We start from the raw sequence: 288,358 nt of genomic DNA on the forward strand, positions 1-288,358 counted from the left end.
TAATATATAAATTTGAAAAAGCACAGAAACTGAATATTTTGTGAAAATATATTCATGTGAAAGAAAGCCTTCTAGTTTAAATATTGACAAATTATAATTTTATAAATTTATAGAGTACTTAAGTATGGTATAATTACATATATAACCAATGTGGAATGATTGAATGAAGCCAATTATCTTATCCATCATTTTAAATACTTTTAATGTATTTCTCCTAACTAAAGATTGTACCCTTTGACCAACATCTCCATTCTCTGCACCCCACAACCTGTGGTAACCAACACATCATTCTCTTTTTCTAATATTGTTTTCTTTCTGCATATAAGTAAGAATATATATATATATATATATATATATATATATATATATATATATATATATATATATATTGTGTTGCAATAATGAAATATCTAAGGCTAGGTACTGTTCATAGGAAAAGGCTTTATTTATGTTCACAGTTTTAGAGGCTGAAAATCCAAGATTGGGCAACCTTATCAGGTTGGCATCTGTGGAGGAATTACTTGGCTACATCACAATAGGGTGGATGACTTCATCATAAGAGCACACATGAGATGGAGAGGTCACATGGTAAGACAAGAAACCAGAGACTGGAGAAGGGCCAGTCTTGCTCTTTTATAATAACCCTTTTATGAGAGCTTACACCATAAGATCAAGATTAATTACTTCCTAGGTCAGTGGCTCCAGTGACCTGCCATGAGGCGGAACCTCTTAAAGGTCCACCAGTTCCCAATACCTCCACATTGTGAATAATACTTCTAGCACATGAACCCACAGGGACAAATCACATTCCAGAATCTTAGCTATGTTCTATATGTCTTTCTGTGCCTGACTTATTTCAATTAGCATAATCTTCAGTTTCCATTTTGTCACAGAAAACAGAATTTTCCTTTTTTTAAAAGGTTGAGGGCTGGGGATGTGGCTCAAGCGGTGGCACGCTCGCCTGGCATGCGTGCGGCCCGGGTTCGATCCTCAGCACCACTTACCAACAAAGATGTTGTGTCCGCCGAGAACTAAAAAATAAATATTAAAAATTCTCTCTCTCTCTCTCTCTCTCTCTCTCTCTCTCTCTCTCTCTCTCTCCTCTCTCACTCTCTCTTTTTAAGATAAAATAAAATAAAATAAAAGGTTGAAAAGAATTCCATTGTGTATGTATACTACATTTTCATTATCCATTTGATTTTCAATGGACATGTAGGTTGATTCCATAACTTGGCTATTGCAAATAATTCTGCAATAAATGTGGCAGTGCAAGTGTGTCTCTTCAACACTGACTCAAAGGCTTTTAGATATTTACCTATATATGGGATTGGTAGATAATGTGGAAATTCTAATTTTAGGTATTTGAGAAATCTCCACATAATTTTCTATAACCACTCTACTGATTTAAAATCCACCAAGACTGGAAAATTGTTTCAATTTCTATATACCCTTGCCAATGCAAATCCACCAACACTCTTTCTTTTTCTTGAGAAAAAATCTCACTGGGTCAACCAGGTTAACCTCAAGTTTCCAGACTCAAGATATCCTCCTGTCTCAGCCTCCCAAGCAGCTGGAACTATAGAAAACATTGCTGTACCATATTTTCTTTCATCCCTATGATAATACCCTATCAAATCCTGTGAAGTAAAATTTAATTGTAATTTTAGCTTATATTTCTCTTAGGACATTAAAATTTCTTTTCATGTATAATTGACCATGTGTATATCTTTGAGATTATTTTTAGTTTTCATAATTCTAAGTAATATATAAGTGCAAAATTTATTGATTCATTAACTTTTGTTTTAAAAGGAGGGGATTCAAACTAATTGTAATGACATGATAATTTTTTTTTCACTTTGAGTCCTTTGCCCATTTTGAAATCAGATTATATTCTTTCTGTACAGTTCTTAAAGCTTTGAATATTAACCCTTATTGGATGCATGACTTACAGATATTTTTCTCTGATTTCTGTCTTTCGGTTTTAATTTTTTTTTTGTTTTTCTCTATGTTTGCTCACATCAACATTATCGATTTTACTTTATCTTTTGTTATGCTTTTAGATTAGAGGTGTTGACAAAAGTTCATGTGTAAGAAAACACAAGAAAATCTAGAGATGAAAAGATCAGGTTATGAAAGTCTTAACTTACTCTGTGCATTGATTCCATGATACAGATTAACTGGGTGCTAAATGTAAGCAGGTAAGGTGTGGCTGGAGGAGGTAGGTCCCTGGGGGCGTGCCTTTGGGGTTCATATATTTTGTTTGTGGTGAGTGGAGCTGTCAGATTTCTCTGTTTTATGGTGCCATGTCCTGAACCACTTTCTTCCAGCACACTCTTGCACCTGATGTTCTACCACATGTCCCTGAGCAATGGAGTTGGCCAAGTAAAGACTGAGACTCTAAATGTTTGGGCCTCAAATTAATTTTTCCTCCTCTAATTGTTCTAGTCAGGTCTTTTGGTAAGAGCAGTGAATAAACTGAAACACCTTTCCTTTTTAGGCATATTTATTTTTTACAGAGCCTAACTATTCCAGCAAGGACACCCAGTAATGTGAGCAGATGGGAATAATGGCAGGGCTGCTAAGAGGCAAACCTTGAGTAATGTGATGCCAAAGATACTCTTGGACCAATGAAGGAAGCAACAAAGAATTATGTACATAATTTAGAATTATAAAATTACAAAGAGAGGAACAAACAAAAGATTGAACCCAGGGATTCTTAACCACTAAGCCACATCCACTGCTATATATATATATATATATATATATATATTTTTTTTTTTTTTTTTTTGAGACAGTGTCTTACTGAGTTGCTTAAGGCCTCACTCAGTTGCTGAGGCTGGCTTTGAATTTGCAATCTTTCTGCTTCAGCCTCCCAAACTGCTGGAATTACAGGCATGTGCCACTGTGCCCTGTGTAATATTTCAATTAAAAATACTGCCATTCAGAAAAATAATTCTTTACCATACAACCAGAAAAATGACAAATCATAATAACAATAATAAAATTCAGCCATCATGTTTGGTGAATATATTTCTCATCTCTACTTATTTAATTCAGAATGATATTTTTATTTATTTACACAAAAAGTAATGTTTAAACCTTAATAAAATATACTTATAAATATAACAATATAATAATCTAAAAAAATTGACTATGGCCCACATAGTCATGTTCCAGGATCATGTTCAGTTCTTCATTACCTTTAGAACTTTATTATTCACATATTTAATAAATATGATAAAATTTCTTACTTTCTTTTGCATTGGTAATGCTGTGTATCAAAACATACACACACCCATCTAATGTGTCAAAGTTAGCCATTGGCAGAACACTTGGTTTCTGCCTTTATTATTATGCATTTCCACTTTTTGTTATATTTTATAATCAAGCTACGAATTCTGAGACTACTGCAGATTTAAAAATAATCTAAGAAATAATACAGAAAACTTGTTATATAAAACTATTGATGGCTTTTGTTAACACAAATTTTTTTACTGTTACAGTATAATAACACAATCAGGATGATGTAATCCACCAATAATAAATAATCCTGTTTTATCTTAATTAATTCATGTGTGTATGTGTGTTTAGCACGTACAGTTTATCATCTGTGCAGACTTGTGTATCCATTATCACAATGGAGATTCAAGGAACTTCCAAAAGATTCTTTTTTGTTGTTTTTCTTTTAACATCTTATTGCTTTCACTCCCATCATATTCTTTCCCATATTGCTAATGTCCTGGCAGCAATTAAGCTGCTCTCCATTTCTAAATTGCATATTTTCAAACATGGTATGTAAGTGGAATTATACAGCCTTATGTTATTTTTTCCAACTCATCAAAAATTCTTGATTCACCTAATTTGTTGTATGAAATAATCCTTTCTTTTAATAATGAAATATAGCTTGGTTTTCATACTCTTATTATGGTCTGTAAAAAAAAAGCAATTTTTATCTAGGATGTTCAATTTTTTTCTTCCGTTTGTTGAAAGGCTATCTTTTCTCCCTTAAATTGGTTTTGTACCTTTATCTATCAGTTGAGCATAATGGTGTGAATGTATTTATCTATTCTTTTTCAATGATAAATGTATCTGTTTCTGTTAAAACCACACTATGTTAATTCCTGAAGCTATGAAGTAAGCCTAACAACAGGTACCTTACTTTAAGTTTTATAAATGTCTTCAGTTCTTATAGGACTGGATGTCCACATTTGATTTTTTAATAAACTTATCATTTATACTAGTTTTATGATCCCATAAGTCGTAGTGTTCTTGGTCTTCAAATGATTAATTGCTACTGACTTTGTTGGCATTTAATGAATCTCCACATTAGGTCTCAGTGAGTAGATGTAAAATACCAAAGTGACTGGCCAACAAAAGACCCTAAGACAACCCCTCTCTTCATCTTTACCAAGCCAAGTTATTAAAAAAAATCACATCTCAAAAGATGATAGTCTTAATGCATCCTTAAATATTTAAAGAATGCAGAAGTAGTATTTTCTATTAATCCTACATTTAATTAATCAGTACAATCCATGCAACAAAAAGACGGATCCTAGAGAATTATGTTCTCTACTTGTTATTTCAGATTAAATCAGATGCAAGTACATGGTTTGCAGTCATTAATCTGGCATATGTGTTCTTCTAAGCTAAATTAACAGCCAGGTGAAACAGTTTTATCATAATACTAAAGAAAATATGTGTATAATTTTCCCTTTATTATCTTTGAACTCTAATTATAATTCAAGCATAAAATGTACTCTCTGGATATCTAGAGGATAGTGCATTTATCAATTTTATCAGTGGTATTATGTTGATCAGACTGAATAAGTAAGGGTTGGCAATCTGAGGCCTTGTTAGGGCATATATCAGTGAATTTGGGGTCCTTCCACATGTGTAAAATATTTAGGAATCTAATGGTACCAGTCCTACTTTATGTTGTCAAGACATCTACTCTGAAGTATGATTATTATATCTGTAGCACCCACCACAGCCTAGCAAAAACATCTAGATCATCTCTTTGAGTTGTGTTTTGCCTGATGTATTAGGGGCATATAAAAGCCTGCTGAACAGAGAGGAGCTCAGGTCAAAAAGGGAACTTGGGGGCTAAGGATATAGCTCAGTTGGTAGAGTGCTTGCCTCATAGGCACAAGGCCCTGGTTCAATTCCCAACACTACAAACACAAATAAATAAAAAAATAAGGAACTTGGTGAGAATTTCAGGTTGTTGTACTGACAACACTGCCACTCGGGCACATGTGACTCCAGTTGGAGGATCAAGGATGGGAAAAGATAGCTTAGAGTCTGCGGCAAATCCCAGTAGGTGAAGGATGATGTTATTCCATGGTTTTCTAAAGCAAGGCAATGGCAACTGAATTGATTAATTTGATATTGAGAAGCCAGTCCTGGTAAACAACCAGCTGTGATAAAGAAGGGATACACAAGACACAGACCCACCCTTATGAAAATCTTGGTACCTGTGATATGAGTAAACAAGAATTCAGAATTTATTTAATACCCCCAAATTTATATAATGTTTTGTCCCTTCATTATTTCAAAACATCCAGTATGACAGAAGCACTCTAAGTCATGTCCCTTTTAAAGTTGTTTTGCCATGAAAAATAGCTCTTTGCTCTTCTGGGCTTTTGGTGAGAAACTGATAGATTCATTTATACTTGCTTATGTTCTCTCTCATATTCTCTCTCTCTCTCTCTCTCTCTCTCTCTCTCTCTCTCTCTCTCTCTCTCTCTCCTCTCTTTCTCTGTTAATCTTTCCATACAAAAATACAGATATTTAAAAATAATCTGAGAGAAATAATATGGCTGATTTATAAGGGAAAAGAAAAACAACTTTAGCTTTAACCATTTTATGACAGTAGAATTACCTGATTTACAATGAAGGTCGCACTTAATATTATTTTGAGTTCATTTTCTTCATGGGGAACATCTACTCATTTTCTTTCCTGTGTTTCCCATAGCAATAATAAATAATAAAGGACCACATAGCACAGTATATTTCCTGACAGATACTTTTTTTGTTATGAAAATATCTGATCTGACCTAGGAAATTACAATTTGGTTTAGGCTATTTAATTATTAAATCATACATAATCCTTCTTCTCAGCTGTAAATAATAGCAGTGAGAATTGGAGGGGAGGAAATTGGGAGATTACATTTGAATTAAGATGTAGAAGAGACTTGATTCCTAAAAGATATGAATTGCCAAGCCAGATTTTTTGTTAAATTTAGAAAGAAATTGGAAAAATACATGACTTAAATGGAAATGCAATCCAGGGATATTTAGGATGAACATATATGTTTGTGGAAATGCATAAGGGTATGTGTTGTAGATGGGAGGACCAGATGAAAAGTCCTAGTAATAATTCAGGCTATAAGGCAAAGGGTATAAATAATGGTGACAGCAATGGAATAGATTTGTGGAATTACATTATATGATATATGAATAAAAACTGAGAAAGATAAAAATTAGTCTTCTGCATATTTCCATACAGTTGCCATTTCTAATTCACCTCAGTCTTTTTTGAGAATTTGATTTTCCATCAGACACAATTTCCCCTGAGCTTTAAGAACTACTTTTAGCATTTCTTATAGTGCAGATCACCTTGCAAAAAAAGTTATCTCAATTTTCTTTGAAACCATCTTCAGTTTATCCTCATTATTGAAAGTTGTTTCTCATTGAAAGAGAATTCTAAATTGATTTGTGTAAATGTAGAGGTCTACTTGCCTCTGGCCTCTTGCATTCTGAGAAACTAGCTGTTAATCACTTTACTTTTGTGCATTTGAAATATATTGGGTTTTTCTATTGCTTCTTCCTAGATGTATTTTACATGTTTACCTTTTTAATATTTTAAAAAAATATCTTTATTTGTTTATTTATTTTATGTGGTGCTGAGGACTGAACCCAGTGATTCACATGTGAGAGGCAAGGACTCTGCCCCTGAACCCCAACCCCAACCCAATATATGTTTGCCTTTAAATCATTCAACTCTTATGTGCATCAACCTAGATTTTGTTGTGCTTTTTTTTTCTTTGTTTTTTCAAACTTTTACTTTTGATTACTTTTAGAATCTATATGAGTTTTGTGGGGTTTTTTCCCTGTTCTCGGGATTTAACCCAGCAATGCTCTACCACTGAGCTACATACAAGCCCCTTTTTTATTTTATTTTGAGTGGGATCTCCCAGACTAAAGTTTCCCAGGCTGGCCTCTAACTTGAAATTCTCCTGCCTCAGCTTTCCAAGTCTCTTGGGTTATAGGTATGTGGCACTGTGTCCTGTTTTAATTCTTTTTATTCTTTTTGTTCTTCACCTGAATTTTTTTTCCCTCTAGTCAAATTTACTACTCTTTCCTCTAACATTAACATCTCCATTCAGAAGTTGTCTGTTTACTGAATTTTTTATTTCAGAAGTTTATTTTCCAGTTCTTAGAATTTCATTAGTTTGCTGTTAGAACTCCTAACTCCAATTTTCAGAAGGATCATTCTCCTTGTAAAGGTTCTAGGGGTGAATTATTCTCATCACTTCCAAGATTCTATTGTTTGCCAGTAACAGTTGGCATTTCTTGGCTTTCAATTGCATCACTCCAATCTTTGCCTCATTGTCACTGTTATTTGTGTACCTCTGTGTGTCCTTCCTCTTCTTATAAGGACCATGGCCATTGGGTTTAGGACATACCTTAATCCACTATCAATTTATCTTAACTAATTACATTTGCAAGGACCCTCTTTCCAAGAAAGTCACATTCTAAAGTTCCAAGTGTGCTCAAATCTCGTGGGGGAGCACCACTATCCCCATTTAATATACTGAAGAGACTATTCTAATTGATACAATGACCATCCCAATAATATTTTTAATCAGTTAGGAATTACAACTATTTCTTATAAGTAGATATTACTACTGATCCCCACCATCTGGTTCCCCTTTTTTAATCACAGAGAAAAATAATTTCTAAATATAAATTTTATCGTGTATACTTAATGCATACAACATGATGTTTTATAAAACAAATTTGTAAACTAAAGTGATTTATATAATGAGACAAATTAATATATCCATCATCTCACATGATTACCTGTTTTTCCCCCAAGACAAGTCTATTATGATTTGTTTTTGTCAATTGTGTGAACAGAGTTTTACACAGTACTTCAAACATAAATTATTTAATTATGAGGCTTTCATTCTATTCCTCTCTTTGCAGTAAGATACAAAAAAAAAAATAAAAACAACTTCATCTTCACAGGTAGTGTATTGACTTATGCAAAAATGCACTTTTGTTCTAGGCATGAACAATACAACCCAATCAGCTTTGGAGGCTGAAGCAGGAGAATTGCAAGTTCAATTAGTGAGACTCTGTCTCAAAATGAAAAAGAAAAATGGCTGGGTTTGTGTCTCTGGGTTTAATCCCTGACACATAAAACAATCAAAAAATGCAGTCTTACATTATTCTGAATTCTCTATTATTTTGTGGAGTTAAGCCAAACAAAACATGCACTGGATATAATAGTGGGTGAAAAATAATTACTGATTTTGTATAAACAAACTAATGTGATGTTTTCCCCTTTATAGCATAGTCTTTCTGACTATGACCCACACTTTCTTGCCAACTTTCTGTTCCAACTTCCTATTCATTCATTATTGGTCAAATACTGCAGTTATCTCTATTGTCTTCTTCTAGAGATTATAAACAAACAAATCCCAGTCTTTTTCTATATTCCTAAAATATCAATTATATTCAGTCTGATACAGTATAAACCACCCAAATTCACTATATTTTCCTCTCAATTATAATCTTCAAGAGAGAAATACTCCTCTCTCAGATTTTTTGTTTCCATAAAAAAAGATATATATTGAAATATTAAAAAATGCAACTTATGGACATATCAACTAAAATATACAAATATCTGTGCAAATTAAAGGGACCAAATATTCTTTTCTTCTATTTTCATATATCCTACAATTTTGTAGTGAGTTTATAATAAAAATGAACTGTGAACATAAGAAAACATGTTGAAATATTCAATTAGTTTGTTAACAAAATGACTTCCTTTGGGGCGGTACTGTTTCCATGGCATTGTACAAGTGAGTTGATGTTCTAACACAGTACATAGTCCTGGAAATGAAGCATTTGTATGGGGATATAAACTATTAAGAGACTCCAAGGCAGAGATATATGGTAATAACATAAAAATTACAAGTCAATTACCTGTAGAAATTAACAAATACTATTATGTTTGACAATGTAGGAGTATAAAAGTAAAAAAATGCACTCTTGTTTTCAATTTCAATTTCCATAATAATGAGATTCAATTGCAGTATGTCCCAAATTTTAAGGCTAATTTGCTGCTTAAAACTAGCATCTGTGTAATGCAAGCTATGATATTTCAGATCTATTTTTTTTTGTATTTCAAGTGAATATGCCTGAATTTATAGTCTGATTCAATGTGTATGTATGTGTGTATACGTGTATGTATGAGGACATATGTATACACACATATTGTTTCCTAAATCTTTAATTCTTACATTTAGACTCCATTTTGGGGGCTTGTCAGTCAAGCAGGTATTAACTCACCTTCATAGTGATATTAAAGCAGGAAAAGATAGTATCTTTTTGAACCACAAATGATTTTTCAAATTTTAATTTGGTCAGATTTTCTGTGAAAACCAAAATACCTGACAAGAACAACTTGGATGAGGGCAAGTTTATACAAAACTAATAGTGTCAGAGTTTTCAGTGTATAGATATCCCACTCCATGGGGATATCCCACTCCACTTGAGCTTTGGGCTCAAGGTGAAGCAGCCTTTAGGAAAGGAGTGAGAAGCCCAGCAGAGGTAAGCTGCTTAGCTCATACAAAAGAAGAGATGTAGAAAGTGTCTGCAGGGGAGATGTCCTTTCCATGGCACAGCCCAGTGAACCACCTCCTCCAGCCATGCCCCATCTGTCTACAGTCCCCACCCAGTCAGTTCATTCAAACAGATTAGGTGATAACTCTGCTAATCCAATCATTTTACTTCCTTGTATTAACACACGAGTTTTTAATACAAGGAGGACACCTTATATCCAAACCATAACATATATTATGCAAAGGATCTCTTTCATTTGATTTATCCAGCAATATTTTGTATGTTCTTCATCAAGAATCTTTAAGCTCACATTTTTAAGATTTTTTTAAAGAAATTTACAATGTTAGAGAAAAGAAGGAAGTAAAACATACACAGGAGTGCAGGAAGGAATGGAAAGAAGTATAGGTAGCAGAAGGATGTCTCTCTCAGTCTACTGGGTCATACTACCCTCCTTTAGGCTGCAGTGCTACAGTGAGAAGTATTAATACCAGGAAAGCACTGACACATAAAAACTCAGTTCAGGATCACAGAGGATTTTAAATCCAATTGTGCGAAGGCTGAGTTGACATGAATACCACTTAATGAATATATTGTAAAAAAATAAGGAAAGCTCAAAGAAATCTGTGGAAATTAAATAAAGTTTAGTTGAATGTGTCAATCAGTTTTTCTTACAAATTTTGATGTAGTCATGTGAATGTCATGTTTGTTTCATTATATATAGATACAGATATACATATAGATATATGTATATATAGGTATATGTGAAACCAGGAAGAAAGTGCAATTTTACTAATACAGATATGCCTTTTAGGGTATACTATTGCATAGATCTTTATGTTCCATATGTAAACACCTGATGATATTCTTTGGAATGCAGTTAAGTGATCATTCAACAAATATTGAATCACCACATATACACCAGATTGTATATCAGGAAAGAAGCCTCAGCTTTTTGTTAATTTTCATAATTAAAATGAATAGAGTATTGTTTTAGAAAGACTTAAATATTCTTGGTCAGATACACAATTTTTCATTTCCCTCTCAAATCACTCTAGAAAAAAATCAATAACTATGATACTGATATTAAACTATTGAATTAGAGAGATCCAGAGTATTTTTGTGCTTTTATATTATGAAGCTATATATAGTGTGTGTATATATATATATATATATATATATATACACATGTGCATCTTCAATAATGGTTGAGTGTACATATATCAAATTTTTAAAGCAATGTTAAAATCATAGTGCTAATATTTTCTTCATTTTTTTCAAGAAGATACAAATTATAAGAAAGTAGATTGATTATGGAAAATTATTACAATAAGTTTTTTCCAAGATTTGGTAAAATTGATATAGATTAAAAATAATTATCTGACTTTTCTAATTTAAAAATGATGGGACATATAAGAATGCCAAAACTTAGCAATATGCTGAAGTGACTTATGAATGAATAAAAACTTGTTATACATTCAGGTCCTATTTAGTGCTAGCTTTTTTCTCATGTAAATGAATACTTTATTTGAGTAAGAAATTGCACAACAAACTCCTGGGGATATAGCAGACAGACAAACCCATACTCAGTAGTAAGTCAGAACTTCTAAACTTTGTTTTCACTGTTTATGGGCTCCTAAGATGTTGTATTAAAAAATATTTTCAACTTGGGAGAGTGTTGGATTAAATATACTTAGTTTAGGATTTTCATAACCTTAACGAACAAATATTTAAGGCAAAATTATGTGAAAGAATAGTATAAGTGCAATGTTGTTAATGTTATTTGACTACATTTTTCGCTTTGTATAACAATGAACATGACATTGAACCAGGGCTACATATAATTTTGTTCAGAAGCACTTCTCAAGCTATAAACTACACATTTATTAATAAAATTTTTGTCTCTCTTATTTTCATGTTGGTAGGCCTGATTCTGGACCCTCATGAAGGAATGCTTATCTTGCTCACTGTGCATCAGGGAAATCCTAACATAGAACGCTTATGTTTTGGAACACAGTGCTGTCAGAACACCAACAAACACAATTTCCTTGCTCCTTTGACAGGAAGTTATTCCCCTATGGTACAAGGTCAGCCTGCGTGGCAGTTTCTGAACTCTTGGTGTCTGGACTCCCGTAATATGATATGTTATGTATCACCATTTGTCAATCATGACTGTTATATGTAAATTGGCACATACTCACTGAAAAAGCTATGTTTTGCTGCGCCACAAAGCCGACACTGTTCTCTGAAACCATCTCTGGAGGGGTTTTCTGCACCCTCAAGCTTCCCACAATTGATGCTGCAGAGGCAGGATCCTCATCACTTTCACATCTACTACTAGCCAAATTGAGTCAGTCTTACATATTATTCTATTTTTTTAATGCAGTGGGCCTTCATTTGATGCCCACCATTTAAATTCTCATGGTTTATTCCATCCCTCCTCTCCCTACTATGGTCTAGCGTTCTCACTGGTCTGGTTGTGCACTCTCCTTAGCAGAGAGGATATATATTTCTGCAGCTACTTCCTGTACTTATATGTCCAGCTCAAAATCTGTAACCAATGGAAACTTCTGAAACAATACTACTCAGAATAACTTCTCTATAATTCCAATTGCTCTGTGGGTCTACTATCACAATGATCACCTATTTCTATTTTTACAGTGGATATGTACATGCTGATTCAAGATTTTTAGGTTGTTTTTTCTTAAGCAGAGAAATACACAATCATATAGTTTATTAAATATTTCCAATTTTCCTTATAGATTTCATGATAGAATAGCTCTATAGTGACCATTAGAATTTGGGATAGTGTGACTCAGTCAATTAAATGTAAATAGAAGACAGCTGTCTTTCTTTGTCCTTACTTTCTTTAATAACAACTGGAAATACTTCAGATAGTCTAATTTCAAATGGGGCAAAAATACACATGAAAATGAGTAGCACAATTCAGGCAATGATGACATAGCAAGTAATGAAAATGAATCTCTGTTGAGATCATGGTTAGTTTGTCACTACATCATAATCAAGCTTACCCTATTGCTACACACTACAAATATAGAAAACACAGCCTTGTATGTAAAACATGCAAAGATTGTTTTTAATGGTAACAGAAATGATACTTAATATTATCAATGTTTATTAAATAGGAAGTTCATCTTACCTGTTTTTGCTACTTACCAATTTTCAAAAATAAACTGTGGCTTCCAGAATAAATATAGATCTCTGATAATTAAAGAAAATTTCTATTATGCATTTCTATTCAAATTTGCCCCAATAATTATCCACAAGTTGAAGTGTATTCAGTGACTTCTTATGACATAATCATTCCAGATTTTTATAAATCAGGCAGCAAAATACCCAGAAAACAAAACACAATATTAAAGAAGAACAAATTTGAAGGACTAACATTTCTTCACTTCATAAATTACTACGATGATCAAGACAATGTACTATTGGCAAAATGTAGACGTGTCACCCTTTAAATAAAGGGAGGACAGCGAAGCTTCATGTCCTTAAAATGCTCCTTTTCTGTTTCCAGCAGTCTATCCAAGTGAAAGAAACAAGGGTAGGCCCAGACTGGTCTAGATAAGTGAGATCTTGTAGGTTATTGACTCTCTCCTGCATACTGGGCAAAGCAGCCTTATCTACAGAAATTGCTTTGAACTCTTTTCCTTGGAAAGCAGGATATATGGTGGGTCAAAGCAAGCTAATGTTATCACATGTAAGCCTCTTATTCCTGTAGAAACTGGTATGGAACAGAGCACTGTGGAGAAGACAGGTGCCCATCATTCAACAGGCTGCCACTGGACTTTCTGGAGTAGTGCCATGAGGGATGGATGCTCTACTTGAAAAACGACTGTGAGGGATGCAGGTGTTACTTTTCCAGCCTGTTGTCATTGGGCTTTCTGGTGAATCCCCTCCAGCCTGTCACCAATGGATCTTCCCTGTAAATTTTCAGTAAACCTATGACTCTTCTGCCATCTCCAGTTGTCTCATTCTCTTAGCAGCTGTCCTAGTGCAGCAAGGCTGTGGACAGTGCTCTAGGCAAATGCATCAATGATGTGGACAGAAAGATCAGAATTAAATCTACATAAGTAAAGTGAAATGGCTGTTGACAAAGGAGGACAGGCAAAAAGCAGGAAATCTTGACAAATGATGCTGAAACAGTGGGACATGGCCATGCAAAAATAGTGAGTCTTGACAAAGCTCTTAACTCTTCACAAGAATTAACTTACAATCTATTACAGACTTAAATATACAATGTAAAATTATAAAACAAATAAGAGAAAAACTAGACAAACTTAGGTATGAAAATGAATTTATAAATACATTAGTAAAGGCACAAATAATTGGCAATCTAGACATTGTTAAATTAAAAATAATCTACTCCGAGGAAGAAAATGAAACAAAATGTAAAGGAAAAGATTATTTATGAGACACATATCTAATAAAAATTAATTCATTATATACAAAGAACTCTTAATACTTAATCATCAAAAACACAACCTGGCTTAAAAAAATCAGCTGAAGAGCTTTATGCACATCTCAACAAAGAATACTCATAGATGGCAAATATTCATATGAAAAGATGTACTACATTATCTCTCACTGGGCAAATATGAATTGAAATATTAATTAGATACAGCTGTGAATTTACTAGAATAGCCAAAATCCAGAAAACTGAGAATATAAATGGTGGTGGGGATGTTGAATAATGACAATTCTCATTCATTGTAGATAAGGATGCAAAAGGAAGAAGAACTTTGAAAGATATGTTTATGTTTTTTTTTAAAGATTAAACTTGTTATTTTCAACTTAACTTGAGTGAGATGAAATTTTAAAGTAGTTTTGATTTACATTTCTCTAAATGCTAGGGATGTTGAACATTTTTTCATATACATGTTTATTGATTATATTTCTTCTACTGTGAAGTGTCTATTCAGTTTCTTAGCTATTTATGGATTGGGTTATTTGTTTTCTCATTTTTTAAAATTTGATTCTAGATGGACACAATATCATTATTTTCTTTCTTTATTTTTATGTGGTGCTGAGGATTGAACCCAGTACCTCACATGTGCTAGGTAAGCACTTTAGCACTGAGCTACAACCCTAGCCCCTGGTGTTAATTTTTTTTTTTTTTTTTTTTTTTTTTAGTTTTTTATACATCCTGGAGATTAATGCTCTACCTGTCTATCTGAGGGGCTCTCATTTCACATTATTGTTTCTTAGGCTGAGAAGAAGCTTTTTAGTTTGAATCCATCCCATTTATGGATTATTGATTTTACTCCTTGTGTTTCAGGAATCTTGTTTAGGGAATCAGATCCTAGGCTGATATGGTAAAGGTTTAGGCCTACTTTTTTTTCTATTAGAGGTCTCTGTTCTAGTGCCTAAGTCTTTGATCTACTTTGAGTTGAGTTTCATGCAGGGTGAGAGATAGAGATTTAATTTCATTTTGTTATATGTGGCTTTCCAATTTTCCTAACACCATTTGTTGAATAGGCTATATTTTCTGCAGTGAATATATTTGGCACCTTTGTCACATGGCAATTATCAAGAATACAAGCAACAATAACTGGATATTTAATCCTTTGTATATAAACCAATAAGTGGGATAGCTGAGTCAAATGGTGGTTCCATTCCAGGTTTTCTGAGGAATCTCCCTACCAGTTTCCATAAGGTTTGCACCAATTTACATTTGTACCAGCAATGTATGGAAGCAACCTAGGTATCATTCGACACATAAATGGCTTAAAAATGTGATATATATATATATAATAAAAATGTGATATATATATATATATATATATATACACACACACACACATATATTTCACATATGTGTGTGTATGTGTAATGTAATATTACTCAGCCTTAAAGAAGAATGAAATTATGTCTTTTTCTAGTAAATGGATGGAGCTGGAAAACATGCTAAGTGAAGTAAATCAATCCCCCCAAAACAAAAGTTTTCTTTTGTTTTCTCTGATATGCGGATGCTAACTCACAATAAAGGCAAGAGGGCTAGGGAAGAATAGAAAATTACATTTGATTAGGTTGAGAGGAGTGAAGGAAGAAGAGGGTACATGAGGGTAAAAGGATAGTAGAATGAAACAGATATTATTGTTTTATGTACATATATGACTGCATAACCACTGTGATTCTACAACATGTACAACCCCCAAAATGAGAAATTATACTTTGTATATGTATGATGTATCAAAGCACATAAATGTATTCTACTGTCATGTATAACTAACTATAACAAATTAAAAAAAGAAAAAAATGCTCTTTCAATACAAGTCAGCAATCATACTTCTCCATATTTACCCTCAGAATTAGAAAACTTTATAACCACAAAATTTTCCATAACAGTTTTTAAAACAAGTTTGCTCATCAATGACATCATTTGGAGGCAATTTAGATGTTCACTAGTAAGAATGAATAAATGAACTGACAGTGAAATAATATTCAAAACTAAAAATAAGTGAGCTGAAAAGATATGAAAAGAAATTTAAAAATCTTGAATACACATTGCTAAGCAAAACAAGAACCAGGAAATACAACATTCTGAATGATTTTAACAATATGACATTCAGGAATAGATCAAACTATGGGGACATTAATAAAGATTAGTGCTTGTCAGAACTGGGGATGGTGATGAATAGGTGAAGGACACAGGATTATTCAGGGCAACGAAAATTCTCCATATGATACTATAATGATAGGTACATATTACCTCAAATTCGTACAAAACTATGAAATGAAAACACCAAGAATAAACCAATATATAAACCTTGGACTGGATGATAATTGAATGTCAGTGAAGGTTCACCTTTTCTAACTCTTGTCTCTTGGTGGTAGGGGATGGTGATAATGTGGAAAGTGCATGTGTGAAAGCAGGAGGTATATGGGAAGTTTTTGTATCTCCTTTCCAATTCTTCTGTCAAAGTGAAAAGTATTGCAAGAAATCAGAAAAAAAATGCAAGCAAATAAATTTATTTATTTCTTTTCATATATATAATATATATTAATATTTTCTTCATAGTATAAAAACATAATACATATCATGGTTAGTGAACCATGAGGGATTTTTTGATACTCTAGAATTGGTAAACAAATGTGTGTTTGTGACTTATGATGCTGTGAGGATTCTGAGGTCTATTGTTATAGTATGTCCAACATTTTTTCTATTCTTACATTTTTCTGTTCAGTATTACCATGTCCCAATATGGTAATACTTACATTATGGCTAGACATTGATTTTTCTAAGCCATTATTTTATAAACAGAAGCTGTGATTGGTTATCAAATCAATTTATAGTGTTGTAACAGCATTTAAATATGACATTTAAATAAAATTGAATGCGAGCATTTTTTGACATGAAAAATTGGTTTAGCTGCATGTGTTTATGTATACATATGTGCCTAATGATTCATGATGTAAACTTCTTTTTTTTTTTGCTTGATGCGTTTTATCATCAATTCTTTTTCATTAAATAAGTTTAGATACTACTAATCTGAGCTAGCCACAGTATAAGCAATACTACTTTGTTGCTAGAGATGAATATTGGGAGAAGCCTAAGTAAGTCAATATTTGTTAATACCATAGCTACATGAATCAGTACCATAGCAGGCCTTGCCTTCTTTCCTTTGAGACACATTTGGAAGCATTTTGTAAAAATATCATTTCTTTTGAAATTTGAGTGCGAATGAATGTAACCTAGAATAGCTGTAATTTCCGAGACATCAGCCTGTAGATGAATCTCACATAAAATGTATTTCAGAGCAATTCAGGAAACCCCTGGATGAATTTTTTATCTCAATACCCTCAGTTATGTGAACTGAAATATACCTCTAATGTCTAAGTTGGATGCATTAGCTCTCCTTGTGGGTGAAGGAAGACTACTTTATCACCAAGCATCTTGCTTAAATTTTATTAAGAAGGAAGTATCCAGCAGATTGAGAGATAATTAGAAATTTATTTTTACTACAACTGGATCATGGTTTGAAAATAATTTGCTCACTAAGGAATAAGGAGAAAACATATCAAAGGAACCATGCCATTAGTCTCATTCACATCTACAGAACAAAATAATTTTTAGATAGAATATGTTTTAATTTATAGATGGCTTGACTATGTATAATAATGAAGAAGATTTTTTAAGTAAGACTTTGAAATCAGATAATCTGGAATTAAATAAATCCACAGAATTTAAAAACTGACTTAATCAAATAAAAATATGATTTTATTTTTATATAGTTTTTACCACTTGTTAAGCAAAATGATTCTTTCCAGAGAAAAAAATAAGACTTGATGTTGGAACATGTAAAAACACTACTGAAAGTGTTACCAATAAAATCAGATGCCCTGCCTCTTCAGAAATAGACATTTAAATGGCTTTACTGAACATCAGCCTGACCATGGAGGGACATGAGGATGATGAGTACAGAACTACAAGGAGAAATAGACCAAATCACAATTTTATTGTTAAATTTAAATATATCTCTTTCAATAATTCAACATACCTTATATACAGAAATATGATAAATGTGGTATAAAGGTGTATTAAGAATTTTAATGCAAAAAATATAATAATAATAATAAGAGAGCTCATGTATAATGGCATAATTTTGTGTGAACATACTTTATATACAGAGTTACGAAAAATGATGTGATGGATAATTATGTTTGTAATGCATTCCACTATTGTCATGTATGTAAGAAATTTAAAAAAAAAAAGATTATAATTCTCCTCTTACTAGAAAACTCAGTACTGGCTCCTTCCCTTACTGCCTTTGATGTATCAAAGTACCATATGCAAGGCCCATGTAGCAAGAAAGTGACAGTGACTTCTTCAAATAGACAGCAAGAGACTGAGGACTTAAGATCTAAAAGTGCAAGGAAGCAATTCAGCCAATGACCCTGTAGTTCAAAATGATTTTTCTCTAGCAGAACTTTAAGATTATAACCATCCTTAGCCAACGTCTTGACTGTGACTTTGTGACAGACACTGAAACAAAGAATCCAATGAAACTGTGTTTGGATTCCTACCCCACAGAAATCGAAATAATAAGTGTATATTATTTTAAGCTGTTAAAAATAATAATTATAGAGAAAATGGAGGGAAAATCAATACATAAAATATATTAACAACTTAGCCAACCAAGTTAAACTAATCAACTTATAGAGAAGCCAACTAAACAACAGCAGAATGTACATTCTTCTTAAGCACACACAATTATTTACCAAGATAAGCCACGAAACAAGTTTCAATTAATTTAAAATTATGCAAGTCACACAGAGTCTATTTGCTCACTACAAATGAACTAAATTGTAATTTAATAAAATAAGATATATAAAATCCACAAATATCTGGAATTGAAACAATACATTTCCATATAGTCAAAAATCAAAAGAATCCAAATACAAATTAGAAATTATTTCAACAAAATGAAAATGAAAACAAAACAATTTTAAGCAGTTTACTGAAGTAGTCTAAAGAAGAAGTTTACAGCACGAAGTACCTTTATTAGGAAAGAAGAAAATTCTCAAGTCAATGGTTTCTGCTTACATTTTAAGAAACTAGCAAATGATAAGAAAAGCAAACCCAAAATAAGATCAGGGAAACAAATAGTAAATATTAAAATGAAAAGCAATGTAGAAGATAACATATGCTCCACATACATGACCAGTAAAATTTGAGATCAGTAAAATTGATAAATGTCTAGATTGACAGATCAAGGAAAAAATATAATCAGTCCCAGCCACAAGAGTGGTAACATGAGTAGATATTTTGTAGAATTGAAAAAAGTAACACAAAGGATATGATAACCATGTTTCCATATCAATTCATTTCACAATATAGGTAGAATTGACACATTTCATGCCATAGTATGTTAGGGTCACTCAAGATTAAAAAACATGAACAAGAAAAACTCTAGCCCCAATAAATATGGCTAATAAATGCTACAAAATATTTAAACGATAACTAATATCTATATCACACAAACTTGCAGACAACTGATTAGACGGGAGTATTTCCTAGCTAGACAGAGACATTAAAAGAGACTAATAACTCATAAATACAGACATAAATATCCTTAACAAAATTTTAATAATAAGAAGGAATTAACCAAATAAATAAAAAAAGTCTCAAAATTTTAAAAACATCAACAAACATAACCCACCATATTAACTTTAAATGAGAAAAAAATTTAAAAAATCATCACCATAATAAATAAAAATCATTTAAAAAATCTAGAAGTCAGTGCTGAAAAAATTCCCATTGAACCACTAATAGAAAATAAATTTCACAATTTTATAGTGTGCAACAATGAAAAACCTGGAGCTAACCACAAAGTAAGTAGTGAATAAATGAATGCTTTGTCCTTCAGATCAGAAAAGAAAAAGAAAGAAAAAAAAAAGCCCTGTATCCTCATTTCTCTACCAATAATTTTGAAATTTTAGGTAACAAAAGAAATCAGGAAAAAGCAATAAAATTACCCAGATTAAAACAAAAGTAATAAAGCTGTCTTTATTTATAGAGCACATGATTGTCCATATAGAAAACCCCATAATGGGCTGGGATTGTGGCTCCTCAGTAGAGTGCTTGCCTAATTTGTGCAAAACTCTGGGTTCAATTCTTAGCACCACATAAAAATAAAATAAAGATATTGTGTCCAACTACAACTAAAACATAAATTAAAAACAAAGAAAACCCCATATCAAAATATGTAAGTGCATTATACTGACATGTATAACTAATTAAAACAAATAAAAAAATTTAAAAAGAAAACCCCATAAACCTTCAAAAAAATACTAGAATTAAGAAGCAAGTTTAGCAACTCTGCATGTAAAAACATGAATTGTGTTTCTACATATCAGCAATACAATCAGAAATTGAAATGAAATACAATATCTAAGGTAATATCACAAAGTACAAAATTATTATAGATAAATTTCAAAAAATATATGCAAGATTGCTATAATGAATACTAAAAATTATTGTTGCTTACAATTAAAGAGCATATGAATTAATGGAGAGATACACTGTGGTCATGGATTGGGTCATTCAATGTTGTTGAGGTTTAAATTCTATCCAAACTAATTTACAAATTTCACTTAACCAAATAAATATAAACAGCTTACTTTTGTTTTTCTGATTTTTATTTGTCTGTTGTTTTTGTAAAAAGTGTCAAGCTGACTTTAAACTTCATATAAAAAATGCAAAAAAGTACAATAATCAAGACAGTTTTCAAAAAGTATGAAGTGTAAACAATACATGATTTTAACAATTTCATAAAATTATTTTTGAAACAGTATTAAATTGGCCTAAGAGAACAGAATAGCCCAGAAACAAACCACAACATAAAGGACAATTAATTTTTGACAAATATGCAGGCACATTTCAGTAGAATACGCATAGTCATGTGAGCAAACGATTCTTGAAAAATTATGTATCTATGTGTGAGGAAAAATAAACTTTGATTCGTCTCTTACATCATATAGAAAAATTAATCCAGTGTGGATCATAGACCTGAATGTGTAACCCAAAATTCAATAAAGGCGGAAAGAAAGCATATGAGAAATTATTTGTTATCCTAGGTTGATTAAGCAATGATTTCTTAGATCTAACACAAAACTTATGTTCCATAAAAACTTTCATAACACAATAATACAAAAAATTCAATAAAAAGTGAACCAAGGTTTAGATCAGATACTTCCTGAAAAAGATGCATGAGTTGCAAATAAGGACATAATTGTTCAATATATTTAGGTGCTTACAAAGATGCCTATTAGACTGTACGACTGTTCGATACAGGTTTGTTTATATCAGCTCAAAACTGGAAACAACAGAATTTTCTATTGACAGCAGAATGGGTAAGTCATAGCAGGATGGGCACAATGGAATACTTCTAGCAGTATAAAGCAATAAACAACATGGAGCCAGAAAAAACAGACAGCTGTATAGGTCTATCTGCACAAAATTCAGGAAAATGCAAAGCAAATCTATAGGGATTACCTAGGAAAAGAAGAGGGATGGAAAGAAATGGAAGGAGAATTACCAATGGACATGAGGAAAATGAGTGATGATTCACACATTCATTATTTTGATTGTTATGGAAGGCTTCAAGATGTATACCGATCTCAAAACTTATCAAACTGTATACTTTATATATGAGGATTCTTTGTATGTCAATTACAATTCAATAAATAACTTAAAGATAGGTCAAGGGCATAGCTCTATGATAGAGTGCTTGGCTAACATGTGCATGACCTTGAATTTAATGCTCAGCACTGCAAAAACAACAACAGAGAACTTAAAAATAAATGACTTGAAAAGGCCTGTAGCAGTAGGAGGAAGGGCAGGAAAACAGATTTTTAAATGATAATGACAAAATGCTGGCTACATCTCAGATAGTGTTCTAAGATGTTTTACTTGTACTATGTGTGAGACCATGCATGAAAATTTAGAGGCAAAATGATTGTATTAGCAAAGCCATAATCTAATCAGTGCATTAATCCCCTTATTAGGGTTAACTAGCTGGCAGATAACTATAGGCAGGTGAGAGGAGGCTGGAAGAGGTGGGTTGATGGTGGTGTGCCCTTGGGGCTTTTTCCAGGGTATCTCCCTTCCCCTCTCTCTCTCTGTCCCTCTCTGCATCTCTCTCTCCATTCTGGTGTGATGTCTTGAGCCAGTTTCTTCTACCACAGTCTTCATCCATGATGTCCTTCCTCATCTTGAGTCCTAAAGAATAAAATTAGTTGTCCATCTATGGACTGGGACCTCTGATACTGTGAACCTCCAAATAAACTTTTCCTCCTCTAAAATTTTTCTTGTTGGGTCTTTTAGTCCCAGTGGCAAAACAGTTGACTAAAACAACATGCATCAGGTAATTTAGTACTCAAAACTATTTTATGCACTCAGCATCACAGTTGTCCAATTTTGCAAATGAGGAAACTGAGGCACAGTGAGGTTAAACAATTTACAGATGGACGTTCAGACAATAAGTAAAGACTAGTCAGGTGTGATAACACACGCCTGTGATCCCAAAACTCAGAAAGCTGAAGTAGGAGGATCACAAGCTCAAGGCCAGTCTTAAAGACCCTCTCTCAAAATGAAAAATGAAAAAGGGCTTGGGATGTATATTAATGTTAAATCACCCATGGGCTCAACTTTCAATAAAAAAAAAGTAGAGATTAAATTAAAAATTGGTAGTTTAGTGCTACAGCCCCCATTTATAATCACTTTCTTTTATTTTTTCCTCAACAACAAACACATTTGGGCTATTCCATTAGAAAAAAGATGCTAATAATGATATGCATATTACTAATAGCAGGTTAAAAATCCTTCCAGAGGGATACACACTTCATGCAAAATAAGTCTCCATTATCTTCCTCTTCCTGTATGCAAATCTTGAGCATAGAAACAGGACCTAGTGGAAATTCATTAATAGAGGTTAAGGTGATTTACTAAATAAAAGGAAAAGGACTGATGGTTGCAAAACTTAGATACAAAATTTTCATGTTAATTTGTAAAACTCGGCTCTGTCTTCCTAGATGATACAACATACAGTATATTTATAAGGCAAAGTAAATGAATGAACTACAAATCAATGCTCTTGACTCTTTTTTTTCCCATCAGAATAATTTCCAATGAAATGGACATCAGAGGATTCTACAAAGCAGTTTTTCCAGTAATACAATGTAACTAAAAGTGACATTTACCACTGAAATGTATATTTTCATAAAAATATCATCCCCTTTGTCTCCATCTCTTACAGGGATTTCTATTTATAGGGAAACAACAAATATGAAGACCCTCAAAATAAATTAGCTTCAGTGCAATTCTCAGATATTAAATTCTAACTCTTTATAATTGTAAATAAAGATGAATCTTCTTAATTTTTTCACTGTTATTTCCATTCACTTTGTCTTGAACTTCTTCTGTATACTCACATCAAGGAATGCCCTCCTCTAGTCATCCTTAAGATCTAACTCAAAGCCCCCATGTCCCTGAAGTTTCCCTGGAATAGAGGCAAAATTAATCTCTATATGCCTCCTACATCCTCAGTCCATTGCTTGTACCATATCAATAGTTTGTCACCCTTGGTCTTAAATTATTACGAAAGTGTTTGTCTCCTGTAACAGAATACAACTTCTAGAAATACAGAGATGTAGGGGCCCTATTTATGTCCAAATTAACAAATCGTTGCTTAGAGTTGGTTTTCAAAGTTTGATAACCTTATCATGCATATCACTGTTTTTTTTTTTTTGAAGTAGTAGCAAAAAGTTAGATGTTTTGAAATAATTTTAATTTTTAATTTTTTCACTATATTTTTATGAGCACATTATAATTATAAATAATAGTAGGCTTTGTTGTAACATATGTGTACATAACTTGGTCACTTTCATTTCTTAGGACCCACCATTTACCTCTCCTCTTGATCCCTAGTCCCCTTCCTGTACTATACTGGTCTTTCACAGATGACTTTCATGTTTAGCCTTTTAAACTTAATCCCTGGTCCTGGTCAAGAAGTGAATTATATCTCAGGGAAAGCAGCAGCAATAGTTTCACTGCAGAGGGTGCAGCAAATATCTTTCTACATCAAGTCACAAGCTTCCTGGAGACAAAGTATATTTCTTGAGAAATACATATTGAAGATGAAATTCCATCTTCATAATAACCTTCATTTTCTCCTTATATTCTGGCTAACAAATACCTTTTTATACTTCATAAGACTTGTACCACCTATAATCATTTCTCTGAAATCAACATCATAGGAAAGTCAAGCTCTAATATATCTAGACTCCCATTAAATTACCTTTAAATTAATGTTCCATTTTGTGTTAGACAAGAACACAGCAGAGATGGGGTATGGAATTCTGATTCAGCTGCATTGCACCTAGAAGCAAGCCAACTGCCAAAACAGGGCAATAAAACCTAAGTGTGTATATCATGCAACAAGCGTGACTAACAGGTAGATATTTACCTTAAATACTCAGAAGGTTTTATGATGACAAACAACAGCATAACATGGATAGAAGAGGTTTATAGTTCCTTAAATTCTTAAGCAAAGGAATTTTAAGCACTTTATAGCCTCCAGTTATTATCAGGAATTACAGTAATGCTAGTGGCAAATAAATGACATTTTCATTTAAAATAATTGAGAACTGATTCAGTGGGGATTTATTATATAAATGTGGGTGGTATTTTAATAATTCATTTGAACTATTTTGAACATTTTTTAGTTTGAAAAGGAGATACTAAGTTTCCATGGACAGCTTGAATACCTTAGGTAAAACCATAGTAATGATTTTTCATTGCACATATGATGATATAAATAGAAAAGTTTGAAAGGTCAATGCATTGGTTGTTATCAAAGCCCTCACATGCTGCCCTACTTTAATGATGAACAAAATATTTTACAAAGAATTTTGCTAAATCTGTTAAATTATTTAGATATCACAATTCTGAGGTTATAAAATTTAAAACATGAATGAACCACAGAGATGTACAAATGTCTATTCCACTTGCCACCTTGTACCAAAAAGAAGATTTAAAATGTGATTCCAATTTTATAATGACATTAGTGTCTTGGGTGTTTATAATATTTAGAGTCAAAATTTAAAAATTCTTTTTCTGTTATTTTTGAGATTTTTATCAGAAATATAGTATTTTATTCATTTTATTCTTATCTTTCATTTCTTACACTATGAATGTCTTCTATATGCTAATTATTTCTCTAGATCATGGGATACAGGAGGAAAAAAATGAAAAGGATGCTGTCCATAAGTGACAGTCATCTTTGATGCATCCATTTTAAACCTATGTAAACAAAGTTGCTCCATGGTGTGTTTGTATGTGTGTGTGTGTAAAGAGAAACTGGTAAGTTTAACAGCAAATGAAATGTTATTTTGGGCCAAATACTATGCTAAAATTTCCATATATTAAGCAGTATAAATTATTAGCAGAAATAAAATGACATACTTCAAAGATCTCATGCAAGTATAGAAAGAATTGCTAAAAAAACACATAATAAAATTGTAATTTTCATATTAAAAGTTATACATCTCTTTTTATCTAGATGCTAATCTAGATGATTCATTACCAAATGCTAAATCTCTTTGCTTAAAAATTTATAAAGCAGTATTTTCAAAAAAATTATGCCAAATACAGAAAATCAATGTTCTGTTTTGTTTAGTAAACCAGCTTTTAGAGAAGTATCATAGCTCTAATAAATGTAATTTCATGTTTATAAATGTAAAAATAATTTCAACATATAACATTTTTCCTTACTATTCAGTGCCTGTGTCTTCCTTTTTTTGTTTTTGTTTTCAGTAAATGAAATATGTAATATAGTAATGTGAATTTCAGTAACACTTAACTGATACTTTTGAAATTAGTTTAATTTTCTCTAGCATAAAAATAAATAAAATTTTCATTACTGTGAGAAAAACTGGTAACTTTAATAGCAAAAGAATGAAAAGTTTTCTCTAAGTAATAGTTATCATTTTAAATCTTTCTCCTTGCATATATACTATCTGATTGTGAAACACATTCTTATTTTTCAATAGAGATTTTTGCATATATATATATACATATAATTTTTAATTTTTTAAATTAGTTATATATGGCAGTAGAATGCATTTATGCACTTTGATACATCATACACAGATGGGATATAACTACTCATTTTTCTGAGTGTTCATGTTGTAGAATCATAGTAGTTATGCAGTCATATGCCCCTATGTATTTAATTACAAATGAATTTAATTGGTTCTACTCTTTATGGCCATGGAGAGGTTTTCATTCAACATTTGAAATATATGAATAGAAAAATGTCACAAAATAAATCACTTTATCTTATGAGCCCAAGGAAATAGGTCAGGACAAAAGATGAGAAAACTTATATACAGACAAAAACAAAGCCGTGGTTTTAACATGGAAGATGAACTACTGAATGAAATCTTTCCAAGTGTAGGACACTGATGGTTCCTAGTTCTATTAAAAAAAAAAACATGATCAGAAAAATGCTATAGAGATTAGAGAACTTGTGAAATCAATTTTGCACATTTTTACATCTGCAACCAATATGAAAAAAATAAAGATATAATGCTTTAAGTGTATCAGCTGCTTGTGTCAGTGTGTTCCTTAATCCCATTTGTAGTGACTAGGGAGGCAGAAAGCTTGTGTGGAGGCCATGTAGGAGAGAGTTGTAATTAGCATTCCCCTTTTGGTTATAAGCCTAGTGACACCAAAAAAAGTAAAGGCTAGGAGAAAAAAGAGGAATGCTATTACCACAATAAAACATCTAATGAAAGGTTCTGGTATTTTCTTAGAACCCAGCAAATGATTTACAGATATTTTCTGCTGAAGTCTTTCACTAAAGGGTGATTAATCTCTTCCACACTGTTCACATACTGAAAGCAAAGAAAGGGTTTCTTCTAAGAACAATTTCATTTTGCATTTTAGCTCACGGGTGCAGATTTTGATATGTTGTTTTCCTTTCACCTAATTAAATGTTTCCTCTAATTCCCTCAAGTTATTTTCATCAGCATTTGTTTCAGAAAACATTTTAAAGAAGAAAGAATGAACACAGCAGAGTTGGAATGGGCTCTGGTCCATAAGAGTATGCACATGCTGGTGATCTTTGGCTTCTGGAGATACTGTTCTGAACAGGAAGGCCGTTTTTTCACTGTGGAAAGCACTTATAACTGTACAGATCATTGACAAATGGTCTTTTTTGCTCAGGGTTATATTCCCTCAGGAAACTAATTATTTAATTACAAATTCAAGTAGATAAACCTTTAAAAATGTGGAGTTCTATTAAAGCCATATGTTAGATACATTGTTTCTATTGATTACTTCTGAGATTTCAGAAGGGTGAGGTATACATATATTCAGGTAACTATCCGCAGAAATGTTCTTCCACCACAATTGATTGTGAACAACTCAGGCAAATAATGCTTTGCATCCTTTTTGTTAAATTAGGAAAAAATGTTAATTTTAAGTGTCTCTAAATAGATCAGATTGTAATAATTATTAATGGTTTTGAGTTTTAGCTCTATATAATCGCTAACACTATTTGTTTATATAAAATCACATTTGCAATATGTTTCAGTGGCATACTTCTCTTATATTGTCATTTTCATGGACTTTTCTCCGGCTTTCACCAAAGGAAAGGAGATTGACTATTTACAGCAACAGATGGGAAAATGAAATGCCCTACATAATTCCACTCATCTTTTAGACATAAGATGAGAATTTATTTACTCTCAGATTCTTTCCCGATTTACTATTCTAGCTATGTTATCCAATTTTTCAAAATCCTTTCATGTTTATTTTCCCATGATAGAGAAGGTACTTGGAATATGTAGTGATTTCTGCTTCTCTCATCTTGTCATTCTGACAACCTCTAAAACTCAGAAAGTCCTCTATTGAGTCATTCATATCCAGGCCAGCAGATGTGGGAAAGAATCAAGATGGCACAGAAATGTCATAACCAATTTAGATCAAAAGAGATAAAGGTTACCCAATACAGAATCATGTCTGTATTGTATATATTTGCTTTCACCGTTTGCAGAGTAGTTGATTGAATATATCCATAAGTAAAATTATTCAGACCAGAAAAAAAATTTTTTTGAATATAATATTCTATTCTTGAGTTTTTCTTATTTATTTTCTTTTATCTCTTCCTTTTAGAATATCAGTATTCGCATTTCAGCAGGCCTGGATGGATCATCTAGTCACATTGTAGTTTTTCCCTCTTTTCTACAGTTGTGTTTGTTATATTTTTGGAAAAAGTCCCATGACATTAACTTCACTTGAGATTTTTTTTCTGCTCTTGTATTACCGATTTTGTAGAGTTTTAAAGTCTTTTATACATATATTTCTCCATACTATTCTAACCTTGCTAAATGTTAAAATATCATCATTAACATCTTTGTAGATATTGAAAATATGTTTTGACACTTATTTTGTTTTCAAAAAGTTTATTTTTTTTCTAGAAGTTACTGATTTTTTATTTACCTCAATCTCTACCTTTCTTAGTTGGGACTTTAATTTGAGGTGTATTTATCTCATCATATTTATGACTGGTATTATAAAAGACATGCTGAAATTTATCAGTAGTATTTTGATGATTGTTGAGTGGGAAACAGCAATTTTAGTGAAATGCTATAGTCTTTATTTGTAAGATTCCCCAAAACAAAATTCTCCCTTTTCTTTCAGCATGACAATCTAATCACCTAAGAAGCAGGGGAGCTGGGAATCTGGTCTTATAAATACAATCAACTATTTACTTTGTGCCTTTCCCACACAGTTGTGAACCATGCCTAGTGCCCAACAGCCTTCTGTTTTATTCTCTTTGAGGATCACAATGCTAGCCTTGTATTGTGGAATGGAAGCAAGTTCACAATGTAGTAGGGGGAAGATGAAGACTCATAGCTCTTAAACCAATTTTCCACTAATGATGTTCACTTTAGCCTTTCCTACATCCTACAACTGTCAAGCTGGGACAAATTTTGAAAAATTTGGGGAATTCCAGTAGCTAAAAATATAAATAAATAAAATAAAATTCTGATTTTTCTGTACTGTGGGCATGGAGTTAGTTTAATTGTCTGAACTTTTAAGTATTTTACCACTTGACCATCTCTGTTTTAGCTTCAGAATTCTTTTTATAAAAGAAAAAAGAAAAAAGAAAGTGAAGAAACTTTATGAAAATAGGTGGCAAGGAGGAGGGATGAGGGAAGGAAAAGGGTGACACTGAGGAGTAAAACTGAGCAAATTTTATTCTGTACCTGTATGAAGACATAACCATGAGTGCCACTATTATGTGTAATTATAATGTACCAATAAATAATTTTTAAAAAACATATGGAGTTGGGTGATATAGTGCATACCTATAATTCCAGTGACTTGGGAGACTGAGGCAGGAGGACACAAATTCAAAGTGAGCCTCAGAAACTTAGTGAGTGTAAGGAATAATAATGAGGGAGACACAGAGACAAGGTGCGGAGGCAGGAAAGGAAGTGGATGCATATATGAGTGAAGAAGATTGGAGATATACAATGCTGCAAAAAAGTTTAAAGGGTTAAAGTAAAGACAGTAAATTAGAATCCAAATGAGGCGCATGCTTAGCTATATATTGAGAATCTATAATAAGGTTTAAAGTAGTAGAAAATGATCTTAGCACCAGGACAATGGTGGCAATTCAGCTCACTGTGGAGAGATTTGAGGTAAGGTAAAATAGACAGTCCATTTATCAGTAATAATAACAGACACTGCTCCTCTTTGTTCACCTCCATCTGTATATACGATTATGCCATCTATGAGAGGAACAGTAGAAGTTAAGTAAAAGGGATATAATTAAGGAACCTGATATAACAAAGAGAATTATCCACCATGAGGTATGTGAAAATCAATTGGTACTAAAAATTCTGTTTATGCAACTTGATAGTAGAGGAAGAACTGTAAGTATTGGAGATATAAAATTTTCCATAAGTAAGGTGTAAAACATAAATGTCCATGCCTATCAAAGGTAAAATTTTAGTATGACCATAAGTAATTAATTGAGCATACATAACAGCAAAAGACAAAATATTACAGCCTAAAAAATGAGGAAAATATATTTTAATATATATAAAATTTTTGGTTATAATAGTAACAACCATTGTAAAAATATTAGGTGTTTTAACAAAAACTAGCAATGACAATGGCACATTAGATATTAAAAGTTCAACCACCATTATTGATAAATTTTTATTTATTTTTTGTAAATCCTGTTTTTTAAAGAAAGAATCAAATAAAGGAAGGAGGTGGGGTCTTATTGTTTCTTTAGCAACTGGAAATAAGAAGAGAGCATATCAGTAGTTAATAAAATATAGGGACTTAATTGAATGTTTGGGACAAGCTGCAGAGGAAGGGGAGTCACATATGTTAGCTGTAGATTCTGATAACCAATCAAAATATGAACAATTACCTTTTGCTATATTTAAAGATTTGCAACCTACCAACCTACTGCAAAAGGAGGGGGAATCTGTTTTTCCAACCTTCCCCCAAAATTTCTCTTTTGCTCAATTAATTCTAATTCCCTATGTTTCAGCTCAACAACCTTTAAATGAAAGGGGAAATATAAGATTTGACTCTACTCTTATTGAAGTATGTTATCAGTTACTGAAAGAGGACCTAAATTAACTCTTTTTTTAAATGAGCAGTCTATTACAAGATTACCAGACACAAATACTAATATCATAGTAATAAATACATTTATAGTATGGCTTTATGCATTGCCTTAAGAGGCCATCCTGGTCTGGGGCAGAGAAAACAAAAATAAACAAGAGCCCAAAAGCTCCCTGTGGCTACCATGCTCTACCCTGTCCAATCTACAACACAGAAAGAGAAAAATAAAAAGATTCCAAATGTGCAAACTTTCTTTTTCTTTTTCTTATTTTCAAATATTTTTTTTTTAAGAATTTCACAGGCTTCCAACTGACTCTTATCTGAGCTAAAGGTACACTCTGACCTGATAAAAATGTTAGTATTATGGCAATGTAAGTTTTTAAATACACTATGCAAGTTAATGTATTTTTCTGATCAGTCTGTTTTATATAATTATAAAGGTTTTTAAATTCTTTGTCCAAAGGCCAATTTCTCTAGAATTAACTCTCAAATACATGCAAAAACTTATTAATAAATACTTAAATGGATATAAACATGGTTATGTTGAAAATAAATCTAATAACCATCAAGAACAAAAACAGGCTATTTAAAACTCTTGATTTCAGTGTCCATCATGACTGTCAAATTTTATACCTGACATTTCCAATTACACAGACCTGTCTTATGTCTATATATTATATACTTGGTATTAAACTGACATTTAAACAAGTGAGCATTCATCAATTAAAATTTTAAAAATTAAATAGATCCAAATAATTTAATTCAAATCAAATAATTAAATAAATGTATAAGTGTATTTAAGGTTCTGGCTCACGGGTTTTTCCAAGTGGCCAAATTATAAAGACTTAATTTCAAAAATTATGTAAAATATAATATAATATTTATGAATTCTAAAATTTTTCTTCACCAAAAAAAAGATGATTAATACTATTAATCATGTATTCTTATGTTTTTATGTTACAATTAAAATAAATACATTTAATTTGACATAAATGGGATTAGTCTTCATACATATGGTTTCTTAAATACATAAATTAAAAATTACCAGTGAGGCCCTAAGCAATTTAAAAAGAGTCTTGTCTCAAAATAAGAAGTAAAAAGGGATGGGGATAAGGTTCGTGGTTAAGTGTCCCTGGGTAAAAACCCTGGTATCAGAAAACAAAACCCCACACTTAATGGATCATCATATAGGAAAGAAAAGAAACTTAAATTTTGTTCTTTACTGATATATCAAAAAGTGTAAGAAGCTAGATAAAGGAGGATATTGAAACTATCTGTTAAACTACAGTTCAAGAGTACCAATGAATTATCTTTGAAACTCTTAGGGTCATAAAAAAGTCAAGAACATGACAATTTGACTAGATAAAAATGTATTACTAACTGTCATTCCTTCTAATATCAGGGACATCCTGAATAAAATAAAAATTATTTTTGTTAAAAAAAAGAAATCATTTCTTCTGTTCTGTACTTATAGAAGCATGCTTACAAAGCAATATCTTCAACTTTTTTTTTTTAATATGTGTGGTTTCAACGAAAAATGGACCACATTTGGAGTATTTGCTTGATATTTTGCATTTAATAAGTATAATTATTCCTAAGTATTCTCATGTTGTATTTTACCAATGCACACTGAATATTTTAATGTTAGGAAGCTGCCCTGTCTAATTCGTTCATGTGCCCACAGTGCCTGAGGAGTTCTGAAAGCATGAGTTCAATTAAATTTAATAACAAGTTTAAAATGTGATTAAATACCTAAGGGGGATATAAACACTGAAACTTTCCAGGCTACAATGAGAAAGTTTCTCTTTGATTGCTAGCATAAATTTTTATATAAAATTAGCTTTCTACATTTCTATACTTTACTCAAAGATTTTTGTATTTTCATTTGTACAAGACAAATTATATTTTTCTGCTTATTAAAATGTTATTTTAGGAAAAGTCCACTTGAAGATTATATTTGGGGCCATGATTTGTATAGGCTCAATAAAACCATTTCAAATGTAAATGTTATCTTTATGATATATTGATCTCAGTCTCTTATTGCCTTTTTCCCTGCCCTTTATTTTTCTACAAAATGCCAAATTCCTAGCCTCCAATTCTTTCCAGCTACTTCAGTCCCCTCTGAACCCATGGTTCAGAGCTCCTGTCCCTAATCCAAGGGGACAAAATGTTATCAGAATAGATCACATAACGCTACCGAGCATAGTTCCTAAATTCATTTTAACAGTGTTCTGTTTGTATAGTATTTCACGATATCAATATTTGTTGGCTCCCACTTAATGCCAGATATCACCCCATCTTCATGAGGCTTCTCTTCTTGGAGATGTAGATGGAGAAGTCAGTCAGCTTTACAAATTAAGTAATTTCTGATAGTAAAAACCACAACTAAAGAAATACAATAGTAATATAAAACAAAAAATATGAGTGGAGATACTTTGGTTTGTATTATTATATGAGGTTGTCTTAGAAAAGATTATATTTCAATAAAAAAGATGAAAATGAACCAGTCGTTCAATAGAAGAACATTCTAATTGCATGAAACAACAAATAAAAAATCACTGTTGACTATATTATTATGGTTTCTGGTGACAGCCAAAGATCTTTTAATGAGTTTAGACTTTAGCCCAGTTTTTTAATATATCTTTGCTACCATCCATGGAATGGATTGTTAATGAGAATGTAAAGAAGATATCAGTACATCACATATGGAATTATAGTATCTTAGGCTGAGATCTTAATGATATTTCATATTTAATAATATTTAATAAAGTAAATCTATTGGGCATATAATTGTAGGAGCTCCTAGATTAATCAATGTCTAGGGATCAAGGATAATGACAAACCTAAAATAAACCTTAAATTATATGATTAACACCTGGTTGGTATTATAGTATATATACTGAAATGGGAATAATTTGAGAAGGGAAAATATTAGGAAAAAACAAGTATTTTTTTCCTATTTCCTAATTTCCCTCTCACATTCTACTGTCAAATAGTCAAAACATTTACAATTTTTTTCTATTTTTTTTCTTATCCTTCTTCTGTTTCCTTCATTAAGTTTCATGGATCACAAACTTAATGATCTAAAACAACCCCAGTAGATGTGGTGCAGAGAATTTTGACATGATCTCACTGCATTTCTTCGTGGATGCACTAGAAGGGAATCCAGTATTTTTTACCTTTTGCAGCACTGAGAGTTTGCCTGACCTTTGTTGATTCATGATCCTCTTCCATCTTCAAAGACATTGCCTCACACTGACACCAACACCTCCGCCTTCTTATTTCACTTATAAGGAAGCTTGAGAATATATTGTACCCACTGATTAATCCAGAATAATATTCCAATTTTGGGATCAGCTGATTAACAATCTTCACTTCATGTGCTATTTTAATTGCCTTTGCTATGTACTGTGACATATTCAATTAGGGTGTATATATTTTTGGATTGTAATTATTATGCTTATCATATTCTAATTTCTAATGTGTAATTTAATCACAAAAAGCCACTGAAGTTTATACAAAGCTTTTCTGCATTTATTGAAATATATGCAAATATTATCTCTTAGGTTGTTAATAAGGTAAATTGTATTGATTAATTATACTATTGAATTGAATTTTTCTTCTACTGACATTCTATGTATTGTATTCCACTTGTAGATTGAAGCAAATTCCACTTTGGCACGAAGTATCTTCTTTATACTATTACATTTTATTTGTTTAAATTTTGAATTCTACACATGAATATATTCATGTGACAGTATAAATTTGTTATTATTCTAAAAATTCAGGTTATTCTATTATTGGCTTGGGCTATGCTGTACTAATCCATGTTTAAAGAAATATTTCTATAGTCTTCCTAGATGTGAATTAAAGCTATTGCCAGAGAGTTTTTTCTAAATTATCTCTTAATTGTCTTGAACAGGAATTCACTCAAGACTGCCAAGAAAAATCTTTCTCTAGGGTAAAATAATTCCAGAAAAGGAAAAATTATTTTGCTATCAGTGTACTTTATTTCCCCAAAGATTGCCAACAAAGTCTATGGAGAGTCAAGTAATTTAAAAATAACTTACATATCTTCAGTCCCTCAGTCTGAAATCATATTTTCTATAAGAGCAAGCTGTTAATATTGCACTTTTACATAAAAAACTAAAAGGCTTACTACAGATAGTGATTTTTGTAAAAGAAAGATTAATAATGAGTGCTATCACTAATTTGATTCAAATAAAAAAGAATAGAAAGACTTATTTTAGTCTTAGATCTAAATCAAATTTGCCAATTAAATGTTGCTTCCCATGAGAGTTTAATTCTCCTCTGAATTTTTACTTCTCTTCATACTTCAGTTTCAAAAAAAAGAGAATTTCAGTTATCATTTCGTGAAGTCAGTACATATTTAGAGGAATCCTGAAAAAGAGATATAAGAATTAAGTAAATCAACTTTATTAAAGTGTTGGGAAAGTAACCTAAACCCAACTTAACCTCAAATAAATGTATCTGAACTGGATGTTGTGACCTGTCTCATTTATTTCACAAATATCTACAAGACACTATTCTTAAAATCACTTCTTGGTCATTATTATAACTCATATTGAGTTGTCTACGATTGCCCAATTCCCCCGTAAGTTATTTCTTTAGCTACAATAATTCACTTTGAAGAAGAAACAAAGGCAAAAGTCTTTTTTACTTATTCTGATCCTACACATGTGACCAATATAGCAAGCTGTTATTTCAGAGGATTTTACAATACACAAGGAATTATAAGCCATGAATATAGCCATAGTAATTTTATTCAGATGATCCAATGCAGACCTAAAATTGTCATGATTTAATCCCAGGAAAAGTTTGCCTTCTGTGCTTTCTCTCCACTTTTACACCACTGCCACTCTTAAGTGCCAACAACATAGAAAGTGAAAAATAACCTGGGGAAGAGAAAATAGACACCTTTCATAATCCAATTAAATAATGAAGATGCAGAGATAGATCACTTTTGGTTTATTCAGTGCCTCAATGATATCAATCCATCCCATCATCTAAAACTTTTCAAACTACTGACCTAATGTCTTCATCATTCATGATAACAAGATGGTTGTCAGTTATACAGTTACTCTAGCAGTCCAGCAAGAAGAGGAGGCATGACCCAAGTATCCTTGAAAGGCTATGATTTTCGGTAAAAGAATGGTACATCTCCAAAATATCCTGGCCTTCAATAGGGTCAGTCTAACAGCTGTTTATAGCAGCAACAAATGAAGGTAAAGTATGTAGCCACCAAAAAGGAGTGAGATTATGGACACATTGCCAGGAGGAAGCTTCAAATGAAATTGGACTCCTGTTTAGAATGGAAAATGGGAAAATAGCTCTTGGAAAGGTTCTGATGGTAACTGTGACATACCTTTCTATTTTCATTCAGTGTTGAATACTTTATGAATCTTTGGTACATAGTCAATGTATGAATAAATGGGTGACATGTTTATAAAGAGAGTCAACTTCATTATGTTTTCAAAAGTAACAACCCTTTTTTTACTTATTAATCTAAGTGACTTACATCCAATTGTTTAATGTAAGCCTGTTTCTTTTTATCTGCAAAATAATGACAATATTCTGGAATGTAGCAAAGGTTAAAAATAATATAGATGTATAAATGTGTCTTTTACATATTTCTTATGAAGTGGATGTTTTCTAATATAAAAAAATGCAAAATCACATCTAATGTGGATTAATTGAATAAGGAAACTATATTTATATTTAAGTATCCCTGGGCAGGGCACCTTGTGATCTGTTTAGGTTTCAATTAGCTTCCATGTGATTGATTGATAGTGCAAGCACAATCTCACTCTAGAAGAGAAGAAGCTGTGTGCCACAGCTCATCATTTGAAACTCTATCACTGTTTTAGCTTTTCCCTCCTCCTTGTGTTCATTTAAGGTACAGTGCATCCACCCAGAGTATTCTAATTAAAAAAAATAGAGTTTACTAATGTTGGAAAGGTAGAGCAGATCCTATTTTTACACTACCAACACTTTTGCCAGTTTTACTATTCTCATTTACTGATCTAAGGAAAGCAATGCCTGTGTACAGAGAACGCTCATATGTTAATTTATATGCCAGCTATGTAATTAGACTAGCAGGTTTGTTTTCTAAGAAAACTATTATATGAAAAATATAAAGGAACTAATAAGAGCGCATTATAAACTATCAACTGTGCCGCAATCCAGCTACAGCAAAATAACTGGACGGGTGACGAACAACTTGTGTAGATTGATACAGCAGGAGTGGGAGCAGTTTATTGTAGGACAGGAGGGGTATATATACATTCCACACAGCTTATCTTAATTAACATAAACTAGATACAGCAGTCAAACAATAAGGAATCTCCACACTTAATGGCTCGCTGGTGTCACTTAAAAAACCACTCCCTCTGCAATATGCCAGGCGCCATCCTGACTTGTTTACAGACCCTAACACAACTGTAATGTATTTAGTCAATATGGCAATGGCTTACCAATTGCTTGAGAAGACCCTACCCTGAAAATTTGTGTGCAGTGATTCCCATATAGTGTGTAGACCTGCTTTGAAGTAGAACTATTCTAGAACATGCAGCATGGTTATGAATCTAATACCAGGAACACAGAAGAGAGGTTTGTGGTACATGCAGTCCTGTGTAGTTTCATAGTCATTGAGGACGGCTATATGATCTTGCTCACTTGATAAAAGTACTGAAGAAAAGCTGACTCAGAGTTTCCCTAACATGCCAAAAGGCAGACAATGAACTGTCCTTGATGCACATTAAAGCAGATGTCCCTAAGAGATGAAGGAACTCACCAGGCAATTTTCACTACTTCACTAAGTGTTGCATTATTTGGCTTATCATTTTCAATTAGTATTTTACTTTAAATAACTAAACACCTGCTATCTTAGTAGATGTACTTCCAAACATATGATTCTTGCAGACTCATTAATCTCCTGAAAGTCTCTAGATGATGTAAGAATATGTTTACTACAACCCAAATAACAAAACCCAGACATTCAGCTAATAAAGAAGTGCTGCGAAAAAACAAATTTTCTCTGAAAACACACGTTTTTATATACTAAACATTTTCCCCAAGTCTGTTATGTAAACTTGACACCATTATAATAACACACCAAGCATTTGAAATATTCATATGTGCTGAGGGCCATTGCCAAGTAGGAATGACGCATCAAAATTTCCTTGCCAGCGTACCCATGTTGCTTAGAGGAAGGACTCGTGGAAATGGACTTGCCTTGGACATTCGCTGTGACATTGCATGTATGCTTTAGTAAGGTGACCTTGCTCAAGGACCAGGGCGGATCCGGGTTTAGAGCTGATCAGGTTTTAGGGAGTATCCTGTCCTTGGGTTTAGGGCAGTTCCAGGTTTAAGGTGTACCCTGGTGGGAATAGGGCGTATCCTACTGCCTCAGGCACACCTGATCCTTGAGTTCCCGTTGAGTTCTCGTGGGATTGAGAAAGTATTTTTGGACTCTAAGCCTGGTGGAGTAGGTGAATTTTGCGGCAGAACTTGGATTTCCCCAGAACGTGTGTAGAGACCGGTGTGAATTCCGGAATAAAGAATTGCTGTTTGAATCTGCAAGGTGTGTGGTGGCTCGTGATCTTGTGCCCAGCCAGACTGCAGCACATACGAAAATCACTACAAAACTACATGTACACAGTAATGGGTATTAATTTTAAAGAAAAAGAGACTGTTACATCTCTTTAATGCAACTTCCTATTATACTTCTTTCAGATAATTTCTAATGCTATTGTGATGAATTTTTAGAAACATTCTTTTCGATGTTACATCTTAGGAATCTTCAAATGGCATAAGTTTGATTTTAGAGTAAAATAGTAAAATCTATTTTTACTCTTATGGCTCTCCAATAAATCAAGAATCAGAAGAAAAATTACTTATTCTTTATTACTCTACATATTATTAAGCTACATAAAAGGCACATTTGTGCATGAAATGAATTTGAATACTTTATTGTAAAAATCAGGTGAACTGCATGAGTGTAGTTTTTCTCCTTGTGAAATTTTTCTTTAAAAACAGATGTCTTAAGTACAATATTAGAGCCAGGGTGATGTCCAGGCAATCCTAGGAGGACCGTGAGTGCTCTACTTAGCATATAAAACTTTTGTTTAAGAAGTGGCAGAAACATCATGTACTAAGTACACCATTAATCTGATCCTTGGGATACTGGAGAATTTGAGCAATAAATGAAAATATAATTTTCTAAAATGCACTCTGCTGAGACATTTCCTCAAAAATTTCAAAATAGAATAAAATTCTGTGGAGATCACAAACATTCTTTAGAGTTTCACTACATATTAAAAATTTAAAGTCTTAATAGCCTCCAAAACAAAACCAAAAAAATACTGTATACAATAAATTTAAGTTTGTTTAAATTATGGTTTTTCATCTTTATCCTTTTTCAGCTTCACTCTCATTATAATCCAGCATAAATAGGGACTCAACTTGTTTTCAGAATGAAAGCTAAAATAAGGTGATAGTAATGAAGATAAAGTCCAAAAACTATTGCTATTTGCCTGGAAGAATATTCAATAAAAATCCCCAAAGCCCCTGTGGAGTAAAGTATGCTGAATAAATGTCCATATTTTGTGAAAGAAAAAGAGCAGGGACATAGATACTCTCATAAAGTGGGAGATACTAGTATAATTTTGCAGGCTATTTTACTGATGTTATTTATTTTTTCTTAAAACATGATTACTAAGACACTGTTGAGTTTTCTAATTGTATTTCTATAGTATAATGAGGATGTAAACTTCTCCTATCATCTTATTTCTTACTGTATCGTATTTTGTTGATTTATGATGTAGATAACATATATGTATGTAGTGATATATATATTTATCACTACCTTTGGTATCTCTCCATACATTCTAATATTTTATTAAAAATTAACATAGATACTTTTAAAAGCTACTTGTGTTGTTTTGTTTTATAATTTCCATATATCCTATATGATTTTTACCTGTACAATTACCAACACTTAAATATATTACTCACATAATTTATTTCACTCAGTATATAGCAATTTTTTGGTAAAAACATTGGAAATATTCAGTATGATTTATCTTCATCACATTTTAAGACATCTATCATTTTTGAGTGTCATCATGGACTTAGACTCTTTTTTATAATCAATTTAATACAATGGACTGCAATTATTATTTTCTTTTTATGAAGCTAAAAATGTCATTACTTGGCAAGTATAAGCTTTGCCACTGTGATAACTTCATTTTTATTGTTGGTATTTTAGGATTCTTTGATAGCATTTTTGCTTTTTGGCAATAATATCTCTGGGTTATCTTGACTTTTCTTCATCCAAGGTTTGACCTTGCTATCTCTTAGTGAGAATTATATTAGAGGTCTTACTCTGTGGCTAAGATTTGCTGAAAATAACCCCAACTACACAAATATGGAAGGCAGGGTAACTCCACAAGTTTAAGAAACTTTTCATGTCTGAAAAATATTTATTTTGCATCACAAGGTTACATTTACTTATCTAATTTAATTTCAAATTTACAGTTATTGCCTTTTCTTATTATAAGTTTTACTCCATGCCTTTCTGATTTTTATTAACACTTCATTCTTTTTATTTCCTTTTAGAGCATTTAAAAATAAACTTTAATTTATCTTGGGATCAATTTTAACACCTGTTTTTCTTAATGTCAAAGAATATTCATCAATTAATGGTTTATTTCCCATTTGTACTGCTCAAAGATTCTGATAGCTATGCAGCCAATGCAAAACAAAATAATAGTTATTAAAATTTTCTATGGGCATTGAGAATGACTCTCAACACAAATTTTTACACATTTTGGTTACTAATTTGTGTAAATAAGTGGAAAATATAGTTTGGATTAAATATAGTCATCAGACATAGGACTTACATTGAAACAAGTGGCTTATGAAGTGCAGTCAGGCGGGATTCCCACAGGACTAACAGGATGCAGATTTGAAGAGGCTCCTGCCCATGGCAGTAATGTGTGGTTGGTCAGAACAAAACAGAATCATGACCATAAGGGAGGGACATGACTGATCACAGTGAATGGTCTAAAATTTCTTTGTTAATTACAATGTCTCTGCAATAAAAATATAAAAGTTGTGAGAAAGCTGATGTTATAAATAGTCATAGAATTTAGAAGCCAATGAGATGTCCTGAATACTCAGTTGTGTTTACAAATATATATATATATATATATATATATATATATATATATGTTGGGAAACCAGAGAACTATGCTATAATATTTGTTTTATAGGCATGATGATGTGAATAATGAATGTTCACATTCATTAAATGTTCCTTTGTGTGTATGAAGGGTGATCATTGTCAAAAAGAAAGGAAAAAAATAGATAAAATGGTTTTGATAATTGCTAATAAAGGTAAATATTTGAATAATATTTGTTATTGCTATGATCAGCTCAATCAGACTGTTGAAAAACCCACACTGTGATAATAATGTATTGGATTTACATAATAGTTTGAAATTGTTATTCTGTAAACAGATGATCATCAATTTTTTCAAATGTATGAAAGTATTGAAAAACAAGTATTCAACCTCTTGTATGTGAATGAAACTTCCATTAAATAAGCTGACTTGTTTTGTTGATTTCAAATTGCTTCTCATAAATGTAAGTTAGTTCTAAAATAAGACATAATTTTCTTGGGTCTCAGGTCTTTCCCTGAGGAAATAATTACCATTTTCCTACATCAATTTTAAGAGTTGTTACTGATTTGTCTGCTTCTAATTGTGTGAGCATTAATATTGTTGTAAAAGAAAAGATATTTAAAAATTTGATTTTTATCCTGAAAATCACCTTGAGTAGTGAAAACTGATTGACAGCCAGTTTTATATCAATAACTTTTTTTTCATTTTTAATCTTACTATCAGCATTAAAAGTTGTAGTGTCAGTTAAGTGAAAACCACAAGGATCATATCTAGATACTTAAAAAGATGTTGACATGTTATTTGGAGAAGAGTGTTTACTTCCGAGACAACTTTAATAAATGGAATAAACATATTATGGGAAAGTAGGGAATACTGGCAAGAAAAAAAATGTTAAAAATAGTATATCCTTGTTGACTATGACTATGAACTACCAGATGTTTTCCTGAGAAGAAAAGCTAACTCCGAAATCATGTAAAAACATTTTCAAATAAACCGTCAAAAACATTTAAAAGGGAAAATCTTCAACATTAAATGTTACTAATCCATAGCAGAAACCATTTCATAAATCACCATTCAGTTTCTGAAACTCATATTCCAATATGAGTAGGCAGGTATGGCCTCTCAGCCTGGCTGAACTGTTCTCATCCTTCCCAAATGGAGAGGTCAGATCTGGAATGTGGGTCATACTGTGCAGAGTTCATGTGGGAAGGCATTAGTGAAATGGCAAGCTTTATTCCTGCTAGAGAATTTCCACATAGTCCTTTGACTTTAACAAGGCCTTAGAATGCTTTCTTAACACTTGATTTGAAGGCGGATAGACTGCTTTTTTTAGATAGTATTTTTAAGCTGTTGGAACTATTTTACTCACATTTTTTGAAGTGATATTTGCAATACCTATCATACTGAAGCTTTGGCGAGTTAAGTTTGGGAGAAAGCAAAAAAGTACTTTATGGCAAAATGAGACCCCCTGCACAAAATTTATGTGACAAAGATAATGCTAACTGATGATATACATCAGGAAAAAGAATGAAAGATATTTTGACTTAAAATCATGAATGGAAAAGCCTGAATATAACACCCAAATTTATTATGGTATTTAAAATAACTTTAGAGAATAAGGCTGGATGATAAACATAAATGAAAATATCTTTCATTAAACAGCAGCTATCAAATTCATAAAAGGCACATTGTGCATATTTCACAGAAAAACTGAGCTCAGAGAATGTAGTTAACTTAGCTAGGGACAAAGCTATTAATTGGTTATATCAGTAAAAAACATTTTGAGCATCTTATGTTGGCATTACATCTGCACAATATGATACTCATATATCTGGTCAACTTTTACAAGGAGAAGGTGAATTCCAGGTTTTCCTGGCACTGTCCCAGACTTGAGGTTCCTGTGAGGATCTTATGGTCAAGGTTATTTATAGTATGTACCCCTTCTTTCCTCCTTCCTTCCTTGCTTCTTTCTCTTTTTTTCAGTACTGGAAGGAAACCTGGGGCACTCTACCACTGGGATACACCTCCAAGTCTTTATTTTATTTTATTTTATTTTTTTTACTTTGTGACTGATATCAGTAAGTTGCCCAGACCAGCCCTATATTTGGGATCCTCCTGCCTCAGCTTCAGTGACCAGCTGGGATTGCAGACATGTACCACCATGGCCTTCACATCTATCTCTCTTCATGGTAGGCTGAAGCTCTTAATTATCTGTGTCCAAAGACATAATTATTCCCCAGGAACATGTAGAGTGTTGTGAATGAAGAAAAATGAGACTGAGGATGGCAGTATTTCCTTTCTAGAAGCACACAGTCAAGGTACTAGCTGCAATGAAAATATCAGTCACACTGAATTGTCATATGCTGATAACATTTTGTCTCATGTGTTACGTTAAAGGTAAATATTAGTTTTTAATCCTGTAATAAATCTGAAAATATGTCATTCATTCTAGTGTTTGAAGAACAAATTGAGATTTAGAAAAGAAAGGCTTCCAAAGTGACATGACAAAATAATGATAGGGCTAACATAATTTATTCACCTCCTGGAATAAAGGAAGAGATAAAAAGTAAACTTTCACTACTCATTTGTTGGATAAAAACTTCATCTAATTATGCCATAGATAGATAACATTTCACCTTTGGATTAGATGAGGACTACCACCTATATTCTTATAACCATTGTACAATTCTCCACTGATTGTTTTAATTTAAATTCAAATATTAAAAATCTTTATAATAGTGTCCACCTCCTCCTCATCCCTAGATATGTTTTAGATTGACATACTTACACTCTAAATTTGAACAACACACTTAAATATGAGATGTTTATATCTTCACATATATACATGGTATTTAAATAGATTTCTAATAAATATGACTGACTCTGCATCACTATAGTTTATGCTAGAGCTTCTCAAATATTAATATGTAAGTGCATCTGATGCCAGTATTCTTAAGGACCTGATTACAATTCAGTATGATTGGGAAAAGGTGATCATTTTGTACTTCTTATCTCATTTGAGGTGCTGTGGATGCTCTGGTCTGGGAATATACATTAAGTAGTGAGCTTCCCATCTTACTTTGCATTCCAGAGTGTCCTTTTTTTGGAGTAACTCTCCATCTACTCAACACCCAAAATCATATACTTCAAGAGGAATAAGGATTGAATATATTATGAACACAATTAAAATCAGGAAATGTGAACTGGCATATTCTTTTTATCTTAAATAGATTAAAGTGAATTATAGAGTGAGTTAATTAAGAGTTCAAGACAGGATGAGGTTTTACTGAATTTTTATAATAAATTTTTGTTTGGAGGCCTGTATAGTAAAACAGTTATTTGATGATAAAGGTGTAGCCAAATGTTTTTCAGAGTACCTGAGAGGTTCATGAAATTGTTTTTTTCTAAACTTCTTCCTCAAGAGTAGTTTCACAGAATCTTATACTTCATAAAAAAGAGCCTGAATACTCTAGAAATTCAGAAGATTTATTATATATATAGAATATCTGGGAAACATGACTGGTCACCTCATTATTTCTCTCTGTATGCCAACAATTGTTGTGAGTTGTGATGCAATGAATATGGGGATGCAAATGTCTATTCAACACATTGGTTTCATACTGTGACTTAATACTCTTATATTTGTACATCCCATTGCAGTTCTTCTCTAATTATATGCAACATAAATTATTTTGTTTTAATTATGTAAAATAACAGTGTAACATTATCATTAATATACAATAGAATAAGAATGCAATCTGTTATCTTAAGAAATGAAAAAAAATGCAGATTTATAAAATAGATCTTTGTTGCTACCTAAATTTGCTTAAAAGAGTTTGTTTTGCACCATAAATATCTTTGTTGACTTATATTGATATTGTGAACTGTATTGTCAATGTTGAGTGACATCTTCTTTGTAGTGGTAAGCCAAGTTGTTAATATAAAAAATGTTTATATCCAATTCTGTTACTTAGCAATTTATTTTTTCTAATTGCAAATTTTAAATAATAGTATACATGCTCCTCCAATATTGAAAAAGTATCATATGCCATTGTCTTAGTTCATTCAAACTGCTATTACAAAGTAGTTTATACACAACAAAAATTTTATTTTTTCACATTTCTGGAGGCCAGAAGTACAAGAAAAAAAGTGACAAAAGACACAATATCTGGTGAGGTTCAGCCTCCTACTTCATTGATAGTCATTTTCTCACCATCTTCACACAGTAAAAGAGACCAATGAACTCTCCAGAGTTTTCTTATAAAACTCCTCATCCTATTCTGGAGTACTCTGAACTCTCTACCTAATCTACAAAAGGTCCGACCTCCAAATACATCACAATGGAGATTATGTTGCCACATATCAGTTTTTGGGTGAAGAAGCAAATTTTTATTCTATAGTAGTTATTTGAAACAGACTCATAGGGCATTATAGAACACAGAGAAAAAGTTCCTCAGAAAATTAAAATAGAATTGCCATGTAAGCCAGCTTTCCCAGTAGTGGGTACATATCCAAGAGAAATGAAATCAATGTGTTGAATAGACATTTGCACCCCCATATTCATTGCATCACAACTCACAATAGCTAAGAGGTGAAACAGCACAAAAGCTCATCAACTGATGAGTTGAAAAAGAATATGCAGTACATATATACAATGGGATACCATTTGGCCACAAATGGAATGAACTCCTGTCATTTTCAACAACATGGATAGGAGTGGATCATTAGGCTTAGGGAGAAAATTCAGGCATAGTAAGATAAGCACAACCCAAGGTCATTCGTATGTAGAATCCCAAAAATTGATCTTCTAGAAGAATGGTAGTTTCAGTAGTCTGAAAGTACAGGCAGGAGAGAAAGAAGTGTAAAGATTGACCAGGCAAGGTGGCACCCACCTGTACTCCCAGATATTCAAGAGGTTAAGACAGAAAGATTGTAAATATGAAGTCTACCTGGGCAACTTAGCAAGATTAAGTTTCAAAAAATGAAAAGGTCTGGGGATATTGCTAAGTGGTAGAACACTCCTAGGTTCAATCTTTAGTCCTGGGCAGAGGTGGAGGAAAAGGGTAAAGGGTGATCAATGGGCACTAAGTTTGAATTAGGAATAAATAGTCCTGGTATGCTTTTATTTCACAGTAGGAGAACTATAAATGACAATAATAAACTGCACATTTCAAAAATGTAAAATAAAATCATTATAATGTTTTCACCATAAAGAAATGATGAACCTTTCAGGAAATATATATGTTTAGCCTGATTTAAACATTATAGATGTTTAAAAAAATAAATGACATGTTGTTATTTTCACAGTAGTAAATACTGATATAAGGTAAAATAATCATGGGCAGTCAACATATAGTCCAGTCACTTTGATTTGTAATGTTCCAAGTAACAAATTCTAATCTTCAGGAGAGTCAGCCTGTATGTCAATGTCCATGCTCAATAGTGTAGTGAGCATAAATACTATCCAGAGCAAACTTAAGCAAAGGTAGAAGAGGTTTAAATCACAGAATTATACATATTAATATAAATGAGCCAATCACAGTACCGGTTTAGTTTAAGGATTGTGATAAGAGCACAGCCATCCTAATTAAACACATGGATTTAATAGTTGAAAATGCTTCATGTCAAAAAATAGTGTTTCAGTCAATAATCTTAGGGCCAGTATTATCAATTTGAACCTAAAAATATATATATTAATGACTTGTTATGTTAGTTCCTCTAATTCTAGATCATATTAAGGCACAGCGACTACATTTGATACCATATTATATGACTACATTATAACAAACTCTTAATCATAACATAGTACAATGAACTGTGTGCTCACCTTGGGCTTGCCTTCCTTCCTCTGCAGGGCATGTATATGAACCCAGGTGCTCTCAGCAAAATTGGTTCATTCTGACAAGAGGAATGGCTTCTTCCCATTACCCCCAACATCACAAAGTACTAGGCAGCTGAGTATTCTAGGCAACTAGTCAAAGAATGGATATTAAATCAAGATGACCAACTGCTGAAATCGTCTGAATCAACAATAATAATGTTGTGCTAAAAAAATTACCTAAAAGAAGAGAGATCATTATTCACCTTCCACTGGAACATGTACCCACACTGCACTTTCACAAAATTTCCAAGACCCTGACTTAGCTACTGAGGATATGAGAAAATGAAGGAGCACGTGCTGTTTTTATTATTGCTAACTCTATATGAACCTTATTAAGACTTACTCAGAACAAATACTCTGTGAGCTATGATATTTTATCTCAAGCCAATTGGCAAGAAAATAAATAAGTAAAATAAATCCCATCACTTAGACAGTAATTTAAGATTTATAAATGGTGAGATGAAAAATAAACTCACATTCAACTGGAAATCCATTTTTGTATGTATAATTATTCCAAACAACATTGTCTCAAAATTAGCCAATAATAACTTATTTTCACTTGATTAAATAGTCCAAACAAGAGGATTGTATCTACTTTCAGAAAATTTATTTCATATCAAGCTGAAAAATAAGACAAATTTTCCTATAATTAGTCAAATCTTCATTACAAACTGAAATTTCTCTAACATTCACCATGAAAATACTTATTTTTCTATCTTGGTAAAACAATGGGCTTAAGAGCTCATTGTTGATCATTTTACTCAATTTAGTCACACTAGGGTTTGTGAACCATATATCCAATTGATATTCTTAGTTGATGATTCTACCAACACCTGGACTTTAGCAGATTGCATCTGACCATTTTCTCAACTGGGGGACATCCAGAGATATCTTGTTCTATCCACACTTCAAGTTGTTACTACTCATCTAAAGTAGAGATTAAAATCTGTAAGTCTGGAAACTGTCAATCTCAGAAACTGAAGTAAGCTCCTGAACACCTCATAGGCTATAAAAATTGTTGTTGTAAGTCTCCTGTAACTATAGTGGGTTGCAGGCTGAAATGATTTCTACTTTCAATTATTCCCCTTGCACTTCTGTAGAAAAATTTAAGAATTAAAACCAGTGGTATGACTTTAATTATTAAATTTTTCTACTGGAGAACATCATGCTCAGTGAAATAAGCCAGACTCAGAAAGTCAAGGGTTGAATGTTTTCTCTGAAATGTGGCAGTAGTGAAAGAGAGAAAGTAAGAGAGAGAGAAAGGAATAGAAAAAAGGAGCAAAAGGGTATTTCCCACAAACAGAAGAGATACCAATAGAGTAGAAGAGAGGAATTGAGAGGGAGGAAAGAATGGAGGGCATGGAGAAATACTGGGGTATAAAGTCTACCAAATTATGCTATGTTCATGTACAAATATACCACATTGAATTACACACACAAATAACGATAATTCACTAATAATAATAATAATAATAGAAGGAGATCACTAAAGTAGAATAAGTGGATCAGGGAGATGAAGGCAAAGAGAAAAAGGGGAGGAAGTGGGGTAGGAGATTGAGGAAATGAAATATTGCATGTACAAGTATGGCATTTTGAATGTCGCTAGTATGACAATTATAATGAACCAATAAAATAATTATAAAATAAGTGACCTAGATAAGCATGTTAAAAGGTAGGAAAATAGCCAAATGCAGTGGTGTACACCTGTAATCCCAGCAGCTTGAGAGCCTGGAGCAGGAGGATCAAAAGTTCAAAGCTAGTTTTAGCATATTGGGGAGATCCTAAACAACTTTGTGAGACCTTGTTTCAAAATTCTAAAAAAATAAATAAAATAAAAATGGACTGAGGATAATGTAGTTCAGTGATTAAGTGGCTCTGGTACCAAAAAAACGTAGGAAAATAGATAATTTGTAAATTCTCATGGATTAAAAATCAATAAATATATCTCATTTGTAATAGCAAATAAGTCAAAAACTTTGAGTGTATGAAATTAAAAAAATGTAAGTTACACATTTAAAGATGCTAGTTATTAAAGCAAAAATAGGAACTTCCAGAGTGGAAAGGCTATACTTTCTAATCTTTTTTCTTGCTTTATTTAAAACCTTGAAGTTTTATATATATATATATATATATATATATATATATATATATATATATATATTATATATATATATATATATATATATATATAATATATATATATATTGGAAAGCTTAACAGAATTTGGAGATAATATTTCTGGAGATTGTTATCAGTAATAAGTTATAGGCTATAAGAAAATTCATAATGTATCTTCCAAGTAGTAGTGACAATATCCTAAGTGTTTGTGATAACTGAGATTTGAATGCAAAAAAATAAAAATAAGTAGAGAAAACTAAGACAATACACTTTGAAATGCATATAAGTATAAAATACATTTTTTTGTGTAACATAAAATTTTCACTTTCTTAGAAGAAATGTATATGTAACAAAGGAGTGATCCTTTATGCATTTTTTTTATCTTATTCTGGGTATATTTGTTAAACACCTCTCAGGCATGGGATTTATACATATACTCATTCACTAAGCATTTAAGAGATACTGTGGTTCAAGGTAATATGTTATTATAGGATAGACAGCAACACAAGACATGTTACCTTCCCTGAAATGCTTAAAAATAATTTGAAAAGATAGAAAAGTAAATGTATAATAATGTATATTAAAATGCTTTATTCTTTATTAAATGGTATATTAAAATGTTGCAATTCATCTATAAAGTTTCATAGGAATAGAGCAGAGGTCTTGGAAATTAGAAAAGTGGATGTGTATAAATTGGGGAAAGCAAATGTAAGAAGCTCACTGCTGACAGAAGGCACTGCACACATGCATAATGCATGACATCTTTGAAGAGTGAATGTAGAGAACCAATAGAAGATGAGGACAGACAAGAACTAAATGACCAAAGTCCTTCAGTGAAATGTTAAATGATATGCATTTTAGACCAAGGCAGAAGAAGAAAATGACTGAATTGCATTTTAGAAAGAACATCCTGGAATTTTGTGCTAGAAACTTTAGCAACTTAGATACTTACCTTTATCTATTGTTCATAGAAAGACAGTAGGTTAAATTTGCAAGTAACAAAGTCATATGGTTGAGTCTGATATCCAGATTATAGGAAAGTATTATCTTCATTCTAGGAAAATGATTTTACATTATTGAATAGAATTTCAGTACACATACCACAGTGGTTGTGAGATACTTGAAGATTTCAGGGAAACACAATATATTAGATATAGTGATCCAAACTTAAACTTTATACCCACAGTACCAAGATTTTAGTAAAAATCAACTATAGTGTTCTTTAATAATGAAGATCCCTTTTGGACATAACTGAGGAGTTAGATAGCTGGGCAGTATGATGGTTTCATTTCCTATTCTTTTGAAGAATTTCTACAGTTCTTTGGTTACTATATTAATTTTCATCCCATCAACATTGTTTGATGGGGACAAGTGCGTAGAGTACTGCATGCATGGCATACATTAAGGGCGTCTGAGTGGCAAACTACTCCCTTGTGCTAAGCGTGTGAGTAACAAGCCACTTCCCCTGTAGGCACAGCCCTGGGCAAGAGGCCTTGTGTTATAGTCTCTGCACTTGCTTCATGGCCCTCTCCTCGATTGGTAGCTGCAAGGACAGTTAGCAGAAATTGCATTGGTGGCTGCCTGTAATCTGCTTAGCTACTGCCTGAGTATATATACATGGTAATTGCGAAATAAAATCAAACCTATTTCCTGCTTGGTCTCGGGAGGTCTTAATTAGTGACTCCACAGCCACACTCTCCTCTACCCTGTTCCTTGGACCTCCTTGCTAGACAAGAGAGAACCCACACAGTTTGTACATTTTCTTCAACAATGTAACCAGCACTTATTATTATTTGTATTCTTGATGATTCACATTCTAATTGGAGTGAGATGAAATCTCAATGTAGTTTTGATTTGCATTTCCTGATTGATAAAGATGCTGAATATTTCTTCATATGTTTGTTGATCATTTGTATTTTTTCTTTTGAGAAATGTGTTTAATTCATTTTGCCCTTTATTGACTTGGTTAATTGTTCTGATGTTATCTTTGAATTATTTACATATTCTGGATATTAATGCCCTGTCAGGAGTAGTGTAAGGATTGTCTCCCATTCCATAGATTCTCTCTGCACTCTCCTAATTGTTTCTTTTGCTGTGTGAAAGCTTTTATTTCTTAAGCTTTATGTGTCTTATTAAAGAATTTTTTGTTGCCACCAGTATATTGCAGTGTTAACCCTATGTTTTCCTCAAGCAGTTTCTGGTCTAATTCCTAAATCTTTGGCCCATTTTGAGTTGATAACTAAAGTTTGCATGTATGAATTGTCAAAATGAATCCCACTATTATGTATAACTACATTGCACATGTAAAAACATTTTAAAAATTAAGTTGCCCAAATGCTAACTCCAAAGAGTGTCAAACTCAGGATTCCAAAGTTCCCCCCCGCCCTTGTATTATTGATTGGTGTTTTTTAAATGTTATTTATTTTAGAAAAATCAAAAAGAAGTTTGTGAAGAACAAAGTAGATGACAATTAAACTGTTAAGTTTATATACTCAATATTCTTTCCTTTCCTTTTCTTTTTTTTTCTTTCTTTTTTTTGTAGCAGAAATTGAACCCACAGGTGATTAACCAATGAGCTACATTTTCAGCTCCTTTCATATTTTTTTAAGAGACAGGGTCTCGTTAAGTTGCTTAGCACCTTGCTAATTTGCTGGGGTAGGCTTTGAACTTGTGACCCTTGAGCTTCAGCCTCCTGAGCAACTGGGATTAGAATCACACACCACTACACCCAACTCAATATTATTTTTCGAAAGTTTTTATTAGTGCTTTATATTTCTAGATAATAATGGATTCCATTACCACGTATTGATACATGCATGGAATATAATTTTCTCCATTTCAGTTCCCAGTACTTCCTGTTTCCTTCCCCTCCTCTGTCCCCTGTTCCCGATCGTCTATACTACTGGACTCCCCTTTTTTGTTTATTGTGTTTCAAATTAGTGTTTTATAGATATACATAAAGGTAAAATTCACTGTGGTAAATTTATATATGTAAATAGCATAATTTGTTCAGTCCCTCCCTTTTCCTGTCTTCCCTCACTTTCTATCCTGTTGCTCTATTCTACTGATCTGTCTTCTATCTTCATGGAAACTCCTCCCCCTGTTTTATTTCCACTTATTTCTCTTAACTTTCACATATGAAATAAATCATTCAATCTTTAACTCTATGAGTTCCCTGTTTTACTTATCATGATGTTCTCCAGTTCCTACTTCATTGTTCTTTATGGATGAGTAAAACTCCATTGTGTATTATATACTTATTTTCTTCATCCACTCATCTGTTGACAGACACCTGGCCTGGTTCCAAAACTTGGCTATTATGAATCATACTGCCATAAACATTGATATGCCTGTATTATTATAATAAGAGATGGGTGGGTCATATGATGGTTTCATTCCTAGATTTTTTGAGGATTTTTCATACTGCCTTCCAGAATGTTTACTAATTGGCAGTCTCAGCAATGATGTATGAGTGTAAATTTTCCCCATATCCCAAACTGCCCTTATTATTATTTGTATCTTGATGATTGTCAGTCTAATAGGTCTAAGAAGAAATACTAATAATGTAATTTTAATTTGTATTTCTCTGGTTGCTAAGGATCTTAAACACTTTTTTCATACATTTGATGGCCATTTGTATATGTTCTTTTGAGAAATGTTTGTTTAGTACTTTTGACTTTTGTCTTTTGTCTATTTATTTATTTATTTATTTATTTATTTCTGTTGGCTTTTTATTCTTTATATAATCTGGATACTAATCTCAGTTAGAAAAGTAAATGTAAAAAAATACTTCTCGCATTCTCTAGGCTCTCTCAATCACACTCCTAATCATTTTCTTTGTTGTGTAAAACTTTTTAACTTAATGTCATCATTTTATTGATTCTTAGTTTTATTTTTTGATCTTTCAGGTTCTTGTTAAAGTCAGTGCCTGAATAATATGTTGGATTGTGACCGAATGTTTTCTTCTAGAAGTTGCAGAGTTTAAGGTGTAATTCCTAAGATTTTGATCCACTTTAAACTGACTTTGGTGCAGGGTGAAAGACAGAGATCTAGTTTCATTCTTTTACACATGGATATCCAGTTTTCCTGGTACCATTTGGTAAAACGGCTATGTCCAGAATGTTTTTGGCACCTTTTTGTAGATCAAATGACTGTTTATCTGAGTATTCTCCAATGTAATCTAGTTCATTCCCTTGTTTTTCCTATCTGTTTAGATGCTAAAACAGTGTCATTTTGAGTATAGCTGTATAGTATGATTTCACATCAGATATTGTAATACCTCCAATATCATTCTTTTTGCTCAGGATTGCTTTGGCTATTCTGGATCTTTTATTTTTCTAAACAAATATTATGATTTTGTAAAATTTATACTCATAACAGTATTTTCTAGTTCTGTGAAGAGTGCAAACATCCCCTCAACACACACACACATACACACACTCATGCACACACACACACACACAGACTCACACACACACTGCCTTACATATATGTATAATTTTTTTGCTGAAATAATTGGAACACTATGCTTATACTAATGCATTAGAATTTCAACAGTACTAGAATATCAGTTTTAACATACTGATAACAAGATTCAATGAAAAAGTGAAAATCCTAGCAAATTTGTACATATATTTTGACAAACTATTTCTAGAATTTATAAGAGAATTTAAAGGAGCTGAAATATACAATGCAATATGTAAAAAGAGGAATAATGTTAGTAAACATACCTTACTTAAGAGAATTTAAAGGACCTGAAATATACAATGCAATATGTAAAAAGAGGAATTATGTTAGTAAACATACCTTACTTCAAGATTTACAATAAAGTCACTGTAACTAAACTACTTTGATATTCAGAAAAAAGTGATGTATTGTTTAAAGTGAAAAAAAAAAAAGACTCCAGAAATATAGTCAACTGATTTTTGTCAAAGATGACATAGAAATTCAATGGGAAAGAAAATATTTCATCAAATGACACTGTGTATGTATATGATAGCACACTTAAATCATATATATGACTATATACAATTATAATATGTAAATAAATGTATATATATATATATTTATCATATGAATATGAAAAATAAATATTGTGACCCATGTCAAGTGGTATATTTTCCTCTTAATCATAAATCACTACTGAAATGAAAAGAAACTGGGAGTAAGTATTTGAAAATTATATAACAATGTACTTCATTATAAACTGTATAATTAATTCGTATTAGTAAGAAGACAAAATAAAAATCAATTTAAAATGAGCAAGTATATAAGTATAAATTATACAAAACCCCAAATAAAGCCAAATAAGCATACAAAAAGAAATAAAATAAGAAAGCACGTCTAAGGAGCATATTAAAATATAATCTCTTCATCAAAATAAAGATGTGCGTTTGTTGGAGGATACCATCAAAAAGGTAAAAAGACATCAACAGCATAGGAGAAAAGTTTTCAAATCATTTAGCTGATAAAAAACTATGAATCTTGTGTATGTTATAATTTCCCATAAGACAATAATAAGGCAAATTACAAAGTTAGGGAATGAACAATCAATAGAAATAGACATTTATATAAAGAAGATACTCTATTGCAAATAAACATATGAAAATTTGTTCACTTTCATATTGTAAATGCATTCTAATATCACAATGAGTTTTTAGTTAATACCTACAAGGATGGTTATTATGAAAAAAACAGATAATAGGTACTGACAAGGATACAGATAAATTTACACTTGTGTATTGCAGGTGAAAATATAAAATGTTAAGGGGAACTGGCAGTTCTTTTTTTTCAATTGTTATATATGAATACCATATGACCTGCCACTCCTGGTATGTATCTGTTAAGTAAAATAAAAATACGAAACTCTCATATAAATTGTCATAGTACTTTATTCATAATAGCTGAAATTTGTAAATAATCAAATGTCAATAACTTTATGAACTGATAAAATGTGGCTCATCCATACGGAGGAATGTGGAGAATGGTGCCTTGGATGATGGTCTTTGACTGCCTGGAGCTGTGACTGTCCTTTGCCTTGGGAATTTTCCGTATATAGGTGCAGGACAAGATTTCCCAGGAGCTATAGTGATGCTCTGACTGAGGAAGTTTTGGGCAAAGGCATGGCATTATATCAGTCTTGACCTTGATCTGAGACACCAGCTGCTGGGGATTGAGAATTTTGAGCATTACAAAGTGACCATAATAATTTACACATGCTGTGATCTTCAAGCCTGCCTGCTTCAGAGAAACTTTCCCACAAATAATCTGTTGATGTTAAAACCTATATAATAAACATGCTGTGTTAGCTCTGGGTCACTGTTCCTCCATCAGAGGTCAATGTTCCACCTGGTCCCAGCTTTCTCATTGTAAATGTTTGTGTGTTTTTATTAATCCCAAATCGCCCCTCGCTGGTTTCTAGGGTTAGGCCGTGTGGGTCGAAGTGATAGAATATTATTCAGCAATGAATAATAAAGTAATATTATATGCTAAAACATAAATGATCTTTGAAAAATTCGATAGGCCAATAAAAAGGCCACCCTCATCTCAATCATTTGAGATATCTGGTTTACTCTCACTGTTTCCTTGAAGATTTTGGTATTTGTTAACTTTTATAATTTCCCACAACACACTCTTATCCATGAAACATTGATGTTTTAGCTTACCTATCACTAGTGAATATCTCTCAATTCTTCTTATATTTCTAAAATGTATTTGTAGGAGGGGACGAAGATATTTATGCTAACTACCTATACTTTATCAATTTTATTATTTTTATATTTATCAATTTTTTCAAGATTATTTTTCTTGGCATTTGTATTATACATACAACTCTTATTAGCACATATGTTCCACACATGCACCTAGGAGAAAGTAGGTGAGACATATAAATTCATTAGTATCCTTCTAAACTGATATGAACTTTGAAACCTCACACAACATATGTCTATATATGTATACAATTTAGCTTGATGTGCTTTGCCTTTTCATTAATTTGCTATGACCACCATAGTTCATTGTGTAATGCTACCAACCAATCACTAAAATTATTATATCCTTTGTAACTTATTATACCATTCTGAGGATGTTTTTATTTGACCAGCTCCATATGCATATATTTTGAAACTATGTATATGCTAAATTACTCTTAGAGTTTAATTTATGAAAGGTTATAAAATATTCTTAGCATAATTATTTGGCCACATCAATTAAAATCCTCAATAATTATGTAACACAAACTAATAGATTTCTGAACAAACCTGCCTCATGCAAGTAATAGCTTCTTCCAGCAGCAGACACTATAAAGGTCCTAAATGAAGAATAAGAGTCTATCTATCAAAGATGACATCATAATGACATCAAAGGTATTATTAGAAAGCCAAAATTAAATCCTTTGCTATTTTCTCCTCAGTGTCATTTGTCAGTTTGGCAACTATAAAAGACCTTTGTGATTTTCTACCATTATCTTCTATTAAGAAAAGAAAAAAATGTACATCTGACTTTCCTAAATAACAAAATTAGAAAATACCTCCCAGAAATAAATGGAAAAAGCAGAAAATTCAGGAAAATGACTTACATTAAAACATTTTAATTTGTTTGACTTATAGGAAGTCAAAATGATTCTCCTAAATGTATGATAATTTTGGAAAATAATTTGACATTTTCAGAAATTCTGAATATATAGCTATCATATGATGCAGCAATACCACACCTACATATTTACCCAAGAGAAAAGAATGCAAAACAAATGTCCACAGAAAAATTTGTACACTAAAATGTAGACTTGGAAATACACTAAAAATCAATCATCACATGAACTTAAAGTCAACAATAAGATAGATGAAATATTAAAACAACAATAATTAATCTTAAATAATGACCTTGGGTAAAAAAACTCCTGAAAATCTTATTATAGATTATATTTTTTACTTTAAAATCTCTATACTGCCAATAAATTTATACTTCAGAAATCAGATCAGTGACTCCTTTCATTATTTTTTTAAATATTTTTTTAGTTGTCAGTGGATCTGTATTTATTTATTTGTGGTGCTGAGAATCAAACCCTCTGCCTCACACATAGGCAAGTGCTCTACCAGTGAGCCATGATCCCAGTCTTTCATTAATGTTTTGTAGTGTTCAGTATACCAATCTAGGACTACATGAGTTGTTTATTCCTAAGTATTTTATTCTATTGGTACTATTGCATATGGTATTATTTTTTCTAATTTCCTTTGACACTATTTCAGTGTTAGTGTATACAAATGAAACTGATTTTTATTCATTTAATTTACAGTTTGAAACTTCGATGACAAATCATGAATTGTATTTATGAATACATATAATACAATTAATGAGTCACATTATTTTTTAAATTCAGACATTGAAATTTCTAGTAAAATGTCATCTATAAATAGAGACGATTTACATCTTTTGTTCCAAACTAGAAGTTTTTGTTATATTTTGAATGCTTGTTATTATTTTATTGGTTGCTAGAGATATTACTTTCAGTACTGTGTTGAATAGACATAGTAAGAATGAACACTTTTGTCTTGTTTCAGATCTTAGGAAAAAAGTTTTCAGTTCTTTATTCAACATTATGGTATGGTGTGAGCTATGGCATTTTCATATATTGTATTTAGTCTCCTGAGATGTATTCCTTCCATATCTAGTACACTAAGAGTTTTATCATAAAATGATGTTAATTTTTCCAAATGCTATTTCTGCATCTATTAAGACAAACATTTAATTTTTATCCTTCAATTTTTCATGTGATGGGTCACATTCATTAATTTTCCTATGTTAAAGTATGTTTATATCCATGGGATAAATTCCACATTGTCATGTTGACTCATCATTTCAATGTACTGTTAGATTTGATTTCCTAGTGTTTTGTTAAAGACCTTTATATTTTTGGCTATTTAAGTTCCATCTACCTAAAGAAATTTTAGATCACATGACTAGTTTTTATATTTTAAAACTTTTGGGGGAATAAAAAATATGTGAGCAAGATTGAAAGAAAATCATATTACTTTTTATCTATGATGACTTATTATTTATAGTCTGACTATGTCATTAAATGAACATACTAAATACATTTTGCCTATTGATAAAATTCATGTAATTGTATTCCACACAATTCAGAATTTCACCATGTCAGTTACTTATGTAGCTAATAATACATGCATTTATAGGAATGTCCTTATTATTTTAAAAATTTGCTGTATTTTGATTGAAATTATCAGAAATAAATTAAAACTTTTTACAGTGAATTAAATAGTTTGTTTTTCTTTTAATAAATATTATTATCATGGACTAAATTTCAGCTTGAGTCTTTATCCAAAGTTGTCTATTTACTGAACTAATGGAGAGTGCACTGAATTTCATCCCAGATATTAATAGTCACCAAATGTAGGTCAAACTAATTATAATTGTGTCTGAAAAAATAAATAAAACTATATGCCCACTGCAGATGTATTCTTAAACACCATTTTTTTGTTTTATTAATTCTTTTCCTAAAATTTATATTAAATAGAAATAAATTTTTATCATATATTTACAAATAGCATGCTTTAATTTGTCCATTCCATTGGCTTACCAATAATGCAGATCACAGTAGAATGAAGATTAACTGTCAGCCTGTGAAACACAGGAGTTTTTCTTTCAAACTTTCCATTTCATGGCATGGAATCTAGTACATCATTCCTATATGAGAAATCAGAACACACAGTTATCCATTTTATTTTCTCCTATTGCTACATTTCATCAAAATAGATTATCTATATCTTCTTTTTTAAGCATCTGCCTATCAGTATTTTCAGTCAAAATTTTTGCCCAAGATAGTATAGGACTTAAAAGAAAATCACTCTATTTCAATAACTCCACATTTCTATACTGCACATTCAATTTCCATTCCATTAAATATTACTATTATATCTTTATCGTGCATTTTCCTGTAAGCTTGAATAAACTTTCACTTCATCTCATACTATGAAAAATTATTATCTTACCCAAATGTAGCTTCACAGAATTAATTATATTATTTCATTATTGAGAATAAATGGTTATGTTTTATAATAGCTTTATTGAGGTATAATTTGAATTCCATACAACTCATCTATATTATATAATATAGAGACACTAACTGAGTATCATGATGCAGGATGCAGTTGTTATTTGATATCATTCTATATAAATATTCATGAGAAAAATATTACTGGGAATATCTTAATAAACAAATAGTTCAGTTCTCTGACTTTTAAACAAGAAATACTTTTAACCTTATAAAAGTATTGGCTTGAATTAACTTTTAACTATCAATATTAAATCTAATAATTTAATTGTGCCCACTAGAGTGGTCATTTATCAGAAGAACCATAATTGTGAAGATAGGTTTATTTTTTATTTTTTTAATTTTTTAAATAATGGTGAATTAATGCAGGGATGCCCTGTAACTGAGCCACATCCCACCCCTTTTTATTTTTATTTTGAGACAGGGTCTCACTAAGTTGTTGAGAGCCTCTCTAAGTTGTTGAGATAGTCCTTGGACTTAAGATCCTCCTGCTTCAGCCTCCCAATCCTCCTGCCTCAGCCTCCCAAACTGCTGGGTTTACAGGTGTGGTCCACAAACACAGCTGGTGTTATTTTTGAAGACTGGTGGTAAGAATGGAAAATATAAATGGGAAATTACTATTTACATACCTAAGTCAAATAGATGTAGTTATTTATTTGATACAAAATGCAATATTTGTTCCAAGAAATTGGGTGAAATCCAATTTATAGGCCTAATGATAAATTGGATATTGGTGAGTGATGAAAGAAAGACAATATTAAGGAAGTCACACATCTATTTGGATTTGAAACTGGAAGTATAATTGAAATAACAAATGACATGGGGAAAACTTGAAGGGGGGATATTGGGTAGAGTGCCAATACTCAAATTTCTGTTTTATATATGCTGTATATGAGATGTCTATTAAATATCCAGGTGTAGAACTCTAGTATACAGCTGAATAACTATGCTTGAAGATAAGTGTTTTGGAGAAAACAAGAATCTGAGGGTACTATAAATGCATTTTTATGGAATTTGTGACTATGGATGTGAGAATTTTGTTTCAATTATAAATAGTGGAAGAGAAGGGTGAGTAGAGACTGTCTAGCTACAGACAGAGAAGAGGTGTGGCTTGTTGGTAGAGCACTTATCTAGCATGCACTAGGACCTGGACTGAATCCCCAACATGGCAAAAATAAGTAACTGAATAAATCAATAAAAATTGTAGACAAAAGTGTGTATCAGCAAAAGCAAGTGAGGAGTAAAAGGAAAAGTTAAGAGGAAGTCAGGAGAGAGAAGGATGATGAAAATGAAGGAGAGTTCAAAACCTGTTTAGATGTTATCTGTGGTTAGGACTGAAAAATAATGAGAAAACTTATGACATAAATTGATCAATAATCATTCAGGTTTTTTTGATGAACCAATCACATTAGTTTTATCGAATGTATTGAACTATTAGCAGATAATGAAGTGAAGAAAAAGAAACAACATGAGACTTGAAGATGAAAAAGATAAAGACATTAGGAGATTTGTATTTTAAGTTAAAAATGAGAAGATTTTTAATAAATTTAAATTCTAAAAGAAAGCATTTAATAAGAATCAAAATTTGAAAATAAATATGAAGTACAAAAGAATCCATAACACTCAGATTCTCTAAAGAATAGAGCAGAATTGTTGAAACTTGGGAGTAAATCTGCAAAAAATTAAGAATAAGAGAGGAAGAGCTCAAAGGTAGGAATAGCTGGACATCTGGTATCTTCATTGAAGGCAACTTCCAGCGATTTGTTTTGTTTTCTTCACATATAGAAAACAGGAAAAATGATGAGGATGAAGGAGTATGGAATGGAAGTGAAATTAATTGAAATATAATGCGAATGGAGAAAGAAAAATATTTCTTACTGTAAGTATAAGAAAGAGGACTAGGGTGTATCTCAGTGGCAAAATATTGATATATATCATGTGAGGCCCCATGTTCTATACCCAGCACTGAAGAAAGAAAAGGAAAAATGTAAAAAGAAACCCAGAGAACCTTTTTTCTGTATGCAACCCATTTTGATATTCTAACAGTTCTTATACCAGTTTGTTGTAAATATTTTTGCCATTTGTTTATATATGCTTTTAAAATGTACTTCTTTCATACAACTAATAAAATATATTTTCAAACACAAAAGAAAAAATTAACTACATCTTGATAAACACACAAAGCATTCTATTTTTACTTTAGAGTTCTCAAAACTGATCTTTTTCTGTTTAGTTTCTATCTGAATTGTATATACATAAAGAAAATTATAGTTTGCCCTTGTCTTCATTAAAAATGTTTTTAGCTATAAATAAAGAGAAAACTAACATTGATAAATATGGCTTTCTGTTTTTCACATAGCAAGATTATTGGAAAACAGAAAGAGAAACAAATTTCAGAACATGAAATTTCTCACCCTTATTTTGTATTTCATTTAGAGACAGGGTCTCACTGAGTTGCTTAACACCTTGCTTTTGCTGAGGTTGACTTTGAGCTCATGGTTGATCCTCCTGCCTCAGCCTCCTGAGCCTCTTAGATTACATGCCTGAGCCGCAGGCACCCAGTGAAGACAAATATAAATTTTTAAACAAAATCTCTGAACTTTTGTTAGCATTTGAATGAAAGCATTATCTGCTTTATTAACTTCACTGATGGCTTTCATTAATGAGTGCTCTGCTGTCAAAAAACCCCTCATGCCTGCTACTACCACTAATGTAGATGGTCTTCTGACCTTTTAGTCTTTCTCTCTCTCTCTCTCTCTCTCTCTCTCTCTCTCTCTCTCTCTCTCTCTCTCTCTCTCTCTCTCTCTCTCTCTCTCTCTCTTTAACTCTTCTGAGGTGGCACTTTAAAGATACCACCTCCAGGGGCTCTCCTGATCTGTGCAATTGGTAATGAATAATAGAAGTTTTGATTTCTCTCTCACCCACCAAGAAAGCCCTTGATGCACAACCACACCCTTTCTTTCACTAAAGGACAGCTCATTCATCTTTGTGAGTCCTGAGTCCATAAGGAGCCTACCTTGGGCAGCATAGATGGATGTAAGAATAGGAGGTAAAAGAGGCCAGAAGTAAAGAAAATTATGTGGGCTTTTGGTGATGTATGAGAAATGAATTACTAGGGAGGGGATTAGAGAAGAGAGGAAGCAAATTGTAGGGTAAAAATGTGCAGAAAGCTGCTGATCAATCTCTGAAATAGTGATACTCTAATGGAATACAAAAGTTTTAAGGTTAAAATGATAAATTCAAAATAACAACAAATATCAGAATAATGAGAGCCTGTACTCTAATTACTACATACTAAGTTTGGGGTAAGCACAGCAATTGCCAAAGCTAGGTGATTCCAGGGCCAATAGCTCCCTGATTTTCTTGACCCTCAGCATAAGAGAATGACAGGAGGCTTCAGGCACAACGTTTTATTCATGGCAGGAGATAGACATAAAACAAGTGCTCATTAACCTTGTTAAGTTAGAAGGGTAAATTAACTATTGAAGGCCATTTAGCTTAGTCATTCTCATGTAACAGAGGAGAAAACAATAAACAGTTCAGCCACATTGAATGTATATGTGCATGTACATATATATGCACATATAATATATGCACATATGTGTGTGTATATTTGTATATGTATATCTGGGATTCGCCCCATTGAGTACATCATGTTTCCATCTAATATGTTTTGCCTTCTGCTTGAAGACTTTATTTTTGTTCATCCTAATGTTATGTAGCAGTTGAATGTGAACTGTGTGTCATGAGTTAAAAAAAAATGCTTAGTAAAGAACAAATCAGGTAATCAACAGCCCTGCCTCAGTGATGCCTCGATGTCTGTCAAGATAGGTATTTCAGGATCCTTTTATGATCTCTGCTCTACAAACTATTCCTCTTACAAGATGACAATAGATAAATTCAGGGGGTAAAAACCAAAAGGAAATGTTTGCTAAAATGGGCAAAATTGCTAAAACATCATAAATAAGACTCTGCACAAGCAACACAGACTAGAAATTCTCAAACCTAGGAAAACAGAGTGATTAAGACGGAGGTCCAGTTAGCATAATTCTCTAAAAAGAGTTCCAATTAAGACCTGTCAGGATTGGTCAAGATAACTGAATTGCCTTTAGGTTGTTAACTATGTCAATCCAGAGCTAAAGGGTTATACCTGAGTGGGAATTTCTCACAGCCTCTCCCTCCTACCCCAATAAAAACTGGGACACAAAGAAGTTGGTTGTCATTGTCTTTTCTGGGAGAATCCACTCTCTACAGGGGGGTGCTTTTCTCTCTTCTTCTTTCTCTTCTAATAAATTTCACTATACTCTTTTTAAAATTAGTTCCAATCAGTTATGCATGACAGTACAAAGCTCTTTGATTCATTGTACACAAATGGAGCAGAATTTTTTGCTTCTCTGGTTTTACATGAAGTAGAGTCACACCACTCATGCAATCATACATGTACCTAGGATAATGATGTCTGTCTCATTCCACCATCTTTACTACCCATTTTCCCCCTCCCCTTTTCCTTTTGCCCCACCCAAAGTTCCTCCACCATATGGATTAGTATCCACTTATCAGAGCAAACACTTGGCCTTTGTTTATTTGAGGTTGGTTTACTTCATTTAGCATTATATTCTCCAACTCCCTCCATTTACCTGCAAATGCCATAAATGTATTCGTTTTTAATGCTGAATAATATTTCATTGTGTATATGTACCATAGTTTCTTTATCCATTCATCTATTGAAGGACATCTAATTTGGTTCCACCGTTTAGCTATTGTGACTTGTGCTGCTATAAACATTGACGTAGCTGTGTTACTGTAGTATGCTGTTTTTATGTCTTTAGGGTATAGTCTGAGGAATGGGATACTTGAATCAAATGGTGGTTTCATTCCAAGTTTTCTAAGGAGTCTCCATCCTGCTTTCCACAATGGTTGCATCAATTTGCAGTCCCACCAGCAACGTATGCATGTGCCTTTTCCCCCACATCCTTGCCAACAATTAGTGTTGCTTGTATACTCGATAATTGCCATTCTGACTGGAGTGAGATGAAATCTTTGAGTAGTTTTGATTTGCATTTCTATAATTACTAGAGATGTTGAATATTTTTCATATATTTGTTGATCGATTGTATATCTTCTTCTGATAAGTGTCATTTCAGCTTCTTAGAGCATTTATTGATTGGGTTGTTTGTTTTATTGGTATTAAATTTTTTGAGTTCTTTATATATCCTGGAGATTAGTGCTCTGTCTGATATGCAAAACTTCCCTATACTCTTACTAAGTATCTTATTTGAAACCCTCTCACGCAAAAGACCAAGAACCAAGAACATAATGCAGTCTCTGGTAAAATCTTATTTTAAGTATGGTTTTATCCCTGATATTATTAACTCCCCCAGCCGTCTTTTTATTTTTTTTTCTTTCCACCAATCATAATATACAGGTGTTTATTTTTTTATTTCTATTCTCAAAATCACTTTCCTCCTTCTCCTTCTCCTTCTCCTTCTCCTTCTCCTTCTCCTTCTCCTTCTCCTTCTCCTTCTCCTCCTTCTCCTCCTTCTCCTTCTCCTTCTCCTTCTCCTTCTCCTTCTCCTTCTCCTTCTCCTTCTCCTTCTCCTTCTCCTTCTCCTTCTCCTCCTTCTCCTTCTCCTTCTCCTTTTCTCCTTCTCCTTCTCCTTCTCCTTCTCCTTATCCTTCTCCTTCTTTTTAATTTGTCTTGATGTTATGGGCCAGGCTATATGGGCAGTGTCCAAACAGTCTGCATTTTCCTGAGACTCCACATCATGTAAGAAATGTTTCTCCCATGAAAAGCCTCACCTCTGTACCCATCAACAGTTGCTTAACATAGCATGTTTGGCAACACAAAATGGCAATTCTTATACAATGTAAAAGTGTCTCTCTTTTGTTCCAGTTTTTATTGAACTATGTACCCTATTTGCGATTGATCGTCTAGATGTTAGTAACCATTGTTTAATTTGTACTCAACTAGGGACATTTTGGCCCACCCCGTTTTCTGTTTAGAATTTTAGATCTCATGACATTTGTTTATAGTTTTGAATCATAGCAACAGCCACATATGCTTTAATATGGTTTTGGACTATAAAAGGTGTATTCAAACCCCAGGAGGGGGTCAAAGAGTATAGACTTGCAACCAACTTTTGGTCTGCCAGCTGGTGAATAAAATTTCTGTCTCCTGCTTTAAGATCGACTCAGTGATTTATGTGATCTCACCTTAACATCAATAGCTTCTGGGATAATTTTATAGATCTGAATTGCACTCATTAATTTGTAGTTTATCTGCATCAATTCTACCCCAAACTGTTTATATGTTTAACATTTACAATTAGTTCTTTTGTTAAACATTGTCAAAACAAAAAACAATTTATTTGTCCCTGTTCCCTGTTATTAATATGTATTTATTCTCCATGTTTTTTTTTCGGGGGGGGGTGGTACTGGGGATTGAACTCAGGCATTCAATCACTGAGTCACATCTCCAGTCCTATTTTGTATTTTATTTAGAAACAAGATCTCACTAAGTTGCTACAGCCTGGCTTTTGGTGAGGCTGGCTTTGAGCTTGTAATCCTCCTGCCTCAGTTTCCCAAACTTCTGGGATTAGAGGTGTGAGCCACCATGCCCAGCTCTCCATGAATGTTTTTACTCATATTTTTCTCTGTCTATAACTATAGTTTCAAATAGCACAAAATTATCAATCGTTGTATTCCATTAGATTAATGTTCTACTCAAAAGTCTTATACTTTTTTCTTGGACTGAATTTCCTCCAAGTAAGTACATAATTTTGATGATGTTATTTCAAGGTGTTCTGTTAAAGACTATGCCAAGGCTTGAGTTCTCTTCTATTTATGGAGTGGGTGATGTAGGATCCAATATTTAGATGGTGACTTAGATTTGCTCAAAGTTTTTTCTGACATTGTTTTCTCTATCTCTACAACTGAGCTAATATTCCTCTTGGATTCTCTCCTTTTATGACATTGTGTTGAACTTAGGTACAGCAGGTGACTAGAAGGAACTTTTGGTTCTGTCTACATGTTTTACCTACTTCTCATCCTATCTCTTCCTTCCAAAGCCTTATGCCATTGCCACACATTTCTCATATTATCCTGAAGAGAATCTAAAATGATAAAACCACTTTGGAAAACTTAGTTAGTTTTTTTAAAAGTTAGACTATCAACCCCAGCATTTCACTCCTATTTATTTGCTCAATACGAATAATTTTTCTAACATGCTCAATTTTTCTAATGTGCCCCAAATACATTGTATACTTCTTTCTTAAAGAATCAATTATCTGCTGAGAGCAGTGGCATATGCCTGTAATACCAGCATATCAGGACACTGAGGCATGAGGATCGAAAGTTCAAAGCCAGCCTCAGCAAAAGCAAGGTGCTAAGTAACTTACTGAGACCCTGTCTCTAAATAAAATACAAAATAGGGATGGGGACATGGCTCAGGGGTCAAGTGCCCCTGAGTTCAATCCCTGGTACCAAAACAACAACAACAACAAAATTATCTTTTAATGAATTATAACTAATTTGTCAACAAAAGAATTAAATTAAAAATACTTTAACAAATATCTGTTGATTGCAAATAAGCATGTAAAAATTGGGTCGATATTGTTAGTCATTACATAAATAAAATTTAACATTACTTAGCTACTACTACATCTTTACTAAAATTCTGAAATTTTAAAGTGTAATCATACCCAGTGTTGCTAAGGATACAAACAACTGGATTTCTCATATTATCCTGAAGAGAATCTAAAATGATAAAACCACTTTGGAAAACTTAGCTTTTTTAAAAGATAGACTATCAACCCCAGCATTTTACTCCTATTTATTTGCTCAATACGAATAAAAGCACAAAGATTAGTATATGAATGTCTTCTGTAGTTTCATCCTAATATCCATAACCTGAAAATAAGCCAGGTGTCAAACATCCACAAAATAATTAACTAGCAAATTATAATAAATCCAAACAATAGGTTACTTTTCCACAATTACGAGAAATATAGATGCATCTCAAGAAATTTTGCTGAATGAAAAGAAAGTAGATATACCCAGGTTTGATTTCCAGAACAAAAAATATAAAATAAGATGGAACGAGGCAGATATAATTGTATATGCTGTATGATTGAAATTATAGAAAACGCACACATATATATGAAGATACAAAGAAAATAAGTGGTCTTCTGGGGATGAAGCAGGAAGGGATAACTAGGAGGGAGAAAATTTTCAATAGGGAGTTAGGAGAAAATTTGGGGGATGATGTATGCATGCATTTTCTTCATTGTGACATACATCTTTGTGTGTGTGTGTGTGTGTGTGTGTGTGTATGTGTGTGTGTGTATTTGGGTGCTTGCTCCTGCATATATATCACCTCACCTGTATGCCTTCCAGGAGAATTGGTGGCAAACTGAATAAAATAAGGGCAGACTATCCAAATGAGAACAAAGAAAGGCTTGCTACAGTCAGCAAGCAGCATTTGCATTTGGTGAAGACTCAAAGACAGACACCGGTATAAGTAGGAAAGCTTTATGATGGCAAAAATGGAAGGCTTCAGTGTACCTTGATTGGAAGCAGTTGACATGGGGAAGCTGCAGGTGGTTAAACTAGAAGCTGAGTACCCTGAATGATTGTTTAGAGGTGCATATTTGATGTTTCAGGTTGATTGTGGTTTAGATGTAGGAACAAGTATCAGTTATTGATGAAAGCTTGAACACTGGAGCTAATAGTTAGAGGAGCTCTTTTTTGGCTTGTGGGACTGATGACAACAAATTCCTTGTCAGATACTGAGATTCATATGTGGTCTCTCCATTGCTGCTTTATATATTTAGTATATTCTTCAGTTTCTCACCTCTCTCCATTACTTTCTAAAAATATATGTGTACATAAATTATATATGTATTTATGCATATACAAAAATTTATATGTGTCTCTCCAGATGACAAATTTATGGTATATTTATATATTACCTAAAATTATATTTAATTTATACATAATATATAACATATAAATATCATTTATAGAGAGACAGAAATTTAAGGAGACATGCATAAACACAATGTTCAAGAGAGCAAGATAACTCATTTTATTTTTCTAGTCTGGTATTATACTTCAAAATTTTTTTATCATAACGTACAATTCTTCTCAAAATATTGTCTCTAAATTAGGAATTTCATTATAGTGCTGTATTTTCTAACATTCTTCAAAGTTTTCAACTCAAGTCTCTTTTAAGTTTTAACTTTAAAATGGTGTTTAAATGTCTGATAATGGTTCTGAATGTATCACTTTGCCTTTAAATCTGTTTTGTTGTTGCTATTTTTAGATACACTGTGCTTTTAAAATTATATTCTTTTTTTATTTCATCCCTATGGGATGCTAAAAGATATGTAAGGAGGTTAATGTTTTTTTGTTATTTTTTTTTAGAACGGGGCTTTACAAAGATTTATGGTGTCTCAATTTAAATAAAAATAAAAATAAACAGTGGAGAAAAAAACTGTTTTGTGAGCATGACTAAAGGCAAGAAAGGTGATAGTACAATGAAAGTAAAATCACAGTATGTCTGTATTAGGCATCTGGGGATAAGGTCAGGGAATGAGAGTTTTCACTGAGCATCCAGAGACTATTTCAGATACTTTCTTGGTTTTCAAAATTACTCTTATCCCACAGAGAAGAAAACACAGATACAGAATTTAATAATATAACTAAAAGTGGAAAAACAGTGGATCCTGGAAGCCAAATCTCTTTATAAATATATATTCCTTTTTCTTATTATATTTCTGTACATCTAAAGAAAAAGAAAATTGATGGATCTTATCAAAAGCCACAATCAACTAAAATATGAATAAAAAGCAGTTAGGAATTTCTGATTTTCCAGTTATTTATGGATTTTAACAAATGAACTTTTCTTGAACAATATTAAAATATTAATTTATTTTCTATTGTTTAATTATTAAATAAATAAAATGTTAAAAATCATATGTACACCCACATTAGCATACATCTTTAATTTCTGAGTGAAAAAAGAGATAAGTAATATTGATCATCTGGCACAACAAAAGGATAACCATTTTTAATAAACATTTTTAATTTCTCAATAAAATGAAGGATATATCTTTTGAAGGTGTTTTCTAGAAGTCTGTATTCAGACTTTCCATACCAAATATTTCACTAGCAATGAGGGACACCCAAGCAATAGATAAGAATTCTGGCTTTAAAATAAGCTATATCTGTGTTTAAATGTTGACTCCACCATCCATTACCTGTGTGCTCATGGAAATATTCTTTAAAGTTGAGCTCATGTACTTCATTCAAAATGTGATAATAGTAGTCACATAATTTCAATAGGAGTATTTATAAAGAGCTTACTAGGTGTTAGGCTTCATGAGTGTTCATATGAATGATCACATTTTATTCTTACAGCTGTCCTATGAGTAGAGATGATTATCATAACTCCAGTTTTATGGACAAGGAAATGGAGTCATGGAAAGGTGAAGTGATTTGCCTAAGAGTCACACAGCTGGAGAGAGGGAGAAACAGGCTGTGAACTCAGGCAGTCTGCTTCCCTCGCACTTGCTTGCTATATTTTTATGAATATTACTGAGATAATGCATGCTTCATATTTTATGTAGTTTATCAAATATGCACTTTGAAAAGGGGAGGCTTATTGGTTATTATGGAAATAAAATCTGTTACATTAGAAATGTATCTACAAGATATAAAAATGGACCATATGACTTTTCATTAATCTTTTATTACAGAATTAATTAAAATATAATAAAGCAAAATAATATTGTATTTTGGATGTAATGCCTATGATTAAATGAAATTGTATAGTTCCTTTAGAACACACTTTCGTTTTTTGAATTTTAAAAAACAAATTAAAATTTTAGCTTTGGACCCTTTATTTGTTAATGTAATTGTTATAGACTACTTATTTAGAAAAAAACATAGTCCAAAAAGCATTGATAGAGTCATGTATCATTTAAATTGGCTAAATCAATTATGTATTTTGTATGCTATCCATATTGTTGCCACTGTAATTTTAAAAGTTGTTAGTGAACACATATGCTGAAGAAGTCAATGAAAGATTTACAAGCAAATTACCCACCTGCATTATTTCTATCATATTTTTTTTTGAAAATATATTATGAATTTTAGGAAATATTTAGGGAATCTCCTAGTAGGAATAATCATTTTGAAAAAGCAGTAAAAACTTTTAGTTCCCATAGAAAATTTTAGTCACATAATAAAAAAAAAAAGTTGACTTATTAAAACTGTGGCCATAAATCTAATGCAGAACTGAAAAACTTTTAAATAATATATTCAGTTGCAACTTCTCACTCAGTAATAATAACTTTTAGAAAGTATTACCCATTAGATTAAGAAAAAATACAAGCCTGAGAGACCCAAATCAGTTGACAACTTATTTTCTGGCATTAAAAGGAAAAATAACACCTAGACTTAAAAAAGTGGTATCTCTTTATTCAATATTATGCATAAATAAAACCAAATAAATAGACATATAATATTGAGTTAATGTGGGCATATGTAAAACAGAATTGTTTCTTGAAAGAGGAAGAAAACTGTTTTTATTGGTGGCTAAAACTTAAATTAAAAAATGAAGAGTATAATGGTGAGTACTAGTCACAGGAGAATTCGACTTTATAAAAAATAATTTCCTATAAAGTCAGAACAAAATAATTCCACACCAATAATTTCAAAATAAAAAATCCATGTGTTTTGGGGAAGATTGTGCCACTTCAGAGGCTGAACATATGATAGCGAAGTCCTTCCATTCTGAGAGGAAAAATTTGATCAGAGGATTTTGTGCTTTTTTTTTGTTTGTTTGTTTGTTTTCCACTTTTGAATGTTTGTTTATATTTACTCTATAATAACTGGACATGTAAGCATGTCTCCACATTTTAATTTAGGCAACAATTGTGTTTTGTCATGTTCTGAGAATAAACCACAGAGAATCCGAATGGCACTTTCCTTTAGTGACACTTCCATGGAAGTGGTAAACTCATGTGATCCTTCTCAGCAGCAGAAGGCTGCCCAGGCCCCGGAGCCTGGAATCAATTATTTCACCTTGGTTACAATTACATTTACTGATACTAATCATGCATAATTGACAGCACAGGGGGAAAAAAAGAAAGGGGAGAAAGAAAATGTCACTTGCAGAGGAGAAACAGTGTTTCATAATTACTGCAAACACAAAATGCTGCAAAAATAAACCTTTGATAGAGAGAGTGAGAGAGGAGAATAACATGTTTTGGTTTGGTCCCTGGCCCTGAGATATTAAACTACTATAATTAGTTGGAATTGAAGTGGATTGGCTAGGTAAAGTAACATTGAAAGAGAAAGTCTCACTGTTTGCCCTAAGAAGACATCAGAACCTCCTGGCAGGTCCCACCCAACTCTGATAGATCTAAGTCTAGGGTGTTGGTGCCAGGTCTCCAGGGCATTCTCCACAGTATTAGCGTTCGCCTCCAGTGTCTGTTGCTGATTTTCCCAGATACCCTCCCAGATCTTAAGACACATTTATTCTATGTTGGCTCTGTGCCCAAGACCAGGATACTGACTTCTCCATAAATTTCCAGTGCTATGACAACAACCTTCATCCAATAGAAGCATTATAGATCTCAATCAGAATCTAACCCAAAGATCCTCAGTAACAAAAGTATCTTTAAAGTATGTCACATCTCAATCCATTTTTAAAGAAATCCAAAGCTCTGTAACAATAACAGATACATTAATAATGCTAAATAGCTTTAATCATCAATGAAGTGAAAAATCACAATGAGATATCACCTCATACTTTTCAGAGTGAACATTATCAAAATGATAATAGATGTTGATAAAGGTATAAGAAAAAAAGAATACTTGTCTACCATTGGTGGGAACATAAAGTAGTACAGACATTATGGAGAATCCTAAATAAAACTAAAAATGGAATCAACATATGATCCAGAAATTCTACTCCTGGTTATACAGCCTATATGCCACTGGTCTAGGATGAAAAATATGTATGAGTATTATCCCATATGATTGTCCCCTAGTGATCTAGTGACATCACAGCCATCTTATTTTGTATATATGATTTTTCACATAATGACAAAATCATTTGATATTACTTTTCTCAGAATATGTCCTCATTGTTACGTGACTTTATATTCAACAGAATTGATATCAGTATGTCAAAGAGATATCTGCACTTCCACATTCATCTTGACATTATCTACAATTTCCAAGCTATGGAAGAAGCCTAAATGTGTATAAGCATATGAATAAAGGAAAAATATTGTATATACATTAGGCCTTCCATACAGGTGAGATCCATATCAGTGGATTCAATAAACAAAGGATCAAAAAATTCAGGAAACAAAATTTGTCTGTACTAAACATATAGATATTTTCTTGTTGTTTTACTCTAAATGATATAGTATAGCAACAATTTTTAAGAATTTATATTACAGTTGATATCATAAGTAACATAGAGATGATTTTGAGTATATGTGAGAATGTTCTAAGGTTATTCACACATACTATGCCATTTTATGTAAGGTGCATGGGTCTAAACAGAGTATCGTATCCATAGGAAATCATTAAACCAGTCCTTTGTCTATACCAGAGGATATTTCTGTACACAATGGAATATTATACAACATTACAAAACAATCAAATTCTGTCATTTGTGACAACATGGGTGAAAGTATAGTACATTATGCTAAGTGAAATAAGCCAGGCACAAAAAGAAGGCTAATACTGTAAAAGCTCACTTACCTGTGGAATATGGAAGAGTATATCATAGAAACAGAGCAGAAAGGTGGTTAATAGAAGCTGGAGTGGGGAATGGTAATGGGGAAAACAAAGATGTTAATCAAGGAGTAAAAATGCCTCAGTTATACAGAAGGAACAAGTTTGTGTGATCTATTGCACTGAATGATGAACTGAGTTATAAAAGGTATACCAGGGGTGGGGTTGTAGCCAGTGGTAAAGTGCTTGCTTGCCTAGCATGTGTGAGGCACTGGGTTTGATTCTCAGCACCATATACAAGTAAATATATTAAAGGTCAATCGACAACTAAAAAATATATTTTAAAAAGGCATATCATATATTTCAAAATGGCTGAGATTGTTTACGTCTTCATCAAAAGAAAAAAAATAATATTGGTGAGGTGATGTATATGTTAATTAGCTTGACTGAATCTTCCTGGAATGTTTACATAGATCAAAACATCACATTTTAACCCATAAATATGTATAATTATTAATTCTCAATTAAAATAGTAGAATAAATAATTTTAACATAAGCATTTTAAAGATCTTTGCTACTTTTATATGATACTTTTGTTTATGGCAATATGAGTGATTTTACAAAGGTTTGTGCTTCTCTTTAGTTTTTAAAATATTACAGCTCAGGGAGTAGTATTACTCTGTTAGAACATATCACTGCCAAGTTTTTATCTCAGTCTGATCATGGAAAATATATATTTGAGGATGACAGAAATTTATAACTTTTCGAGGTAGCCATAACTGTTTCTGTTTCATTTACAAGCAAAAACTAAGTAATTTCTTCCATTTATCAGAGCACTTTAGTTGAAATCTAACACATGAGGAAGCTAGGAAAAAGGGGCTGTGATTTCTTTAATGTGGTTGTTCTATTCCTCACCTGTTGAAATCGAGTAGGAGTGTAGATGTCCTCTGTGTTCCTCTCTTTCCAAACAGAATCCACTGACATGAGTTGGGCCAAGTAATACTCCTTGGTTCAGCATCATGATTCATGTTCTTGAATGTCATTTCTTCTATTTCTGCTTCACTCCCCACCCTGATATATAGTGAATTATTATTTTAAGAAGGATTTTTCTATATATTTAAGAATAAAAACCTAGTTATTTACTTTAAGAAAAAAAATCATTGAAACTCTCAAATTATAAATACAGTAGTAGCAGAAATAGAACATAATCACTACCAGTTATTCTCTGTATTTAATATCTGGAATCATTTAATCTTCATGATAACCTGCAAGGTAATTACCGAGGAAGCACACATAATTCCATTCACAAATGAGAAAAATGAAGCATAAATAAATTAAATAATTTATCTAAGGGCTCACAATTTTTCTAATGTCTTGGGGAAGTTCAGCACCTGAAATGATGCTTTTTACTATCATCATGAAATGATCTAGAACCCTCAGCTATTAAATTGGAGGGTATTAGATGAGTTCTTAAATTCCTATGGAATTTTGAATTTTAAAATTGTTAGAGTATTTTAGAGTATGTCTTAACAACTAATAAAAAAGAGTAATAGATATTCTAAGATATTTATATGTTTTTTAAAAAAGAAGTTTTCCAACCCAAATAGGTCATTGTTTGGACAATGTGGTTGAATGAAGTCCATATGGAACTGAGATACATTCCAAGAAGGTCACCTTCCTTGGTGCACTTATAAATGAAAACCCTGTATTTTCATAGTTCTTTCATGAATTGAATATGCCTTCCAAAATTGGTTTCAAATTCCATTTAGATGGTTATGAAGTGATTTTAGAAGCTTTTTTTTTTTACTTAATGCACAAGTGACAAAAATGTTTGAGGTTATAAAAGCATAATGAGCTCCTGTATTGTGAAAAGCTTTTCCTCATGCCATTACAAAATACAAAATGCTACTACAGCTCTAACCAAATTAGTAAAATCAGTCACATTAGTCATATAATGGAAGTAAGAGACAACAGCAAAATTTGTGAACATATTATTTTACATATATTTGAGTTAGACCATTCCATTTTTTATAGCTATGACAATGTACCAAGATAAAGAAGAAAGAAAGAAAGAAAGAAAGAAAGAAAGAAAGAAAGAAAGAAAGAAAGAAAGAAGGAATTAAAGAAAGAAAATGATTAAGATAATCAGATAATCTGGGGAGATTGTTTTATAATAGTTAAGAAAGTCCCAAGCAAAGTAAGAGTATTGACTAATTTCTCTTTAGTCAAAGGTATATTTTAACTTAGGAATAACATGATTAATTAGATAAAAGAGTGAGGTAAGATTTTTTTTATGGCTATTCTAGAGAGGACAACTTACTTTAAATAAAATGCAGATGTAATATACATTGTAAGGAAACATTCTACATTATAAAGTAAAAGATTTATTTTCAACTACTCACCTTCTATAGAAAATTGGCAATCTATTTGAACTTAAAATTCCCTGAAGAGATAGCAGATTATCAGACTTCCACCAAACAGGAAAAAAAAATGCCTTTCATCTAAACAGAAGTAACACTTTGCTAATCTTTGTATTGTCCAACTTGCAAATTGAATGTACTTACTTTCAGGTTGCATTGAACTGGCATGATGTGGGTGAGGGGGGCAGAAAATGTTTTAGACTGGTATTTCTCATCTGTGAGTTAATTTAGAGCATTTTTAAAGAAATAAAATGAAAGCTATATTAAAAATGTTTGTTTTAAAAGTCTTGAATTGAACTAAATTCTAGCTAACAGCTTAAAGGTACTGTGAGATTGTTTTATGACAACATAATTGTGGTGCTGGAGTTTATGAAACAGTTTGTTTTGAGTTTGATATATTATACTACTATTTAAAGCTAGCATTGGTGGAACATGATGAGTCAGATATTCTATCACTTTATGTGAGTTGTCTAATTTTCACCACAGCTCTACAAATGAATACTTTTTTCTTTTATGTAAAATATGAAATACCCTAGGGCAAGAGAGCTAATGAATTCATCAAGGTCACAGTTACTAAGTGATAGAACAGCTTTATAAGTTAGCAATCTGACAACAACAGAACTCTCTTTAATAGTGGTTTCTCTTGTTATACCTAGTTAGTTTATGGTTTAAATATGAGGTGCTTGCCGCAGTCTGGCTGGGCAGAATAACCGGGAGGTGACAAGCAACTTGAAGGTTGAAGCGGGAACTACTTTATTGTGAGTGAACTCAGCAGGAACTGAGCGAGAATTCAAAGCAGCGGGCACCTAAGGTAGCAGGAGCCGCTTCTATGCCAGACAGCAGAGGTATTTACACTTAACTAATTACACACAGCTTGACTCAATTAACATCATCTAGATACAGCAGTCAGCCAATAAGGAATCCTCATCATCTTAATGGCTTGGTGGTGTTGCTTCACAAACCACTCCTCCTGGCAAAGTGCCAGGCGCCATCTTGACTTGATTTGCATCCCCAACAGGTGTTCCCCAAAAGCTTATGTATAATAAGACAATGTAAGAAAGTTTAGGAGTGAAATGATTGGGTTATGTGTCTTAATGTAATTGTTACATTAATCCCCTAATGAGGATTAACTGTGTTGTAACTATAGGCAGGTAGAATGTGGCTGAAGCAGGTATGTTTCTGCTGTCATGCCTTTGAATTACATATTTTGTCATTTAGGGGCAGAGTGTGCTTCCTGGTCCTGTCCTGAGCTACTTTCCTCTACCCTACCCTTCTGCCTTGTTGCTCTTCCTCACCTCCGGCCCAGACCAAAGGAGTAAGCCATCTACGGACTGAGATCTCTGAAATATGAGCTCCTCCAAAGAAACTTTTTCTCCTCTAATTGTTTTTGCCAGGTCTTTCAGTCACAGCAGTGAAAAAGCTGACTAAAACACTACATGATGTTGCCTCTAAAATAATATGTGTCATGACATTTATCTCCACTAATGATATTAAGCAGAATGTTATAAATGGAAATAACCTCTTATTAGGGGTTATAATGCAAAGCATGATATTTCTAACAGGTGTAGGGAAGAAAGCTTTACCTCTGCTCTTTTAGCTTTTATGAAAAGAAGCTGCCAATTAAACTAATAGGAGACAACCTGAGGGAAAGGCATGTCAAATTTATTTGACATTAGCCTTTTAATTTTTTATGCAAATAAATTGTTCATATAAAAATTGCGAAGACCTAAAGGAATAAGTATACTCAGGTTCTTTATACACAATTTTAACAGAAGGCAACAAATGATAAAGTGATAATACTAGGAAAAATATCTTAAGGATTTTAAGGGGCAGTAAAGTATAGGGTAGTAAACATATGGGAAAACTATTTGAAGGTAAGTTACTTATTAAGATTTGTTTATTCAGATTAATCTCAGCATTGTGTCTATGTGTAGTGATAATGGCTGTTCTTCCTTTCCTGGAATGAAGGTGGGGAATGTCATCAGAAAGAAAATGTATGCCCTGTTTAGATAGATAAGGTAAATGGAGAAAGCTTTTCCTGTCTCTGCTTTTTCTCAATCACCTTTAGCTGAAAATAACCTTCGTGCAAAGAACGTATTTTGGGGTGACATTTTTATCCCCTTCACATGGAAAGCAGAATCTGGCTATTTACAATAAAAGCACAGAATCTGAGAAACGTAGTTTGATGGAACAACAGTAATGGAAGAGAATGGCTAGTTTCTGGAGGGTTTTCAACTTGCTAGAAAATGTCATAATCATTTTCAGTCATGTAACAACATGAAGAGACCAAGTTGTTTTCTACTCTTCTCATTTTAGTATACACTTAAATGCTAGAATGGAAAGAATACATTACTAGTTATTGATATACTTGTTATTTAGGAGTCTGACTATGATATGAGTAAGACAGGATAAGAAGGTAAAAACATTCATAGAGTATAGCACACAACTGAAAAATTTAAGTCCACTCAAATTCCTTAGTGAGGAGAACAATAAAACCTACAGCATCTGTCAACATTTTAAATCCAGTCATCTGGAAGAACAGCTGGTACAGAAAATACACCAACCCACAGAAATCAGCTAGTTTCAGACTGAAATCAGAATGTTGCTTGTGGCATTTGCATTTATTATGGTGGCACAGGTGGTTAGAGAAAAAGAGAGAGATTTCCCAGGTCCTTTGCATAGAGTTTCAGACAATTCCCGGGCTGCCACTTACAGGGCAAAAGAAGTGAGTGCAAACTAAGTCATTTCGTGGTTTTAACCTATTTCCTTTTAACTTATTTATGCGTTTAACTTACACTCTGTAGAATGATGTTCATGGCACACTAATTCTTTGGTTGGTTACACAATTCTCTGCTGAATAGTACAGCTACATGCTTTCAACAGGAACAGTGTTGTTTTTTTTTTTTTTAATTGTTAGTGCCACTTTTGTTAGTACTGTAATCATTTAATTTAATTAAGTTAAATTACTTCAACATGGCCTAAAATTTTTGATAATCACTTAAATTTGAAATAATTATAAAATATTGAGGAAAATGACAAAAGTTAAATTTGCCAGTCAGAGCCTTTTAAAATACATTTAAATGCATATTCTAATTTGAGGAAAGCAAAACTAAAAATATAGATGCCTTGTAAATAGAGGTTAAATAGGAATCATCTAAATTAAATGTTTTCAACATATAATACATAAAATTAATTATTTAATTATCATAAATATGAGAACTGTAGTTTGATCCAACCATAGTAATAAAGTGAAAGATCAATTTCTATAAGACCTTAAATTTGCTTGTCAACTATTTAAAAATTTGTAGCCATTTGTAGCCATGTACAAACATGAAGAGACCAAGTTCCTAATATTGTTTGCTCTTCTTCTGATTATAGTATATTATAAAATAATAAACATTAAAGATACTCATTAAATTTATTTTATTATGTTATAAATATTGCTCAGAAGCCTAATCACATAAATATTATGTTAAACAGATCTTGATTACTCTCACCAAAAGACCTAACAGGGACAAAGTTTATTTTGGCTCATGAATTAAGAGGTTCAGCCTGTGGTTACAAAATCTCATAGCTCTGGGCCCAAGGTGGGAAAAAAATCAAGGAAGAAGCTCATAGCAGAGAAAGTTGCTCATTTTATGACAGTCAGAAAGCAGAAAAATCTTAAGTGCACGAAGTCCATTTAAAATTTAATCCATCAAATGGATTAGGATACGACTCTCATAATCTGATCATTTTATCTTTGAACATTCTTACAATTGTCTTATTCATGAGCTTTTATATCACACCTCATACCTAATCTGTCCCTGGCCCCCAAATCTCATTCTCATCACAAAGAAAATCATATTTAGTACATTTCCAAGAGTCATCATGATTTTAGTGGGTCAAATGTTATGCAAAATAAGTCCAAAAACTCATCTGGGACTCAAAGTAAACTCTTGACTATGAGCCCCTGTAAAGAGTGAGAGTTAAAATATGCAATACATAATGGCCCAGAATAAACATTTCTATTCTACAAGCAAGAAATAAGGGGATAGAAAGAAACAGTAAGACCAAAGTGAGACAAAAATCCAGCAGGCCAAAAAAGTCCTGCAGCTCCATATCCAGCACCTAGAGGGGCATATGGTATTGTAATGTTCTCTTCAAAGGGCTTGTGTGCTTCTGCCTTATGGCCTTGGTAGTTGCAGCTCATATGGCCTCTTGACTTATTTCTGCAGCTTTTTTCAACAGACATTTAATTCTACTGCCACTTCTTAATCTTGGCAGTCTCCATTGCAGATTCATCTTCCTTCCCACATATTTATGCATTTCCCCATTAAGGGCACATACAGCAATTTCGATCCTGCTATGCTTTGCCGGATCTCCAAGACTTTCCTTTAAAATCTCAGTGGAAGCTGTTCTGACACCCTAACTCCAGCATCCTGCAGAACTAACACCATTTAGGTGATGCCAAGATTTATCAGCATCTTAATCAGTAGCCAGGCACCCTAGGATAATAATAGTGGTGGCAGCCTGTGAGGCATGCCTGAGAAGCTAAAGGTGCTATAACAAATTCCTTGGCCCCCTGTGCAAACAGGGTGTCCCCTATTGTTTTTTTTAAAGGATTTATTTGTCTTTTACAGACTTGAGCTTGATATGGGTGATCTTGTCAAGTACTGAGATGCCCCCAACTCATCTTTTCTGTTGTATCTGTTTAAAGAATCTAGCATCTCTTTAGTGGCAATGTAATCTCTTTAACAACCACAACTTCCTTGGCTACACTTTTATGTGAGCTTTTCTGAACAAATTGCAAGTTTTTCAAATATTTGTTCTCTGAATTTGGCTCTTGATTATTACATTAAACTTAGCTAAAATTCCAATCAGCATACATGCCACTACCTTTATGCTGTACTAACTTGAAATTTCCTACACCAGATTCATTATTCCATTACATTTAAATTCAGCCTCACAAACAATCTCAGGACTTAGGCAAAAGGTTGACCTTAATACATTGATATCGTTGATCAAATCTTTTCCTTGGTTCATAAGCTATTTCTACAAGTGTAAATGTAAAGAATTTAAAGGAATTACCTTATAGTTAATGGTTGCTGTTATTAAAAATATGTCTTCTTAATACTAGAAGAACAATTTATAATTTAACAGACATTGTCTCAATGATAAAGTGAATATGTCAAGTTGTAATGTATTTCCTAAGAATGTTAAGGCAACGATTATGGATTATTAATAAAATTTTATGGGAAAAGTGTCAGTATTCCTTTTTCTGGTTAAGTAATTTAAAATATTATAATACTTTAGGTCAAATATTGTGATGTGATGTAACACAAATGAGCAGTTTTTAATGTATTAAGTTATTTTTATACAAAGCATTAGCCCCTGATTTATTTTTAGATTCTTTACTCTGTATGTATTACACGAATTTATTTTACAATTTGTTATAATAGCGAACATGCTTTTTCAATTATACATAGATGTCACTTCCATGTAAATCAGTCAAAATCATATGGGCTTTGTCATCTAAAAACATAGGTTCAATTTCTATGCTTTGCTTCTTGTTAGCTGTTCATTCCAAGAAAGTTACAAAAATGTAAATCATACAACTCTTTTAAGTTGAATGTGCAAAAATATCTTTAAGAATTTCTTTTCCAGCATGAAACACATACTAACACTTCACAAAATACTTATCTCTTTCCTTTTACAACCATTTAATCTTGGTGTCTCAGTGTAAGAATACATTACAAATTGTAGGCTTTCTTTTTAATATTTTGGGGATACACTGTTTTACTATTATCATAATTTCCTTCTGTTATTTCTAGTACCTATTCATCTCATTCAAAAACTTGAACTATAGATTTTTTTTTAAAAAATTACTATTTCAATCCTTTCATTTTTCTGTTGGAAGAAGGAGTTACCTGTAGCTATATTAGAATACAGAAGGATCAAAGACAAGTCTCAACTTGGAAAATGAAGTTTTCTACTTGACCAGGTTCTGAAGTAAGAATTTGGCATTTTATTAATACCTACAAAGTCAGGCTTAGAAAAAATGTCCTCTTCAACACTTTCCAGAAGTCATCACATATGAAAACTTCATCAAAAGTTGATACTTTATCCCATCAATAGGACAAACAGATGTAGAACTATGACAATATTTCTTCTAGAATTTTAAATATGCATTTTAAAATATATACTTTTATAACTTATTAGATCTATATATAATAAGTATATTTCCAGCACACAGAGTTCAAATGAAAAACTAGATTTTTTTCATCCTAGTTGTTTTTGAACTGTTCATGCTATATTATTCCTCCTTTTATTATGATTTTTACAATCTACTTGGGAGAAAGCCCAAGTTCAGTCAGATCCCAAGATTTGTTATTCTATAGAAATTTTTAATGCTTTCACCTCTGGAATATTATAGCTCTGTTATGTTTTTTATTCAATTAGCATTCTCCCATACTATATACTTATAGGCATATAAAGTAAGATAAATTTTTAATGAGACTATAAAACCAAACTATATATAAATATGAATAAACAAGTATTAAAATTAAATTTTTATGAAACATGAATAGTTTATCTCATCACTCAGTGATCTTAATGACACTTATGCTTACAAGTAGTAGAAGAAAGATTTTAAAAACTTGATTATGTAATTAAGAACAGTTTCCAGTTACTGAGTACAATTCCTTACTCTAGCTCCCTAAGTGCAGTTACTGGTTGCTCATATTGCTCTATAAAAATATCAAATCCTATATTCCTTGTAAAAATAGAGCTATGTAAATCAGCATAGTTTCAAATGACAAAGACCTGAATAAATGGAGGTAGGACACAAAGGGATTTAAACAGTATTTAAAATAAATACCATAGTTTCTGTCTCCATAATGACAGAGTAAGTGTAGTTTTGCTTCTTCCTCTTGATAAAAACAACTAAAATTCCTGGACATTATGTAAAAAAAAAAACATAAAAGATTTTGATTTTGAGGTGCAAAGAAGAAAGCTGATCAGTCAGGAACTCTGGTGACACAGTGGTGATTTCTCTAATTATTTTTTGCCCTCAGATATCCTGTACATGAAATAGAAGAAAGTTGCAACCTAGAAACACTCACAATAGCAGACAAAAAAAAAAAAAAACAAGAGAATAATGACTCTCTAGAAAAAGAACTGATTCTTCTGTTCAAGAAAAACACAGTTTAAAAATATAGGAAACATTGAGAAAACTACTATGTTACTTCAGCCATATGCTGAAGAAAAAAATATGCCCCAACACCAGCCATCCCCAAAGGCTAATAAGAGAATGTAGGCTTCTTCTCCTATAAGACTACAATAAGGTTTCCTAATATTTAGAATACTAAGGAAAATAATTCAGAATTATTGTTTTTAAAATGCACTTTCTGTGAGTCTGTTTAATAAAATATTTGCTTAAAAACTTTATGATAGCACTGACATAGAATTTAATGTGAATCTGTCCATTCTCTAAGCAGTTCAATAATAGTTAACTTCATGTCACCTCTATGAGATAGACCTATTATTTTTCTCATTATATAATTGAGAATCCTGATGGAGGGAGAAGATCAGTAACTCTATCACATCATTCAAATAGTAAGAAGTAAAATGAGATTCTATCCAAGTTGTCAGGCTTCATTATCTATATCCTAAATCTCTTCACTAAATTGATTGGAAATCACTGTTCTGAATGCAATAGGAAGACTAATATCAATATATCTGTAGTTAATTTAAATTTCAAAATTCTGATGAAAAAAATCCACTGGAAAAATTACAAACAAGAGAGTCTCTGTGAGGCTCTGAATTGGATTGCCAGCACACCACCACCACCACCCACAATGATAAAATCACATGAGACATAGAATAACTGGCCATTTGATTTGAAGACTATCTTCCTTATAATTTCACATCAATAATCACAGCATCGCAACAGATCTTCATTGAGTATCTATTGCAAAACATGTGCCAGACGTATCACATGATCTCTTTCTCCTTCCATCTCTAAGCAAACTGAGATGAATTAAAGTTGTCTGGTTATTGAACCCAGTGCTTTCTGACTTCAGAGTTCATGTGTTTTCCCTTATAATACCAAAATTGTATCTCCCATGAGCAGTGTTTGTGGTAGTTCAAATTTTTCATTTAAAAAGCCAAAATCAGAAAATGACCACACACATTTTTCATTTCTAAAGAATTTCATGTCTATCTTTAGTACTTCCACCAAAATCCATGTACTTTGGATTTAAAAAAATCAAACAAAATATTTTTGATACTAATATTTCTAATCCAGCAAGATCTGTTTATTTAGGTTAATAATCATATAAGATACTATAGCAATGAGAAAAGAATCAACTAATAATTAAATAGCCTGATGTAACCAATCAAACAGTGTAATTATCAGACATAAAGTATAAAATAAATAGCATATTACCAAAAAAAACCCCTTAAGTACGAAAAATAAACATATTTGGGAAAAAAGAACCCACTAAAACTACAAGAAATAAAAAAAAAAAAAGTCTGGCTGTAGAAATGTAAAGTCACTTATTAGCTTTTAAATTAAATATTATTTACTCTTGAAGCAAAATTTAAGACAATGAAAAATTAGTTGGTAAAAATAATTATTCATAAGTTATCCAAGAAAGGCCAAGAGATGTTTACACAATGACAGTTTAAAAGGATAAATAGAAAAAAAAAACAATTGGAGTTTCATAAGAAGAGGTAAGACAACATTATAAGAGACAATACCTAAGTCCTTTCTAGAAGCAAATTCAAGATACTATGAACATTTTGTAAAACCTGCAAATAGAAGTGCAGTTCTCAGCATTGACAACAATATACACCATCCTGAGTGTGCTGTTATCCATTCTGATTATTTAGTGATTATATGATTTTATCACTAAATGTCCTCTTCTGAGAACCATTGTAATGGAATTCGATGAGTTAAGATAGGAGAGTTTTTTTAAGTTGCTACACAGAAATGACTAACAAAATATAATAGATGACTCTATGAAAGAAGCTTGTTTAAAAAATGTGTTAGTTTATCCAATGAAATAACATAGTTTGTGAAAGAAGGTTTCTAACACAAAAATAAAAAAATAATAATTAATAATTGATTATTATTTAGGCTATGAATAGGAAATGAAGAATGAAATTCTTTAAATTTTTTAGATATTCCATTAAACTTAAAAAATAAAAGACTTCTGATCTAGTCTCATTTTCAGGCATAAATTATAGCCCTAAATTAAATATCATCACAATTCATACTTAACCAATTTTGGAAAATAAGGTTATTTATACGCTGTCTTATAAGTCTGTTTTGTCAGAATAAAAATAAATAAAGCAGGTGAACAATCTAACCTTCTTCTCATAAATAGATCAATGAGATATTTTTAAGAGCAATAGTCCTTATTTCTGGAATGGTCTTAGGAGGATATAGTTGACTAAGGATTAGTTACAATAGATGAACTCAAAATGTATGGCTTCTAACCATAGTTCTCTGGAAAATGTCAAATTATCTAGGAGGTAAAATGGAGATATTTTATAACCAAAATAATTATCACAATCTTTGAAGTAATTCACAATTGTCACTTAGAAATTTCCCCTATTGTTCTGGGTCAGATCATTCACTCCTAGTAGAAGAAAAGCAGACTTAGATGGTCACTTGTATGTGACTTCTTTAGGCCTGCATTGTGGAGCAGCTTGATTATCCAGAGCCTTGAAATTATTAGCAAAACCTGGTATTTGAAATTATCTGTTTTTGATGTGCTTGAACTGAGACTTCGTATTTTCATACTGGTTCAACCTAAGAACAAATTATCACATGCCTTGCGTGTTTGCAAGTCCCCAACACCAACTCAGATTCAGTGATGTGCTAGAGAGGTTCTCAGAACTCAGAAAAGCTGTTATGCATTAGTACAGTGAAAGAATATAGGCTAAAAGCAGCAATGAGAAAGGCACACAGCAAGTTCCAGGAAAGACCAGGTATAAGCTTCCAACCGTCCTCTTCAAATGAAGTCATGTGGATAGTGCTTAGTTCTCCTGGGTCTGATGCAAGGAAAATACAGGGAGTGTTGCCAACTAGGAAAGCTTATGTTACCCTAGATTTCTGAGGATTTTATTGGGGTTTAGTCACATTGGCGAGGCTGACCACTTGAGTGGCTGAACTTTAGTGCTTCTCCTATCCAGATATAAAGCTGATACAACTTGTCCAAAGGACCCAACCAAAAATATCAAGGTTAGAATAAATTATGTATGTGGCCAAGGGTTCAGGTAAACAAGCACACTTTTTTCAGGCAGGATATTCCTAAAAGCTTTCTGGTTTTCTCCTAGGAGGCAGTCAGGCACCAAACCTTTCTTTGAGATGTGAAGTCCAAAATTTAGAAAATTCAGATGTACTGAATTAATAGTTTACTACATACCTTGTATGTAACATCATAATTGAATTTTATATTTCAAACTGAAATTGTTTAATTGATAGAAACAATAGGTAGACACTGGGTAGATCAACAGCTAGGGAGAGAAAGGAGACAATATAGAGTACAGGAGTCTAAAATATATAAAACAGATTTTCAATAAATTCCTAAAATATTTTCTTCTGAGAGAAGAAAAATATTCCCCTATGTTAGGTTTGAGATAGAATTTAAAAAAGGAGAAACAAATATATATTCTGACATATCCAAACAAGTGACTTCAGTAATTAGTAGCAATAATTACTTTGGAGTAGGAATTTAAGTATTCGATGTCCTGCTTCCCTTTTTGAGAGGACAGGAAAAGCATCAAAGGTCTAGGGTTAAATAAATTAGCAAACATCTCAACTAAAATTAGCCCTAATATAAAGAAAACAATTACTTTAAAAAAAAAACATAAAAGAAGGGAAAGAACATCAAAAAAACACCCTCTCAAACTCATTCTTTTATTCTCCCTATTCTCTTAGGAATATAGATGCAGCAAAAGAGACAAATCATATGTCCATGAATGTCTCACTTGTAATCATTCACTGAGCCATCTAAAAAGTGTAAAAACTCAGTCAGAACTACCACTCACAAAAGCAAAACTGTGACACGCCCACCCATGAATTAAGATCCTTAATTCATCTCCACCCCGTCTACCTCTATCAAAAAAAAAAACTATTTACCTGAAAATGCTCAATAATTTCTTGGTTTCTTTCTTATTTCCCTTATAATGTCTTAAAATAATCTCAGTAATTTGCAAATTTGTTTATGCCCCAAATCATAATCTCTTTAATAACATATAATGTGTCAATCTTGTTTACTCTTAATTCTTAGTACTAATTCTTAATACCTTGTTTACTATTAATACTTTTAATACTTGGAGCAATACTAGGTACATCATAGGTACTTAAAATAATTTATGTTGAATATATATACAGTTCTTTTTAAATTTTCAGCATTGAACAATATATCCAAGAAATGTTTTAACCCCTGCATGCTTATTAGACACACTCTAAATATTTGCTAAAATATATATGCATATGCCTTAATACATGTCTCTTTATCCCATAGTGGATTAAAAGTCCTAAATGGCAGTTAAGCAAATGTATATTTGCTTTTGTATAACATCGTATTCCCTAGTCCAATTCTCTACCCAAAGTATTCACTATATAATGAAAATAATGGAAAAAGAAAATGGCTTTCTCAAAAACAAAAGTCATGTTGGCATTTTAAGAACATTCAGTATTTTAAATATATATATACACACATATATATATGTATATATATATATATATGAAAAATACATGTATATAACGATTTGCTTATTCAGAACACTGTTTATAGATATATTTCATTGTAAATTGCTCTTGTCCTTTCCACCTTATAGTAGGAACAAATAGTCCTTTCCATCTTCCTAATTCTCTTCTAAAGCAATTGGCACGGTTGGTATAGTTGGGGAAAAAAAGTGATAACTATATATTCTGTGATTTAGCTTTGTTACATAAAATGCACATACAATTGCTTCTTAGCTAACCAATACACATGCCATTTTCATCCATTTACTTCTAGGGAACTTATTACTGCTGAGGCTAAAATGAATATATGCTATTTGCATTTTGCAGGTAAATCTCTAGGAAATATTTAATGATATATAAAATATTATTTTCACTTAGAAGGAATTCTTATATCCTGATATGTTGGGCTATTTTTATGTGAACCACAGGCTTTAATTAACCAATTGCTGCAGATCACCATCAATCACAAATCTAAAGGAAAACACTATTTCTATTGGAACACCAACCAGCTAACAACATTACAAGAGCAGCCATCATTAATCTAACATATTTAAGGCAACTCAATCTTTTCCACTTCTCACAATTTTTGTGAATAATTTTTTTTGGTGGGGGGAATGGGGATTGAACTCTCAGGGCCACTGAACTACTGAGCCACATCCCCAGTCCTATTCTTTGTTTTGTATTTTATTTAGACGTAGGGTCTCACTGAGTTGTTTAGCACCTTGCTTTTTCCGAGGCTGGCTTTGAACTTGCGATCCTCCTGCCTCAGCCTCCCGAGCCTCTGGGGATTACAGGCATGCATCACTGTGCCCAGCAAGAATTTTTTAAAATTAAAAACAAACAAAAACTCACTAAGATGTTTTGTCCTCTGCATAGAAAACTGCCATTGCAACAGCTTGTAAGTATAAGCCACGACTTATAGAATCCTCAGGGTATGAATCCTGCCAAAGCAGTAGTAGTAGGCCACAAGAAGTTTTTAAAAATGTTGTGATATACATAGGGGATGGGGATCATGGCAAAGCTGTCCCTTGCACAAATTCTGTATTCAGCAAATGGGAGCTCAACCTCAGGACTCAGCTTCATCTCATAATCTTTTGATCCCATGAATTTTTCATTGGCAATGCTCTCAAATTCACATTCTCAGTTTTATTTTCATTATTTTTTGGCATACAACCTCAACTGCCTTTCCTTATTCTTGATTTGTGATATTAGCCTGAAAATCCCCACCCTGTTTTAAAGCTAATTCTCTTCCCGTTACGTGGTTCCTTGGACAATACTTGCTTAAAAATAAATATATGACTACTAACCCCAGCTCACCTAATGATGCCCCTATTTGCCTCAAGAGTCATTCCATGATCCACTCATTCTGACAGTCTTCCAGTTTAGTTTCCATTACATTTACCCTGACCCTCATCGTCAACTGTTCTGCTTATTTTCTATTTCACAGATATAAGATATACAAGAAATGTTTTCACCCCTGCATGGATTTAGTGTGGATTACTACTTTAAGTTTACTTGAAACAATTATCTTCTTACAATGGTTATGTCACTGACTTGTAATTCACTTACGTTGACTGGCTTTACTTTGTTTTCAATATTTACAAATACTATATAATATCATGTGGGTTTTTTTTAACAAAATTTTTATTTTGAGACAATTTTGGATAAACATGCTTTATAAGAAATACCACAGATGGCTCCCGTGAACCTATTACCTTGTTTCCCATAATGGTAACATCTTCCTAATGTATAGCAAAATTTCACATCAAGGATATGGATACTATTAGAACCATGGAAATTCAGAACAGTTCTGTAATCAATTCATTCATTGTGTTGCTCTTTTATAGCCATACACACCCTTCATTGACCTCTGTGACCACAAAGCTATTCTAGAATTTGCTCAGCATTATTTTCTTATGATTCATCTACTTTGTGTATATGCAAAATTTGTTCCATTTTATTACCGAGTGTAACTCAACCATTTATTGCATTATATTAACATGAAAATATCTAAAATGAAAAGAAAGCAATAGCTACTGTTTAGTATATTTTTAAATGGGGACATGTATTTTATACAAAGCTTTTAAGAATCAAAAAATTAGACTCATCAAAGACTAAAGAATATACATGGAAATATTACTTGCAGAACATTCAGTCTTCTTTATTACTAATACATACATGAATTAATGTGATAAATATGTCATTATTATTAACTAAAGTCAATATTTTTTTCAGATTTCTTAAATTGATATGCACTAGCCTTTTACTTTTGCAGAATTATATTCAAGATAACACACTGTGTATAGTTGAAATGTTTCCCAAATTTTCCTAAATCATGATAATTTCTCAGAGTGCCCTTGTTTTAATTTCCCTGAAAGTTTTGAGGAGTACTGATTAGGCATTTTTGTAGAATGCCCCTCAATAAAAATTTGTCTGATGGTCTTTTCAAAATTACACTAGAGCTTTTAATTTTTAAGAGGAAGATCACCGAAGTACCATTCTAATCATATTATATCTAAGGTACATACTCTAGCAACAATTTTCCACTTTCCATATTAATCTTGATTGCCTGTTCCAGAGGTTTCTCAACTGCCAAATTACTCATTTACTATATTCTCTCTGCATTTACAAATTCCTTTTTTTAGGGAGAACACTATAGACAGCTTTCATTTAAAATATAAGAAGTTAGAATTTACCTATTTGAAGAGGAAGTATTTATATTAATTATTTCAAATTGTTCGAGAAAATTTATCTGTTTTCCTCTATTTACTTTTCTTTGTTCAAACATGCTCACTGTGGATTTAAGAATATGCAGTACTTTGGGTTATACTTTGGGTTATTATTCAATAATTATATTATTATTATTATTATTGTATTTGACATTGGGAGTTCTTTTCAGTTGTTTCTTGCATTTCTTTTATATATTCCAGCTGATATATTTTTTATTTTGTCTTTATTGTTTGGTTGGCTCTTTGGTTTGGTTGTTTGGGGCATGTTCTTAATTTCTGGTAGTGCAAGATGTTCTTAATTCATCTTATATATTCCCTGAGGCAGCCCTAGAATTGATAATTTCTTCAAGGGTCCTAGTTCATTGTATTTGATAATTGTATTAGAAAGCAAGATGTGGGTTCTGGGACCTTGTTGTTACAAAAGCTATTATTGCTTTTTTGCAATCTCAGTGGAAAGAACAAGTATGTACATGTGTGTATTCTGATATTTTATATAGACATCTAAATATCTATATACTACAATAATGTCTACATTAAAATAAACACAAAATTACACTGATGTTTCCAACTTTACTGCTAGATAACTATCTAGATTATTTTAGCCCCAGATTCCTCTTGCTTAACTATAATCTCCCACCAATGTATTTGTCATTTGCACATTTATATAAACATATTTATGTGTGTGTATGTGTGTACAGATAGAGAACCTAGTGAAAATGCTTTCAGAATTGGTAGCTCATGCCCCCATAGGAAAAACCTTTACCTTCTATAGTCCCGTGCTTATTTGCAGTTCATTTTACTTCTATTTTCAACACTCTTCAGTCATTTCCAATGTTACTTAGGTCAACACATATTTTCCTGGAACCTTTGAGTAATGGTAGTTCATACATTTGTAATGCAGTTATATATTTTGTCATTGGTTACTGACAAATGAATGATGAAATATCCACCTTTCATACTACACTCATCTATTTTTCTCCTCCTCCTAGGGGATCAAAAAGAGAATTGGTGGAGATGTGGAAAGAAGGTCCAGGAAAGAGTGGGGGCTCCCTCAAGACTATGACCTTGACCCTTTCTCACTCTTATGCTAGTTAACTCACACTCAGCTTCTACAATTCATCAAAATTACCAATAAGTGTTGTCTACTCTTTGGTGTCATCAGCAGCTTCTGCTCTAGATAAGTAGATGTTGGTTTCTGTGTCTCCATATGTATTTCTCTTCTCAAAATTTTAGGTGGTAACTTGCTCTTAGACTTAAGTTCTTTTTAGGTACCAAGAAAATTCCAGTATTCCAGTCTTTCTTCTTTTAGGAGGGGTGTATGACTTTTATGTTCTTTACATGTTAGATCTAAAGTTCTAAGTCCTCTAAATATACCTTATGCATAAGCTTTTTACTATACTATCAAAGTAGCTGTATCAATAACAAAAGAAGGGAAGAGAAGAGACCCAGGAAAAAGTAATGAGACTTCGATATTTGTTATTTATGAATGATAATACTGTCAAAGGTTCCCATTTGGAATAATAAAATTTTATCATAGAAGTGACTTATTGGTAATATAATCCAACCAACTTTATAAATAAATATACTTGAATCCTTAAAGAAACTGTCTCTTTATTATAATCTGCAATATCTTGGAAAGCAATTTATTAAATTAATTTTGATGACAAATTAATTAACCAACTTCCCAGCAATGAGCAGAAATATTTTCCCCAATTTACCTGCTCAATGAGATCCAAATACCATATTTTAAATTCTGTGAAAAACAATGTTTTTTTCACTCTCTAGATGTTGTCATTATTATGACTCAGATTTTTCAAGCAGATTTCAAGTGGTGTAATCAATCAGAAACTACACACACACACATAAAATGGTAAACAATGGAAGCCTTAGCACTCTTAAGAAAGCGTGTGGGGAAATTATAGGAAATTTTAGAATGTTTTTGGTTCTGAAATCCTGTTATAGTTGGTCTCCAGCTGTGCCATGCAACTGCCTGCTTTTCATAGTGAGTTGTACACAGCAGGAAAGCTAGCTAAGGAAGGATTTAATAAGCAAAAATGGCCTAGCACTTAAGGAGACTGTGTTCTGCAAGCATTACAAAAAAAAAAAAAAAAATCACTATTTCTACCCTGGGCTTTCTGTTTATTCTCAGATTTTCAAACATTTGTTAAATGACATTTGAGCCATTGATGACTGATTCCTACCAATCAGAAGGCACCCAGCCTATGCCTTTAAAACAAGCTTTTCCTTAGATAATTGAGAGGAGTGTTAGATAAGCACATTAATGTAAACTGGGTACACTGTGAAAAATGATTTTGAATACTAGCAATGTTTCCTGCTTTGCTTAGAAGTGTATTTCACAATTACAAATATGACACAGTCACTAACATATTTGAAAGCCTTTATCTGCAGGAAAAAAAAATATCTGCCATCTCTATGCATACAAAATACATTAGGGAAAAATTTCTAAGTTTGACTTAGAAAAATGTTTCATAAACACATGGAAACAAAGTTAAAAATAGTAAAATAATTTATTGTTTTGGGAAAATCTAGAAATCTGTTGTTGGGGAAATCTACAAAGTTGTTATTTTTAAAAAACAACAATGCAAAGAAAACAATAATGCAAAGAAAAAAGATACATAAAATGCTAAAACATAAAATTCATTTTTTGCAAAATAAAGAAAAAGGAAACAACAATAAGAATTGTTTGCCAACGTTGAGTTTTGAAAAAAAAATATGCAATACTAAGCTAAAGAATAACTTTTTCATTTCTAATTAGGGAGTAATATAATAGTAAAATAATTAAAAGTGCATATAAAAATTCAGTCTTTAAACAAAGAAACTACCAGAACATGTAGTGTCATGAATATTAGAAAGAAATGTGTTACTATGATATCTTCTAGTTAAAGATATACATTTCTCTGTATATATAACTTCTTTAATGGATATTTAACTACTGTTTAATCAAGCCAATAGAGTTCTCAGACACCTTGCTGAAATTCAGTGTATTTTGATTATACTGAAGGTTCTTTGAGATCTTTGTATTTATCTTTGCATTTTAAAGGTACATGGGACCATACTAGAGAGCAGTTCTATATTTGGAAGTGTACCAATTTCTTGGTGATATTCATCTATAAACAACAAAATGAAAGAACAAAACACATATACACATACAGATATCCCACAGAATTAAAGACCAAAAGTCCACATAGTTCATGTAAATTCCCATGTAATTGTTTCCAGAAACAGACTCACACACTAACCTGTATTTGAAGGATGAATACACTTGCACCTTGAACTGCATGATGAACTACTTTTGATGATCTTTGAGGACAAGTTCTGAGAATGCTCTAATACAAGGAGATTGAGTTAAGTACAATATTTCACAGCTACTGTTAGTGAAATTTTTGCAATAATTTTTTCCTCATAATTTAGGAAACAAATTATTTATGTCAAGTAGAGGACTAAAAATGTCTTTGATCCATAAGTAAGTTATTTTATTTGTTTTTATAATGTGAAACAAAAGCTTACTTATGGAAATTTAATTTAAAACGGATTAATAATTGTTATCTTTAAGCATGAATTTTATAATTCTAAAAAAGCAAATGTCTGAAATGAAATATATATATATAGGCTATAGTTTGACATGATACCTTTATTTTATCTATGTATTTTTATATGGTGCTGAGGATCAAACCCAGGGCCAGGCACATGCTAGGTAAGCTCTCTCCACTGAGTCATAACCCCAGCCCCAAATACCTGAAATTTTTAATGAATTAATAGTCATTCTTTTTTCTAAATTTAGACGTCATTTTTTCTATATGAAGTTAGTCAGTTTCACACTGCCATTATGCTGTAGAGTGTTCCTCTTAAAAGAGAAACCCTGTTAAATAATTTGATAATTCATCCTTTATCATCAAGGGGACAGCAGCCTTCATTCACCATCTTCAGTTTTCTATGAGTTGTCATAACATATTTGTACTCCATAAAAATTAAAATTATATATATTTATTATGCTCATATGTGTCTAACCAACAATCTATTCTATATAAGACATTTAATAAAGTAAGCTTGGAGACCATTTATCTGTTATGGAATATTTGCAAACCAAAAAATATCTTCAAACAAAATTACCTTGACTCATGTAAAGAGTACAGGAGAAATCCACTTTGGGGCCAGGCAATAGTGAATATTTAGTGACAACCGGTTCTCAATGTTCATGATCTTTAATGTGTGTGTCCTACTATCATTTTGCCTGGAAGAGATGCAGCTACCTCAGTATTCTTTCTGTAGAAAACTTTTTCAGTCAATTCTGGACACACGCAATCACACATAACACTTTCCTGAAAACTTCTTTCGAGTGATTTTGAAAATTTGAGAAATTAAGATGTACACATAGTTCTTACCACTAATGTAAAGACCTATAAACTATACTATTTTTAATGTTATGATTTATTCAACCTTAACAGAAGTATGTGTACTCATCTCAGTCTTTCCACCAAAATTTCAAGTATTTCTTCTGACTATGTGTGTTTCATGTGTGTGTGTGTGTGTGTGTGTGTGTGTTTGTGTGTGTGTGTGTGTGTGTGTGTGTGTGTGTGTTTCAGTACTGGGGAGTAAACATTTTATTTTGGGACAGAGTCTAGATCAATTGATGAGGATGACCTTGAACCTGTGGTCATCCTGCCTCAATGCGTCCTGAGTCACTGGGACTACAGTCCTATACAACCATGCTCAGCTCTTCTGAATATTTCATTATGCTCTCTGTAGTGCTATTATTCAATGTCCTGTGTGAATGTGTGTGAGTGTGTGCATGGTGGTGGTGTTTTCTTTGGTTTTTGTTTTTCCCTTTAAAAAAGACTCAGGAATATTTTCTGTAAGATTTTTGTCTATCAAGCAAGATTTATGTCCAATTCCAGATGTGACCTTGAAGACTGTTTCAAGTATTTCTTATATGCATGTTTATTGTGTTAACTCTGAGCCAAGAATTATATACTTTCATGAATTGTGTGTGGATCTTGTGGGTGGGGGGTTAATGTGTGTGTGTGCTTTTTTCAAATTCTCTTTTAAGTAAATTTATAAAATTGCTTAGTTTTTGAGTCAGGTTGTTCTCACATGAAGGGTATCAAGGAGAAGCCTCATTGATAGCTCTAAAAATGAGATTTATATTAAATGAAAAAAATTAAATAGTGATTGTTAGATCTATTTATATTTTTTTACTGCTGATTTCACTGAGAGGACTCTTAGGTGAGAAGCCTATTTCAATGAAGCCTTAATAATTTAGCTCAAGTTGAACTAAATTATTTTCTCAATCCCTTTGTTTATTGTTCTTCTCCATCACAATGCTAACCTTAGTGTATCATAGAGCTCAGCCATGAGTCCTTCTTCCTAACAGACATGATTTTCTAATCCAGGAATCAGCAAAATTTTCACTAATGGGGCAGAGAGAAAATATTTTAGAGTTTATGGGTTGTAAGTTCTTTCTTGCAAACACTCAACTCAGCTGTTGTAACAAAGCAGATATAGACAATGTTTAAATTAGCAGGCATGGCCAATAGAAATTGGTGGACAAATTTGAGATTTGCCCTGTGCCGCAGTCTGGCTGGGCACAAAATCATGAGCCACTCACACCTTGTAGATTCAAACAGCAACTCTTTATTCCCGAACTCACACCGGCACTCTACACACGTTCTGGGGAAATCCATGTTCTGGGCAAAATCCACGTATTCCACCCGGCTCTGAATTCCAAAATACTCCCTGAATCCCACACAGGAACTCAAGGCACCTGAGGCAGCAGGATACGCCCTATTCCCAGCAGGGTGCACCTTAAACTTGGAACCGCCCTAAACCTAAGGAGCCGGATACTCCCTAATCCCAGCAGAATACACCCTAAACCTGGATCCGCCCTGGTCCTTGAGCAAGGTCACCTTACATGCAATGTCACTGCAAATGACCTGAGTCTAAAACAAGCCCATTTCCACAATGGAGTCCTTCCTCTATGCAACATGGGGTAGGCTGACAAGAAAATTTCTATGCGTCATTCCTACTTGGCAATGGCTCTCAGCAGCCCTGTTGCTCTTAGTTTGCTCACCACTATCTTGTATAATGTCTTTCAGTACTATGAATTTTTAAATATTTATTTCACTTATTCTACTATTATTAAAAAACGTCTTGTAAATAATTATGAAATAGATGTTAATACTAAGATTTTGAGGGTCTGGATTTTGCCAGCTTCCTCTTAAAGGTGATAAATTTTGTTTAGTAAGACATCTATTATTCTACTAAACAGATTTATCATTTTAAAAATTTTATTGGCTTTATTGGGTATGTTCAGGGACATGCATCATGAATAGCCACAGGCTAATGTCTTTTATCACTGGGCAATTTTGGAATTATCTTTCACTTTTCAGACTCCAAATACCTTATCTGACATGATTTATAGTCTTTCTGTGTGCCTATATATTACTTTTTAAGTATATATTTTTAGTTGTCAATGGACCTTTATAGTATTTTTAATTGAGTGACATTTCAAGAATAAATCTGAATATTTCTGATTCCACATCTTCGTGAAGCTCTGTGCTTGTATTTATATTGCCCACAAAATTTCAATTTACTTAACAGGTCATTCTTCAATCTCTCCTCAATTTGTTCACCAAGATAATGCACTGTATTTCATCTCTACTTCCTAGGATTTATTTTGGAGGATGCTCAAAGGCAAAAATTAAATGGAATGTGTACTATACCAAATTTGTTCAGTTCTAAGGGATAAGAATCTATGGTCTCTGTAGTACATCTGCAAATCAGGTATCCACTATACTTTGTCTACTTATGTATTTGTTAAAGTAAGATAGCTGTAAATATTGTAAGTGGAGTTAGAAGTTGGTTGTTATTTTTTAAGAGAAACAATATTATAAAAATATATAGAAATTGGGTCTGTAAATATTAATAAAGGAATAAAGCAGTGGAATAATGTATATCACAAGAGGAAAGACAGGTAGATGAAGAATATTTTTTATGTTATAAGACATTGCAGAAAATGCCATCTTTCTTTAAAAAGGAAAGAAATCTCAGCACAGATACTAAAAATTTGATTAAAATTAAATTGCAATGAAAAAGGTCAAGGCGAATTAGCAGGAGTTTGAGAATAATTGAATATAAAAAATTATTATAAGTGCAAAACACATGTGGGAAGATTAAAAAAAGATTAAACATACCTAGAAACAAAATATAAGAAACAAAATATAAGAAACAAAATGATGGCAAAATACAAGATGTACTGTCCGAGAAAGAGACCACCAAGAGACTGACTTATGCAAATGCAGAGGGGATTTATTGAGGATCCAATTCAGCATTCTGAGGCTCTAGGCTCACTCAAGAAGCCAGAGCACCCCAGAGCCCAGAGCAGAGGCTAAGCAGTGCTTAAGTACACTTTTGGGAAGGGTGGGGGCTTTGAATACATCAGAACAAATGAGCATGAGGCGCGGGAAAATTGAACAACAACTCTCATACATGATTAGCACATTCATTGGCGGGAACAGGTCAGGCGGGGGTGATTGGTCACTCCTAAGCAGGATACACATTCAAACTGATTGGTTCGGGCCCTGTATGCTTACTGCTTACGTGACAAACTGCACAGGGCCCTAGGCTAAATGGCCAGTAGGGCCTTGTCTTAACTATCTCTGGAATTTCAGGTTCTGGGGGTAGCAGAGGAACTTTAGATGCCCGGTCTTTTACATTTTAATTCAGGCTTTGCAGCTTAGAAACTTTACCCTTTCAGTACTTTATCATGTTTACTTGATGTTCTTCCAAATGAGGTCAAAACCAAAGGAATTCCTGACAGCAGAAAAAAAAAAAAAAGAAAAGAAAAGGAAATATAATTTAACAAAATATTTTATAAAATAAAATTTGCATGTGGAAATTGCAAAGCAAATACTTAGTAGTAAAAATTAAAAGAAACGATACCAAGGTGTATAATGGATAATATCATTGATAAATCAATTAATTAGCATAAAGGTATCCAGAAAAGAGTAATATTTATGAAGATCTGATGTAAAAGTAAATTAATGTGACACCTTAAGTTAACCTTCATTTTCCTTTATAAAGGCATACTTAGTGTGAATTTATATTGAAACCTAAGAACTAAAAGCATAGATGAGTGCATTTCAGGTAAATTTTTACATGACAAAGTTCATCTCACAAGTCAAGAACTCCATAGTGCAGAAGTATTCATAAAATCAGAAGTGTTGAGCATAGAACCTATTTTGCACAATGAAGGCAAAACATTTGAAATTTTGACTGCACAATAGACTAGATATACTATGTATTGGAAGCAATAAATGTAAAAACTTTTATATGAATATAAAAAGTACAACTTTTATGAAACATTTGAAGTCAATGGGGTTAAAATTAGACCTAGATTAATTAGACTACTCTTGAAAATTTGAATACTATGCAAATTAATATTTATTGATGTTGAACAATGACTATAACATGCTGAAAAAAAAAACAATTTATAATACAGCAAAAATTATTCAATTCCTTGGAAAGCTGGGAATGGAACCACCATTTGACCCAGCTATTCCCCTTCTTGGACTATACCCAAAAGACCTAAAAAGAGCATACTACAGGGACACAGCCAAATCAATGTTTATAGCAGCACAATTCACAATAGCTAGAATGTGGAACCAACCTAGATGCCCTTCAATAGATGAATGGATTAGAAAATGTGGCATTTATACACAATGGAATATTACTCAGCACTAAAAAATAACAAGATCATGGCATTTGCAGGCAAATGGATGGCATTAGAGCAGATTATGCTAAGTGCAGTTAGCCAATCTTTAAAAAAAACAAATGCTGAATGTCTTCTCTGATATAAGGTAGGGGGTGACTGAAAATGGGATAGGGAGGAAGAGCATGAGGAGAAGACTACCACTAAATAAGGAAGAGAGGTGGGAGGGAAAAAGAGGGAGAAGAGGAGTTGCATGGAAGATGGAAGGAGAACCTCATTGTTATACAGAATACATATATGATGTTGTGATGAGAAAAAGAAAAAAAAATGTGTCACATAAGATTGGATAGAGAGAAAGGATGGAAGAGGAGGGGAGGAGTAGGGAGGATAGGAAGGGCAGCAGAATAGAATAGACAATATGATTGATGTATGCACATTTCCTGTATGTATTATATGTCCAAATACATTCTGCTGTCGTGTATGGCTAAAAAAAATAAAAATAAATCGCATGGTAAAAAAAATGCTAAAAAATAATTCAAGTTCATCTTTTTAAAGCATAATTGTATGTATGCATGATATGAATATACATGTGCTGAACTATGTCCACAAATACATAAAATGAAATATTAACAACATAATCTCTAGCTAATATGATAATACATGCTTTTCTTCCAAATCTTTGTATTGTTTTGTGGTACACATTTTTCAGAAAATTTTGAAATCCTTCCTTGACAATTTTGTGAAGCTGGAAGACAGTACTTCCTTCTGTCAGAGGTATCGGGCTGAGCTGTGGGAGAAGCTCATGCACCTTCAGAAATAGTGGGCAAAACTCATATGGTATTACCACATACTTAACATTTACAAGAGCAACTAGCCATTAGAATGAAGTAATCGTTTCTCCTCCCATCCCACTTGGGAGACATTAAATGAGACAGTTTTTAAAAATAGTCACTGGGAGCACTGTGAGAAAATGAAGTCTTCATTAATACTAGTGGAAGAAGACAGATTCAAAGAGATACACAAACCAGAGAGAAAATAAAGAAGTTCTTTTTCATCTTTTTTTTTCTTTTTAAATAGAGACTAAGTAATTACATGGAAGATCAATATCAAAGGAGCATAAGGCCATTATAGAAAATACAGGAAACAACAAACTCATGCAAGATTATCAATACCAATTTAGATTTCAATGTTACAAAGCTAATTACATAGGAGGCAAATTTATAAATGATAATGTGCATTCTTTTTTACAAATTTGCATAGCTGCAAAATCACATAGGGATTAAATATATTAACCCTAATATTTTTATGAATAAAAGCTTTCTTAAATATATGGTAACTTACTTTGCTCAACTTACCTTTGAATCAAGGTAATTTTCTCTTTGATTTATGTGCAGCAATAATGAAAAAGCAAATATTCACACTGAATATAATTTTTTCCATAGTTTATTCCACAATAAAATTCAATAATGTTTATATCACTGTTATTTTTATTATTTACTAGCTAATGAAAGAATGTTTTAACTAAGATTTGGAATTTTGAAAATGCAAAACAATGATTTTTTATAGCACAAACTATTCTAACTATATAACACAAAGCATCTAAATAGAAATATACTTTTATTTAAATTTACCTGCTTTAAAGATGTAAGGTTAACATTGCCCCCTTCTGGCCTCATATTTAAATAAGAACATTTACTAAATGCCAAACAGCAGATTCCATGGCATAAAGCAGCAAGTAGACAACTAAAACACAGTCTATCATATCATATCAAAAAGCAATAGAAGGATGATATATTTCTTCTTTTGGAGATGCTTTATCAGCATTAGATTGACCTCTATTAGCATTTGGCTCATTCGACACATTATGAAAGCCTACTGATGAATAGGAACACATAATAATAGTAATAATAATAATAATAATAATAATAATGTTTTTGAACTATTTTTTTTCTTTTTCTCTCTCCCATACCCTCTTTCCATAAATGTGTTCTTAAGGAATTCAACAAAATAAGTTTAAATGCGTCCACTAGAAAACCCAACTCTCACAATGCAGGTCAGGAGGCTTTCCAGAAGTGGTCTTCCACTACTGCTTCCCTACACGGAGTCACAGTCTCTAGAAAAATCAAGCAAGTATAGTGTAGCAAATTTATGGCATAAATTTATCTCTGAATTACAGAGATTTGATGCTACACCATTACCTTCTATGTGCAATTCAAATAACAATATAAAGAAAAATGTGCATATACAAATCCTTTTGAGTAAATCTTAACAAAATTCTAACAAACCAGACATTAGTGGTTCAGTGACCTAAAGAGAGGCCCGCCCTAGCCAGTGCAGTGACTGGCCTTGAGCTGGGGTTCCTTATTCACTAAAGCATTGTTCCATAGCCAATGTAAGGGTACATATAGGCTTGAGGCTATCACCATCAAAAAATTGGGACATCGCCATTTCTATCCAGGGATAAAAATAAGACATGTTAAAATATTACCAAGGTCCCTTTGGGCCTGTCTACATCAAAGGTATCTCTACTAGGGGTGCTAACAGTTAACCTGTTGCTGAGGTTACAGGGAGTCTTGCATAGGGTTGCCTCTCTCTTGTTTCTCCTACTAATAGCTGACTCCTTATGATTACCCTTTCACTAGTCATATAATCTAATACATCTATATTCTCACATCCTACTTCATAAACATCTCAGCCAACCCCCCAAATCCCCCTTCTATCATAAGAAACTGTAAATCATTATGCAAACCTATTGACTATATGATAGAAGGTAACCAAACTCATCATTCATGATTATAGCGACAAACTGTAAATGTAAAAATAGAAGCTAAGTAATTTATGGCTGCATGTTGGGTAATTGAGTGTTGTAATATTGATCTCCCCTTAAAGTGAGGTATTGGTAACCTGCAGGGACACTATAAGAAATAGGGCAGAAGCTGTGATACCTCGGATCTACACTCCTAGAGAGGAAGACACATGGACATCATAAAAAAACTAGAGAGGAAACTGCCCCAAATAAACCAAAATACTACAACAATAGAATCCATAGACAGCACAGTAGATTAAATGTAAAAGGAGTTCAGAATATACTAATTAAAATGATCTGGGAATTAAAGTGTGACCCAAGTAAGCAGATACAGGCAAAAATAGATCATTCCAACAAAAAAGATAAGAGAACAAATATAGGCAATCATGGGTTATATCAACAAAAAGATAAGAGAATAAACACATGTAGAAAGATATTATTTCAAGAAAAAGAGATTCTTATATAAAAAATAAAAAAAGAAATTATTGTAATGAAAGAAACACTAAGCCAAATAAAACACTCCATAGAATGCATCACCAATAGACTAGATCACTTGGAAGACAGGACCTCAGACAATGAAGACACAATATACAATCTTAAAAATAAATTTGACCTCACATTGAAGACCATGAGCAGAACATCTAAGAATTATAGGATAACATCAAAACATCAAATATAATATTTTAGAGGGATAGAGGAAGGTTCAGAGATACAAAAACTAAAGGAATTCACAATCTCTTCAATGAAATAATATCAGAAAATTTCCCAAGCATGAAGAATGAATTGGAAAATCAAATACAAGAGGCCTATAGGACGTCAAATGTACAAAATTGCAATAGATCAACACCAAGACACATTGTAATAAAAATGCCTGGCATACAGAATAAGGGTAGAATTTTAAAGGCCACAAGAGAGAGAAATCAGATTACATATAAGGGAAGACCAATTTGGATCTAAGCAGATTTTTCAACCCAGGAGATCCTGAAACAACACATACTAAGCTCTGAAAGAAAATGGATGCCAACCAATAATCTTATATCCAGAAAAATTAAGCTTCAAATTTGATGATGAAATAAAAACTTTCCATGATGAACAAAAGCTAAAAGAATTTACAGCAAGAAAGCCTGCACTACAGAACATTCTTGGCAAAATATTTCATGAGGAGGAAATTAAAAACGATAATGAGAATCTGCAAAGGGAAACTACAATAAAGGAAAAGCTAACCAAAGGAGAAGTTAAATACCAAAAATAAACAAAAATGACAGAATCTCAATGATTCTGAATGTCAATGGCCTAAACTCACCAATGAAAAGACATAGACTGGTAGATTTGATTTTATAAAAAAAATCCAACATTATGCTGTCTTTAAGGGACTCATCTCATAGGAAAAGACATCCACAGACTGGGGGTGAAAGGTTGGGATAAAATATACCACTCACAGGGATTTCCTTCCTCGTATCAAATAAAGTAGACTTCAAGCTAAAGTTAATCAAAAGGGATAAAGATGGACATTTCATACTGTTTAAGGGAATCATACATCAATAAGACATAACAGTTTTAAATATATATACCCTCAAAAATGGAGCATCTATATTCATCAATCAAACTCTTCTCAAGTTCAAGAGTCAAATAGGCCACAACATCTCTTTTACCACTGGATACATCTTCCAAACGAAAGCTAAACAGAGAAACTATAGAAGTCAATAACATAATCAATAACTTAGACTTAACTTAGATTTATTCATTATGAGTGAATACACTTTCTTCTCAGCAGAACATGGATACTTCTCTAAAATAGACCATATATTATGCCACAAAGCAAATCTTAGCAAATATATAAAAGTAGAGATACTACCTTGCAATCTATCAGGCCATAATGAAATGAAATTAGAAATCAATGATAAAATAAAAAAAAGCTACTCCAACACCTGGAGACTACATAATATGCAATTGAATAAATAATAGGTTGCAAAAGATATCAAGGAGGAGATTAAAAAATTCTTAGAAGTAAATGTGAACACTGATACAACATATCAAAATCTATCAAACACTATGAAGGCAGTTCTAAGAGGAAATTTTATTGCATAGAGTTCATTCCTTCAAAGAAAAAGTCAACAAATAAATGACCTAAAATTACATCTCAAAGCCCTATAAAAAGAAAAACAAATCAACCCCCAAAGCTATAGAAGAAAGGAAATAAGTAAAATCAGAGCTGAAATCAATGAAATTGAAACAAAAGAAATAATTGAAAAAATTGACAAAACAAAAACTTGGTTCTTTTAAAAAAATAAAATTGATAAACCATTAAGCCATGCTAACAAAGAGAAGGAGAGAGAAAAATCAAATTACTAACATCGATTATGAAAAAGAAAATATCAAAATGGACACTACAGATATATAGAAGAAAATTAGAAATTATTTTGAAAATTTGTACTCTAATAAAATAGAAAATATTGAAGTCTTTGACAAATTTTTAGACGCATATGATACGCCCAAAGTAAATCAGGATGATATACACAATTTAAATAGATCAATTTCAAGTGATGAAATAGAGGATGCCATCAGAAGCCTACAAACCAAGAAAAGCTCAGAACTGGATGGATATACAGCTGAGTTTTACAAGACTTTTAAAGAAGAACTAATACCAATAATCCTCAAACTATTTCATAAAATAGAAATAGAGGGAGAACTTCCAAACACATTCTATGAAGACAATATCATCCTGATTCCAAAACCAGACAAACACACTTCAAAAAAAAAAAAAACTTCATACCAATATCTCTAATAAATTTACATGCACTAATTCTCAATAAAATTCAGACAAATTGAATACAAAAACCTATCAAAAATATAGTGCACCACAATAAAGTAGGGTTCATCCCAGGGATGCAAGGTTATTTCAATATGTGGAAATCAATAAATGTAATTCATCACATCAATTGACTCAAAGATAAAAATTATATGACCATCTCAATAGATGCAGAAAAATCATTGGACAAAATACAGTACCCTTTCATGTTCAAAACATTAGAAAATCTAGGGATAGTAGTAACATATCTCAACATTGTGAAAGCTATCTGTGCTAAGCTCAAGGGAAACCTCATTCTAAATGGAGAAAAATTGAAAGCATTCCCTTTGGATCAAGACAGGGATGCTGTCTTTCAACACTTCTATTTAACATAAATCTTGAAACTCTAGCCAGAGCAATTAGAAAGACAAAAGAAATTAAAGGAATACAGATAGGAAAAGAAGAATTCAAATTCTCATGATTTGGTGATGATATAATTCTATACCTGGAAGACCCAAAACATTCCACCAAAAAAATCTTCTAGAACTAAGAAATGAATTCAGCATAGTAGCAGGATATAAAATCAATACCCACACATCAAAGGCATTACTGTATATCAGTGACAAATCCTCAGAAAGGGAAACTAGGAAAAATACCCCATTTACAAAAGACTCTCTCTCTCTCTCTCTCTCTCTCTCTCTCTCTCTCTCTCTCTCTATATATATATATATATATATATATATATATATATATATATATATATAATAGTTGGGAATTAAAAAAAGAGGTGAAATGCCTCTATAATGAAAATTACAACTTGTTAAAGAAAGAAATTAAAGAAGACCTTAGAAGATGGAAAGATCTGCCTTGTTCTTAGATAGACAGAATTAATATTGTCATAATGACCATAGTACCAAAAGTATTATACAGATTCAATGCATCCCAATAAAAACCTCAATGGCATTCCTTATAGAAATAGAAAAAGCACTCATGAAATTCATCTGAAAAAAATAAGAGGCCCAAAATAGCCAAAGAGCAATCCTTAGCAAGAAGAGTGAAGCTGGTGGCATTATTTTCCAGACCTTAAACTATACTACAGAGCAAGAGTAAAAAAAAAAGAAGAAGAAGAAAAAAAAAAAAACAGCATGGTATTGGCACCAAAATAGACCTGTAGACCAATGGTACAGAGTAGAGGATACAGAGTATAACCCACATAACTACACTTATTTTAAACTGGACAAAGGTGCCAAAAAAGTACATTGGAGTAAAGATAGCCTCTTCAACAAATGGTGCTGGAGAAACTGGAAATCCACATGTAACAAAATGAAATTAAACCTCCATCTCTCACCATGTACAAGATTCAACTCAAGTAGATCAATGTCCTAGGAAATAAAGCAGAGACTTTGTGCCTAATGGAAGAAAAAGTAGGTCCAAATCTCCATCATATCAGATTAGGCCCCAATTTCCTTAATAAGATTCCTATTGCACAAGAATTAAAACCAACAATCAATAAATGGGATGTATTCAAACTCGAAAGCTTCTTCTCAGCAAAAGAAACAATCAATGAGGTGAATAGAAAACCTACAGAATGGGAGAAAATCTTTACCACAGCACATTAAAGCAGTAATCTCCGGGATATATAAAGAACTCAAAAACCTTAACACACACACACACACACACACACACAAAAAAAAAAAAAAAAAAAAAAAAAAAAAAAACAAATAACCCAGTCAATAAATGGTTCGAGGAACTGAACAGACACTTCTCAAAAGAAGATATACAATCAATCAACAAATATACGAAAAAATGCTAATCATCTCTAGCAATTAGAGAAATTAAAATCAAAACTACTCTAAGATTTCATCTCATTTCATTCAGAATGGCAGCTATCAAGAATACAAACAAAAAGAAGTGTTGGCAAGGATGTGGGGGTAAAGGCACACTCATACATTGCTAGTGGCACTGCAAATTGGTGCAGCCAATCTGGAAAGCAGTATGGAGATTCCTTGGAAAACTTGGAATGGAACCACTATTTGACCCAGCTATCCCATGCCTCTGTTTATACCTAAAGGACTTAAAAATAGCATACAGGGAGAAAGCCACATCAATGTTTTTAACAGCACAATTCACAATAGATAAATTGTGGAACCTAGATTCCTTCAGTAGATGAATAGATAGGGACACTTTGGTATATATACACAAGGGAATATTACTTAGCATTAAAACAGAATAAAGTCATGGCATTTGCAAGTAAATTGAAGGATTTGGAGAATATAATGCTAAGTAAAGCAAGCCAATACCAAAAATCAAAGGCAGAATGTTTCCTTTGATATAAGGATGTTGATTCATAATGGTGATGGGGGCAGAGCATGGGAGGAATGGAGTAACTTTAGATAGGGCAAAGGGGACATAGGAAAAGGAAGGGGGTATGGAGGTAGGAAAGCTGGTGGAATGAGTTAGGCCTCATTACCCTAAGTACATGTGAAAAGACACAAATGGTGTGAAAATACTTTGTGTACAACCAGAGACTTGAAAAATTGTGCTCTATATGTGTAATATAAAATGAATTACATTCTGTCATCATATATAACAACTTAGAATAAATGATTTAGTTAGAAAAAAAGAAGAAAAAACTTCCATCAAACCTTTTGACATACTGATACTGTTTCTTTTTAATTCATTTAAAAGGAGATCAGAATGCTCTTTTCATTATTAAGTTTCCAAATAAAGCAAATAGGAAAACGAATTGAGGTTTCATTTTTAAATTCTATTTCTGAAACTAGATCTATCAGGGTTGATGTATGACAACTGATATAAATATGTTTGTACCCTTGGAAATACATAGGATCAATTTGAACACTTTCATATGTGTGTTTTAATTATTGCTACTTCAACATCTTGCAACAGCTATGTTTTTCCACTGGAGAATCTCTGTCCACCTTAAGAGAGACAAGTTGACTACAGAATTATGCTCAGGGTTATGCTCCTGTAACAACTATGTCATCATATGAAGATGGCTCCCATCCTAAAATATCATGTGTGAACCTTTCTTTTAGGGTCATGAGAATATCACATCCTGTACAATGTGAGCTTGTTTCCCATGTATAGTTCTCAAAATAATCATCAGTGAGATATTTAGAAATGAGAGAAAGTATTTCTCTCCCTCATTACCACTTTTATGGTGAAGGAAAGAAGGAGGGAGGGAGAGTAGGAGGGAAAAAAAGAAGGAAAGGGAAAGAAAAGGAAAGGGAAAAAAATCTTTGGACCCACTACTTATTCCCAGAAAATGAAGACAAATTATTCAATTTCAGTGCATTTTTTGTGGCAATCCAAAATTGATGTGTTACAACAGAAATGTATACAAAAAAAATGAATTAAATTACAGTATGATACAGTATTAGAAGTTGCTTCTCTACTCCCATCTCTGATAAATTCACATAATAAAAAGCATTGTGTATACACTCAAATAATAAATAATGTTATACTATATCATATATTCTACCTAAAAGTCTACATGCATTTAACTCATAATTAGTAAGGTTCTTTAAAGCCCTAGATAATGCATGGCCAGTGGATATAAGTAGCTCCTGACAGATATAATTTTTTTGTGCTTTGCAGTTATAAAGAGTAATGCTTCTTGTGATTTCAAGGAGTGTGATTCACTAAATGCTCAGCATAAGAGTTCCTGAAATTAATAGGGCATATTTGGAATCTGCTAATGAAGCAGGTATAGGCAGTGCTTAATCTGACATACTTCAGGATAAGGAGAAAAACAAAAAACATTTACAATGTATTCTCAACCCTGAAAAACAAACTTATCTTCCCTAACATTGTATAGATTTTGCACCACAGTATGTTCATGGTGTAAAGCTCAGGATCATATAACTTAGTAGTATGGATGCTGCCCAATGGTTCTATCACAAACCACTTAATGTGCAAATGCAGAGTGTACTGATAAGGTGTTTATTCTGAGAAGCAGTAAATTGAGCCTGTAGGTAGAATGACAGACAACAACAGTGAACTTTAAGAAACTCTAGACGGTTTGCTGAATAAGGAATTATTTGGAATCTTGTCAACCTCTGCCAGTATCTCAGCTTGGCACAGAATCACGAGCCACCACACACTTATAGATTCAAACAGCAATTCTTTATTCCCGAACTCACACCGGCCTCCACACAGGTACAGGGGCAATCTAAAATCTCTCCGCCCCCTTTACCTACTCCACGAGGTTTTTTCTAAATCCCATTTGAATCTCACGAGAACTCAACGGGAACAAGCAGCAGGAACACCCTAAACCCAGCAGCAATAATCTTCAACCTCCAACTTCCCTAAAACCCCTATTGTCTTAAACCGGGAACACCTTAAAGCGGGAAACTTCCTCAAACCTGATCAGCTCTAAACCCGGATCTGCCCTGGTCTTTGAGCAAGGTCACCTTACTAAAGCATACATGCAATGTCCCATCGAATGTCCTCTAAGCAGCATGGGGTACGCTGGCAAGGAAATTTCGATGCATCATTCCTACTTTGCAATGGCCCTCAGCAAACCTCTGTCTACACAACTTCCACATCCAAAAGTATCAGAAGCAAAAGAACAGTATGGCCTGCTTCACAATCTTGGAATAAGAGATTGGCTTTAGGGAAGACTGGAAGACTGCAGAATGTTATCAATCACAATCACTCTCGAAACAGAAAAGGTTTGTGAATTAAATAAAATGGAGAATTAAGCTTTCTGTTACTAAGAAAATAGATAAGAAATAGATTCAAAAACTACAAATCCTGTATATATTTTCCCCCTGCAGAGAGACATCACAATACCCAATTTCAGTGTAACAGATATCTATAGGAGAGACTCAACTCTCTTTATATTTATTTTGTCTGCCAAAAAGCAATCAAGAATATTGTATGTCTTCTGTGATGAGCCATGAAATTTATAATATCATTGACTTTTTCCAAAAAATATAATTAAGTAAATAGAACATAGGTGGGAAAATGTGCTGATTTTGATGCTTGCTTAACATGATTTGTGCTAAAATATTAATAAAGAAAGCTAGTTCCTAAAATGTCATTTTCTGTAGTAGCCCCAACAAAAATATAGAATGAAGATATAAAATGACTATTAGAAATCTTTAAGGGCTGGGTCTGTAGCTCAGTGGCAGAGTGTTTGCCTAGCATGTCTGAGGCAATGTTCAGTCCTTAGGACCACATAAAATAAACAAATAAAGGCATTCTGTCCATCTATAACTACAAAAAAATTTAAAAAGAAGTCTTTAAAAACCTGAATACAGATTATATGTGTGTGTATGTGTGTATATACATATAAATAAAATAGGATGGTATAAATCAATTTAATTTTTTACAAAAAATGGTATAAGAACAAATATTATCAACTATCTCGGATATTCTGGAGAGTCAAATGTATCATTTTCTGGGGATAAAATCAACCTGGATCTTTTAAACCTTGAAGTGTCTGAGAATTCCAGGATGTCCAAATGAAGAGAGTAGGATCAGGTACATTATTTTATACACACTCTGGTTTTTGAAAAGTTGTATTTCATTCTCACCCATTTTATCTATTAGTTTAATTGTTTAAATCTGTACAATTTAAAGTTTGACAAAACATGGAAAACTATGCATATTAAAAGAGACAATCAAGGAATATGCCCAAACGTAAGTTCCTTTATTACAGTATCATCACAATGAGAGCATTGTATGAGATAAATAGAACTGGCACCTAATCAGAACAAATGGATTTTTTTTAATTAACTCTAATGTGACAGTGAATGGTCTAGGCCAAATATTTCAATATGAATTTTATCACTTAGTGGTATTGACCATTCATTTATGGTTGTTGGTAATCCATATTTTCATCTTTGATGAAATGAATCATCTCTGTTTGAAGAAACTATTCCTCTCCTTTCTCATTTAATATGGTCTTGGAAGGAGCAGTGCTGATTTGTTCCAATCTTCAGCACATTCTCCACCTAGTAGAAGACAAAAAAGTCTGCCTTGACCAGTCTAGTCAAGTCTACTCAAATCAGCCTAGTAAGTTGATCTCAAGAACTATACTAACTGGATTCATTATAAATCATTTTATGTAGGTTGTTAGAAATTAAATGAAAATTAAAACAAAATCTTTGATGTCAATAATAGATATCACATGGAGTAAGCCAATGAAAATAGGAGACAAACACATGTTAAGCTGATTTTGTTTGTAGATTTTTTATGTCTGACCTTGCAATAAATCATCTTACCTAAATACTCTATTCCATTCACTAAACGTTAGTATAAAACCAAGATTTTTGATATCTTTTTTCCAGATAACTAGAATAAACATTTTTTTTGTTCAGTATAAACTATTTTTGAAAGACTATAAAATAAACAATAAAATAATAGGTCATAAAATTGAAATATGTCAGACAGGCAGAACCAAAACCTTAAGTATATAACCTTTTTTCTTTAAGATGTTAAAATGAGAATGAATGAGGTTTTGTATCTTGTAATCAGATATGTCAAACACATAAACCCAAGTGATGAAATAATAAGGCAGCATAATCAACTCCATAGTCACTATTCTTGTTTATTAGTTCCAATAATCACATAGCAGACCTATTGAGATGCTTGTCTGTCCTCACAAAAAGCACAGGGCTATTTCAAGAGAGGCTTTATCTGGGAGGGAATTCCAGATTGCATTTTAACAAAATGGTATAGAGTTTTATCAGTGGATATTACAAGCCATACATATAAAAGATACACTGCATTTGACATAAAAATACCTATAACACTCTTTGATATGTTATTCATCATTCAGTGTTACTTAAATGAGGCCCCTCATAGAAATGAGTGTAAAGGAAACAAATCTACACAGAACTGCTTGTATATTCTTTCACTCTGATAACATAGAAGTCTTTTTAAAAATATTTATTTATTTATTTATTTTAGTTTTCGGTGGACACAACATCTTTGTTTGTATGTGGTGCTGAGGATTGAACCTGGGCTGCATGCATGCCAGGCAAGCCAGCTTGAGCCACATCCCCAGCCCCTAGAAGTCTCTTTTATAAAGGATTCAACTAAAAGAAATTGTGGGCTTTTTATGTTTTGTATGTTTGATCTCTTTACTTTTTTATGGCCTTGATTTACTACATCTATGTATATTTTAATAACTTCCATTTAAATAGAATATTTGTTATAAAGAAATATGAATATATTTTAGATACACATGAGATCTTAATAAGGGGATACTATTTGATTATACCAAATTATATCAGCTAGATAAACATTCACAGGAACTTTTCTCCTTAGGCAACACAAAAATATCTATCAGCAGACACCACTCTGCCTTTGCATTTTCCTCTTTCCTTTCTATTGTGTATTAAGGGTAGCATTTCCATATTTACTTTGATTTAGGTTTTGAATTGCATCACAGAGGATATGGATAAAGCCATTGTTTTAGTCAGCTTTATTGCTACTGTGACTAAACGATGAGAGTTGTATAATTTTAAGAGGAAAAGTTTAGTTTAGGGCTCAGGGTTTCAGGTCTTAGTCCATAGAAGGCTGGCTTCATTCCTCAGGGCTCCAGGTGAGGCAGAATAGCATTTCAGAAAAATCGGAAAAGAGTGGCAGAGGGATGTGGCTCAGATGATAATAAGGAAGGAGAGAGAGAGAGAGAGAGAGAGAGAGAGAGAGAGAGAGAGAGAGAGAGACACTCCACTTGCAGGATACAAAATATATACCCATAACCACACCCCCAATTAACCACTTCCTCCAGCCATGCCTGACCAGCCTTAGTTACTATTTATTTAATCCCACCAGGGATTAATCTACTGATTAGGTTAAGGCTATAACTCAATCATTTCTTTTCCAAACCTTCTTAAATTGTTTTTTGGGGACACTACATCTAAAACAGAAACCTATTTCTAGGCAAAGGAATGACCAAAATACTGTGAATTGATATACTTGTTAAAAGATTAAATAATACGCTGTGATTAATTTTTCATGTTTTAATATTGTATTTTGTCATCACCAAAATATTAATATTAACAACAAATCAATATGTTCTTTGGGTTTTGGTATATTGCTATTTTGATTAATCCTCAAATATGTATTAATTATTCACTGTGCACTGGGCACATTGCTAGCATAAAATAATGTCCCATCTAATTTTACAAATATTTATGAAATCATCTATTTTTCAGTTCAATGGTTAGAAGAAAATTGAACTAGGAATCAGGGATACAAAATTCTCACCCAATAACTGTAATCAATCACATATTTGATTATGAAACTTCTAACTTATTGTTTGTACTATAGTTTCCACAACAAATATGAATTCGCAAAATTTCCTTATACCTTAAATACTTTACATCAATATATTTAAAATGAAATTTCAAAAGGTCTCCAAATAAGTCAAGTTTTAGACAAATTACTAATCTTAATAGAAAAACATAGACAGAAAATTATCAGGTTCTTACTATCTGCTATTAAATAAATTCACAAACAATAATTTTAGTTATAAATAAAATATATATATTTATTGTGATAATTTTATAATTTAAAGTCATTGTTAATCTGGATTCTGAGCTGTCATAATTGAATTTTCTTTGATATTTTCTAAACTTTAGCTTTTTACTGGTACAAGTAAATGTTGTTTAGAAGGTAGTGCTTTTAACTCCCAAGTTACCCAGTCATCTCAAATAATTACAGCATCTGTTCCTAAGAAACTTTGTGAATAAAGAACAATAGAATTGTCTTCATCTTGCTTTATTTTTAATTAAATACCTATAGAAATTAAACCACCCCTTTATAAAAAATAAAGCTCTACATTTAAAAATAAATTTAGATGAAAGACTATTTTGAATATAGTTTAAATGGAAACATTTAAAATCATGTGACATTAGTTTTTTGTCTTTGCAACATAACAAGTAGATATACCATAATCAGTGCTACCAGCAGTAGGAAGTTGCTTCTGATGAACTGACATGAAGCAAGAAACAAGGTGAAATTTGCAGCCATATGTCTACTTTCATGATGTTATATTTATCATTAAGTTGGATGCTCAGATTGAGACTAGTTCCATTTTAATGTTTGTAGTAAAGGAAGATTAGTGTTTGTCCCAGATGTTTGCCTGCCCCTCTTTCTCTCTTCCTCCCTTCCTCCCTCTTATCCTCCCTCCTCTCCTCTCCTCTCTCTCTCTCTCTCTCTCTCTCTCTCTCTCTCTCTCTCTCTCTCTCTCTCACACCCATGAAGATTTGAAACATTAACTTGGACTACTCTGAATTATAAAATGAATATGGTTCCTCCTCTCCCAAAGGAAAATTAAAGTTCTATAACTATTTTTTCACCAGATAAATGGTATGAAAAGAGTTTGAAGAGGAAGTACTGAGAACATTTTCAAATAGAATGTTACTGAAAATTGAGTACCACTGCCTTCAAAATTTATGTGGAGAAGTACACACCATATTTTTCAAACTCAGCCTTAAGATACATTGTCCCACAGCAGTGGCTTTGTAAATTAAAATTCTCCAAGTAGAAGAATGTTATTGTTGTGTTTGTGCTTTCTAACATCAAAAAGAACTGGACCATTTGCTACAATTCTTGTTTCCACAAAACAAGGTTCACAATTAACTTCAGCCTACAAAAAGAAAAATCTGCAGCTATTGTTTGTTTAAATCACTGTTGTTGTTTTGTTCCAGTACTCAAATAAATTCCTTGGGAAATTTAGAAATAAATCTATTAAAATTTGGACAGGATATTTTCTATTTTCTCAGGAAGTTTGTCTGAGGTTCCAGAGCTCAACAAAAGGATTATTTCCATATATTTTAGGAATATGCATTCAAGGTTCAACAAAAAGTATCAAAAATACCTCAGAGATAATTATTCAAATTAAAGAAGATAAAAGAAGACCAGAGATTCATTGAGGAGAGAAAATAACTGTTTAAAAGAATTAGTGGCAGTACAAAGAACTGGTGCATGCCACTTCCTTTCAAGTGTAATAGGAGAAAGTAAATTACTTGGAGAGACTATGGTGGAGTGGGATTGATTTCCAGAAGGGCAACCAGAATTTTCTTTCTATGGATATTTACTATTTATTAATAGCACTTTTTAACTTGGTATGACACAATTAGTAGCATAAAGATAGAATATTTGGAAAACTTATCATAGTTCTCTGAAGTTTTGTCAGGATATAAAATTTGGGCCTGAATCTCCTAGAAAATTCTCAAATGCAGCTATTTACTATAGTTGCTTACAGAAGAGAAGAGGGAAAGGAGTGATTGATGAGTGTGCCCTTGCTTCTAGGCTTGTTTGGGGATGTGCTATAAGAATTTCAGCAGCTTTGTGCTCTCTGGAAAGTTAATTTGTTTTATGGAGATTTTACCAATCATTTATGCTTCCTAGCTTTGGGTATTCTACATAAAAGGCTGGAGCATACTGCCGAAGGACAGAGGCTTGGGAGGATATATAAGGATATATAAGAAGTATATGTAATCATCCACAAAGGAAGGGTCTCAAAAAACACAAGAGAGCTTCATGCAAGATATAAACAGGAGTTGGGCATGGCCATATATTGTCAGATTACATTAGCACCAGGCAAGAGGAATTTTGTCTTCTTTCTCTCTAATTTACCACTCTTACCCTCTGCACTTCATCCTTTTGGGGTTAAGACAGAAGAAGTTGTGAGAAGTAATAATAATATGAAGAGCAAAATGAACAAACCCTGCCTTTCACTCCTATTATGGGACTGAAAATTCTAAGGATGGGTTGTGTGAAAAAGTGTGTTAAGTTTGAATTAAATGAGAGGTGATCATTTTACTTTAAATGTATTAAGACATTTTAAGGACTGAAAATAACCATTCTAGTAGTCTAATAGATGAAAATAAGTAGAAAGTTTAGGAAATATACTTGAGAGGTCAGCAAAATATTGGGAGGAGAAATTTAGGGGAAAATCTTTAATTGTAGAGAAGAAATAAGATAAAGCTATTTCCACATTATATTCTATTGAGAATAGCATAACAAGTACTTCATAATCACTCTAATTAAAATATAATTTGTGACCACTCATCTAGATGAGGTATCCCAGGTCTATACACATCCCACAACTAATCACTTATAGCATTTTTATTTGTATATCAGAATATGATAAAATGCATCAAGTTTATTCAGCTTAATTTATTCAACTTAAATGATAATCTTTACTGTATCATTATGTACTTCTTACTTCATATTTTAAATATTTATAATGTTTAAATATGAGAAGGGGTAATGGAAGTATTGTTTAAAATTTTATTATATTTTTTTCTTGGAAAAACTTAAAGGTTGTCAACCTGACTAGTTCAAACTATTTCCAAGAATTTTTATATCCCATTGGTCTGGAACACATTATTTAATCTTAAAATATCTAGATAATTTTTTCTATGCTAACTTCACGGACTAAAAATAACTTCAAAAATTTAGGTTTCATAAATTTTGTAAAGAGATATATATATTTAGAGAATTATATAGTAAGATAAATGAGCTACTTAATGTCTAACAGATGAACTGGAGGTTAACATCTCCCCTATGTTTAAGTGTTCTTCAGTGAATTAATCATTTTTTCCATTAGACTGTCTAATGTAAGCCATTCTACCTCTGTAGAAAGAATAAGCTCCAAATAGCTACTCTCCTCCTCTTTATTTCCACCAGCAATTTATTTCACAACAAGGTGATTTCTGCCAAAGTATTTTGTTTAATTACTCCATGAAGAGAGTGAGGTAACTCAAAAAAGCAATTGTGAATGGAAGTGAATTTTACCAATGTATATTCCTCATTCCATTGCTGTCTCATTAGTTCATTATGTTCTCTGCTGTGTTTAAGGTACTTTCTAAAACTGAATTCCCTTACTTCACCATCCCCTCTACCTTGAACAAAATAACCAGATGTTTATTCTTCAGTGGCCAGCTCAAAATATTCATCAAAAATTTTCATTAATAAGTCTAGGGTTCACTGTCCTCCTTCCCTACAATTCCAAAGCAGTCTATAACATAAATATTCTTGCCTAATTACTAACTGATGTGTATTCTGAGATTATCACTCCAAGGGATCTAATATTTACATTCTTCTTAATCTCCTTACGGTAGTATAGGATATGGATTAGGACACGGATTTCAGAATCAGTCAGTCAATCTCAATTTGAATTCTACCCCATCAGATCATTGGTGTGTGACTTTGGACAAGTTACTTAAAATTTATTTTCTTTCTATTTTTTCTAATTAGTTATCCATGGCAGTAGAATTCACTTTGACACATCATTATACATGGAGTATAATTTCTCATTCTTCTGATTGTACAGGATGTCGAGTCACTCTGGTCACTTAATCAAATATTACATATCATAATAATGCCTGATTCATTCTATTATTCTTCCAACCCCCATGCCTCCTTCCCTCCCTTCATTATCCTCTGCCTAACACAAAGTACCTCTATTCTTCCCTAGATTTTCCCCTTATTGTGAATTAGCATCCACATATAGCCTTTAGTTTTGTGGATTGGCTTACTTCACTTAGCATATTCTCCAGCTCCATCCATTTACCTGCAAATGCCATAATCTCAGTATTCTTTAAGGATGAATAACATTCCATTGGTATGTATACCACATTTCTTTATCCATTCATCTTTTTAAGGGCATCTAGGTTGTTTCCATAATTTAACTATTGTGAATTGTGCTGCTATAGACATTGATGTGGCTATGTCACTGTAGTATGCTGATTAAAGTCTTTCGACTATAAACCCAAGAATGGGATAGCTGTTTAAATGGTGGTTCCATTCCAAGTTTTCTGAGGAATCTCCATACTGCTTTCCATAATGTGCACCAATTTGCAGTCCTTCCAGCAATGTAAGACTGTGCCCTTTTCCCCACATCCTCACCAACACTTATTATTGCTTGTATTTTTAATAATTGCCATGCTGACTGGTGTGAGATGGAATCTCAGTGTAGTTTTTATTAGCATTTCTGTAATTGCTAGAGATGTTGAATATTTTTTCATATATTTGTTGGTCCATTATATTTCTTCTTCTGTGAGATGTCTGTTCATTTCCTTAGCTCAATTATTGATTGGGTTGCTTTTTTGTGTGCATGTTAAGTTTTTTGAGTTCTTTTATGTCCTGGAGATTATTGCTCTATCTGACGTGCATGTGGTAAAGATTTTCTCCCATTCTGTAGGCTCTCTCTTCAGGTTATTGATTGTTTCCTGTGCTGAGAAGCAGCTTTTTTTTAGTCTGAATCCATCCCATTTATGGATTCTTGATTTTACTTCTTGCCCTTTAGGAGTCCTGTTAAGGAAGTCAGTTCCTAAGCTGACATGGTAAAAGTTTGGGCCCACTCTTTCTTCTATTAGGCACAAAGTCTCTTCTCTAGTCATAAGACTTTGATATAATTTGAGTTGAGTTTTGTGTGAGGTGAGAGATAGGGGTTTAATTTCATTTTGCTGCCTGTGGCTTTTCATTTTTCCTAGCACCATTTGTTGAAGAGGCTATCTTTTCTCCAATGAATGTTTTTGGCACTTTTGTCTAGAATGAGATAACTGTATTCATGTGAGTTTGTCTCTGCATCTTCTGTACCATTGGTCTATATGTCTCTTTTGGTGCCAATACCATGCAATTTTTTTTTAAACTATGGCTCTGTAGTAAGGTCTGGTATTGTGATGCCTCCTGCATCATTTTTCTGGCTAAGAATTGCTTTTTCTCTTTTGGGAAATTATTTAAACTTTCATTGTTTCATTTTTTTTTCATTTTTCTAAATATTAAAATAAGATAAGCCTGGTACTTATTTAATATATTAATGGTATATTTAAATGTAGCATTCCATATTTAACTGACCTTGTCCAACAGAAAACTCAACATAAATGCTTCTTGTCTCTGTTACTATTGTTAAATAGTTTCCATATAGTTGAACTATACATTGGTCATTTGCTAAAAGCTTAAAGGGTAACTGTTACTTCTCTGAGAATTCTAAGGATTCCTTAATTCCCTCAATATCTCTATGCCCCTGAAAGCACTACCAACATTTTTGCATTTCTCTGATAGTCATCATTAATCTATTCCTGCTAAAATTTAGAGTTTTGTGGACTTTCTCAGCTCCTTCCCTTTAAATCTTCTTATAAAACTTGAGACCAATATGTTTATTTTTAAACAATGTGACCTCCTTAAAGACAGTATTAAAAGATCATTTTGAGCTCAATATTGTGCTGCACATCTGTAATCCCAATAACTCAGGAAACTGAGGCAAGAGGATTGCAAGTTTGAGGCCATCCTCCCATCCTCAGCAACTTATTTAGGACCTCAGCAACTTAGTGGGACATTATCTCAAAATAAAAAATAAAAAGGACTTGGGATGTGGATCAAGGATTAAGACCCCCTGAGTTCAAACTCCACTAGTAAATAATAATAATAATAACAATAATAATAATAATAATAATAATAATAAATATTGTTTTGATTAGGTTTCCTTATTCAAGAAGAGCAGAAATTCTAAATTGCAAAATAAAGTGATAGTTAAAATATAATTAAATTCAAACACTTTTCAAACTATTGTTTCAGAATGAAAGCATATATCTCATTTCATTCTTTTCTATCATAACTCATTTATTTTTTTAATGGTAAAATTAACTTTTGAAAATAGCAATTTTTTAAAAATATCTTCAACTTAAAACATGCTAAATTTTATAAAATCTGAACAAGATATAGCTAAAGCAACTACAATTCAACTGAGAATTAGGCATTAAATCTCAAGAGCAAAACAGTCTTTTCAAGTATCTATAGTCACAGAGATGGAAAAAAACAAAACAAAAATACAAAACAATCAGGTCTCAGTTTCTCAGCAAGGTAACCTCTCTACCTCGTGATCAGAATATCTCTTTTATCTGGCTTTATTGTAAGTCTTTTTTTTTTTTTGTACAATTTGTTTGAACACTCTTTCAAAGAGATTTCTCATACTGGTGGGGATATATAACTATCTCTTCTTAAGCTCACACCCATGTTCTGAAATAAAAATGAAGGAAAACAGTGCATGCACATATATCCCTTCATCCTTTTGTTCATCTGGTTGAAGAGAAAAAAAGGCTTATACTAGAAGATGATTTTCCCCCTATTTTTATGCATCATTTGCCACATGAGCTCTGCTAGCTTGTTTGCAGGCTGCGTGTGGAAGTCACTGGTCTTGACACAATGCAGTCATCCTTTTGCAGCAGACTCCCCCTATACTCTAGGAAACTGCCAAGCACCTGCCATCAAGGGCAGATGCACCTCAGGTTAGCAAACATAAGGCAGAAGTACAAAGGGGTTAGTTCTATTTTTGGAGAAAATACATTTTACTTCCAGAAGCACAGAGAATCCAATAAGCATAGTTAACTATGACGCTATAAATATGAGGGCACAAATATTCCTGTTTTTTAAACATTAAATTGCCCATTTATTTCATTTTAACACCTGTATATTTTTCCTGTGGTTATTTTGGTTTATATACAATTTTATGTTCACATATATATGACTTTTGAAGTTCAACAGAGATTGCTGCTGCCACATATTTCTTAAGGTAGAGCACATACTCCAAGTTGGCAATAACAATAGTGAAATATCTTCTTGTGTAATAAATCTGTCAACGTGTTATCAATTATGAACTTCAATTCTTTTGATTATTAGTGGACTTGGAAAACTTCACTTTACAACACTTTAGTAGTTTAATAACTCACAAAAAGAAGAAAAAATTGAAAAAAAATATTAAGTTCTTCTGGCTTTACTCTTAGGTAAAAGCATTCAGTGAAGTAATAATATACAACAACATGAAATTACATTAAAAAATGTCATAATGAGTATGTAATTCCCATTCCCAGAGCAAAAGCTTCATTTAGAAAATTCAGACATTTCTTTCTTGTTCCCTGGCTTTGTTGGTTCTTAAAACATGAAATCAATTTTTAAGGCATTGATTAAACCAAAATTTCTGTGAATCAGTTATGTACTTTAAAACTTGAATTTTATCTTAAAGTTACATTGAAAGTAGAATTTCATTTTTTTAACAATAATAAAACAACTCTTATGTACATCCAACTTCACAGTACAAGGAAATTGTCCTAAATTCTATAAGCTACTTTTACAGATCCTATACAAGATTTATAGTAATAGGTTAATTAAAGTGTACTTTACAAATTTCCTACTTTATACAATCTCAAAGTACAAGTGGTATTATACAAGCTGAAAATACAAGTAGTACTTAGATTTGAAGAACACCTCTGTTTTTAATAAGGTAATATTTTGCTAGAAAACATGAAAATAAATTTGAAGAGAAACTTACATCATAACCATCAGTTCAGTGATATAAGTGTACATTATCTAATTTCAATGTGCTCAGAATATTATTTCCCCTCTTTCTGGTGTCTTGTAAGAAAATCTCTTATTGTGGATTCATTTAACAGCTTTTCTGGAATATTACTTATCTTCTATGGATCCTGTCCATAAAACTCAGGTTTTAATTCAGGTTGCTTATTAGCTGAATTCACAGTAAATGTGAATCTCAAAAATGTAGTAACTGTGAATGAGCCAGTCTTCGTGTAGAGTATAAAAGATTCTGACCACAGATCTAAAAGCTGTACTAACAACAATTATTATTAACCAAACAGTTATAATGAACATAGTTCAGATCAAATTGCAGGTCTACCTACTCATGACACAAAAGTTAATGCACTATTCTTTATTCTCAAAGAAATTCAGAGGTAACAGGCATGTAAAGAGGTAACAGGCATGTAAAGAGGTCATTGCAATAGATCAAGATAATGTTTCCATAGAGGGTGTATATTTGCAAAATTGGTTCACAGCTCACCTGCTAAGAAGATAAACTGGACTTGAATAAGTAATTGAAATATCAAAGTTAAGAAAATTAAAGTTAAATAGGAACAGGGATGAAACAATTTAGAAGATTTGGCACATTCAAAGATGTTGGGGAACTGCCAGAAATTCAGTATTTCTGGGGTGTTATCACTGAGGTGTGAATATGGAGGCAGTGTGGTTTGGAAAAAGATAAGCAGGTAAAGTCTAGTACATGGAGATTATGAGAGAAACAAAAAACAAGAAAGAACTATGCTTTATCCATAAACACAACCAAAAGGAGAGAGAGAAGTGAATGCAGAGGAATTACATAATAAAGAAATCTTGAAGATACTTTGAAAGATATTTCAGAAAAATTCCAGTAGAATGGAGAAGACAAAGAAGTTATTTAATAAATGCATTAGTGGAACTTAAAGTGTCATTCTTTGCATAGATATTTTAATAAATAAGAGCCAAGGTACTATAAACATCTAACCAATGCATTACATAAGAAATCCCTGTTGGATGTTAATTTGAACAATTACCTTATATTTTTTAAAAATGTCACCTTTGAAATGTTGATATATTGGTATTTTTTCTTAGGAGCTGAGATGTCTTACCTCTATAGACATTGTAAATGTTTTATTGTTAAATTAAAGCCTCTGCATTTTGAATTTTCAAATAATTAAGATGCTTCTACTGCTAACATACCAACCCATTATGTTTCTCTTAACATTCTTTTGATATTTTAAATTTTTTCCAGATATCTTTATTTTACTTATACATTTTAAATTTTTGTGTATTTTAGTTCTACAGAATAGTGGGCTTCATTTTGACATATTTATAAACACATATAACAAAGTTTTCTCCATTTCATTTCTCAATATTATGCCTCCCCCGCTTCCCTCTCCCTGATCTCCCTCCATTACTCTCTTGGTCTATTTCCTATATATTATTTTCTAGTTGGTGCATTATGTTATATGTAAAATTGGAATTCCTTGTAATATATTTGTATGTGCATTTGGCACAACATTATCAACTTTATTCCCCAGTTCCTCCACTTTGCTTCCCCTTCTTCCTCACCCTGTTCCCCCACATCTACCCTACTGCTCTCCCTTTTATTTTCATGAGATCCCCTTTTTATTTATTTTCCCCTCTAGCTTCCATATATGAAAGAAAACAATTGTCCTTAACTTTCTGAGTCTGGCTTATTTTTCTTCAGCTCTCAAGTTCCTTCTACTTAACAGCAAATAACAATTTCATTTTTCATGGCTGAGTAGCACTCAATTATGTATATATACCACATATTTTTATCTATTTTCTAATTGATGAACAGCTAAGCTAGTTCCAAAACTTGGCTACTATGGATTTTGCTGCTATAAATATTGATATGTATGTATCCTTACATTATGATAATTTTAGTTGTTTTGGATAAATACCAAGAGGGGGGCTGGTTAGATTATAAGGTAGTTCCATTGCTAATTTTTTGAAAATCTCCACACTTCTTTCTAACTTGGTTGTATTAATTTGCAGTCCCACCAATAATATATAAGTGTCACTTTTCCCCTGAATCCTCTGTAGCAATTATCAGTATTTGTATTCGTAATGATCGCCATTCGAACTGGAGTGAGATGAAATCTAAGAGTTGTTTTCATATGCATCTCCATTATTGCTAAGAATGTGAATTTTTTTTCACAATTTGTTGACCATTTGCATTTCCTCTTTGGATGAATGTCTCAGACATTTTGCCCATTTATTGAATGGTTTATTAGGTTTTTTTTAATATTAAGGTTTTTCTTTTAGTTTTTATATGTTCTGGTTATTAATTCCCCATTGAAAGAGTAGCTGGCAAAAAAATTTCCTCCATGCTACAGGTTCTCCTTCATGCATTTCTTTGTTTCCTACCTATGCAGAAAATTTTTAATTTTTAATAAGTTTAATGCTATTCCAATTAGTGCTTCTTGATTTTATTTCATGAGCTGTAGGAATCTTATGAAGAAAGTCAGTGCCTGTGCCAATGTGTTGGAGTGTTGCTCCTATGTTTTCTTCATCAGTATCACTGTTAATGGTTTAACTTCTAGGCCTTTGATTCACTTTGAGTTCATTTTGGTGCAGGGTGAAATGTGGCAATCTAGTTTTATTCTTCTAAAGGTTTATTGCTATATAGTGCCCTAGCATCTTCCTGTTATTTAGCACCTTTTGTTAAAGAGGTGATCTTTTCTCCAAGTTATCCTTTTGATACCATTGCCAAGGATAAGATGGCTGCATTTATGTTGATTTGTTTCTCTATGTCTTCTAGTCTATTTCATTGGTACCCATATCTGTTGTCACGTCTATGTGAGACTGTTTCGTGACTAGCACTCTGAGATCAGATATTGTGATGCCTCCAGTTTGTTCTTGTTTAGGATTGCTTTGGCTATTCTGAGTCTTATATTCCTCCATATAAATTTTACGACTTTCTTTCCCCCTAGTTCTGTGTTTCTCTCTGATTCAGTATAATATTGACTATGGGTTTGTCATATGTAGCCTTTATGGTATTTAGGAATGTTCCTTCTATACCTAATTTTTTCAGTGTTTTTAACATGAATGGACACTGAATTCAGTCAAACCCCTTTTCTGCATCTTTTGAAATGATCATGTTATTCTTGTCTTTAATTATATTTATGTAATGAATTGCATCTATTGACTTACTTATATTAAACCAATATTAAATCCCTGGTATGAAACCAACTTGGTGTATGATCTTCTTCATTTGATTTTGGATGTGGTTGGGTATTATTTTATTAATAAATTTTGCATTTATATGCATCAGGGATATCAGACTATAGATTTCTTTCTTTGATGTGTCTTTATCTGGATTGGTATCTGGGTGGTACTGGCTTCATAGAATGAGTTAGCGACTTTTCTCTCCCTTTCTATTTCATGGACTAATTAGAGAAAGATTGATGTTAGTTCTTCTTTAAAGGTGTGCTAGTAATAGGCTGAGAATCCAATTGGTCCTGAGCTTTAATTTATTGAAGGCATTTTATTGCTGCTTCAATCTCATTGCTTGACATTGGTATGTTTAGATTTTCCATATTCTGTTTTTTCAATTTGCAAAGATCATTATGTGTCTAGAAATTTTTAAATATCATCTGGCATATTCTAATTTATTGGAATATAGTCTTTCAAAAATTGCCCCTTATATTCTTATAGATTTCAACAATGTCTTGGTGAGAACTTTTGTATCACTAACTTTGCTTATTTGGGTCTTCCCTTTTTCTTGGTTAGCGTGCTAGGGTTTTATCAGTCTTCTTTATTTATTATTTTTTTTCAAGAATCAATTCTTCATTGCATTGTATCCTTTGTATTTTTTATTCTCATATTTAAAAAAATTTGTTTCTGATCTTAATTGTTTATGATCTTTTACTGGTTTTCAATTTAATTTGTTCCTTCTTTTCTAGGTTCTTGATATACAACATTCAAGTTTATTCTTTTGGTATTTTTTTAATTGAGTAGTTAATGCTATAAGTTTTCCTGTTAGAACTGCCTTCATGTCCCAGAGATTTTGGTATATTGTATCACCATTCACGTTAGATTCGAGGAACATTAAGACTTTTCAAAAATTATCCTATAATCTATTACTGATTTAAAAGTAGAGTATATTTGTTCAATCTCTATACGTTTATGAAATTTCTATAATTTTTCTAGCTATTAATTTCTAATTTTATTTCATTGTAATCTGATAAGATACACAAAATTATATCTGTTTTTGTATTCCTTAAGAACCAAATTGTGACTTAGAATATGACTTATTTTAGAAAAGATTCCATGAGCTGCTGAGAAGAAAGTTACTTCAGCTGTTTTTCAGTGAAATATTCTATAAATATGTTAGGTCCATTTGATTTGTAGTCTTATTTAGGTAAAAAAAAAAACCCACTTATTTATTTTATGTCTGGATGACTTGTCTATTGATGAGAGGTTTGTTGAAATCACCCAGAGTTCTTGTACTGCAGTACATCTTGTACATATTGTCAAAAATTGTATGTTTTATATAATTAGGTGTGCCAACATTTGAAGCATAAATACTTGCTCTTGTTATATCTTCTTGTTGGATTATTCTCTTTACCAGTATTTGGTGACCTTCTTTGTATCTTCTAATTAATTTTGCTTAAATCAGCTATGTCAGATATAGGAAGAGCTACTCCTGCTTATAATATGACTCCATTTGCATAGAAAAAGACATTCTATGCACTCCCCGAGAGGGGCTGATGCAGAATTCTAAATGAAAGGTTCCAAAGACTGGGGTTGAGTTCTGACTGTCCTTTGGACCTTCATCAGGTGGTATTTATTCTAGAGAGATTAGATTCCCATCTGCTGTTGCTGGGCAGATATCAGTCTCTTTATAGGACTTCTGTGTGTCAAGGACCTCCTGAAGTACAGCTCCTAGAGTAGGGGGAAATAACTTTCCACAGGTCTCACATATCTCACCACTCTGGGTGTGGACTTCCCAGGGTAAGAATTGAAGATGTACCTGTCTGAACAGTTTCTGGCCTCTCCCTAGCTGGCCACATAAGCTGCCAGAAATAAAAGGAATACAAGCTTCTCTCCTCAGTATATCCAGCCTCGATTTTCCTGAGCATAGTCCTTTCTGTGCCTGTTTCAGTTACCCTGGACCAATCACATTCTGGGCTCCACAACATGCACAGGCTGTAAAAAATCTCTTTGTGAACTCCTAGGCTGCTGCCACTGAAAGCTGCCACAGGGCCACTTGCAAATGGCTCCTGCTATGCCCCTCTACTTGCCAGTCAAGAGATTAAGAGCACTTTTCAATCATAATCTTGCTGTGCTTGCTGTCTCTGGGTAAGTTAAGATCAGCCTCCATCTCTTTTCCACAGGTTCTTCTGTGGCAAATTTATTCATAATGCTTTTCTCTCTTTCTGCCTGTTACTTTTGTCCTCTATGGTGAACCAGTGGTGCTGTTGCTACCTACAGAAAAGTTGTGCAACTCTAATATACCATTTCTTATTTTATGTTCAAATGTCTTCAATTTCTGTGTCTCTATGATTATTTTAATGTCCAATGTTGAATTTCAGTGAATTCCTTCAGTCTCACTAAGTGAGTCTCACTAAAAATACAAGAAATCTACTGAATTCCCTTTTAAGTGCAACCCCGTAAAGTCCTATTATTAACTCTGTGAATGAAATTGGCATGTAAGAGAGCAACTCAAAGATTAGACAGGGCATATTATACATTTGTTAACAAATAAAATATTTTATTTGGCAATCACATAAATTTAGTCTTAAAAGAGATATATTTGTTATTTTCTAGCAGAATGTCAAGACTTACTTATGTCTGTACATAGTTAATCTGTTAATCTGCCCTGTCATCCAAGGTCTAACAGTAACCTTTCAGTCCTCACACAACTGTAAGGAAATGCCAGTTTTCGGGTTTTTCTAGTATGGCAAATGACTGAAGAAATTCATCCCTTTTGGGTCAAGGCAGAAATGTGGGAACATAAGATAAAATGTGTACTTGGTAATTTAAGATTATCTATCCCAAATCACTGAAAAGCATTTTCATTTAATGTGGAGATCCTGTGAAATGAGAAAAATTTTAACCATATATATTTGTTTATTTGTCATAAAGACTAACTATAAGACTTGCAATAAAATACGTATGTTATGTGTAAGTTCATTGGGCTTACTCTGGAAAATATTAATATATTTTAATTGAATATTTCTTTCCTCTAAGATAAAGGGAAATAATTTGATTCATTTGTATTTTCAGGATGTAAGGAAAGACAAAGAAAAAACTTTTCTTTCTCTTTGACTAAAGAAGAGGGTCTCCTTATAAAGATGAGTAGGAACTATAAAAGGAATTAGATAATTAGTGATTATAATAACCTTGTGGCAGTAGTTATATGCTACAATGCTCAAAAAGTATGAATTCTGGGTTTTTCTCATGGCCTTTTCATAACCTCATACTTCTTTCAAGGAGACACATGCATTGATTAAAGTTTCAATTTTTCATTATATGTACTTTTAATATATTAGGTTGCTTCACAATTTAATATAGAACTTTGCAAACATGAAGGATGGTAGAATCAAAATGGGTGAAGATCAAGATACAAAGTGGCAATATGAAGAGACTCTACTAAACCTGGATTATCTGTCATGGAAAATTAAGTAAGCAAAATACATTGATATCATGTTATACCCTTTAATTCATAAGATAACTTTTGGAAATTAGCATACTTGGACAAAAGCACTTTACTCTTATACAAACATATACAGTCATATGCCAGTGACAGGAATTAGTTATAAGAATTGTGTCATTGAGGCCGGGCATGGTGATGTATACCTATAATCCCAGGGGCTCAAGAGGCTGAGGCAGGAGGATCACAATTTCAAAGCTGCTTCAGAAATATCATGAGGCACTAAGTAACTCAGCAAGACCCTGTCTCTAAGTAAAATATTTAAAAGGAGCTGTGGATGTGGCTCAGTGATTAAGTGCCCCTGGATTCAATCCTTGGTACCAAAAATTAATAAACAAATACTGTATCATCAAATAACTTCATGATTGTGTGAATATTTTAAATTGTATTTAAAGGTAGCTATATTAATTTTTAATATAATTTTGTGGGATACCCCATTGTATATGTGGTCCATGATTGACCAAAGCTTCATTTTATGGCACTTGATCAAAGTGAATGTTCCAATTAATAGCAACTAGAGGGCTTCCAGTTCATCAAATTAATTTCTATTTTGCCTAATATTCACATTCACACACACACACACACACACACACACACACACACACAGAGAGAGAGAGAGAGAGAGAGAGAGAGAGAGAGAGAGAGACTTGTATTTCTTAAATCACAAAACTAAGGACTCTAGAAAATAAAATCCAAAAACAAATATCTTCTGCCATTTTAATCAACCCATTGTCATAGTGAGGTGAAATGAAGGATTTCAAAAACCTTAGATATTAGGTGACTGTATTTTTTTGTTTTAATGCATGATGATTTCAATAGCAATTGGATAGTTTGAATGAATACAGTTTTACCTTTGCCTGTTGATTTATTTTTTGTCTGTTAATTTTAAATTGCTTTTTAGAATAATTTTGTTGTGGGGCAGGTTGTTCAGAAAACACACCAAATCCCAGTTTTGTCCAAATTGAAGAGGCTTTATTTCGACCGACGTGGACTGCTTTCTACAGGACCAAGTTGTCTCTTCAGAAAACAGCCTCAAGCCTCAATATTTTAGGGTATTTATAGGCAAAAATCACAAGCAAGCAGAAGGGAAGTGGGTCAAAATGACCCTAGTTGAGTACAAGTTAGAGAATGGTAACTAATGTCTAGACAATCAATCTCTGACATTGGACATTGCCCAAGAAAAATGGGAACCAAAGAGAACAATTTTTACATTGTATAAGAATTGCCCTTTTATATTGCCAAGTATGCTATGATAGGCAACTATTAATGAGTACAGAGGCAGGGCTTTTCCATGGGACAAGTATTTCTTACATGATATGTAATCTCAGGGTAATGGAGTCTGTTTAGTCATTGCCCATATAGCCTGGCCCCTAACAATTAGAAGGGAGAAGAGTTTAAATATCAAAATTGTATTCAAAACAAGAATATAAACTGCCTTCCAAAATGAGGAAATTAAAATACCCCACTTTTGCATTGAAGAATAAATTCTTCATGTTACATGGACAGACATGATGCATTCTTGAACATTTGTCTTTATTTTTATATTGACTTTCTAATCAGGGAAATTTGATTTAAAAGCTTAAATCTATGTTTAATTTGATAAAACCGAGTTGTTGTATTTCATCTTTATAAAATCCATATTGCAGCACAAGTTGAACCAGAGTTTAAGAGAATCTGTTTAAAAGCTTTGCTCCATGATTTAGAAATGAGGTTACAAGTATTTTCTGTTTGGGTTTGTGAGACTGTTCACTGCCCTTGGCTTTATTCATTCCTGGTTACTACTCAACTATCATAAGTTTCTTGGAAAAGGAAATAGTTATTCCCTGTGAGCAATTACAAGTCACATCTGAGAAAAGAAATTTGAGAAATTAAACTCATTGGTAACATATTTCTAACTTAGCATTAATTTAGATTTGTTTATACAAATTACCCACCAATTATGTTGTTTTCTACCAAGTTAGAATAAATCTTTTGAAACATTAAATATGTACACAGAAAAAGAAAATAGGAAATAGAAACTTAAAGGGATACAATTTATTTTCAAAAAAAAAAAATCATTGACTAAACCACAAGAAAGGTCCATGTCAATTATTTGTATGTAATATTATGATCCTCGATGTCTATGTAAGGAAATCTTATTATAGTAAAATCATATTTTTTCAAATTTTAGAAAATGTTGTGTTTTACTAAAAATCTTTTTTTGTTCAGTTTTTTAAAAATTACTTTAGCTCTTTTACAATGAAAAAGCAGTTATGAGAGGAAGAAATTTAGCCAACGCAACCACCAACAAGGGTTTTGTACTACAGACATCAGGAACAAATTTACTTATATTATAACAAGCTATCAAAAAAGAGAATAAGGGCACTTAGAAGCCGAGTGCAGTATGGCAGTTTAAGGGAAGTGTAAATGGTTGGAAATGGGTAACCTGGCAAGGGCAAGGCACACTAACTGAGGCTCAAATAATGTGCAATCTTATGCTTGCCCCAGCTGCAGCACTACTAGGTTATGTCACTGTTCACCAGGAGAATAGTGGCATTATTTGTACATTATGCCAACCACTGCATATGCTCATACAACTTTTTGCTAGATATATGATATACCAATGTAGTTGACCTGTCCCCCAGAGAGCACAGTTTCTAATTTTCAGAAAGGGAGCATGATTGTACGCAGAGAAAGTGAGATCAGTCAAATAACACTGGGACCACTGTAGTTCGAGAGTTTGCGTATGTACAAGGTAAGTATGATGGGTTGTATAGCAACAGTTTGAAGAGCATTGATATGAGTTGCCAGATATGACTTTTAGCTTCATAATACTAAAACTAAAGTTTCCTAACACTCCTTTCACCAATCTGGACCTCCCAGTGTGAAACCTAGAGATGTTGCCTTTTTAACCTGGCCTGGAGGAAATTTGGCACATGTGGTGTGATAATTGCTAAGTAAGATTGAAGTTTCAGAGACAATTGTGACTGATACTAGATCAGCTTTGATTGGGATTACCACAGAAGAGGAGATAGCTGTGGATTTGGAAGGATAAGAGTAGACTTTCCTTGGCAATGCCATATTTATTCCAAGAGAAAAGAGAGAGAGAGGTAGATACACAAGCCAGAGCTTTTGACCCACACATCTTTCTGTAACAGGTATAGGCTAAGTGAGAAGGTGGTATTACTTTTAATACTTTTTAAAATAATGCATTGTAGTTATACATAATAGTTGGATTCACTGTGATGTATTTGTGCATGCACATAACATAATTTGTTCTAAAACATGGCATCCATGCACTTAATCCCCATATTCAAAATCAAAAGGAAGACAGAGAGAATAGTAGACAGTAATTTAAACCATATGTGAGATTTAGCCAACTGGAAATTATAGAGCATGCCTTCTCTACTGTATCTATAAATCATTTGATAATCTTAGAATATAAACATTTTATTTCATAATTCTCATTTAAAGTAGGTATTCTGTAAATATGCCCACAACAGACTGCAACTACCATCAGTTCAACAATGAAATTACTTTTTAAATTGTTCAAATAACCCTTCTGATTAAGATATAGAAGTAGGACCAAGGTTAGCCATAACATGTTTTTATCCAGTGGCTGCCCATCTAAGAACTTTGAAACAACACCACTGGAATTTTAATTAGGTAAATACAAATTCTGTTACATGGGAGAAATTCCAAAAAGTACTGTGGTAAGAAAAATAAACTTACTGTGAATATAATGCTAAAGGACTGTGAACTATACCATTATTCAACAAGAGTAACACCAATCATATGTCAGTATTGCATTATTTCAACCCTGAATTAATCAAGAATATATAGTCACTCACCATTTTCCATTGTTTGTCCTAACAAATTAAATGCCTAAAGGTCATACAAGCAGAAGAACTCAGAATGGGGCTCAATCACAGATTTATAGTGACTCTTCTAACCTTTGAGTCAGTGTTTTATTATTAAAGCTAAAAACTCTGTAGGATGTGCTTATAGAATATGCAAAAAGCATTCAGGTTCTTTTTATGGAAAAATACAAAAAAAGAAAAGAAAAGCATGCATATTGTCAAGGCATAAACAATATTTGAGCAACACAATTTTAAATGAGAACATGTCCATGCATAACATAGCTACAGTAGCACATCATAAAGACAATTTATGTGACAACAAGTTATTTTATGTTCTAATTTTCCCCATTTAAATGTTGATTGTATCTCTAAATCACAGCTTTTAGCACCAAGTCTAGAAACCACTGTAAGCATGTTTACTACCATTATATCTTACAAAAAAATGGAAATACCTAGAGGTTTAGAAGATTTTTTTAAGAACTAAAGTAGAATTTGGTAATAAAACTAGTAAATAAATCACTCAAGTATGACAATGTTCCTGAGATTGTTTATCCTTTTATTACACAATCCATATTACTACCTAGTAGAATTCTATATATTCCTTTCCCCAGAAGTCTGAGTTTCTAAATCCTTCATGGATTAACCAAATAATAGATAAGTAAATTCTAAGCACCAAACCTTGGTAGTGTGCCAATTTTCTTGAGGTCCTAGGTCATATAATTTAAATTCTTACAAAGTCCTTTTGGAGATTACAGGCACTTTTCTTGAATCTTCCACACAAATGGGTCAATATTATTTTTTAATCATGATTTTGATATTGTTTTTGTGTTCAGTGTCTCCACATCACTGTTTCAACCATCAAGATTATTTGTAATTTCAAAAAATATTCTGCATTTAGGTTCATGATAACAATGACATATAAAAACATAGTTTATATCTGCCACTCTACTGAATAAAGACATCATAATTTCAATTTCTATAAAACACATAACAGTAGTATTTACACAAGATGCTTATTTCAATTCAGGCTCCATTAGTTCCACAAAGTGTATCTGTATAAAAACAAACATCAACAGCCAAACCTGAAATAATATGCTATAGTTTTGTTGTAGTTCCTGTTTGTTTTTTAAATTTTCATTTAGTGTGAGTTTCCTTTATTTTTTAAGGAAAAATAAATAAAAATGTGATTTTTATTGTCTACAAGATGGCAGGATAAAGCTATCACAGAAATTCCAATCTACATAAATGAACCTATGAATTTCAGACAAACTAACCAACAACTGATTCTCTCAACTTCCTGATATAACTCAAAGGTTAACAGTCAAGTCAAGGAATCAAGAGCATATGCATGAATAGGTATCTATGAAATGAACTTGTCTCCCATGAACTGGCCTTGAAGAAGCCAAATAAGTGTTGGTTATTCTTTAGTATCTCTATATGTTTATTTTATAATTAAAGGCATATATTCTCTTATTTAGTATACACAGTGTGCTTTAGAGTAGTATATGGATACATGATGAAATTAAACAGAATTATAACAGAAAATTTGGATACAGAATTTTTAAACATCATATAACAATTTCCAAATTATAAAGGTGATATAAATTTAAACTTAAGCACTAATATATGTAAACAGTAGCTAGAATACATTTTATCATTCCCACAACTCCTTAGAATCATGGGAAAAATGTCTCGTAAAATATGTTAAAAAAATACAAAAAACATGCACACAGTGAATTAGGGAAATTTTCATTTTTATGTCTATTTTGCTACTATTGATAGAGTTGTGTTCATTAGATATTTTAAATTAGGTACATTGTAGAAATTTCAAAACTTTGCATTATCAATTAATTCACAGAGTGCTTTTTGTACAAAAAGTATTTGCTTCTATTTTAATGAAGACTTGAATTGAATCTGAGCAGGTGAAGTCTCAGTATATAGTAAATTCCCAGAAAGGATTTCCTATCTATAAACAAAACAAATGAGTCTTTCACATCTTCATATTTACTGACCAAAAATATTTACCAAAAGGAAAGGCATATAAATAATTTTTGCTGTATCTCAAAATGCTAATACTTTCAATAGAGTATCGCATGAAGTATTTATATGACATTCCAGCAAACTGCTGTACACTTTAAATCATGATACACTTCAGCACAAGATTTTTAAAAATAAGCTCCATGATTTTAGAAACACGTATACTAGACTACATTTAGCTTTTTAGGCTTAGGATTTGTCACTTTGTGTACGTATGTTCAGGTAGAAATGCCAACCAAAGATCATTTGAGCCATATTAAACTTCCTCCAATTGTCTCATTTAAATTCTACTCAAGTATTTTACAAATAATAAAATTTCTACAATAACATTATGCAGAGCTAAGAAAACTGGGTTCAATATGGAGAAAGTCTTCTCATGATATTCCCTGTATATATCTCCATGAAGTTTTAAATTATTTGTACTATCCCTCCTTCATGAGGAATTAAATCATGTGTAGATATGTTTTTGACATGTTCTTGGAATGGGTTAAAGTTGGAAAAAATATGAAAGAAAGCGTTAAATAATAAGAAAACAAGTGAGTGCAAAGAATCTAAAGAAAGTGAACTCGTACTTAACTTTTCCCATGGAGAACATGGCAGTTAAATAGAGGCATCTATTTACCTATCTATCTAGGCAACTGGGGACTGAATCCAGAGGCCCTTTGTCACTAAGCTATATACCCAGTCCTCTTTATTTTGAGACAATTTCCCATTAGATTGCTAAGGCTATCCTCAAATTTATGCTCCCCTTGTCTCAGTCATTGAGATTACAGGTATGCGCCACTACACCTGGCAAATACAAGTATTTGTATAATAAGTAAAAAATATATAAAATAAAAAAATTCATGTCTATGTGAAGATCTAATGAAGGCACCCTTTGCCAAGTAGTGTCAGAGTTAAAATTTACATAGTTCCTAAGCAGGTAGGCTTGTTAGATGAGTACATGAATGAGTGAATCAAATAATTTAACTTTCTGCACACGGTGAAGATGTCATATCCTTTATCTCAATTCACTGGATTAGGAACCCTGCTATAAAATACTGCAGAATTTGTTGATGTTTTCTTTTTTTAAGTATGTGCGCCTTCTGACATATAGGGAGTTTACACTAATAGAAATGTGTTTTGTAATTAATATAGGGCTATTTTTGTATTTCTTACATAAACTGATAGCTGCTTATTTTATCATTTGTGTAAAACTGAAAAGAACAAATAAAAATAAAATAATAGTGTGAAGTTAGGAAAAAAGAATTTAACGGGGCACAGTGGTTCATGTTTATAATCCTAGTCGCTTGGGAGGCTGTGACAGAAGGATCGCCAACTCAAAACCAGCCTCAGAAAAAGCAAGGCACTAAGCAACTCAGTAAGACCCTGTCTCTAAATAAATACAACACAGGAATGGGAGTGTGGCTCAGTCATTAAGTGTTGTGAATTCAATCCCTGATACACCCCAAAAAAGTATTTAAGTGGAATCATTTGTATTTTATGAGCTTTGAAATATAACTTATTGCTTACATATGTATAAAACAATGCTGAAAAATGAAAAATTTGCAACAATAAATATCCACAGTACTTAAATCTGGTGCAGTGCATTAACACAATCTGGAAAATGATGTTCAAAAAATTATTTATTGCTGCTTATATAAAATAGACTTGAGTTTTTACAAGGTTGTGGTTCAGAAAATAGTCTCAAAACTGGTCTTCAGGAAATCATATTCCACTTTTTGACTGTCTTCTTCTGTAATGTACAAAGATAGTATTTGTGTCATTTGTGTGCTGTAAAGAGTGTATCAATAATTTATTTGATGTAGGTAGTTAAACTGATATTGGACACAATTATTTCAGAGTATCTTTTTTATAAAATAATTTTATTTTTGATTAATAAATAACAAATGATGCTCTTATATTATCCTACTCAACTTAAGGAAAGTGATGGTGCTTTCATACACATTGTGGAATAAAAAAAATTCTTCCAGTCTTTGCTTTTTAATTTCTACTTCTTAAGATTTATGACACTGGACACAGAAGAAAAACAAATATATATTTCATGCTTGTTGCTAAACACATTCATGAAAACATTTAAACAGAGAGTTATCGTGGAGTCTGAAAAGTAATGTGCTTTTGAAAAAAAGGAGAATAAATAATTACTTAACAAATGTAGAACTGAAGGTTGCTGTAAGATAGAAACCATTCTAGAAGATGGGTAATGCATGAAAAGAACAGAAAATGGGTAAAAAGATTTACATAAGTAAATTATAAAAATTACTACAAAGTTCTTGATATATGTAATATATTTTAGCATGATAACCTATAATATTAATATTAAGGTCAGAAGTAAGTACTCTCAAGTGTATTCAAATCCAATTCCACAGCAATGAGTTAAATTGAACCTAATGTATTAATGCAATAAATACTATATGCCTTTTTAAAAATGAATACTGTGTCACTCAATTCATGTGCAAAATTAGGTACCACTATTGAAAAATAGCTTGATAAGATACAATGAAATCATGAGTTAATTGTTGGTAGATATGATGGTGAAACATTTATACTTATTGAAATCTGAATTAAATCTGGGTATTAGTAAAGAAATGCTTCAGTTTTTTTTTTTAATATAGCATGATGAAAAAAATAAATGTGTGCCAAAACTACAGACATTTCAACATAGAATTTTATATTTTATTGCATTGTTGGACATTGAGAGATTTGTGGTTCTAATAGTTTCTACCAAAACAGAAAAGAATATAGGAAAATTTTCAGTGTAGTACATTTTAAATTTTAAGTTTCATTTTCTTTTGATAAATATTCTAAAGACAATATTTATTAAGTAGATTGAGGCATTATGGCAAATAATTTACTTACATACCCCACTGATTAATGCAAGGTTATATTGTTTGAAACCAGAGCTATAAAGGAAAATTCAGACAAAGAAACATCTGTATGCATATATCACTAGGAAATAAAATATAATTGTATTATAAATAAATATGCAGTGTCAGAAGGGGTAATTTTCATAAAATTTCAATATATAAAAACATGTTTAGATTATAAAGCAATAATGTTTTACTCAAAATAGCTATAAAATAATATACCTTCTAAATGCATTTTTAACTAAATGTGTTCAACTTTTATTCAGTTAAGTAGATACCATATTTTGTTTCTCTACAATTTTGAGCACAAATATTTTAGTGGATATTAGATTATTTTGTTAGAAAAAACAATGATGTTTCTTTGTTTCAAACTTCAGTTATTCTGAGTTTCAGTATGGCATATAAAGAGAGATAGATAGATAGACATAGATATATGCTATATATTTATTTCTAGATGTCTAAATATTTGGTAAAATGAGATTACAATTCTTGGCAGTATTTAATAAGAGTAATGTATAACAAATTGTTTTGCAATAAGAGTGAATAACAATTTATTTTAAAATATTTTGTAAGTTAAAACAAAGACTCTATATTACTTCTTTCCCATTCTGTCAAATGCAGTCGTATCTTGAATGAAATGTCACTGCCTAAGATATGTCATAAAAATAAATTCCACTCAACTTTAAAAAATCAATAAGCAAATCTTTTGATAGTTAATATATACACAACTATAATCACCCACACTGTCCTGGTTCATTTCCAATTTCCCAAGGCATTGAAGGTCAGAATGGATCAATGTATGCCAAATAGTTCCTTGAAGAAGACATCGATCACACTTTTCACCATTTTCTTTAAATTCCAAGTGTCCTAATGGAGACATCTATTTTCTCAAATATTATATAATGCCATTTCATTCATTGGAATATCTATTTGATGTGCCTTGTGATGATTCATTCAGTGACAGATTTAAATAGCAGCTATTTATATGCTAATTAATAAAGTGTCATGCAAAGCCCTGTGATTAGACCATGCATATAGCCTATGAGCGTGTTGCTATTTTTTATTTTTCTTCCATATGAAGATGAAAAGCTGCCCTCTCTAGCCTCATTTTAGTATGATTCATGCAAATAAATTCTATCTCTATAATCTTATTAATGAGGGACATCTTCATCATTAAGAATGACTCTTAAGGGAGAATAGCAACTGCTTATGTATCACCATATTGTTTTATTTTGTTAGTATTTTGACAAGCTTTACAAGAAGCTTCCCTTAATTACAAAACTCCCCTTAGAACTGAATGATAGGAAAGAGAGAGATTGAATAATTTGAAATTAATAGGGGGACAACATAAAGAACCAAGTCTAAACATTTTTCTAAAGCATGAAAGAAGACAATTTGGTACTGAAAACACTATCAAATCAAGTACTAGAGGTCAAAAACAATTCCTCTTTACTTACTATATATTGAGAACCAACTATAGATAGTCTTTGGGCATGTAATAGTAAAAGGGAAATAGATGTAGTATGGATATCTGACTTCTTGCAATAGTTTTACCATGAGTTGTGAATAGCAGCAGATTCAACAGGAATAATTATTTGATGATTAGATTACAAATTACTCCATAATTTAGTGGATTAATACAACAACTTTTGTTTAGATCAAACTTTTGAGCAGATGTCGGTAATTTCATTTGGGCTAATTGAGGCTGTTCTTTTGTTGGTCTTGGTTGGATTCACTCATATTTTCAAATTCTTTCTGTTCCCAAGTTATTTCTCTTGCTGAAGGTTGACTGGTCAACTGAGATGAAAAGCATGACTCAGCCACATATCCGTTTCATTTGATAGGCCATTATCTCCATATATTGGAAATGTAGAGGGTCAGGGAGCATCAAGAAAAAGCAAATCCCCACAGGGCAAGTTGTTATCAGTGCTCTCCCTATACCAAGTAGCTTGTATGTAACCATGATAAATTATTAAGCTAATATTCAAGTTGTCATGAATATGCAGAACATGAATAAATGAAAAATCATGGCTATCACTTTACTTACCACAGTGTGTCCTGAGGCCCCAATGACTCACTCTCCTCACAATGTAAAGCACATTAATTTCTTCCCAGGATCTTCAGAAATCTCATAAATAATTAAGTCTCTTAGATCAATATCAAAGTCCAAGACTATATGATCTATAGCCATATTTAATGGGAATACTTGTGTATTATTTCTTCTGATCTACAAACAGGATAATCACAAATAATTCTCTAATGCAAAGAAAAACAGGAGCAGATAAAATCTGTTATATTAACTTTCCTGAAGTCTACAATGTTTTTTTTTTGTTTTTTTTTTTTTTTTTTTTTTTTTTTTTTTTTTTTTTTTTTTTTGCCAAGCGCCTTACACAAGGGGCAGGGGATGTTTCTTTATATGGTCTTACTTCTGCTTCCTGGGAATGACTACCCAATCTGTTGTCAATTGCTCTTGGCTTTTCCATCTAAATCTGGAATTTACCCACATACAATTTATTTCTTTTATGTTAAAAAATAATCTATACTTATAGCATAGTAGTTTTCTCAGACCAGATGCCTTTTTCAACTTGAGAAATCACATTCCCTAATTTAATGTGGTCATTTGCTAGCACAAAATATTTAAAAATGGATGGAATTGCTATTCATCAGATGATGGCACATTTTATTTAACAAAATATACACCAACAATTTTTTTTTCAGGTAGACATCCCTCTACCCTGAGCACTTTGGGCTTCTGTGTATAACAACATAAAAGCTTTAGAATACCTTTTGTCTGACTAAGTGGCCCTCAAGTGAGAGTAATTTTGCCCTTCAGGTGATATTTGAAAGTGTCTGGAGACACATTTAGTTGTCTCAATTGGAATAGAAACAGTTTTCTGGCATCTAGTGGAAGAAAGCTAATAATATCCCTAAACATATTTCAATGTGAAAGTTACCATCCACTACAAGGAATTATCTCATCCCAATATCAGTTGTCCTGAGGCTGAGAAACCCTAGTCAAGTTTAGTGTCACTGAATACTGTATTTAATATTTTAGAAGTTTTAATCTCATTTTATGTTACTTATAGTTATTCCCTTGCCCAAAAATTCTTTGGGGCCTCATTTTGTTTGAAACATTTATAGTCTGGGGAGAATGGAACTGAGAACCAGTTTTATTTTCTAACCCCCAAAGTCCTTTGTATTTCTTCTTAATTCAGCTTATATATTAAACTATTCCCTATTGAACTCAACTACCTGTTGTAATATAATTTTATGTAGTTAGGAATAAATAATACATGTTTTTCACTTTCTTTCTAATCAAACCCAAAAGGTTTTAGGTACATTTTCAAAATTCTAAAGTATCACAGGTGACAGTTTTGCTGGTTGCTCCAGCCCTAAACAAGTTGTCATTTTTCTGTCTTCCAGTAATAATTTGTTCACTAATTCTTTCAGCCTTAACCAAGTTTTCTTACTGCTTTTACATATTCTTTTATCAATTTCCTTGTTGCTCAAAGCTACGGCCTGATACATGATTCCAAAGCCAATACTACATGTTTTATGTTTTTATTATAGCAGTGTTTTTTCTTCCTGCATAATAAACCACACCAACTAGTAGTGACAGAAAACAAACAAACATGCATTTAGCTCACAGTTCTATGGGTCATCAGTTTGGCCTGAAGGCAGCTAGGTCATCTTGCTCCTGGTATTGGATGTGTTTTCTCATGCTTCTGCGGTCAACTGCTGCTCATCTGGGCATCTCTGCTTTTCAGAGATGACCACCCATCTGCTTGGGCCATGAGGTGGAGTGGGCCATATGTCCCTCAATATGCAGCAGACTATTTCTGGAGCAACAACAAAGAAGCTCTTTCAAATCTATGCTCCTTTGCTAGGTTTGATATCATGACCCATTATCTTTGGATTTTGAGCCAAGACAAACTCCATGTCTACATTCAGTTTGTCACAGGAAGGCATGAATAAATTTGGTTCGTTATTTCATAATCAACTACAGAGGTATTTTGTTTACTTTTTTTTAAGTGGGTCTTTATTAGTAACAACAAAGTATATTATATCTTAAATTAATTTCTTTAAAAGTAAAAATAATTCTTCAAATATATTGTGCAAAATAGTTTTACTTAATAAATTCCAATAATAGGAAAATTGCAGGCATTAATTAATGTAAGCATGTATTACATATGATTCCATTGTACAATCAATTTATAATATAGGAGTGCCCAATGAGAACTTCAAGCATGCAATCTCCACATATAATTTTGAAAAAAAAAAACCATTGGTATCAGTATTTACTATGTTAGTCCCAGGATTCCACATCCATTTCTAACCCCCTTATACATTGTAGTAGTAGTCTTTATGGAGCTGTGGAAGTGAATTTAAAATTCCCTACTATTATGTATCTAAGACAAGAAAAGTCAAGAAATGAAACAGCCCCTTTTATTTCCCTCTTCAAAAGATCCTTATTGTTTTACGAGAGAACCTTAGATTAAAATGTTCATTATTCTCCTTTTATGTGTTAATACTTTATGACTTACATGACAGAGCTTTCCCAAAAAATAGCCTTTGTTTTTAATGTACTCTACTGTAAAAAAAAAATGCTTATTTGACACTGAGAATTCAAACAAAAATAAAACTAATTACCAAACAGTTCAATTTTACTACCACTTTAAATTCTCTTGTATCTTGTCCAAAGTTTGGGAGATTATATGACAGACTGGGATTCAACCAATAATTTTCTTCTTTGCAGGTCCATTGAAGGAACCTAGACTCTATCATGTTAGGCAAATGCACTGTCACTGAGCTCCACCCCCATTCCTTCAAATCACACTCTTGATCAAGGAAAGGTGGTCCTAAAAATCCCTTAGGCTACACTTCTAGATATTAAGAATATTATGAAACTCACACACATCATGGGTTTGAATTCCATAGCTTTGGAACATAAATATTAGATATAAAGAGACCTATTTTATTTTAATAACAATCATGAAATTTAGAACACTTTTAGTGTTGGTTTATTTTCTACCTTTTGCTTTTGACTATCTCATGATATTTTTAAAAATAAGGAAAAAAGTCATGTTGTTAGTAATTTTTATTCATTTCTTATTTGATTTATAAACAAATTAAAATTCACAGATTTATTTAATATTGTGAGCTGGGAAGAGACTAATATTATGGTAAATCCTTAAATGTCTCTAAAATCTACAACATTATTTGAGATCTGGACAAATGGGAAAGCAACTGTAATCATTTTCCTTATAATTGAATCAGAAAAGACCAAACATCATCTTCAAAACTGGATTATGTTTCTACATTTCTTTGGCAGAGCTATAGTATTCAAATGTGATGAATTTGGAGTTTTTATCTCATTAATATAAATGCTAAATTTGCAACTAAATTTACAGTAATGCCTGTAGAAGAAATTAAAAATCAATTAAGAATCACTAAATGAATATTTGAGGTAAGAGTTCTAATCTCCAGATAATGCAAAAGTACTTGCAGAATACATAAATTATAGCATTCATAATGATAGCATGATAGCAGAATGTTTGCATAATTAAGTAAGAAGAGAAGCAAATACATTAAACACTTTTAAAAATATATATCGGCAATCCTAGGATTAATTGAGGTACCATTATAGTAAATGCATTACTTTGACCATCTCTTTATGAAACAAATCCACTGGATAGCAAACATGCCAAATATGTCAGGTAAAATTTTCTTAATGATTCCTAGAATTCATGATATTGTGTGGCACAACCAAGGTGACTAGTTAATCTCAAACTGATGATTTGCAAAACACTATCTAAAAATAAGTAAGGTTCTCTAAAAGACAGTCACGATACAAATATAGGTCAATACAGTGAAATATGTTCACACATTGCTTTGTTATGTTCTATCCCATTAGCAAGCAATTATTGAGAGTGTATATTTTACCTTGGGGACATTACTAGGTAATTGAATTTTATATATATATATATATATATTTATATATATTTTTTCATTTATAAATTTATTTGCCTCTTTCATTTTGGTTTTCCTTTTAAAATTGACACTAACAGAGCTATGCATTTACCCAGATTCACTCTGCCATAGATACTTTAGCAGAGTTTTGTACCTTATTTGTTTTATTTATTCAGTTGAGAATACATGGGTAATTTTATACATTATTTATTAATACCTTCCTCAGCTGCCTTGTATTTAGCTTTCTTTGCTCAGAAGAGAAATCCTCATTAAAAAAGGATTGTCATTTATCACCATGGAGGCTCTTAGAACACATACCGAAGTTCTTCAGATTTAATTGGTTTAACATAGTCAAACTGGCAACTGAACCAAGATAAGCATGGATAATATATTAGAGGTATCTTAGCATTCTTTAGGAGGAACTACAGATGATATCATTATATTTAATTTGATACATGTCTTTTTAACATTTTCATATTTTTAATGAGTGTTGTAACTACCTGAGCATTATTTACAAGTTAATGAAAGCTAATAAAAAATGTACACAATTATTTGAAGAACCAAAAGCATAGGAATTCAATGAAGCCCATCATGCTTATTTTTACATCTTGTGCTTCTATCCTACGTGTGATTTTCTTTTTCTTGTTTTTTTTTTTTTAATTTTCTGTCATTGTAGATGAACAGAATACCTTTATTTTGTGTGTTTATTTTATTTTTTTATATGGTCCTAAGGATTGTACCCAATGCCTCACATATGCAAGGCAAGTGTTCTGCTACTGAGTTATAGCCCCAGCCCAATCCTGTATGTGTTTATGAGTATATGAATATGAGTACTAATGGTAGTAATTTTTATGAAGTATGAAAATAACTTAGTTTTACTTATCAGTATCCAAATAATTCTTTGTGGCCCTGTTGATATTCATTCAATGTGTTTGTTATACATGCTTTCATGCCATTGTGTATAGACCCTATTGACTTCCAGAACATGTCATCCAAACAAACTTGTCAGTCCTGAATTAGGTGCTTCATAAACGTTCAATTAACAATTTGCTAATTCCTCAAAAGGAAACACCTTCAGAGGAGAATCAGAGAGCAAAGAGGCAAACAAGACACCAGTATGAATCCATTGCCAAGCACCAAGTTACTTCAATCCACTTAAGGCTGCAGTATTTAGCAAGAATGTTATGGAACAGATACATTCCATGATATGGAACAGTTGCATCTTAAAAGTCATTTAATTAGAAAGGAAATGAGTAATGAGCAGTGGTACAATGACTGTCCCCCAGGGAATAATAAATAGAACACCACCATCACTATATCCAAATAGGCATTGGTCATATCTTGTTATATGAGATAAAAATTCATTCCAGCTCCAGATTCACTGCAGTTTTATGGAAATTTAAATCTTTCCAATGGTAGAATGTCTCTGACAATAAATATGAAAATACAAACATATTTTTATTATTGAAAAATGTTGAAGAACCAAGAATGTTACCCAGGATGCTGAAGAACTGCACAAATGATCATTAGACCCTTTTAATGATATTGGTTCCATAAAATCTCATTAAAGCTACTGTATTTATCCTGTGAAGTATTCATTTATGCATCTATCTCAAATAATATTTTTTCTGGATCTAAGACGGGCAATTTTACCTCATTATTAAATTCTGGTCAGGTAACATCCTTAGAAGTTTTATCAGTAATACATTTTTAGTCACAACTCAATTGCTAAACAGCATAAAAAGGAGGAATTATATCATCACTAGCTACTTTCAACTCTCTCTTCATAACATATTAAGCTCACAGAGCTTCTCAACTGAGGTTTATGGGAGTCAAGCTGATGATAAATTCTGGTAGCAATTCTTAAGAAATAGCATCAGAAATAACATCACAAGGTGCACTTTAACAACTTCAGAAACCATCCTCCAAATTATATGGGTGCCCATTTGGAGCACACACCAACAGAATCCCTGACAATAGCATCACAACAATACTTTCAGATGATGGAGGTCATGAAAATCTTCAGCATCTATAGAAATAATAATTGCTAAAACCAACAAGATCTATAAAGAATGAAACCTGCCTTGTGGTGCAGAGACTTAGATAACTATCTACCATGGTGCTTGAATAGTGATTTTAAATTTTGTTTTATCACAGGAATATACCAATATTTCTGCCAATGCTTTTAAAGTCATACCATCTTTATTATATATATATTTAGAAAACAAAAAATGAGGTGAATTTAAAATAAAATGCTAAATAAATCAGTGTTTTTAACTTTTAAGCATTGTTATGTTAAAAGATACTTGTGAAAAATGGAAAAACTTTGCTCTATTACCCGAAAGTGTTGTTGGTCATTGGTATGATTTAGATATGAGTTGTCCCCCAAAACCTCATGTAAGACAAAATACTAAGACATTCAGAGGTGAAATGATTGAGTTATCACAGCAATGGTGTGGCTTGAGGAGGCATGCCTTTGGAGTTTCTATTTTGTTTTTGGTGAGTGAGAGTGTGATATCTCTTTCCCTCTCCCACCCCACCCCCTCTCTTTCTTTCTTTCCTGGTAACCACATCTTGAGAGGCTTTTCTTCTACCACACACTTCTGCCATGATGTTCTGCCTCACTTTGGCCCTAGAGCAATCAATCAACTATCTATAGATGGAGACATCTGAAACCATGAGTGCCAAATAAACTTCAACTCCTCTAAAATTGTTCTCAGCAGGATTTTTTTTTTGTTGTTGTTGTTGTTGAAGAGGGTATAGTGGATGGGGCAGGGGGGCAAATAAAATAGTGATTCTATCAGAAGGGATGTCTGGTATGACAGTGTTAGTCAGCTTTTCAGTGTGACCAAAATACTTGACAAGCAGATAGAGAAGGAAAGATTTATTTTGACTCATGGTTTCAGTGGATTCTGACCATGGTCAGCTGGCTCCAAGAAAGAAACATCATGGAAGAAGAGCATGGCAGAAGGCAGCTGCCCAGTACATAGGAGCAGGGAAACAGAGAGAGGGAAAGAGACAGAGAGAAAAAAAGGGAGTGGTAGAACCAGAGAAAAGATACTGTCCCTACTTCTTCCAGCCATGCCCCACTTACCTACAATTATTACCCAACAATCCATGCAAATTATTAATCCAACAGATGAATCAATCCACTGATGAGGTTACAGTCCTCATAATCTAATTATTTTCTAAAAGTCCCATCTATGAACCTTGCAGCTTTGGAGAGCATGCTTCAAACACATGAGCTTTTAGGGGGACATCCAAATCCAAACCACAACAGAGAGCTTCATCTCCCACTGCTGTCCTTGCTCATATACCCATTATCAGTCCATCCTACCCTCCAACCAGTCTGTGTTTCCTAAACACTTTTTATTGTATCTTATAAATTTGCATTGATCACTTTTTTATGTATTCAGAACATATTAAAGACTCACTTGGGCTAGGCAAAGTGCTAAGTATTCAGGTAGAATGAAAAAGTCAGATATGAGTTCAACCTCATTGAACTTAAAACCTAATTGAAATGTTTTGATATATTTGCACATCAGTTTCCACCACCCCCAGCCTATGTCCTTTGTTTCTTCCATTTTTTTTTCTGCCTAACAAATTCATCATGAGACCTAGGTCAAGAACATCTTCTCTTTGAAGTATTCTTGTATTATTCTCTAAGAACAATAAGAATTTCTTACATATTCTTTTTTCCTTGCATATTCACATTAATTCTAGCACATGCCTCTCTTGGAGACTTTCCTACCATTGTAGAAAAAAATGTTTATTTACATTCAGCCTCTACCTTGGCCCAACTACAAACTCTCAAAGACAAGAACTGTTGGCTTACTCTTCAGGGAACTTGCTCATAATTGATATTAAAGACATCAATAATTTTTATTGGATGAATCAGTGAATGAAATAATAAAATATGTATACTTCTGCAAAATTATATAACTTCTTTGATAATAGATGCTAAATACGTGTTCTGATCTAAGTATAGGGGAAATAGTTCTACAAAATTAAAACACCTGGAAAATCACATAAAAGTAGATTTGACAACAGAGAAACTATATTAGTCATCTTTTGTAGTTTAACAATCATCACTAACTTTGCAGATCAACAGAAAATTTATTTATTATCCCAGTTTTCATGGTTTAAGAGTTGAGACCTAAGCAATACTTCTGCTCAGGATTTCACAAGGCTACAAATCAATTTGTCCTACTGGCTACTCTCTGGAGCTCAGTTCCTCTTTGAAGACTGTAGTGAGCCGTTTCTGTGTACTGTGGCCGCCATTACAAGATGGCGCTGATAAGCGCCGTGGCCTGTGATAAACAACTCCTTATTTTGGGAGAGTCGGCACGTAGCTGTAGAACACCCTATGAGAAAGATCCACGTGGCAGTTGTGCATTGGGGCTTTATCTGCTTTATTAAGGCTGGGGCACGTAGTAGTAGTAGTAGTAGTAGTAGGAGTAGGAGTAGTAGTAGTAGTAGGAGTAGCAGTAGAAGTAGCAGTAGGAGTAGAAGTAGAAACTAGAAGACATGTCAAAATAAAGGCCTGAATAAACTGCTGAAGGAAGAATCCTGTGTCGTGTTTCCTTTGCTGGCGAGGGGACGCGGCAGTTGGTGGCCCGGACTGGGAAACCTCCTGGAACCCAGGATCCAGAACCTTCAGCAGTCAAGGGTGGTGCACCAGTAAATTCCCAGGTAAGTGGGAATCCGCAATTAAAGCGGGGCAGCTCCTCTGTAGATAAAGAGAGAGCTGGGAAAAAATAATAAATTCCCGGGTAAATGGGAATCTGCAAATGAAAGCGGGGTACGCTCCTCTGTAGATAAAGAGAGAGCGGGAAAAAAATAATAAATTCCCGGGTAAATGGGAATCTGCAAATGAAAGCGGGGTGCTCCTCGGTAAATAAAGAGAGAGCGGGAATAAGTCCCAGGTAAATGGGATCCGCGATTAAAGCGGGGCAGCTCCTCGGTAGATAAAGAGAGAGCAAAAATAAAAAAAATAAAATAGGACGCTCCTCTGTAGATAAAGAGAGAGCGGGGCTTTCTACTTTCACTTTCTTCATAGTTTTGAAAACATTATGGGTGTTAACTCCTCAAGCCCAATTTTGCTGGCCTTGGATGGGCTGCTGCGTTCTAAGGAACTTAAAGTGAAGCAGAGCACATTACAGAGGTTTTTAGAAGAGACTGACTCTGTAGCTCTTTGGTTTGTTTTTTCAGGGAGTCTGACGATTCCCAGCTGGGACAAATTAGGGAAGGACCTAGATTTCGCTCGTGAGCAGGGTATCTTGAAGGATGGTGTTATACTACTTTGGAAGTTAATTAGAGGATATATAATGGATGGTAAATGTCAGAAAGCTGTGAGTGAGGGTCAGGCTGTTCTTGAGCAATTGCATGAAGAAAATTCGGAGGGGTCACATAGCGAGGTAGCAGAAAGTATTAGGAGTAAGAGGGGTGAACAAACGAGGGAGTCTAAAATTAAACAGGAAAAGGCTCTATCCGGACTTGACTGAGTTAAAAACTCCCAAGGACACAAGTAGCTCGGACAGTTCTGAGGAATTGGATCCACCCTAGCCGCTCTCAACCCCGCCTTCTCATCTTCCCCCTCCCTATCAGGCCCACAGAAAAGTCTTAATTGACCTTCTCCAAAATATTCACCATGGCTGATTTTAGGACTTTCAACAAAAGAATCTTTACAAAAAGGTTCAATATAGATAAAACTTGCTATTTTCATGTTGCCCTGTTTTATTTGGCCACTGTCTGAAAAAATCAGCACTCCAGGTGCTGGACACTCCCTTACTAGTTTTTCACAAAAATATGTAAACAAGGCCTCTAGCCTTGAGCTGGGCTTCACAGTGCTGACTACATTTCTAAGATAAGGGAGTTACTAATTGGGCTCCATGGTAACAGCTGGCAGGAGGAGGAACTGGAGGGTCAATTAAGGAAGTCAAGATTTAAAGCACCTACGGCCCCGATCTCTGGATCGCTGTCACGCTCCCTCTTTATAACCTCGATTGGGATGAGGACAACCCCAGAAGGCGGAAGAAAATACAGACAAAATCAAGCAAAATGCAATTGGCTAGGAAAACTTGGAGAACTTTTGCCCCGAAAATGGGCAGCAAACTCCATGTTGTTTGCATCACCATGGTAACCATGGGGTGCCTAGCCCGAAGAGCGGCCTCCTGGTCCCACCTCCCACACTTTTGCGTGCTTCCGATTGGTTCTTCCACAGTCACTCATACAGGACTTCTAGTCCCGCCTTCCAGCCACTAACCTGTACTGCTGTGTTTCAGATTTCTACCGGAGCTGCTCAGAGCCTGTATTTATAAAAAATGCCTACCTGTAAATGCTAATGAAAGATATCTTTTTCAGACAAAATTTAATTCCACAGGTTTCTATGTTACAGTCCTAAATTTAAGCTAATTCTAAGTTAAATAACCTGACTTTTTCTCTATAGTTGTGTTACTGAATAATGTTCTATTGATGAGAGATATCAAATATGCTTCTTTATATTTTACTTTTAATTTTGAAGGTTATGAGGATGCATTTGCTCGCCACAGGAACAAGCCGGCAAAGTTCCTGTGATGACCAAAAAATCCTTATTTTCATTGCTAACTATAAAAATAAAAATGTATACTCAAGGATCTTATTTCAATTACATCAAGTGACGTCACATAGAAGAGTGCACTCCTAGTTAAAAAATAAATTTAAATGGATCCAAATATTTTAAGACCACGTGGTTACATAAAGTTAATACAATTATAAGTCATGTTCTTATTCTTAATATATATATATATATTTTTTAGATATTTAGATAACCTATATTTGTTAATCTATAAATTAATTAGTACATGCCTAATTAATTAGATAATATATATTTGCCTAATTGTTTTTCTTCAACAGAAAACCCATAATTTATGTTTTATATTTACATTTATCAGATACTCTGCCTTTTCAGTTACAGATATTTGAGATAAATGTGTTTACTATAAATTTGCTTTTAAGTAAAAATACAATCAAGTAATTTCTAAATCTCAAAGTAGAATTAATCAACACATTTTATCTGGGATTTTGGCTGCTAATCAAAGGATAGATCTGCTTCAAGCTCAAGTTGAGGAATTGTCTGACCTAGTACATTTGGGTTGTATTGATCAACGAGCACATTTATGTATAACCTCTGTCAGATTTTATGATTCCAGAAATGCCTCATGCATCATCGGAGAGTATTTATCCGGAACCTGGTCCATGGAAGCAGAAAACTTGATCCAGTCTCAACTAACTCAGATAGCTGTTTTGAACAACACCCTTGTCGTACCAGTGACTTTGGGACAATTCACCCGTTGGATTTCTTCTGCTTTTTCCTTTTTTAAGGAGTGGGTGGGAATAGGCATTTTTGGTGCAATGTGTTGCTTTGGTATGTTTCTCTGTTTATGGTTTCTCTGTCGCCTCAAGGCCCGCAGTGCTCACGATAAGGCTATGATCATACAAGCTCTTGCTGCTTTAGAAAATGGCAACTCGCCACAGGTCTGGCTTGCGCATCTTAAACAGTAAACCTTTGACATGGTCGTTGCACCCCAAGTTATTATAACATTGCACTGGGATCGACATGTCCTTCTTTTGTCACTCTTCTAATGCTGGAACTTCTACTATATCTTTCCTCTATGCATACCTCTCCTCCCTGCCTTTCTGCACTAGGATCTTTACTAACTAATCTTACGGTTCAACTACACCTGCCATTTGATGGTGATGGCCATGGGTCCTGTTTATGGAGGCGGTTACCATGACAATGTCCTGTTGGCCACAACACGCTGAGCTGATCTTGTAGTACCCAGTGACGGGCAACTTCCACGCTTGCACTGCAACCTAAGACAGGGGAATGGGGCCTCCCCAGAGACGGGTAAGCAGTGCAGGGGCGATGGACGACCTAAGACAGGGGCTACTTGATTCCCTTTGACATGCAATAAACAAAAGAGGGGAACTTGCTGGTAGCAGGCCTTCCCTGGCCCCCAGGGGCCCAGCCCCTAATTCTTTGTTCTGCATGTCGAAGTGGCCAGCTCACTAGGCCTCCTGTTTTTCCGCCTGAGACACATGTATTCCACGGGAACGTCTTGGCCTTTATCTAACAATGGCAGATGTCACGACCGAATTTCTCCCCTTTTCTGCTGTCCGTGCCTTTCTTTCAGGGTGCTGCCAACTTGTTTGTCATCGTATTTCTATACAGCCACAGTTCAGCCTCAGCTGTTCCCCTTTGTCTACCATCATCATGATACAGGATGCGAGGCAAGGCACTGCACTTGAGTGATCCTTGAAGTGGACCTCAAGGAGAGCATGTCCTATTGCATGCGGGTTGGACGTCCACGCCCCGCCCCACGAAAAAAGGCGTCGGCTGATATGGAGCCAGATCTGGGGAAGGCGCCTCCTTAGGGCTGGACCATATGCAGCCACTTCTGCACAGTGGGATAGGACCTCTACTCTCGCCTGTATTGTCTTAGTAAAACAAAAAAGGGGGAACTGTAGTGAGCCGTTTCTGTGTACTGTGGCCGCCATTACAAGATGGCGCTGATAAGCGCCGTGGCCTGTGATAAACAACTCCTTATTTTGGGAGAGTCGGCACGTAGCTGTAGAACACCCTATGAGAAAGATCCACGTGGCAGTTGTGCATTGGGGCTTTATCTGCTTTATTAAGGCTGGGGCACGTAGTAGTAGTAGTAGTAGTAGTAGTAGTAGGAGTAGGAGTAGTAGTAGTAGTAGGAGGAGGAGTAGCAGTAGAAGTAGCAGTAGGAGTAGAAGTAGAAACTAGAAGACATGTCAAAATAAAGGCCTGAATAAACTGCTGAAGGAAGAATCCTGTGTCGTGTTTCCTTTGCTGGCGAGGGGACGCGGCAGAAGACCATGCAGTTCCCGGCAGAATTCAATTTCATTTGGTTTGTGGTATAATTCTCCATTTTCTTACAGCCAGGATCCACTCTCAGCTCTCAGATACAATACTTCCCCAAGGGGCCTACTATTAGAAGCCCCCTGACAAGGTGGCTGTTCACTTCTTCCATGCCACAAGAAAGCACCCATGAAGGGAAGTTTTATATAATGCAATACAATCCCACTAATGTTTTCATATTCTGTTTTGAGGGTACTATAAGATGCCATGCATGCACCATTGAAGGTCATTTTACAAAGGATGTATGCCACAAACTTTAAAAAATAAATTTGAAAGATGTCACAAATAAAATAAAAGCATATAATGATTGAAAAAAACTCAAACACAACAAATATTAAAAATATTCAACTTTCAGTTCACCACCAATAAATTAATAAAAGACTTTCAACTAAATAAATCATTTTATTTTTGAATCAGTAATTTTCCTTGAATTTTCATTCTATCACAGTGCTCAGTGCTTCTGAGAGGAGATGAGCAACAGGAGTGCTCCATATTTTCATTGTGTACTGCCTTCTTTATGGGAAGTAGAGGTTAAAATAAATACATGAGACTCATTATCTGTCTTTTTCACTTCCCTGTAAGAGCAATCACTGCAATGAATCCAGAGTAGGAAATTCTTTATGATTATAAAGCAGCTTTATTCCATTAAGCTGTTTGAACAATCAGCAAGGCTATTATGAGTAATAATTATCAAAGGGGAACTTTCTGTCTCCAAGAAATGGAAAGTTAATGTTTTCTTGACATTGTAAACGTAACAGAATCTGACCTCCATTCCTGCAAGCTATAATAAACTGGAGGGAAATAAAGTAGTACAAAATATATCAAAGACGCAGGGACTTGGGACATAGAAGTCACCTTGGATAAGGACCTGATGGCTATAGACCCGAGTAAAATATGATTGAAAAATTGATCAACTCTGGCAGGAACCGAGTCAAAACATCCAATACCCACACTCAATAATCACAAAATGGGGCTGGGGATGTGGCTCAGGCGGTAGCGCGCTCGCCTGGCATGTGTGCGGCCCGGGTTCGATCCCCAGCACCACATACCAACAAAGATGTTGTGTCCGCCAAGAACTAAAAAATAAATATTGAAAATTCTCTCTCTCTCTCTCTCTCTCTCTCTCTCTCTTTAAAAAAAAAAATCACAAAATCTTGAGAAGTCTGTTAGTTATTTATTTCTAAAATGCTCCCATTACTTCTTGCACACTAACAGACTCTCATCACCTCAGTCCTGGATTACTACAGCTGCCCACCATTAGATTTTTCTGTCTGCAGTTTTAGTCACCTCCAGAACTCCAGCAGAGGAACATTTGGCATTCTTAACTGATATCTGCACAAAATCTGGAAATTTCATGTGCTTATAATAATCTAGTCCTGTGAATAATTCTTCATAATAATTCCTCCCCCATTCTCCTTTGACCCATTTCATTCCTGTCTGCTAACTTATGGAATCATCTTTTGTTCTTGAAGTGGAAAACGCCTTTTCCTGCTAAGCCTCTTAACATATACCGCCATCTACATGATTTTGTTTTCTCTCTGCCTAGATATCTCTTGCTTTTCCTTCTCATCTAGCTTTGACCTGCCTATCTCTTTACTCCCAAGAAGAACCCTCTCCTAACCACTGGCACAGATATCAGACTATATGTCTATCACAATTGTGATATTCTATCTCTGTCTCTTTAGGCTATCCTGAGAGTTCTATGTGGGACAACATTGCTGTCTTTTAATTTGTATCTCCAAGCCAGTGTTTAGCACTTAACATATTTTTAATAAATACATGATAAAGTAATGAAGGACCTCAGTATTCATATGCTATCTGTCATGTTTTAGCAGTTTAAGGACCAGTCTAAAATTGTGCATAAAATAATAAATGATTCCAGCCTCAGAGAGAGTTGGTGCCTCCTCCGAAGCAGCTGACTGGATACTTAGGTTGACAGATTTAGAGTAGGCACTAAAACTTCTAGAGCAGCCACAGCCAGAGAGCAGGGAAGGAGAAGGAAAACCTGGGGCACAGCTCAGCTCAGATTTTACAGCTCATTCTGTCATAGATATCTGGAGAAAGCATACCCCTATGAGACCCTGCTTATAGTTCTTTCCATCCATAAAATCATCATCCTACCTTTATGGCTGTCTCCCCAGGGGAGGCCTTATGAGGGTTCATGTGTTCATTTGTGCAAAGTATGTATTGGTATTACTTGAATGAAGACTCTCTATGAATACAAAGCATGCTTTGTCATTAGACCAGATGCCCTACCACAGTCCAATCTATTTGATTCTGTGCTACCAAACAGCTGCCGGCACCCACCAAGAGCATCTGGTTCCATATCCTGTTGGCAAGGGCCACATTAGCAATAAAACAGCTAATGCCTTTTAGATGGCCTCATGATTATAGTTTTTATTGGTACCCCAGGTAATTGAGTTAATAAATTTAATTGCCAGTGCTGACACCTCCTCCCACCCACCTCTACTCCTTAATTTCTTTCCCACCTCCTCTCTGTCTTCTCTCAAAAAGGAAAAAAAAAAAGGAAAAAATGCAGAAAAACCATTAATAAAAATATGCATCTAATGGGACAGGTGACCTCACAAAACACTTCTGAATGACTTCAAAATGTCACTGAGCCCACCCCAGTTTGTTTATAGCAGCATGTGGTGCCATGACTCACATTTACTACCCTTTTCCTTTCAAGCTAATTTATAGAACTGTCCACACTACATCGAGCAATACCCAGAGTATATAGTGTATTGCCACAAAGAATTCCAAAGCAATATTTATAGTTGCATAGGAGAATATGGGCACAGATTTCTAGATTTCTCAACTAATAATTCATAGACTACATTGTAAATCATAGTGAAATATTACATATTACACAATAAAACAACAACAGAGAAGAGACAATTGAAAACTGAAACCTTCTCATGGGAGACATTTTTAAGATCTTGCTGAAAGAAAAACAGATCCTGGATTGCAATACGTATTTCTCTCAGGATGGCAGCCTCCTGGATGGCTCTGGGCCTATTGTTATTTTTGTTACTCTGAGAAACTTCCCAGCATTATCATTGACTAGTATCATAGACCCACCTCATCCTTTGTCTCCCGAAATTAAATATTTGATGGAAATATTGAAAAAGGAAAAGAATTATCCTCATCTCTGCCTAATTAAGAGACATTGGTAGAGACTCAGTGTTCTGTGTCACATAATATATGCTGGTAAATATGCATTATCCAGATTACTTTCCTGCCTGACTCCAGCTCAGTGACCTCTTAAATCCCTCCCAATGGTCACCAGGCCCCTGGGTTCTGTCTCATATCTTTGAGCAGTTCACTGTCAGCATCCAAAATATAAATATAAATTCAAATCAGATTTGGATGTGATATCACAGAGGGCAACAGTTAATCAGTTAATGAGTTGTTTTCACATTAAATGCTTCACAAATATTATATTTAATCCTCATATCCTCTAAGGCAGTGGCTGTCAACTGTGGGCGATTGTGCTCTCTGGGATACTTTTGGCAATGTCTGGAGGCATGTGTTGTTGTTGTTGCTGTTGTTTCTGTTACAACTAAAGAGGTACTACTGGCATCTAGTGGGGAGAGATGAGGGATCCTGCTGAACATCTTATCAGCAGAAGACAGCCTCCACCACAAAGAATTATCCACACTCAAAAGTGATTATTTAAGAAACCCTACTGTAAGATAGTATTCTCATTTTAGAGGAAATGAAACAAAAGCTCAGAAGGGAAAAAGAGCTGCCCAGGTTATTACTCAGAGTGTAGAAGGTAGAGCATGAATTCAAACTTGTGTTTATCTAATTCCAAAATCCTGACTCTTCTCAGAGCAGTGTAATTACCAGGAGCTTCTGGAAACAAGGTAGGTATACCAAAGAGTTCAAGAACAAAGTGCTTTAAGTGTTAAGCACCCAAATCCACATAAGGTCAACATTTTTACAAGTTTCTTAAGGTGAATTTTAGTGATGAGGAATTTTGTACGTACTTATTATCAGAGCTTCCCATTAAGTTAAAATTTTATTAATTTTACTATTTCTTAGTACAATTTGCCATTCATAGAAAAAAGATTGTGCATTACCAAATGTAGAAAGTGGAAGTTAATAGATTGACTTTGTTCAAATTCAAATATCCATTTTATAAAATGTGCTTTCTTTTTTCTCTTCAGTTAAACCTAAATATTTTCAATCAATGCCAATTTCTGTGCTTTTTTAAACTGATTTTTATAAATTATTTACATTAAATAATAAAGATTTTCTAAAAATCCATATACTTTTCTTTTTTTTTCTAGAGTTTATAGGCTATAATTAATGCACCTAATTTCTTTTTTAAAATCCTATATGGCTCTCTTTTAGAATCAAGATATCTCAACTCTGGAATTTGCTCTGATAGGAAAGGTCTTAGTAGGAATCTTTGGGGATTAGATGGTCAAGGCTAAACCCATATAGAGAGGGGTCTGGCTCAGGAGAACAGGAAGAGAGAGAGCAAAGCAAAGCATACCCAAATCAAAGGTTAAGGATGAGTCAGAGTTTTATGTCACAAGGTGAGGATCAGAAAACCCATCAGAGGACAACATTAAATCAGAGATGGAGATTTAGAACCAAATCCACAAAAAGATATATGCAGTCAAAGACAGAGAAATGTTCAGAAGAAAGACAGTTGTGGACCAATGGTGCCAAGGACTGGGAGAATTGTAAAACACTTATGCTAGGAAAACAACAAAAACAAACAAACAAACAAACAACAACAAAAACACCTGTCTTTGTTCTAAATGAAAACACTGAGGCTCAGTATCATCCCATGTTGCACCACTAATGAGTGGTAGAGGTATAGTGTGAACCTAGATCTCCTTCAATGTCTCAGACAGAAAATGAAAGAAATTCTGAATAATACAGGCTTTTTAAATTTACTATGTTGAGACCTGGGCTGCTTTCTTACATGCTGGCATTGGCTAGGGTAGTGTGTAACTCAACCCTCCATTCTTTACCTGTGGATATGCAATTAAATTGAGGTTCAATTGAGGCTCTTCAGTGAAATTTTAACTCACTACCAGCTCTTCAGTCTAATGCTAAAACCTTGGATTCACAGTTCAGGGATCCGTTCTATCCCTTCTCTGAAGTTCAGGTTCCCTTTGGTAAAGGCCAGCCTCTGCTGGTAAATATGTGCTCTGCTGCCACCCAGAGGCAAAAATTAGTACTTACTCAGGTGCTCCAGGATTACTAATGAATGTGTTTATGAAATCTTTATTTACAACCAATTTTTCATTACCTTTAAAGCAAAATAGGTACATAGACTTTTATTAAAACTATTTTCAGTCATTAATGGTTGTCCTTTTCCTCCATAAAGTCTTCAGTAACAAAAACAAAACAATGCCTGGGATTTCTGTCCTATTACCAGGTATTTTCAAAACCATGAGTTCTGATAGACTTTCATATGGTATGCACTCAAAATAGCTTCAATGGACTGGAGATGTAGCTCAATAGTAGAGTGCTTGCTTAGCATGCATGGGGCTGTGGGCTCAATTTCCAGTACTACTAATGAAAAATCAATAAAATACAAGCTTCACTTGCTTTGTGCTAATAACCAGAATTAAAGTGAAACTGAAAGAAAATGAAAATTCATTCCATTTCTATGCTCAGAATTTAGTGGAAAAGTAGCATTTCCACAGAACTTGACTATAAACTATCTTAACTGTCTGTTCTGTACCTACAAAGATTGTATTTTAAAAATATGATAAAGAGAAGAAATGTCATCAGATATAACCAGGTTACCTTTTTATTAAGCCCAAAAATTACTTTGGAGGCAATAAAAGCAGCCTAAGTTTGGGGATAGGCAAAGGTAAACTCATCTCTCTCTCTCTCCCTCTCTCTACACTTTAAATATATGGGTATATATGATGATATATTTAAATTATAGCATGGATGATTGTGTTGTGGGAGGAAATAATTCTGTTGGTTTAATATATATATTTACACACACACACACACACAAACAAACAAACATATTCATATCTACCTCTCTTCTTTGAAATATGGTAGAGGTAAGAAATAGAAAATTTATTGTGCGATTGTGAGATTTTTACATTATTTTAATAATAAGATTATTTTTAAAACATATAACCTCTCTGAAATTTAAACACATGAGTCAGAGAAAGGCTTATTGTGTACCTTCTTCCCTGTCCAGACTTCTGAGGACTTTTCTGGAGGTGTGTGAATCTCAAAAGTTCAAAGGGAGACCACTGGTATTATGTGAAGCCCAGACTCTAAAGTGAAACAAACCTGGGAATGAGTCCAAGTTATTAGCTATTGGCCTTAAGGAGGCTCTTTCCCTTTGAAACTCATCTGTGAAAGCAGCTAGAACTGTTATTGTACATACTACACTAAAATCTCCCTGAGAAAGATTTCTTTCCCAGTCTCACTCCTATGACTTTACAATATTCTACACCAAGCAGTCATAAAGAGTTTTGTATGGATGACCACCTGCCTGGACTCATCCCCTGTCTTGGAGGGATTAGGACTATGTCCAGTAGCCAGTGGATTTAAGCAGTTGTTTGTAATCCAGCCTCAGCCATGGACCTGAGGACAGCCCCTGAGCTTTTACTTCTTTTGCCATTTCTATTCCCTTGCAGGGTTCTTCACAACCCAAGAATTTCACACATCCTTGACTGAAAGCTCTTTTTACTTCCTGTTGATGATAGTTGTATTTCAGTATTAACCAGCATAGAATCTGTCAAACAGATGGCAAGAGGAAAAAGGGTAAGTATCCTAAATAAACTAGACAGTCTTTCTAGCAAGGACTTTAGACTGTAATTTCCACAAGCACAATACCAGTATGAAAACTTCTTAGTTAAAATGGAAAGAAAAGATACATGTATGGGTAAATAATTCCTCATAGATGGTCCTTTGAATTTCTGATAGTGCATCATAAAATTAAGTTCTATTCTTGTCTTTAGAGTTTCTTTACAATACAATTTAGTTTTGATAGGAGAACTTATCTGTGTTCTCTCAAAGCAAAACAAGCTTCAAAAAAATGTGTAGGAGACATATCTCAGCTACATTCTTTTAATCTCTGACTTCTTGGCCAGCTCCTCATTTAATTAGTGGATGAAGAAATTTGTATTGTTACTTAGAGAAAAATAAATTCTTCTTTGGTAAGAGTATAAGATATTCTCTTTGGAGGAGTCCAAAAAAATCAATCTCACCAAGTAGATTATTGTAAGGTACAGCAATTCTTCAGTGAAAGCTATAACGTGTATGATATTAGGACTTCTCTCCACATTTTCACTCTTGATTGGAATCTATAGTACTTGACAGACTACAAGGCAAAATTGTACTGACTTTATAAAAGACTCTAGTATATGATTGGTCATGCATTAAAGTACAGAGCATTCGGTTGCTTATAAGACATATCAGTTCTAATAAGTGTGATACTGAGGGTTAATGTTTATGCTTCTTCTATTACTACTAATTATAGTTCATTCAAATGTGCCCATGTATGTATAACTCTTCAGCACTTACCTCTGTAACCTGTAGACAGTTTCTGTCATTATTACAACACTTAACTGTTCCATCCTATGCCCAAACAGATTATTTTTCCACATACAGAACACAGGAAACACAATTTCACTTGAGAAGTCCAAATATTCTTTAAGACCTCAAGTACAACCTTAGTATTGGCATGTGTAACTAATCCACCTGACAATGTAAAATATGTCAGAGAGTTAGAGTGGATCATCCCTTTGATGTATTTTGCCCTTTAGATATAAAACTATCAAGATTTAGTTGATATAAAGTCCAGTGGGTACCAAAAGTTACACATATATTCTCCAACACTTAAAAAAATGAACTAACACAATATATATTATAAAGTATGTGAAAGTATTATAAAGTAAGTGAAAGCTAAAACATAGAGTATCATTCCAGGTTGAACCAGCCAGTTAAACAGAGCTGGGAGGACTGCCTGGAAGTTATAAAATGTTTTAGTGAAAAAGCATGGTGGTCTAAATGGTATACAAACAAATAAACTCAGCCCTCCAAGGTCATAATGCTGGTAAATGACAGCACTAGACAAAAACTGAGAAATCTGACCCTTGCCCTTTGTGTTCCCCTGTGATTAATTACTTTTGCCCATAGGACTTCTATCTTTGTTACATAGAATTATGAAATTAATGATTATGAAATTATAAATACTTTTTCCTCGCTTTTTTTCACTGAAAAAAATATAAATACATTATTTTAGAATTACCATTGGTCAAGAGTTCAGGTATAGGCAAGGTAGGTCCTCTATTCAGTCATATCAGGTTGAAATCAAAGTGTGGGTGGGACAACAACTCTCAGGAATACTGGGGTCCATTTCAAAGTCATCCAGCCTGTTGGTATCAATTATTTTCTTTCTGGTTGTTTGTTTTTTTTTTTTCCTTGCTGCTTGCCTGATTGTTCTTAGCATCTGGAGGCTACCTGCTGCGGCCAGTTATTTCCATAGGCACATCATAACGGATTACTGGCTTTCTTCCTGCCAGCAGAAGTATATACTGCTGATTTCTTAATCTTCATTCAAGAAACCACAGAACAGAATCATTTTTTATGAATTCAAAGTCATCTGATTAGCAACCTAAACACTCCCCAAATATTCTCAATTCTGTCTTTATTTAAGGAGTAGGAGAATTTGCAGGGCGAGATCCAGCCAGGTATGCTTGGGGGCCCAGAGAGAATCTTAGATTTCTGTGTCCCTGTGCATGAGTCTAATCCTTGCTTGCTTGTCTACTTCTGAATGACAACTACTCTCTAACCCTCTTACATTTTCACTCTAGAATTGCAATACTATGTATATATTTATCATGAGAATGTTGCTGTGGAATAATTATTATTAAAGATCTATCATTATTGAGAACAAAACCAAATATTTCCAAAGTCATGTTGGCCCCAGGTAACCTAAGTATGTCCTATGACCTTTTCTGTTTATACACCTCTTGGTGCAGTCTTGCCTCTGTATGTAACAAATGCCAACATTTAGCTAAAAAGATTTCAGAAAACTTATGCATCATGACTCATATGACAGACATGTTCGTAACTATTGCTCATTCAGTCAGAAGGGGTCAAATCTTTTTAGGAGTTTGGATGCACCCACAGCTAGGACTGCCTGATTTATATTATATGAGCATCTTTTCCTCTCTTCCTTGATGGTAGGTTGTAAGACACTTTAGACACCAACTGCTGTTAATATTATTGATACTTACAACCAAGAATTAGCAGGATCAGAATTTTAAATTATATATGCCATATTCATGAATAGATTTAAAATATGACTACTAAGACAGTATAAATGGAAAAACACTAGCAAAATAATTCATTTCTTCCATACAGTTTGGCATCAAAATAAAATATTCTAATAATAACAAAAGGAAAAACAAAACTGAACTATTATTGGTTATGCCCCAGAGACTGTTTTGGGGTGTCAAAGTTACTTCTAAAGTACTAAGCAGACTTGTATGTGCTCTGTAAGTTTCTTCCTACAAATTCACCTATCATTATAAAAAATAATACAGTATATATAATAATCACTACAAGTAAAATATTTTACTTGTAGTGATTATTATAGCTTTGAATATGATCCTTGTATTTTAAAGAAGCATACATTTCACCCAAGATATTATAGTTTCTGTGTGTGTAAATATAAATCAACACAAGCAATACATGCACATTTTCAAAAATAATCAAGTGCCACTATAGGGTGATGACCAGCATCTCACTAGGGGGTGTGTTACAAACCATTTGAGAAATTAAAGTCTAGAAAAATTATTAAAAACAAAAGACAAAGAGTCAGAGTTACATTTTCAAAAGTAGAGCCCATAATTAATCCAGTCCACATGGGAGCTAGAACTAGACAAGACAAAATGGCTCCAGTGGTTTATTTAAGGGTGTACATCAAAGGCAGGGATAAGGTTCAGGGTCACAGTCTTGCTTCCTGATGTCTTGCAGTCATCAGGTTGATTGGCATCTTGGTAGGTCACACCTATCTCAGGTGCTGTGTGGGACATGGCAGAGCAAAATAGGAATTCACAATGTCTGTGGGCAATCTTACACAGAAGAAATGTCTGCTGGTAGTTCTCAGATACCACATGTTCCTATTCAGTAGGCTTCCATGCGCGTTGGCCCACACATGGCCCATGGATCACTTGCAACTTTCCACAAAAGAGCACATTTTTTAAAGTAAGACTCCTCCATCTTAGATATCTCAGAGGTCTGTACTTAAAAAATTGTTTTTGTGTCCTTACAGCAATTTACCATATCAATACACAATTTCATATATATATTTATGTATATATAACATATACATCCTTTCAATTAATAAATGAGAGCATAATTCATAAATTATCTTTTACCTTATCATTTTTCAATGAACAATGGGATGCAAAGACTTCCTTTCTTGACTCTTGTAGTAGCATGTTTAGTTGACATTTTCATTAAGACAATTGAAAATTCACCTACCATTATAGAAAATAATACAGAGGTATCACTTGTTCATTTTTTCTCAGTTTACCCAAATTGTAACAATCTACAAAATGTATAGTATTGCAACCAGGATACCTCTATTGGTACAATCCTCTTACTCAACTTTCCCAAGTTTTACTGATAATCATTTGTGAGTGAGTGTGGGGGGGCTTTACACATATTATAAAGTTAGTTTTATACATATAATGTTTTTTTTCTACTGGGAAGATTTGTGTGCCCACCAAAAGTCAAAAGACTAAACAATTCTAACACAAAGATACTTCCTATTGTCCCTTTATAACCACAAACACCCAGCACCAAATGTATGTTAAAAGACAGGAGAACTCTTTTCATTAAACATGTTCAGAGCATCTTGGACCTAATCTTCATATAGCTTATCATATTATCAATGTAAATTGACTTTATAAAGGCAAATTTAAATTCTTTCTAAATTATATTTAATTTACTGTCCTTAATATTCTATTTAATTAGTGGTATTTTTTTCAGAATTAGAAAATTAATTTCATGAAGACAATAACAATATTAAATTCTTGGCACATTGGTTTTTCTATGCATAGCATTGGGTTTTCTACCTAATAGAATTTTGATTAAAACCTGGTAAGAAGGATGAAATGGGACAAGAAAAGGCAAGGAAGAAAGAAGACAGAAATGTAAATAATAAGAAAAAAAATGAGAAAGCAGGAAGAAGAAGCATGATGACAGTGGTTTTAAAGATATTCTTTCACTTCATAGGCCAAACTATGTAAGCAGGAAATTAGCCCAAATGGTCAAGGCTGTGCTGACATCTGCCAAAAACAGGCTAGTATGTCTCTTACTTTGTGTCCAATTCCATCTGAGTGAGATCACTCATGTTTGCTTACATAGTGTGTTTGGAGTAAGATTATATGTAGATATTGCTAAGATGTCTTTGATGGTGTTGATTATGACTCCATTATTTTCCTGGAGATTCTTTGGAGACCCTCACACTATAATTGTATCAGCCCACTGATATTAGCACTTGTTTGACCAAAGAGAAAAGCAAAACCAATAATTCTTTCTCTTTTCCTTCTAAATGGCATTCATGAAATCAAGAGGTGAAATTTCATGACTTTCTCTTTGAATTGGTCTGGCCATAGTTACTTTTTTTTATTAAATATGACAGAAGTGACTTCATAGATTTTCTAGAGGTAAGATATAAGAAGCTTTGCAGACTCTGCCTGGGTCTCCTGGGACATTTTGTTTTGTAAAATGTATTCCATGGTGAGTCAGCCACCAAGAAATCTGATTTTCCCTAATATACCATATTGTGGGGAAATACAAACTACTTACTGCATGAAGAACTAGAGCCCGCATGAAGAGTTAGATGTCCAATCATCTTCCAGTTGTTGTAGCCAATCCTGCTGAGCTACCAAATATGGAAATAAAGATGTCATCTCAGGCCTTCAGCCTAACTGAGCCATCAAATGATTCCTGCTCTAGTGACCATGCAACTGGAAATGAATAACAGACCCCAAATAGGAATTGCTCAGTAGAAGCTAGTCAACCCACAATACTATAAAAGACAAGTTATAATAAGAGTCCCAGAACAAAGCATATTTAGAAATGAATCTATTCTATTGGCTATTCCTAGTTCCAGGTACTTTACAAACAGAAAAAAAAAGCATACCAAATTAAAGGCTCTGAGGATAGCACCTTGCCATTCCAGAAATGCAAAAATATTAATCAAAGTAGTAAAAACTACTAGTCCTATATCATTCTGGATAATCAGTACAAAATGAAAATCTTTTTTTTTGTTGTTTAAAAAGAAAAATAAATTATTTTCCACAACATTTTTCAGCCTTTTTCAATTCTCATTTAAGAAAGAAATGACAGTTTTCTTTAAAGTTTATTGCAAGAACTTGGACGTTTATTATTGTGCTGATCTTTTGCACTCAAATAATTTTCAGTATTTGTCTAAACAGAAACATCGCCTTCACATGATCCTTCCTATTTGACAGCACGATTCTTCTCACTACAACAATCAAGCTGGAGCTTGATTTCACCACTTAAGTGAAAATTGGCTTTCTGATGGAAAAATGCATCATAATTGTGTCAATAAAATTTCTAAGCAAAGCAACTTAACAATAAGAAATTCAGTACCCACTCTTCATTTTGTAAAATACCTATGCAAATTGCTGCTTAGGAAACCAACTGTTCCATGTATTTCTTTTTTCTTGTAGTAGTTTTTTATATTACTAAAGTTTGATAAACCAGAGATTTATTTCAATGCTAGCAAAGGTTTACTTTTAATAACATAACCAAGAATGCCACTAACTTATTTTTAATCTTTATTTTGTAAGTACTAGTATTTTTCCCTCTAATTAAAAAAAAATACTTCTAGCTAAGCCACAAATGTGAGAACTGAATGCCAAGGTCATTGGTATTTCCAAAGATTACTTGATGAACCCATTTTTCTGTCTCTTTCTCTTTTAAACCTTAAGGCCTTCATCAGTATTCATATTTCAGTTGACAACTTGAACAGAGAATAAAAAAAATCACATTATCAATATATTTAATTATATATTCTTCTAATCTCAAACCACATTAGATATGCATATACCCTTCAGTCGCAATTGCCACTAGAAATATTGAAGATAAAAAATATCTCATTAATCAACCAGATTTATGTATTACCAAGAAATTGCAGAACAAGTTAAATTCTTTTCAAAACAACAATGAATCTAGATCATAATTACAATAGAAATATAATATGAGCCACAAATAGGTGCCTCATGTAAAATTTCAAACTGTCCAGTGACCACTCTTAAAATGTGAGAAGAAACACTGAAATTGACATTGATTATGTGTTTTCTAATGAATCCAAATTATTAGTATTGCAATGCATTAACTATGTAAAACTTATTCATATAGCATTTGACGTTCTTTGGTTTTTCAAATTAGGTTTTCAAAGTTTGGCATGTCTTTTACCTTCATAGTATATTTCAGCTTGAAAATGAGCACATTTCAAGCACTTCATGACCTCATGTGGCTACATATTGTGCTGTGAGCTCTCAAGGGTATGTAGTATAGAAGACCTGTCTTAACAGAAAGTTATTTCTCATGGGCTACTTAGAGATCAGAAATTCTTAATGAAATTCCATAAGGCTCAATAATGTCTAAAAGCTTAAGCAATTAAAGAAAATTATATTTTTCTTCTTAGGGAAATTCCATGAGCCATTAGAGATGATTCAACCTAATGAGGGGCATGAAAAGTTCATAGTATGCCCCTCCATCCCTGTACACTTCACCCTAAGTTTGGGAGTAGGTAAAAATAACACATATTGAAAGAATTGTTTAAATGTTTTTAGAGTTTACATATAAATAAAATTATAAAATATTTCTCATTTTGTGACTAATTTGTTTTACTTAGCATAATATCCTTTAGGTTTCCACCATGTTGTTAACAAATGTCATTATTTTATTTTTTAAATGAATAATATTCCAATATATAAATTTTATTACATACAGCATTTTATTATACTTTTAGATGAAATTAAAATGAATTGATAGAATTCTAAAACCTGATAAGCTATTTTATTTATTTTTTCCATATTCTTTTATTTTCAATTGGTGAATTATGATTATATATAATAGTGGGATTTATTGTGACATATTCCCATGCACAAAACATAATTTGACCAACTTCATTCCTTAGTGTCTTCTTTTCCCCTCCCTCTTCTCTTTCCCTGATCCTCTTTCTCTATTTTATTGCTATTCCTTCTGTTTTCCTGAGGTCCATTTTTTTTTTTTTTACTTTGAGAGAACAATATATGAATCTTAAGTTTTTGAATCTGGCTTATTTCATTTAATATGAGGTTCTCTAATTTCTTTCATTTTCCTGCAAATGACATATATTTTTCTTTTTTATGACTAAGTAACTCTCATTTTGTACATACAGCCATTATTTCTTTATTCATTCATCTGTTAACAGGCACCTCGCCTGATTCCATAAGTTAGCTTTGAGAATTGTGTTGCCATAAACATGGGTTTGCTCATATGCTGTATTATGGTAGCTTTAATTCCTTTGGATAAATACTGAAAATGACAGAGCTAGATCAGAGAATGTTTCCATTACTAGTCTTTCGAGGAATCTCTATACTTATTTCCATAGTAGTTATAGTATTTTGCAATCCCACTCACAGTGTGTATAAGTGGTCCTTCCCCATGCCACATCCTTTCCAACATGCATTATTACTTGTATTCTCAATGATTACCATTGTAAATGGAGGGAGAGGAAACAGTATAGTTTTGATTTATACTTCCTGATCACTGAAGATCTTGAACATATATTTTCATATATTGTGTAACCATTTGAATTTCTTTGAGAAATGTCTATTTAATTCATTTGTGCACTTATTGATTTGATTACTCGTTTTCAGTGTTAAGATTTTCAAGCTTTTTATATATTCTGGATATCAGTCCTCTGTTGGAAGAATAGCTTGAAAAGATCTTCTCCCATTCTGAATTAAGGCTCTCTCTTAATTCACACTCTTGTTTCTTTTCTGTGCAGAAACTTTGAAACTTGATATCCTCTCATTTATTAATTCATGGTATTATTTTCTGACCTTCAGGAGTTCTAATGAAAAACTCATTGACTGTGCATATGTGTTGGAATGTTAACATGTCATCATTTAGAAGTCACAAAATATCTGGTCTAATTACTAGTTCTTTGATCCACTTTTGTGGAGAGTCAAAGATAGGGGTATATATATATGTATAAAATATACTTTTATGTATGGCTTTCTGATTTTTCCAGTACCATTTGTTACAGAGGCTGTCTTTTCTTTAAGTGTATGTTTTTGGCACCTTTATCAAAGATCAGATGACTGAGTTTGTGTGGATTTGCTTCTGTGTTCTATTTACTCCATTGGTCTATGTGTGGATTTATACCAGCATTCTGCTCCTTTTCTTGCTATAACTTTGTAATATAATTTGAAAGTGAGAATTGTGATGATTCCAGGAAATGCTCATTTTGTTCAGAATTGCTATGGATATTTGGGGCCTTTTATTCTCCATGAAAATTTTAGAACTACTTTTCTAGTACTATGAAGAATGTCATTGGTATCTTGATGGGGAGTGTATTGCATCTGTAGAACACCTTTGATAATATGGCTGGCTGGCTGGCTGGCTGTGTGTGTGTGTGTGTGTGTGTGTGTGTGTGTGGTATGTGTATATGTGTTTGCATGAGTCTGTGTGAAGGGGGATACTGGGGAAAGAACACTGAGGTGCTGTATCTCTGAGCTGAATTCTCACATTTTTAGCCCTTTTCATATTTTATTTTGAGACAGAGTCTAAGCTACTGAGGCTGACCTCAAATGTGTCAACCTTTTGTCTTAGCCTCCGTAGTCACTGGGATTTCAGGCTTGCACCACCATGCCTGGAAATATGGCCATTTTAACAATATTAATTTTGTGTATCCATGAATATGGGAGGTCTTTCCATCTTCTAGTGTCTTCTTTTTTTCCCAGTGTTTTATAATTCTATAATTTTCACTGTAGGGGTCTATAACCTTTCACATCCTTGGTTGTATTTATTCCTAATTTTTGTTTGTTTGTTTGTTTTGTTTTTGTTTCTGATTTTTGGTGGTGCTGGGAATTGTACCTAGGGCCTCATGCATGCTAGGCAAGCACTCTGTCCCGGATATACATACCTAGCCTGACCTAAGTTCCTTCTATCCTGAGTGTCTTCAGTATTTCTAGAATAAATGGATGCTAAATTCTGTTGAAAGCTTTCCTGCATCTGTTGAAATGTTCATGTGCTTTTTATCCTTGACCTTCATTCTCTTTATGTGATGAATTACATTTATTGATTTGCATATTTTGAAATATTCTTTTATCTCTGGAATGAAACCAGCTTGATCATGATCTATAATGTTCTTAATGTGTTTTGGAGTGAGGTTTACTAAATAAGGACTTCTGTATTGTGTTCATCCAGAATATTGATCATCCAGAATATTGATCTGTAGTTTTCTTTCTTTGGTATGTCCTTCTTTGGTTTTGGTATCAGGGTGACACTATCTCCATGGAGTAAGTTTGAATGAGTCATCTTCTCTATTTGATGGAATAATTTAAGGAGTATTTACCTTACTACTTTAAAAATCTGGTGGAACTCAGCTGAGAATTTATATGGTTCTGTGATTTTCTTTGCTGAAAGACTCTTTATTACTGTGTCAATCTTTTTTCTTATTATGGTCTGTTTAGGTCTTGTATATTCTCTTGGTTCAATTTTGGTTAGTGGTGTGTGTCTAGAAGTTTTTTCATGCCTTCTGTATTTTCCAATTTATTGAAATATAATTTTCTAAATATTTCCTAATAATTTCTTCTATTTTAGAAATGCTCTGAGTGATATCTCCTAGTTTATTAATTTGGTTCTTCTCTCTTTCTTATGGTTAGTTTGATTATCTTTTTAAATAAGTAAATCTGTTAAATTTATACTTTTTATTGTTTATTAGTATCTTGTTAATTTTGGCTCTGATATTTAATATTTTATTTTTATCTCTATTTGGAATTTTTTTCTTGATTTTCTAGGACATTAAGATACATTATTAGGTTGTTTATTTGGGATCTTTCTCTGTTTTTAAAATGGAATACAGTCTTCTGTACCCACCCATAGAAATACTTCATGAATCTAAAACTGTCAAATTAACTGTGAACTTGATCATGTAGGTTTCAGGGAGCTTAGGACATGGTGGCCTCCAGTAGAAGTGTGTCAGTCCAGCAATAGTGGTGCTTGGTGGTGCATGGTGACTGTCCTCAACTGGAGCACATGTATTAGTGAGCCTTCATCTGGGCAGGCTCAGTGATACTTGACATCTGTTGGTTCAGATCAACAAGCTATTTCTGTGTAGTATATGGTGCTACTGAGAGGTGAAGAGCCTTAACTGACTGCTGGGGATCTCAAAGCTTCTACTTGCAGCTGAGGTCTTTTTTTCAGTGGACTCACCTCAGCATCCATTCAGCAGTGTGTCTATGATATGCATGTCTATGAATTGCCTTGTGGGGTCATGGAGAATTGCTGGAGTGCATGGGGACTTCTACTGGCTATTTGGGCTACAGCTGCTGTGGCCAGCAGCTTGGGCACTTGCTGCTTCTCAGGTACTACACTCCCTGATAGTAAATTTCTCTCCCTTCTGCCACCCCACTGCCCTTATTGGCAGTGAAGGAAGAGAGATTTAGCAACCTTCAGCTAGCAGTGATTACTGGAGCAGCCCATTTCAAAGTCATTCCCTATGATATTAGCTAATGTCTGTAAACTATATGAAGCTGTATACATTTAATTCTTTCCAGAGAGGTTGGCTTACTTTAGTCTCTACAAGATGGCAGCCTGTCACACTGTTCCACCAGCAATTTGAGATAAACTGTGCACTTCTTACTCACTGACCGGCTTTTCAGGACCTACTCCCACTTGACTTGTTCTGACTTTCTTTTCTACCATTTCCCTGTAGTAAGCTTTTCAGCTTTATCTCTCCCCCACTTCTTAACCCTCCTTCTTTCTGCCCTAGTCAAGATTGGGGTTAATAAGGCTTTCCTGTTTTCTCTTCCAACAACTGGAATTTCTGAGTTCTTCCAAGTCTCTGATTATCCACTGTTGGGTCATAGTGCATTCACTCTGTCCCCCACCTCTCTGATCAGTTATTTTCCATTGCTTCGATTCTTGACTGTGGAGCTGAGATTTGCTGCCTTGTTCCTCTCTGCCATTTTCAATCACCCTGACAAGCTATTCTACATTTTCCTTATGTTCAATGTTTATCCATTCTGCCTGCAATTTCTCCTCATTTTAAAGGACAAAATATCCTCAAAGGCAGAAATAAAACAATCATCTCATGATTTAATACATACATTTTCTCAATCTTCAAATTGTGCCATGAGATAGTAATGTTTATACTACAGGAGAAGAAATTAATAAGCTACTCCATGGAACAAAAGCGAGGGTGTAGAACTACGTACAGTTGGCAAAATATTCTCTCCATGGTGAAAAGGGATGCATTGAAATGTATAGACAGCTATTTAAAAAATTGATCCTTTCATCTTTCCATTTTATCATACTTCAGAAAGTATGATTAAGCTCAAGTGATTTTTATGTTTATTTTTATGTGATCTGAATGTTAGAAAAGTGGACATAATAGCAAATAAACATTAAACTTCCAAGTTAAACTTGTAAGTTAAGGCCAAATACCTACTTATTTTTTTTCAAATCAACAACAAAATTCTATTTGTGGAAATGGGTTCCTTTTTGTTTCTAAGAATGGCATATTACAGCAGAACATGTTAAGGGAAAGAGGAGTCAGGAAGGAAAGACATTGATGGCTAACGGAGGAAGTTAAGCCTTAAAAATAGAAATAAATTGAGTGAACCTTTTACTATTTATTTAATGTTAAGTGTCAAATAAATGTCATGTTTAAGCCAACATGGACTGCATTATATCTTGGTAAACTAGACTGTAAGAAATGTGAAAGTCACTTTAGCCCTGTGATAACAATTGAGTAACAAGACATCCCAGGGCATTTCACTTAGCTGCCACAGAAAAATTGCAGTGAAACGGCTAGTGATGGCCAAAATGAGAATTTTCTGACAGTAATGTCATATTAACACAGACAAAGCACAGCAGCATAGCAATGTGTCCAAGAAAGAGAACAGTGAACATTTTGACAACCCTTGTCTGGGTATTTAGTATAATTCAGACAATGGCCAGAAAACGCTTGCCAATCAAGTGACTTATAGAAGATCTGAGCAAGGATTATGACTAAAGGAGTAGGCAATCATCTTTATAAATATATTTCCACATAAGTTATAAAATAACAAAACGAAAAGGAGATATCAAGTAAAATGAAAAACAGTAAAATTAAAACATCTAGAAAATGGAATTGATGGCATAGCTATGCTATCAGCAAACCTTATCTTGCCACCTAGTAATACTTTGCATTGGGATTATTTCTCTATTGTGACATACTAGAGCCTGAGGATGAATATTTCAGGTATTCTGAGAATTTTGTTTTACTTAATTGAACCTAAGAACTGGGCTATGGATGAGACAAAATTAAGAATATGAACTAGCAGAAGCAGAGATAGATAAATTTGTTATGTTTTCAATCTTCTATGAAAATGCTGATCAGTGCTTCTCAAAATTTAATATACACACAGATCACCTTGGGGACTTTTTAGAATGTAGATTATAATTTGGCAGGTCTCAGGTGGGCCCTCTTTTCTCTTCATCAAGAAAATAAAGTAGCTTAAACACAAAAAGGGGCTATGTTGGCTCACTAGAAACTTCAAAGGGCCAAATAGACATCGGACATGGCTGGATTGAGCATTAAATCTATATGATTAGAAATCATTCTCTCCCTTCATCTCTCAAATCTACTTCTATCCACATTGGCTTTATTCTCAGTAGGTTTTTTGCTGATGGGAATAAGAGAGTTACCACCAGATCATTTGAATTTCAAGCTAGAAATCTTAGTGAAAGAGTATACTTTTTTCCCGAAAAGTTTCAGCAAGGATTTAAAAAGTCTTCTGATTTGGATGGTTTGTGTCCTGTGCTTATGTATAATCCAATCAGAATCAGAGAATGAGGAATCTTCTTGGTAAATGTAGGCAGTTTTGACCTTTTTGAGGGTAATGAATACAGGTAAACAGGTTGCAGATGTACCCAAATACAAGATGAGGGAAAAAGGACAATGGAATGGGAACAAAATTCAGTTTGGACAGTCTGTTTCTCAAACAAAGATATTTAAAGGGAAATCATGAACAATAACTAGGAGCTGAGTAGAAAGGAAGGATTTCAGGGCCCTACTAAAAGATTTATAGTATACAGGTGGATGTGTGTATAGGATATGTGCAAATACTGTATCATTTTATATAAGGGACTTGAGCATCCATGGATTTCAGTATTCTGACCACATCCTGGAAATATGCCCCAAATGGTGACCTTGGGATGCTTGTGTTTTCATTTCACTTATTTAATACAAAAGAAAAGGAACAATAATCTATCTTACAAGAATTTTCCAAAAGACAAAATGACAGCAGGTGTCATTTAGAGATATTATTGTTTTCATTCATCATTTATATTGCTCTTCATATTTATATTATGTTATATTTGTTTGACTCTCCATAAGTTAATGCTTATTTTATCAGATGAGGTAACAATTTCAAAAGATCTCTTCTAAAAGCAAAGTAGCTCCAAACTCAATTAGTGCGTAAGATGTTCAGCTGAGAATTAAATTGTACTTACTTCATTTGATATGAAAGCCTGGTATCTTCAGAAAGGAGCTTATTTTTTTAAATAAGTTTTCATGTCCATGCCTGGTATGGTTTCACTGAAAGACAATTATTAGATGTGTTAGTCAGCTTTCCATCTCTTTGACAAAACATGTAGTGAAAGTTCCCAAGGACACATCACAAAGATGCTACTTCCTTTAATTAGTTTGCACCTCCTCTAGTGTCCACAACCTACCAATAGTCCATTTAGCTATAAATCCATCAATGGATTAATCCAATGATGAGGTTAGAGCCTTATAATCCAATCACAAAAGCTTCACCTATGAATATTGCTGTATTGGACACCAAGTCTAAATCTTTAGGGTACATTCCAAATCCAAGTCATAGCATTAGTGTTATATTGTTATTCTTGAAATTAAATTTTCAACATTCAGTAATAACTGGTGCATCAAAGATGTACAATAGGAAAAAGATACTGGACAATTCATGAGTTTTAATACTCATCATGATGAGATTCCCAAGGTCAACACATGGCTTTAACATATATTTATCTGAAAAGTACAATTTAGAGAATCTCAGTCAACATAAAGGTCTATGGAATCAAGGACTATCAAGTATAAAAGGATTATCAAGGACTATGAAGTGTAAAAGCCATTGACCATTCTAGCTTTCCTCTTCTAGCTTCTTATTGACCTTGTATTGCTATTATTCAATGCTACATGCTTTTCTTATATTTCTACCCTATTTCAACATTCCACCTACACAATGCCCAGTACTCTCAAGCCCTTTCTTCACTCTTTTGAATTTTTCATAGAGGTGCTGAGCTTTGACCTGTTCATCACCTACTACATACCCAAACCTGTTTTATTCTTAGAGTAAAGATTTCTCCACAGTTTTTGACTATTTAGTTTCCTGCTAAATAGTTCTTCAGTGCACTGTCTGATGCCTAAAAATTAAAGAATAGCACTATCTTCTCTTTGCTCAGAATCTAACCTATTTAATTTTGTTAAAAAATTATTAACTATTATTGATTTCAAATGGTACATTTATCTTGAAAATATCATATTTTAATGTTGCCTTTTGTTTAAAAAAATACATTATCAATAGCAGTTTAAGTACTACAATATTTTTGCTGCAAAACCAAAAATCTCTAAACAGAGAAAGCCAAACAGGATTAACCTGTAATTCTTTGCAGGTATCCTCATTGTTTTTGTGGTTTTCTCCCATGAATGCTTAAAATCTACATGGTGCCTAGTACCCAATAGTTAATTAATAAGTTATTAATAATTACATGCTGTAATATGAATTTGTAGTGGTTCCATCCATTGTTTTACCCAAGCACTAGATTTAGAGCCACCTGGATGTGGCTTCTGGCAGTCCATTAGTTTGGCAATTGCATCAATCATTCTTCATTGTTCCTTTATGAAATAATCTATTAAGCATCCATTCATCCTTAAATCTCCTTGTCACAGCTGTTGAAACTTTCAGTCTCATCTCTGAAGCTAAAGTTGCTAACTCACCACTGACTTTAGTATCAAATTTAAATTGGCTGTTTCTTACTGTGTCCTCAATGAAGTACTAGTTATAAAAGGAGGTGGAAGAGAAAGAATCATAATTTTATTTGCCTGCATAGAATTTCATCATATCTTGTTTTACTTAAGCTGATGTAAATACTAAAAATTGACAATGATTTGATTAAGTTTATGTGAAAACTAGGACTAACACAAATTCAAGTCATCGTAGGGAAAAAAAAGCAATGTTTATTGACAAGCTTCACATTCTGTGAACATGGAAAATTGCTGACAGTAACAACTCTCTCTCTCAGGACCAGGATAACATCTCTGCTTTCTTCTCTGGGTTCTCCTCCTTCTATCAACCAGCTAATTCTGTTAATAGGTTTTCCTCCTTTATGCTAAATACTTGCCCATAACCCATTTCAACCCTATTTGTACATCATATTTCTCAATTAACCATCTTGTGAGTTCAATACCTGCTTTCTCAGTCACTGAATGATGCCAAATTCCAACACATGGCTTTAAAATTATTTCTATAAAAGGCACAATTTAGAGAAACTTTGTAAACACAAAGGTATATGGAATCATAGGACCATCAAATGAAATGTAAAAGCCAAGAATCTTCTAGCTTTTCTTTTCTGGACTATCTTGCCTCTAGGCAAGGGAGTAATCTGATCCAATTTACCTTTGTATGAAAGATTTTATATGTGGGTCTTAAGTTACTAACCAATGATATTTCAACACCCCCACTTACCTCTAGTTTAATCCCTGATGGTAAATAATAGATAATGAGTATGGTAATTTAGCTAGCAGGACCTATTTGCAGAAATTTACCCAAAGTTGAATGTGACACAGAAAAAGTATACACCATGAGCTTCATAAAATAATTATATACCTATTAATGACTATTGGGTATTTTTTTCAATAAAATGTGACAAAATAGTTGTCCGCCCCCTGCCTCCCACACTTGGTACTGGGGATTGAACTCAAGGGCACTTTACCACTGAATTATACCTCCAGCCCTTTTTATTTTTATTATTTTTTTTTTTTGAGAAAGGGTCTCACTAAGTTCCTTAGGGCCTAACTAAATTTCTGAGGCTGGCCCCAGATTTGCAATCCTCATGTCTCAGTCTCCCAAATCACTGGGTGGGATTATGGGTGCAAGCCACCAGACCCATCCTGCAAAGGTATCTTTAAATTTCAAGAGTACACAAGTATTAAGAATTAAAGCTTACTAGTTTTCTACAACAGTGAATTATCATTTGCTACCCTGCCACTTGTGTGTGTTCTGGGCTCCAGGTGAGACATCAATAATTAGTGGGACAAACTTGAAGGACCTTATGTACAACTACTATCAGCTGCCCTGATAGTTCTAATGCCATGGAACCTAGAATCTCTTTTGCTCAGGGATTGTGCCATCTTCTCAAGTTCTCTTAAATACTTTCTTGACATAATTACACTTCTCTGAGATTTGGAAGTTTATCCTCAAATGCTTTTTATCAGATTACCTAAGAATAAAAAGTAACTCTTTAGTATTTAGGATATAATCTGTTAAATTAAAAAAAACATAAGTTTGAATTTTTACCTTTCCAAGTATAATTAAGAGGATGAAAATAATGACTCTTAGTTGAGTTGTCCATTACTTTGAAATACTAACAATTTTTTTCAAAGATTATCTTATCACTGCTTCGATTGCGATTGCCAGTTTCATATAGAGATGAGATTTGTATCAGCTTCCCTGTATGGATACTGCTTTAGTTAATACCAAAAGTACCAGTGAAATTTTCAATTTTGCCATCCATTAAATCTTAACTTTGGCAAGTAATTGTATATGATTATGGACTTAATAATCATGGATTTTCTTCATAATTTATGAAATATTAAAGTAAAAGGTAAAGTTGGTTTAAAAAAAAAACTGTTAGCAGCTGATAATTGGTACCTTCTTGAAAACCTTCTGACCATTCCTTCTAAATCATGTTTGATACATTTTCCTGTGCTTTCATTACTTTCAAACTTATGGATGCCAATTTCCTATGCTATTTAGTTGGATTTAATTTCATTGTAGGAAAGAAAACAATGTTTGATTATTATATATTTAGTATTCAAGGTTTTTAACTTACAATGATTAAAATGTATATTTAATGAAAACACTCTCTCTTTAAGAATAATAATTGCATATATACTAATTACATACAGGTCATTGGATTCCACTAATGTCAGGAAGAACCACTACTTGCATGAAGACTTTATTACATACTAAACATTATTCAAGTTTTTGCTATACTCTGGCTTCATCAGCTTTAATAGCCCTTTCCTGTCCTGATAGGAATTGTACAGACACAGAATATGCTTCAGCTCATTAAAAGGAAGAAGCACTTACTCCAGCAAATTTTAATGTGTTTTGTACTCCTCTTGTAAGTACAGCTAATTTTGTTCTCTATATGAGAAAGATTTTATTATTATTATAATTATTAAACTTCCCAGTTACACAAAATAGAATATCACCCTTTCTCCTTTCCCTTTAAATAGTGAACATACTGAGCACTGGATTACTTTGAGAAATTGTATGCTATGTGTAAGTGTGTGGGAGGAACTTTTTTAACACCTTAAAAAAAAGATGAAAACTTGAACCCTATCCCTCTTCTAAAATCAAAGTATTGGTTTCTTAAAAATTATCTTTTTTGAAAAGGTCATATTGCAATCACACCAATTCTCCATTTTTTTTCTTTATATTCAAGGTTGTATTTTGAAATTTAAAAAAAACTATCATAATTTTAAATTTTATGTTAAGGTAATTATTACTTACAACTAAGAAATAGAGAAAGTAATTTTTAAGTTTGTTCTTGTTTGAATAGGATTTTAGCTATTGGAAATAAGAAAGAAAGTGAAACAAAGAGTTTAGGGAAAATAACTGATGTAAGGAACTTCTGTGTACTGCCTAGTTACTCTTTCCAGGCCTTTGCTCTTTGTATTTCTTAAGTGATTTTTTAAAAATTTAATGTTGAGATATCCTTACTTATATATGAGAAAACCAGTGCAAGCTAAGTTACATGACAATCCAGAATAAATTAACTACTTGAATTAAAAGTGCAAGAAAGTTAGATTTGATCTAAGTCTTATGACATGAAAGTTAATGCTATTTGTAATACTTCTTCATATCCAAAATGGAATACAGATATCATTGTTTATAATTTTTTGTGTGTGTGGATGTGTGTGTGTGTGTGTGTGTGTGTGTGTGTGTGTGTGTATGCTGGAGATTAAACTCAAGGACACTTTACTACTGAGAAATATCCCCAACCCTTTTAATTTTTACTTTTAGACAGCACCTTATTAAATTGCTAAAACTGACCTCAAGTTTATGATCCTCCTGCCTCAGTTTCCATAGTCATTGGGATTATAGGCATTGGCCACCATGTCCCATTGGTAATTTTTTTTTAATAAGAGTTCCATTTTACTTTTTTCTTTTTCCCATATTTTTTCGAGGCACATTATAATTGCCCGTAATGATGGGATTCATTGTTATATATTTCTACATGCCTATAATATAACAATATAATTTGACCAATATCTTTCACCTTTCACTTTTCAATGTATTTCACCTTTTCTTTTCTTCCTCCCTCCCCCAGCCCCCGGTCCCTTTTTGTAATGACTTTTTAATGATATAAAGAATACCTTTGAAAATTAATACTTAATAATTTTTATGGATATTTTCTACTTACTGCAAGGGTTACTGATTTCCTAGTAGTATTACAAAGATCCCTTCTAAAACAAATTCCTTACATAATGAAAACATAGCTTATCAATTCTTTTATCAATATAATATATAGTACAGCCCAATAATATTCTTATGATATCAGTTGGTTTTATTTGAAAATCTATGTGACTTTCTGTTTTGTTTTGTTTTGTTTTCAGGGAGCGAAACGCTTTACTTGGGCTTATCTTGAAAAAAATACTGACAGTTATGGTATAAAGGAAATTCCATATGTGTTATGTACACTCTCTTCAACCTAAAATCACCATACTAATCAAGGAACAGGATAATAGGCCCAAATGAAAAGGAAACTGCAACCTTTGTACATGTTTAGATAAATAAACAAATTAGAGACAGTCACAATGGTTCAATTTAAAAATTAGAAATTGTAATTCAAATTTTAATATTTTCCCCAGCTAGTGGTATGCTATACAGTATTCTCATGCAATACTGTAGGCAATTAACTTACATTACATAGTGTACTGTAGCATCCTACCACCCAGGAATTAATTCTCATTCAATGTTTTAACATTCCTGGGGTCCAGTGTGCTTCTAGCTGCGTATGTTAATGGCGACTCCCACCCAACCACTCAGTTTTTCACTTTCTTTCTTTTTTTTAAAAGAGAGAGAGAGAGAGAGAGAGAGAGAGAGAGAGAGAGAGAGAGAGAGAGAAGAGAGAGAGATAATTTAATATTTATTTTGTAGTTTTCGGCCGGTATAACATCTTTATTTGTATGTGGTGCTGACGGTCGAACTCAGTGCTGTGCATGCCAGGAGAGCGTGCTACCGCTTGAGCCACATCCCCAGCCCTCACTTTCAGTATGGTATTAAATCACATGAGATATTTGACATTTTTTGATAAAATAAGCTCTTTATTAGATGATACTTTCTTACTATAGGCTAATAAGTGTACTCTACACATTCAAGTTAGGCTGGATTAAACTATTGGTAGATTAGGTATACTAACTGATTTTTGACTTATGATATTTTCAATTTATAATAGGGTTATTGAAAGTGAAGTCTATCATGAGTATAGAGTATATGTGTATCACACAGATATACACACACACATACACACACACTTTATTTAAAACTTTAAAGCTTGGAAAAGGACCTACAATTCTGCAACAGCTCATCTTCTGAAAATATACATGAATTAATAGTGAATCTGATATTGGTTTGTTTTTTTCCTCTCAAAGTCTCTAATTTTATTCTCCATATGTGTAATCACTTGTTCTCCCATAAACTCCAAAATGCCAACATCATTACTCAGATTGAGTGTTAATTCATTCAGACGACAGGCATTTACTAAGTATCTGCTAACTACAAGGCACTATGTTATGTGCCACCTATAAAATGGTGAACAAGACAGACACACACCCAATTTCCCTGGAGCTCTCCACCATTACAAGCCAAACTCAATACAGTGGAATTAGTGCCATAATAAGAAAAGTAGAGGGCATGATCTAAATCAGAAGACACCTAAACATATTGTAGTAGGTCAAGAAAAGCTTCAAAGAGAAAATGGTGACTCAACTGAAAAGCAAATGAATGGAATCTGGCCACACTGAGGTTTAAGGGATGAATATTCTAGTAAGAAAGTTCTGTGGCTAAAAAAGAGATTTTTAGCTGAGTGGAATCCTGGCTTCAGTGAGAAAAAGAAAGGAATTCAATCTTTCTGAAGCAAAGAAATGGAAAAAAACTAGACTGAAACATTGCACGGTAGAAGGGATGAAAGGTTCACATTGATCTGGATTATTAAAATCCTTGTAAATTCCCTCTGTTGTGCTTGTATGCTATCTTTCTCATGTTTACAGACTGATTTAATCTACTTGGAATCGCTCCATGGTTTTGATCGCTTAACCACTAGGTTTACAAATGATTTCACATACATATTCTTTAATAAAGAAACTTAAAATCAGATAAATCTGAAAAGTTATTTCTATGTCCAGTATAATTCAGAACATTTCTTAGATTATTGTTTCTTTTTTTTTAGAGTCCTCATTGGTTGGGCTATTCATATAACTTTATAGGTAATAAACATAAAAACCTCAGGAAAATATAACCCAAATTTTTAAAGTGGAGTTAGAAATAAATTATGTACACTCTGGGAAATTAAAATCTAATTGAGATATTTTATATTATTTGTTTCTTACATGATATTTCATCTATTTATTTCTTACATTTTGTATTAAAGAACTAAATTTTAGGATAAATTATTTAGTATACAAATGAAGTGCTATTAGTCTCAGAATTCCAAAAGAGACCACGCAGAGCAGATTGTAGGTCAAACCACTGTCTTCTTTCAATAGAGTCTGTTTACACTTCACAGTTGGCACACTATATTAAATAGAATTTCCCACAAGATACGATTAACCAATGGCTTACCTCAAAATTTAAAATTTTAAATAATGTTTTTATATCTTGTAATGAGAAGGCCTAAGAGAGCACAGGGTTATGGAAGACTATTCCAAAATTCAAAGAATTACTAGGAAACTTAAATATTCTCTTTTACTCTCTGCCATCCTCAGCACACTGGGATGGTCCTCTTTCTGACTCTCCTACTGTCCTACAATGGTAGCTGACGCTTCACACGCCACAGAAAGAAATAATAATGTCCAGTTAGAAGAGAGATGCAGGTTCTTCCAATTTAGTTTTACTAAAATAAAAGAAGCCCCAGAGCTGGCATTCATTCACATTCCATTGAATAGAATCATCTTCAGTTAATCATCTAATGGAAATCTGTGATTCCCATGATTCATTTACTTTAAAATAGATTTATCCTAAATTTAAGACAGGGGTTATTGTCTTTTTGGAGAAGATAATTGAAACAGATTAGATTCTGTTAATGAGGAAGAAAGTAAGAAATGGCTGATGGATAGAACTATGTTCATTTCCATATGACTGGTGAAATAACAAGCACCCAAACTGTAGCTAGTATTAAGTTTCCATCTATGAGTATTTTCTTTTACATTTTAAAAATTTTTTTGAACTAGTATTAAGCTTCTATCATGATTTTTTTACAATTTATTTATGTTTTGACATAATTAGAGCTACTTGCAATAGATGATTTTGTCTGTATTGTAATATCATCATTGCAAGTTTGATTTCTAGTTTGCTTGTCAATAGACAGTTTTCAAATAATGGTAATGGCACAATACTACTCTCTATCAATTCTCTCTGAGCCTTTACATCCCCTCTTACTGAGAAGAACACATTTTAAATTTGCTTGATATGGCATAAAAATCTTCAACTTTAAGAGTGATTGTGGGGATAAAGGGTAATATGTTAAGTGCCAAAGAAAAACCTAGTGCATGGTAGTTGCTTATTGATTGGCAAGCAAATGGATGCCCTACTGTTGGCATAAAAGTGGGGAACTGATTTTGTTTATTCCAAAGGTCTATATGGTCATATATTTAAAACAACTTGCAAACACAGCTCACATAACCTAAATTTTCTTAATTAAATATAATCATTTTATTATTTTTGTTGGGGTTACCAGCAATTGAATTCAGAGGCACTGAACCACTGAGCCACATCATCAGCCCTTCTTTGTATTTTATTTAGCAGCAGGGTCTTAGTGAATTGTTTAGAGCCTCGATGTTGCTGAGGCTGACTTTGGACTCACAATCATCCTGCCTCAGCCTCCTGAGCCACTAGGATTACAGGTATGCACCACCATACCTGGTCCTTTTTATTACATTTGACAGTGAGTTATTCTGTCGTAACTAAATGCTGTGTGAATTCATATCTTTCTGTTCAACTTTAGTAATCAGTGATATAATTCCTGAGGTGATAAAATACAGGAAAATAGAAAGCCTAACAGAATAAAACTGGTAGAAAATATTTTTGGAAGAGTGGGTGTTTGATAGGCCAGATATTTATGTAGGTAAGCACTGCATGAGACATAACAAAAAGGTGATGTTACAAACAGTGACATAGTCTTTGTCACTCCAGGTTTTTTTCTAAGACCAAAACAATAATAGCAAATTAGATTGTAGCATGTTATGTAAAACTTAATGCATTCACATATGATTTCTTAAATCAGAAACTATTTAGTCTCTCTATATATATTTATAAACTTGTGTACACATATTTAGTAAGGCTATTTACAATACAGAATTTTCAGTTATCCTGAAGTGTGTATTTCTAAGAATGCGCATGTGCTATTGACTTAGATAGTACTGCATTTTTTATCATTTGCTTGTATTGATATAGCTATAAGAATACTTAATTTATTTCCAGAACCAAGTTATTGCTGTTTTGTTTTGATAAATCACAGAATACAAAAGACTCCTGGATCAGAGACAAAGACCATTTTACTCATACCAAAACAAGCAGTCTGTGCATCAGTATATTTGACTAGGTTCCTCTTACCAATAAGTCATACAAGAGGGAATGTAAAGGCTCAGAGAAAAACTTTCAGTAAGTTACATTACAGAAATGAATACTTAACAAACCTGCTCTTTATCTTGATGGGAGGCATTACCTCATCCCTCAAGGCTGCACATTGCAGAAACAGCTCTGAGAAATGGTTCAAGAAAAGAGTCATAAAGCTCATGATTCTTGGTTCTCCATGAGCAATATCAGGGTCCACATTGAGTTCCAAGCTCTTCTAACATCTAATGTATGAATGACTTGGAAGTCTAGAATGTTTTTTGGAGTTAAATTGGCACTGCTACATTGTGTTTTAACTTTTTAAAATATGTTCATCTATTATTCCACATATAAAGCTTCTTCACCATTCAACCTTTTATATTACTAAATTAAAAAAAAATTGTGATTTAGTCATTTTAGGTATTAATTATAGATATTATAAATATATTAAGTCATTAGTTATAAGAGCATGATTATATTATGTCTCTTGCTTAATTTTTCCTCCACAAATGAATGTCATTCCAACTGGATAATATGAATCTATTGGAAAATAGAACTTGATAAAATAAGCATTTTATTTTATAATCAAAGGAAGACATCATTGTAAAATACATCACAAATTGAACTGGGAGACATTAACGTTTAATGTCTGATGCAAACATCAATGTTCAATAGATAATTTGAGTCCACTGAAGTGACAGCTGGTTTCTTATAGAGAGTAAAGGTAACAGCTGTTATGCCACTGGGATCAATAATTTCCATAGAAGACAGCTAAGATGCCAATCTACAATTTCATGACTTTGGATAAAATAGTGCATTTGTTTGTCTCGTGCTTTTAAATAGATGGTTTATAAAAACTAGTCTTGTATTGATTTTGTTACATAGAAAGCTATCACCCCACATTCAAGTGGCAGAAAGCCCAGGTTTTCACAGTTAAAAATAATCTTTTTTCTAATTAATGCCAGACTATTTCTTCCATTTAAATAAACTGTTCAATCTACTACTTAACTATGTTTTCCTCAGGGTTTTCTAGATGCTGATGTTACTTATAATGATGCAACTCTGCAATAAACTTTGTAATGGAGTTCAATAAAGTTGTGAATGAATACACAATAATAACCATATATCAGTGATGCCTATACAAACTCATTGTGGTAATCAAAACACCAGTGGGCTATCTTTCTCCATGACCTCCTGCGGTTAACAACATTATGGAATGTCTGCTTTAACACAGCCATCGAGGAAGCAAATTAAGTTGCTATTTTCTCTCATTTTCAATTATCAGAGCCATCTAGGTTTACATGAAGTACAATTTTTTTAAACTCCAGCTTGAAAATAAGGGGAGATTGAATAAAAGACACTACTACCTAAATCTTCCTACCATCAAACAATAACTACAATTTTGAGGGGTATCTTTTAATCTAAATAATAGGCAGCATTTCCGTAGGCATGCTTGTGACTTTGTCACAAAATGTCTCTATTGCATTTGAAATGCTTTGGTTCTCTTAAAACTAATCTCGCCCCCGCCCCATAAAGAAGAAGAAGAGGAAGAAGAAGAAAAAGAGGAAGAAGAAGAAGGAAAAGAAGAAGAAGAAGAAGAATTATTTTTAAAATATATTTTATATATCTTTTAAAATAATAAACTATCTTTATTTAACATAAAAGTTTAAACAACAATAAATTTCAAGAGAAATATTTGTGATTTATATTATAAAACATCTTAACTAGGCTATGATAAAAAAAAAAAAGATTCCAATATATGGTCTCCAGGCCAAGAACATCACCATCACTCAGAAAATTGTTAAAAATGAAAATGATCAGGCTTCATTTCTGACCAATTAAATAAGAAACCTCCAGGTTAGTGTTAAGGCTTATTTTTCAAAATATTTTTTATTTATTCTAATCAGTTGTGCATGACAATCGAATGCATTTTTACACATCATGCACAAATGGAGTACAACTTCTCATTCATCTGGTTGTACATGATGTAAAGTTAGACAGGTTGAGTAATCATTCATGAACACAGGGTAATAATATCCAGTTCATTCTACTATCATTCCTACTCCCATGTTTCCTCCCCTCCTTTCACTCTCTTCTGTCTAGTCCAAAATACCTTTAATCTTCCCTCTCCCCTTAATTTTTTTTTAATTTTTTTAAAGAGAGAGAGAGAAAGAGAGAGAATTTTTTTTAATATTTATTTTTTAGTTTTTGGTGGACACAACATCTTTATTTTACTTTTATGTGGTGCTGAGGATCGAACCCAGTGATCCTCACATGCCAGGCAAGCGCGCTACCTCTTGAGCCACATCCCCAGCACTCCCTCTCCCCTTATTGTAAATTAGCATACACAAATATTTGACCTTCGGTTATTTTGGATTGGCTTATTTCACTTAGCATAATATTCTGCATTTTCAGGCTTATGTTTTTAACAAGTCTTTATTCTCAAGTGAACTAAAATTTGAGAACCTCTGACTCAGAGGTCTGTTCTCTACCCACTCTTGTCAGCTTTAAAAATGTAGTGTGGTAGTACACCAATATCTGACAATCCATACATATTTCAATTTATTTTCTGAGAAAAAAAAGCAGAGTGTCCAGATGGTCACTCCAGAAGGATCTGAGAGATGGGGTCATTTTCACTTATCTCACACTGGAGTACCTCAGGATATGGTAAAATCCCAATCCTTCTCCACTTGTAATTCCAGCAGGGTCATAAGGAATAATTTAGGAAACCATAAAACCTGGATGTTTTCCATTTCATTTTTTTAGATTCTATTTTTTGTTTGTTTGTTTGTTTTATTTTTTAAAGAGAGAGTGAGAGAGAGAGAGAGGGAGAGAGAGAGAAAGAATTTTTAATATTTATTTTTTAGTTATCAGCAGACACAACATCTTTGTATGTGGTGCTGAGGATCGAACCCGGGCCGCACGCATGCCAGGTGAGCACGCTACTGCTTGAGCCACATCCCGAGCCCTAGATTCTATTTTGTATTATACTTCATAATTTTGCTCCTCATTGGTGGATTTATTTTTATAATCAGTACTAAAAATCCTTTGGAAAGTTACTCATTGTCTTTTCCAGGCTTGGAGCAGAGGGACTCCTCAGAGTAGAATGTGTGCCAGGCAAATAGACCCCAAGAGGAAAGGAGATCAGGCGGAGTGCTGGGGGGATTAGAACCCAATAGACGGCAGCACAGTGAAATTCATGTGGTAGTTGTCAAGAGTTCTAATTGAGAAAGAAAATGTAGAAGGCTTCTTGATGTTTTGACTCAAAAGTGGGCACAGCATTGTTTTCCTCATAGTTTATTGCTAAAATTAAGCTACTTAGAAGCCTGGAATCAGGGGGTAGAATAATAGAAAACTTACAATAGAACACTTATTCTGCTTGCAACTGTAATCAAACCAAATTCCACTACTTAGAAATCCACATCTACTCCATATGTCATTCTCCTAGGCTGAAACAAATGTCTGGAGCACATTGTGAAACTAAATTCTTCATCAGAAAGTCCTAAAATGTCACCAATCCAGATTGAGGAAAGACAAGTCAAAAGAAGATATTTTCTAACCATTCTTGTAATCTTGAGCAAAGTAATCTAGTGCCATATTTGAATAAACCCAGGTGTGAAACTGAGTGGTTTTGTGTTGTGTTAGATTATATAATGTAATCATTAGGTGATTTTCCTGTTTTATGCTATTTTAATTATTTTATTAGTAAAAGTAGGATAAAAATTCAACAAAGGTTAAATGTGATAGAATATGAAAAGCTTAGAACAATATCTGAGATGTAGTAAGTGTTCACAAAAATAGCTTTGAGTCATACCATCTCCCAAGTTTTTGTGTCAGTTAGCTATTTCTACTAAATAAAATAGCACAAAATCCACAAGCTCACATGTTGATGGGTCACCTCTAGTTCTCCAGTGAGTGGAGTAAGCATCCTCAGAAGACATCACTCATGACTCTGTGGCCAGCTGTTGGCCATCTGGTGGTAGGCTTGTCTGCTTAAGTCTGGGCTCTCTCCCACACCTGAAGTATCAGCTGGTGTGTCTCCTATCTGCTGCTCACAGTCTGTCATCCTCCAGAAGGCTAGCCTCTGCTTCTTCATTCCTGTGGCAGTTGTCAGAGCTGTAAATGAGAAAGAAAATGTAGAAGCCTTCTTGATGTTTTGACTCAAAGTGGGCACAGCATTGCTTTCCTAATAGTTTACTTCTAAAAGCAAGCTACATAGAAGCCTGGAATCAGGGTGTAGAATAATAGACTCCAAGATGGACACAATAATGCACAATGGTACACTCCTGTAATGCCAGTTGCTTGGGAGGCCAAGGCAGAAGGATTGAAAGCTTAAGGTCAATGTGGGCTACACAGTGAGAACCTGTCTCAAAAAAAAAAAAAAAAAAACAATGGGGGGGGATAATCTCTGGTCTTGATTTAATTTTTGATGTGAAGAGCTATAAATCACATAGTGAAGGAGTAAAGCCCACATGGTAGGGGAAGACTTGTGTCAATATTTGCAACCTCCCCAGTAATTTTTCATGTGTATATATTCATTAATTTTATCTGGCACCTGTACCCAACATAAAACATTCTTTGAGGGCACAGGCTGACAGAAAAACCTCATTCATTTCTTGTGGGAGGAGAAAACTGGGAAGTATTTTTGCCCTAGCCACTAAGTACACTGGCCCAAGAGTGACACAATTCACTTCCAATAACGACTATTTCGCAGAACGAGTTGTAGGATCAGGAACATAGGTTTAGGCCTCAGTGAAAAATTAACATCCCATAGGTTAAAAATGTGTTAAGAATTTAAAGATGGCAACACCAGTGAATTCAATCAAGTATGGAGACATTTTCACAAGTGTGCTGGGTGAATGCTCAACTCACTTGCCCATGAATTAACCCAGAGAGAATTACAGGACCTGATTAATAATAAATGCATGAGAATCTGAAAACCAACTAAAAGTTTTGAAGGCAGAGAATTAGAAATAGTTGAAGAAAACCACCAAAACATCATAATTTGTCATATATTATTTTGGAGTGAGTTCTCTAAGAGTTGCTTTGCTATCGTGTCACCATTTATTCAGCATATCCATGGTTAAACTTCAGTTACTCTAAAAGCCAAATGCCATTATTCTTTCCTGATCAGAGTCCTCACAGAATTCCTTAATAAAATTTGCTACTTGAGTCTGACTGAACTAAGGTGGACCTATATTTTCACACTATCAAATCACATTTTGCTAGGTTTTTCCATAAAAATACCTCTAATTAATTTTATTCATCCCAAGCTTTTGAAATTAATAATGATACAAAGTGTTCAGCACTCAGTATATAATTACACAATTAGGTTAATAAGAGATACTATCTTAATCCACTCTGACAAATCTCATCATGGGCATCTTAACATAAATAACTGACTTGAAGGGCAACATTTTTAGAACATGAAAATTTTTGATGCCCTCTTAAATCACACTAGATAGAAACAAGGCAGGCCAGAACCATATAGGCTATTTATCTGCCTCTTGAATCTAGGCTTCCCTGTAACCTGCTTTGGCAATAATCTGTGAGAAAAGCAAAGCTGTGTCTACCAAGAAGACTGACATACTTTCTCTCCCTATCTTGAACTCATGACAGTTGCCCCATGAACAAGCAGAGTCTGGTCCTTTGGAGCATGAAAGATCGTGACTCAGTGATTTTTGAATTGCTGATCCCATATTCCATCTTTCCCTCCACATTCCACCCCACGACCACTTTTTGAGGAACTGTATTGGTTAGTTAGGACTAATAAATTGTAGAGTAGGTAGATAGGACCAGATGAAAGCAAAGAGCCTCAATGAATGAGCCTCTACATGAATCATCAACTACCTCTCTTTCAGCTATTTAAGTAGATCCATACATACAGAAGATAATGCCCTAAGATGTCAACAAACAGTATATCAGCTAGGTTCTTGAGTGACTGAATAAATCAAGGCTCCCCACCAACCTGCATTGTTTATGCAGTATGCAAGAAAAATACCTTTCATTGTATTAAGACACATATTTGAGAATTATTTAAGACAGCATAGCCTAGCCCATTCTAAGTAACCCTCAATATACATAGTTGGTCTGATCACAGATTCTTCTCTTTCTGTCAAAGGTATAATTGTGGTAAAGGCTCCACAATCGTATTCAAATTTAATTGGATATAGACTGAAGTAAAACTGAAAGCTTTCTTAACTTGAAAAGATCATAATTAATGCTACATACACACGTATAAATCCCAAATTTCTGTATTTTGTCAAATCTAAGCTGTTGTTACTTACAAGCTACATATTCATACATTATATCATTTGTAAGTAAAAACATGTTGCCAATTATACAAGCTATCATCAAATATAAGATGTCTCTTGATTTATGATGTATTAAAAAGAACATTTTTGCATTGTCATAACATGGTAGTGTTTAAGTTTCCATTGTTTCTTGACCTTCATGCTTAAGAGACAGAGAAGTTTTCATGAATCACCATCAACATAATTTTGTTTTTTTTCAGGGGGAAAACTTAGAAAAAGGTATGGCATTAAAGATGGCTGCAGTGTCTTCACCATTCCTCTTGTTGAGAGTTAAGTCCATTTCTCTATTCCTCAAGTCTGTTCTTGCTTTGTGAATTGTTTCACCAATACTATGCTGCAGAAATGACTGTGGAACTTGTAAAGATAGACCTTGAGGGTTCGAAAGCTTCACCTTCAAATGGTAGATGTATTCTTAGAATTCTCTCATCCTGTGAAGAGGGTGCCTTAAAGAGAACCAAAGCATTTAGACCTTTTACCAGCAAGAACTTTCTCCAGTAACTCCCTTCACAGCCTTCTCATTCATTATAAGGCAAATCCACTCCTTTTCCACCTAAGCCAATTAGTGCTAAGCAAGAACAAAACAAGCAAATGAGGCTGCTATGAAGAATCACAGGATCATGCTGGTCCATTTTCTCTATTTAGAGGTTTGTTTGTTTGTTTTGCAACAAATGTACTATAGTACAGAAAAAAAATGTGATTAGTAATACATATTAATGGTTTTTTAGTACTTGTTATTAAAGGTTATATAAAAATATAATAGTTTGCTTGACAAAGCTACTATATTAAAATAGTGATTTGATAGCAATAATTAATTAGTTTAGATGAGAAAGAGCAAAGAGTAGATTGTGCTATTCTTAAAATCTTAAGCATCAGAGACTGAGCACTAGAGAAATATTTACAGCAGTAACCTTACTGAGACTCACCAGAATAAGAACTATAAAGACATCTTTTTTCTTCTAAGAATAAAAAAGATTTGGATATGCAGTGGATAATGAATAAATTAAAGGTGAGAAATTCTACAGATAATTCCCAAAAGTAAAGGAAGGGTTTAAGAGTCCTGGGCATTTTGGAAGGAAAAGGGTAAAATAGAATAACAAAAAACAACTACTGAAAGTGAACAGCCCTGAGCCACACAGAGGCAAAGAGAAGCCAGAAGAGGAAGGCTTGGGTTTTCTTGTGTCCAACCAGTTCTTCCTGTACATTTTTCTTAAAGTCCAGAACACTACTAAAAATATGATTTTATGAAGAAATAAAGATTTATTTGAACTTCAAAATTAAAGACAAACATAAAAGTCAAGTTTTCTTATGTTTTTGTAGCTCCATAACTGTGAACTCCAATATAGTAGAATTTGATCAAAAGCAGCTATTAATATTTAACTTTATGTGGATGAAAATTACATAAAATTGAAAGCTCATTTTCTCATGCACATTAACAATATTTTAACAATTGTAAAATTCTCTACTCAACAGCAGCAAAATACACATTATTTCCCAGTGGAAATGGAACTTTTACTAAGGCAAACTATATTCTCAGCAAAAATCAATCTCAGTGAATCTAAAAGAATTCAAATTACACAAATTAATTTTCTGACGAAAATGTACATAAATTAGAATTCAACAGCATAAAGATATCTGGAATATTCTCTAAATTTTATAAATTAAGATGTATCTACACAGTTTAAATAACTCATGGATAAAAAGGAAAAAAAATATTTAACTAAATGAAACCAAGTTTTGTAAAAGGCAGATAAGCAGTACTTACAGAGATCTGTGTAGAATTAAATGTACAAAACGAGAAGGAGAAAAAAGGCCTTAAGTGATCTATGAAACTTTCTTGAGAAATGAGAAGATTAAATTAACAGGTAGCATTACAATAGAAATAGAAAAGTTAAAAGTTGAAAATTCTAAAATTGAAAGCCAAACAAAAATAGATATTATTATTGTTTCCAAAATATGACTCCTTTAAAACAGAGCATAAACTTCTATTGATTAACTTCTATTCAGTCTGACAAAATAAAAAAATAAAAGAGCAAATTACCAATATTATTAATGAATAAAGGGATATCTCATTTATATGTGAGATCCAAAGTTGAATTCATAGAAGTAGAGAGTAGAAATAAGATTGACTAGAGGCAGAGATGGGGCTGGGTGGTCATGAGAGAATGAGGAGATACAGGTCTCAGGCAACATAGACAAGAAAAATGTTTTAGGTTTTGTTGACCATAAATATGGTCAAAAATAATGTGTTGTATACTCCAAAATAACTAAATAAATTTAAATTGTTTTACCACCAAAAAGTTAAGTGAGGTGATAGATGCCAATTATATTGATTTAATCATCATTTTAAAGATTTCTTTTTTCTGTTTTATCTTCAGTATATTATATTTTATTATATTTATTCTCATCAGGAAAAATCTTGGGGCTGGGGATGTGGCTCAAGCGGTAGCGCGCTCGCCTGCCATGCGTGCGGCCCGGGTTCGATCCTCAGCACCACATACAAACAAAGATGTTGAGTCCGCCGAGAACTAAAAAATAAATATTAAAAATTCTCTCTCTCTCTCTCTCCCTCTCTCTACTCTCTCACTCTCTCTTTAAAAAAAAAAGGAAAAATCTTAGCTTTAATATTTTATGTGGATTGTTTTAAAATAGAGTTCATAAACATATTCAATAAGTATATTATGAGAATATTACCAGAAAAGTTTTTTTTTTTTTTTTACTTTCCAGTGAAAAGAAGTAAATTGTTTTTCCATATGATACAAGAGAGAAGCCATGATACTGACTCTTTTAGATTCCTGGTATGAGTCTGTAAAATTTATTCAACTTTTGGTTGCTATCCTTAGAAAATAATCCCATCATAGTAGGAAAATCTTTCATATAGGAAATTGTCAAGATCTTTCCTATTCTTCCTTCATTTTCCTACAACACTGGTAGAATATATATATTTTTCAATCACAGTTGAAAGAGTTGAGTACTGCTTGAGTTTGTATATATTCACTATAGATTATGTAATAGAAATTTAATCCTTAACAGTATTGAAAACTGGGGCTTAATTAGAGGAGATTGATGTCTTTTTTGGAGGAGTGGGCCAGTTATCATAAGAATGGGCTTGTTATAAAAATTAGTTTGGCCTTTCTTGCTGTCTCACCCACACCTTTCCTTTCCATTCTGCCTTCTGCCATGAGATGGCATAGCTGCCTTTTGCTGGCATCTGATAATGGTACCCTTATCCGATGCCAGCACCTTTCTCTTATATTTACCAGTCTCAAGAACTACAAGCCAAATACATTTCTTTTCACTGTAACTTACTCAATCTTTGATATTATAGCAACACTAAACAGTCTGAGAACTATGAATATTCTAAGAACCAATCCCTCAACATTTTTAGAGAAAGACAATTGATATGTGTATAAATGTATCAGATATAAATAAGAAAAAAATGAGTTCAGAATGTTAGGCTCAAGAATTTAAGATATGAACTGAATCAGCCACAGGGAACAACACTCATTCTTGAGTTACACATATTAATAATTTTAAGCATACATGAATGTAGTTTATAGAAATAAAAATTATATGCACAGTAGCAGCTAAAATGAAGGCACGTGCAAGCTTCCTAAGGAGCCCATTGCCAAGTGGAAAAGAAATCAACTAAAAATGCCTAATGTCACCTTTGGCTGTTGTTTTTGTTTTCTTTCCTTTATTTTAATTAGGATTATTAATTATTTTGTATGGTACCCTCTCACTACACAAAGTTAAAGACAAATTTCAGATCTCCTTAAAATTATAGACCTCCAGGCCAAGAGAAATAAAATCCAAGTTTCTTCATGTGCAAGCAATAGTAATCATATCACGTGCCACTTGGTTAACATGGTCTGCTAGATGTCACTGACTATGAAATATGTTCAAATATTACAGATATTAAAATGTGATAAAATTATGGAATCACTGAAAATATGTTTATGAGGTATACACATTTCATTGTATAAATATAAAATATCACTGGAGTTATGGATAGAAACTGGTAGTAGTAGTTATCTCAGAATACCTGGACAGAAGTGGGAGAAAATTACTTCTTTAACTTCTCTCTTGAACCTTTAGAATTGTACATTATAATCATATAGTATATTTTCAACAATGATGAAATAATTATTAGGTTTTTTTGTTTAATAGATTTATTCCTGATGTTTAACTCAAAGGGATATTATGTCTAAAATGAGAGAATTTATTGTTTTGTGCGATTTATAGACTGTTTTTAAGCAAGTGTATATAGTCTTTACCTTAATATAATGAGGGAAATTAACCAGAGACACAATATCATGATTTTAAAATCAAAACTTTCATTTTTCATTAAAATAAGAGATGAAATCAAATGTTTAGTGTGAGGAGGAGGGAGAGTCCATTGAGTTGATAGTATAAATAGAAGTAGAATATTCTTACAGAGTGGAAAAATGAGTGCATGTAGAAGTATGTTGTTTTTCTACACTGTTCTGAAAGCTCGATTAAAATTATTTGTGATAGTAAGTTTGAAATTAAATAAGATTAGGAGAATAGTCTGTTTCCTGCTAGATATGGTTGGCAGATTGGACACAAGTAATAAAGAGATGAAATACTGGATTGAAGGAGGGTTGGTTTTCTTTTTAAGTGAGAACATTTGATGAACAGAGGGTGGAAAAATTATTTGATCATCTTTGTTGACTCCTCAAATACTCAGTACCCCATGTCTTGCTCCAATGTACATCCCTGTCCACACATTGTGTATAAAACCATTCTGAATTCAAGAATTCCTTTGGGCAGAGATCAAAAAAAAAAAAAAAAAAAAGACAAAGCTAGTAAGTTGTTACATGTTCACCTATGCTATTGTATCTGAGAATTCCAAGTTATAAAAAACATCTTCAAATTTAATTCTTATGAAGAAAACAATGAAGAAACAAATGATGCCCTGAAAACCTGATAATAGACACCACCTGAAAATATGCAATAAATAAATAAATAAATAAAGCTTTTAATCATTGATGCAGCAGGACATTTATTTTCACAGTAAGGATATTTCAATAAACTTATCATAATAAAAATATATTTTGGATTTTAATATATTCATTCTACCAATCCAGTAATTCTATAGCTAAGGGTGACTGTGATCTTTTCATTGTAAATTTTATCTGTCACTTCATTGTCCTATAAATTATAGAGGTTTATTCAAAGTTTAGACATTCACATCTTTATATTTGCCCTATGAAAATGTTCAACTGGAAAAAGTGTATCTTGAGAACTTCAAAAGGGAGTGACATAATTTTCTAAAAGTTTTAGAAGGCTGAAAGCCTATGATTACCTGGTCTGTAACCATGACAAGTATGGCACGCAAGAAATCACACAGTAGTAGGAGATAGGAAATAGAAGGAATTAGAAAAAGCTGGGTTTTGCCCCAGCTTTCTAATAGTTTTAAAGCCCATACATACATAGAATTCAACACTTCTGTAGTTATGACACCAAAAGCCTATCCAAGAAAAGCAAAATTCAGTATTTCACCAAATTACAAGTTTTTGTGCCACAAAGGAAAAAATCAACAAAATGAAAAGGCAATCCATAAAATGAAAGAAAAATTGACAAGCCATATATCTGATAAGGAAATAATATCCAAATTATTTAAGGAACACTTACAATTGAATGGCAAAAATCAGAATAATTGCCGGGTTTCAGTTCATGACTAAAAGGCTCAGGGGTTACTCCAGTTAAACTGGGCTAATTGGGCTGTGCAAAATAACCACACAAGAGATACAAATAACTTTTTGTTTGGGGTCACTGTGACGGCTCCTCTGACCTTAAGGGTCAGGAAGAGAGAGAGCAAGAGCATGCACTGACCCCTTTCATTGAGGAGAAGCTATTCAAATGAGGCAAGGGGTCAGGTTTCAGGGGGCTGAGTCTATCTTCATGTTGTCCACTGTCAGCAGGTTGACAGACACCTGGGTAGGCCACACCCAAGGGTACAGTAAGCGAAGGGGACACACACAAGGCACTTCCATGGAAGATCCTATCCCAAACAGGGCAAGGGGTTATATTACAAAGGAACACTTGAGCATAGCTTCACCAATTGGGCTGTAGCAAGACACACCCATGCAAGAGACACCAACCCTCAAACCCAAGAAGGGTGGGGAAAGCTCTGTCACATTTCTGTGACTGAGTGCCTCAGCACCCAGCCTGGGAGTGTGACCCAGTCTCGTGCAAGGTTGGTCTCCCACAATAATGTTGTTAAAACATAGGCAAAAGATCTGAATAGACACTTATCTAAGGAAGATATCAACAGGTTATTAAAAAGACACTTACTAATCACCAGGGAAATGCAAATCAAATCACAATGAGATATCATCTCTTTTTCATTAAGATGGAAACTATCAAAAAGTTATAAAAAATAAAATATTTTTTCAAATGTGTAGAATAAACAAACATTATACATCATTGGCATGAATGTAAATTGATAAAACCGTCATAGAAAACAGTGTAGAAAAATATCAACAATAGTATTACCAATCAATCCAACAATTCCACTTCTTAGTAAACATCCAACAGGAAATAAATCAGTATTTCAGAGAAATACCTTAATCCCTATGTTTATTGTAGCATTATTTACAATATTCAAGCTATGAAAACATTCTAAACCCAACACTACCTGAGTGGATATAGAAAATGTGGTTTGTATATAAAACAAAAATACTACTCACTCTTTAAAAAAATGAAGGAAATCCTTTAAAAAAATTTTTTAATGGCAACATGGATGCACTTGCAAGTCATTATGCTACATGAAATGTGCCAAAGAGAGATATAATTGAAATGTGGAATCTAAAATAAGTTAAACTAATAGAAATCAATAGTGGAAATACTTTTAGCAGGGATCATGGTGTGGACTGAGTTGCCAGATACTGATCAAAGGGTACCATTTAAAGTTATGAGATGAAAATAAAAATTAAATAAAATTTTTATTAACATACAGTATTTTATTTTAGAGAAAAAAAATTATAAAATGAGCACAATTAAATTTTTAAAATGTAACACTTTAATTTGAATGTTTTCCTTCTTAAGTTTTACAATGTGATTTTACAACTTCTTTTTTATTGATGCATAATATCTATGCATATTTATGAGGTTCAATGTGATATTTTGATTCATATACACATTGGGTGATGATTCAGAGTAAATAGCAAAATCCATTACCTTAAAGGAGACTTGAAGACACTTCTAAAATTGCTAGCAAATGTTCCACTTTGTCTAATATTAACTTTTCAGTATTTGATAACTTGTAAAACAAATTTGTATAGTATAATAAAATTTATTATGGAAAACACTGTATTTAATTAAATTGATATTATTTCAGCAAAATAAAATTCAGTAATTAGGACAGAGATTGGGATTTTACCCAATAAAATATCAAATTTTATGTTTATATATTCCATAGGTCTTACCTAAATGCATTTATGTATGGGTTATAAATTTCATCCATATTATATATGGAATGGGCTATGCATATTTATTACTTTATCTGTACAGAAGCTTACAATTTGCTTTGATAAATGTGAAGTTCTCAATATTGCATTTGAAAACTACCATTTAAAATATTCACATTTTGAAAATATTTAAATTACACTTATAGTGACCAATTTATAATTACCTTGTTTATTTTTTTGTGAATTAGAGTAGGCAAAATCAGTTTTGGTTTTTTTTAAGTATATATTTTTAGTTGTAAATGAACACGATACTTTTATTTATTTACTTATTTTTGGTGCTGAGGATCAAACCCAGTGCCTCACGCATGCTGGGCAAGAGCTCTAAGTAGCACTGAGCCATAATCCCAGTCCCCGAATCAGTTTTTCATAAGGCAACCACTGATTTATGAAAGCACCAAAGACAAATTTACTAAAAATTTCTGAGAGAAAATAAAAGAAATGCCAAGGTGCTCCTAAAGTGTCCTCTTAAAGTGCATTTTTTTTCATTGTATATCCTACCTTATTTTTAAAAGATGTAGAAACTCTTCCCTTAAGTAAATGGTAAAAAATTATATCCCTTGTCACACAAATCAGATTAATAGGTACCCTGTCCACATAGTTCTTGCACTTCATCATTAACAGTCAGTCATTTTTTCCTATGACATATTTATTACAGGACTGCTACATTCTCTCTGGCTAATCTATGTCCTCTTAGTAATTTTGTCCTGTACAGTACAGATAAGGTCACAACTTGGATGAAAGTAGAAAGAAATAACCTGGAGAGAAAGAAGCACCGTGGAACTTGAGCCAGATTATTTTACTCTGAACACTACCCCAGACAAAGCTGATTCAGATTCTGTAGTTATGTTGATGTTGTAGAGGTTCAATACATTAAGAGCATGCAACTCCTGGTAGAAAGAATCCCAATAGTGCAGGCAGGATATATGGGAGGAATTTCTTTCAAACCATAGTCAGAGAGAATGCTAGGTTTTAATAGGTTTGTTGGTTCAAAATTTCAGTTTTGATCTTTATTTAGTAGTCAGCAGTGTGCTTAAGCATATTTGTGTGTTGAATTCCATTTTGAACCAAATAATATCTTTTGCTTTCTAAAAGAAGCAGCATCCCTGACTCTCAACCAGAGAAATACTAGTAATACTTCCCTTCAGAGTCATGACAACCAGAATTCTCCACAAACTGCAAAATTGTGGGGCAAAATCGCCCTGGGCTGAGAACCACTGTATTCAGAAAGAGAGAGATTGCATATAGCTTCACCTGGACTCAAGTAATCATCCCAATATAATTGTAGAATTTACCAACAGAGTATATTTACTGTCACTCAATTTGAACCCAAAACTGAATTAAGTGCTTTCAAATATGTTCATGTATCTGATCTTGACAGAAAACACATTAGTTAGGGATTATAGATGAGAAAATGGAGATTTGAAAGATTTGACTTCTTAGGATTCAAAGTTACCTATTTGTGGCACCTAGTAGCATGAACAAAAGAAAAGAAGAAATTTTACACAAGTTTTAGTTATATGTAAGTGTGTGTGTGTGTGTTTGTGTATGTATAGTGATATTACATAATTTTTCTAGTATCAGACTTGATCTTGGAGCTACTTATATTTCCTCAGATACCTGTACAACGTGGATTCTCTAGAAATTAATTTAGGTCAGGAAATGAGATTCAGCATTTGGAAGAAAATTACATGCATCATAACATTTACCTAATCCCAGAAAATAATTTTAAAATAAAATCACTGCAAATTCCCTAGATTACCAAAAAACTTTTGACTCACATAGCCTTACAAATTTTAAAAGAACTCCATGAGATATTCCAGTTGAAGCTGTCATAATTCTAGAAGTTTTACTTCTCCTCATGTACATAGTCAAGCATTGGCACTTGAATAAAAATTGCTTTTCTAGGGGACATAGAATAAATAATGATGACACAAATTTAGATCAAATACCTTTTTATCAGTAGTTTTTTTTTTTTTTTTTCCCCCAGATAGGTTCTTTACCAAGTTAAGTGAATTACCTCCTCTTCCTAGTTTGCTGACAATGGTTATTGAATTTCACCATTTTTTTTTAACTTCTATTGAAATGATTATTTTTTTTCCTCCTTCATTCTGTTAATATGGTTAATTACATTGATTTAACTGCTTTTCTGGTATAACCCCAGTAGTCATGTTTGCTACCTATCTTCTCTGTATATTGGTGGATTTCATGGACCAATATTTTAATAAAGATGTTCATATCTCTGTTTTTGTTCAATAATGTTGTGCTTGTTCTGTAATGTCTTCTTCAACGTTTGGTACTAATGTTTTGTTTATATGGTAAAATGAGTTAGAAAATATTACCTCTTCTGTTATTTCTTGGAAGAGTTTTTGAGAGATTAATTTTTTCCTTAAGTTTTATGAATAAATCAGTGAAGCCATATGGGCCTATGTTTTCTTTGTTGGAAGGATTTCATAATATACTCACTTTATTTAATAGATTCACATTTTATTTTTACCTTGTAACAATTTTTGTAAATTGTCCATTTATAAATTATCTATTTCTTCTGTCATAGAAGTCGTTGGCATAAAATTTATGATTATATACCCTCATCATTATTATAAAGAAAACAAAAATGTAAACAGAAAAACTTAAGCAGGAGAAGATATTTTATTTCAAGTAACTAAAAACCAACTTGATGTAGAACATTATTTATAACAAATACCATAATAACAATCAATTGTACCAAAAAGACATATTTTTAGCTGACATTGTTTTGGTACTCAATTTACCTTAAATCAAAAAGAACATTAAAATTTTAATAGGACTGCACAGTGAGACGTTGTTCAGTTTCCAAACCCTACTCTGCCAATCAGTGATATACTACTGAAATATGATGCCATAAAGCGTGTTTCAACCCATTAATAGAACAGAAAGAAAATGCCTTATATTTTAGAAACACTTCAAAATGAGCTACTTTTCTGGAGATTCTATAGGCTCATCTTTTCTCTTCATATTATTTTAGAAAATGTAAAAAATTAATGTTTTAACATTTCTTACTAAATATTAAAAATTGATTAAATTATTAAATGTTTAGTGATAAGGTAAAGAAAAAGTGTTTCTTTATAAGGTAAAGAAAAGTGTTTTTATTTTATTTCCTAACAGATATTTGGTTATTAAAACACTATGTATGGTAGGATCACAGCCTCTGGGACAGGAGTCCCCTGTGTTTCTCCGTTGCTAGCAAAGCAATAAACCTTCCTTTTCCTTTCTCTCCAAAACGGTGTTTTCATTATTGAATTTGCATTGGGGGAGAGGATCTAGCTCTTGGCAACAAATTTGGCACCCCAAATGGGACCCAGGAGCAACTTGCACTCCAGTTTTCTTGGGCAGGCCTGGCTCTCCAAAGAACCTCATGCTGAGGATGCAATGTGAACTATTTAAGAGCTGACTGCTGGAAAGTTAGGAGATGAGCTAGTGTGTCCTGGGTTAAACCAGAGGAGCTATTTCTGTGAGTAAAGGGAGGGATGAAGAGACCACCCCAGAAGCTGCAGAAGCCCCATTTACTAAAGGGAACTGCCACCTTCCTTCTCTGAACTACATGGATTGCTTCATCTTGGTCTACTTTGAGAAAAAGGAAACTGAATACAGTGAAGTTACAACACATTGGCCATTTGGTAACTCTCCCAGTGAGCACAACAAGACCCTTGATTTTACACATCTAGTTCCCTTCTGGTCCCTCTTCATGGCGACATCTGTGGCACCACTGGTGTAGAAGTCGCAGTTAAGGGGGAGTTGGGAATTTGGGGGAATTTACCTCTATCTGGTCTGTTTCAAAGGTTCCTGTCTGTCAGCCATGGTTTGGTAATCCCATCTGGTTGTCTGTGTTTTTTGTTTTGTTTGTACAAGTTACTGCTGCTTTTTAAGACATGGCCAGTACTGCACTGATTCTAGAGTTAGTCTCTTGGGAAAGATCTTGGTTACTCAATTTAAAGTTTCCCATCTGTTGCCCATGGTTTTGAGGCTTCTCTCTAGTTATCTCTTTGTGTTTCTTTTTTGTACCATCTTGCAATTGGAGTTAATCTAGCAGAAGGAAAGAGAGCTGAATAAAGGGCCACCTACAGTTATAAGTATGTCTAAGATAATGTTTTACTGTAATGATATGGCTTTTAAATAGCTTTCTGGATTATTGTACAATCTTGTAGTTAGAATTGGTCTGTCAAAGTAAAGTAAGTGGAAGGAATTTATGTGTAGACCTGTCTGTTTTAAGGGTTCCCATCTGTCAGCCCTGGTTTTGGTGATCCTCACTTGTCTATTTTTTTTTTTTTTTTGTATATTTGTTTGTTTTGTTTTTGTTTTGTCTGTTACTGGCTCTTTAAGACATGGATTATGCTGCCTTGAGCTTACCTACAGTATCTTGAGCAGAGAGATCTTGGCTTCACGGGCCACTTATAGGGATAGACCTAAGAGAAAGAGGGTTTACTATAACACAATCAATCTAGTCTTTGAATTGTTTTTCGGGACAATTATACAATTCTGAAGTTGAAGTTAGTCTGTCAGGGGTAAAGTATATGAAAGGGACTCTGTATGTTTAGTCATTTGTACAGTATCATGAAAAGATGTTTGAAAAATGGGGAACTAATTTGAAAGTGCCAAAAGGTACTGCTTCTGGTGTGCAAGGGTAGCAGGACACAAGAAGAAAGAGTTAAAAAAATTTTCAATCTTTTAAACCCAGTGCTGGCACTCCCAGCATTGTTTCTTAGCCTGGCCCAAGTCAGCTGCAGATCTTCTCCCTGTGGTTAAGGACACTGGAACTAAACTGGTGGGCAGAGTGGGCTGGGGTGGGGGGAAATCCCTACGAAGGAGCCTGAGCTGTAGAAAAGTGGCCAAAGAAAACCTGACCTTTGCTCTGCCTTCCAGCCCCTTTTCCCCCTTAGGGTGGAGGCTGTTGGCCATAAAGGACATGGCAGTAGGTTCCAGAAATGTTAGTTTATGACCTGCAGACAGGAATAGTCTCTCCTTTTAAAATCTCCCGTGACACCCATTTTACCAGAAGATATCAATCACTGGAGCAAAGCAATTCTTGCTGTAACAGTATCTCATCAAACTAAATGCATGGGGAGACTGTCAGGGTAAACAACTGTACCCAGAAAAGAAAAAGACAGAAACTAAGACCAACCCATGTTTTGTGGACAGCCTCTGCAATGGGATCTTCAAGGAAGCCTAGAGAAAAGAAATGAAAGGGCCTCCTCCATTGCATATTAGTATGCGGAATATAAGAAAAAGGCCCAAAGGGATCCTCTGGACTCAACTGACAGTAAGGAACTCACTTAAAGTTGATGTTATTGTGATTGTGGAGACAGATCAGATTAAAAAATATCCTTCCCTCCAACCCCAGGAATGCAACCTGGGAGAAAAAAGTCTTAAATGATTACTTTCTAACTGGTTAAACAAATAACTGTTATTTATGTTATAACAATATAGTTGACACCCTAAATATATGCAACTAGGTATATTTATGCATCTGAGAACTATGTCTGCCTAAGCCTTGTCTAATTGTTATGTAAAAGTTCATAAGTTGAAAGTTTATGTTAGTTTACTAGCAAGATAACAAATAAGTGCTCTTTTATACTTTGGCTCTGACTTAGAAGGTCCTCTCTATCATTGGAAGAACTGTATTATATCTCTTTGCATTGACTAAGTCAATATCTGATCATTAACACTGTTTCCTAAATGTATAAGAGATTTAAGGCTATCCTTTGATTTTTGTTAATCCATGCAGACCTGTGATTATTGTTACTGTACACTCTGAATTCTAAATTGTACTTTAAAAGTTAAACGTAGTTAAATGAAAAGCTTAGGAGAACACTTTGCCAAGCTGATATTGTCCAAACTAAACTTACCTGTAGAAAAAGTCTCAGATTTGTATAGAAAATTTTTAAGAGTTAGTATTTATTCATTTCATTTGATGTTTTATAGCTGGATAAACCAATCTATTGTTAACAACTTATGTATACAATTTTGTGTTATTTTTCATACTAGATTTGGAATTTAAATGCATTTTTGGAAGATAATAAGGAGACCCTGATCTGTTTAAAGGTCACTATATCTTTTTCCACACACACACACACACAAAAAAAAAAAATGTTAAAAGTTCTCTTAGCCTTTCTTTGATTCATGTTTCAGGTGTAATTTGTTATTTGTCAAGAGCCCCACCTTACTGCACGTTAGAATAGCTCCAAATTATGCTAGACTTGAGCTCACTTAGAATCATGTTTTAAAGATCAAATTTTGTTGTAAAGATTACTGTGATTTCAAAAGAAGCAGAGGATATACTATGTAACTAAGAAAAGGGTTAAGATTATACATATTTTTTAAAAAAACACTAGTTGTAATTCTCTATGTAAACAGTTCTAGCATGTATCCAATGTCAAGATTAAAATAAGTACTTGTATTTCTGACAAAGATCTGATCGTTTTAAAGCCATAAATTATCACCACTTGTTATTTAATTAATTAATTAAAATAACAAAATTAAAAATTAAATTAAAAATTAAGAGTAGTCTTTTGAACATACAAAATTAAATCTTCTGCTTCTGTTCCATTATTTCTGAGACTGATTTTTTTTTTCTTTTGAAAACTTTGAATCTGCTGGGCATGGCTATAATGCCAGCAGCTCAAGGGGCTGAGACAGGAAGATCCTGAGTTCAAAGCCAACCTCAGCAAAGGTGAGGCCATAAACAACTCAGTGAGACCCTGTCTCTAAATAAAAACATAAAACGTCTGGGGATGTGGCTCAGTGGTGGAGTGTCCCTGAGTTCAATCCCCAGTATCCACTCCCTCCCCCAGAAAAAAATATCTGAATCTGGCAACTTCTGTGAACCAAATAATATGCACATAGTAGGTGTATATTTCCATGCAAATGTCCACATTTCAGTTCTTGTTATTAGGTCTGCTCTGGTCAGCTTTTCCTACTTTGAGAAGATCATGCCTTTAAGCAAAGAATCGGAATATTTTTATGTAGATAGAAAACACTGAATTATAAATATTTTTACATGAATACTAAATTGATTTGTTAAGAAAGGATTAAAAAACTAAAGACTACTGAAAACATCCTTCATAATTGTACCTCATACAATCCTTTGTAATTTTATTACCTGTAAATATAAGTTGACCTCAAATATAATCTAAAATTAGATGATAATTAATCATATAACATATTTAATGTAACCTATCTTGTGTAATTTAAGTAATTATCTAGTAGCTACATCCTAAAAATTCTATCCATTTTCTTTGGCCTATTAAAATTTAATTATCAGGGATATATTTAGATAATAGAAAAAGTTTCAAAATAAGTTCACATAACTAATTATCTTTTTCAATATAATAATATCTATAAATATCTTCATTTATTTATTTATTTATTGATACTGAGGATTGAACCGGGTAGGGGGTGGTTAACTACTGAGTCATATCCCCAGCCCTTTTTAATATTTTGTTTAGAGGTAGGGTCTTGTTACTTTGCTGAACCTGGATTTGAACCAGTGATCCTCCTGCCTCAGGCTCCTGAGTCACTGGGATTTCAAGTGTGAGCTACCACACAAGGCTTTAATACATTCTTAGAAAACACCCATTGGTTCTTATTAACTATTCACATGTAAATATTATTACTGTTTTCTGCTGCAAACCTAATTATAACTAATCACAGTTGTTTCAGATGTGTTCAACCTCACTTGCATCATCTAAAGAATATGTAGGTAGAGTGGTTGGAGATGTAGCTCAACCACAAAGTGCCTCCTTAGTATGTGCAAGATCCTGGGCTCAATACCCAGCCCTAGAAAAGAAAACCTTTACACCTTTTATATACAATAGTACATTAAAATAGTCCCCAAATATAAAATATGACAATACTCACAAATCTTTATGGTTTATAATTTGGCTAAAATGATCTAATTGTACCAAGGCACAATAGATTAGAAACTATGCCACTAGAATCTATAAAAACCACAATGTTGTATTATGTGACTTGATCAACTTCTTAATCTCTCCTCTTTTTCTTACCTTTAACAATAAATATAACTGGTTATTAGATTTTTATCTCTCCTGGTTTCTCTTTCATTAGTCAAGTATTTTTTTTAATAAAATGTTGTGAATATTAGCACAAACTTCTTGTGTAGGGGAACAAGTACATAGATCAAAGACATTGCCTGATTTATGTTCCAGTTTCCCCCACTTATATAGTGGCCAAAGGAATAATAAGACATATTATTCAAATTTATTTGTATATTATAAATAATTATTGAAAAAAATGACATTTTACCAAAATAGAGATATCCAGCCAACTAAGGACAAGACCTTCTGGGAGTTCAATGAAATTTGGAAAAATGTGCTCTGACAGAACATGCTTTCATCACCTAAAGAATTATTAATGAATAAACCTAGCAGTTTTGTGACTGATGAAGAGGCTCTGACATTGGCAAAATCCTGCCTTCAGCTAGATAAGCATAGCCCACAGCATCCCTGCTCTTTGAGATGACATGTCCTTATAATTTTCTGTCGTGTATCTAATTATTTACACAATGAGGGGAGGGATAAGGAAAGAAGGCGGGGCTCAGAGGACAAAAGGAATTAACCTGTGTGCCATCAAACACAGGACAGCCTGTGTTCTCTCATAAATACTGAATTCAAAATCATTGCCACTGAAGGTCATTCACTTTAACTAGAATAAAACACAATAGCAATGTGATTTTCTTAATCTCCCATATGAATTTCCTTTCATGCACTACATTTCCATCCCTCATTTCTTTTGTCTCATTTTCATGTCTTCTATTATAGAGGCTTTAATATGCTTACTCCCCAATCTCTTATTGGCCCTGCTTCAAATCACTTATTGTAGGTAATTAGCTTTAGTGTGTCTGAGCTTGTGTTATCTCAGCCTGCTCTGTTTGCAGCAGGGTCTTTTATGAGTTCCCTTTTTCGTTTAGAATGTAAAAGAGTCAGAACAAAATAAATGTCTACAGAGAAGTGTGTCGGTTAGTTTGCTCATAATTTCAAGGTACTAATTACTCTGCTTCATTTTCTTGATTAAAAAACACAAACTGAGCAGCAGATACACTGGTTAATTAAAAATAACAAGTGAAGTCAGAGGAAAATTATAGAGTAAGGGGTTTTCATGCAACTGAATCATTAAATGCAAAACCAAATGTGAAACAACCACAAGGACATGCAAAATAAAATACCTATAGAGAGAATTTAGGTAAGATTTAAACCAAATCAGTAGTTTGGCCTCTACTAACAACAACAAACTAACAATAATAACAATGATTATAATGATGATGATACATACATGCACAGCATTTTTTTTCCACCAGAAATAATGCCTCAAGGGAAGAGACAAAGAATCTTGTCATAAATTCAAAAGTTAGTGGTCCAAAAGAAAGCACGGGAAAATTCTGTAATGTTTATATACTGATTCAACCTGCACCTCCCTGAAATATAAAGAGAACAGAAAATGTGTCTAGAAAATCATAAAAATGTTCAGAAACACTTACAAAAGTAGAATCTGCCAAAATGAATGACCTCGTGTGCATATGAAAAAAACTGAATGGTTTCAGTTGAAGCAGGAAAATAGTTCAAGAGATAGTCCCATCTGGTATTTCCATTCATCATGAAAGAAAAGTAAAAGACAAAGAAACTAGAATCATCTAGCTTCTGTCTAATTATTTGAACTAATAAATAGGGAGCATGGAAGCTATAAGACTCTCTAGAGAGCTGAGTGCTGGGGTTGGGGAAGGAGAAATACACTGAGAATTCAAGATCACTCACCCCTTACTCAACACTCCACATAACTCCTTTCTTTTCTCTCTCCTGAACATTGAATCGATGGTAGAAGCTGCTAGGAAAAAACAATCTGTTAAAATAGATTGAATAACCAGAGCTTTGGGCCTCTAAGCTAAATTGTAAAAATCCTTACATTGCAGAAATCAGTTACATTTTGGGTTTAGTGAAGAGAACTTCCATAGATTGTATTCAGCAAAAGCTCAGAAGAGAAGATACACTCAGCTCCTCTAACAGGCTTTCCATTGCTGGCTAAATGCTGCATTATTTCCAAACTGAAGCAGCTAACTTTCTCAAGAGAGAAGGTTAATTCATCTCATAGTTTTGGAAGTTTAAGGGCATGGAACCTGCACGGTCTCATTTCTGATGAGGCTGCTCATATCCTGGCAGAGGTACTTGTGAGGAAGAACATACATTTTCAAACAGGAAGTCAGAGAGAGACCAGGGTCCCACAGTCTTCTTCCAGGGCATATTTCTTTTTTTTTTTTAATATTTATTTTTTAGTTCTCGGCGGACACAACATCTTTGTTTGTATGTGGTGCTGAGGATCGAACCGGGGCCACATGCATGCCAGGCTAGCGCGCTACCTCTTGAGCCACATCCCCAGCCCTGGGCATATTTCTAATGAGCCACAGACCTCTTAAAGATCCATATTAACTCCCAATAGAACTACCTGAGGACCAAGACTTTAATCACAATGAACCCTTGTGGGACACAAACCATACTCAAATAATATTAAGAATGAACAAATCATGTATAAAAAGTCACCCTCCCACCCTAATCCATGAGAAATTCTGTGAAGACTTCCCATGACACTGGGAAGTGTCCATACTGAAATCCCCAAGCATGAGAAAGAGGAAGAGACGCAGTGTACCATCTCTTCCATTTTACATCAGTGCAAGAGAACATGGGAGGGAGAAAAGACAGATGAAGAAATATTTTTAGATGAAAGAAGCATGAAATATGCTCTGAGTACCTTTCACTAGCAAAACCCAATTTGAATCTAAATCTAATGAAATATGAGCAAAAGAAAATATTAAACCAACACAATGAGATGGATAGATGACCTGAGATGGATGCTGACCAGAGGAAACAGATAAAAATCCAACATTAACAGACATAAGTTAGAAACAACAAGCATCAGAAATAGTAATGCAAAATAAACTCCTAAAGTGAAATAGACTTGAGTTGACTCTGATATGCTGAGTTGAACTAGCAAAAGAGAAAAAAAAATAGAGTGAAAATAATAATAGAATATTTTAGTGGTACTGTTTTTATTATATTCATAACATTGTTGATTCACTGCAAAAAGTATATTCCATATAGAAAACTTCTGGTCTTATCACTACTGTTTTCTGACTTTCTGATGGAAGGAAGGGTGATTTATCTGATCAGTGAGAGTATAAGTTCCTTGTACAAACTTGGTCTGTAGGGATGATGAGCTAAATCCTGCTGTTCTAAAGTGCTCTCGCTCTCTGCTTTCCTGGATTCATAGTATGTGCAATTGTCCATGCAACTTTCTAGGTAACAACATAGATAAGAGAACACTATTAGAAATTGGTACTGATTTAAGCCTAACCAACCTGTCTCGTTTACACAAAAGAAAAAAGGCAATCTGTGTTTGTGTGTGTGTGTGTGTGTGTGTGTGTTTCATAGCCCTTATTCATTTCTCAATGCAGAAGCCAAGAATATATATTAACATTTGTTTCAAATCAATACATGGAATATAAACTTAAGGGTTTTTAAATTTATTCTAAATATTTATTTAAATATTTATTGTTTTAGTCATTTCTTCACTGTTATGACCAAAAGACCTGACAGGAACAATTTTAGAGGAGAAAAAGCTCATTTGGAGCTCATAGTTTCAGAGATCTGAGTCTGTAGACAGGTGACTCCATTGCTCTGGGGACAAAATGAGGGAGAACAGCATGATGAAAGGGTTTAGAGAAGAAGAGCACCTCAGGACATGGAAATCAGGTAGCAGAAATATCTCTGCTCACTAAGAACAAAATACAAAACTCGAAGGCATACTTCCAGTGACCCACTCACACCCTATCTGCCTACAATTACCAGTTAACCCGTTCCAGTGGGTTCATAAACTAATTGAATCTCTCATAATACAATCATTTAACATCTGAACTTTCTTGTATTGCCTTGGACATGAGCTTTTGAAGGTCACATATCTAAAGCATAACATTATATATATTAAATTTATCCCAAATGTATACATGAGGTGTTTCTAGATTAGAGTTAGATCTCTTTTCATTTACTTCACAGTGAGTTATAAGTACATTGACCTCCTCTACCTCCAGGACTTATCCATGGTACGACATGATCCAAGAAAGGTTAAATGACTCATGCAAGCAACCTGTCATTCTAAAATCGAGAGACAGGGATAAATTATTTTACTGACTACTAAGGAAGAATAAGAGACAACTGCTCTTCCCTAAGCTACCCCACAACCCTTATCCCAACCATTGATATGTAAAGACTATGATATGGAAGGCTCTCATTGACCTTTTTATTGGTTCTTCTTATTTGTATATAATAACAGAATTCATTTTTACATAATTATAAAAGCATGGAATATAATTTGTTCCAATTCAGTACCCAGTACTTTCCTTTCCCTTCTCTCTTTCTCTATTCCCTTCTCTCTACTCTACTGATCTTTCTGATATATATATATATATATAATCATATGTATTATATATATATCATATGTATTATATATGTATTTATATATAACTCAGTATCTTGTATCTATTTATATGTAACTATCTATTTATATATAACTATTGTATTTATTTATATATAACTCAGTATCATATCTTTCTGATATGTATTATATATGTATTTATATGTATTATATATATATATATTTATATATAATTCAGTATCTTGCACATATATATACATGATGGCTAGATTCACTGTTGCATATTCATATGTGTACATAGAAAAATTAGGTAAGATTCATTCCACTGTTTTTCCATGTTCCATTGCTCCTCCCTTCCCTTCATTCTCCTTTGTCTACTCCATTAATTGTTCTATTTTTTACTTGCCTCCTGGTCCTATATTAGCTTTTGCATAGCAAACATTCAAGCTTTGACTGTTTGAGACTGACTCATTTCACTTAGCATGATAGTCTTTAGCTCCATCCATTTACAGGCAAATTCCATAAAATCATTCTTCTTTGGCTGAATAATAGTCCATTGTGTGTGTGTGTGTGTGTGTGTGTGTGTGTTGTGTATTTTTTATACGATTTTCAATACAGTCATCTGTTGAATGTTTTAATGAACTGAAATGTCTTTAATTTCTGGGTGTTCATCCCTTTCTCTTTCTAGCAAGATGAGATGCTAGTCTCTCTCCCAGTCAGTGCTTTACCTAGGAAACTAATTAAAGCTGTTTGATTTGACCTTCAGAAAACAGAAGGATTGAACAACTCACTAGAGGAATTTATACCCCTGATGTGTGTAGAGCATTAGTAGGTTAGAGCTTTTACAAGAACACTGGAAAAAGGGCTTGGTTTAGGAACGTTTTAAATCCCCCCCAAAAAATAAATATATTTTTACACAGAGATCAAGTGGATAGAAAAAATCAGTAGGTATAATTAAAGACAAAATCCTAAAAATAAAGATTTGAATCTACAGAACTCATGTACAAAGACTACTTAGAGAAAATTAATCCCAGTGTATTTAGCTGCAAGATATATCCTGGGCAATAACTGGACTTAAAAGATAAAAATTATTTAAGCATCCAGGCAGAAAAAGCAAATTACCTACAAAAGGAAAATGCTAAATTGTCTTTAGACTTCCCTACAGCCTTAAGTGACCACAAATAATAGAACAGTCTCTGAAATTTGGAAATAAAATATGATTCAACACTATTAATCCCAGGTAACTGTCTTTCATTTCAACGTGTAACAGACAGATATTCTCATTTCTCATATGTGCACAATTTTTTGGAGGTGGGGAAATTACTGTATGAGATTCATCCAATATAACACAAATTGTGAAAATATGCTAAAAAGATTAATTAAGTAAGGGTTCAAATAATAGAGCAATGTCTTTAGGTCCTAGGCCAAACCAAATAAAAAAACTTTTGTATGCACTCAGACTCTTCTTTGAGTATACACAGAATAAACATTAGCAAATTAAAGAATAAATTATCTATGAACCTTTATGAAAAATACAGCTTCCCAGTAGAATTCAAGCAGTGGGGAGTTGTGTAGCAGGCAGACATTAAGGAAATTTTGAATATTAGGAATAATGCAAGGTAATGGGCAATTTCTTATTGTTTTAGTGCAAGTTAAGATTGTTTGAGGTAATAATTTATTAAAAACATATCTGAGGGCTGGGGTTATGCTTAGTAACTGAGCATTCGCCTAGCATGTGTGAGGTACTGGGTTCAATCCTCAATACCTCATAAAAATAAATACATAAAATAAAGGTATTGTGTTCATCTACAAGTAAAAAAAATAAATAAATAAAAATAAAACAGTTCTGAATGGTACACCTTCTGTTCCATTTGTTCACTTTTAGGATTTTTTTTTAATGAGGAAATCATTAAAGATTTGAAAAAACATATGTGATCAAAGACAACAGTGGTATTATTACTGGTAAAAAGATGCAGTTCTTAAATTCCTAATATATGATGAACTGATATTCCATCATTTAAGAAAATTTCATATGAGAATATTTAAATAACAGGTAAAAATTACTATTGTCATAAACTATGTCACTAAAATAATACAAACAGCCTGAGTATTATGGAACACGCCTGTAATCTCAGTGACATGGGAAGCTGAGGCAGGAGGATGGCAAGTTCAAAGCCAACCTCAATAAAAGCAAGGTATTAAGCAACTTAGTGAGACCCTGTCTCTAAATAAAATACAAAATATGGCTGAGGATGTGGCTAAGTGGCAGAGCGCCCCTGACTTCAATCTCCAGTACCAACCCCCCCCCCCAAAAAAAAAAAACTAATAATAATGCAACAACCGTCTTGGAAGTGTGCAAGGTCTGAGTCTCTCTGATGCTGACTGTGTCCAACCCCCATGTCCAACCATGTCTGTGCTACCATTGAGCTTGAGTTTCTGGAGTTAGATGTTCAGTGTCATTCGCAGCTGCTATAGTTGAGGCCAAATTTCCAGAAAACAGAAATCAAAACAGATACAGAGATGTAAGCACATATGACACAGTGTTTATTTCCAAATACCTGTTGCAACTTCTGGCTCATGGTTTGGCAGCAAATGAACAAAGCAGTTGCAGTGTTAACTGGAATTATAAAGAAAGAATTATTTAAATGTGAATAGTACTAGCCAACAGATGAGTGGGAGATGTTGCTTAAAGAAACATGATTCAGTGTGAAGCTCTTGTCCAAAGACATGATGTCCTACTATACACTACATACACAACAATTAGAAATGCCCATAGTGGTGAAACCAGAGCAATAGCTCATGTGTATCATATGAACAGGTCGGATTTTAGGAGTACCTAAATCACAGTCTATTTCTCACTCTCCTGTCTGAAGTGAGGGGATCTGGCTTGAACCTTGACAGTAGGTCTGCTTTGATCCACTATGGAGCAGTCATTGTCTGGTAGACGCCTTTCTTGTTTTGATGGGAAAAGGAGATGACAGTAACACAAATCAAGTGTTACTGCATATGCAAAATTATGGAATGGGACTTCTTCAGAAACAAGTTAAGCTCAGATTTTCTTATTGTGGCTACAGTAGAAGGAGCAAAGTTTATAAAGTATGTGTTTTTAAGTGTATAAAAAAGAAAAGAATTTCCTGAGGAAGACTTATCTCCTGTTTTTGATCATTAACCAAACAAAATAAGGATAAAAATTATAACAGGAACAGAATAGGTTTAGAAGAAGAAAAATTGATGGTGACGTGTGTATAAAACTTTCCTCTAAGATGCAGATGCTATGGAGGAAAAAGCAAGAGTGATCTGAGGAGATAAATTCAAGAGGACAGAAAAGACTCCAAGAGTTAGAAAGTGAAGGAAATGAATTCAAGGCAAATGAGACTGAATGAAAAAAAAAAGAAAGAAAAAAAAAGGACAGGATTCTCAGACACTAAATAATCAAATTCTGAAAATATTCTTCAGCTGTACAATTTGAAACATGAACGAAAAAAACAATATCTGAAACACAATCTGGAAGTTGAGTCTTGCTAAATCTAGAGATTCACCAACAATTGTCTATTTACAAAGTTAACTTAAGGGAATGAAATGAACCCACTAGCAGAATACTTTGAAGGATCCTATAATATACATGTTATTAAGTGTTTTATATCATATGTAACATAGTGTTTTGTCAGCTTTCTCACTCCTATGTCCAAAAGAACTGACAAGAACAACTTTAGAGGAGAAAAAGGTTTTTTTGAGACTGAAGGTTTCAGAGGTCTCATTCCATTGACAGTGACTTTATTGGTCTGTGCTGGAGGCGAAACAGAACACTGTGGTAGAAAGGAAAACCAGCTCAGGACCTGCCACCTGGAAGCAGAGAGAAAGAGAAAGAGACTTCTCTCACCACGGACAAAATGTATACCCCAAAAAACATGCCCCAGTGACTCACCTTCTCCAGCTGCACACTCCCTGCCTACAGTTACCACCCAGTTAATCCTTATAAAGGCATTCATGTACTGATTAGGTTAAAACATTTCATAACCCAATCGTTTCACCTCTAAACTTTTTTCATTGTCTCACTCATGAAGTTTTGAGGAACACTAAATATTAAAACTATTTCATATTGAAATAAGCAAAATAAAGTAGGAGGGACTTCATATTATGTTGTTATTCCTATAGTGTTTTTAATAATTTTCCCAGCAATTGCATGTTTTTATTAAGTTAAAAATTATGCATATGAAAAGAATATAATAAAAGTCTAAAGTTTACATTTTATTTTGTATATTTTTAATTTAACTTTCTATACCTTAAAATTTTAGCAATATATGCATTAAGTTGCATATTTTATAGTATATGACATGATGTTTTGATACTTGCAAACATGCAGAATGACTAAGTCGGAATCATTAATATATTCATTACCTCATATATTTACCATTTTTTTCTGCAGTGAGAACACTTAATCTACCCTCTTTGAAGTTTCCATGTATGCAATATGTTGTTAGTATATTAGTCCATTTTTCACTACTGCAAAAAATACTTAAGTATATGACCTTATAAAGAAAAAGAGGTTCTTGTTGACTCATGGTTCTGGAGCTGCAATGATAGCCTTCTTTCTGAAAGAATCATAAAGAGGCACTGAACATTAGCTGTCAAGAGACAGGGAGTGTGCCTGTGTATTCTGTGTGTCTGGTCTCTGTTCCTTTTCTTATAAAGCCACTAGGATTTAATAGTGAAGAACTCCTCCCTAATGAATTTATCAAACCTAATCTCTCTCCAAAGGCTCCATCTCTAACCACTACAGACAGATTAAGTGTTCACATTCATAATATCATTAGTGTATGACTTTAGAGACTGAGTTCCTGCTTCTATGGGGATGAATCATATTCAAATAACCTCAGTTATTAACTACAATCACCATAAAGCACAGAAAATCTCTTGAACTCATTCTTTTTGTCTAAATGAAATTTTATGTCCTTTGCCAACATCTCCCCAATTCCCCTACCCTGGTCCCTGGTAACCACCATTTGTTTTATAATTTTATGAGTTTGACTTTTTTAGATCCCACATATTAGTAAAATCATGCAGTTTATTTCTTTCTGTCTTTGGCTCATTTTACCTAACACATCTTCTAAGTTCTTCCAAGTTGTCACAAATGAAAGATTTCCCTTTTCTAATAAAAGCTAAATAATATTCCATTATGCCAAATATCCTTTTTTTTAACTTCAGTGATCCATGGATAAACAGATTTTATCCACAGCTTGGCCATTGTGAAAAGTTCTGTAGTGAACATGGGAATGAAGACATCTCTTCCCTGTGCTGATTTTAATTCCATTGAAAATATACCCAGAAGTGGTATTGCTAGATCCCTTAATATTCTATTTTTCAGGTTTTTTGAGGGATTCCCATACTGTTTTCCACAATAATTGAGCTAATTTATTTTCCCCCAATGTGCAAGGGAAACCTTTTCTCCAAAACTTCATCAACAGTTGTTGTTATTAATGATAGTAGCGGTATTAATGAAAACATTGTAACAGGTTTGAGGTGATATTTCAATGTGGATTTAATCTCCATCTCCTTGATGAATAGTGATGTTGAATGTTATCTATCTATCTATCTATCCATCCGTTGGTCATTTGTATTTCTTGTTTTGAAAAATGTTTATTCAGGAATATTGCTCATGTTTTAATAGAGTGATTTATTTTCTTATTATTGAGTGGTTCAATTTTCTTATATATTTTGGATATTAGTCCCCTGTCCAATGTATGGTTTTAAAATAACTTCTCCCAGTATTTTTTTTCCTGCTGTGTTGATTTTTTCCTTTGCCATGCAAAAATTTTTACTTTGATGTGGTGCCACATGGCTAATTTTGTTTTTCTTATTCATTCTTTTTACATCATATCCAAAAAGCCATTTCCCAATAAATATCATGTAGCTTTTCCTCTACATGAAATCCAAATTCTTAATTATGTTTATATCTGTTTAGTAGCATTATATGTAACTTTTGTAAGATAATGAATGATTTTGTTTGTGCCTAAATATTTTTTTTTCAAATCTTTGCAGTAATCATGTATTGATTATATAAATTAAAAATATTATTAGCTAGAGATTAAATAAGTGGAAATAACTGCTGGGTAAGGTTGTACATACCTACAGTCTCAGCAACTTAGGAGGTTGAGGTGGGAGGGTCAGTTGATCTCAGGAAATTGAGACCAGCATGGCAATATGCAAGACCACATATGAAAAATAAATAAATACACAAAAATGTGGGAGTATTCAAATTCTAGATCAGGAACACAGTACTAGTATCTGTAGCACAAAATTCTCTGAAAAGAAGATATGTGTATTACATGGAACAACAGCACCTGGTTTATAAATTGGAAATTTTCATTATCTAAAAGATGACAATTACAAGGTAAATTAAAAACTAACCTTCATAATGGAAAAAAATATAGGAAGCTTATTGAATAAAATATAACTTACATGGGTTTAAATGCATCACAATTATTCACATATTTATATTCTTAAAGATAAACTAAAAATAAATTTTCCCTGTCAAACAGTTTAACAATATAAAACATCTTCTAAATATGTGTTATGATTGACATATGTATGGCTCTAATCTGAAATGTTTTTGAAATATTTATTGCAGTCTCTCATTACTTTATCTCTTTTTATAAGCATATTGATATAGATATTAATTGACTTAATCTAAATAAGAACGAGAATTTGAATCTAAGGGCATTAATATTTTGAGACAAAAATTATTAAGGAAATTTTATTAAATCTGTTCTGATTCTAGGGGGATCTTAGCTATGGTAATGGCATTGTATTCTCTATTACTAGTTTTTAATTCTTTTTGAAATATTCTTAAATTTTAATGTAAAAATTAAAAAGGGATATTTATAAGTTAAAATTAGAACTTTAATGTTATTATTAATAGTTCATTTGCCCAAAATTATTTTGAAATATTGTGTCAAGAATCTTGATAAATTAAATTAAATATATCCATTTCAAGCAGCATAATTTGTTTGAGAGAAAAAGCAAATACCCAAAGAAACAAAGATCACATTTAGATATCTATGAAAATAAATATCAAATACATTGTTCTAGAAATTATTTATTAATCATATTTCTGGGGAATATATATACATAGTAAATGTAAACAATTTTATAATTAAGTTAATAATGATTATTGTTCTTTTTCCAAAAGGTTTCCCATTGTGAAAAATATGTAAACAAACAAAAGGTACAAATAAAAAAGATGGAATAAAAAATACAGACTAGAATTTGTTAATGTATTTACTTACTGTATTCTCTACATTGTATTAAATATTCTCCTCAGGTCCTTTTAATGGTACTGATCAGACATTATTTACTAAGAAGGTTTGGTAATTTGAGGAACACTTGTTACAGACATCTTAAATTATGAAAAAAAAAGTATTTCAGTTAAAGAGGAGACATAATAAAATTCTAATTAGTTCCCATATATTTCTTAATTGTATTAAAATACATAGCATCTAACAAAACAGACATGAAATTTAATGTGCATTAAAAGGAAAAGTTATGATTGAGACACAACCAACAATTTGGATAATAAATGCTATACACTAAGGTCTATCAGATTATATAAATATTTATTAACGATTATTGGTACAGTGCCTATTATATGAACTACACCAAGTAAAAGTAAAAAATAGCCCCTGCCTTAAAGAAGTTCAAAATATAATTGAAGAAAACAGCAATACAAAAAGTGAAATATGGCTGAGGATGTAACTCAGAGGTAGAGTGCTTGCCTACCATGTGTGAGTCCTTGGGTTGGATCCCTGACAGTGTGGGGAAGAAAAGTTCAATAAAATATCACAACTATAACAAAGTGATGTCATAAAGATGTACATGAGTCCATGTTGACAGAAGGCTGGGGCTGCTTTGTGATCAGGGCAGGGGCACAGAAGAAAGAGTTGGCACTACATAACTCCACTAGAGGGTTCAAGAAGCCACCTATGAATGAACTGTGCTGTTTTCCAAATTTAACATGCTAAAGATAAGATACCTTCATTTTTCTCTTTTGGAACTGAATTTACAAAATCCTTAAAGCAGATAGAAAAACACTGTATTCTATATTTTATTTAAACAAAGAATAATGATAAGCTCTTAATGCAATTAATGCAATTAATATATTACAACTTATTACATGTTCCAAGTTCTCCTGCAAAGATAACAAATTAAATAAGAACAAACTATCACTTTTATTGTGCACTTCTGAAGTGCCTATATATTTTAGCATTCATTTATTTATCCATTCAATGAGTAGTTATTAAATAAATAAAACAAATCAAAAATCTCCCATTGATGAATTTAATTTTCTAGCAAGGGAGAAAGCATTGAAAAAAATTTATAATGTCTTAAAAATTATGCAACGTCTCTCAGTGATCAACACACAAGGCAGAATAATCGACTACTGTATGAAGAGAAATGAGACTATTTCAGTTGTGGTAGAAAGATGGTGTCACTATGAGTATGTGGCTTCAGAGCAACAGTCAAATCTGAGCTGTCGGTAATAGATAATAAAATCTGTCTTTGAAGTTCTCCTTAGTCTATATAACTTTCAAGAGAAAGTTAATAATTAAATGTGTAACCATCTGTCCAAGGGATACATATGCATGTGCTTCAGTAAAACTCTGGTATAACATGTTTAAATATCATGGACATTTATATTATAAATATATAATATTACATAATAATATATAGTAAATATATCTTCATAATATGTCACATTCTCTGACACTAGTGTTACAAAGGGAATTTCAGAATAAATATAACCAATAAGAGAAATGGAGGGAAAAAGAGGAAAATGAGTGAAAAAGAAAGGGAGACGCCAGCAAGAAGTGGTAGCCTCAAGATTGCCTCAAAGAAGTTTCAAAGTATACTTCTTTATAAACCAGGAGTTGAATGAGGTTTTATACATTAGGTTTCTCATAATCTGTCCTCAAAAGATAAAGTTCAGACAGTGATAAGTAAAGCTTTACCAGAGTAAACATTTGTTTTAAAGAAATATTTCAAGGAGTCAGGCAGGATTGCAGATGAAAAGATTGTTAGAGTTCCAGACAACAGTTGATAATATTCAAAACTAAAAAATAAAGTACAACAGATCGATTACAGAGAGCAGATTTGAAAAATGTTACAAACAGAATCAGCTGAGATAGGAGTCTGATTAATTGAAAATTAGGCCTAAATAGAAATATGAAAGTGATTACTATATATTTAGTTATGTTCATTCATAATAGATTTATTTGTAATAGGCCAAGGGTGAAAACACCCCAGTTGAATCAGCACAGGTGAATAGATAAAGAAGTTGTGAAATCTCCTTATGATAAAATGTTATTCAATCTTAAAAAGATTGAACTAGTAATATATGCAATAATGTGGGTGAGTTGCAAAATAATTATGGTGGATGAATGTAATAAATCAGACAGATTGCAGACTACATGATTCCATGTATATAAACTCCACAAAACACAAACTAATCCATAGTGATAAAAAGACTAGAGCAATGAAACTGTGCTTTGTATTAAATGTCGAGATTAAAGCCTTAAATTTAGAGAAAATTTTAAAACCTGGCATGATTGGCATACATAAGGCATTTGAAATCTGGAGACTCGGTAAAATCCAGGAAATAGAGTTGAGAGCAAGAGACTGTGGGAGGGAAGGAAGAAGAGAAGAATCCCAAAGAACTTACACAAATGCTAGAGTTTATATATTTTTTTAAAAATTATATATATATATATATATATATATATACACACACACACAAACACACACAAATATATACACATATATATATACACACATATATACATATATATGTTATTTTAATTTGTTACATATGACAGCAGAATACATTACAATTCATATTATATAGAGAGAGCACAATTTTCCATATCTCTGGTTGTACACAAGTAGAGTCATAGCATTCGTGTCTTCATATATGTACTCAGAGTAATGATGTCCATCTCATTTCACCACCTGGCATGGTGGCATATGCCTGTAATCCCAGCTGCTTGAGAGGCAGAGGCAGGAAGATTGAGAGTTCAAAGCCAAATTCAGCAATTTATTGAGGCACTAATCAACTCAATGAGACCCTGTCTCTAATAAAATGCAAAATAGGGCTGGGGATGTGGCTCAGTGGTAGAGTGCCCCTGAGTTCAATCCCGGATTACCCTCCCCCCCCAAAAAAAAAAAAACTTATGAAGATGTAATTTCAAAATTAAATGAACCTTCTAGAAGTTAGAAAGTAATAAGTGATACGCTTGAGTAAGATATTATGGAGTAGGTAGAGAAGGAAGGGTTTATTAAAAGAGGTATACTAGAGAGAAGTGATGGTCACAATCATGAAATGAGTAGACTGAAGGAAAGGGTGATCTGAAGGGCACTTGGTGGCCAAGAAATTCAGAAAGACACAAACTGATACACAAGTTTTCAATAAAATGCAGGAAGCAGAACCTGTAAATTTAAGAATGAGAATAAGTGCATACACACTAGAACTTAATGAGGAGAGAGCTGCAGCATCAAGGGAGGAACGAGAATTTATTTTGGTTATTTGGGATAAAAAATTCTAATTACAGAACGACAATAATTCTAGATTACTTCTATTTTCATTTTAGAAATTAACCTCTCATCTGAGAACAAGCTTTGCCCTTAAAATGAGTGATAATATATGCAGAGATAAGAAAAATACAAATTATGCAAACATGTTATTCTCTGTCCAGTAATTTTTAAATCATAATGTTCCCATATGTAGTTCTCATAGTAATTGATAATTACTATGGTAATTACATAGTAATTACTGGGCATATGCTAAGTACACAAAAGTATGCTAGGTTCAGGGGAGAAGTAAAAGCATCTAAGGAATAGTTCTCATTCTAAAGGGTCTATCAGTCTAGGTTCTACCTTTATGGACGTCTATTGCATTCATTTATGAGTAAAATATACTACAAAATAGTAAATATATGTATAAATTGGTGAATTAATTCAAATGTTCCTACTGATAGTAGAAATAAAATACTAATTAATTAATAATTTCTAGACTATTATTCTACAATTATGCCTGGGTTATAATAAAATATTTCCCTAGTCAAGTGTGGCATCACACAAATCTAATCCCCAAAATTCAGGAGGCTGAGACAGGAAGATTGCAAGTTCAAAGCCAGTGTCAGTAATTTAGGGAGGCCCTGAGCAACTTAGCAAGACCCTGTCTCAAAAATAAAATAAAATAGGGCTAGGAATGTGGCTTAATGGTTAAGTGCCCTTGGGTTAAATCCCCAGTAAAAAAAAAAAAAAAAAAAAAAAAAAAAAGATTTTCCTAAAGTGACACAATATTTTAGTAGGCATGTAAGTAAACATTTAGCTATATGTGACAGAAAAATATTATACTGTCATGATATTTTATATTGATCATGAGGATATAACTATGAAGGGAAAAATCACCTTTGTTACTTCTAAATACTAATAATTCCCCAAATTAATAATTCATGAATCACTAAGAATATAAATGGAAATTATCTATACATTCAAAATAATATCATGCCCATAGTAAGTACTTAAAAAAATCTGAACCAATAGAAATATTAACACAAAACATTTCCTAATATGACATGTGCTATAGAACAGTTATCTTAAGGTTTTTAGATAATATTGATAAATAAGGCACAAAAATGAATTTATTGAGCTCATTATTAATTTAGACTCAAAAAACCTCTTTTTATGTTCTGTTTTAAATGCCTTTGTATTCTCCACTACAAGTCATAATTTCATAACTACCTCTTTTTTTTTACCCCCTCCCTAAGGAGGAATATTCCAAAGCTCTCAATTCTTTCTTCTTTTTAAATTCTATTTCACACATGCAGGTAATTTTGTCTATATTGCCCATGTTGTGGATATTTTAATACCAAGAGCCGGTAAATAAAAATTAAGAAATTTTGTCTACAATGTTAGGGAGTAGGAGAAATGTAACAACTTTATTTTTATTTCTAAACACTTAAAAAATAAAGAAAAAAGGAAAAAGAAAGGAAATGCTCTTCATTACCTTTTCATCAGTATTCCAAATACCTGACAAGAACAGCTGAGTGTAGGAAAGATCTATTTTGGCTGATGGTGTCAAAAGATTCAGTCTATGATCAGCTGGCTTCAAGGCAAAAAGTTATTCAACTCATGGCACCCAGGGAGCAGAGCGAGAAAAAGAGGGAGAGAGAGAGTGAGAAGGACAGAAGGGACCAGTGACAGATATGGTTCCAATGACCACACCCCCGTGACCTGCTTTCTCCAGTAGAGAAAGCAGGTCAATTAATCCTATTAATGGATTCATAGTTTGAATAACTATTGGGAAGTGGTAGGAACTATATGAGATGGGGCTTAGTTGGTGGAACTGTGAGAGAGGGTGTGCTCTGGAAGTGTATATCTTGGCTCTAGCCGCTTCCTCTGCTTCCCAACCGTTATGAGGTGAATACTCCCCATCCCTAATACCCAGGCCCTTTCATCCTGATGTTATGCCCTGCCTTAAGTTCATGGATCATGGACTAACACTTGTGGAACCATGAACCAAACTAAGTCTTTCCTCCTTTAAGTTATTTTTCTCAGAGATTCTACTGCAGTCATAAAAGCTAACACTAAAAGGAAAATAATTATTTTTCTTATCTTTTTATTTTGGCCTTTTACTTAATCACCAAGTAACATAACTAAACAGCTAGGTATTTTATCCCCATCTCTGGCCTCCCTGTTTCTCTGTGACAACTCCCTGCTTGCACTGCAAAATAGCTTCAACCACTTTCCTCTCTCTTTAGGGTATGGACAGGTTTTACCAAATGGTTCCCCATGGACTCTACTTATTTATCAGGGTCAAGTGCTATTTGATTCTTTTGATAGTGATTCATTCTACTCTTCTCTGAAAAGCATTCAGAGAATTGCTTCTCAGTAAGGGTTTGGTGAAGTTATGGCAATGATAGCCAAGTCTGTACAACCACCTCTTTCAGCACTTTTAGAAATTTTTCTTCTACTTTCTGACATACAAAATTCAATTCAAATTGGATCTGAAGAAAGCTCTTTACTCTCTTAACATGGCCTCTCTTCTTCCTTTATTTTTTTTCAATTTTTGTGTGTCAAAATTCTATTTATATCTACAGAGTCATTTAAATTTCATTTTTTCCATTAGGCCAGGAAACTATCCATGACAGAATGATATAGTGAACTCTCCTTCCTTTTAAACCCACTGCAGTTTTATTTCTTCTAGTACCTAATAGTATACACTGTTTTATTTTTTAAGTTCTTCATTTAAGAGGAGAAATTTTTTCAAAAATATCTACATATAGGAATAAGTCTATAAATGTTTCATTAATTTAAAAAAGACAGAAATCTAAGCAATTTTTAATTTTTATGTTAAAGGTAAACAAAGATACTTATATATTTATAAGTATCTTATATTAAAGTATCTTATATTAAAGATACTTATATATTTATAAGTATCTCCTAATATTGACTTCAATTTTAACTTCAATTCAGTTATATATATATATAATATATATAATATATATGTTATATATATTATATATGTTACCTATAATATTATATATATATATATATATATATATATATATATATATATTTGGTTGAAGATGGGCACAATACCTTTATTTTATTTATTTATTTTTATGTGGTGCTGAGGATCAAATCCAGTGCCTCAAACATGTAAGGCAAGTGCTCCAGTGCTGAGGTACAAACTCAAGCACTCGATTTAGTTTTGTTTTTTTTTTTAAATTTATTTATTTACTTTTTCTTAGAGAGAGAGAGAATTTTTTAATATTTATTTTTTAGTTTTCGGTGGACACAACATCTTTTTTAAATTTTATTTTTATGTGGTTGGTGCTGAGGATCAAACCCAGCGCCCCGCGCATGACAGAAGAGCGCATTACTGCTTGAGCCACATCCCCAGCCCTCAATTTAGTTTTTAATCTAACTTATATATTGGAAATTACTTCCATTTGAAGGTTTATCTATCATTTAACTTAAATTATTAGAAAATATAATTTTATGTTTCCTTTAGGAGATATTAAGTGTAGAAAAGAATAAGATGCTAACTATAACTATTTTGTTGAACAGTTTAAACTATCATTGAAAAAACGGTGTATTCAAGGCTGTTGATCCCTTAACATAATAATCACTCAATGAGTTTACTGTTATGAATTCGTGTTATTCATGGAGCATGGTTAGACTGAACTGTTCACTTATTAAAATTCATAAAATATAAATCAGTGTTCAATATATTGGTCAAGAAGAAGCTATTCCATGTCATGATCTGAAATTCACTATGCACTATTAAAGAAACTCACCTTATATACAAGACCAAAGAGGAATTAATTTTGCTGCCTCCTAGAGAATGCTGAAAGACTGAAGAATTATCAATGAGAGATCAATTTGGAGTTCACCATTTCTAAAATGCAACATAAAATGCCAGCTTTGAGAAAGTAAAGTAGCATGATATAGCATTTGTTCTGATTAGTATTTAAAGTAAATTATATATTCCATTTATTTGGACTGTTTTAAAGATAGTAAATAAGCATAAGAAAGACAGTCTGAAGTGTAGGTGGAATACATTTACATTTTGACAAGCAGGCCTATACTTTTGGGAATGTAAACTTTTTCATATATAAAAAAATAGAATTTCCAGAAACACAGCGTTAAATAAATTTATAACCAGATTAACCTACTTAGAAACAATGCCAACCTGTTAGCAAAACAAAATTATGGCCACCTCCTAAGCAAATTTCAAAAATCACACAGATGATACTGATTAAAGACCCTATGTGGACAAACACATAGGAAAGTTTATTAAAATCTGTGTGCTGTACCCAGTTTCTATAAGTTCACCCAAACCTCTAAAAATCTTTTGCTATGAAAGACAAAAACTAATGTGGTATCCTTCATAGATTTGTCGTTTAGGATTCAATATGTCTACTCTAATCAGGGAAAATGTGAGACTAAGAGGAGGAAGGCATTCCTTGGTTTCCAGGCTTTAAATTCAGTGTTTTAAGAAACCAACTCTCTCTAGTTTGAGCCTTGAGTGACAGGGCAGAAGAAGAAGGAAGGACATCAGGAGGGTGAATACAAACATTTTGCTTGAGTTCTCCTGCACACACCATTTTGTGGAAGTTTCTAGGGTGACTCTGTATTGGGAGCCTTCATTGCCAATACAAGTGTCAACATCTCTGCATTGGGAAAGTTGAGCTGTTATTGGGAACAGCTTGAAGAAACACACAACCCAACAGAATTTGCTATTTGCTTCATCAAACTTAACATGTAATGGTTACAGGAGCACCCACTCCCCAACCTTCACTCTACTCCATTTATATTCTCATTTCATTCATGGCATAACTTTTATCATATCTCGAACTAGCCCACGAAGTGTATTTCCTACTCTCAGTTCTTGGTATTTCTTCTGTCTCATAGATCAGAAGCTGAGTTATTACAGCAGATCCTCTACTTCTTCCTGACGGACCACATTTTGAGTGACCGGGGAAAATCTGGAGGCACCAGCTTTTCCTGATAGGAGATAAAGGAAGCATAGGGCTGGAGAATCTATTAAATGCGAGGATCCCTTGGAGCTGGTTTCTCCGGATTACTTATAGAGTATTCGGGATGGCCGAGCTCCCGCTAGTTTCTGGCGATGCCCAGTGACCTCCTGTATCATTGGCACCAGCCATGGCTTTCCTAGGTCCCTCCTTGCCGCTTCTATGCATTGAAGGCGACTGCTAGTTCACTCCTCCTTACCCCCTCCAGGCAAAGAAATGAAGGGGGCGGGCGGAGGAAAGAGGAAAAAAAACCAAAACAAAAACAAAAACAGCCAATCTCTGGACTGAAGGGGGCAGAGGGGGCGGAGGCTACCTGCAGAGTACCTGACACCAGCAAGTTTGTGCTCTCTTCTGAGTGTTCCTGTAGTGCGCGCGCGCGCGCACACACACATACACACACACACACACACACACACACACACACACACACACACACACACACACAGAGGCACACACAAGCACCCACCTGATCGCACTTCTTGGGGAGAGCCCAGAACAGAAGGGAGTCAGATCAAGCTCCCTGAAGCCTGGAACTCCCAGTCTGTCTGCAATGGCGTGGGGGAAGCGCCCTTACTGAAGACAGATTAGAAATGCAGCTCTCCATAAGGAATACTTCAAGGAAAACTGCAGGTCAATTGCAAGAGGAGTAGTTTCTCAGCGTCTTTGGTAAACGTACACTCGCAGGTGCGCAGGTGCGCGTGTGCCACATGCTAATGCCCCCTCCTCTCCCCAGCCCCAGGAGGATAAACCTGAGAAGTGTGTGAGAAAGAGGAGAAACTCGTTTATATTCTGGGCACAGTTCAGTTTTGAAAATAGAAGGACACATATGAACCACTTTGCTGATCTCCTACTCAGAATGGGTGGTAGATAAGGAGCCTGATGCAGGGTCCTGCAGGAAACAAGTGACGACAAAGATGTCATTAGGAACTTTAAATATATTTGTACTTTATGTCACTGCCTATGTGAATACTCCTCTTGCAGAAGTGAAAGAAACTCCGAGCTCAGGCAAGATTCCCCAAGGAGAAAATTCCCAGTAAAAGCAGAAAAAAGTAAATCCAGGTGTCCGCTCATATTACTCAAAGAGAGAGAACAAAGCCCTTGACAAAGAATCTTCTCTTTTCTTACTAACAGTAGGTATTTGAAGCTGTTACAGCTCTTACAAAGGGGAATTTTCTGTTCTTTTGCATTTGTCCCATGGCCTTGTTTCCTGTGTTAGCTGCACATTGGTGGGGGTGGGAATTGCAATAAGCTTCCAACAGTGTGGCAGTATCTCCCTGCTTCATCCCAAATCCTATCTTGAACTCCCATGCTTATGCAAGGATGTGACTGCAGCTGAAGGCCAGCCTGAGCCTTTCAGTTTACATGGCTTCTAATTAAAAAACAAAACAAAACAAAAAAAATGAATGGGTATGCGTGGTGAGCCAGCTATGGGCTGTGTGTGTGTGAACTATGAGCATGAGTACATGAGTGGACTGGACTCACTTTGCCTCTCTGTCTGAACTGTGCACTTATGTATGTGTCCTTTTCCCTAGCTGTGCCTTTTGATCTACACAGCACCTGAGATGGGTGTGGCCTCAGTCAATCTTCAGACCACAAGGCAAAGCTAGCAGCCCCCTGAAACCTGACCCCTCTCATTGGGTGGGACTTTCTCCAGTGTCTTCCCCTAAATAAAAAACGGGCTTCAGAATGTATTCCTCCTCTGTTTTTCTGCCTCCCTTGTAGGAACCATCTCTGAAGAATCCTACCTTCTGTGTCTATCTTTATTTAGTCAGACCTAATTCACAGGTAGTGACCCTGACTGATTTGGTCTCCTGTCAAGGAAAGTATGGATAGTACCATCTGTAGACATAGAATGTTTTAAGAACCTTTGAGACAAGAACTAGCAGTCACTGAAGAGGGAGTTATGGAATTGGATCAAAATGCTCTAAGGATCCAGTAATTATGAGCACTCTGACACTTTAGTGAATAGCTTGAAGTATTTTTTGTCTAATGTTATTTCGACAAATGGCTGGTAATAATGCATTTGTGTTACACAATTATTTTCCAAATCAATAAAATATACAAAAAAGGTAGAGGTTGACATCTATGTGGAAATATTGGTTAGGATTTCAATTCTTGTATATTAGCTCTGGATTTTTAAAATGGTAATAGAATGTATTTCTGTATTAAAAGTAACAGGGTGAATCAGACACCTATGGAGAAATATCTGGCACTTAATTAAATTCATGCTGGCTTTCTTGACCAAGTACCTTGGATCAGACTATGTGCGAAAGTGTGGGGACATAGAGATAAACAAAATATGGCCCATGATCAGACAAGGAGCTGATTATCTCAGGTGGATCACATTACAAAAGCTTGTATCTGCTATCTGGGTAAGTTCTGGGAATTGGTAAATTTTGAAGGCAGGAATATTGTAGGAAAAGAAGAAAGTTTCTCTGGTGATAAACTTCTAGGTTGTGTTTTCAAGAGCAACTAAGAAATTAGACAAGCAGACAAAATGTAGAATATCCTAAGCAAAGCACAGTAGCTATAAAGTCAAAGGCATGAGAAGAATAGCATTTCAGGGAAAATCAAGCTGTTCAGTATAGTTAGAGCATTAAGTGGGAAGAGAGACTCAAGAGATAAAGTTAGACATTTCAGTGAAAATGTGTTATTATAGAAATGCTTGTAAATAAACTGTAGCAAGAAGTCTTTCAGTGGTACAGCTGTTTTGATAATAAATGTTAGACAAAAATCAAAACAAAAATAAACACAAACACTTCAGTAAGATAAGCACATTATCCTTGCAAGAACTTGTTATGGGAAAATTGTAATACTAATTAAAATTCATAAAGAGAAAAAGTGAAACTTTACAATTTTATAATGTTTTCCCTCTGCAAATTTTATAGGATATTTTATATGTATCTAAGCAATGTCAGATTAATGAGAATTCAAGAATTTGGCATCCCATGTTAAGATAACTAATATGAGATTATTTAATTAGTGAATAGAAAAGTGTTCATTAGTTGGTTAATATAAATATCACATGAAATACATATCCTCTCAATTTTCCAATTCAAACAAAGTAAGTCTTGGCTGGGCGTGGTGGCCCACACCTATGATCCCAGCAGCTCAGGAGATTGAGGCAGGAGGACTACAAGCCTTAGCAACTTTCTGAGGCACTAAGCAATTTAATGAGAACCTGTATCAAAATAAAAACTAAAAAGGGCTGGGGATGAATTCCCAGTACAAAAAAAAAAAAAAAAAAAAAAAAAACACCATAAGTCTAATATTCAGACATGGTTAAGGACAGTTTGGCTGTACTCAAAATGCTCTTGAATCTAATAAGATTCAAGAACAATACCAGAATGAGAAACACCACTATGTACAACAAATATGTTTAAACCATCTCTTCCAACCACAACTGTTATAACAATAATTTTTTGAAGCAGTTGATATTTTAAGTGTTCATTAAAAGCTTATTATTCGATTTTTATAATGTAGAGGTCTTTACTGACTGACAGCCCAGGAGAGGGAATGAACCACAGAAATGTTGTATTCACCAGGATAATATATCAGAAGTTCAAAAATTAGTTGCAAGGATATATTAAAAAAACAAAATTTCACAAATTTCAAAGTTCTGTTCAAAAATAAGAGCAAACTTTGTAACATCGGATTCATCTTTTAACATTAATACAATTGTTTGCCTTTAGGTAGAAGTTGTCTCTTTAAAATGGAGATATTCCTAATTTTTTTCTATACTATTCTTAGTTTTTAATACTAAATTTGGAAAATATTTCCATATAACAACTTACTCTCAGTGTTATTTTTTTATATTCTGTTTTTTTTTAATTTGGATATTTTAGATATAGATCCATCTGTGCATTTGATGTAAAACTTTGTTAGTCAGGATTTCTCATCTGAAACACAATATAAGAAAATAATGTTAAGTGGTGATTTTCTCAATTATTCTGAGAATATTTTATAGCTAATGCCATTTTAGATGCATAGGAGGGAAGAAAATTCACTATATACAATGGATGCCTTAGGGCTGTAGTGCTTAATTCTCTCACATACCTCAGTTCAGAGAGAACAGGGATAAACACTCTTTGATTTACCAGTTTTTTTAGATATAACTTTTCATAAACTGAGATTTCTTAAAGTAAGTAGTTGAACAAATAACCAAATGAAGCATTTGTGATGAGAAAATGTGAATCAATGAATACTTACTGGTGAAAGCCTAAGGGAATAAGGAAAAATAATGAGTCTAATTCACATCTGACCTACTTCTGCCCAAAGTAATATAAATAATTGATCTCTACTCTGCACTGCCACAATTATCTTTCTTGACATTCCTCTTGAAAGCTTTTTGTCAATACATGTGGTTAACTTAGAGAAAATTGCATTCTCCCAATATAACAGCTTAACCAAATTGCATGTTAGTAATAATTGTGACCTATAATTAGAAGAGTCAGGAAAATGCATTTTAAAATTCTTTCAGGAAAATTCAAAATGTATCTGTTCATTATCTTCAGTGAAACCTAAAATGTAAACTACTTGTCTTTAAGCTATGTATCTGGATAGATATAAAAAGCAATGTAGTGGAAGCCTAGAGTTGGAAGTAGTGTGGAGATATATATATATATGTTATATGTATATAATATATAATATTATGTTATATATTATTATATATGTACATATGTACATATATAATATATATATCAATATCTATATATTATTTTGAGATACGTTATATATACAATATTCACCCTGGTATATATATTTGAGATACATAAATATATATTTGCTATATATAATACATATTTGATATATATAATATATGCTTATATAGACATTTATATATATATATGTATATACATATATACACACATACACACACACACATATGAGACAAAAGGAACAATTCACAGAGATGGGAGTTCTCAGCAGTGGTTAATGAAACAATGGTAGAAATCATGTGGAGAAACACTTGGAATCTATAAACAAAACAAATTTAAATACATACATTGGAGCACCAGCATATTCAACTAATTACTAATCCTATGGGTAAAAGCACTAGGACTACAGTCAAGGGTTTGGATATGTAGTTACCATTATAGCAGAAACTTTGTTTACCATGTAGTTCCAACAGCTCATTTTATAGCCAGGAAACTTGAAATAGTTTTAAGTTATTTGCCTAAAGTATTATTCATTCATTCATTCATTCATTCATTCAACAAATGTTTCCAGTTTGCCTTTCTTGTATGTTCAACACTGTATCATATTTTAGAGATAAATCATAAACAAAATATATTTCATCTTTTCCTTACATTCTAAAATGGAAATAAAAATACTTAAGAGAATTATTTTAACTGCACAGAAAAAGAAATGTGGGAAAGGTAGAATACAGAATAATATTTAGATAGGGTGGCCAGAGAAGGACTTACTAAGAAGTGAATATTGACATAATGGCAAAAAAAAAAAAGGAAATGTACTTAACAGTGGAGCAGGAAGAGCATCAAATTTTAAAACTACCAAGTCTAAAATGGTGTGGCAGAAATGGCTGAAAATGTGCATAAATGAGACCATTTAGCTAGTGAATCAAATTGGATGGCAGCAAGAAAAGGATTCAGAATACATGAAAAATATTTATATATAGTTATATCTGAATCTAGAATATCTGTTGTATTGTGAAAGAAATAATTTCTACTCAGTGTTACTTCGAGGTGATAAATTAATGAAACATTTTTCATATATATTTTACTTATTCAGGTCAAAATCCACATGATTAACGACTAAAGAAGTTGAGGATTTGCTAGGGAATATGAAAAAAAGATACAGAGAGGTAGAGACAAAAGCAAATGTTGAAGGTGATTATTACTTCAAAATTATGATAGTAGATCTGTAATGGCTGAACAAACGGGAGACTGAAACTAGAGGAGTGATGCTAGATACAGAAGAGTCAAGAGGTCAACTAAATGAAAATGTTACTGATGGAAGAGGATTAATATAATGGGAATGCTAGGGGAAAATGAGCTGAAAATGTGAGATGGTGATCAGAGAATTGATGTCTTCCTTTGAGGTTCAGAAGGTGGTTCTGGAGGTGATGTGGTAACACAAGGTCTAGAGTGTGCCCATGGAAATAAATGAGCATGGAGGAAACATTTGGTAGAGCTGAGAAGTTGAGAAGCAGAGAGGCTGGTGTGTCCAGGGGGCCCCTCTCTGGGGGTACCCCTCTCTGAGTTTTCTCAGAGTGATGACAGGGTACTTGCTGAGAGATATGCTACCTGAACAACCCTTGGGAGTAAATGCCTTATAGTTGACAGCATGAGGTGAAGCAGAGGGAAACATCACTGATATGAACTCCAGAGAAGCTAGAGTTACCTTAAAAGATCAAAGAAAGTGTTTTTTCGGTTTGTGATGTGATGGGAAACAGAAGAGGCTGTGTTCTCTACCTTCTGGCCATGTCCACATCACTTGTAAGAGGAAACAGTCTTGGCCTGAGAGGTCTGCTATGCAAAAATAAATCTCTCCTCAAATGCTTGGGATGATGGCTAAATAGGCAGAAGAGTAGTAACTTCATTTTAAGGTGTCATTTCCAAGAGATAAAGAAACCCTGCTTTTTAGCAATTACAGATTGCTTAAGAATATATTCTTGATTTGTAGTAATATGAATTTTCAATCACAGGTAACATTTTGAGCAGCATTTCCTCACTCTTATTTGATGCACTGAATAAAATTATGTTCCTTTGAATCATTATTCTAAAATGAGTATAGGTTATTAGCTAGCCCTACTAGTAACAAACATGAAATCTCTGTAGCTTGCAACATGCATTTCTTTCTTTCTTGTGTCAGTTGTGAGTAACTGCAGGTCAATGGGAAGAACCAGATTCAGTTTACAAGAAAGTGCAGCAACTGACCAAGTCATGGAGAAGCTCCTTCTGGGAGGGAGTTCTAATAAGCACTACTCTTATTAGTCTCTTAACACAGATCTGCTGTATTTTCATGAATGAACCATTTAGCCAGCCCTCCATCAATTTGACTCTTAAAGCATCTTCTATGTTTGTTGGCAGAATTAAGTAAGCTGATTGACGAGTATGCTCCTGTTTATTCCCTGCTTTCTACTGTGCTGTCTCCAGGTCACCTATTTCAAATGAACTATAACCCACTGTGTTCCTCTGAGGCTTACAAAATATTTCTGTAAAGAAAACTTGAACTACATAATAAAAAATATCAGCTCTTATCTAAAGTCTTCTCCAAAGATCGCTCCACCAACTCTAATAATTGAGCACTGCATAAAAATTAGGTTACTGAATTAATTCCTAGAATTTCTCTCTTTTCTGAAGAAAAAAGAAGGGAAAACATAAAACCTGTATATGTCATATGAAGATTGTACCTCTTTCTGTTTGAAGCATGCTATTCTTAACTTTGGGATAATTACTTGGTCTTAAAACTTTCATATCAAATTTAATGCGACCAATACATATCGTCTTACTGAAATAAGAGCACAACAGGCATCTCAACTTTATTACTTCTTTGCCGTGATATAATAATGCTTAGAGCCATTGAGCTAGGCACCACAGTGTAACAGCACCCTATGGCTCATGGTATAATATACTGGTGGTGAATGCCTGTAATCCCCGTAGCTCAGGAGGCTGAAACACGAGGATCATGAGTTCAAAGTCAGCCTCAGCAACAGCAAGGCACTAAGCAACTCAGTGAGACCCTGCCTCTAAATAAAATATAAAACAGGGCTGTGGATGTAGCTCAGTAGTTGAGTGTCCCTGAGTTCAATCCCCAGTATCAAAAAAAAAAAAGAAAAGAAAAAAAATCCCAAAGATGATACATACAGACTTGTATCTCACAGTAAGTTATTATAAAATTTTGGGCAACTGACAGTGTTTTGTGAGATATTGCACATTTGAAGACACTATATGTTCAATGTACCATTTACTTTTAAGGGTGATAGAAGTTTTTTTTTTTTTTTTAATTTCACAAATGATCATATAATTACACATTAAGTTCAGGAACAACTATTTTTGTATTTCCATGAATTGAATTAATGTCCAAATCTTAAACATACTTCAATGCAGGATTAATAAAAATAAATCTACCTTATACTATTGCAGGCATTATTATCTGTATTACTTAATATACTGAGGGGTACTTTGTGACTTTCAAATACAAGAAAAAAATATGGAATGAAGCTTCAAAGAATATTTATGCAGTTATCCTGAAGGAAAAAAAATGAAGATACATCAGATACCATTATACTGAATCATTCACAGATTAAAGGAGCAGAATGAGGAACATTTACACAGAGTGTTTGGGAAGTCTTCTATAAATGGAGATGGTCTGATTTCTGGTTGAGAGAGCCTAAAGCCTGGAAGAGTTCCAGTCATGAGCTCTCCTTGATACATAAGTACAGAATTCTGTTCAAAGTCTGCTTGTTTTTCCATGTGTTAAATTAATTAAGTTTGTCAGAAAGCTGCCTCGGTACATAGTTTAAATTTGGAGTGGAGGCTGTCCCTATGTAGTGAACAGACTGTAACCTACTCTTAGAACAAGAAGCTGAGTCTCAGCCAATCACCTCCTCAGTCAATTGCAGTCAGCCAACTGTTCAAACCTGGATTAAATAAGGCGACTGCCAAGTTTAACAAGTCCAGCTGTCTTTGTACCTCACTTCCACTTTCCGTGTCACTTCTGTTTTCTGTCAATAACCCAGCAATGTGATGGCCCTGGAGTCATTCTGAACCTATTTTGGTTCTGTGTCTGCCTGATTTTTAAATCTTTCCCTGCTCAACTGAACTCTGTTGAATTTAAAGTATCTCCAGTTGTATGTTTGACAAAAGTCAGAAAGCTTAGTGGAACAACAACAACAAAAAAAACAAAAACAAAAATTGAGTCACCGGTCAAGGCACTTTGCCATCTAAGACAGAAGGAACCTGGGGCTGGTACCTTTTAGCCTATCTTAGAAGAGAAAGAAAAAAAAAAAAGTGCTTGCTGGGAAGACTGCACACTGGATCATTCATGAACTAATTATTTGACTCTTGGTACCTAAAACAATGCTCAGACAAATGGAAAAGAAGAATATATGCTTCATAGGGGTCAGGTATGTAAAGAAAGTAAGCACTTTCAGTAAACACTGCTGCATTTTTTCTTTGGACTTGTGTATATCAATGGGTGAGATACAGGAATTATCTTGATAAAACTGACAACTATTTATATTAACAATGCAGTGCTTCAGTATATAATATGTACAGGTTCTGACATAGTCATTGCTCATGAATGTTCCTAGGTGTCCCTTTGGGCCTTTAATAGGTGAACCCTTATGATAGTAGTACATACTGGGGATTTAATAAAAGAAAATTGGTACCAGAGTCTTTTCTAACATCTCCTAGCTGATTAATCCCATTTTAGTCTTACTTCTTCTATATCATTCTCTTTTCCCTTCCCATTCCAAATATCTGTTAAATATTTTAATCATGGGCATATTATCTTTTTGTCATTCCCATTCATTTTTGAGTTCTCCTTTTTTCTGTCTTTATTTGATCAAGTTCTAAAGAGGTGCTCACATTAGCAGGATTTTATGCAGTGAAACCATACAGAATTAGTCCACACAATTAAATCAAAGTTTGATATAGTTAAGTGGCTCAAATAATTTATACTTTCTTCCATGGATATAGCTTAGTCTCCTCAACATTTTTTGACATATCATTTTAGTAGAGATACTGATGCTAAGCACTTTGTAATAGCAGTTCTTCTCAAGAAAAGGGCAAAACAAGCAATATGAGTTTAAAATAAAGCAATGAGGTTGGGAGGAAAGAGTAAAGTAGAAAGGTAATGAAATTTTTCAGAGCTTATCTGGTATTCTTGAGACAAAAGAGAGAGAATATGTATTCAGATATAACAGAGGTTTGAATATAAAATGTAATTTTTAAATCTGAGTTTAATCATTCTGATTTTCCTATTTAGGTAGAGTAATAAGACCAAAAAGGCAATGAGAACTTTATACTTTTTTAAAACTAATTGTTCCACTAAAATATCTACTATAATCTAATGACCACAGGTGCTATCATATACTTCAAATGTAGAATTCATCCAGTCAGAACAGAGAAATAACAGTGAAAGAACAAAAGACATGTATGACTGTAAGAATATACAGACCCCGCTGACCTGATGACCCACACGAGTCCAAGCCCAGGCCCAGGCCTACCTGGCAGACCCAGACCCACCTGGCAGACCTAGGCCCAGGTCAGACCCAGAACCACCCCTGCTGACCTGTGTGACAGCCCAGGTCCAGTCAACCCTGGTGCAGAGTAGAGGACCATTCTGGGGCTCCCCATTTACTAATGCTTTGCTTCCCCAGCCTGTCTCCATCTTGAGACACTGGAGCCATCATCATACCCACCTCACATAGTAGTCTCCACCTTGGGACAACAAACAGGGCCTTGAGGCAGCTGCGTCCTGCAGCATGGCAGGCCACAACAATGCATCTCCGAAAAAGCTGCCCAAAGCCATTGTAAGATCCAACATTTTAACCATATCTCGAAAAGTGGTTGCATTCCATCTTGGGAAACCCACACTGCTATTTTGAGTTACTTCTGTTACTGCAGCCACCACATTTAGTTACAGAAGCATCCATCATGGGACACCGGCCAGGGACTGGAAGTCCAACACAAAGGTGAGGTACAGGTAATCTTCATGAATACTACCAGCTTATAGGGTAGAAACTGTAATACCTCAGATACACACTGGAAGAAAGGAAGACACATAGATGACATGAGAAAACAAGGGAGGAAAGTAATTCCCCAAAATAAGATACTAAAATATTAGAATCCATTGACAGTATAGTTGATGAAACGACAGAGAAAGAGTTCAGAATGCACATAATTAAAATTAACTGTGAATTAAAGAATGACATAGAGAGCAAATACAGGCAAAAAAAAATGATTACTCCAACAAAGAGATAAGAGAGCAAATATAGGTAGCAAAAGAGTACTTTAAAAAAGACCTAGAGATTGTGGGGGAAAAAAACCTGATCAGAAATCCTTGAAATGAAGGAAACAATAAACCAAATAAAAAATTCAATAGAAAGCATGACCAACAGACTAGATCACTTGAAAAACAAATCATCAGATAATGAGGACAAAATATACAATCTTAAAAATAGTACAATTCACAATAGCTATTCTGTGGAGCCAACCTAGATGTCCTTCAGTGGATGAATGGATTAGAAAAATATGGCATTTATACACAATGGAATATTACTCAGCATTAAAAAAGAACAAAATCATGGCATTTTCAGATAAATGGATGGCACTGGAGAAAATAATGCTAAGTAAAGTCAGCCAATCCCCAAAAAACAAATGTGAATGTTTTCTCTGATATAAACAGGGGTGACTCATAGTACTGGGGTAGGGAGGGAGAGTATGGGAGGATTAGGCTGATTCTAGATAGGGAAGAGGGGTGGTAGGGAAAGGGAGGGGGAAGTGGATTAGCAAGTATGGTGGAATATGATGGTCATCATTATACAAAGTACATGTATGAAGACTTGAATTCAGTGTCAACACACCTTATATACAGAGATATGAAAAATTGTGGTATATATGTGTATTAAGAATTGTAATGTGGGGCTGGGATTGTGGCTCAGTGGTAGAGCGCTCGCCTAGCATGGGCATGACCCGAGTTTGATTCTCAGCACCACATAAAAATAAAGGCATTGTGTTGTGTCCATCTACAAAAATGATTCATATTCTCTCTCTCTCTCTCTCTCTCTCTCTCTTTAAAAAAAGAATTATAATGCAAAAAGTATATGTATAATGGCATAAAATTGACATGAACATATTTTATATACAAAGATATGAAAAATTGTGCTCTCTATGTGTAATAAGGATTGTAATGCATTCCACTGTTGTCCTGTATTTAAAAAAAAATAAAATCAATTTAAAAAAATAGAGTTGACCACACAGCAAAGATAGTAAGAAATCATGAAGAATTATGGGATAGTATCAAAAGACCAAATCTAAGATTTTTTGGGATAGAGGAAGGCACAGAGATTCAAACCAAAGGAATGCACAATCTCCTTAAATAAATAATATCAGAAAATTTCCCAAATATGAAATGAATTGGAAAATCAAATACAACAGGCTTACAGGATACCAAATGCACAAAATTATAACAGATCTATACTAAGGCACATTATAATGAAAATGCCTAGCACACAGAATAAGTATAGAATCTCAAAGGCCACAAGAGAGAGGAATCAGATCACATTCAGTAGGAGACTGATCCGTACCTTAGCAGATTTTTCAACCCAGACCCTCAAAGCCAGGAGATCCAAGAACAACATATACCAAACTCTGAAAGAAAATGGATGCCAACCAGGAATCTTATTTCCAGCAACATTAAGCTTCAGTTTTGATGAAAAAAACATAAACCTTTCATGATAAACCAAAGTTAAAAGAATTTACAGTGAGAAAGCCCACATTACAGAGCTTCTCAGCAAAATATTCCAGGAGGAGGAAATCAAAAAAAAAAAAAAAAAAAAACAATGACAATCAGCAAAAGGAGGAACTACACTAAAGGAAAGGCCAATCAAAGGAAAGACCAAGTCAAGTTAAAAACCAAAAATAAACCAAAATGTCTGGGGATACAAATCATATTTCAATAATAACCCTGAATGTGAATGATCTAAACTCATCAATTAAAAGACATAGATTGACAGATTAGATTTTAAAAAATATCCCCAACAACATGCTGCCTTCAAAAGACTCATCTCACAGCAAAAGACATTAACAGACTGAAGGTTAAAGGGGGGGAAAAAAAGGTAACACTCACATGAACCATGTAAACAAGCAGGGGTTTCCATCCTCATATCAGACAAAATGGACTTCAAACTAAAGCTAGAAAAGGGATAAAGAAGGACATTTTATACTACTTAAAGGATTCAGACATCAACAAGATGTAATAATCATAAATTTTGATGCCCCAGACAATGGGGCTTCTATGTATATCAAACAAACCCTTCTCAACTACAAGAATCAAATAGACCACTACACAATAATACTGGGTGACTTTAATACACCTGTCTCATCACTGGATAAATCTTCCAAACAAAAACTCAACAAACTATAGAATGCAATAAAATAATCAATAATTTAGACTTAACAAACACATATAGAATATTCCATCCATCAATGAGTGAATATACTTTTATCTCAGCAACACATGAATTCTTCTCCAAAACAGACAATATGTTATGCTACAAAACAAGTCTTAGCAAATACAAAAAAATAGAGACACTACCATGCATTATATCTGATTATAATGGAGTGAGATCAGAAATTGATGATAAAATAAAAAAAAAGAAAGCTACTCCAACACCTGGAGATTAAATGATATGCTATTGAATGACACATAGATAACAGAAGACATCAGGGAGGAGATAAAAAATTCTTAGAGGTAAATGAGAACTCAAATACAACATCAAAATCTCTGGGACACTATGAAGGAAGTGCTAAGAGGAAAGTTCATTGCATTAAGCTCATTTATTTAAAGAATAAAAAGTCAATAAATGACCTGACATTACATTTCAAAGCCTTAGAGAAAAAAAGAACAAACTAACACCAAAAGGAGTAGAGACAGGAAATAATTAAAATCAGGGGAAAAATCAATGAAATTGAAACAAAAGAAACAATTCAAACAATTGACAAAACAAAAAGCTGATTTATGAAAAAAATGAATGTACTTCACAAACCCTTAACCACCTAATGAAAAGGAGAGAGAAAACTCAAATTACTAAAATTAGGATGAAAAAGAAAATATCACTACAGATTCTATTGAAATATAGAAGACAATTAGAAACTATTTTGAAAATTTATTCTCCAACAAAATAGAAAACCTCAAAGACACCAACCAATTTTTAGAGATATATAATCAACCCAAACTGAATCTAGAGAACAGACACAATTAAAACACGTCAATTTCAAACAAGGAAATAGAAGATGCCATCAAAAGCCTACCAACCAAGAAAAGCATGGGACCAGACAGATTCATAGGGGTGTTCCACAAGACCTTTAAAGAAGAATTTATACCAATACTCCTCAAATTATTCCATGAAATAGAAAAGGAGGGACCCTTTCAAACACTTTCTATGAAGCTAGTATCGGCCTGATACAAACCCAGGCAGAGACACATCAAGGAAAGAAAATTTCAGACCAATATCCCTGAGGAAGATACATGCAAAAATTCTGGCTAACTGCATACAAAACACATATTAAAAAATAGTGCACTATGACCAAGTGGGGTTCAGTCTAGAGATTCAAGGTTAGTTCAGCACACAGAAATCAATAAATGTAGTTCATCACATCAATAGACTTAAAGATAAGAATCATATCATTATATCAATTGAGTCATAGAATGCATTTGACAAAATACAGCATGCTTTCATGTTCAAAACACTAGAAAAACTACGCATAGTAAGAACATACCTCAACATTGTAAAAGCTATCCATGATAAACCCAAGGCCAACATCATTCTAAGTGGAGAACAATTGGAAGCATTCCCTCTAAAAACTGGAACAAGAAAAGGATGCCCTCTCACACCACTTCTATTCAACATAGTCTTTGAAAGTCTAGCCAGAGAAATTAGAAAGATGAAAGAAATTAAAGGGATACAAATAGGAAAAGAAGAACTCTAACTATCATTATTTGTTGACAACATGACTTAGAGGATCCAAAAGAACTCCACCATAAAACTTCTAAATTTAACAAATGAATTCAGCAAAGTAGCAGGATATAAACCCCATACCCATAATCAAATGCATTTTTATACATCAGTGATGAATCCTCTGAAAGAGAAGTTAGGAAAACTATCCTATACACAATAGCCTCAAAAAAAAAATACTTGAGAATCAATTAAACAAAAGAGGTAAGAGATCTCTACACTGAAAATTACAGAACACTAAAGGATGAAATTGAAGAAAACCTTAGAAGATGGAAAGATCTCCCTTGCCCTTGGGCAAGCAAACTTAATGTTGTCCACACTACCCAAAGCGCTATACAGATTCAATGTAATTCCAATTAAAATCCCAACATCATTTCTTATAGAAATAAAAAAAAAGCAATCATGAAGTTCTTTTGGAAAAGTAAGAGACCCAGAATAGCCAAAGCAATCCTTAGTAAGAACAATGAAGTAGGAGGCATCATAGTACCAGACCTTAAACTATACTACAAAGTTATAGTAACAAAAACAGCATTATAGTAAAAAAAAAAAAAAAAAAAAAAAAGGGCACACTCATACAATGCTGGTGGGACTGCAAATGGTATTGGCATAAAAGTAGACATGCAGACCAATGGTACAGAATAGAAGACACAGAGACACACCCACATAAATACAGTTACCTCATACTAGACAAAGGTGCCAAAAACCTACTTTGTGGAAAAGATAGGCACTTCAACAAATGGTGCTGGGAAAACTGGAAATCCATATGCAGCAAGATGAAACTAAACACCTGTCTCTCACCATGCACAAAACTCAACTCAATGTGGATAAAAGACCTAGGAATTCTAGGAATTAGACCAGAGACTCTGAGCCTAATAGAGGGAAAAGTAGGTCCAAATCTTCATCACGTTGAATTAGGACCCAGCTCCCTTAACAAGATTCTTAAGGCACAAGAAATAAATTCAAAAATCAATATATGGGATGGATTTGAACTAAAAATCTTCTTCTCAGCAAAAGAAACAATCATTGAGGTGAACAGAGAGCCTGTAGTTTGGGAGCAAATTTTGCCACACACATGTCAGAGCACTAATCTTCAGGCTATATAAAGAACTCAAAAAACTTAACACCATAAAAATGAACCACCCTATCAATAAATGGGATAGGGAGCTGAACAGACACTTCTCAGAAGATGATATACAATTGATCAACAAATATAAGAAAAATGGTTCAACATCTCTAGTAATTAAAAAAAATGCAAATCAAGCTACTCTTAAGATTTCATCTCATGCCACTCAGAATGGCAGTTACCAAGAATACAAACAAGAATAATTGTTGGCAAGGATGTGGGGGGAAAGGCATACTGATACATTGTTGTGGGACTGCAAATTGGTGTACCCAATCAGGAAAGCTGTACGAAGAGTCCTTAGAAAACTTGGAATGGACCCAGCTATCCCACTCCTCTGTGTGTACACAATGGACTTAAAAACAACATTCTATAGGGACATAGCACATCAATGTTTATTGCAGCACAATTCACAATAGCTAAACTGTAGAACCAACCTAGACACACTTCAGTAGATGAGTGGATAAAGAAAATATGGGTATTAAAAGAGAATAAAATTATGGCATTTGCAGGTAAATGGATGGAGTTGGAGAATATCATGCTAAGAGAAGTATGCCAATCCCAAAAAACAAATCGCCAAATGTTGTCTCAGATAAGTGGATGCTGATCCATCGTCAAGTGAGGGGGCATGGGTGCATGAAAGATAGTGAAATGAGATGGACATCATTACTCTATATACACATATGGTGTGATGCTACTTTGTGTAAAACCAGAGAAATGAAAAGTTATGCTGCATTTGTTTACAATGAATCAAAATGCACTTGCTGTCATACATACCTAATTAGAATAAATAAATGAAATAATTTTTAAAAAGATCAATTTGATCTTTTTTAAAAAATAATTTAAAGATATTAACTTATGTATTTTAAAACATGAATGATAAATCCATTAAAAACTAGCAAAAATAACACCTATTGAAAGTAGCTATATTTCCCAAATCAAAAGAAATTAGGAAAGATTTATTATTTTACATTTGCTACATCTTTTTAATGTATAACTTAATAGAAAACACATGAACTGACAACAAAATTCCCCTGTTGTAAATAAAATATTATTCCTATAGTCAAGTCTCTCATCTCAATAAGTTACTCTACCATGTTAAAGAAGAAGGAGGAATTTGCATAATTAGAAGTGTAATTTTTCTAGAAAGGCAATTTAGCTTAAAGAATAAGATGCCCAGTTTTTATTTCTCAAAAAAAAAAAAAAAAAGAAGAAGGAGGAAGAGGAGGAGGAGGAGGAGGAGAAGAAGAAGAAACAGAAGCTTTGTGTGCTAAGTCTTATTCCTTTCGAAAGCTTTTTCATTTAATCCATTGCTCTTTTTTGAGGCAGGTTTTAGCACTCTCCCTATTTTGTAGATTAGGAGCCTTTTGCTCATCTTGGGCCATGCATTTTTAGAGTCTTATGTTCATAGAGAAGGAGATCATTAGAAACAGACCTTTTGACTTCAGGCCCACTGTTCCTACTGCATCTTTTTCATGAAGAATGTTCTCTGTAACAGCCAAGGTAGAACATGAGCAAAACTAAGTAAAGACTGTTTCATGCTCCAGAAAGCTTTTACTGTAGGTTCTTTGTGAGAGGCCATTCTCGCACGTGATTTCAGTTACCTCCCTGGCTGGGCCAGAGGAGCTTAGGCACAGCTGTGTCAGAGCTTTCCCCACCTTTCTTCAGGTCTGAGGGTTTGTCTGTGCAGAGGTGTCTGGCCACTACCTTGAAGACCTAACTGTTGCCCCTGACCTTGGGATGCTGCCCCCCTTAATCTTCATTGGATGGGATTTTCCCCAGAATTTTTTGTTCCCCAATAAAAGTCCACTCCCTGGTGCGTTCTCTCTCTCTCTCTCTCTCTCTCTCTCTCTCTCTCTCTCTCTCTCTCGCCTCCCTACCACAATAGGTGGCTTGAAGCTGGAGCTACAAGGAGCCTTCTGGAGCTGGTTTAAAGATAATTAGAGTCTTGTCTCTTTAATTCAAAACTCCCTAGCGGTTTCTCATGACTGGAACCTTCTTTCTTGAAGCCATCGCAGGTCAATGGGGTGCTAAAGTTCTTGGATTGCTCAAGGGGAAGAAGCACTAATGTCACTTAAATTAGCTTCACGTCTTTGTTGTCTCTTCTCATAACCAACTTCATTCAGGTACAACATTGTAGAATTGAGCAGCACTTTATTCTGTGAATATGATATGTTTTGGAAGTTCTGTCAGAAGTATCTTTGCTAAATATACATGTTCTGAGAATTTGTGTTTTAAGATCACTTGTTTTTTAATAGTATTAAGAGCCTGATAAACTACATGACATATATTTTTATTTTACATATAAACATACCCTACATTGGGACAGATAGAATGAAGTCCAGGAAGGTCACCAGGGTTACTTAATCAGTACAAGCTAGAGTCAGAAGGAGGAGAGAAGGACCTTGTACAAAATTTGAAGAAACAAAAAACAATTCAAGGAAAAGGAGTAATAATTTTAAGTTAAAGTTTTTATAGTCAGGTTTAAGAGAAAAGGAGAGGGATGTCAATGAGGTTTCTCAATTGAACTATATTTTATTGCAATGCAAACTATTAGAAACTGTTTCAGAAGTACTGGGAAGAAAAAAGCAATCTTATAATTACATAAGAATAGTGTCATGAGATATATCTTTCTAGCAGAATTGTAGAATGGGATAATTCATTTCCAGGTTTAATAAACATTAAAAAAAAGAAAAAGCTCTTGGGCTGGGATTGTGCTCAGTGGTAGAGCACTTGCCTACCATGTGTGAGGCACTGAGTTCGATTCTCAGCACCACATACCTATAAAAAAAATAAAATTTAAATATTTTTCAACAACTAATAAAAATATTTAGAAAAAAACTCTTAATGGGCAAAAAAGGCAAGGAAATTTGGATTTCTTTCTCTCTTTCTTTTGGTCCTGGTGATTGAACCCAGGATTGTTCATTTTTGCTTTGAGACAGGGTCTTCCTAAGTTGCTGAGATTGACCTCAATTTTTTAGTTGACAGAATATGTCATAGTTTTTACTTTTATTTTTTGCATGTGTGTGTGAAGGAAGCAAAGAAAGCAATGTTAAAGTGTGCTCAATGATAATATAAAAGAATTTTATGGGATATTAAAATAATGTAAAATAATTGTTACTTAGCCATATTTCCACCTTAGAAATATGTAAATATATATCTGGTTTGTCAGTATGTATTATGATATTAGCTTCTAATTTACTAATGTAAGTAGTGCATCAATTGAGAAGAATTTAATTAAACATATAGAGAGGATATGAAATAAAAACAGCCCTAAAAGATTAAGAAATATATTAAGTAATACTTTAAGTATAAACCACTTTGACATTTCATTTTTGTACACTATATGCAATAAATATATTTAACTCATTAAAATATGAGCTAAATTTAAAAATAATGATTCAATGCAGAGTAGCTCTAGTAAAGTATTGATTCCATTTTAAATTTATGTGGAATTACAATATTTTAATTATCCCAAACTACACTTGTGAAGTCAATTATCCTTTAGATAATTGTACTAACTCTTTTCACAAAGCTTTAATTTTGTAAAGCTTACAGGACTACTTACATATTTCATAGGCATGCTAAATAATATTATCAATGTAATTATGGAAAATAATTATGTCACTAGCCATTTGTATTAATGATATTTGTTTCTTTCTTATCCTTCTGTAAATCTGTCTCAAAGTCTGAATCAGACAAAGCAATCATCATGAATAATGCATATTTTAAGCATAATACAAAATTATAATAGAAGTTGAATTTAAGAGTCATTGTGTTAATAATGTTTTCTCCTCCTTAAATCACAATCATCTTCAACATTTTTTCCTTCTCATAGTCTTCTATTAATATAATATGTTTAAGATTCCCATTAAAATTGGACTAAATGTTTAAGTTGGGATATAAAAAAGCCAAGTTTCTTCTCCCCAAATAATATGTATACATTATTGGAATAATTTATTATGCCTCTGTTTTTTGAGCAAATAGAGAAAAGGACTATTTATTGACTAAAGCTTTCAGTTCCAGTAACAAATAAATGAACTAAAGTATTCTATTTTAATACTTCCAAAAGTACTGGTACTAGGTTGACCCATACCTGGCCAAATTGTTTAGAAAACTGAATCTGAACATGCAAAAATACCAAAATATCTATAATCATGTCTACTTCATTCTGTCTCTTCAGATTTTTAGACTATCCTTATAGAATATCCTTACCACTTACCTCTTAATTTCCAACACATGTATCAATAAAGGCTTTTTGAATGTTGTAAACTCTCTCATAGCTATATTGTGCAACATGAAAACTATAATTAATAATCATTTATTGTATTATTGAAAATTTCTAAAAGTATATTTTAGATGTTGTTACTGCATATAAATTATATGAGGAACTACGTGTTAATTAGCTTGCTTTAGCCATTTCAAATGTATAAAAATTTTAAAACATCATGTTACTCAATATAAATAAATAATTTTTGTCAATTAAAAATATAAAAATAAAGAAGTCCTTTAAAAAAACAGGGTGAAATCATTACTTTAACTAGTCAAAATTTATTTCCCCTTCTCTGAAAGCTATCTAAATTCTCCTATGATATTTTTTTGTGTAAAGAGCCTTGGACCCTTTAGTATAGACAACTCTAGTTCTGTTACGAGTATACTCATCTGTGTAAATTTGTATTTTAGCAGTTCAGGGACCTCTCCAGGAGAGGCAGCTAATATTCTTCTCCATTCTCTGGTTCTGGTAGGGTATTTTGTTATTTTTCTACCACTCTGCCTAGCCCAGTTTGATTTGTATTCTAGTTTCCATGTCTTAGATCAACTTTAAGTCAGACACATATCTATTTCTAATGCCTACTTTAGATAAAAAAAAATAAAATTATTTTCTGTATAATCTGCACTTTAATTTTCTAAGCATCTTATACATTGAATTTTGATAATGTGATTCTTTTTAGAAAACATTTACTCAAACTGTAGCTCAAAAAAGTATTTTGCCCTTGATTTTTTTTCAAGAAGCATAGCATAGTGTTAGAAATCTGAAAAGTGGAAAACCACCAAATTCTTTGAATGTCTTTAGAGAAGCAGTTTAAAACACATAACTGTATATATCTATTGACATAAAACTGTATATATTGTAGAACTAATTAGCCACATTTTTTAAACAAAATATGGAGGAGAATGGGAGAGAGAGAGAGGCTAACATCCTCCAGAGATCTTATCTGCCTGCATTGAGAACAATTTGAATTGCTATTTACATACCATCTACCTTCACTAGAATTAATGAAACCGGGTTAAGAGATCAGGATGCCTGGTTTTTAATAATAAGAAATATTGAAGAGTACAAAAAGTAAAGAGTTGCTTGAGCTGCCTCTCCCCATACTCCAAGCAAAGAGATGACCTATCAGATACCATGACCAAAAATACCAGAACATAACAGGAGTGAAAAGTGTCACCCCCAGTTTATGCAAAATCTCCCCCTTCTCTCTCTCTCTCTCTCTCTCTCTCTCTCTCTCTCTCTCTCTCTCTCTCTCTCTCTCCCTCCCTATGCCCTATCTATAATTATTCTCCAACCCCCTGAAATTGAGAAGCTAATTTATGAGCCAAGCTTTCTTCTCTCCATTCTTTGACCACTGAATAAAGCCTCTGTTTCTTCCCAACACCAGTCTCTAGGAAATGAGCCTCTAAACATGAACTCAATAACAAAGAAACTTTCTTACCAACATTATCCCAATCTTTGACAGCATAGCATGCATCAAGACCCCATTCACTCAGAACAGAACAAGGAAGTCATCCTAAGATTCTGCTTTGGAATTCAGTGACATCCTGGTGAAACCAACACTGAGCAGATCCTACTGGCTTCCATCTCCAGAGTACTCAGTGGTAGATCCTCTGTAACACCTCTAGTGCTAGGTGCAAACACACATACCAAATTTGTTGGATTTATATTCCAGCTAGCATCATTCTGTGGCTTGTTGAAGTAGACTTGGGCAATAAGTCACTACAAATACAAGCAGCCCACAGCAGCAGTGTTGACCTTGGTCCTACCTGAGTACTATTCTGGTCTTTGGGGGCTGTAGGCTGAGGTTGTGACACAGCCTTATAGTATTGATTGTTACAGGCATGGCATATGATCCTGGGTGTGATTCATCCATGAAAATTCTGCCCAGAGACAGGCAGAATCCCATAGTGCCTGACTGTGTGCAGGTGACTATGAAGGAAGGTCTGGGTCTGACTCAGCCCCAGAGAAAGACTTTTGGGGATGGAGCACCATTCTTGGTACTCCACTGATGCTCAACAACACAACTGTGGATTTGGGACAAACCTGAGTTGGGATTGCCTTCTAGTGCTGAAAGAGTGACAGCATACCAACAGTTGACTTGCAGCAAACCTGTATTTATGTCACCAGCTAGTGCTAAAATCACATAAGTGATTTTCAATTCAAAGAAAATAAACAATTTACTTAGATTTTATGGAAATGTTAAGACACAATTCAAGCTAGATTATGAAGATAAAAATAAATACCTAATTATTCAATGCTCGTATTCCATTTATACCAAATAGTAAAAGAAAACCATGATTTCACCTAATGGTTCAAATTAGGTAGCCAAAAATGCCTGGATAGCAAACAGTATTGGTTACTTTCAGAGAATTTGAAACAGATGCTTGTAGGGATCTTAAATAAGCTTGAGGAAAACAGAGAATTGATTCAATTTTTCAATAAAATCATTTGCCATTAAAAGAAATTCTAAGAAATTAAGTATTTTAGATCCCACATATGAGTGAGATCATGTAGTACTGTCTTTTGTGACTGGATTATTTCAGTTATTATGAACTCTGTTCCCATCCATGTTATTGAATGGTATCTTATTGCACGAATAACAGAATAATCTTGAAATGCACAATATTTTCAAAATATTACTCAAAAAACCTTTATTCAGTAAAATTTTTTATATATCTAAATATATGCTGAAAACTGCAATGTCATCTTTATCAACATGAATTTTATTATCCCACAATGTTTTCTTGCATCAAAACATCATGTTGCATCATATAAATATACACAATTATTATGTTAATTCAAAACCAAATAAAACTTTAAAAAAAATGTTAGTACCTTTCAAAAGAGTTTTTTATACCCAGATTTAAAAAGCAATGTGAATTTTCTTGTTAGTGAACAAAATAAAAATGTGAAGGTGAAAAATATGAATTTTACATAAAACTGAGAATATATTAAAAATGCTAATTCAGTTTTCATTAGAGGCCCAGGGCAAAAATTTGCATAATTTTCAAAAATTTCATGCTACTCATCTTATGATAGCTATTATCAGGATAATAATTTTTCCATTTGCATTTTGCAGCTATGATGACTTATAAAGTTATTAGTTTATTATTTTAGTGCTTTTATAGTGGTCAGAGAGAGGATATGACAAAGAAAAATAACTAATTTGTCATATATAAGTAGATCCTTCTTATTATTATCTAATGTATGCTTATAGTCTGGTTATATCATCAAAAATGTAAGATTTGTTACTGAGCACCTTAAATGAGAATCTATAAGCTATATGGTTCAACTTTCACTATAAATTCCAGGAGACTTCTAATTGTATTGCCTCTGTCTCCAAGACGAAAGAACACTTCAGTAGTGTAAACCTCTCTCTTAGATTAAAGCTTTGTAGTTCTAGTAAATTGCTACCTTCTGACACTAAGAGCTGACTTTATTTTTTAAATATATGAGATTTGTTATACCAACGGCACAGCAGAGGAAACTAAATCAAGCCTAAAAATGGTGTAATTATGACTGAAAGGCAGGCCTTAAATTCCCCCAGTCTTGTGCACAAATTGGATCTAAGAGCATAGTCTCTATTAAGAACTGAGCATCTAGAATATCATGTGGAAACAACACATTAAAGAATTTCACACAGTTTAACCAGAATTCTTTAACCAAATATATATCTTCATTGCTTAACACCAATTCCTAACTCATGTGGAAGAGGGAAAAGAGAAGAATGAAAAAAGAAAAGAAAGTTAAGAAAGGGGAAAAGTGAAATGAAGAGAAGAAATACTTTATGTTGTCTACCATTACTGTTGAATTTTGAAAGTAAATGGAATTTCAAAGGCAAATGAATCTAAATATGACCTGAAAAATGAAAAAAAAATTTGAACTGGAAAAAAAACATTGTTGGTAGGAAGAACACTGAATGTAAAATTGAAATATTTCATTTGGTGTTTGTGAGCACACAGGGATGTCATTCAATCATTCTGAGTCTTCTCTCGCTATCTCTATAATATAAATGAAATGAGCATAGGGAAGCCAGCCAAAGTGTGTGCAAATTTCAGAGAATGACCCAAATATAAATTATTTTATTGTATTTTCTTTGTATCTAATCTTACTAAGATATGGTTGGAGTATCAGCTAAAATTTAGATAGTAAAATAAGATGGATTATGTTTTTAGAAGAAAAATAAAAAGAAAACACACTATCCAAGAAAGGAAAAAAAAAGGCTTTACTTGTATAATCATTTTAAAAAAGTAAACTGAGCTATGAAAACAATGAGCTATTTAATCCAAAGACAAAGCTATGTGATTGACAGAAATACTTTTATTCACAGTAAAAAGAAATGCAAGAGAAATTGTTGAATTTTAAGGTTGAAGTTACAAAATGATTTAACTACTAAAAATAAACAATTAGGAACTATTTACAACATTGAAAACAAACTAGAATTATTCAAAAACTTGAAATAAGTTTCTTGGAAAGAATAACTCCTGGTGTGTAAATATACATTCATAAACAAGCAGTTTATAGAAAATATAAGTAAGCCAAGAGAAACAATATCCACAGGAACAAGGCCAGTTGTTGAAAAACTGACCAGTTTTTCAGTTTTCAGTTTAGTTACTTAGTCTTGGTGTGGCTAAAGATAGATGGTGAAATGATGCTGCTTATTCAAGTGATAAATAAAGCCAGGAAAACTCATTGTTAGAATATGAGCTCACTAGTAGAGCTGGAGAAAGGACTAAGATATGCAAAAATTTTGAATTGAGACAGGTTTTATTCACTTTCACTTTTAGAAGCCATATAAGATAGCTCTGGTGTAAATATAGGCCCTGTGTTAGCCATATTTTGATCACTAGAACAGAATACCAAAATAACTTGTAAACAGAAAAGTTCATTTTGGCTTACAATTTCATAGGTTCAATTGACTGCATTACTTTGAGCGTGTGATGAGATAAAACAATATGGAAGAAGTTTGTGACAGAGTAAAATTGCTCTCTGAATCATCAAAAGGCAAAGGAGAGAAATAGAAAGTATCCAGGGTCTCAATAGTCCCTGCTGAAGGCATAACTACATTAAACAAAGGACTTCCCACTAGACTCTAACTTCTTAAAGTTCTATCACCATTCAATAGCACCACCCTGGAGACCAAGACTTTAACACATATAACACATGTTATATGCCTTTGAGACATATAACATCCAAACTACAGTGGCTCCCTACATGAATTAGAATTCATAGAACCCATGTCTATGGTTTTCTAGTTTGGTTGGAGCCCCTTATGGTGCTTGGTTTTAGGACAGTTCAATGAGAAACAATATCTAGGATTTGATTCTGTTCCTCTAGTGGTACAGGCAGAGAAAAAAGCCCAGAAACTGTTACTATATTCTAAATTGATTTTCCATCTAGCATCTTTTATTTAAGTTATAAAAATTAATCATATATGGGAACAGCAGACCATGAGAGACATTAATTTCTGGGGTAGAATTACAAAGTAGATTAACATTTTCATCCATACATTTGGCAAACATTTTTTTGAAATAAAGTCCTAAAATTAATATTACTGAGTCAATGGGTAAATACACATATCATTTTGCTAGATATTCACAAGTATTTCTTCCTTTAGGCTCTACTATTCTGTTTCTCCACCAGCAATATGTTAATTGTATTTCTGGTCTTGTCAATAGACTATAATATTAAACTTTAGAATATTACATAATCATTGATTATCCTCCATATTTTCCATATTTGCCTCTAAATTTTTAATCAGATTTTAAGAAACTCATAAATATGAAATAGTAATATCATGTCATTTTTCTCAAAGTAGTTCAAGTAGTCTTTGCCTTATTGTAATGTGTTAGATTTTCCCATTTACTAGTTTGCATTTTTCTGAAAATTATATTTTCATATTTCTTGCTTCTTCTTTTATGAATTTGTTATACTTTCCATTTCTATTATAACCCTTTGCACATGACATATTTTTAAATTTTATATACTTTATACTTTGTCAATTGATTATGCTTAATTCTTGACATGTGGAAGATTTCTGTTTACATATCACCATTATTGATTGGAATCAATATTTTCCCTATTCACTGTTAAATTTTGAATCATAATTTGGAAAGTCCTCCTGTATCATAAGTTACTGAAAAATTCACCTACGCTTTCTTCTTTTTTTTTGGCGGGGGGTGCATATCCCCAACCCCTTTTGTATTTTATTTAGAGACAGGATCTCACTGAGTTGCTTAGTGCCTGACTTTTGCTGAGGCTGGCTTTGAATTTGTGATCCTCCTCCCTCAGCTTCCCAAACTGCTAGGATTAAAGGCATGTGCCACTGTGCCTGGCACCTATGCTCTCTTCTATCATTTTATGGTTTAACATAGTTTTGAACCTCTGATCCATAATGAAATTTATTCTGGAATATAGTACAAGAAATGAATGTAATTGTGTCTTTTTCTAAATGACAAATTTCTCCCCAACATTTACTCAAAAGTCTGTCTTTCCTCCACTAATTTATAATACTACAATTACCTTGTATTGTATTTCCATATGTAATAGGTTTTATTTCCAGATTTCCAATCTGTCCCTCTCTATCCATGAGTTTTGACAAATGTTTTGTTGTTGTTGTTTGTTTGTTTGTTTTTTAGAGAGAATGAGAGAGAGGAGAGAGAGAATTTTTAATATTTATTTTTCAGTTTTCGGTGGACACAACATCTTTATTTTATTTTATGTGGTGCTGAGGATCAAACCCAGCGCCCCGCGCATGCCAAGTGAGCGGGTTACCACTTGAGCCACATCCCCAGCCCTTGACAAATGTTTAAAGGACTGCAACATCTACAAAATTGCTCTTTGGGCTCAAACTCTTATGTTTCATTGAACTCCATTTCTCCCTGAACTCTCAGGCTCTGGAAATCATTGCTTTTGCCTTTTCCAGAAAGCTTATATACATAGAATTGTAAACAGTATGTGATCTATTTAATTTGGCTTTCTTAATATAAAATGAAGATTACTTTGTCAAAATCAAACAAAACATAGATTGCAATCCAGAACATACAGGCAGAGATCAAGGTGGTCTCTGGTATACCTATAGCACAGAGGGAAAGGTGAGGATTTTATTAGGACAGAGGAAGCACTTTATTGTGAAGGAAAGATCATTAATTCTTCTGGTATGCAAGTGAGCTGGAGAGACCTAATTGGCAAGCATGAGCAGTCACTGTGAAGAGCGGATCTTAAGGTTATGATATTTATGTTGAAAATGTATAAAAAGAAAATACACTGTCTTCAAAAAAGATTGGCATTTTTTCTGTGTTGGCCTAGTGGGGCAGTTCCTGGAATGCACATTTGTGACCTGAGAATTTCCCATGGCCTCTCAGCTCTATTTTAGATGATTTTGATGAGAGCATTTTTTATTTGGAAGCTCAATTCCCACACCTCTATGTCATGGCAAATTTCTACTATGTTTTGTTAATTACTTGCCTTTTTTCAATTTTTTAACTTCTGTTTCCTACAGTTTCTACTTTAGTTGCCATCTTTTCTAATTATTGTCCTAACCTTACTTGTCTGGATTTGAGGCATATCTGAGAGGTGTGTATGCATTGCTGCTGATGTCAGCACATTGCCATTGGGTCTCAATGCAGGAGTTTTAAGACAGCAGGAATTTCACTGGGGTTCAAACCTAGCCCAACCACTTATAGTCTTTGAAAGTGTGGTTTAGATGATTTTTTAAAGTTTTCCTTTGTATAATAGAGTTATAATTATACTGCCATATGACTGTCCTATATATTTACTAATTATATCACACCAAATTTATATATGTTAATATTGACACTGATAAGTGAATGGTAGTCAAAAATACTAAAATGTCATTGGTAGATATGGCTTGACAACAGAATTATAGTTACTTTATTATTTTCTTTTCATATTTTAAATTTTTTCCAATATTTTATACTGAAGACATTTTATTCTTCAAATCAATATTGACATAATAAAATCTATAAAGTGTCTAATCACAACCAGCCATATTAGTCTTTATTGGCAAAAGATTAAAATGTCCAGAAATGATAAATGTTTACTCATACTTCCTGAAAACAGCAATATTTGTCTTTTACTTTTCTCAAACTCAGACTTTTTGAACATTGCTGTTCAACCTGAAACAATATAGCTGGAGATTATCTTCTTTTGGATGAAGGAGGAACATGGCTGGTGACATCAGCATTTTTGCACTACATTCTCTAACATCACATGAATTTGTGCAAACAGTTCAATTTAAAATCATTCTAAAAGTCAAAGAAAGTTTTCAAGAGCAGTATCTATTTATTTAGTTTTATTTTTTGCACTGCTGAGAATTGAACATAGGTCTTCTTGAATGCCAGGCAAGCACTCTACCATTGAGCTAATCCCCAGCCCAAATAAGAACTATATATTACTGAACTTTATAAAGTGAACAAACTTAAGGCAGGAGGAAATCACATGTAGAAAAAATGCTTAGCTATGATAAATCCAAGACTCTGAGTTTTGATTTTGCAAAATACCTCTGATTCTGTTAAAGATAATAAACTCAATTTGAGATGGCTCATGGTGGCAGGCACCTATAGTACCAGAAGTTATAGGGCTGAGGCAGGGTGGTCACTTGAGTCCAGGAGTTTGGGGCTAGCCAGGCAACAATACAAGATCCTTTTTCAAAATAAAACAAAACAACAAACAAAAATAAAAACAATTTTAGGGAAAGTTGTTGTTTCAGTAACACTTAGGGATCTATGAATATTTTGCTGTTAAAGCTATAATCATGGGAAAATGAGATGACTTTCAGAACAGTAGCTAGTAATTATCTTATTAAGAAATTAGATGATAAATGTAAACAAATTTTTATTTTATTTTGTTGAAAAAAATTGAACACCTATACAGAGTAATATTCAATCTTTATTTTGTTTTGTACAGACACACGCACAAACACACACAGGAAATAACTATTTCTAACTAGCCTTTGTTGGAAGCATCCTATACTAATCAACTATTGTAATGCGCATATCTTATCCAGTATTATGATTCTTTGAATAATAAACTATTTATTCTTTTTATACTGGAAAGAAAGACAACGTATTATTACAAAAATATAAAACTCATGCATTTACAAAAAGAACATTCTGCCCTCCAGATGATGTGTTATTATAAGTATGATTTTATCCCTGGGAAATAATTTTAACTTTTCTTAATAGTAGGAAACATTTAATAGTTTCAAGTGCTCAGTAGCTATAATACTGATAAAATAAGCTATGGTTACATTATTTTAATTAATTTATTTTAATTAATTTAATTAATAATTATAGTATTACTTTAATATCTTTGCATCAATTATTACACAATTCAGAATTTTGATATATCTTATAGAAAAAATCAAAGACACATAACCATTTGTTAATAATGATGCATTTGAAATTTAATTTTGCCATCTTCTATTTCTAAGGTTTTCTATAATTTTCCTGTTTCAATGTTAATCTGATAAAATTAAATCTTTGTTTTAATTAATTGTATAGTTAACAATTTGATTAAGCCCAAATAGTTTTAATTGAGGATTACTGCTGGCTTTCACAAATTTATGGTGTTTTCTTCAGGCAAATTTGGTCTTAATTAGCCAATTTTAAATTTTACCTCAAATTACAGCTTTATGTGGTATTAAAATTCTACCCTAAACAATAATGTATAATTTTATATATATATATATATATATATACACACACACACAAATTTTATTTGAAAGGATTTCTCAGGTTATATAACCATCCATAATATTTTATTTTGTTCACTAAAATTTTGTTTTACTGTATACACTGATTAAAACTGACAGTGCAGTTTTACCATATTTAACAAATATTTCTGGAAATGTTGTTAGCAGAGTGAGATTCAGAGAAATCAACATAAGGACGACAAAGGATGAGAAGTTTAGAAGCTAACCACATACCAAAAGAAGAATTTGATGTCACTCAGATTTATAAGACCCTATGAATGCAAAACTACTTTTTCTTCTAAAACTGCATCACAATTTATATGTCAATATACTAAAGTTTCTATATCTCTTCTTTGATATCCTGCATTAATAGGATTGCACTTCCTGTCTGTTCTCACAGACATATTATTATGGAAGAAAGATGATAGTGTCATGTTATCTTTAGTTGCTCTAGGAAAAAGAAAAGCCAGATTTGTGCTTTTTAGCAAGAGTATTTTTAGACTTGTATTTTCTTAATATCATTCCAAATATTAGGAAATTATATAATAATTGATAGAAACCTATGTAATTGAAATTCTGCTCTCACTTTCATCCTTGACATTCAATTGATATAAAATGTCATCCTATTGAAAACTAGCTATAGGACTGAAATTATTTGAAAATATTTTCATGATAAATTCTAGGTAAAAAGTGGAAGACAGATAATATCTCTCTAAAATATAATCTATTTTTATCCCAATAATTCCTCCAATTAATGTAACATTGTATAATAATTTAGAGTTACCTGAAAATAAGTTTGGAAGAAAGCTTGAGCTTATGCTTTTCTATTTAAAAAAAAAATCATTACATTGTCCAAATATAAGAATATAATGTAAATTAATGTACACATTCTAGGGTTGCTTTTAAGACAAACCTGAGGAATTATAGTTTGCAGCAGAAAATATTTAAGTAATCAAAATTATATGAAAACAATCATAATGAAACAACCATCTGTTGATAGTGATGACCTGAAACAAAAATAGTGATTTCAAGTGATACTGAGAAAATATATCAACAGGGCTCATCTATTTGATGTAAGATGAACTAATGAAATGGAAATCTAATTTCTCTAGATTTTCTAAACTAAGTGATCCAGAAAAGAATGATATGAAAATTTCATAGAAGACATTTTGTGTGTGTGTGTGGCGGGGGATGTCATAGTGGGAATTGAACCCCCAGGCACTTTACCACTTAGCTGCATTCCCAATCCTTTTTTTAAAATTTTGAAACAAAGTACCACTAGGTTGTTCAAGTTGGAGTTAAACTTGCTATCCTCCTGCCTCAGCCTCTCAAGTCACCAGGATTACAGGCATGAACCATTGCACCCAGTAAAAGATAAGTTTTATATTAAGAATGGTGAGATTAATATAGTAATTGTATTCATTTTAATTGTACTGATGGTAAAAAGACTAAGAAGCAGTTGGAAATTACTGATCAACTTTAAGGAGATTGATGAAGAGAGTAAGTATAAATTATGTGACAAGAGCTCATTCAAAATAGTGTTAGTATCATTGATACAGAAGACAGGGAAAAGGTGCAAGATAATAGCAAGTCCATCTTAAAACAAAATATGTCAAACATTAAAATATACCTTTCTGAAGAAATTGGAATTTATTTATATGTCTACAACTTTGAAAAAGCTACGGTAAGAGAATAATGAAAACAGGAGATGTTTGGAAGTAGTTAAGAGAAATACGAAAAATCAAGGAGGACCTAATTTTGTTACAAATCTTTGTAGGAGTTTGGCCCCTGGCAATTCAATAGATGTAAGAGCTCTTTCACTGCCTGTGTAACATCCTTAGACATAGATGGCTTTGTTCCTTCAATAAACTGTATACTGTAATGCTGAGCCATAAAAATAAAAGTGTAAATTGGAATATTCCTGGGCAAACTAGAACATATGATGACCTAACATGTAATCTTTGTTCTTTCAGTCCAGATATCACTTACTATAATTAATATTCAGATTAATATAAGCCATTCACTCTGATTCAGTTTGTGTTCAAATGATAGTTTTGTAATGTATTTAGAATATTTTCTCTGAAAAATAATCATTTAAACTCTCAGATTATTAATAAAATCTGCCTTGGTCACCTCATTATTATTTGCTGCATTTCATGTCATTTCAGAATCCTGAGTTACTCTGCTCTGCTAAATGGTTTATATCCATGTAAATATCCACATTATGGTGCTTGCTATTTGTTCAGCTCTGCTCACATTATCCTACTTTGAAAATACCATGCCTTTAAGCAAAGATTCAGAACACTTACATTTAATTCTAAATGTTTGTACACGAATATCAAACTAATTTGGTTAGTAAGTATTCAAAAGAAAAGATTATTGAAATTATGAAAATTTTACTTCATGAGATCCTTTGTCTGTAAATATGGGTTGATCTCTATGATAGTCTAAAATCAAATAATAATCAATCATATAGCATATTTAATATAATATATCTTCTATAATTTAAATAATTATATAGTTGCCTCCTCTTCAAATTTTGAGTTTACTTAACACTTAATTCTAAGGGATGTATTTAAATAAAAGGAAAATATGAAAAATGAGTGCATATAACTATCTTCTTCACATATACTAATTTTGTAAATATCTTAATATATATGTAGGAAAAGGTCCATCAATTCTTAAAAACAATTCACATGTAGACCATTACTATACTATGGTAGCTTATTTATTTCTGCTGCCAAGCTAATTATAGCTAATTACCAGGGTTTTAAGCTTGGTTAGCACCACTTGGAATTGCTAAGACCCTTTATTCTAAACAATATGTAGTTAAAAGAACAAGAGAGAGTGAAAACAACCTGCTTTATTCTGATAAACTTGAGTTGTCTATGAACATTTCAGTTTTAGATTTCTCTTCCAATGCTTTGAAAATTATCCACTAAAATCCTTGCAAATAATGAACTGGCACAAAATCCTAAGGACTAAAGCAATTGGTTCTAATGAAAAGTTTTCAGGAAAAAAAAAAGATGTATTTGGCTGATTTTTCACAGAAGATTTATTAAGAAATAAGTAATGTAAGTGCATCTAAGCAATTCATTAATGACAAAAAAAAAACTTCACTTTAATGACATATTTCTCATTGATCCCTGTAGTATGAACAGAGGTATATGGTCTTGGTTTTCTATCCCAATCTAATTATGATCAGTACAAACATTTTAAAAATTTTATGTTATTATGAAAAGGATCAATACTTCTGATTAATATAAGCAATTCTGTTTTATTCAGGCTGAGTCCAAAGTCAATTCCATTTATTATTTTATTAATACAATATTTTTTTTATTTTTTAATTAGAGTTTCAGATCTCAGGCACTAGAGAGGTACATCCTATTATAAAGCATGTGAGAATGATATACTCTCTTATTGGAAACAATATCTGTGAGAGAAATTTTTTATTTATTTGTAAAATTAACTAATGTAACCCATTTTTTCATATTGCACAATAGTAAATTAATATATTTTGAGTGATGTGCATTACAGTGAAACCAAAAACACAATTAACTAATTTTAAGCCTACAATCATCACTTTTCTCAAATACGTCTGCAAAGAATAAATCAAAGTAGAAATCTAGGGATTATTCCATGCATTTATTCAAAGTACAAATCCTCCAAACCTCTAATACAGTCAACAATATGCCTTGTAGTGCTCTTACGTTCAGCAAATATAGTAGTTTTCAGCAAAATTATCTTCTTTAAAGTCACTAATGGCTCCTTTTCACTGACAAAATCAGTGGCAAGAAAGCATGAAGGACAAGGTTATTTAGACCCTGAAGTTCAAGTCTCCCCTGCACTGCATTATCAGTCCTAATGCTCACGCCTATTCAGGATTAGATTTCAATGCTTCATTTTTCTTCAATCTAGTACATACACTCATACCATTATGCTCTTATCAATCCTCTATTATTCTTTACTCTTCATCCAGTATCTAGTGCAAATACCACTTCAACTGTGTAGATAAATGACGTTCTTCACCTCTGTTTTCAGAAGACCTTCTACAAAATTCCCTATGGCACTTACTACCTTGTACTTGAATTATTTGTTCATATTTCTGCTGCTGTTAAGGTAAAATGTACTTGAAATTCACAATCACGCTTATTAGATCTTTGTGTACAAAAATTTTGGTTTTACTACACCTAGAAAACAAAGCCAGAATAAAAATTAGATAAAAGGTTTAAAAAAATCTTTAAGACAAATATCAGAAAAGGAAAAGTCATCTAAGTGGATAAATGAGTAAAAAGAAAAAATAAAATTAGATATGTTAAATATGTACTTTCAAAAGCTCTGCTCCAGAAACCAGATGGCATTCAGCCAGTAATTGTAACTTAAATAAAAATAGCAAATTACAACAATTCAAAGAAATTTCATTACAACAAAGTAAGTATAAACATTTGCCAAAGTTCTTAGATACTCCTTTTTCCTCCATCTTGGAAATCAGAAAATCTTCTTTCCACAGACCTTCCACAAAGTGAGCTAAAATAATGTGCTAAAATTCAACTTTACTTGTATTACTGCTTCTTATTCTTGGGGTAATAGTGTGATAGCAAAGATTTGCTGTTTTCTGATTAATCATCAAAATCGTTATGTTTTCAGTTTCAAAGATGTCAATTAGGAGGAGTTCAGAGCCCTACCCCTATACAGACTGAATCAAACCTCCATACTTCATAGCTAGATAGGAAAAGGGAATTACTCCATTTTCAGACAGTTGTACAAGGCAAGGTTCTGTGCAGAAACAATACAGTAAATAAGCAGGATTTCAGATAAAGAAAGAAGAGGCCTAATTTATAGTTATTACTCTACCATGAATTGACTGTGTGACCATGAGCAGCAATCAAGTCATCTTCTTTGTGTCTCAGTGTTGTTGAATGGACTTTCAGGAGATCACATTACATATATGATATTTGGTCTATGCCAGTATTTTGTAATGACAGTTAATGCCATAGACAAACTATTTTAAACTTCTCTAGTTTAAATTTTTGAAATTATAGAAATGTGTACTCCTTTTGTATTTTTTAAAATCTCTTTTCCGAAGCTAAATGATTAAGTGGGAAGAACTTAGACATCTCTTTCCAGTCCTAAAAATGGGGAGATTCCTTAAGTTTTATACCTACTTTTTAAATCCCTTTTTACAATGATACATTGAATCTTTCCTGAACAGAATGAGGATCTACTTCACTAATTTGAAATTAATCATTTTACCAATCCACACACGAGTAAGGTGTTTTAAAATGATGACATAAGGTTATAGCTCACTATAATCAGGTATTACATGATATTTAGTCTCTCTTCAAAATATTGTGAAAATCTGTCTTTCCCTAATTAGTGCCTCTTTCAAAAAATCATCTGGGTTATTAGAACAGCTTTCACTCTATATTCCTCCTTAGCTCCAGTTTCCCTCACCCCATTCTATTTTATTAGCAAAGTAAGATTCCCAAAGCACAGTGGCGATGGTGTACTACTTCTATTTCAATGGTCACTCACCTCTTCCAGAAGACTATAGGTATACAATGTAGTAACATTGAAGTTTTTTTTTTAATTTGTTCTTTTTAGATATCCATGACAGTAGATATATTAAATTTGACATATTAAATACACATTGAGTGTAACTTATTCTAATTAGGATCCCATTCTTGTGGTTGCGCATCATATGGAGTTTTAACTTGTGATTTATTCATATTTGAACATATAAAAGTTATGTCTGATTCATTCCACTGCCTTTCCTGTTGCTATCCTCCCTCCCTTTGCAGTTTTAATTTTCATACCCCTAACAACATATGATGTTGAGCATTTTTCATGTGTTTATTGTCTATTTACAAAACATCTAAGGGCTATTCAAAGTTCTTGATGATTTTACTTATCTCTTATACTAATTTTAAAATATGTTTTCTAATTTTTCCTTGTAGTCTATAAGATTCTTTTTCACTTTCAAAATAGAAGTTCTGTTATTAACATCGAATTGATTCATCTTTTCCTTTAATTACTAATGCTTTATTAACAAAATTAACAAATTGTTGTCTATTGTAAAGAGATGAAGATAATCTGCTATTTTATCAACTAAATTTTAATTTTGATGGTATAGGAACCAATTACAGGACCTTGCCCAGACTAGACAAGTATTTTATCAATGAGCTACATCTCCACATCTCAAATAAAACTTTTAATATTTATCTTCCACATTGAGCTCAGCAATCCACCAATCCATTCAGGGACTAATTTCTGTGTATGGTTTGGAATACTGACCAAGAATTTTTTTCCCCACAATTGCATCTAATTTTCACTAATTGAAAATTGTGTCATTTACTGAAAATTATGTCATTTTCCTACACTGAAACATACTCAATTTCAATGGATGTCAGAAAACACAAAAGGCTCCTAGTTGTATTTGAGTTTCAGGTAAACATTTTTAAAATAAATATGTCCCAAATATTTGTGTTAAAATATTTCATTATATATATATATATACACATATATATATATATATTATACACACACATATATACATATATATAATGTGTATGTTATATGTAACACAATTATTCTAAAAAATTTATCTGAAATTCCAATTGAATTTCTTATCTGTATTTTTATTTGCTAGCTTTGGAAACATTGCAAAATCCAGAATAGAACTTCACATAAAGATAAATAGAATCAGCATTTCAGTTCATCCAATTTGACTCTTTAGGTCTTCAGATTACTAGGTAAAATAGTCTGTCATCAGAATAAATTTTGAGAAAGGTGGTTATACTACATGTACTTTTCTAATGGGGCTGTAGGGACAGAATTATCAACAATGGATGAGGACAACACTCTCCAATTGGAATATATTTTGAGCCACATAATTTAAACTTAAGAGTAACTTAAAGAGTACAAAGAAATAGATAACAAAGATCTTAATAGTATATATATTTTAACTTGATAAATATATCCAAAGTTTTATTTCAGTGTGCAATCAGTATAATACTTTAATGAGATATTTTATGTTCTTTTTTTTCATATGAAATCTTTAAAGTGTACATTTTGCTATAGATATTACATTTGGATCACAAATACTTAATCTCTGCTTAGAGAAAAAAATAATTGGCTATCTAAACGTTACATCCATAGGTACAAGTTGTTTCAAAGTTACCTAAAAATTTTGTGATAATTTAAATTAACATAAAATTTAAATATAAATTGCTTAAATTTTCAAAATTAAAAATTTAGATTGCCAATAGCATTGATAGCATTTAAAATGCTTAAAAGCCAGATGTGACAATTCTAGTGCTCAGTAAGGTCTAAGGGCACTAAACAAGAATATCCTAATCTATGCTCCCATTTGGAAAGTAAAAATGTTAACCAAAGAGTGAGATTGGGGTTATATAGATAGCACAACTCATTTACATGTGACATGCCAAGGCTCTGATAGACACCACTTACCAACCCTGCACTAAATACTGTGAGGCTAGAAGCCATTTCATAATTGTTGTTAAAAATACACAGAAATGGGGCTGGGGATGTGGCTCAAGCGGTAGCGTGCTCGCCTGGCATTCGTGCGGCCCAGTTCGATCCTCAGCACCACATACCAACAAAGATGTTGTGTCCGCCGAGAACTAAATAAATAAATAAATAAATAAATATTAAAAAATTCTCTCTCTCTCTCTCTCTCTCTCTCTCTCTCTCTCTCTCTATCCTCTCTCGCTCTCTCTTAAAAAAATACACAGAGGTGTATTAACACCTCTGAACCTACTAGGGATAGACAGGATTGGCCACTTTCTTTCTCTTTCTTGGAGTAAAAGTACAGCATAGTGTGTATAATGTTGCCCTTAAACAAGGCCAGATCTTCAGTGCACCGAATTGTCCACTATTCCCAGGTTCCTATAACAACATTTTCATTTTCTAAGCATGACATTTTAAAATAGTTCTACCATTATACAAATTGGTTATTCAATTTGTGAAACACTTTGATATGTTAGATATCTTTTTCCTAAGAAAAACAGAAAAGAGTTTTGACTCAGGGTATCCACATCTGTGTTTTTGGGCAAAACACCAATGCATAGTCAATGCTTGGGTTCAGGCTTTTTAAAGCATTGGTTTAGACTCTCTCTTTTTTTTTTCTTTTTGTAGTTTTATTGATTTTATTTTTTTTAAATACATGACAGTGGAATGCATTACAATTCTTATTACACATATAGATACAATTATTCATATCTTTGTCTATAGAGTATGTTCACATCTTTATACATGTACTTTTTTGCATTATAATTCTTATTACACATATTTGCCACAATTTTTCATATATTTGTTTATATATAAATATTATATATATATATAATATATATTATATATATATACACACACACACACACACACACACACACACACACATGTGATTTATAAAGAACTCAAAAAGCTAAGCACCAAAAAAACAAATAACCCAATCAATAAATGAGCCAAGGACCTGAACAGAGACTTCTGAGAAGAGGATATACAATCAATCAACAAATATATGAAAAAAATGCTCATCATCTCTAGCAATCAGAGAAATGCAAATCAAAACTAAGACTCTAAGATATCATCTCACTCCAGTCAGAATAGCAGCTATTATGAAGACAAACAACAATAAGTGTTGGAGAGGATGTGGGGGAAAAATGTATACTCATACATTGCTGGTGGGACTGCAAATTGGTACAACCAATATGGAAAGCACTATGGAGATTCCTTGGAAATCTGGGAATGGAACCATCATTTGACCAGCTATCCCTCTCCTTGGACTACACACAAAGGACTTAAAAATAGCGTACTACAGGGACACAGTCACATTGATGTTTATAGTAGCACAATTCACAATAGCTAAACTGTGGAGCCAACCTAGATGCCCTTCAGTGGATGAATGGATTAAAAAAGTGGTATATATATATATATATACACAATGGAATTTTACTCAGCATTAAAAGAGAATAAAATCATGACATTTGCAGGCAAATGGATGGAGTTGGAGAAGATAATGCTAAGTGAAGTTAGCCAATCCCCTAAAAACAAATGCCAAATGTTTTCTCTGATATAAGGAGGCTGACCCATAAAGTGATAGGGAGGGGGAGCATGGGAAGATTAGATGAATTCTAGATAGAGAAGTGGGGTAGGAAGAAAAGGGAGGGGGCAGGGGATTAGTAAGGGCAGTGGGATGTGATGGACATCATTATCCAAAGTACATGGTTTGGACTCTCTAAATGTCTTGTTTCCTTATACAAATGTGCATTTTAATATTTCTAGATAACTGACCAAATAAAATACATAATTTCTCATATCAGTACCTTAGATTGGCCATGGAATGGCCACTTACAGTTACTGACAATGCCAAGTATAGCCTCAGAAGAGACACACGACTTGCTAGATGTTAACACACACAGAAAAAAAAAAAACCAAACAAACAAATAAAAAAAAGCAGGAAGATCATTTCTCCCAAACTTCCTCAGAGATGTCACTGTAGGGAACCATATATTTTATTATGTCATGTGTCTATATTCTATTATCGATACACTATTATATATATACAAAAATGTTTTCATTTTCAGTCAACTTATAAGCATCTAAAACCTAATATTTTAAATAGTTTTAACCTATGATAATTTAAGTTATATATTAATAGTAATCCATTAATACAACAGTAAATTAAGATTTCATCATTTTATTACACAGAGGTCAAGTGGTATATGAGAAATATATTTGCTATATACATGTATACTTGTCATAAACAAACAGTATATTAAATTCAGCTGCCATTAGAGTGACTGTATAAACAACAGAAAAATAGAATTAGTGCTAGAAATTATAATTTGCTCAATAATGATTAAAATGAAATGTACAATGCACCAGAAAAATATAAGTTTACAGATTGATCAAAACAATAAAAGCAATTTCAGAAGTGTGCATCTATATTTTCAGTTATAACATTTTGATACATTTAAATATAAAATAACAATGCAAAATAAATTTCATATTTCTCTCTGTAAATCTCTGTAAGTGCAAATACGTCTGTTAAAACTCAGAAGATACATGTTCAGATTACTTTTTAACTCACTTATTCAACTAGAAGAACCACAGAAAAAGTAAATTTCCTAGACATCTGATTGTTTGTTTCCTTTCCACCTAGTAATAAACTCAAGGAGCATATAAAATGTCAAAAAGGTGGTATGTTCAAGTAAAATTTATTACAGCAATGGGTTCTTCTGTATTTTTATGAAGACAGTGATCGTACAAGTGTTAGCAAGCACCTATACTGTCTATAACTTTTATGTCAAGCTTCAGAAGAAACAATTTTTGAACTTGTTTCTTAAAGTTGGATGTTTTCTTTTTCCTTGAAGAATTTTGACTCTGTCTTTATCCTACTTAATCTGTCCTTGGATCTCTGATATTTGTGGGGAAAAGCTGTGTTCACATGCAGCTACACCTGTGTGCAATCACACACACAGAGATAAGATGAAGAAAGGTTTTATTCATATGGCTTGAGTGGGTGTGCTTCTGTGAATACCAAATAGAATCTCAAAAGAGTGATGTCATTTACACTTGTTGGTACCCAAAATGCAGACAAAGAATGAATAACAGGTGGACTATGCCTGTATTACTGTTAAAGCTGTCAGGGTAGCAGAGGGTCATACTAAGGTCATTATTTCCCTAATGCAGCAATTATAGATGGAAGTCACAATATATTTTCATAGTTATTGTCTAGGGGCATACAAAATTGTTTGATGTGGAGAGTTTCTTTCTCTTCTGTGATGTAGACCCAACCAACAGGCCTTATCTACTAAGTTTACCTTTAATAGCTCCTGTTTTTCTACTTTCTGAGTAATGATTTCGGTGTCTAGTTCTCATATTTCATACAAAAGAACACTTAACCTGAGAAGAAAGTATAAAACATTACCAATATGTTTTGTATGGATTCTTACCCTCAACCAAAATTTTAGAATCAAGAGACTTAGCTGGGCACAGTGGCACCCAATTGTAATCCTGGTGACTCAGGAGGCTAAGGCTGAAGGGTTGGAAGTGGGAGGCCAGCCTTAGCAACTTAGCAAAACCTTATCTCAAAAATTTAAATTAACAAAAAGAAATGTAATGGAGCTCAGTAGTAAAGCCTCTCTGTATTCAATCTCCCATACCAAACAACAGTAACAATAGCAAAAGAATCAATAGACTTGGATCCAGTGATAAGCGGGATACAAACTCTGTGGTCAGATGTGTTTTGTAAATATGCATTTCAAACTGCTTTCTTTTTTATGATATGAATTCTCACATAATTTGCTGGGATGTTTTAAAGGGTATTTCCTTTGGACAGGATATTTATTTTAACTGGACATAAAGTTTTGTGTTCAGATGAATTTCCATTTACCTCTCATCTTCTAATAAAAAATCATGCTAAAAACTCTAAAGTATATTTTGGACTGCTTAAGGCTGATGAATATTTTCAGTTTTACAAAAAAAGTTTGTTTTACTTTTCTTTTGGTTTATTCTTTTAGTTAATTGCAGTTTATAATTGGATCATTACAAGTATTAAGACAATTAAAATAAATAAAAATTCTGGCATGTTTAACATCTGGTATCTAGGCATAAACATATGGCTAAAGTGCAGATGTTTTCAGGAATTTGGCTATTGTTCTCATGAGAATCATAAATCATGGTTATAACCAAAAGCTCCAGAGCTGCAATAGCTAATTATCTAACTTACTGACAACAAACAAACAACTTGATGTGAAAATTTCTTAAAACAAAGAGAATAATGTTTGGTTAAAATAATATACTGAATCTCCATTTATCATTATGACCTATTATTTTGGTTGGGCTTTATTCCCCATACCATTAATATTTCCTACCAAGGTCATAAATGTAGGGATATAAAAATGAGATATCACATCTGAAATTCTGTTGGCATTTATTCCTACCCAGGTCTATTATTACAGTAATAATAAAAATTGCTAATATTTACTCTGAGCTTCCTCTGCATCAGGTACTACTCCAATTGTTTCACATGGCTTACCACATTTACATTTAAAACTTTTCTCAGGATACAGCATATCCTATTATCATCCTTATTTTTAATACAAAATTGAGAATTATAGGGCCTGAGAAGTTTGACTTCACATGGTTTTAGATTCAGGTGCAGTTCTAGGAAGTGAGGCTCCAGAATCTATGCCCAAAATACATTCCATGATGAGTAATTTTATGGAATCCAGATGACCAAGCTACATTACCCAATTATTGATAAGTGCAGCAGTCCATACATTGTTTTGAGGGTACACCTTGCAGTGAAGGAGATACCGTGATAACATCATGATCTTGAGTGAAGGGACTTAAGAGTGAAGATAGTGTTCCTGGAGAGGAAATTTTGCGTCAAGACTGACATAGCAACTTTTACATTTCTGGACTGCTGGTCCACCTCAAAAAAGTTAACACTTATTGTGTATAACTATAATGCACTGATAAAACATAATAAAAAAATTTAGGACTTTCCATGAGGCAATTTCTTAAAATAATTGCTTAATATAAATTAATATATTATATTGTTTTTTTTCCTTGAGAAAACCCAGAGTAATATACACAGTATACTATAAAATACCAAAATATATAATTTTATCTAAAATGCAAAATATGTAATGTTATCCAAATGCCCTTACTGGCATGTGCCTATTATTAAATGCTCAAAAAAGCTCTTCTTGTGATTTGGTCGTTTATTTTTAATGAAAACTCAGTATGATGATGTAAATTAATGCTTAAATGATGTTCAAAGAAATCTATCACTCTATTTAAGTAAGAGTCTGATGTTCATCCCATGGGATCTTGGAATGAAAAAAAGGCTGGATATATTGATGCTCATTTCCTCCTCTCCTTCTGTAATTTTTTCAGTAATGGGGTTTGTACCCACAACTCCCCAAATGCTAGGCAATACTCTATCACTGAGCTACATGCCCAGCCCCTTGATGCTCTGTTTACTTGCTTAAAATTTTTCTCATCTTTCAAGACTGTGTCCCCCATGAAAACCCTATATAAGGCTGTGTAGCTTGGGTCAATCAGATTCTGAGTTCCTGAACCACAACTCACTAATATTCATGGATTTTATTAGGTGACCCACTAAACAAAGGTTAAGAAGATACTCATTGGTTTGTCAATTTGACTTGTAATATCATGGAATAAGAATTGTTTTTAAGGAATATGGCTCCAAAAGAAATATTTGATCTCTTGTCACAAGACAGCAATACTCAAGTCATTACCATGAAAGCTCCCATAGAACACAACATATTTATATAGACACAACAAAGGATATCTTACACTGTACACTAAATGTGTGAAATTCCACTGTATCAGTTATATATTATAATTCACATGTTATATCATATTATATATTATGTGAAACTATACTTTCAAATTTATCTATTTATTTATTAATTTATCTGGAAATTGAATCTAGGGAAACTCTTCCTTTAACAACCCAGCCTCTCTCTTTCTCTCTCTTTCTTTCTTTTTATCTTTCTTTCTTTCTTTCTTTGAGGTAAGATGTCACTAAATTGCTGAGGCTGTCCTCAAACTTATGGTCCACCTGTGTCAGTCTCTTGAGTTGCTGGGATTATAGTCATATGTGGTGAATTATTCTTTACTAACAGAAGTATCTGATAATCTTGACATTGCTCATTCACATATATAAAACCATCATAAGCCATCATATTATCATAGTGATATTTTATACAAACTAATCATATTAGACCGATGACATTTACTCAAAACTATTCTAACACAAAAATTCATAATTTTCACAGGAGTATATACTTTTTGCATAAACATTATTAGATAGTTAGAAGATACCATTGATATTTAAAATTTATTTTCAGAGAAATTTACATATAGAATGAAGGTTAAACCACTCCAAGGGAAATATTATTTATACATGTTTAAACACATAGGAATAAAAAACAGTTCACTGAGATATACATGGTTAAACAATCAACTAAGCAACTTATTTCCTTATGCAGATTTCAGCTTATGAGTTTTTTATGTAAACTTCAGAAAATTCTCACTTTTCTGCTTCTCAGAAATTACTGAGAGTGTATTATTGGTAAAACATACATTTACGTTATTTGAAATTATAAAAATCTGGGGCAATAACCTGATCAGACGTGATAAAATGGAAGTTGGGAATTTGAAACCAAACAAAAGATTTACTTTTCTTATTTCATCATGACTCCATCATGATTACCTTAGTTGGAATATTTCACATAATGTTTTGTATTTATGATTTATTCAGTAATATCAAGGGTTTGGCAACATATATGTGCTCTGTATGGCTAACCCAGAGCGTTAGTTTTCTCTGAATATGTGCATTTATTCTTCTGTAGGCTACAATCACTGTTTTATTTCACAACTGGTTAAACACAATCATTTATAAGTGACCTGACTGTCCTCTGTAGGATTCTGAGGGTAGTGACAAGCTTTAGCAACATTATTATTCCAGACTCCTTCATCTTTAAGGATGATCCCTGATTTGTGACCTATTTTGTGTGAGATTCTCATTATAAATTCATTTTTCCTGTCTTACCTCCTCAGCCATGATCCCAGGTGGCATTACTCTATAAAAGATAATAGTACCACTGAAGTTCCCATGCTGCTTCAGAAGATAAAGGAAATTATGCAAAATCACACATTTGAGCATGTCCCCAACACCAGTGATTTTTAAATTCATGTTTTTTTACATCTTTCTGAACTCCTTGCTTCTATTATCTCATTCATATCAATGACAGTTTCTGTTAGGGGGAAGTTGGTGGAATGATTTTAGAGTATGGTGATAATAAATTAGTGAGTACTTACTTTCCTCTAATTAACAGAAATCTTTCTGCTTTCATCCAATTGTCTCTCTACATGAAGATGTGAGATCACCTATAATAATAGTAGTATAATGCAGAAATGGAAAAGTGCCATCTGACTAGACAGGCTCCAAATTAAACATATTATGTTGCCCAACAGGGGGTGTCTATGGCAGAGGATTTAATTAATTCGTCAACACAATAGGCTTGAAGGAAACCCATTGTGTTAATTGTCCTCATAAATGAAAACCACTGTCTCCTTAGTCCCCTCCACCGTTGTTCCCAGGCAATTCTTGTTTGGTGGAATAATGAGTCACTCCACCTGCAGCACTGCTCACCCCACACAGAACACCACTTCTATCCCTTATTACCACAGACAACGCAGAACTCCCCCTGTGCTCTAGAGCTCATAATTTCTCTGAAAATTAAAATAGAAATACACAATGCTTAAAATCAAGACCGGGGAGTAAGCCACATATGACAAACATTTCAAGGAATTAGGGGTCCTCTCTTTCTTATATCATCTGTTTCCTAAAGAAAATGAATAAGAGTATGAGCCTGACATTTTCGATCCCATGCTTACATGCTGATTGTATCACCCCTTACCAAATAAAGGCGCACTGGAAAAAGTGTTAGAAACTTGTATATTTCTAAGTAAATCTACACATTAGCCAGGTGCAAAACATTTAATAAGCGCTTTCAAGAGGACACAAAGACCAAGGGGAAAAGTACGGGTTTGGAGTCAGAGGATATAGCACCATTATTCACTAGCCACTTTTGTCTTAAGTCCTATAGCCTGGCTGAGCTTCACTGGGCTTCCTGTAAACATCAGAAAATAAAATAATAACAATGTTAATAGAGTTATAAGAAAAAATGGATATACTGGTAAAGGCTACAGATGCAAATCTCAGCTATAGAGGAGGTGATAAACAATCACTGTCCTATATTGGCTTCCTCATTAATTCCCTGGGACAGTTCATAGCACTGCATCCCCACTTCCACCTGAGACACACGTGCTAAAGTGTTGAATTCAGACAGGCTATGGCTCTGTTCACAAGGGAAGAAATTCAAATTAAATCCTAATCAATTTACTTTAGACTTCAGCTTAATAAAGCCACATCCCATTTAATCAAAGCCATCCTAGTAGCTTATCAAATAAATTTTGTCTCTAAGTTATTATTGCAGTAGAAATTAAGTTAAAGTAAGAAAAAAATAATGATCACAGTATTAATAATGAGGAGTAATACATTCCAGTTGTTTTGTATATATAGTTATAGCAGATAAAACCCTGTATGTGCAAACATATGTTTTATACATATTATCGCATCGGTCTCATAGATAATGCCTGTATTGTTTCATATATATATAACCCTACATTATCACCTTTTATGTAAGTCATTCCACAACTAGATGTTAGACTTGAGCACCCAAATAAGTTTTCTTATTCCTCAAAGTGACAAAAACACCTTTCTAAGTTTGAAACCAAGGAGCATGGAAAGGAAATTCACACACCTTCACACACACCGTGGCTGTCAGTAGGAAGCTTTTAAGAAATTTCTCCTAGCAGAGCAGCAAAGAAACTACCTGTTCAGATGACACGGAGGTCAGCAATAACAGACCAGTCTAAACAATGCAATAAAGGGAGAATATGTGAAACAATCCCCTGGATGAATGTAGAATGCAATTGACATTGTGGCTTTGTGTATAAGAGAATTTAACTGCTCTAACAGACAAACAAATCTCTGTGGCTTAACTGTAAAGTTTATTTCTTACTCTCTTCAGTCTGGTGCATATTGGTCACCCTTCCTGAGTCTTAAACCTAGTTAAAACAACTATAAAATGCAGTCCCATGCTTGTGTAGCTGGAAAGTGAGTAATGAAATAGACCAGCTATTACATGCTTACATCTCTGTTACACATTTGTTTCATTTCAAAGCAGCTGCAGGAGACAATTTTATTGAAAAGGAAACTGAAATTATGAGTGATTTATTGTGGCTATTCCACAGAGCAGAAAATGGGCCAACTGACCCAAAACCAATTCAGATATTCAGACGTTTGAGACCAAACATGCACCAAGTGGCAGTTAAAGACATAGTATTCATCTGCGAGGCTTTCTGCAATGAGTGCAAGACAGACTTCTGAGTCCAAAAACATATAGATGGGTCAATTGCTGGCTAAACTGCCCAGGGAGGAGTGACTGGCTTGGAACTGTGTGGTGACAAAGTAATGTGGCAGGGTTGATAACTGTCTCACAAAAGTTTCAGCTTCCCACCTGCACCAAAGGAGAAAGCATCTAGGACTTCATATCATCCTTGGATGTGAGGCTGAAAGGGGAAGGGGAGACTTAGTCCTTGGAATCTATCAACCATCAAAACCAAAGTCAAACACTTAACACACCGCTGGTATTTGATGACTGAAATGTGTCATGTCTCCTTTACTCAAATTTGAACCTAGTTAGGTAAACCATTCTGTTTGAGACTGAACCCTCAGGTCATTGAGTGAAGCAAAACTTTAAGTGCATTGTTAAAAGTCTAACCTTCTGTATTTGGGGAAATGGAATGTGTGCTTTGTTCATAATCAGTAATGACTAAATTCTGAATAAAATAAGGAGTAATTTGGTAAGGACTTATATTGCAGTGTTAGTATGTGTACAGACATGTGTGCCTTTGATTTATATTTTTAAAATATGTGAAGCAAAAGACTCCAGAGATTTTTACCCTAAAGAAAAAAATTGGGTAAGAAATTGTTGTTGCTTCTGTTGATCAGTTCATATGGAAAAACAAACAGTGATGATATAAGATTTTATAGAAACATTCCATTAGGGTTTATTGTTTTCCAGGTAATCTATTGTTAAGAGGACTCCTCAAAGCTCTGGCAATTGTACTAAGTCTTGGATCCCATCATATATATGTCATTCCAAGTAAGAAATGGAAAATAGTTGCTCTTCGACAAGCCCCATCACATGTATTAGTGGACAACCATCCATGTATGTACAATTTTGCTTTGATATTCATGTTTTCCCAGATATCCCAGTGGTCCAATATATGAGTGACCTCTTCCAGCATCATGATATTGGGCAAGGGACTGGGGATAGGAAAGATCCTGTCCTCCTAAAGTAGTGTCACTCTGGAGGGAACAGACTTGTCTCTAAACTGTAGGGATAGTTCTCATTTCACTATGCCACATGCAGTGGTGCATGCCAGTAATCCTAGCAGCTCAGAAATCAGAAGGCTGAGGCAGAAAGATCGAAGGTTTAAAGCCAATCTCAGCAACTTAGTGGGGCCGTAAGCAACTCAAGGACACCCTGTCTCAAAATTTTAAAAAAGGGTTGGGGATGAGGTTCAGTGGTTAAGCAGCCTTGGGTTCAATTCCTGGTGTATGTATGTAAACACACACACACACACACACACACACACACACACACACATCTACAGGAAGCCACTCATGAATTACTTGAAGATCTTCTCTCCTAATGTTAGCCAGGGAAATTTATGTTTGTCATTAGGAACTCTCCATGGCTCTCCCACAACAGTAGAATGCCCAATGCACATGACCTTTATCTCTGCTCTACTAGGAAAATCCCTCAAAGTAGTTCCAGAGATGGGCATAATCCATCGGGAACTGGAACACACCATTAACCTTTTTTGATGAAGAACATTCTATGAAAAGCCTTTGATGTTTTCTGATACAAATAAAGCAAGCACAGCTCCCTTTTGCCATTAGTATAGAAGCTTGATCTGAATGATCACCTAGCCTGTCCAGCCCCGGCTTTGGAAATGATTTTCTGTGTCCTGTGGTTTTTTCATTGTTCTATTTTTCCTAGCTTTTATTTCTCAGCCAACCCATTCCATTGAGGGGAACCCCACTTCCACCACCAATGCAGGACACAGGTGAGAATTGGTGCCTCTAACGGGATCCTCATCCATAAGTGAAAGTTACCTAGTGGGTGTTTGGCCCTCTCTCGCAGGAAAAGTACGTTTATGAATTAGCAAATTGTGGAATAGAATATTGTGGATTAATATACTGTGGATTGGTATATTGAGAGAAAGAGGAGAGAGGAAAGGTGTGTATTAAAAAAAAATGTGGGAAGTTAAGCAAGGAGAACTCTCTTTTTTGTCTTCAGAGAAAGAAATTTACTTTGCAATTCTAAAGACGATAATAAAACAAAGGGGAAAAGAAACAAAATGAGCCCAGATGTCAACCCACAGACTAGGAGAAATCTATCCACAGGGGCATGAAGACTCTAGACCCAAAGAAAGGCTCCCTAGAAAGACTTAAAAGCAAATGGCTGCAGGAACACTGTGGGAGCCTAAAAACGGCAGCAGCTGGCAGAGCAGGCAGAACACAAGCCACCAGGAGGGCTCTGAGGGTGGTCAGAGACACCAGGGCTCGCCTGGGTCTACAGGAGCCAAGTTTAACATTGGTGGTCAGTGCGGCACTGGCAGCTCACAGGGCCCAATGCCAAGGACACAGTCATAGCTCAGATAGCTCCTGGCCTGGCAAAATCCAACAAAAACCGCTGGTATTCTAACTTTAGATGGGCGAACCTGGGAAATACTCAAAGTGAAACAGAGAAAAGGCTGGGGACCCCGGAACTGAAGGCAGAATTTCAGGTCACATGGAAAACATGGGAAAATGGCTCTAGCCGCTAAGCAGCAACAACATGGCAGGACTCCTTCTGCACCGAGTTCTCTAAAGCCCTACCTCCCGCATTTTTGCTGGGCTTGCTCTAGGGTCCCCCAACCACTGCTGTGGTGGGCCTTCTGGCCACGCCCTCCAGTTTTGCGGAACCTGTGTCTCCCAGGATTGCTGTCTCTCACAGGCAAACGCCCAGCAGCACAATACATTCTCACTAAGGAAAAAATTTCTTTACAGGCAGGGTCCAAACCAAGGAACTCCTGCGTCTTTAACAGCAGACTTGTGTTTTGAGTTTTTCTCAAAGTTATCTTTGGTTCCATTAATGGGTTTCTCCAAGAAACTTCCTCTTTTCTCTACAGCCACACTACTAAGGAAGTTACAAAAAATTTTTCTAACAGTAATAATTCAAACTATGTTTCTTGATTGTTTTTCTCTTTAAGGAGGTTGTTAGAAATTAATCTGACAATTATAAAAAAAAATGACGGCATCTTCAATATCTAAAATATCTTATTTTACAATGTTTTAATAGTTGTCAGATATTTAAATCTTCTGATTTCTAAATATATGCATAAAAATTCTATTTTAAATACTTTACATAATGTCAATTTTACATGGATAAAAAAAGTACACTCATAATATTTAAAGTAAAATAAAAATGGATCTAAATACTTTTAAATCGTGTGATTTAATAAGATTTAATTTACACTGGGTAATTAAATAAAAGTAAACTGTGTCTTCATTCTTAATACACATTTTTCCAGCTGGTTAAATAATCTATATAATATTTAATTCATAAAATAATTAGTGTATGTGTCTATTTCCTTCTAACAGTTTTCCTTCAACAGGAAATACATTACTCATATTATTATGTATATTGACCTGATGCTCGTCCTTCTATATCAAAGCTAAGAAATATTAAATTCAAGGTAAATGTAATTCATTATATGAATACCTATTTTATTTATTTTTATTTATTATTTTTTTAGTTTTTAGAATTTTTTATTTATTTTATATTGCTATCATTATAGTTTATAAATACCTATTTTAGGAGATACTTACTGACTTATAAAGTTATGATGCCCATGTCAAGTATTTTAACTTTTAAATACTGCTTATGCTTTTATAAAATGGTAAACAAATATAATTCTATAGGCAAAAGTGTCCAAAAATTTTGACTACATTTCCATTGAAATATTTCTTCTTATTAAAATACAATAATTTATCTAGATTCAAAGATCTACAGGAATTGTTCCAAAATGTAACCAGAGAGAATTCTAGATGGGAAAAAAGAAATTCTCCTAAAGAGAAGAAAGAAAAAATGGAGAGTCCTAGAAGGAAGAAAGAAAACAACTCTCGGTAAAAAGGTCTTTATGTATTGAAGGCTTTAATGATGGAAAAAAATTATATACAGAAGGTCTAAATAAGTAATATAGAAGATTTGATTAAATAGAGAACAAGTTTGTATGTAATTAATTGGTTATAAATATATGGAACAATCAATTAAAAATATCTGAGACTTTTCCCTGAAAACAAATATTAATGTGCTAATATAGAATAAAATTTTAACTTATACATTGATATGACAAGAACTTCTTAAAACATTAATCTACTTTCATTCCAACAGAATAATTACTTATGACTAGTAAATTTTATTATTTAAAAAAGGACTAATTTTAAGAGATTAAGATTCATACATTTTTAATTTAATAATAAATATTTTCAAATACCACCTTGAGTTCCTAGTTTTGAACTTCTCTTTAAAAGCTAAATTTAATTGATTTAAAAATATCAATATAATTATGATAATTATTGTTAATTTTATATATCAATTGTATCACTGTTTCTTAAATATATAAGTCTTTAAAACATAAAATTTAAGAGAACATTTATCAAGCTGATATTCTCCAAACTAAAGTTGTATGGTAAATTTAGACTATAAGGATAACAAATTTTATTAAAATTTATTTATATCATTTAGTATTCTATAACTGGACATATTATCAATAAGATATATTATAAAACTTTTATGTTACTGTCTACGATGAAAAGTAAGCTTTATTTCTAAAAGACAACTGAGAGACACTATCTTATTTAAAGGGTAACATAAGATATAAAAACATTTTAACACCTTCTCTCAAGAAGAGATTAAGGAGTCTCTTAATTTTTCCATTTCATATTTTAGATAGCCTGTATTAACCCAAAGATTACTTACCATAGTTTGTAGACTTATATTCAAGTGGGAAGCTGAAATTAATTTCAATATTAAAATACCTTACCTAACTTTTGCCAATAGACCCATTATTACAAAAACTAAGAATTATACATAAAAATCTCTTAGGGTTCTACTGTCCATTGTTAACTGCTGTTGACATCTAATATATAGCCTTCTAAACTGTTTTATATGCACATAGATATGCATATTTTATATAAATATAGGATCATATTAGTATTTTCAAAATTTATAAAATCATTTTAAGTTATACATGATTGATTTTTTTCACAAATTTTTTATCATATAGTTTCTTTTTTTCCAAAACTTTATGTTAAACATTTGATTTTATCTGAATACCTTAAATACAGAGTTATTAAAGATTTTATATGACTATATCTTTATACATAAAGATTGTTTTGGCAAAAGTCCCTTGAGATGTCATTGCTTGGTCAATGCCATGTAAATTTAAAATTTTTCTAAAGAATTTACTTAATCACTGTCCTGCATAATACTACTGATTCACTTTTACCCATCAATATTTAAATTTCTGATTCCCCATAATTAGGTCAAGATTAGATTTAATAATAATTTTTTTTCCTAAGTTGGTAAGTAAAATGCTATTCATTCTTCTATTTTATTTTCATTACTAGTAATAAATAACTTTTTCCTATGCTCACTAAATATATGTATAATTTTTATTCTAAAATGATTTCTATACCTTCTATATCTTTATAGAGACCAATCACACATTTAATAAAAATTAAACGTTATTTACTATTATGCCTTTTCAACTCAATAATATTGACCTTGACATGCCTAATAAGTAATTCTTACAAATTTTCCCGCCAACTAAAGATAATAAATCTCTTATTCTTATTAAAATACTTGGACTATACTAGGCCATTATCTACAATTTAAAACTCAATTTTGAAAAATAAAAAAACGGGGGAAACAGAACCATGCATGTCCCACTAAAGCTCATAAAATTATTAAAAATTCCTTAAATTGTAATACTAAAAGTCCTACTGCTGCTGCAACACATGGAACAATAGGATAAATCAGATTTCAAAGGATAGAATCTAAATCTGTCATCTTGGAAATGGCTGAAAAACCTAACACAGGAAGGTAAATCTCTAACCACAGTGTTTACAGCTATGTAGGCAGGCCTTGTTAGCTATCGGATAAATAAAATCTGTGAAGAGACTTCTATGGACCCCTTCCACAAGGCCACCTTTAATGCATCTTGCAATGTGGACTGAAAGAATTCATTCACATATTTATTAACAATACTCCTATGGCGGATATTTATACAGATACTCATATTACATTCATCCATGTGACTAGATTTAAGCATACTGGCCACAGTAGGAACCTACATGTTGGTCCCATAATGAACATACTGGCTATTTAAAGGTAACTTTTGAGGAAAGGACAACATAAAAAGGGTCTAGACCAGCCAATCATACTGCTTCTTAGAACTTAAGATTATATCTGTACAGTTGTTAGAATAGAATAATTATTGAAATAAAATTTTCTTATAACAAGCCAGTTATTTCCACAGAATATCCACCAATATTTAGTGCCCTGATCATTCTATGATAGATCTTGGCATCTTTCCTAAATTAATGAAGTGTACAAATGTTTTGTCAGTGCAACATAAAATCACTAGAGCTGATAGAGATGTTTTGGATTAATCTTCAAAAAATTGATAAAAGACACTTCTATCAAGATGCCACTTCCTATAAAAATCCCAAAGCCAGGAGGACTTAATGTGGAAGCACTGTCACTAAATGTGTTTCACTTCTAATTCTTAAAAGAAACTTGGGAACAACCATGTTTAATATGAATTCTTAATTTAGTAAAAGTTAGAAATACAATTGACTTATCTAAAATTATTTTCAGAATGTAAAAATAAGATTATATACACTATTGTTTTGATTCTTTAAAAATCCATATGATTTAGATTACTCCCTATTGTTGGGTGTTACTTACAGCCTTATAATGAAGGCCAGATTAAAGCCTGGCAAATTAATTGATGTTACACTAGAAAGATCAATAATTTACATTTGGATTTATAACAGTCATTTCTTATTTGATGATAATTTGGATCCTATATATCTTAATATATACTTTTCAGACTTATATCTGTCTCCATATTCACTATATTTATGGACATAATCCATTATGTCATGATGCTACGACCCCTGAAAGTTTCATTGGTAATATTCTAACTTTCAGGGAGGACGCTATTCAAAAAGGATCTCTGACATTTAATTGTTGCCTCATTTTCTCCATCTTACAAATGGCCCCATATCTAACTTTATAGATAGAAACCATGAGGAGGGTTCCTGTTATGGCCTGTAAACCTATACTTAATCCTCTTATGTTTTAATTATTACAAACATAATAGATATCCTGTAAATTGCAATATATATATATATATATATATATATATATATATATATATATATATATAAAATCTAACTAAGCTCATTTTTCTTAATAATTTGGCTCAAAATATTTCTAAAATCATATGCAATCAGGTAAGTATCAATAAGAATTTACAACTAAATTAATTGTTCTAAAAGCTATTATTATAGATATCAATAATAAGATTTCTGTTCTCAAATTCAAACAAAGGCTTAAATGCCATGCTAAATAAAAGTAAGCTTGTATTACTGCAGTCAAATTTCATGTTTCCTAGAAATCATCTAATGGATGTTTGGCATAACAATAATTATGACTTAAACCTCATGGGGATACATCAGAGCATGCAGTATACTTAAAAAAGCAGGACCAATCTCATGGGCTCTGCATCTCTATCTGATGAAACAGTTTATATATTAAATGGTTCCTCTCTTGGAAACATGTTAAACCCTTCTACATGGTATATTCTTGGAATAATATGTTTGCTACTAATTTTTTTTTATTGTGATAATAGGTTGTTGCACCCCCAGAATAATAATCCAGGAACTTGAAATAGCAGCTCATCATGTACATTTGCAAAGTAAAAAGGGGGAATATGCAGGAAGCCACCCATGAATTACTTGAGGGTTTTCTCTCAGTATGGTAACCAGGGAGATTTAGGTTTGGCATTGAAACTATCCATGGCTCTCCTGAAACAATAGATTGCCCAGTGCACATGACCTTTATCTCTGCTCTACTAGGAAGATCCTTCATAGTAGTTCCAGAGCTGGGTAACCCATTGGAAAATGGACCACCCATCATTAACCTTTTTTGATGAAGAACATTCTATGAAAAGCCTTTGATGTCTCCAGAAATAAATAAAGCAGGTGCAGGCTCCATTTTGCCATTAGTACAGAAGCTTGATCTGTCTGATTACCTAACCTGTCCGGACCCCACTTTTGAAATTATTTTCTGTGTCCTGTGGCTTTTTCATTGTTCTATTTTTTCTGGATATTACTTTTCAGCCAGCCCATTCCACTGAGGGGAACCCCATTTCCACCACCCTTGCAGAATGTGGGCAAGAGTAGAGTGTGCCTATCTTATGGGGCATGGCATAGATGAATCAAGACATCTAGGTATCAAGAGTTACAGGCATAATTCTGGTGAGAGAATGTGTTCCAGGAGATCAAAATGTGTGACCAGAAACCACTGCTCACATGTGTATGTCAAAGAAGGCCATATATTGTATCAAAATCCAGTAGAAAATGTATGGTCACTATGATTAGTACCTATGGACTCATGAGAGAAAGTTTCTAAGTCCTCTACAATGAAAAAGGTTTTTTTTTTTTTTTTTTGTGAGTAGTAGTGAGGGTATACTCTGTGTTGTGAAAATAGATGTGGTGCTTATTTTAATGTTGTGATTATATGTGGCCAAATAGATGGCTTGACAATGTCAGGGATAGAGTAATTTTCAGGAATAAATGAGATTATCTGGCCTTGTAGTAAGCATGGGGCAGTGTCCATCTCCTTATTGTTAGCTCCTCTGTGACTGTTCTCTCCTGAATGGTTTGTCAGATGAATCTTGGAGAGGCAGCATGTTGTCAGTATGATGTCTTACCTCTGCTCCTGAAAAACATTGAATGTGTTTCAGATATAGTTGTAAATGCCATTATTTAAGGCAATCCTCATTTAAAATCTGACAAATGAAAATATATTAACTGTTCATCAATTTATGCAATGCTTTTAAATGTCCAATTAACTTTTCCTCCAAATAATCTCTCCTAATTGCCCATTTTCCTTTAAAGTCTTCCATATATCCTTGGATATCATCACCTTCATTTGCTCCACTTCTCACCACTAACTTTGTTTCTCTTCTCAAGAAAAGCAGTGTTTATTTTTCCTTAGGCTCATTTCTCCTGACCCATCATTATACTTATTACCATTAAGAATTTATTACTGTGATAGAATCTGACAGATTTCACTGCCCTCCACTACATTATATGCCTTCCAAATACACTTCTTCCAAGAAAAATTAATGGATTAAGGAAAAAGGCACAATAGCCTCCCAGCTACAGCCAGTCATATAACTCTATTTGTTTTGGCAATTTTTGGAAGATAGTTTCTTGTTATCAAGTAAAAGAAAAAGTTGCTGGGATTATAGGTGTATGCCACCATGCCCAGCTGCATCTTTCCATAATTAATAACACCAGGAATTATCTTATGTGTAAGTAGATAAGAGGATGTTTTCATGGTATGTTTTATGGAAGCTATCCCACAGCTCACTGTCAATATTTCCTACCATTGTTGCTGTGACCTGATTTTACCATTACCAGTATATAAATCCAGATTAAACCTAGGCTGATTCCAGTTATATCTTGCAAATCAATGGAAAAAGAAATTCTCCTTAAGGTATCTAATATGTGTGATTGTTGACTATGAGTTAATTTGTCATATTACTTAGTTAAGATGCAGGCATATGGGTTATGGAACAGATAACTTTTGGCAGACAAGAAAAATAGGGTCAGTAAAAGATATGGAGGTCCTGTGTTTATAGAGTAGCTTGCGTGAAGTTGTCAAGTGATTTCTAGATAACATAAGTCATGGCTTCAGGGATGAAACTACATTAAGATACAAAAACTTGCTATAATTATTAATATCAATCTTAAAATTTTGGGTAGGTTTATTAACTTTATAGATAACAAGAAAATGTAAACTGCATTTTATTAGTTGTATTAAAGGCATAAAATAATTTCAAGCAAACATTTTGAAACCAGTGGAATCTGAAATAATTAGAGTTTGAAAAAAATGTTAACTCAATTCCCCATGCAATTGTCAAATAAGGGCATGATGACACTAGGGAAATCTAAGTAACTTGTTCAAGGTCAGAGATAAGGTTTGGAAAGGGTTTCTTTTATTTCCATTTGTACTGTATTATGTGATCACAATTAACTATTTGCAAATAGAACTATTTGGATCAATTTTTGTCTTTTCTCTTACATTTGTCAAGCCCACTATATGGATTCCAATAGCCCTGAAGGTTCAGTTCAGGATATCCCTAGTACCTCAGTCTGGCTTCAGACCCCATCTGTCTGTGTACTTGTCATATAATCTTAACATTGATTAGTACTTATCACATACAAGAGTCTTAACTATTAATTCACCTATCTTTAGCCCATAATTAGACCCTTATATTCTTATGTTCTTATAACCTATTCCTCTTTATATTCCCAATGCTAATAATTAGCTCTAATGTACATACCTAATTCCTCAGTGGTTGACACAAAGTCAGTGTTAAATAAATCTTGAATACCAAAATGAATGGATACCTGTCAGAACTTTCATGTTATTTAATATAAATATTACCTCCTATTTCTACCAAACTATAAGGTGAATTTTTTCATCTATGCAACATGAAAGTCAAATGGACCTACTTTTCTTCTGCCAGACTATAATTTATGATATAATAAAGGATACTAGTATTTTTTTCAGTTTAATTATATCTCTCTTCACCATATGTTATTGAATTCATTTTATAACTTTAATTCACTGTTATTTCCCAAACTTATTGTACTCCTGCCATTTCCATTCCCCAGTAAGTTCTCCAAAACATAATAAATATGTTTAAAAGGATGCATTATAATTTTCAATTGTCATAGTTCCATTCATTTATTCTACATATCCAACAGGCATTTCCTCCTATATTTTGACAGCTTCAGTTCCACTGAAATATTCATAACATTCCCAGCCTCAAGCAGTATTTTCCTTAGAAGCTTCTGTAAATTCAGAATACATCAAGAGGATAAGGCATTTCAGGTTATTCCAACTATTTTGCATTGAACACAAACACATTTATCAAATTAAAGAGAGATTGTCAGAAGCACAATAGAGCAATGAGGCTCTCTGCAGCAAAAGTAAGTAATATTTCATATGTAGAGGAAGATTTTATGAAAGTTTTATTTTTATAACTTTGGAAGTAGGAAAGAAAAGGTAGACATTTTATCTATGTACATGACAACTAATTTTAAATTTCTAATATAACTTCTGTTATAGAAGAAATTTCCTTTGTCTTCTCTAATTATATTTCACTTGAGACATTTGAATACTTTCAATTAAATGTGGTATAAAAATTACACATTACACACTTCCTCAACCATTTATTCTGTGAGACCACAATCTAATTCAAACTGTATGTCTTCATAATATTCAGAGGATACATTAAGTTTCCCATCACATACAATTTTAATTCTCTCCCAGTTCAAAAAACAAAGTCCTCACCAAATAAAATAAATAGCAAAACCTTTGGCAAAATATAAAAACCATATATACCACAACAAAAAGAAAATCTTGTCAGGAATGCAAGTTAAGTTTATTATTTTAAAACCAATTAATGTAATGTATCATATTAATTAAATAAAACTTAAAAGTCATATTATCATCAAAAGATGAAAGGAAAACTATTAATAAAACCAGCATTCCTTGATTTAAAAACCTCAACAGATCAGCAATAGTAAGATGTTTCCTCAAAGTGCTAAGAGTAACTACACACACACTAAAAATTGAATTTATGGTTAAAAACTGAATTTTATCTCTGAAATGAGGGAAAGAACAAAAAATGAAGGAATGTAGAAAGAAGCAATGAAATGAACAAGAAAAGGAAAAGAAAAAAATAGGCACCCAGATGAGAAAGGAATAAATTTCAGTATAGACCTATAAACCACATGATCTTGAATATGTAATCTAAAGGAAGATATAAAAAAGCAACAAAAAATTAACAAAGCAATATCATTTACCATAGCATCAAAACCATGGAATACAAGTTTTTCAAAATAGGCAAATACTGGTAAAGTTTTATTTCAAATTTCTTTAGAAAACGTCTGCATACATTAAACCACAGAACACTTAAACCATAGAATACTTAACACTTATTTAGTTAGAGAGAGATTTATACACTGGAACCTAAAAATTGTTGTTGAGAAATTTGAAATTCATGAAAATTTAAAATAAAACGATCAAATTATATCATGTGCATGTACAAATATGCCACAATTAATCCTATTATTATGCATAATTCTTATGAACCAATAAAAAGAAATAAATAATAAAACAAGGAGCATTACCAATCTATTGATTAGAAAACTCAATATTTTTGAGATGTTCATCATTCCCAAATTGATGAATATTCTCAACACAATCCCTTTTAAAATTCACACAGACTTTTTATTTTTTAGAAATTGATAAGCTTATCTTAAAGATATAAGTAAATTAAAATGACATAGAATACGTAAAAAAGTTGGAGAACTTTACTTAGTTTCAAAACTTTCTATGGAGCCTAAGTCATCAAAGAATATGTTTTTGATACATAAGCTTATAGGTCAATGGAACAGTCAATATCAATGTCAAGAAAATAGCAAGAGAAAGTGATAATTAATTGGGTATATACATTTTAAAACATAGTTATATCCTAAAATATTAACTGGAAATTATTATAGACCTAAATTTAGGAATTAAAACTATAAGTCTTCTGAATTTTTAACATAGAAAAACATTTTCATGGACAAAAGTGTAGATACAACACCAAAAGCTTACTCTATAAGATTAAGTTCAATAAAAATGTAAAACTTTTGCACTTTGAAAAAGTAACTTTGAGAAAATAAAGGGCAGATTACATACTGGGAGAAGTATTTGCAAATCTTATATCTGATAAAGAACTTTTACTCAGAACATATAAACAATTACAACTAAATTTTAAGATAACCCATTTACAACTTGAAAAAAATACTTTCATACACACTTTGCCAAAGACATATGAATCATTAATCAATATACCAAATAAAGCTCATCAATTAGTCATTGAGAAATGTAAGTTAAACCATAGTGAGATACTACCAATACACAAATACTGGAATGCCTATAATCTAAAATGAATGCCTAATCTAAAAGACAGGAAATGCTTTATTTGTTAGGATTTGGAAAAATTATAACTCAATATTGCTAATAATAAGATGCAAAAAGGTATAGCTACTTTAAAAAATTATCTGAGAAATCATGTGACCCAGAACTACAATACCAATATATTGTCATATATATACTCTCCATGAAAACATAAATATGAAAGTATTCAGTTGCATTGCTCCTACTTGCCAAAAAGTTAAACAATCCAAATATATGTCAACTAATGAATTAAAAAATCCATCGAATTTATTATGTATTTAGTGATAAAAAGAAATAAAATACTAATATAAATTTCATACAGATTAATCTCAAAAATATGCTGGGTAGAAATAGATTCAAAATCTGACATATTGCAAGACTTCACTCATGTATGATATCCAGAACAAGTCTGTTTAAAGGGACAGAAGACAGGATATTGGGTATGGGGAGGGGAGGTTACATGAGGGAAGTGATTTCATGTAGGTGGGTTCAAGGTCCTATGGATGATCAAATCTTCTAAACCTAGATGGTGGCAAAAATTATGTCAAAATTCCTTAAATTCACTAAAACATTGAATTGAACACTAGCAATGAGTGAATTTTATGTTAAGCAATACTCCGTAATAAAGATGTTTTAAAAAGGGGGACTAAACTTAATGAGCTGTCTTTTAGTAGACTGAAGAATTCAGTAAAATCATTAATTTAATGGAATATTTTAGTTCTCGACCTCTTAGTTACCAATTCTGCCTTCAAAATGAAAAATCTCTATGTAGAATTTATTATTTTTAAGTATAGAACAATAAAGTTTAAATCTTAAAATTTGCCTCTTATTATCTATTGTGATTTATTTTAAAAAATCATTGACATTAAAAATATCAGGTTGAGTAGCCTATAATTTCAAGTAAGTTATACTGAAGAAATGATTTTTTGAAAAGGAAACTTCTATTTGGATTACTTTCAAAAGTTAAAAGGGACAAAAGCTTTCAGTGTGAAATGGTAATTCAGGTAATTTTGACATCTTATGTTACAGATAATAGTCTATTACATTCATTATTATCATAATCAGTAGAAAATGCAAGACATGTGATTCACAAAAAAAAATATTAGGACATACAATTAACAGAGTTGAAAATTCCCTCACACTCCTTCCTCAATTCACTCTTAGAAAACAGCTTGAAGTGCATTTAATAATAGAAAATGTAGGTAGCTGTATAATTGTGATATTTACTCAGATGTTTATCATAACATATGTTAAATAACTTTCTTTCAAGTAAATTGATAATACTGCAATATTATTCTTGGAGTAGTCTTGTTACATGAGTTCTTATTTTAAAATAAATACACTTATGTTCTTTTAAAAATGCAGTATATACTTTGTTCATGTAATTTCATATTTTTAGAATGTTATAAATACAACATATAGAAAACGATAAAAATAATGAACAATTAATAGTAACAAATGAAAACAGGTTTCCTGTAGTACCCTTTCTGCTTTTACTATTTTTCTGACAAGAATATTTGCAGTGTACTTTACCCACAATAAATCTGACAAAGATTTTATTCTACCACCCTGTAGTTTTATATTAGCACCAAATGGTTTAGTGTGCTTTCACATGCAAAATTTTAAAAAAATCAATTTTCTATGAGGAGGAATGGAGTTAACTCAGGAATATATACTTTAAGGAAAAAGAAGCAGAATTCAGCCAGTTTAAGCAATACCATGAATTTATTGACTCATGCAACTTTCAGTTTAGCAGCAGCTTAGACTTTAGGATACTTAAATCAAGAAACTAGGTGGATTAATCACAATTTTCTTACCTCTGACCTTTTTCATGCATTGATTTTATTGTTCTTGCATGGGTGCAAGGTGGCTACTGGTAATAACAAGCACTACATCTTCATTTTTTGAAAACCTATTAGAACATATTCTTCTATGTTCATGGAACAAATAAATATTTTCATTTTAACCTTGATTGTGCTAATAAACTCTTCATGGAGCCAGTAATATGTCGTATTGCAACTGTTGTAGTCTGAGTTATTAATATGTCACATTGAGATTGGTTTAGTCTGAGTCAGTGTTGATTATTGGTGTATTTACTACCACCTGGACTCCTAATGTTGGGAGTTGTCAATTGCAACAACCTGCTGCTATGCAAAAGGAAACAATGTCTTCCAATGGTGTCATTGAACTATTATTTGGAAGAGAGGGGAATGGATACAGAGAAATTTTGTTCGAACCTTCACTTTGTTGTATGAAAATCACAACCATTTTCACTATCCTGCTACTTCGTTTCTTTCTCCCACACAAAACAAAAATAACACCATGATAATGTTGCCCTTCATCTTGAACTTATTTCAGTTTTGACTACTGTATCTTTACTGAAATCTCAAAAGCTACAAATACAAGAATCAACATTTATTTTTGCCATATTCCTCATTTCAAATTGGTTGCTATGTACTCTGATGTCCACCGGCTTAGTATTTATGAGAAAAGGGAATAAATATCCCTTATTTTTTATGTGATGATTTATTCATATCTTGCTTAAATTAGTATAAGAGCATTGAAAATGCCTTTCATCCACATTCTCCAATTTACTTTTCTTTCTTTACTACTATTATTCTTTTAATTTTTTTCTTCTAACCCACATTGTAGTCTGTAGTTCATCATAGTATGACTTTTATTTACTGTCACTGAGTTTACAGGTATATTCCTATTTACAGCTCTTACATTTCTGAATGTTCTCTTTTTATCAATGTTTCTAGAATTTGCCTAGTTTATAGTATTTTTAAATAATTTTATATTTAACTGAATTTAATTTTAATTTTATTTCATTTTTACAGTAATTTTTATCACCTTTAAGTGTTGCATTATATATATATATATATATATATATATATATATATATATATATATATAAAATATAAATAAATATTTATTTATTTATTTTATTTCTCCTTTTTCTCTTAACGTTTCCTTTTCTTTTTGGAGGGTTTACTAACTTTCAAATTTACTAAAGTAAAGTTTTAGCTTCTCCTTTAAGATACCTACATTTAAAGCTTCTAATATAATTCAACATAAAAGACTATTCATAAATTCCAAAGTTATAATTTAATTCTTCATGAATCTTTTATTTTTGTATATTAAAGATTTTTTATGATGTACCATCACATCAATATCTATATTTTTCTCTGTGCTTGTATATTCCCTGACGACAGTGGGTGTTCCAAATGCGTTAAAGATATACTTCTTTATGTGATTAATTAACTTTTTTATATTATTTTACTAGTATGACCATATTTTCTTTTAGTAAGCTGCTTGAGAGGTTTTCTTCTTTAGTTTTATTTTGTTTTTATTCTTTTCTAACATCTTTTTATCTTTATTGATAGATTTAAATTGATTACAACAATTGTATCCAATTGTTTTTACTTCATATTGTGTCTTTTAAAATTCAAATTATGTACTGTATTAAAATCACTCAAAAGTTCTGTATTTATATTTACCTGGAAAGTTGAGTTACATACATTGAGCATTCCTATTCTTCGATCAGAGTAACAATACATGACAACTAAATATATCTTCTTTGAGTCTGAAAGAAAAAGATATAAATTATGGAAAGAAAAATGACTTTATAAGATTAATTTTCTAAAGCATTTCTGAGACATGTCAGTGACATATCTTAAGTTGAAATATCTTCAAACACAATAGAGAGTACATTTAAAGGTTAAAAGAATTAGGGGCTGGGGCTGGGGCTCAGTGGCAGAGCACTTGCCTAGCATGCATGAGGCACTGGGTTTGATCCTCAACACCACATAATAATAAACTAATAAAATAAAGACATTCTGTCCATCTATAACCACACAAAAAAATTTAAAATGTTAAAAGAATTAACTGTTAGGAAAGCTGTGACTTCATTCTCCAAATAACATTGACAAATAACATTGAAAACAGATTATCCTGACTTACATTTTAAAATCCCTGAGAATATTGAACAAAGAACAAGCACACTTCATATTTTAAACATGTAATAAGAATATATCTGTCCTAAAAACTCTTCAACAATAGTGCAACTATCTGAAAATGTTTAAAATGGACTACTGCTGTGTAGTATAAACTGAAATAAATCAATTTGTAAAACTTTTAAATTTATTTTTCTTTTCCTTCTTGAATTATAGAAAAGAAAATCTCCTCTCCATTTCTTCTTGCACCAAATACATTGACTCAGGAATTCTTGGTCTCATTTTAGAGTCTTGTAGTACTTACAACTGCAAATACCAATTCTGTTCCAGATTTTTCAATGCAAGCACATAAAAAGGCATACGGAGGAGGATGCGGAGAGAAAGGCAGAAGTTAAGGAAAAGGAAGAAATTCCAGGTTGCATATTTATAGATGAATCCAAATCACAGCATAAGGGCAAAACTCCTGAACTCAGTGATTATATAGCCAGCACTCTACCCTATCCACTCACCACAATCTACACAAGTCACATCATGTTAACTATAAAATTAATTATTGTTTTGTTTAATTCTCTATGTAAACCCACCCCAAGCTCATTAAGTGATATCACTTAATTCCACTTCTTTCTGACAAATAATTATCTTGAAACTCAATTCTCATAGTCAATGTTTTCTTCTCTAGAATTCACTGGTATACCTCCCCACCCAAATTAGACCTTTGACTCCACTGGTCCTGATATGAGGTAGGAAAGTCATTTTTTATTTGTTTATAAATGTAAAAATATAAGATAAATATCTGAGTATCTCAAAATCACTTAGAAAAATACATACCATTTGTGATTTGAAGCATTTTTCTAATTTCATTTTAATCAGTCATCATCAGATCAATTAACTTTTAAGAAATCAATTTAAAATGCCATAATCAAGTAGAAATTCAACTCAGAAAAGAAAGGTCAAGTTTTTAAATAAGAAACCTCATTGAATAATCTTTCCTGAACTTTGAGGTGCAGCAGATAGGAAATCTTATTAAGCAAACACTAAGTGAAATGAATACAGAACTCTTGAAACAAAGTCAAATATATATGCTTTTAAGATCTTTTACCATAACCTATCTCTGGTCAGTTTATATAATACGTGAACACTTCTGTGTAGGTTAAAGACCACCCAGTACTGTTCATTATTCCTTTCTTCTGGGAATGGAAACAACGTACAGAGAGGCAGAGGTTTTTCTTATTTCCAGTTATACATGACACTATAGCATTGTTTCAACGTGTATATGAGTTAAAAATCTACACAAAATGATTGTAATACACTTTTATCCTCAACAA

The 288,358-nt window shown here is 33.0% G+C and overlaps 1 pseudogene; it reads left to right on the forward strand.

Annotated features, from left to right (window-relative positions):
• Positions 1–210,133: 210,133 nt before the first annotated feature.
• LOC113187284 (tyrosine-protein phosphatase non-receptor type 2 pseudogene) lies at positions 210,134–211,033 on the forward strand (annotated as a pseudogene).
• Positions 211,034–288,358: the final 77,325 nt, after the last annotated feature.

Source organism: Urocitellus parryii, chromosome 1 (genome assembly GCF_045843805.1).
Source record: "Urocitellus parryii isolate mUroPar1 chromosome 1, mUroPar1.hap1, whole genome shotgun sequence".
Taxonomy (NCBI): Eukaryota; Metazoa; Chordata; class Mammalia; order Rodentia; family Sciuridae; genus Urocitellus; species Urocitellus parryii.